Source organism: Anser anser (genome assembly GCF_964211835.1).
Source record: "Anser anser genome assembly, chromosome: 2".
Classification (NCBI taxonomy): domain Eukaryota; kingdom Metazoa; phylum Chordata; class Aves; order Anseriformes; family Anatidae; genus Anser; species Anser anser.
The window spans coordinates 50,341,523-50,629,880 of NC_139721.1; the positions used below are offsets into that span (position 1 = coordinate 50,341,523).

Below are 288,358 nucleotides of genomic sequence, written 5' to 3' on the forward strand. Positions count from 1 at the left end.
TCTGCCTCTCCTCACGGGACATGCCTTCCAGCCCTTTTAGCAGCTTTGTTGCCCTCCTCTGGACACTTCCAAGGACCTCAACATCTTTTTTATATTGTGGAGCCCAGAACTGCACACAATACTCATGGTGAGGCCTCACCAATGCTAAATATAGTGGGAAAATTGCCTCTTTTGACTGTTTATAATGCTCCCCAAGATGCCATTTGTTCTCTTGGCTGCCAGGGCACGCTGCTGGCTCATGCTGAGCCGCTGCCACCAGCACCCCCAGGTGCTTTCTGCAGAGCTGCTCTCCAGCCGCTTGTCTCCCGCTCTGTGCCTGTGTCGGGCATTACCCTGCCCCAGGTGCAGCGCCCGGCATTTTCCTCTGCGAGCTTTATTCCTGTTTGTCTCACAGCTGGACAGTTCCTCCAGAAGGATGCTGAGAGGGAAAGTCCAGAAGGATTACACCCTGCCTTCCCCTCACCCACCAAGCGGGTGAACGTACGGAAGGACCCGTCCCGGTCCCGGTCCCTGTCACGGCCGGTGTGGCGGCGGCCCGCCCGGCGGCCCCGCAGTGCCGCCCAGCGGTGCGTGCCCGCCGCGCTGCCCGCCGCTCCCCGCTCCCTTCCCCGCGGCTCCGGGGCCTGAGGGGCGCAGGAGGCCCGGGAGGAGCCGGGCGGAGCCGGGGGGCCCCGCCCGGGATCGGTGCCTGCACCCGGGCTCCCTCCGTGCTCGGCCGGGGCCTCTGTCACCGCGCCGGCTGCCCTTCCCTGCTGCCTGCCTTTCACCACCTCGGGTTTATCACCTTTCCTCTCAGCCGTACAGCCCTGTCCTGGGGCACTGTTGTGATGTTTGAGCAGTTCGTATTTTCTCCTCTACCACACGGATGAGGAGCCCCGTTTCCTCTCTGTTTAGACCCTTGCATTGCAAGATTTTTTCTTTCCCCATCCAGGCCAGCTCCGGCGACAGTAAATATCCACGCAGGTACCCCTGCAGTGGGCACCCCCGGGTGAGCAGGTGGGACATGGCCAGGCAGCTGGGACCTCTCTGAGGAGACACCACTGCTTCAGCAGCCTGCGGCCCTGCTTTGCACCTCCCGGCGCAGCAACAAAGGTCAGGCCCTCAGAGGAAAGCGGGCTTAGTCTGATGTTTCTTTGCCAAACGTCTCTCGGTCTGAACTATGCCGTGCTTGAGGTTACGTGTGCGAGCGTGAGCACACCCGGTGCAGGACGGGCTGGGACCAGGACGCTGCCTGCCTGAGAGCGCCAGGCTGCTGCTGCTTGGCAGAGCGCGCAAGAGCTGGCGACCTGCCCAGAACACCAGCATGCCCCACGAAAGGTAAAACAAACAAACAAACAGAGAAATGTAAGCAGAAATGAGCTCTCAAACAGGCTTCCTTACTTGGCTCTGAAGATTAATTATTATTATTTTTTTGTCTTGAAGTCCTCCTGTAAGCGACATCTGAGGACAGAAAAAGTGCTGCCTGCCTACCTTTGTTCCCTGTGGCCTCATCTCCTGTGCCAGTCCACTCAGTGCCCTTGAATTCCTCTTTTTGTTTCTGAGAAGACATCGTTTTGGGCTCAAAGGCAAGTCCCAGACACTCTGCCCTCAAATCAGTGATACACCCTCTCTGGATCTAGCCAGCCTCCTCATGAAGGAGCGAGGATGGAGGCAAGGGGCTGATGCAGCGAGGAGGCTGAAAGCAAAGCATGCTGCACGGTGAAACATCTGAGATGAAGCAAGAGAGGCAGCAAGGAAGGGCTGCAGCACACAGATAGAAGAGGCTCTGGCTTGAATCTCCCACCAAAGGATACCAGGGAGAGTGGCCCAGGGATGGAAACGTGAAGTCAGGAAGTGTCTGATGGCAAGAACTGTGGATGCTTCTTAGGGAGATCTCAAGCACCAACAGTATCAGAACAAGCCCCAGAACACCTGTACTTAGTTGTCATCATTTCAAACAGATTTCAGCTAAAATCCTGAGTTTTTACCAAAACGTTTTACAGCATGGGACTGCAAACTTTTGATCTGATACTACAAGTCTTAAAGCCAAATCTCCTGTGTCCCCAGACTGCAGCTACTTAAAATATCTTCAGTTTTTTTCTTTGCATATTTCTCAACTGAGTGGTGGTATGGCGCCATTCAGATTACACCATTCAAAATAGCCATGGCCTGAGGTGATCAGATTTTAGGAAAAGTGTTTAATGTAGGATCTATGAGCAGAACTGGAATGTGACAAACAGTTTTATTGAGCTAATTCATTGCACCAGTTAGGGTCATTCACAAATGTAATTATGGCATAATATTTAAGCTGTTGGGTTTTTTTTAGACCCAAAACTCCACAATGAAAATTTAGAAATACTTAAAAAATTAAAGGAAGAAACAAGAATGAAGACATTAATTTTGTTTCCCTTTAGCAGAAGAGATTTATCATCAACAGATACAAAATGAACCTTTATGTTGCACATTTCAACCACAGATTTTAAAGTATGTTATAAAAGGGGTCAAGTATCACTGGCATAAAAACTGAATTAAAACCAGTGGAATTGCTCTCTGCAGCTCTGCCAAGGACATAAAAGCAGCATTAAAAGCTGTTAACTGTCTTGACTCTTAATTCTCTGCATATCATGGACTACACTGACTCTCACTGCTGTAAACCGGGTAATCTATGCTGAGATATGAAGGTGAAAAAATGCTCTCTATGCACTTTGGACCCTAGTGAGGATCAAAACACATGACCGCATAAATCAAAAGGCACTGCATAAATCAAACACGCTGTTCTTTTCTAAAAATTTTCTTTAGCATTATTAAACCGTGTAATAACTTTATATTTGACTTAGCCTTGGAAAATTGTTCTTTAGAAGAGTTTATAAGCTGCAGACACTGTTCCTAAAGCCATAGAACAGATTTTTTGCTCACGGGGTTCTGCACAATCAACTCATGAAAATCTCAGGAACAATGGACACGGCTTCCTTTGGTTTTGTCTATGTCAACACGAGGAACTGCTTTAAGCTGTAGCTACAGCGTATTCACGGCACTCATGATGCTTCCAGACCACCAGGGCTTTTTTACTTCATTCCTTACATTTGTGTTTTCCCTAGAAACAATGCATGCCCATGGCTGTGTACATTGAAATACCGTTAAACATTTGTGTGATTTAGTAAGGCACTGCATTTTCTGACCACTAAGGAACCGGAGAAGTTTCAGAAAGCATTGCTGGACTCTTTGGATGGTCTGAGACTGAAGGTTTCCTAGTGCCTGGTCTATCCACTGAACTCATGCTGCTGTTATACCACATAGAGGCCCATTCCTCAAGAAAGACTTTCCAACATCACTGCAGTGTATCCAAGTAATTTCTATTCCATAATAAATGAGACAAAAATGCTCTAGCTATAGAATATCTGCAGCATTTTGTAACATGTCACCCAAATAGCAGATCTCTGACACGCCGAGTTGGCTCAGCTGGAAGACATTTATGCCTCAGGCCTTAGTCTCAGGTCGGCTGTTGATACTAACAGATACTTTGAAGGTAGGGAAAGGAGTGCCTCGTTGTTATAATTGCTGTCCTTTGGCTGAAATGCTCAAACGAACTGCATTTTCTTCTGCTGAGAGCTGTTTATCCCAATGTAAATGTAGATACAAACAAACAGAAGATGGCTGGTGTTTTCAAAGCCCAAGAGTCGGTCCCGGCTTCCCAGCGTGGTTCTCAGGCTGCAGAGGCCAGGCTCTGCCAGCTCCAAGCTATCATTACTTCACCAACTTGGAAGCCACTTGGGATTTGTTTGTCTTTCTGTGCTATTCCCATACTCGAAAAGTTTTGAAAAAATTAATCTGCCCTATGACTTCATAGAATCACAGAATGCTTTGGGTTGGAAGAGACCATAAAGACCAGCCAGTTCCAACCCCCCTGACATGATCCACGTGATCAGGTTGCCCAAAGCCCCATCCAGCCTGGCCTTGAGCAGCTCCAGGGATGGGGCATCCACAGCTTCTCTGGCAGCCTGTGGCAGAGCCTCACCGCCCTCACGGTGAAGAATTTCTTCCTAATGTCTAATATAATCTAACTTGCCGGGGGTTGGCCAATAACTTTTGGATAAATGGGAGCTGAGTCCCTACTGAAATCAGCAAACCTGAGCTGCAGCTGACATGTCAAGTGAGAGTAGTTTTACTCTGAGAGACTTTATCTGTGGGATGAGCGATGCCCAGAGGTGAGACTTCTGGCCAGGAGTCCATCCTTCAGCTAAACACATTCCAGCGGCAAGGCTGTCCTGCCTACTTATGTCTGGATTTTTCAATGTTTTCGAGCTACTTGAAGTATGGATATAAAGCGTATGAGGTAAAATCACCTAAAACACTAGCTCATAAAACATCTGTTAACTGTCTAACAAAATAAGCGTGAAACAACGATCCATTCTGTTCGAGCAAGGCATTCAAGGGTGTCATGCTGCTGAAAGCTGACTTTTTTCCCTTTAAAACTGAAGAATTTCATCTTTATGTTTCTACGGGAAGGCTTCAAAGTCCTCACTGCTGATGGGAACGTCAGGACAAGCTCGCACACTGCGTGGCTCACAGCTTCCTGCTGCTGAAAGGCATGCGTGGCTCCTATCAGCCTCCTGTTGACACCAGCCACCCAGTGACATTTGTCACCTGGCAAAATCTGGTCCTGCGTTAACAACAGGTACTGTGCAAATACACAGCTGAACGCCTGACGGTGTTTCTCCTATGCCACTGAGACCACTACTGCTACGTTTTCTTTCATTTTGCTCTGTCTTTTAAGAAAAGGCTTACTTTAATAAATATTTTTATATTTATTTTATATTTATGTTTTATTTCACATTTGTATTTTAAATTTTAATTTATAAGCAGTCTCTTTTCAACAATAAAAACATGAAGAAATGTTTTCCTGGGGAAGAACAAAGAGTTAATTTTTTACTGCTTGGCCCCAAGTGACCCCTTGTTCCCACTGCCTTTGAAATTACTGGAGTTTGCTTAGCCTGAAAAATTACAGCTATAGGAAAACTTACATTTCAGTGTTCTATTTTAAAAAGGAACAGCAGAATTTTAAAAATAGCATCACCATTTTTTTTTTCCTGACTGTGGTGTCTCCAGCCCAAGTATGTTGATGCAATTTCCAAAGCACTAAGAAATGTCTTAGGTCACATTTAAGTCAGGTCAGCCAAATCCAGGATCAGTGAAAAAATGAGTTGTTCATCTGTTCTGGAATGAGATCTTTCTTCCCATCATTCTTAGTTATAAAGATATCTTTTGTGTGGTTGAGGCTAAATTTAAGCCCAGGCTGAGTGTATTTGTGTACTATCTATGCGTGTTTTATGCATCAGCAGAGCACTCCATTACTGGTAGGCTGCACACACAATTAGGGCTTTATGATCTTTGAAGTCGGTTAATACAAAGATTTATGTATTTGCAGCAATAAAAAGCCTGTGAAGTCATGGGGATAGATGTTTTGTAGACCTACAGTCCGATTCTCCTTTGAGTGGTGTTGGTTTAGCTCCACTGTTTTCAGTGGCATCCATCCTCACACCATCTGAGCACCAGAAGAGCAGAAGAAGGAAACCCATCCCTCAGTGCATGCCCGGGGAGGTCCGCTCCTAGAGAGCTCGCTTTTATTTCAGACCACTGGGGAAAGCACCAAGAGAGAGAGCAGGCTCCACGGCAGAAATCAAACCTTACAGCACACTTCTTCCACCGAGCAGCTCACGGCAGCATCCTCGGGCTGGCACCGCGGAGGGGCCGCTTCACCGGGGGGCTCCTGCCCGCCCGCCTGCCCACGATGCTCCCCAGGGCACGCCAGGGCGCAGGAGGGCAAGGCAAATCCACGGCCACGTGGGTGAAAATGAAGGAAACGGTAAGGCGAAATACGCTCATTTAATACGTGCACTGCTATTTAGTAAAGAAAAAAAGGTTTTATAGGCGCTTTCTTTCCTTTCCAAAGCATTTAGCTACTGCAGGAGGCTTGAAAAGTAAAATGAGTTGAGCTTCAGCAGATCTATAGTAGCAGTTAACTAGCAAAGGAAAGTTCATGTGTAGCTGTTTCCTGGTGTTATAATGTTTTGATAACAATGGTACACAAAGACTTGTTTTGTTTAGCGTGCGCCATGTTGCTGCATTTCAGACAAAGTCTCGATTCACTGAGTTGAAGACAAAGTCTCGATTCTTTCAGTTTGAGGCAAAAACCCGGGATGAATGTTTGACAAAAGCATGGATCTGAAACATCCCAAACTGCAGGAGTAAGGAAGCAGATTAGTATCAAATTCTACTTCCAGCTATGAAGAAAACAAGGAATAGACAAACATGCAATTTTTAATTGGAAGGACAAATTTAGGAAAAAATGTTCCCCCTCAGCATTCCCTAGCTAAGCCTGAAATCCTGAAGTTGAAAATATTCTTCCTATGCCCTGCTCACCCTCCCTACCCCAGGCAGATCTGTCCTCTCTGGGCTGAGATTTGCTCTCACCCAGCAGCCAGTTTCCCTTCACGAGCAGAGCAGTTTTGTTTACCACCCCCAGGTGCAAACCTCATTAACTGATGTTTACTTCTTTTGTGTTTTCAGCTTTCAGTAATGAGCCGGGTTAATGGATAGTGAAGATGGCGGTGGTAGGGAGAACGGTAAGGAAAGTTCAGGAGCTGGTTTTACACCTTTGAGCTTTACAGGCTCATAGGCATTATGGCTCTCAGCCATTTAGCTACAAAAAAAAATTAAAACAAAAAAAAGAGAAAAAAAATATGGTCCTTTTGCATAGGTTTTGGTTTATTGTGTTTTTTCATTATTATTATTATTATTATTATTCAGGATGGTGGGAAACAAAGCATAGCCAAGCCCCTGACATTTCACAAGTTATAAATACTGTACAAAATTCTACTTCTGGCACCGGAAAATGCTTTCTCCTGTTGTTCAAAGTGACTCCAGATGCTGATGTACTTAGTATACAGCGCAAGTAACCGGGCTGGAATGAAAAAGCACGGTAATTGAGTTTACATTCATCTGTCAATATTCCTAAGGGACAGACTGTTCTGTCTGCCAAGTCTGCTCTGCTTATGCGTGCATATCTTCAGCGGACTGGAGATTCCCACAGTGGAGTCTCCCCCGTGAGCAGGGGATCTCTGCTGCTGTTATGGGTGGAGGTGGTGAGCACTCCAGTTCTGGTCATCCCCCCGTCTCCCACAGTATGGGGAGGTGGGATGAAGTTTTTTTTCTGGAAATGAAAGAAAAGGTTGTGGTAGAAATGAGGATTTCAGTATCAGATCTTCCCCTGACCCAGGTTCCATATTAGCTTCTCTTCTATGTATTTGACTAACCGCTGTCCCTCATTTGAGACAGTTCCATGAGAAGGGATGTCTGTGCGACTTGACCATACAAACAGCAGCAACCTCCGTCCCAAACACAAGAGCAAATCGATACCCATAACAAAACAGACATGAGAGAAGAAGCTACTATGACCGATGTCCCGTAAATCTTGGAAAAACATGGAAGAAAGAAGAGATGGGAGAATCTGTGAGACAAATCAGCAAGGGAATATTTGGTCCTAGGATCTGGGAAAATTTTTCAGAGGAAAACTGAAACAAGGAGCCTCTTCTGCTGATTTGGGGGTGACAGGAGCTGGTCGGCACAAGGAGAGGAATTGCCTCCTGCTGATAGCTTTCTTCAGCCTTCAAAGTGCATCTAACTCAGGGAAGAAGTGGATCCACCCCAAATTCCCCTTCTAGTAGAAGAAACCCTCAGCACGTTGGCTGCAATGCCATGCTGAGGCACAAGTCCATGGATAAAAGCATCTGGTTCCCAATTTGAAAAGCAAGCAGCTGCCAGTGCACAACAGGTCTGAGGCTAAATGGGTTGGATCCACGGTGCACGCACCATGAAGCTGCTATGGATGGCTGCAGCGAATCTTATCTGTCAGATATAAAACCGGGAGGACTCACAAACACACGCAAGGGGAGGTGGGACCCTTTGTGCCCGGCAGGTCAGACCCGCACGGGCCTTGCATAGCTGGGCTTCCCTCTCTGAGCTCTCCTGGTCTTAAAGTGTCTCGCTGAGGAATCTGGCCTGGCCAGTGGCAAGCTGCAGTTTCCCTCACAGACCACTGTGAGCATCTGGGGTTTTACCATGGGTGGTGGTGCCTGCGGTGAGTATGAAAGCTTGCAGTTAGGCAGGAACCAGACCTGATGAAACAGAGCCCAAGCATTTCACCCAGCTAAGCAGGAGCAGGCCCGCTCCTCCTGGCCTCCCCTGCAGAGGAGATGGGTGGGAAGGAAAGAGCCGGCTGTGCGGGCAGGCAGGAGGCGGCCAGGCACCTGGAGAAAGGGCAAGTCTGAATCCCAACAGCTGAGCCCCTGAGACCTTCTGAGCATGAGCAGCTACAGCTCTAGCTGCGGAGCTCGGATGCCTCTTCCTTTGCTTTCCCATGAGGGAAGGACACTTGTGCTGGCACCAGCACAGGTAGGACCCGAAACCACAGTTAGAAACCTCACTCTGCAGGTACCCACAGGGGTCCTCTGCCCACACCTCAAAGCAATGACGTGCTGTTAGAAGGAAGGGGTCAACTCTGGCCATGCACAAACACATTGTGCTGTGGCACCTGAAGGTAGATGACCGTGTCCTAGTGAGGGTGGGATACGTGTCTGAAGGTCAGGCCACGTGGTGGCATCTCCCACCGTGCAGGGGGCTTCTGAGGCAGGGGGCTTAGCAGTGCACCAAACTTTGGCCAGCCAAAGAGGAGCCGTGCAGCAAGGAGAGCAGGTTCCCAAGGGTCCTGGCTGCGTGGTGGGTGCCCCATGGGGCTGGCGTGCCCTTCCCATCCCGACAGCCACAGCAGCTGCGGGGCCTGCCCGTGCTCCCACGCCTCAGGCAGCCATCGCTGCAGTGAGAGATGGGGAAATGGGAGAGGCGAGCTAGTGGGAAAGGGGTAAACAGTGTTTTGCTCAAAGTGGCGAATGTTCTTTGCTCAGCAGTTGTCCTCAACCACCCCAGCGTCCCAGGCTAAGCAACCTTCACAAAACTTGTCCGCGCAGAGACTGACCCAAGCCAACATCTGTAAGGGAAAGCAAACAGGAGAGTGGACAAATTCACCTCTTTTAAGGCTGGAAGATTGCCACCCGTTTGAAATATGTTCACAAACCCAGTTTTTCCTCCTTTGTCTGTGCCAGGCCTTTAGGACACCTCCTCCTTATGTTCCTACCCTATAAAGAAAGGGAAATAACTAGGAAGTTCAGTGCCTCATTCCTCCACTCACCTCTGCTCAAAATTTACTGCAGTACTACAGCTGTGGTCCTCAGCTCTGCCCATTCTCAGATTCCCTTGCTCATCCTCAGTTCAGCCTAAAGAAATAATCAGCAATGGCATTTTCCTCTCTTTGCACTGTGCAAGAGGGCCGCGTTTGGGTCTCAAGCCTTTGAGGACTCCTCTAGGCACGAGCGTATACTTTCGCAAAACAAGGACTCATCCTCCTGGGCAAAATGGTCCAGGTGGGAGTTAGAGAACCAAATATATTTATGTGAACTACGTAACACTTTTTGATAATAGAAGAAATAGTCAGCTCTATTTCTATTTATGATAGGGTAAGTCACAAGGATAAAATACGAGCTATTTACGCCCACCACAGCCCTTCACCTCCCAGAGGCACAGACTCGGAGCTCGAAGGAGCCCTGCCGCGGGGCATGGCAGCGAGCGGCAGCCCCATGCCTTTGCCAGGAGGACGGGCTGCAAGCCTGGAAGCATGTGAGCAGCTTTTCCAGCTGCCATCAGGGGTTACCGTGCCCTGGCTCTCATCCCCAGCCCTGGGTGCTGCCGCTGGTCGCCGTGCCCCTGTGTGCAGGGCGCTGTGTCCAGTTTCAGCTGCGTGTTGCTGGGCTCTGCTGCCGTGGTTGTTCCCTTCCCCCTCCACATCCATTGCTGCTGAGTGCTGAGGAAGGCAGCAGTGGGCAAAACAAAGGGCAGCAAGCAGCCTTGTGGCCTACCTGATTTTTGTTATTGTTTTTTTTTTTTTAACTCCCTCTCCAAGCCAGAAAGTTCCTCAGCACGAGCGAGCCAAAATGAACCTTGGCACCAGCACCATCTTTCTCCCTGCCTGTTAGAAACAAAATGTTCCCCAGCGTCCACGGAGGTTTTTCCCTCAGCCGATGGCCTCCAGGCTGAGCTCCTGTTGCTCTGGCAGGAGATGCTGAGCAATGTGATCCGCTGGGATCTCCGGAGGGCACCCTCTGGAGATGCACCAAGACTCGAGGAGCGGTGCCCCCCTGTAGCAGCAGCAGCCGTGGAAGGGCCGTGACGTGGGTGCCATTGCTCACCATCTGCACAACGTCCAGAGCCTTTGAGCCCGCACTGTCTCTAGGCACCGGAGTGTATCCCTAGTGAAGGGTCAGCGTTGGAGCCGTACAGTCCAGTAATTCTTCTGTTTGGGTATCTTTATTTTTTATCAACAGTACTTATTATTATTTGATCTTACATTTATTTCCAAGAACGATGGCAAGGAATATCGTTAAAAAGATAACAAGATCTTCAGGAAGGAAAGAAATCCACACATCTCATCCTGGATTACTTTTTTTTCTGTGTAGTTTTATGCAGAGAGGAAACTGAAACAATCACAGGCTGTGGATGAACACCAGCTACCAAATTTTATTTCAGAAGAATATTGATAGGAAATTAAGATTATCATGGGAAAAGGACATAACTTTTATTGATGCCTATGGGAAATGCCGATCACCTACATGCTTCAGTAATCCAGCATATGTATGGTATTTGTTGGATAACTCCCCTCTGCACTCTAACCTTCTTCACCCAAAAGCAGAAGCTAAATTCATTCGTATCATTCCCACACTAACAATTACAACAAAGCAGATGTTTCAGCATATGCTTAGAAGGACTCTTCTCAGTCCAGTGGAAAGGAGAAGTATCAATGAGAAAGGAAGGGCGTACCTTTCACCACCTAGAAAACAATTATTTGGCTGCTGTGAGGCTCTTGCTCTCCTCAAAAAGCAGATGGGTGCAGAGAGCAATTAGTGTAGCCAGAGTTTTCTTAATATCTGGGATAAAATCCTAGTTATCAAAGTGAAATTTTTTTTTCTGTCCCATACAGAGGGATATTTTTTCTCATTATGTATGTATTCTGTCCAGTGCTGGGGTGATGAGCAGTAAGCTTCCTAGCAAACATCAGATTAGAAGAGTCTTCTGTATTTAGGAATATCTTACTCACCAGAAGTATATTTAGTGAACTGTTGATGGATGCCTTTGCTTCAGAAAACAGTAACAAATGTTGGTTCTTAACGTCCTGAGATTAGAGGTGATGAAGAGCATCTTGCAAAACTGGCAGTGTCCCTACTTTCTATCTTACCACCCTTTCCACTGTACCCTAAGACTGTTCCAAAAAAGTGGCAGGAGGAAGAACCAGTGATACTGCTTGTGATCATTTGTATGGGGAGATAATCAAACTGAATTTTGAGAGGTAACAGCCACATGCTACAGGTACTGTCATTATAACTGCAAGTACTGCAGGCTTCCCCAAATTCACCCATTTTCTAATTCCTCCACTGGGAATTGGATAGGTCTGTGGATGCACAAAGTGTCTTTTGCTGCTGTGGGTTCCAAAACAGAAACAAAAAATGCTCAACACTTATTGCTCATGCAAAGGCCATGCTTCAACTTATATACAATGATGGGAAAATACAGCTCTGTGTCCAGATGTGTTGATCTACACAAAATCAGCTTCGTTGTGCTGTGTGGGGCTGTCTCTATAATACAACCTGACATTTTCAAAAGTGGAAAGAGTTATGCAAGATTACATGTTCCTCTAGAGACTGAGTTAATTTCAAGCCCCAAAGATAATCGTGGAGCCTTGTGCTGGTTCCGCATATTGATGCTATGAAGCTAAACTTCCTATCCGTGCAGCAACCTTACCAATAATAGCAAGCAGAGGGGATTTTCATCTGAAATCAGGATTTCTCTCAGTGCTACTCACTATTACACATTCAACTAAGACAAGCAATCTTTGCAACTGCCATGACTTTCATTCCACAACCAAACTGAGGAGATGTTTGTTAAATATCAAATTCCAGTCCTTCGGACAATTAACGTGTTGGCAAGAATCCTGCTGCGATATCTGTTGGCCAGTCATTAGTACATTGAATTATGCACACTTGCAATTTGATCTTGACCAATGCAATTTCCTTTCCTTCTTTAGGAATTCTTCCACTGCCTTTATGCCCAAGGGATAGATAGAGACGATAGCTGTATACAGAATGCTTCAGTTGTGAGGCTAATACTTAAAAGATGATTCTACTTCTGTTTATAGTGATGCTCTGCTCTACAAAGTCCATTGTAACAATCTGTGACATTTAGCATTAAAAAAAATAATAATAGGAAAATGTACTTGCATTTACCCAAAGGGGCTCTTTTTGTAATTTATTAAGCCCATGTCTTTGGTTTATGTGAGGGACTGTGGATTATCTATGACAGAGGGGCAGAATGACATGCAGAGAGTTGTCATTCAGTAGGATCTGCATCTTTCCACAACAGAAAAAAATATGAGTTTTCCTTTAAAGGTAAGTTAGCACTATCTAAGCATATAAGAAAGCAGATTTGAGTTAGCTGGCTGTGGAAATTACCTTAACTGTATGTGCCATGTCAAGTGGCAGGATAGTCCAGTGATAGGTTTGACTCTGACCCGAGTCACAGAGCACTTCAGAGCTCAGGTTGTGCAGGCCAGGGTGATCTTATCAAAAATGGAAACTTCTGAGGAGGCATTAGAGCTGTACCTGCAATAAAAACATTGTTTTAGATTGTGATTTATACTTGTATGATATCTGCAGATTTTTTTTTTTTTTGGTACTTTAATAACTTATGGTAAGTTTAACTTTTTTTTTTTTTCCTTTTTATAGGGCCTTTGGAAGTCAAAGTCATTCATCTCAGAGACAATTCTCTTTCCTGTGTTCTGTGAATTTCTGTGTGAGACTCCCTGAAACATCCACTGTCGGAAATGACCGCGGCTTTTCTCTTGTTGGTTTCTCCAGGAAAGGTCAAGGCAGGCAGCCAGTAGGACGACTGGACAACGTCACTGCTTTAAAGACCTGTGAGTTCTCACTGACACTGAAACAGTAACGGGCGACAGAGCATTAGGAGAAACTACACTGCAAAAGCAGGATGAAATTTCAAGAGCAGATTGAATAGGGAAAAGGGTTAGGAGGGTTTAGTAAGGCAGAGGGAACAAAACCTGATTTCTCCTAACCACTCTCCCAGCTCCGGGATCTGGACTACATGACTCCTACTTATGTCTGACATCATACCTCCACCCCAAAGCTGAAGGAATAAATGCCTGCAAACAGTTTGTGTTACTGAGTAAGTGGCAAGAATCTGGGTTTCTTTTATGTGTTGTAGGGTCCTGCCCCCCCGCCTCGCTTTTTTCTCCTTAATAAACAATATAGCATGTCCAATTCCTTGTGCCCCAGTCCTTAAAACACTGCCATTTAAGCTACAGAGCCAGTTCCTGACATACTGGAAAAGAGCAGATTTAGGATTCTTGGTGTAATCTTTTTTGTCCCTCCCCACGCGCACGTGTTTTCTTACAAACTCTTCCATGACACAGTCATATTGCCGACTTTCCCACAGGATGCATGCCTCATGCTGTACAACACAGGATAATCACACCCAGTGGCAGAAATAAATTAGCATAGCAATCTTAATCTGGTATTTCCTAATTTTCCTAATTTCCTTATCCTTCAATGCTCAGCCGTGCTAATCTAAACAATATTCTTTAATGTAATTTTTGTATGTTATCATTTAAATATATGTATACGTGTTTGTCTACCTCTCCATCTATCTGTATCATCTCTTAATGTATTGGTAAACACAAAAGAAAAAGATAAAAGTTGTTTGTTTTCTATTCTTTAGGAACCGTTTGATCTCTCCTTGCTTGTTTTAGCAGCTGCCTGACTGTTTTTCCTCGTATGTAAACGTCAAAGTCAATCAGAGGTCAAAGCTCTGGACGAAGACAGACTAACGAAAACAACGGTGGCGAGCACATGCGATGCGAAGGAGCTGAGGATCTCGGTGTAGCACATCACCTCCTTCCAGATGAGGGGGGAAATTATCGACGTCTTGGACGCAACATTTCTTGATCCGGACATTTGATGTGGTTGTCAGGGCTTGAATTCTCATTGGGAAATAGGTCTCGCAGAGAACTGAAGGGTACAGCCATGTGCTGCAGGACTTGACATTCTCTGGCTATTCTTGGTTCAAGTGATCTGGAAATAGCTTAATAGATTACCGTAAAAATGCTGGAGAAAAACAGCCTTTTTCTGGTTTCTGTCAGATGCAGAAGGCTTCAGGGGAGGGCATAGGTTTTGATTCCCAATGTGCTATTCTCTATTCTGTTAAAGGGGAAATCAAAGAGAAAGGAAGCCCTGGAGAGGCAGCTTCTGCAGCAGAGCAGCATGGAGCATGTTCCGTAGACGTGTGCAGTGGTGGCACAGGATGTGTCTTGAGTTTGTGCTTTTTTTTTTTTCCCTTTGGGAGAACATCTGCCTTTTCCCTGTTCATCTGTCGGCGGGATCAGGCCCCTGCTTGTGCAGAAGCCGGAGGATGCTGGTGGCAAAACATCAGTTACAATATCATTTCAATTATTTCCCTCAAATATATTAGCGTGCATTTGTTGCTTCTTCCACACCCGCAGCGAATTAAAAATTGAAATCAAATAATGCCCAAGTTACGCTTAAGCTAAAAGCCAAACTGTGAACATTGGGGCTCTGGGCTGTGCCCAGAGACCCTGCTCTACAAGGCATGAGAAAGACACGTTTCTTTTTCTCAGGGAAGCAGAGGAGTTTCCCACAGAAGCCGTGCCTGTGCTGCTCTGGGACTCGTGGAGGGGTAAATGACCGAGAGCAATGGGGGGAAATGTTACAGGCCCATCAGGCAGGTGCTGTGGGGAGAGAGCACCTTTTTCTAGCTATGGGCCTCCTGGCAAGGGCTAAGAAGAGTTTCAGTCTCAGGAAGTATTTGAAACTGTCCCTGATTCAAGGAATATGTGGCTTATTGTCCCTTGTTAATGTGGTCAGAAGCAATGTTGTTCTCTGTATCTTCTCATTCAACAACCTTTTTCTGCTCAGTTCCAGGCCATTTAGCATCATCCTTTCCACTAATGATCTTCACATCAGATTTCATTTTAGCTGAAAGTATTAATTTTCAGACCAGTTTCAGTGAGTTTTGCAAGAATTTTGCAAGAATTAAAATTTTACTCACTTTTTCATGACTATTCATCACTAATACCGTTCTGTTTACCCCTAACTTCCATGTCCCTAAGCATTAATGCAAAAGTGAAGAAAAAAAAATACAGCAAGAAGTCAGTGAGAGAAAAGAAAGAAAAAGTGTGAAGTACCTCTGTGAAGAGCCGTGTGGGTGCAAAGAGAAGCTAAAAGGATGCAGGGAGAGAAGCTGGGAAACAAAAGAGGAGGAGAGAAGCTGGCCGGGGGCTGCCCTGCTGGGAGGAAGGGGAAATGGGAGCAGAAATGGGAGCAGGGAGATTAGGTACGGTCTTCAGGCAGAGGGTGGAGAGCTTGCAGGGATGGGGTAAGGGGCAGGAAGGAAGCAAATAAAGAGTGCAGGGGGATGAAGTTTGTGCAGTGAGAAAAGGAGATTGCCTTAGTAACAGCATTTCGCGTTGTGTGCTGGTGGACTGCATCGTGTGTAATCAGCTTGAAGTAGCCGTCGTGATTCTTCGGGAGACGACCTAGAGAAGAGTATTGTGGCTTTATTTGAATCCTTTCCTAACCCGGGGTCTCTCCACATAAAGGCTGAGCATTGTGCTGCACTGAGTGACAACTGGAGTGTGTTGCGTTTTGTGCATTGTCATTGATTCTATATGCCTTTTGTGCCGTGCCTGCTGAAAACAAAGGTCAAGTACCAGCAGATTCTGTTTTCTGTGAGATTTAATTAAAGCCTGAGGATAAAGGCAGAGTGCTAGAAACAGCTACTGAGTGTGAAAGATGTTTAAATTTGCCTTACTATATTTTCAATGTCAGTTTGTCCATAGCTGCTTTGTAATTATTTTTTATTTTCTTTTGATGAAATGACAGGAGAGTAAACATTTTAAAAAATCCAGATGAGTCTTATAGATGGTATCTTCTGTAAGTAAAGCAATTGTTCAATACAGGCTTGGAAAGAGGTGCTAGGAAACAGAGTGAGGAAGCACACTAAGTAGGATGCAACAATTTCTGTTCATAGTTTTGGTGCTAGTAATTTAGTGAGTGTAAATTGTAGGGCTCCAAATGGACTGGGTTGCATAAGGTTTTCATATCCCTTAGTGACAAAACAGCAAAGCTTATTGTATTAGTCTGCAGTGCTTTTGAAGCTTTTGATTTTGCCATACCTACAGGTTTTTTTTTTGTTTAAATAACAATAAATAAAATAAACCAAAACAAAATCTTAAGAAAAGCCGGGTTATTGAAACTGGATGCAGTTAATTTACTGGCAGATACCAAACATGAGATCCCACACAGCTACTCCACTTCAGCACGCACTGATCCTTCAGCTTAGCAGGTGATAAGGCAGGAATTCGTGCTCAGCTGGCGATAAGGCAGCGCGTAGCTGCCTCTGGAGCACACAGAAGCGTCATGCAAATCTGGCAGCGCTCGTGTATCAAGTCGGCAAGACAGACAGGATGAAGTCATACGTCTACGGGCGCAAGAAACCATCCAGTTTACCCACAGTTTTGAAATTATGTATGAGTAATGCAGCTACTTCTCCCGGTGTAGGATGTTGTGTACGGGACAAGTCTTGCACACTGTGAGTCTAAAACCAGCCAGCTCAGAATACGCCATAAACAAAGAAAGTCCGGGGACCTGGAGGTACAGGGCAGACCACGCTCCAGCACCACACATCCCTGGGGGGAATTACCCTCCAGAGCACAGACAGAAACTCTCTGCAGGTGCAAGTGGGGACGTATTTCACAGGGGCAGCCCCTGTGGTGCTGTGGGATCACCGTGAAACCATTAAATTTCACGTGGAAGCTGGCCAGCAGAGCCCCTAGCCCCTGGCTGCTCCACTGAGATGCTCTTTTTAGCGAGCAAGCTGCTGTGCGGTGCCGGGCGGCAGGCCCCCGGACTTCCTGCGTAGCTCCGCGCCGCTGTGCAGACATCCATGCCTGCAGACATGAGTCATTTTGGGGAGTCTGCAGGGTTTTGCAACAGCCTGAGCAGGACATGACAAAGTCGGTAGCAGAGAGTGTGCTCGAAAGAGCCAGGCAGCCCCAGTGTGCTCACACGGACGCTACAAAGACGACCCCGTAAAATGATCTGACAGCTGCTGGGGATGGGTGGGAGCACAAAGCTCCACCTGGCCAAGAGCTGATCATCTCCCCCATGTGCACGAGGCTGGCGTTTCTTCCCTCCTTTCCCTTTCCCTCCTGATGGCTTTCCCTCGCTACTCTTCCAGTCTCAGCGATGCTGAACGAGACGCCGAACAAGGGGAGCACTCGCAGCGGACAAGACGCAGGATGCAAGCGCTTTCGGCAGAGGATGCTCTCGATGAGGGTTTGCAAAACTGATTTAGAGACAGTCGCAGTTACTGCTGGCCGAGTGATACGGCAGCAATGTTTCAGTGCCTTTCAGGAGTGACTCAGGAAGGAAATAGTAGCAGCTAACCAAAAATAATCATGTGGTCATCAAATAGGAAAAATATTGGCCACAAGACATTCTCGGCGTATTTCCCCACAGTGCAGATAACATCAGTGACCACTGACTGCTACAACTGCATGAATTTTTATAATTGGTTGGATTTACATTTCCAATTGCTACGTTCAAACTACTGAAAGTACAAGGAACCAGACTATTATGGAGCCAGGGGTTGGTTTAGTGAAAAAGTCTTGGGTTTAAGCAGTTCCTAGCACTCCTTTGCGGTGGCCATCGTTTTATCCTCATGTGAAGGTAGCGGCATTACCCTATCTGTGCCCTACACTGCCCGCAGTGGTCCAGACCACGCCGGCACTGCCGGCAGATGCGGTTGTGCAATGCAGTGGCTGAAACACAGCTGCACGAAGCTGCAGCAAGACGGGCTTCGGGGCCACAACAAGTGAAGAGATGTTTCCTGGAGGCCAATTTCCCTGCTGTTGGTACCTCAGGTATCTAGCTCGAAGCTGGCCTGGGTAAGTCTGTGGGGGCAGAGCTGTAATTCCCTTTTCAGCACACGTATTTGCAGGTACAAGGACAAACTTCTAGTCTTGCCACATGGGACTAGCGGGCAGTTTGGGCTTGCGGTGGGAGAAGGCAACTGCTGCCACTCCAGCCAGCCGCATTGCACCACCACGTCTGCTACGTGTGGTGTCGACGTGGTCTGAATTACTGCGGGCGTTTTACAGCACAGATAGCATAACGAGCATGAAGTCACGGCATGGTCACAGCAACGGAGTGCTGGGAACTACTTAAAATTAGATAAACGCAAGACATTTTCGCGAAAGCAAATCCAGACTCCATAATGGTTTGGGTACAGTACTTGTAGTTTTAGTAATTTGTCGAAAAGCACTTATTTTAGTTCTGAATTATTCTGTAGTTTCATAGAAATTGGTCATACAGAGAGGAATATCTGATTACGGAAGTGTAATAAGGTAACTCTTTACAAACACTGCTTTTGCATATGCATTTTCACGGGTACGTGTTTGTTTCACAAGACTCCTGAAGGAAAGCTCTGCTTGCCACACAACCTTTTGTTTCTGTGGTAAAGGTGCCACAACTTTGTCTAGAAGCAACTTGGCAAGCTTTTGTATGGCCACAGGCCATGAATGAGTCAATCACCTTGTACTTTTTTTAATCCACTGCTTTACAGGACAGCCTAATCTATTCTTATGTCAGACTGCGAAATGTTATTTTGTGTCATCAGACATCTGCTCTGAAGAAAAGGACGAACATGACTTTTCAGGAGATTGCAGCACAAGATTTGGACACAGGATTTTAAATGGGATTCTGCCCTTTAAAAAAATTTCTCTCTGACAGTCACTCCAGAAAAGAGACGAGATTCCAGACAAAACGTAGGACACACAAAACCAAGCTCATACAATTATTTTAGATTGTTTCTAAGCATTTTTTTTCTTTTTACTTGCTTCCTCCTGATTTCCAAGCTCAGAATAATGCCTGTTATCTGCACACTCACCCACCCCACGTATTCGATGTGCAGGGAAATCCCACAGTTCGCCATTGGGCCAGGTAGCTTGCTGTGGATTCAGTGGGTACTGGCAGACCGTTCTGGGCTGGTGCGACCAACCACCCTGCTGGGCTGAAATCCTGCTCTGTGCCCAAGGGAGAGGTGGCTGCACCACCAGCAGGGCTGGAAGTTCTCCTAACCTGCGCCAGGTGCCCCCGTGTGCCCAGGGACAGTTTAGGATGATTTTGGCATTCTCCGGGCCTGGTGGATGTGCTATCTTGGACCGTGTGGAAAAAGCAGGCTGAGCTGGCTCTTTTTTCCCTCTGCCTGAGAAATCAGAGTCAAGGACGTATTACTTCGGGTCTACCCCACTTTTGAAATGGGTGTCAGGAAGAGGCCAGCTCCTAGCCCTTGGTTGTCACTTTGTCAGGCTGGTTTTGCTCTCATCAGATTAGCAATCTGTGAGCCCATTTCTTCCTTTTGAACCAGTTTAAGGCAGTACTGCCGACTTGAAGCAATCAGAGTAATAACGAGGTAAAGCTGATATTAAATTACCCCCTTCCAAGCAGTAAGAGATGAGTTACCCAACAGACATGCAGGGTGTTTTGCAACAAGAGGTAGGAAGTTTGGTGTCTTTTATCTCTGAGGAGGGAAGGGAGAGAAGAAAAAGCAAGATTAACCCTTTGGTTCCAGACCTGAGAAAGCTTGCCCATACTTTCCAACATGCAGTATTCTGTGTATGATCATACCTATAAAACTTCCATTTATACCTCTCGGATTGTTATGGCCAAACAAAAATAGAATTGTAATAAAAATCAAATGAAAATCTTCTCTGTCCTTAAAGACTAGACTCCCTTGAATCTCACAGATGTGCTCTAAGAGTATAGAGCTCCACAAACACAACTGCAATGGTCATGCTGGTGTAAAATAACAATTAGTTGACTGTCTGTAGTGGCATGAGATTAACAGAAGAACTCAAAAACATCCTGAACATGAACAAAATCAGTAATTCGGCTGCTGTGATTTAACTATTAAAAGCCACCAGAAATTACTAAATTGACTCATTTACAATTCCTGCGGTTGAAATGAATTCAAACTATTTGTTGGCGACAAAAATTTTAAAAATTATCTTTTTTAAGTATCTCATAGGTAGTCCTTTGAAACGTGGATTTTTAAAAACTGCACATGTGGTGCCATTTGCATGCATGAAGTTTAAGGCTCAGAAGCAAGATAGAAGCTATATACAATCACATGAAGATTCATGATACTAAAAAGTTGTCTATAACTTGTCCTGCAAAACTTTCGATGGTGATGAGTGCCAAGAAATGCAACTTTCATCATTCTGTCTACAGAAGGGTCATATAAAGTCAGCACCTTTTATTCCAGCAAAGTTATAAAATGTGTAATTTAGAAGTTAATTATCTGCTGAAGCCTGAAACTGTTAAATATTTCCCAGGCCCAAGACAAAAACAAAGTTTTTTATGGATTTGACACAGTCTTCAGCAAAAGAGCAAAGCATTTACAGGCAGTGTAGATATTTAGGACAATATACATAAAACTAAAGCCAGGAGAATCAAAGCTAATTTACTTTTAAACTCAGCCTGGTTTACTTTTCAACTATTGCCTTCAGAAGAACAGTTTCAGTAAGGACTGCAGAACTAATCCAACCACAGGAAATGTGATATGTGTATGTGGGTGAAGTAGGAATAAGGTGGGGTGGGAGAAAATTGTTCTGGGAGAGAGCTTAGGAGTAAGAACTGAGGAAATAGGAAGAACAATTCTTAATCTTGTAGATGATTCATAGCTAACAAATTAATAGCAGAAAGTCAGACTCATGATAGCTTAATCTACAAAGAGGTCTATAATGACTGTAATCACTCTACTTACAATGGAAATAAAAAGATACAAATAATTCCCTGTTGTTTTAAACCCTGATAGATGATACCGTGAGGAGATTAATTTTTAGCTCCTGCTTTAATATAATCCTAATTTTCTGAAACCATTTTTTCAGGCTAAAGCTTTCCACGTGTGTTTTTTTGTTTGTTTGTTTGGGCTGAGAGTTGAGTTTGTTTGGGTTTTTGAAGATTTCAAGCACAAAGTACTTGGGCCATTTTTAAGCTCCAGGACAGTGAAAATAAAAAAGCTTTTTCCCAGGGCAGAAGAAGAATTTCTGGCATCTTAACGTTTTCTGTACCCACCAAGTGGCTTCAGTGGGAAAACAGTATTTGCCACGGAAATAGTCCTCATTGAGGTATGAAGCTTTCAGCATTCCAGTGGAATTTTGTTTTGATTTGATTTAAAATCGCTTGGTGAGCTTTTGCCATACATTGGTCACAGTCTTTTTCTGTGCTTTTAAAGCATAAAAGCACAGGGAGCCTACGCTGTATACGCATTCGCGGTTGATATTGGCCTGAGCCATCTGGTGACCAGATATTTACCCTGTGGATTGCTATCTCTCTCCGGGCTCACAGCTCCCCTCCTTTCCAGATGCAGCACAAGTTGCTTTGGGAGGGCCTACACGGAGCTGTTTATACAACCATGCCCTTGTCTGCTGGCAGCAGACGCATCTGTGTTTGCACTGGAGCAGACGATCCCATCCAGTTCACTTCCCGGCTTGCAACACTTTGTTTTCAGTGGCCCAAACCAGGACACTGCAAAATTTCCAAAAGGTGATTTTTTTTTCTAGCTCGTTCAAGAGAAGCCAACAAAGATCCAGGTGCCCCATTTCTTATTCATCACTCACCATGCACAGGCTGCAGGAGCAGTTTTTCCCCAGGTTTCCTGTGCTAAGCACAAAGCAGAAGTGCCACTGTGCGTGGAAGTGCATGGTGCTGGAAGAGGAAAGAGCAGGAAACTTTGTCAAGGAGCTGGGACACATCAGAATATGCCAGGTCATGTGCCTGGAGCCCTCCGTCTTTATTAACATTAATGACACGTACTTATCTACATAGGTATATATTGCAAGTTTTCAGCATCTACAGAGGTTTGAAAGATAGTACTTTGGTTGAGTATATCCATGCCAAATTCTCTTTTGATTGATTATATCCAAATTTGTCTTCTCTTGCTAGCAATTTTTATTGTCAAGGCAATTTCTATTCTGTTCTATTTCCATTCTGTTCTACTTCTTGCATTTTTCCTCATCCTGGAAGAACCAAAATGCCTTTTCCTCCTGTACTAAGTGTTATGACTAATATCTGTCACTTCTCGGTTTTGTCACTCCCATTGGTACCACTTTTTAACGTGTTCACTACCTCAAGCATCTTGCACTTCTAACCTACAGCCTGTAATTCCTTCAGTTTTTCCAGCATGCAGCCCGCGAGGGAAGACATGCGGTCAACAGTGTGACTGGAGCTTTCGGTTAGCTACCAGCTACTATTGCTACCAGCATTCGCCACCTAGCGCAGCTTTTTTTTTCAGATCTTGCAAGTACACAGAGCTCAGTGTTGGTGTGACTTTATCAATACCTAAGGTCAGATCAGATATGCCGACGTGCCACCAGTCCTTGATTGAAACACTGAGAGCGCCTGCGAAAGGCCTTTCTGGTGCACAGCTTTGTCAAAACGTTTTGCCTAAGGACTGTGTTTGTTGTCCACAGCCTTCAACTCAGCTTCAAGAGATATTGGCCCACACCATTAAGTGCCCTGAAGACTAGAGCTGAGGCAAACCTGAGTCAATATTGTATGGCAAACAAGGAAAAAGGGTGGTGGACCAAAAGCAGGCCTCACGTAGTGTGATTTAACTGCTGCAGGTTTCGTGCTGACTAAATAGGAAGTTGAATGTGAAGGTAGATCCCACGTTACCAACTTGGCCTAATATGGTGAACAGGATGTGGACTTATTTCTGCCTTGTGTAACTCTTCTGAAGTCAGTACTTACATCAGAAGTTAGCGAATCCTCGCCTTCTCTCACTTTCTGTGAGTGTACTCTTTTTAAAGACGCACAGTCGGCGACCTAAGAAATCGAAATCGAGATGGCCTTTAACCTTACTACAGGGTCTCTCACTTAGTCGTCCCTAGCTTTTTCATGAGAGGGTGGGGGGTCACGGTGCCTGCTCAGAGAGGGCCCAGCTAATACTTGCCAAGTACTCCATTGCTGTTTTGTTCTTGCTTTTTGCTAACTTCCTGAAAGTGACCTTGAAACCTGCTATGATTTGAAGTCTTATTACTGTAATGTACAAGAATGTTACTTATGTGATAAATGCTATTACATGTACTTTTTACGGTATAATGTAGTAACTCTATTTTACTGACTTCTGTATTTAATAGGAAATTGTGATCTCTGTCAAGAAATCAGCTTTTCAGTCAGTGTCAATTTGACATATTTGTCAATAGTTGTCATATTTGACATATGTGACATACTTTGTACATATTTGTATCACACTAATAACAGAGGCATTCAAATATCTCATAAAATAGGCAGACAACGTATGCGAGGACTATGATTCCTGTTTTATTGAGGATATCAGTTTGTCTGCGTACAAAGCATGGACACGAGCCAACACAGAGACACCTTCCCGTATTAGAGGCTGCAGGCTTTTGAAGAGAGAAAAAAAGATCTTTCAGGCTTGCAAGCTTAATCAGCTCAGTGTTATCAGGTGAAACATGTGTCGAGTAATTGCCATTTCGCTCAACAAAAGCCAGCTAAATTCCAAAATATGGGGCGCAACAAACGCAGGAAGAAGAAATTATCCATTTTTAGTTTATTTGTTATCCGGAAGCAAAAACAAAGTAAGACATTGTGTTCAATGCATTATGACTGCTTATCTAGGATGGAACTTCATATGGTTCCTAAGTGTCCAGTGCTAGACACACGCAAGTTCCTTATCATAAAGATACAAACAGTCTGACTGCAGCTCATGAAAATATGTTTCAAGAGCAAACGTGAATGAGTGTTCACTGGATTAGAAACTATTACATTACACTCTTGAGTTACAACATGAGCATTTTATCTCACCAGACACTTTTAATCCCTAACTGTTTTTAAAATTAGAATTTATTTTCCCTTTTGCTCCCCTTGACATTTTCAAAGCAGTGCTCACAGTTTCCTAGACAGCTGGCTAAGGCACCTCCCACGCAAATTCTACTGCATTTTGAGGCAGACAGACAGACATTTTTACTTCACCATACTCGTGAGAAAAGCCCGATCTGACAGCCATGTTCAAAATACTCTGTTTGCATGCAGCTGAGCACAAGCACAGCAGCTTCCCTCACCAGAATCGCTGGAGGAGGTGCTGGGCAGTGCTGTGCTTCTGTCCACCTGTTGTGTTGAAGCTGGGCCACTGTAATAAGGTAATGCAACGTGCACTGGGCAAGTGAGAGTACGATCCATGTTGGTTTGCAGAAAGGAAGCCTGGAATGGATGGAAAAAGTGTTGTGTTTCCAAGACCACCTATATCTTTTCCCGTATTCATCCGATAAAACACATAAGTAGCATCCGGAGCATGACTCAGGGCTGTGAGCTGCAGATTCAGGCCTCCTCTTCCTTTCTCTATTACAGGCCTCATGAATTTTGCATTTGTTTCAGCTAGGGGCTTGGAATCACCCTGCTGAGGCCTGGCATCATACCTATGTATGTTTAATGGCTAAACCAGATGCCTAAAAGCAATGCAAATCAGGCTCTGCATCTCTAATAGTGATTTTTACCTTGTTTGATATCAGGTCTGTAAGGAGCATTTCCTTTGCATTTCAAGGACGACTCACTGCATGATGTATGGAGTGATCACAAGCCTAGATGCTGTAGCTGGCGGGGCGCATGAGATGTTCTCTGTGGACTGTGGTTGCTGAAATGGAACATCTCCACTTCCAAGAGCGACCAAACCCTTCCAATCAAAGGGCTGTGGTAATGGCCTGCACAAGATGAGGGAAATCAAACACGAGCATAACGCTGTTGTAGCATACATTTTTCCTTTAAGTGTACGTAATTCTTGTAAATATATATCTATGTGTATATGAGGAGACATTTCTTCTCAGAAAGAGCAGTCAGGCATTGGAATGGGTTGCCCAGGGAGGTGGTGGCGTCACCGTCCCTGGGGGTGTTCAAGGCAAGGTTGGACGTGGTGCTTAGGGACATAGTTTAGTGGGTGACATGGGTGGTAAGGGGATGGTTGGACCAGGTGATCTTGGAGGTCTTTTCCGACCATAATGATTCTGCGATTCTATGATATATGTATATATATATGCACGTATATATGAAGGCAGTTGTGGACAAAAAAAGGCAAAATGTAGAATGCTGTTTCTTTTTCCTCTGAACGAAGCCAGATGGCAGGTAGTGAATACCCAAGGTGGAACAGCTCAAATACGCGAGCACTTGACTACAGATGGCTTTGTTTCGTGCCCATGGCTTTGAAAACCCAGCGTAGCGCTGGCGATACGGGCTTGCAGCCGCCAGCGATTAACGAGCTGCCGTCCCACGTCGCTTTCAGCGATCTCGGTAGGAACGCGCTGGCCATTTCTGCAACGGCAGCGGGAACCGAAGCCCTGAAGCGGCACCTGAAGGAGCAGAGGACGGGGCTCACGGCAGCGCCCTGTCAGGGCCACCCCGCCCCTAACCGCCCTCAACCGCCCCCAACCAACCGCCCCTAACGGCCGCCGCGCGCGCGCCCCCTCCGACCGTTGAGCGGCGCCCCCGCCCGGCGCGCTCACGCCTCCCCTTCCCCTCCCGGGGCAGAGCCGCGCATGCGCGCCCCGCCGCGCCGCCGTCCCGGGCTGGCCGAGCCGCCCCCCCCCGTTCAAACAGGAAGGCGGACATGTTGGCGGCCGCCGCGCCGTGAGCCGCCTCCCCTCACACCCGGCACCGGGCGGCCCCGGGGCTGCTGTCCCGTACGTGAGGGCTGGGGGGGGGCTGAGCGAGGCGGGAGGGGGCAGGAGGAGGAGGCGGGAGGAAGACGAGGAGGAGGAGGCGGGAGGCGGGAGGAAGACGACGAAGAGGAGGAGGAGGAGGAGGAGGAGGAGGAGGTGGGAGGAAGATGCTGTTGCCGTCGCCCCGCCGTTGAAGCGGCTCGCCCCCTGCCCGCCGCGGTGCGAGGAGCACCCCCGGGTGCTGAGGCGCTGAGGGTTTCCTCCCGATTTATTTATTTTTTTCCCCTTTTCCTCTCGCTCTTCCCTCCCTGCAGGCTCGTGGCTTTCTTCACCTTCCACCTCCCCTCTTGCTGCTGCTGCTGGTGCTCCGGGGAGAGAGCTGCCGCCCTCGGGAACCTGGCACCGACCCGCCGCCGGCTGCTGCTGCTGCTGCGGGGCGACGACGACGAGGAGGAGGAGGAGGAGGAGGAAGAACCGCTACGCTGGCTGCCAGGGCGCCTTCCCCGGCCGGGAGGATGCGGCTGCTGAGGCACCGGGGCCCGAGCAGAGGAGGGAGGGAGAGGAAACCTGCCGCTGCACAGCTCTGAGCCGCCCGGGGAAGTGCGTGCGTGCCCGGAGGAGCGGGGAGAAGCAGCCCCCCGGTTGCCTGCTCCCCCTCGGTTTGCCTCCCCCTTGTCGGTGCGGAGCGGGGGACTCGCCTCAGAGACTTCTGTGATTGAAGGGATTCCGCAGGAAGCGCTCCCCAGCCTGGCGTAGGCTGCGTGGGTTTTCTTTTGTGCGTGTTCCTGTTTTGTTTTTTTTTTTTTTTTTAAAAAAAAAAAAAACTTATTTTGCTCTGGAATAAGGGAAACTTTTTAATCCGTGGAAACATGTCGACGGGAGAGAGTTTTGAGGCTCGGTTCGAAAAAATCGATGTGACTTTAAAGGACCCCAAATCCGAAGTGAACGTGGACTGTTTGCTGGTAAGTAGGGAGCGCCGATGGGTCCCCAGAGCAGTCTCCCCAAATTTCTTACCCTGTGGGACTGAATCTCTCACTGCTGGCTGAGTCACTCTGCTCAACTCTGCACTGGTGTTTTGTTTACTCAGCGTTGAGCTACGGGTGCATGAATTTCTGTGTGTGAGGGAGAGTGGATTTCGTGCCAAGGAGGAGCTCGCCCAGTCCTGCCTCAGGCTTGTCATCCCTCTCGCTTCATGCACCTTTCTTTACTTCGCTGACTGTCACCAGTGGACGCTTTGTGCAGAGCTGTAATTCCTGAGTGTCAGTCCCCTGTGCGAGCAAACGACTGTAAATAGCTTTGTTACCAATTCCCTCTTTGAAAGTGTTTACTTTTTTTAAGAGTGAAGTCCTCTTATGTTGTGGTTAAGCACTGCAGCACTGACTTACTTCTTCCTTTTTAGCGTAGATGTTGGCAAGTACTAATGCCATGTAAAATACAGCTGTAAGATTAATGCGCCCTTGCAGGTGGCAAAATAGTCACGGCAGAGGGGTTAAATGCATATTAAAATAGTTGGTGTGCTGGGTGGACAATTGTCTGCTAATTGTTTCCCTACTTGATCATACCTGATGGTTCAGTGGCTCTCTGCAATGCTGTCAGTGTTGTAATTGCATCATAAGGAAGCAAAACATAACACTTCCTGACATAAAACCAACACCATTTGACAGTTGCTTGCACAAAAGTGTGTGGTACTTCAGTTCTGATTATAAAAAGCACCTTGCCAAAGTGTGTGCCAAATCTAGTCAATTTACTTGGGATGTAGATGGGTGCCTTGATATGCCTAGAGATATCCTTAAGTAGAAAAGTGTAATTCTTACTTTTACGCCGAACTAGTGAATTTCTTTTCTTTGTAGGAAGTGATACAAGTTCGGAAGTGTGTAGGTGGGTCCCCATCTTCCCCGCCTGTTGCTGTCACAAAGAGAACAAGTAAACTGAATTTGTGCCTAGGATGAACTCTCCCATTAGGGGGGGAGCGAGGGGTGGAGATGCTTCCTAATAGTCATTCTTCATCTTCCCTGCATGGCTCTTACGAGATAGCTCATGCGAGCATAAAAGTACTGGAGAGGTGAAAAGAACCTCATGAAAGACCCTGCACGAGTGCATGACAGTGTGTACTCTGTTTACCTTTTTACCGATTTGTGATGTTTGGAGGTGTTGACAGGTTAAAGCTCCCTCCCTGGATAAAAGCAGGGCCTCATGGATGTTGTTGCCACTAAGGAAAACGCGCTGCATCTTCCAGTTAACTTGCTGCTTTTGATCTAGCTTACATATCTTTCATCTTTGAGCCACAGCTAATGAGAACAGATCTGATGCTTAGGGTATAATTTGTCAGTTCTGATGACTTAGGACAGTACTGTCAAATTTTTTTATTACACCCTGCATCTATAGACAGAAGTCAGGGGTATAGAATGAATTAAGAGGCCAGAGTTTTTACATTAACCATGACTCAGGTTGCTAGTATGTGTGTTGATGCTAGCAATACGTCGGGGGGGGGGGCTTTCTACAGCAGTACTAATGAGCTTTCAGATATCAGGCATGCAGTTGATAGTATTTTTTTAACTGTACTCCTTGATCTTTTAATCAGTTTAAGGATTTGCCTCTTTATAGTTACCTTAGTAAGAACTGGGAGCTAGGCTGTAGTCAGTCTGGGAATAAACTTGTTGGGATGCTTCCTGTCATGCCTGTGTTAAGTTTTATAACATGTGTTTGCCTCTCAGATCTTAAGCGTGTCCTTTAAAGTGAAACTTCAGCAATTTTCTGGGATTTTTGGCATACCTTTGAGTATTCTTTTAAAGGCAGCTTCTTGTGTTACAGCCATCAGAATTATTTTTTTGTTAGCCATAGTTACAGGTAATGTTCTTTTAAACTTACAACAAAAAAAGTGTGTATTCTGAAGACATCAGCTATTAGGTTGCTTTTGTGTGTGTTTGGTCACTGTATCACTCTGCTGGCTGGACTTTTTCATCTCATCAGTTCTAGGGCTTTTTTCTGCAGAATTTAAGTATGCAACCCTTTCTAAAGAGTTTGAGTATTTTATACCACTTTGAGGTGAGATTCACACTACAGGTGTCATTCTTAGCTTAAGGTATAATTATATATTAAATTATCATAATCTGTTTGGATATGTTTTAAAGAAATGCTTAGGTATAGATGTAATTGATCTGCACCTGAAGTATCTTTAAAGATGACCCCTCCTCCCCAGGCCAAGGAAACATGTCAGTCTCTTGGCCCAGTACAATTACAAAGGAAACAGAAGCAAGTTTATATCATCAGACTCAATATGAACATTTATCCAATTTTATAACATCTTTAAAATGTAAACACCCTTTTTCTTTTGAGTAAAGGCATGAATTGGTTTTACTTTTTCACTTCTCCTCAGCAATGATGTTAGGTAACTCTTCATCGGAGCTGTAATGTATGGATGATAGAAAGCATATATTGCACAGATGCTTTAAATTCAGCATCTGATATTCTATACGGATAGGCTTAAAATGCTGGAGTTTCTTTAGTTTCAAGAAACATGCTTTTGGCTGTGAGGAGAAGTTTTAGCAATGCACTTGGTTTTTCCTAAGATAGTTCAGCTTTTTACTTCTACTCTTTAGCTTTACTTTATCTCGTTTCCGTTCCTACTGTTACACCCCTCCATCCCTCATCAGCTAGTAGCCCCTGTAGGGTAGAAGGCAGGTATGGAATAAACTTCAAACCAGTTTTGTAACCTTGTAACCTTTTTTTTTTTTTTTGTGAATGTCATAAGCTAACTTCTGTGTGCGAGAAGCATCCTAAATTTATAAGTGAAGTAGTATGAGAACAATAAGGAAAGAAGACTGGGGGAAGGGCAGGTGGGGAGAAGGTCTGATACAGAGGAAGGTGCATTACAGATTCAGGAAGGTGTGGGAGAGGAGCTGTGACAACAGAGCAAACGGAAGAGACATAGTGAGGACTTCAATTCACATGGTGCAGGAAGGAAATTAATAAAGCTGAGGCACAGGAGGGAGAAGTGCATAAGAGAAAGGAAAAACAAACAGGGTTGTAATAAAAGCAAAGTAAGAAAGCTGACTATAAGTTGCAACTGTTTAAATTTGTTTGCATCTTTGTGGCTTCCGTGCACTTGATTTAGCACAAGGCTGGGAAATCATAGACAGGTCGTCTTTTCCGTGAGCCAGGAGGAGGCCAGAACCTGTGTTCTTGGTAAAGTATGTGCCACAGCATCGCCTAGTACTTTTCTCAGCATGCCACATCCTAGCATTCTGCGTCTTGAAAAGACCTAATAAGGATTGTGAAGGCTGTGCTAGATGAGTTGTCACGCTGTAGGGTGTATGATGGTCAGGTCTGGTGCATACCATTGGTGTGCTAAATGCAGATAAGGGCAGTGTAATCATAGACTCATTAAGGTTGGAAAAGACCTTCAAGATCATCTGGTCCAACCATCCTCCTACTACTACTGTCACCCACTAAACCGTGTCCCTTTTATCTTCAGCTTAGTGTTCCAATAATGTTGTTAAGCAGGAGAAAGTAGTATTCACCGAGTATGCTTTTACGATTTTGGAATAAAAACACTTTTTTTTTTCCTTGGTGTTCCTTACTAAATTCTTGGAGTTCATAGGCTTCCAGGTTTTGGAGAGTGGGGAGGGAGGGATATCATCTGTGGATATACAGGGACACGTCTTGACCTAAGGCTGCTTATGCTTGTGATTGATTGAAAAGTATCTAGCAAACTCTCATGAAAAAGCTTTTTGATGCTCTCTTTGCTCTGCCAACAACTCTGAAAGAGTCTTTCTACATTTTATGTGGACGCTTGAGTAACTTGGTTATTCAAATACTTTGTCAATTAATTGAGAAGTTGATTTTAAGACTTCAGATGGTCTCAGTCTTCAAAGATGTCATGTTTCACTTGCTCAGTAGTTTAGCTTCCAATCAGCTAATAACAGTGACTGCTGCTTATGACAAACTTGGTTTATCTAGTGTCAAGAGACTTTTATTTTTTGTTGTAACAAAAATACACAAGTGCCAATGTAGATTCTCTTGGTTTTCCTATGTCTAATTAATATTTGGCCAGATGAATTTATATTAATCTGTCTTGAATTGGAAAAGGTGAGAAGATCTCATGCGCTTTAGGATTTGGGGTTTAAATCTCTTTTGTCACTAGACCTCTTTTTATCTTCTCCACTTCAAACTTTTTAGAAAGCATTTTTGGAGACCTTGTGGTTAAATATTTGGTAAATAAATGGGGAGGGGAGTAAAGAAGGCAAGTCAAAGTACCTTTACTTCAGAAGCTCTTACCTGTAAAAATAACTGTTGAAAATCACCTTCTCTGAAAACATGCTAACTGTGCTCTGAGAATCTGAGTGATAAAATGCTGAAGAAACTAGGTATATGAGAAGCTTTCTCTTTTGGTAATAAAGTTAATGCATAGAAGATTGGCAAAGCTGAGCTCAAACATTTTCAAATCATGAACTACTCTGAACTACCTGCAGACTACTTAAAGCATCCTGAAGTTGACAATCTCTTTGGACACATCACCATGGCCGTTCAGATCTGGTGTTTTTTCTTCAGTTAGGTATAAAATAAGACTTCTGGCTGACTTGGAATTGTAATTCTGGGTCTTCAAGTTACCATATCCAAGCTTTGTGTATAAAAGTAGCTCTGACTGCGGGTTAATACTCCCTACTCATCACTGTGAATTATGAAATACGTTGATGTGAAGTTAATGATAAAAGGTAAAATGCAACTGTAAGGCAGCTTTGGAAACACAAAAACTGAATTTGCATTTTAGGTTGCACCTTCTAGGAGTCTTTTTAATATTATGCAAGCCCCCAGAGAGTAACAGTATAGATGGTGGGACTGTCATGTTAGCATTTGATTCACAGTGTACGGTAGATTTTATACAAGAATTGTTAACTTAGCTGATACCTCTGTTTGTAATACTAGAGGCTGTAGGCATGTAATTACTGTTTTTTCTGTAAAAAGTTTTAATCAAGAATAATAGGAATTTGATCTTAAGACATGTTTCAGCAAGACCAGTGGAGGAACAAAAAAAACACACACACAAAAAAAAAAAAGTAATAGTTTGCTTACAAACATTTTTACTTGGAAAGAGCATTTACAATGTCCTTTCCCTGGCAACTGTGGAATATTTTTGTTTTTTGGGGGTGGCAGGAAGGAAGAGGGAAACACCTGGAATTTGTTTGTTGGACAAATTGAAAATCAACCTGTGGGTATGTAGTTCTTTGATTTTTATTTGATTTTTTTGGTAGATGATAGCTTTGGGAGCCACTTGTTGAAGAACTTAATAAATATTTAGAAGCTCTAGGACCGAGTGATATGGGTAGCCTCACAGTTGGTGTTAGCAGAATTCCCGAGGATGTAATTTAACACTACATGAAAATAAAATTTTTTTAGGTCTCTTACCAAGGAATACTGAGATGTTTATCTCAATACAGGATGTTTATCTTGAATTTGAGAGGTTCTGAAACATGTATTTAAAACCTTCTATGTCTTCTGACCTTTAGTTGATGCAATTTATCAAAACTCCTTTGTCATCAAGAAATTGCGGCTCTAAATGGAAATTCTGGAAAGTTGAACTTCCGTCTTTGAGAACACAGTTGGAGAATGTTTGAAAACTATTCTGCCTCTGCCTTAATTTGTTCAGTCATTCAAACAGCAATAAAGCCAGAAGGGTGATGAGACAGTACTCATAAAACTGTAAACGCTATGCAGGCCAACACCCAGTTATAGCACTTTTAAAGCAAATGCAAATAGCACTGTCGCCTTCCTCAGAAGTCTGCTGAGATGCACGTTTGGACAAATAGCGCTTGAACAAGAGCTGAAACATGATCTTCAGGGAAATAAAAATGCTTTGGAGATCTTGGTGTCTGTAGTGTTTTGCTATGTTGAGACTCTTGGCTGTCCTGTAGTGTAATCTTTAGTCAGGTTTCTTCTTGAGCTTTTCAGTATGGATGGATATCCAAACGGCACCAGCTGTGGTGCAGCACCATGTTGAGGTGCATCTTTAAGGTTTCGAGGTTGCAGAAGTCCAGAGGCGATCTAGACAAGCAGCAGTTGCTCCGACCATTTAGCTGCCTGTCCTGTTAAGGGAAAACTGTCACAGGACCAGCACCAGGTTCTCATTACAGCACAGGTCAAAGTCTATTCTGATACTCAAAATCTTGTAACACATGGGTTTTTGCTTGCTGAAAGATTGCCACTCCCTGTCAATATTTATACAATGCTATGTCATGGAGACAGTCCTTAAAATCTCTTTGTAGGCTCTAATTTAAATCCAACTTTTGGCTTCTATATTTCAGCTTTCCCTCTTCCATTTCTTCAGTGTGTTCATATTTCTTCAGCCTGTGTAAAAGAAACAGAAAAATGTGAATGTGTTCTTTTTTTTTTTTTTTAGTTGTGTGGTCCAAGGTAGTGCAAAGACACGATTCCTGGAAACCTCTGTAGAAAACACCAGACAAACTAAGGCTTTATTTTGGATTGTGGTTTGGAACTACCTAAATGCCTGTCTAGGTTGTGTATATCTGGTCTACAGAACTTTTAATTGATCTAGAAATACAAGTGGGACAGGTACTTGCTTTTCCTACAGATCTTCACAAATTGTAATATTCACTTCAGAAAAAAGTAATTAAGAAATTCTTGAATTCTCATACTTGGTCAAATATTGATGAGTAATCTTGTCCTCTTTTCCTCTTAAAAGCTGTGTAATATTCAGTTATTGCTGCGTAGTGTTCAAATGAGTTAAATGCCAAGGTATGAATATATTCAGAGGAAAACTGGTATTTCCCGATAAAGTCTAGTTATTTATCCACACTTAAATTGCATTAATAACAAATGGCTGTTTTCCCATGTAGTCACCAACTGCTACTGTTTCTCTATAAGTTGGGTTTCTTCTTTAGCAAATAATGGCAAAAGAAAGCCTTGACTACCCAAAACTAAGTCCCTCACGTCTGGTTTGCATTTTCTAAAGAAGGGAAGGTCAGAAGCTTTTCTTATCATTTTGACATTTAAGGTGGGAAATACTCACTGGTTTTAGTGTTAGGGGAATATATGTTTTTCAGAAGATGGCTAGTAGGATTTGCATAATAGCTGTGGTAGTTACTTCAGATAGGAAAGTATGACGGAAGAATGGATGGTCAGGGCCAGTTTTGTGTTGGTCACTGATGGATGATACTAAGTGCAAGTGTTCAAAGAAAATGGAGCTCTCAAGGTGAAAACTGATTTCTTTCATGTCTGCATTCTATTTAGGAACTTCGGAAGAAAAAAATTAACTAGCCTGTTTCCTTTTTTTCCAAATCGGTTAATTTGGAAAATGATTTTGAATTGACCCACAGTTTTCTAAGCAGTTTGGCCTTATTAATGTGGAGTGTAAGCCTCTTTGGAGCCTGCATTTTTTTCTTCTGAAAGGTATCTCCCAAAAAAGACTAGAAGAACCTTCCTGAATAGAGGCAGCTGTAGAACTGGAGACTTTGTGCATAAGGGTGATCACCTGAGGGGGAAGCTACTGTAAATTGGTAAGCTCATTAAATTTAATTTGTGACTGCAGTTGAAACAGCTCAGATGTAGTTTTTTTTCCTGTTGGAGAGAAAGGGTTAAAAAAAAAAAGTTGCCATGCTCTGATGTCAGATTTATGCTCCAGAAGTGCCACCTCAGTTGTTCATGATTCTGACCTATTGCACTTTCTATATCTGAATGTATTCATCACGCAACTTCTGACAAGCAGTGAGGGAGGTTATGCTTTCCCCTTCTTGGTAGGGGAATGTGAAGGGCTTTGATACTAACGGGGCAACAACCCTCCGTCCCTGGGGGATAGGCAGAAGGGGAGGAGAGGCTGATGGTGGTAGAAGCTCAAGTGCCAGGTATCAGTGCAACAAGTGCCATCTTCCCGCAGTGTGGGAGACAGAGTCCAGCATGCTAATTTCACTCTTGATATCTGGAGCACATTTGACTACAAGTCTGGAGTGACACTGTTTTCAAAAGAACTTTTGGAGGGAGGAAATCTCTCCAACCAGGAGATGGTAGAGTAGAAGTGGATGTAGAAGATCACGCAGGGAGGAGAGAGCCTGTAGGTAGGAGAAAGAGTTCATGCTGGTTACAGTTGCTCCATGCCTTTTATCACACATGTCAGGTTGCACAGAACAACACAAGCTAGAAAGTAAAGCCGTTGTTGAAAACAGAAGTAATACTGGTGCCTTGCAACTGTGACTTGGTTTCATATTCAACATCTTTGCTGAAAGGGACAGTGTTATTGAGTGCACCCTCAGCGAGTTTACTGATGACACCAAGCTGAGCGGTGTGGTTGACACACTGGAGGGCAGGGATGCCATCCAGAGAGAGCTGGATGGACTTGAGAGGTGGGCCTGTGCAAAACTCATGAGGTTCAACGCAGCCAAGTGCAAGGTCCTGTACCTGGGCTGGGGCAATCCTGAGCACAAACACAGGCTGGGCAGAGAATGGATTGAGAGCAGCCCTGAGGAGAAGGACCTGGGGGTGGTGGTTGATGCACCTGGGCTTCAAGCAAAGTGCTGCGTGAGCAACTGTATCCTGGGCTGCATCAAAAGCAGCTTGGCCAGCAGGTCGAGGTGGGAGGTGTCCCTGCCCATGGCAGGGGAGGTGGAACTGGATGAGCTTTAAGGTCCCTTCCAATCCAAAGCATTCTGTGATACTAGGTACTGCTGTTGGCGTTAGAAGTACATGAAATTTCCTCATGAGCCCGTCTTTGTTATAAAATCTTACTATACCAATATGTTATTATACCAGTCTCTTCTTAAAAAGTTTGAATTGTAGGCACACAAGGGATCCTTTCAGTCTTAAGCTGAAATAACTTGTTCTCCCCTTGCAAAGAGAAAATGTTCTGACATTTCTATCTACTTAGCAGTTATTTTATTTTGTTCTAATACATCTTTGGGCTGTTATCCTCCTTAAGCTCCAGTTACTACCAATTCAGCTGCTAGCAAACCAGTGATATGGTTTGGTCTGGCCTTGGGGTTGTTCAAACAGTTCTGAATAACCTAGTGTAAAGGGTGTAACTTGCAACTGCATACTATCTATTCTCTTGTATGTATACAAGGCTGAAAATGGTGCCAGCCAAGTGATAGACTTGTTAGGGTTTGAAGGTTTTGCTTTGCTGGCAACAATTATCACAGCTTTTGGAACAGGAGCTGTTGTTGCTAAGGCTAGCAGAGCAAAGACAGCAAGAGAAGTGACAAAATGCCCATTAAGGGCTATGGAGTGAAAGTTGAACTGTTGATGCAAAGTGTCTCTGTGGTTTTGTTCTTTTTACTCCTCCCCATCAAAGTACACCGAATTTGGAGTTGGAGATGTCACTAAGAAGTGAGGCTTCCTCTGTAGAGCACAGACGAGCACACATCCTGGAAGAGCTTTCGTCTTTGACAAAAATGCTCTTGCCTGTTTTAAGCCTTGCTCAGGCCCAACAAACTTCATACAGTTTCTGGGTATAGCATGGCTCTAAAGTGTTTGGAGATGGTTTTGGCTTTTAAAATCCAAAGCAGCTGTTGGAAGAATCTTCAGGTCTGGTCACACCATGATTCCAGGAAAGCTGTGAAGAGTCTCACCATATTCAGGAGAATTTTGGGATATTTATCCAAAGAATAGAATTGTAATACACGGAAGCTCTTGTACAAAGAAACTTGCACGCTCAGAGGTCTTTGTTGGTTCCTCTTGATGCCTAGGTTTGGAATGTGGAAAGGACTGAAAGGCTGTTCTGCTCCTAATTCTTAATGAATGTAAGGTCACAGGAGTCTTTGCAGTTGTTCCTTGTTGTTTCTTTTCTGTCCTAAAATGTCTCCAGGCTCTCAAAACAAAGCTTTTATCTATCCTAATATGATTTATGCATGAGACTTTTTCATCAGTAGTTTGGACTTGGGATGTAATCAAAGATGCCGTTTAGAAGAAAAATGGGAGAGTGTTACTACATTACTGGAGCTGCACTGCTTCAGTTATGGGACTGCCACTGTAATGGACTTGTGTGTAAGCTTCTGCCTTCTGATACAGCGCAACTAAATTAGGTTAGGGTCAGGGAAGACTCTGAATGGCAATGTTGTTCCTGACTTTACCTTTTGGTCGTGACAACCTCCTCTTTAAGTACATGGCAAAGTGGAGTTAGATCTGCTTACTTTTGTTTTTAATAGATCACAGTTCTTGGTAAGTTCACAGGAAAGAAGAGTCAGAGAAACATGAATTCCAGGGAAAAAAGGGTATTTTTTGATATACCCTTTTTCACTTCAGTTTGAACTCATACAAATGATCGGGAATAAATGAAAAGATTTAATTAAACTTTGTATTTGCAGGTCCCCAAGTTTTTTCCCAAAGTTTCCTATGCCATGGGAACAGAATTTTATTTTTTAAATTTAAAAATTGACCAGAATAGGCAGCTAAAGACTTGCCTTCAAATTGGGCTGTCTTGCGAGAGGTTGGTTAGTTGTATGAAACAGAAAATGTAAGACGTCATACCCTGGTGATGTTGAATCACTCAGCAAAACTTGCATGCCAGTTGTGTTGCATTACTCACATTTTGTGGGAGAAAATAACAGTATCCAAGAGGAGTGTGTGTTTGAAGCAAACGGGTGGAGTGGTAAGCTTTTGTCGGCATGAGGAGTTACCAGTGTTTATGTTTAATTTAAAAAAACATCTCATGAAGTGATGGGTTAGGAAAAGTGCGTGTGGGAGGGAATGAAATATGACTGGCAGTTTTTGAGAATTACTTTCAGAAGTTCTGTCTTCACAGTAGATTTAACTGTTTTCTCTGGGGAGTTGCAATCAAATGTTTTCATAACCATGGAGAAGGACAACCTTTAAAAACAAACAAAAACCTTGCAACTTTGTCTAACATTAGTTTTGAGCTTTAGCTCAGCCTTCTGTAGATGGATCTTGCTTTCCTTGGAATGCATCTTGATAAACAAATGTTTTTCAGGTATAATGAAAAACAGCTTTTCCATCCTGGAGCTACAGAAATGAGCTATTTTATTAGTAAGCCTCGCTTCTTCCTCTAGAAGGGAGTGTAAGAAGTGTTAGCCAAAAGAGCTTCTGCTTAAGTTGGGCAAGACACCTTCACCTTCAGCTCTGCAAAATACTGCTTCTAGAATTCCAGGGCACTTTAATACTGGAGGAGGATGTCTGTTATCAAGATCTCATTCTTCATTGTTTGACTCAGTTAATTGCAGTTTCACTTCTACTGCAGAAGAAGCAACGTTCTGATAGGAAGAGGAGGGGAGAAGAGTTGGGTAGGTGACAAAGGAAGTCATTTTGTCAAGAATGCCAATCCTGTCTATCCTTAGGGTCTCAAGTTAACATAATTCTTAAACACTCGTGGTGGATTTGCCCACCATAAATTAATCACTCTTATTAATTTTGGAAAATAAATGCTTATTCATTTGACTTTGAGATTGTGTACAGTCCATCATTCCACTTAAATACTCTACTGAGTACCAATCGAATATCAAACCCGAAGTTGAAATGCAAGTTGGTGTGCAATATTTTTCTTCTTTCTCCTACTTAGTAAATGAAGTATCAACCAATGTTGTTGTCAGTCAGTGCAATATCAAACTCTGATACTGCCTTCGTGCTTTTGTTCTGTGTTCTGCGCTTAGTTTTATTCGGATTTCACGAGCAGGGGTGGTGGTAGGGGATGAAAACAACAAAAAAAAAGCCCTTTGTTAGAAGGAAGCCTTGTCTGTAAGATACAAATATGAATACAAGTTTTGAAAAACAGGAATTAGGAAGATTAAGATTAAAGATGACTTTGGGACTTGAGTCATTCGGTTGGCCTGTGGTGACTTAAGTTAGGGTTGCCCAGTTTCCTTAGTCTTTTTGTGAGACTGCATTTCGTTTCTCCATCCAGCTCCTAAAATAAGGAGGTACTGTTTTTTTCCCAGCAGTAGGTTTGATGGTGTGGAGGCAAGCTACTGGTTGTACTCTTTTAAGAGACCATGGTACTACCAATGTCATTTCCCTGTATAGCTGAAAACAGACATCAAGCTTCTAGTACCCATGTGGCAAATATTAAGGACAAAAAAAACCCTGAGGACTTTTTAATCGGATCGAAAGGAAGATGTGAAACCGTTTATAACATACCAACAAAGATGCAGTGTTAAACTGTACTATTTTTGTAGCAGAGTTTTAACTAACTCTAAGCCGTTGCTTCCAGATTCTTAAGTAGAGTTAGCATTGTATTTTCTTTAGTTATCAGTGATAAATAAGGGAAACAAACTTATTTGTACGTAGCTATGGCTTCCAGACACTGCTTTTAAGTAAACTAATTTCTTCTTGTATTAGTGTGTATTAGTACATGAGCCCAAAAACTGCTTTGCTTCAGTATAATAGAAGTAAATGTTTACGATGCCTTACGGTTTTAGAAGCATGCGAACTTTGATGTTCGTAATGTGGCTGAGAAGTCTTAAACTTTGAATAGATTATGCTAGGGGTTTATTGTATTGGGGGGGGGGGTGAGAATTGGAGACAAATCTAGCAAGAGCTTCATGAAACTTGTTGCTTTTTATGGAGAAAGTTCAGTACCACTTGACTGAGCTGTCTGTTCTATGTGTATGTCAAGGTGTTAATATTAAGATGTATGCATCTTAAACTGCAATTAAACTTAAAAACCACAGCATCCAATGCTTAGGTGATAATGCTCGGTAGTATACTAGGAGGCTGTTCCTGTTTGCCATGGTTTCCAGTAGTGTAGTTACTGAAGGGTAGGGGGGAAGATCACTGAAATGTTTCATTGACCTAAATAGTTTTTGGGGGTTGCAATAAATACGGTTAATTAGTTCTCTGAAAAGCTACTTCTTAGCCTTATGTTTTGAGTATGTAGTGTTTTTCCTACCTTAACGAGGTCACATGTGCAATTATTGCTTGACTTTTGCTTTACTACTTAGTCTTTTTCACAGGTTTCAAGGAAAGCCTTTCTGTGGAAAGCTTCGTTTGAGATCTTTAAATAAATGCAAGTTGGCTAGAAATAAAAAGAATTGTTGGGAACATTCATAGTACTTTATATATTCGTGATTGAAAATAATAGTAAATTCTGACATAAAGGCTATGTGTTTTCCTTTAAATAAAAAAAAAACCCTGCAAATTCAATTGAACGACTTTAACCTTCAGAATAATGCCTAGGAATTTTAGTTCTCAATGCTATGAAATTCCAGTTTCCTACTTTGGATTTTTTTAGGAGGAATTACATTGAGAATATTTCTATGTATTTTTGATATGATCTACAAAATAGCAAACGTGATGCAGATAATACCTTGTGCCAATATATATTTGAATTTGAGTTAATTGTGGTGAGCCATCAAATACATTATTTAAAGAATATCTCGAGCTTTAGTAAACATGCGTAGTGTTTCTCGTCTTGGTTTTCCATTTCTTTTTCTAGCTTTGGTTACAAAGCCTCAGTGAAGTTCTTGAATGTCAGTGCAACGGTCTCTTTTCGGCAGTGCAACTTAGCCTGTGTGGTTAGTGTGTGCATGTATGTATGAATCGTTGCCACGTTTTCCCAGGCAACATCATGCAGGATATGATATCCATGCTAACCAGCACAATGTTCGTATCATTTGTCTTGTCACATCAGGTCTGGTTGGGGGGGAAAAAAAAGTGAAGAAAGCCTTTAAATCTAATGGCATGAAGAGATGAAGGAAACTCAACCACAGGACGAATACATAACAATTCTAGTTTCTAAATGGACAAAAAAAAAAATTAACTGCTGCAACTGTTAGGATGAAAAATACTTAAAAATATTTATTAGCACCTGACTGGCAATTGCAGATTGCAGTTGTCTGAATTAATAAATAAAATGCAGTAGAAAGGTCCTGGACAGTTATCTTTTTTTTTGATCACATTTAATACTTTTCAAGTGAAGATGAAGAGTGTATGGAAACAGGAATAAAATGTTCCTAAGATTTAAACCAGCAAGTTCAAATCGTCCATTTGGGTTGGGAAAAGTTCTCTACTAAGCTGTAGAAATTTCCAAAATGATCAGGAGCTAGTCTTAACACTTCTGTAGGTTTTGTGTAAGTTTTGACTCATTTTTGGCTTTCTTCCATCTGATAGATGACTGCAGGTGAGAAGTTGCTTAATTAGTATGTAACTCTCCAAATTAAGAATTGGCATAGAGCAAAGTTTTTAGTAAATAGGGTATAATCGTCTTTTCGTGAGTATGGTAGTAGTAATACAGATAATTAGGAACACAACTTCACGTACACATATCAATCTGCTTTCAGAAGATAATTGAAGTAGTTTTTTGAATCTGGTGTCTTTCTGATAGAGCCCTAAGAATTGGGGGGGGGGGGGGGGGGGGGGGGGGAAGAGGGAGGAGGGGGAAGCCCAGACTCTAACTTCAAGTATAATTTTTCTCAGCAGATCTTTATGCAGTAATAAGCATTATAGGTACCAGAGAATCATTTTAGAATTTCATTTTTACAACTGAACAGGTGATATGGATCTATAGCTACAATCCCCAGGTAGGTACCCATCAAGAATGAGGCCAAGACTGTCTTGCTGCAACAACCTCTTGAGTCTCTTTTGTAAGTCATTGCCTAGTACAATGACTGCCCTTGTGCTACACGCGCTGGCTGTGGTATTTAGATACATGCTTTTTGAAGTTTACCTTCCTTTTGTATGTGTTTATTTTTCAGGGGGTAGTATCATGATTAGCAAAAGAAGATACTAGATAAAAATGAATCAAACTCATTGGGAAGAGCAATTCAAATTCCGGCTAGTGCTTTAGGTCTTGTCGCAGTCGCAGTTATGAAGGGTATTGCTGTTACGAAGGGTATTTCTCTTTTGAAGAAAGCAACTGTTCCTACGCTTCCTATGCCAGGTAGGCAGTTTCAAGCATGTTACTGTGGTGTGTGGCAGGGAATAGAGGCTAAATCAGGGTATCTTTTAGTCAGCCTTTTGCCATCAGCTTTGCCACTTGTATTTTGATGAGGTCAGACTACAGTGTGCTGGTAGTTGCTTCTTGACAGAACTGGAGATGTAAGCCCTGTTTATCTTTCAAGACGCTCACAGGCGTCTTAATTTCCCTTCCTATAGAAATAGGAATCTCATTTCCCTTCCTATAGAAATAATTTTTCCTATAGAAATTTATTCTGGAATTTATTCTGAGGGTGGTATAGGAAATGCAAGCTACAATATCTTCTAACTGGCTTTGCTGTTCTTGTTGGTGTCTTTGGCATTTTGGCAATTAAAATCATATTTTTGACATGCTCACAATATTGAATGGTGTCTGGAACCAGAGTTAGTCAGATTGTGGGATCTTCAGAAGATTGTTTTCAGCTGTTAACATTTATGGAGAAACAGCATGTGAGAATTGGAAACTATTCCACTCAGCTCTTTTTCTAAACTTTCTTCCTCTTGTCTTGTGACAGCCATGAACTTTTCTTTTGGTTGTCAGAAGAACGTACCTATTTGTGGATGGGTTTGGTTTGAATCTTGATGTTGATCTCCTGGTCTTCTCTTATTTCCGTACAGTAATATGTGCAAATGATGTATAGTCATTTTTTGGTGATAAAGTCGTCTTTTCAACCTGCATTCTCATTTAAGATTCACTTAAAAGCCAAATTTTATAGACTGAGAATGATCTTTTTGGGTGCAACTGGAGTAGGAGGTTTTTCAATGAGGTAAGATTAGCTTTATAAGAGTTTGGGTTTGTCCTGTCATAGTTTGATAGATAGAGAGAAAAATCATTTAAAAAGGATCAGTTCACATGCTTCTGTACGTTAAATCCAAATTGGAAGGAAGCTCTAGATGTTTGAATGCAATATGACCTTAAAAGATGATCCACACTGATTGAGAAAAGAGAAAATCTGTTGATTTTATTTGCTACAAGTCCTACAATGTGGTATCTTGATTCTTTTATATGGCATTATCAGATGAAATGTAGCAATGCTTGTCTCTTCTGTAAATTATTTTAAGCCTAGAGCTCTGCATCATGAACTACTTGCACTTTTTCAGCTGTGAAGGATTGTCTTATTCTCTCACTTCTGCAGTTTTAGGTCCTTCTTATTTCTCATGCTGAGCAAACAATTAAAAAAAAAGTGAATCAAAATGAAAGTGATAGGTCAGGGTTTTTTTGGTTGCTTTTAAGGGTTAGCTGTTTGGGATGTGTCTCTGCATTTATACAGAATGCATGCATGCACGTTTCCTGCTGTTAGGCTTCTCCTAAAGCTGAGTGGCTTTTTTGCTCTTCTAAACCAAACCGTGTACCTGTAATTCAGAATCTAGTGAACTTGAAATGGGGAAATTAATTTCCATGCCAGTACATTTTGTTTGAACACCACAAAAGATTTAACTGGTTTCTTAATTTCCTCTTAAGCCTATGGATTCTGAGACAAGGTCAACATGTTCAATGATAAAATGGCTGTGGCTGGTAACAAGCATCTGTTTCCAAAATGACCGGCTGTGTACATGTATATATTCTTGTATAGTTCTTCAGAAATTGCCTTTGTGATCCAGCAGGGAGTTCTGGCAGGTGACATGCGGGAAGCTTGATGGAAAGTGTAATTCTGAGTTGTTGAGGTGATGCTACTCCTTGTTAACTGTGTTCTGGGATATCACTTGTTGATACTTTCTAGTGTTTAGAATTTGGGAACCTGCTTTGCCAGGTGTTTTACAAGAGTGCACAGAGTTTATATGGATTGGAAATGGCAGACATTACTGGACATGGCTTTTGAACCGTTTTTACACGGTAGTTACCTACAATGTGCCCTTTCACGTAGATTGCCAAGAAAATAGTATGCTTTTTGTTGTCTTTTCTGGATTGGGTGCTGGAAAAACGCTTTCATAAGACGCTTTCTTTTCTAGGAAAGTAATTATTTAGTAGTTTGACATGAGTCAAACGTAGCCTTTCATTAGCTTGTATTTTGTTTTTGCCTTCGTCACTTTTGCTCTGCGCGTAATGAGAAAGTAAATGACAGCTACTCAAAGCAGTCTGGGATGGAGGAACAGAAAATGTAACAGAAATGTTCATGTGCTCTGATTTATTTCATGACAGGCTTATATGGTGCGACAGAAGTATTGCTTGCCCTCATCTCCTGTAGAGATTAACATAATCAGCCCAAGCTCAGCCGTGCTCCCTTGTAAGGACAGGCAGGAGAGACTTTGACAGGATTCCATGGTAGTGGCAGTGCTCCAGGCAGCCCTGACGCTCTTTCCGCTTGGGCTAAGATTTGTTTTCTACCCTTTTCTAAATCTAAAAGGAAATCATGCCTTTGGAGGATACGTATCAATCTACTGCATCGTCTTGGGGGGGAAAGTGTTTTTCCCAAGGTTTGAAGTGCTCTCTGTGGGGAGAACAGTACTGGGGAGGAGTTGATATACTCTACTCTTTAATATCAGTGCAGCTGGAGAAACATGTTGGAATAACTTTTTTCCATCTTTTTCTTAGCATTTTTGTCCCTACAACAGCAGTAGTTAAACTTGGGGTAAATACCCAGCATAGTACAACTTGGATACCACTGTTTTACAATGTTTTGCTGTCTGTCGCATGGTTGAGCAGCTCTGTTGGAAATGTCTTTCGTGCTTGAGTGACTGTACTGGAAATTTTGGGTCATGCCTTCTCGGTATATGATGCCATTGGCTTTAGCTTTCTTAAGCATGAGTCCCAAGGCTTGAAAAAAATGTATAAAAACTTACTTGTGCAATAAGTACAAACAGCAAACTTGCAAGCCTAATGTATCATCTCAGGGACTTAGTTTCTAGTTTAGAGGAAAGTGTTGGGTACTACCAGTGAATTCTTAATAGTTCCTCTCTTCTGGTAGTCTTGAAAAACTGTACTAGAAAATCTCAAGTAAACTGACTTGTAATCTTGCTATGTTACATGTAATAAAACTCCTACTGATTATCATGTGGGGAAACTCAAAATTGCCAAAGCTTTGGTGGACAACTTTGGTTCTGTTCCGTAATTGCAGTACTTGAATACGGAACCATGTTTTCATGTAGCTTTTTAATTTTGGAGTTGCACTTCTTTCTTATTTGCAATCCATAGCACTCAGGATTTTAGTCATGATTGTGCTATGGTGTCAGACAGGGTAAAAAGCTTTTACAAGAAATTGGTCTTAAATACTGGTGAGGTCCTACTTAAAAAAAAATTGCTGGGATTTTGGAGTTTGCTAGTGAATGCAGAGAACTCTACACTTGAAAGCTGTTACTGTTAGTGACTTGAAAATACATTTAAACATCCAGTGCATTTCAAAGTTGTTACTAGAGACACCGTCTGTCTGTGATGCCACTTTTTTCTTCGTGTGGGTTTTAAAAAAGAAAGCCTTTGTCTTTGTTTTTAATTGCTTAATGGTAATGGGTAAGATGTATGTCCATTTTATAAATTTAATGTATTGGATTCTTGAATCAAGAAAAAATTTGTTATCAGAAGTGCTTTGTTCACTATTAGTGGTTCAAATCCCTGAAAAAATGTGAAAAACTTGCTGTTTTGCTGCTGTTAGTAACACAATCCTGTCGATTCTGAAGAATCTTAGTACTTGGCAGTAGAAGTAACTTGTTGCTATCTAAAATAATTCTCATGGAATTTTTATTACCTTTTTAAAAAAAATAAAATCATTCTTGTGGCTATATTCATCATGGAGAAATAGTGAATAGAGACCGTTGTTCTTCTGTACGCATAAATCTTTCATTTTCCTGAAACTGAAGTTTTTCTTTCAATTGATATGTGAAAAAGAAGCCTATGGGCTTTGCAAGTGTTTGCATTATAGAAGTGCATAATGATGCACGGATTCTCAAGTAGTGCTAAATTCTTGTTTAGTTGCATATTTCGAATATCTGTTTGACGTGTGATTGCTTGTGGTGGAATGTTTACTGCAGAAATGGAGCTAGAGCTCTGACGGGAGATTGCACAATTGGAGAAGCTTCTCCAAGTTGATATTCTTCTGGAGTTGTGTTCAGCTTTCCATGTGTGGTTTTTTTTTTTTTTTTTTCAGACTATGGGTTGCTTGTGACAACAAAGGAAGCTGTATAGTTTTACAAATTACTACTTCAGCTTCTGCAAAATGTTTTTAGTATAATTCTTTCACTACCTTAATTTTTGCAGTTCAGTCATGGCTACATTTCACCTCTGATTGAAAGAGTGTTTTGACTTACTCTGGAGTTTTAGGGAAGAATCTCCCTTTTGGTTGGAGGGTAATAGACGTTTTGTCTAGTGTTTTCAGATTTCTCAAAAAATTATATCTTTCTTGGTAAGTTATTTCTCTAATTGGTTGCCCTCTGCTTTAAAAAGAAAAGTACTCAGTGAACATTTTCTAGCCCCTATCTCTAGTGACTGTTCTTTTTTGTTAGATTATTGTGGTCTAGTATTTTTAGTAATAGAGATTTTTTTCTTAGATACAGTGTGTTACAGAGTATTTTCTAAAGCATACTTGTTGAACAAATTTAATCTCCAGAGATTGAGTTGTCAAGGCTAAAGATGGAACTTGCCTTTTTATCATTTTATACATCTATTTAGTTGATACAGTTTTATTTGCAGCAAGTATAATCCTGGTCAGATGACAACATGGCTGGTGAGGGATTGTTGCGTTGTAGGAAAACTAGTTACCTTTTCATTGAGTTATCATACTGCAAACTTTACAAATAATGATTTCTTTTTAATAGCAGAAAGAACATTTTACAGCCAAGGGCATAACGGGGCAGCTAAAGGCAGCAATTTAAATTGTTGATGGGAGGACTTACTCTCCTTTTACCATAATGTGTTGAGATGAAATATCTGAAGGTGGTTTTGCATATTAAATACCTTTTACATTTGTTACATTTCTTCTTATGGACATGTTGATATTCTGACAGTCATCTGGACAACATGGTGGGAAAATACTAAGAATTCATCTAGCCTTCCAGGTAGTTATACAGCTGTTATTTTGTATGTGTAAGGTAACTTACTGATGGCAGAAGAGACAACACTTGGTGTAGAAGCTTTGTAGCTCACAAAAGAGCACATTGAAGCATATTGCAGAGCACATCAACCCATGCAAGTGAACCTTTTTTTTAATAAGGAAAATAAACTACAAATGTCAAGAGATGTCTCATTGCAAAATGAAATAACGTTAACTTGACTTAATAGCGATCAGATTTTACTTCTGTTGCTCCTTTCCCTGGACTGCTTCCAAACATCTATTGTACCTATTTCTACATAAATTTTGCTGAAATTTATTGATGATTTTTGGCGTATATATTCATTTTCACTAAAGATGTTGCTTTCTCATCTTAGAGCTGTTCTTAAGGATGTAATGTTAAGTGGAATTAAATATAATGCTCAATTCAAATTGTAAAATACCAATGTACTAAATTTAAGCTTGGTTTTAAAGACTATTAACCACAGTAGAGTTTCCTAGTGCAGTGAAATGAGTGTTGTAATAGCGTTACAGGTTTTAGCTGGAGGGGGCGATGTCCTTATGTCTGAAGTGTATCTCGAGATTAATATGAATGTTCCATAATTATAGGCATCAAATAGTGGTCAGAATTGGTGTGACTGAGAACAGAACTACAGATCCAAGATCTGCGTCTAGTCAGTGGACGAGGGGCTCTGACTGGAGAAACTGCCACTTGTTTTCAGTTAAAACAGCTAGACCCTTAAATGCTAAGTGCCTTTGAAAGAGCATTACAGCTATGCTGACCTCTCTGTAGACTTGTACCTATGGTTTTCTTCAGTAATAATAAGGGTGTTAACGAGACTGAGATGTCTATGGGCTCTGATGTTAGCAAGTGTGTATTTTAATATATTATTTATATTGTATAATATAATATTCTCTATATATCTACATGTACATAATATATAATTATATGTATTCTATGCTACATTCTATATTATATTTACCTAATATATTTTTCATACATTTCTGGGTGTACAGATTCATGTAGTAAGTATATACCATGGAAACTTGTCAGCAAAAATATTGGAATAGGTGACGTTTGAGCAGAATGTAAGTACATGGACTCGTATATAACTACACAGAGTTGTGATATGGGTGAAGCTTGCAACTGCATGTGGAAAAACTTTAAAAGGCTGAAATGAAAATAACCCTTACTGCTTTCAATACCTTTGACTTGAGGTTTCAAGATCGTATTACTGAGATTAAGTCTTTACTGAGATTTTAAGTCTTAGCTCTTCACTGAGTTTAATATTTTTTCATGTGTAGGCTGTCTTTAACTTGAGTTTGTGAAAGCTCTCTGTGAGTATTGCAAGACACGAAGAAGTAACGAGCTCTGCGGTATTGTAGCTGGCAGCAGCAGAGTGCGATGTATCAAGTGCCTTGTACTCAGGCTCCTGTCAGTTTGTATACTTTGCCTACTCTAACAATGTAATGAAAATTCTTCAGTGAAGTGTTTTAATTCTGTGTACATTCACTTGTCTGCTTTTAAGATGAAGCACTATATTACAGTTTCGTGTTCTCTGGGCAGCAAAATAAATGAACGTGGTTAACTTACAACTATACAGTCTTTTGCGTACTTGACTAGGGATAGAGAAATGTAGTCCTGCTGGCCTGAAAGTTGGTTCAAACTGTTCTTGCCTGGAATTAGTGGGTTGTATGGCTGTATTCAGAACTTGTTCTCAGGTAGAGGTTTACTTGCTCACTTAAAAAAAAAAAAAAGTGTGGGTGGGAGAGGGAATAATGCTGGACATGAGAAGGAAGTGGTGTGTTTTTTCTTATCAGTGAAGTAGGGTGTTTCCCAAAACAGTATCAAATAGAGCCCAAAGGTTTTCTGATGAGAGCTGAAGAAACATCAAGCAAGATGAGCTAAGCTTTGTAATGAGGTCTGCCTAATTATCACTTGTGTTAGTGGTAGGGAGTTAAGGGTGTTTTTAAGATGATTTATTCCAGAAACTACCTTCATGCAAACCAAAAGCATAGCTGTAGCCTTGAGAAAGAAGGAAGAAAATTTTGATGTTGGAGAAATGGAATCATTAGGTTGGAAGGGACCTCTTGATCGTATCATGGACATACTAGAATGAGTCTAGAGGAGGGCCACCAGAACGATCAGAGGGATGGAGCACCTCTCCTATGAAGAAAGGATGAGAGAGCTGGGGATGTTCAGCCTGAAGAAGAGAGCTCCAGGGAGGCCTTATAGCAGCCTTCCAGTACCTAAAGGGGACCTACAGGAAAGCTGGGGAGGGACTCTGTCAGGGAGTGGAGTGATAGGACATGGAGTAATGGCTTAACACTAAAAGAGGGCATATTAGATTGGTCATTAGGAAGAAATTCTTTACTCAGAGGGTGGTGAGGCCCTGGCACAGGCTGCCCAGAGAAGCTGTGGATGCCCTATCTTTGGAGGTGTTCAAGGCCAGGCTGGATGGGGCTTTGGGCAGCCTGGTCTGGTGGGAGGTGTCCCTGCCCATGGCAGGGGGCTGGAATTATATGATTTATGGTCCCTTCCAACCCGAGCCATTTAACGATCACCTAGTTCAATGCCTCTTCTCAAGCAGGTTCAGCTAGAGCAGACTGCCCAGGATCATGTTCAGATAGACTGGGAATATTTCTGTGGAGGGGAGAGACTACATCCTCTATGAGCATTCTGTTCCAGCATTTGACCACTCACATCTTTTTATTTTTAGAGATTTATTATATTCAGAGGGAATCTTGTTTTTTAATTTGTGTCTGTTGCCTCTTGACCTGTTGGTAGAAAACACTGAGAAGAGTATGCCCTCTTCTTCATTCCCTCCTGTTTCACACGTGTGGACAAGATCTGTGAGCCTTCTCTTCTCAGGCTCCCTCAGCCTCTCGTAGCAGTCCCTTAATCATTTTTATGGCCTTTTGCTGGATTTACTCTCTTATACCAGTATCCCAGTGCTGGGCCCAGCACTCCAGGTGTGGCCTCACCAGTTTGAGCAGAGGAGAAGGATCACCTCTCTTGTCTTGCTGGCATTGCCCTGCGTAATGCAGCCCAGGGTGCTGCTGGCTGCCTTTGCTGTGAGGGCACATTGCTGGCTCGTGACCACTTTGTCCCCTGTCCCCTGAGGTCCTTGTTGGCAGACCTGCTTTGCAGCTGGTCAGCACCCAGCGTGTGCTGGTGCCAGGGGTTCTTCCTCCCCAGCTGCAGGACTTGCCATTTACATTTGTTGAAGTCCACGAGGTTCTTCTTTGCCAATTTTTCCAGCCTTTCCAGGTCCCTCAGACAATTCAAAGATCTGGTCATTCAATTCAAAGAAACTTCCAATTTTTTTTTTTGATGCAGTTGAGGTACTAATTCTCATGCGAGTTGGAAAGTAGGATATAAAGACTTCTTGTACTACTAAAATAAGCTATTTCTGTTGATAATTTACCACAGAGATTATGCATGTATGATGGGGCATTGCGACGAGTTGTGATGAACGCTTGAAAATTAAGTTCAGTCAGGTTTGTTGATTTAAAGTAGGGGAGGAAGCTTTAGTACTATAGAAATAAACAGGAAAATAGTCACAATACAGGGAACTAAACCAGGGATGGTTAGAGTTGTAGCTCTTAAGACTTACTGTGCTCTCGCCAAAAAAGGAAAAGTAGCAAAGACTTGAAGCTTGGAAAACTGCCAGGCAGTCCAAGGAATGCAACTTTTGTGTGCTGATAACACCCATTGAGTGTTTCTTGGTTCTTTGAATGATAGATAAATAGTAAAATAAACAGTTGTCTCCCTAGCAGAGTTTCAGATGGATTTAGTACATTTTTCTTTATCATATGCTTCCACTAGATGATGATATGTCACAATGAAATGTGTATTAAGTAAGGAAAAAAAAAAACAAACCTGTAACTGTATCCTGATAATGTAGGTCATATATGTTTGACTTTATATCACTTACAGATTGAGATAATAAATTTTGCCACATTGGAGTTGCTTGATAGAGTATAATTTGAAACATCCTAACACTACATTTCACTATAAAATTGCATTAATGTTAATTTCTTACATCTGAATAAGACTGGTGTTACATATATTGTAATGAGTTTTGCGATTAGGAATGTACTTACAGAGTGAGGCGGTCCAATGCAGTCATGGTAGGACTGACAACTTGATGCATTAAAACTCTGGGGATAGGTGCAGACGAAAATGTGGGAAAAATGCCAATTGACGTGGAACTGCTTAAGTAATTGAAGAAAACCCACAAATTTTAAAGGAATCTCATGAAAAGAGGTTAGCATAACAGTCTGTGGAATTTATTGCTAATAAATCGTGTAATTATGTTACTGATAACTTCCATGTTATTGCATTCTGTATGTATAGAAAAACAGTAGGGAAAACTAAGGAAAAGGCTACAGCAGAAATCTTTCTGCTCATCTCTTCATGAAGAAGCTTACAGGAGCTCCCACAGTGGAGTCCTTCCTTACATTGCTCTAGAAAAGGGTTTTATACAAATTCTTACAAAATAGTAAGATTGTTGAGACTGGTTGATATTTATCCATCTTTTTTTTACCTGATGGTGTCTCATTAAGGCATGTGGTGTGTTTGTGTGTGTATAACCTTACTGTTTATCTACGTTACTGCTTAAAACTGTTCTTACAACACTAGGATAGTTGGTAAATGTATAGCATTATTTTGTTCTTTCCCTGAAGAAAAAAAAAAATGGGAGAATGCTGGAGCCCCCAGCCCAGTAGCAGAACAAGCGAGCCTACGTGTGCTATGATGAGCACGATCTAACTCATAGTGTGGAAAGAAGTCATGCTTTGCAAACCTAGTATAGTTTATGGAAGTAATTGCTGAGTATGAGGAAAACAAAGCTTTTGTCAAGGCTCTTCATTTGAGCTTTTTTATCAAAACGCAGTTGCGTTGAGCTAGGGCTGTTTTGTGGGTTGATGGGTGAAGTAAGAGTTGGTGCTCAGTTTACTCAAATCAGCGATCAGTAATGGAGTCTAATAGGCCTGTGCTGCTGCTCAGAAATAAGTGACCTAAAGTGGTGAATGTTGAGATGAGAAAATCAGTGATCAAAGAAAAAATTAATATTTGTCGGTGCCTGGGTGATTAATAGTAGTAGATGATACTCAGTATGGGAGAGAAACCAATATTTGTGTGGATGTGTTGTTGAGTGTTGAACTAGCTCTGATTTATAGTACCTAGTTTTGTGAAAGAGTCAATTTAGTGTACAGGGATCGTCAAAATTACCCAAATAGTTCAGATAATAACTTATAACTTAATGAAGAACGGGACAGGAAACGCTGTGCTGCAGTATATGCTTATGGTGTGATCACAGCTGAAATACTATTTGCAGTTTTCCCCTAGTTCAAAAAGTATAAAGTAGAAATTAAAGATAAAGCATGGCATTGGGCAAAGGTGAGAATTGTAATGTCTCTTACACAAGCATAATTAGAAAAGAGAAGGCCCAGGGGAAAATGATGGAAGTGTGTAAAAAAAAATGGTGTCATGAAGCATCTAGACAAAGTTATTACTTTCGTGACTTAGGCATGGCAAGCTCAGACTGAGGTATGCTTTCACATAACCTGTTGATACATAGTTATGTAAATGCAAGACACTTAAGCAGGTACAGAAAGTGATTAGAAAAAATGGCTGAAAAAAATTCTCGTGGGAGCTGATAAGTACAGCACTGCAATTTCGTATTCACAAATACATCAGAAGTATTGCCATATGCGGGACTTTTTCATATACTTTTTCCTAGACATACTAATCCTTATCTTTGGAGACAGTATACAAGTCCATGCTGACCTTTGATTTCACTCGGCGTGTCTGTTCTTTTGAAACTTGTAAGTGTGGGGTAGTGATGAACAAAACCAATGAGGGTATGTGGAAATGTTGGTTTGGTATGGAAGATCTCTCTGCACATTGTATTGGCTTTCTAGTATGCTTTTTTTTTTATATCAGGATAAATGAGGTATTTTAAATTATGAAGCTATTGATAGTTTCCTTAAACAAATGTGATGTAGAAAAGTTTGTATATTAGGCCATGAAACTGAGCAAAGGATGTTAGGAAGGAAGCTTTTTCCACTTTTTTAATCACCTCTGAAATACTATTACCAGAGAGGATGGAAGTGGAGATCATGTGTTTGCTTTTTTAAGCTAATGTATTCTAGTCTAACTATTAACATAAAAAGAAAACGTCCGTCTGTAAACCTCAAAGCTAAACAGGAAAATTGCTCTGTAATGACTGAATAAAGTAGGGCTTAGAGTAAGCTGAAAATACCTCTAAGCTACAATACGTGTCTCTAAGAAATGCTGGATGTTCCGTATTTCAAGAAGATACATATTAAAACCAGATTTTTCCCATTTGCATGTTTTCATTGTCATAAAAGTATTTAATTATTTAAATAAAGCATGTTAAATTATTGGATGTATGGCTACCAATTATGATGTCTTACTATACTGTCCTGTAAGCTCTTTTTTTCTTTAAGAGGGAGGAGGATATGGCTACTGTAGGTCTTGAAGGAAAGCTAGACCTTCCTGTCTGTATCAGGAAAGAAGTCAGATGGTATGCTGAAAGACCGAACGAGATGGAAACAAGAAAGATGAAAGATGGGTTCTCTTTGGAGCCATCAACAGTAATGGTTGTGCCTCCTATCATGCAGTCTTTATTTTTTTTCTCCTAGCTGTTATCGCTAAAACTCTGCGGTGTCTTCTGATCTGTGACCTGTACCACTTCCAGTGAGCATTGCCATGGCACTGTGCTCCTCCCTGTTCATTCACAAGTGATACCACTTAAAAATAGCTGTGCTTCTGCATTTCCCTTTGTACTGGGACAGCTTGTCAAGTTCACAAGTTCTTCTCCTTTAGCTAAAGCAAGTGAAACAGACTACTTCATGTCTCGTTATACTAGGTATCCTAAATACATGATTTCTGTTACTCATAAGGACTTACTATTTTCTACTTAGATTAAAGAAAATATCCCAACTCTTTAAATTCCCTTAAGCTTAGTATTTTATTTGCAGTCCACCATTAGAATAATACCATTCTATTTTTTTCTTCAGAAAGCAGATGAATTCCTTCAGTTCAAGTTTGGGAGTGAAGTTTGAGAGTTACGGATTTCCAAGTCTAAATATTGTAGATCTCCCTCCACCTCCACCCCCTTTATTTTTTAAGAAAGATTTGAACCAGGACAGTTTCTTCTCTGGATATTGTAGCAAAGGGGAGCTTGCTGTTGAAGAGACTGTTTTGAGTAAGAAATTCCTGGCCTGCAGCTTCCTGAGGTGGTGTTTGTGTGATTTTTGAAGTGTGATTTGAAATGCATGTGAGATCATTAAATAGGTGGAATTTGTATTTCAAAGTTTAAGTGTTTTACTTGAAAAAGTTCACATCTAAGATCCAAAGGGGAATATTTTCATGGTTAAATCTAAATTATACAGTACTGAAAAGTTGCTTTTGCCTGTTACAAGTGAATTTGCATACATATTTATTGTAGAGCTTTTTTAAAAGACACACCAACAGTGACAAGCCTGACAATGAAACTGTGACACTGTCTGCACTTACTGATTTTTTTTTTCTGGGTAGACTTAACGTTTAAAAAAGTTACAATAAAAATTAATATTGATATTAAAAATGTGTAAATATTCCCATTAGCCTTAGCTTGTTGCATTCAGTTCTTAAAATATTCCCTTTCCCAAAGGAGAAAAAAAAAATTAGACGTTGGCTTTTGGAACAAAAGTTTTGTGTCATCTGTGGCCCCCAGGCAGATGGATCGAGGCCCCAGATCTGAAGGCTTACAGGCAAAATGGCCCCCGACTTGGGCAGCGCATCCCCATCACTTGTTTGTGCTTCAAAATGGCAGGAGGTGACCCAGCGGCCTTGCGGATGTCCTGTGCCCCTCGCAGCGTGGGGCTCAGTGCAGAGCTACCAGCGGCCTTTGTCCTGCTGCCGTGGTTCCTCCGTTGAAGTTACCAAAGGAGGGAGATTTTTTAGTGGATTTTCTGGATGTTTACTGTGTATCTTTGGAAAAGGCATCTTTTAGTAGGTTAAAAGTATTTCTTGCCAAGTTGCGTTTACCCGGCATAGCTTTATTTCCACATCTGTCTTGAGTCCAAGTTGTTGTTGGCCTCTTACTCATGTTTATATTACGGACGCATTAAGTAGTTAGTCCATTATGTTTTTTCCGTTGTCGTTTACTTTCCTTTTTTGTCATCGGTGTAAGTTCAAAATGATGATCCTTTAATATGCTCAGGATGCAGAAGCGGACTTGAAGTGCTGTGAAAATATTGTGATACTTTCCTTTATCATTTTCCTTGTAACGTTTCTAAGAGTTCAAGCTAAGCCACTGTATGGAGACCTGACTTAACAGAGCAATGTTTTAATGAAATTAACAAATAGAATAACATCCAGCCGTTAAAGCAGTTCTGATTGTCGTTGTACTCTTAATTGCTTACCCTTGGTTTTGAATTCTAGCATGATTTTACTTCAGGCATAGTCTCTCAAAGGAAGTAGTGGTTAGAACTGATGGATCAGTTTTCAATCCCATATTACATGGTTTTATAAAACAGTCAAACCTAGATCTACTCAGATCTGACCTGATCAGATCGAAGATATCTGGTCTAATACCTCACTCCCAACGGGTCAGTAATAGATAGCATGGACACGTAGGTGGCAGTGGGACAAGTAAATAGTGGTGCTTCCCTGGCGTACTTTGTTAGCATACAGTAGTTTGTGTTTCGTGACCTTCCCCTCTGTTTTTGCTGTTGTGACTTACACACCACCTCGTTGACAAAGAAAATTCCCTAATGCTATTTATATGGTTCCTCATGATGTAACTTTCTTGAATACTTGATCGTTTCTCATTAGATACTGTACCTGTGGTTTTCAACCAACACTTCATCTAGTTCTTCTCTGAGAAGATAAAATCCGCTGAAGAGTCATGTATGCCTGTTGTAAAATTAATATCATAAATTTTAAGTCAGGAAATTTATGGCACTTAACAAGACCTTTTGTTTTTTGGTCATAGGGATGTATTCAGTGAAAGATCAGTGAATTTGCATGTGTATTTAGCACTAAGTTTTTGGTTTATAACTCTGTTATCTTAATAGCTATTATTAAACAGGAGGGAGGGAGTTGACTCTTGGAATTAGCATCATCGTCCTTTTTTGCCAGTGGCCTCCTAATGTTCAAGTGCCTCTTGTGTGATACGTTGAGACTTCTTAACACTGAACTTCATTAGAACTGCTATCTGTAGTTTTCGTATTTGGAAAAAATACTACTTTACATGTAAATGTGGGGCTTATAAGGTTAATTTTAATTCACAGAAGTATATTTGTTTTGAGAGGGATGAAGATTAAGTTTTGAAGAGCTCAGTGGAAGAGGAGTGACAGCTGTTTCATCTGTCCTTTAGAGATATGTAACTCCTAATTGAATCTTTAAATATGAATAATTTCATTTGTTTGGAAAATTGATGGGGACAACCGTTTTTATCTTCTCATTGACTGGCAGAAACTTACTTTCTTTCTAATTATTTTTAATTATTAATCGTTTTTCCAAACACTTAACTTTGCCTTCTTACTCCCCTCCTCCAGGATGGATTAGATGCTTTGGTATATGACTTGGATTTTCCTGCCTTAAGAAAAAACAAGAACATTGATAACTTCTTAAACAGGTGTAAGTATTCAATGTTTTGGTTACTAACTAACAGACTATAAATACCAACTACAATAAAAGAGGTTCTAGCTTTTTGAAAGGCTGTTAGAGAATTTGGGTGCATTAAGTTTTTGGATGTAAATTGTTTTAGGAGTCATATTTATTTCCCAGTCAGTACTCACACAGTTACTTACAGAAATCTGCTCCCCAGCAACTGAGTGTCCAAGTTAATATAAATGGTGTTGCTTTCAGTGGCACAGAACCTTTGAAGAAAAAGGCTTCTATCTTTGTTCTTGGCAACCTCCTGGATTCCCATAACTTGCTTTGTAATTGCATGTACTAATATATTATAATTAGATAACAGTAAAATGCCGTAACATATCTGCAGTGTCAAGAAGTCATTTTGAAATGTTCACTGACAGACTAGAACGTGTGTTTTGTGGGCATTTTTAGTATAAAAGGTCTGTTTTCATTATCGCATGAGAATACTGCGTAGCTGCTATATTTACTGGTGCATGCCACTGATGTGTCTGTAGAATTATTCTTTTTTTTCCCCTTTTTAAACATACATAAAATTATGTTAAGTCACCATGGTATTTTTCATGATCTTAAAAAAAAAAAAAAATATCAACAGGTGCAAAACCATCTTTTGAGTTTTATTGTGTAGACAGCAAAAAGAATACTTAAAAAGTGGTAAACCGTAGTGTCAGCAGTTCTTCTGTTATCTGATTTTTGCAACTGGAAGATAACCACTGTCCTATTTCACTTTCTTGTTAGTTCTGATTCCTGTTTTTTTGTGAAAGAATTTCAAAAATCACATACTGTTTATTCTACTCTTCAGACATAACTAATTTTAAAATTAGGAAGGAAATCGCTTTATATTTATCATTTTACTCTGTATTTTTCCACTACAAGTTTTCCTGCAGATTCTTGCCTGTAAGAATACTTGTAATGAATAAAGTTGATTCTTTTAATAGAAGCCATATTTCTATAGTTTTCATATTTAAAAAACAAAGATGAAGCAAAGAAAAACACTTAAGAGTTTTTTTTACAGACTACTGTCAAATTCTGGAAATAATGGCAGATACGTTTGCTGGTTCCAGACTTGCTGCTGCCTGTGGATTGAATGGCAAGCCTTGAAATTAAATTAACTTTTATTAGATTTTTACAAGCTTAAACATTGTAATTAAATGTAATAAATGTGGCAAATATGAAGTAATTTTATTAAAATAATCTAATTTTTGTCTTTGCTTCACTGAAATTTTTGTTCCTCTTTCCAAGGCATTTTTACATAGTTTACTCTGTCCATGTGTAAGCCACGATAGTGAATTTGTGGATTTTATTTTACTTTATTCCCTATTTCTAGTAATTTACGAGTCCAGTAGATCTGGTTTATGGCTTGCTTGCATGTAAGCTGGTTGCTGGAATACCTAAGGTCAAATGTTTAACTTTTCACAGTTCAGGCTATGTTTGAAATTGTACACATTGTTACACGCACATTTTGTATACTTAGTTATTTGCAGAGAAGGTGTGGTGAAACTGGAGAAAGGAGAAGTTGGATTAGGCAAAGGAAATACTTATTTCAGCAGATATTTTGAATACAGTTCTTATGTATAGTGAAGTCATCAGTTTCAGAAGCTCTTCACTTTTGCATTTGGGGATGAGTGAAGGAAAGGGAAACTTTTATTTACAGTCTGATAATGAGTATATTGTAGGTGTAAATTATACCCTGTGTAAAGTGTAACCTGAAGCAATGTGAAGGTGGAGAACAGACCTAATTATTTCACTTCAGACTGCTTTTAGAACTGTAATCTTGCTGTCTTTACTGGAATATAAAAACAAGTTGTGGGTATAAGTAGTGACCTTAGAGGGAACTGCGAAATCTAGTTTGTCTCAAACTGCTGATTTAAATAACAATAAAAAAGGCTTTATGTACGTACTCTAAGATGTATAGGAACATTTTCATGTTAACTTCAGTTTCAATAGAAAATCATTTAAAAATCTTTTTGCAGTATTAGCTGTCCAAACAGTTTGCACCGTTATTCTAGAACTTAAAATGAATTTTTACATTGCAAATCAGAATTTGCTTACTTTATTTTATGGACTGATGATTGCCCTATGAGCCTGTCCTTATCCCCTCCTATATTTATCTGGGTTTATGTTGTATGTTTGTGGAGATTCTGTCTTCAAAATCTGCCTCTGTTGCCTAAGGTTGTGAGGGTTATTTGCACAGACATGGAACCTCATTAATTTTCTACCATATATGATTTAAAGAATAAAGAGATCAACTATTCAAGATGCTAGGGACTTGGTTTATTTCTGGACAACGTGTAAACTTTATCATCAAATGTCAGGCCAAGTTGGAGTTGCTGGTTTTTGCCATGGGAGCCACCCGACCTGCTCATAAAGTGTAAGCTGGTTGTGTCCTCCCCTGTTAGCAGGACATTTGGAGCTGCCTATTCAAATATGTTGCAGTCTGATAAACCTTGTTTGACTGATCTTTGAATATTAAGATAAAATTTCCAACGCTGTTGTTAATGTAACGTGTTGTCTGAAGATCCTGGGCATTAGTATGTCTCTCAAGCAGTAAATTGCAATTTTGCAACTGCTCACAAGCCTGGTTTATGTTACTTAAAAATATTTAGCTTAAATTGCTCTTATTTTCCTTTATTCTGTTTTGGCCATAGTTGAGGTTTCTAATTGAAAACACTAATGCATTTATATTGTGCCTAGTTTGTCTTTGCAAGAATGTAAAGATTTTTCATTCAGAATTGGTAGATTTGCTGGTAGGAGATTATTAGGCAGTAAGTTAACAATAATTGGAAAGCTGTCATGAGAATTGCTGCATGTCAGTTCTGTGCAGTCCTACCCATCCTCTGCTATAGGTCAGCTTTCACCTTGCAATGGGCAAATAGGGCAAGGCATTATTTTTTTCAAATTACTGAATATTTTGATCCTTATGTGAAATAATTTGTCAGAATTTACAGATTTAACATCATTTATTGAAATTAGCTTTTGGCATGCTGCATTGTAAAGGGATGGCTTCACATTAGTAATTCAAGAGATTATTTATTCAAACTAAACTATTTGTTTCTTTAACATTATAAAATCATAACGGATCTTAATTGTATGTGTGTTGCTTTTGTTTTAGATAATGACCTCTGCATATTGAAATCTAAGGGTAGTCTTCTGTTGTCTGCTAAATCTGTTTTTAAAACATGAACTCCAAAAATGACATTTTTCCTTCTTTTTCTTCCCGTCTGTACTTTTTTCTGAAGTTTGCTTTTAGGCCTAGCATATTATTTTTGAAAATAAAATACTGTTGTATAATGTATTTTATTAGGAGTGTGTCTGTTTTAGTAGCTGCTCCTTCTTTTTAGAAATACTGAAATGTGAAGCTTTTCCATGTAATCTCATGCCAGCGTTGACCCACATGGATTAAAATAGACTGTTTTAATCTTTGACCAAATTTGGAATTAGAGTATCTGCCCACTGGGAGTTTGTAAATTATTGTAGTTTATAGAATGACAGGTTTATATAAATAATTACAGTGATTCCCACTGCATGTTTTAAATTAAAATCTACTTTTTTGAGCAATAGGAATAATAAAATTGCAGAATACGGAAAGCTTATTTAAAAAAATAGTTTCTTCAAGCATCTCTCATGTATACTTTATGATGTTTTCTCAGATGTATTACACAGTTATCCAGAAATAATCTTTTTAAACAGATTTGCTTGCAAGCAAGATTATGCTGGATATGAAGTATGAAGTTTTTGCTTAGCTCTTTTTTTTCCAGATAACTCTTTTAGAAAAAATTACCAAATTAACATCTCCGGTAACTTGATTGTACAGTAGTTACTGCATTATTTTTATATCAAGTTTTGATTACTGCGGTAATGAGAATGAGGTCATGCAGTCTGCAGCGTGGTTTCCAGTAGGGAGGTAGGTTAAAAATGAAGTCCCCTTTAAAGAGGAATATATCTTGCAATAATGATGAGAAATAAAAATGAGACGAATGGGTTTAATTAAATTGATTATATACGAAATATGTTTTTTCTTTCATACAGATAAAGACACAGTAAATAAAATGAGAGATCTGCGCATGAAAGCTGAAGATTATGAAGTGGTGAAGGTGATTGGTAGAGGGGCATTTGGGGAGGTTCAGTTGGTAAGTTGTGTTTCTGTACATTTGGACGTATGCCTGTCGTATTTGTTTGTGTCTGTTTCTGAATACAATGTTCAGAAGATGAAGTCTTAGGGTTTTATAGCCTTAAGCTCAATGAAATTTTATTTCTTTTTATCCCATGGAAATGTTTCTGAGAATCTTGCACTTCAGTACTGTCAATCCGCACTTATTTTGCTTTGTAAGATATGCTTCTCCTGGTAAAGTGGAATATATATCAACTGTAGTCAACAAAATTAGCCTTTGCCAGTGTGTATGGACACTTGAAAAATTCTTCAAGACTAGAAGAATTTCTGCTGGTTCAAGGAATACAGCAGTCTTGTAGATGTCTTTCACAAGATGAGAGGAGATGCGTATGATGTTTGCGATAGATTAATGGACTTGTTCATGCTGCTTTATTAAACTGAGAATTGGTGGGAGAAACTAGAAATAGGCAGCAAGTATTTGTGTATGCTAATGATCTCTGGAAAATGCTTATGTATTTAATAGGTGCCATTATTTGTGCTTTTAGAGATATGCACCTACAAGTCATGAAGTGACTTATGCTTATGGACTCTGGATAGTTCTAGCAAATATTTTAAGAATAATGCATATATTGTCAGAAAATGCAATATAATTATTTTGTAATTCTTTAAAAATTCTTTATAAATGTGAAGAGTCTTATGAAACCCATTAAATAGTGAAGCAGGAAAAAGACGTTTCATGATGTTCTTCATATATTAAGGTGGGAAACTAACATGTTGTTTTATGTCATGCTTGTCTTCATAGGTGAGGCATAAGTCGTCAAGAAGAGTGTATGCTATGAAACTTCTAAGCAAATTTGAGATGATAAAAAGATCAGATTCTGCTTTCTTCTGGGAAGAAAGGGATATTATGGCTTTTGCTAATAGTCCCTGGGTTGTTCAGGTATAGTGAGATTACTTTTAAAAATGTTGTTATGGTAGAATAGTTCCATTTCAATACTGCATCACTTATATTTATGTGTCTTAGTTTTTCTAACTCCCATTTTGGTTACATTGATCTGGATCTGTCAGGGCAACGCATTACTAACAGTAACTAACAGTTGCTGTTTGCAACAAATAGCTGATACTGTGCTTCCTTCAAAACTGTGTTGTGTCTTAAATACAGGATAAGCTATTCTGTGTGTTATTAAAACTATTTGCCAGGTATAAGTTAAAACTGGTGAGTCTGCTTTATAGTACTTTTGGAAGTAGCCAACATATCAGAAATCGGTGCTTAAGATGTAGCTTCTGTATATTCCAATTTGTGTGTATATGTGACTGCAAATTATGCCTGCTCTGGTTACGTTTTCCTCACTTCAGTTTTATCACTGACAATTTTTTGGGAGGCATCGCTGCCTTTGAAGTTTATATGGATAATGCCTGAAGCTGTCATCATACATTTGTGTGCACATGTTAACTTGTTCATTTAAACTGTTCTTACCCTTAAGCATGTAAATACTTTTGTTAAGTTAGAATTAAAGTCATTCAAGAGTTACCTAAAAATCATTCAAGACTTACCTAAATCAAATATGCAACTACATTACTATCTGTCTGGGAGTGATTGTGCAAAATTGTTTTATGATTTTCAGAAACATTTAAGTTACCATGCTTAAACCTACTTGCACAAGTTGTGTTGAACAGAGCTTTTACTGCTGTAAGGGAAATATTTTTCTCAATTGTTTAAAATATAGGTTCACTTTCTAAACAATGAATACATTGACCGTAGAATAATATTTTGTGATAACACAAATAGAATCAGGCAGATGTTTGAAATACAATAGTTCCATGTTTACATATTTGTCAATTGGTGTCCCAGGGAGTAAGGAAGCATCTTGGCCTCTTATGCAATGAGCTTTCTTTGAAATGATTACAATTTGGTGCAATAAATACCAAAATCTGTAACCAGAGCTCTACTGCTTCTGTAGTAACATAAAGGGATGATCTGGCATAAAGGGAAGATCTGGCAGAAACTGACTTGAGATTAATTCCTTTTTAGGAGGTCTACTGGATGATGCAAAGCTGCTGCAGTAGTTGTAGCAACTCTTTTACTTCGTAAATGAATTTGCACTGAAATTCTGTGAACTTTCAACAAGCGAAAGATTAGACAGCTGGAGCACTCAGTGACTTGTTCTTTTGTTTATGTTCTTTTTACAGTTATTTTATGCATTCCAAGATGATCGTTACCTTTACATGGTCATGGAATACATGCCTGGTGGGGACCTTGTGAATTTAATGAGCAACTACGACGTTCCTGAGAAATGGGCAAGATTTTATACTGCTGAAGTTGTTCTTGCATTAGATGCAATTCACTCAATGGGTTTTATACACAGGTGAAAAAGAAAAAAGTACTGTTAGTGTTGTTTTAATCCCAGTGCTGTCAGAGTGACTTTAAGGCCATTTTAAAATTGCTGATATGACTTCATTATTATTTCACAATTATTCCATCTTACAACTTCAAAACTTCTTGTCATCAGGAGGTACAAAGATGAGGTGACACAGTCAAAGTAAAGGTTTTCAGCAGGATGGTCTTCCTCAGTTTAGGGAGTAATAAAACTGTACCAATTTACCAAAAGATATAGAACTGAAGTGGCATGAACAAGTTGGCCCCCAAAATTAATCATTTTTCTTGACTAGAAAAAACTGTTTTGAGAATTTGATAGCAGTAGCATACACTATTAGTAATTATTAACTCTCAGTTCTGCATTTAAAGCCTCAGCTGGCATCAGTGGCCTGTTAAGAAACTGAGCAGGGTGAGGAAAATCTCCCAGCCACCTGTTTTCTGATAAGGGGCAAGATGGAAAATAGAGACAGAGTGAAGGGACTTAGGTTAGTTTCATATTAACGTACTTGCCCTCAAGTGAATTGTAGTCTCTTGTCAGATAGATTGAGTGTTCTCTTTTGTTGATATTTGAACTTCTGTCTGTTTAGCTTTTAACCATATTTACTAGAAGCAGGAGAATAAATTTTTAAACTAAAAATACACAAACAGCTTGAGAAAGACTTAGTGTATATACTCTCAATTTGTAGTTTGGCCAGAAGATCACTGTTAACACTTAAGTTTTTTCAAAAAACAAAAGCAAAGCAAAAAGAAAAACTATGAATCCATTGCTTGAGTAGAATCTATAGAATCACAAATGCTAAAAAAAAAAAGCTACTATGCCACATTTAAGGAATAAATTGGCTGAACCATTTGTACAGGTGTATTGGCAAACTTTAGAAAACAGAGATTTGAAGTTGCCAAAAGCACTGTCAATCTTTTCCTCAAACTCTGGATTACTTTGACAGCAGATGTTTTGGAATTTGTTTTTAAGTAGTTTACTCAAATTTGAGGACTGAACAGAAGCTGATGAAAATACAGGCTCATGACAGAGGACATGGAAAGGTCTGAGTCTGCTGCTTTTGCCTCAGCCTCTCTTTATAAGTTCTGCTTTCAGGTTGGAGGGTAGAGCATTCGTTACTTCGGCAGAGGAAGGTCAAACTGAGTCCCCTGTATGCAAACGGGGCATATGTGAGTCCAAGGCTGGTGGGATACACAGAGTTGTGAGGAAGGTAGCCAATACCGGGAGATACTGCTCTCTATGACCAGTGAAAGGCTGCAGCAATCAGGAGGTTTCTGTTGACTGGAAGGAAAGAAATGGCCCTCCCATCTTGCCCTGAGAGGGCAAGGGGGGGAGGATCAGGGGACTGCAGGCTGATTATGGAGTAAATTCTAAGGAAACTGTTTCCAAGCACATGGACAGGAAGGTGATTGGGAACAGCCTGCATGGATTTACTCAAGGGTAAATGTGCCTGCTTAACCTGATTGACATCTGTGATGAGGGGAAAGCAGTGTGTGTTGTTTGCCTTGACTTTAGCAAGGTTTCCAACGTAGCTGGAATGGAAAGATGGTTGCAGTGAAAGGATGAGAGGCAGCGGATGACACAAGTTGCAGCAATGGTTAACTGAGCACTGGCACAGGCTACCCAGAAAGATTGTGGGGTCACCCTCCTTGTAAATCTTCAAAAGCTGCCTGGACAACCTGCTCTAGGTATCCCTGCTTAAGCAGGAGGGTTGGAGCAGATGACCAGCAGATGTTTGTTCAGTGAATATCCAGTTATTGTTAGGAAAAGTTTTCACTGTGAGGGTGGTCAAACAATGGAAGAGTTGTAGAGAGGTTATGAAATCCCCATCCTTGGAAAAAATTCAAAACTTGACTGAATTTGACCCTGAGGAACCCGAATGCAACTTTGAAGTTTGAACTGATTTCCTTAGCTGTACTTTGATCAGGCAGTTGGACTAAGAGTATTTCAAAAAAATAAATAAAAGATTCCCAATCAAAATTATTCTGTGTGTACACTGATACGTTTCTGCTGCACACCCTGAGATGAGGTAATGCTAGGACTTCGTTTCATTGTAGTGGCCAGAGTTTTCCATTTGAGGTCCCAGAAATATACTTTCACCTGAAACCATTATATTTTTTGATAATTGTTTTTTTATTGTGGTTCTGCTATAGTATACTTAGTACCATTAGCATTGCTGAACTTTACAGTTACTTCATGAAAACTTTCTATAAGAGAATCTCTGTGTGGAAAAGGCCGCACAGCAACACTCCTTTTGGGCCACAGACAATTATTTATTCCACAAATATACTTTGTAAAACAGCATGCATTTATCTCCTGAAAATAGAAGTGATACAAAAAAAGAGGTTATATTTTCAAGGCTGGTTCGAGGTGGTTATCTCACAACCAGAATGGATTTCTTTTGTGTAGCTGTATCCTAGTAGAGAGGGACTTCAGCAAGTTAGTGGTTTTTATGAAAACTTGACGTTTGAGGTTTGGTGACTTTAGACTGTTCCCACATCCATTATCACTTTTTTTAATGCTTCAGTTCCACAGTCTGTATGTGGGACATGATACTATAAGAAGGAAAAAATTGAGGAAATAGTTGTGTTTTCATGTTGTATTTTCCTTGTCATGTTACATCTGAAAAATAGTTGTCTTTTGTTTTCCTAAGTTAAATTGACTGGTTAACTCTTACACAAATGTTTTTCTCTTTTCAGAGATGTGAAACCTGATAATATGCTGCTAGATAAAGCTGGTCACTTAAAACTAGCAGATTTTGGTACTTGTATGAAGATGAACAAGGTAGACAATTTTTAATTTTTTTTCCCCTTTGTGAAAGGAAGACATGTAAAAGTGAAAATAAAATGCACTGAAAAAAATAGCTAGATGAAAAATGTCCAAGATTCCACTCTATTGCCATTACTATTATTTATGCATCCTGTTAAATGACAATGTAGAATGCAAAAATGGCTCTTGAAGTAGGGATTGCATCAACTCTATACTGTTTATTAGGAAGGCTGCCTGAAGTCAAGCCATTGATTATCTTATAGATTCCTCTGGATTATTTCTTTAAGTCTTTGACTGTCAAAGCTGATGGAAAAAAAGTGAGATATCTAGTTAAGTTCAGTGATGGAAAACATGTCCGAATTGCTGAATTCTGATTATACGTACTAGCATAAGCTGACCTATATAAAAGCCAAATCTGAAGGAAACGGGTTAAAAGAGTGTCACAGAATTTAATTTTTTTTAAATATATCTTGAGGTCATTAAAAAAAAAAAAAAGTATTTTAAGTACTGTGAAGCATTGTTGTTCCCTACACAAAATTCTGATTGGTTTGTGCTAGCCTCCACCTACATATCAGGAAAGCAACCTTAAATGTGTGATACTTTAACAGAGTCTGGATAATATATACATCATGTTCCAGGAGCTTTGAATAAATTGTTTTTGGAATAAATCAGCTGCCTTGCCATAAATAAAAGGCACCAGTGAAAACCAGGTGCAAGTTACGTGTACAAATTCAAATAGTTTCCTTAAGTCACAACCAGTCCACTTCCAGTCCACAGTGGAATAGCTGACACGTAATTTGGCTTAATACAGACTCATCTTTGATTTTGCTCTTAAAAAATAGGACTTCTGAAATATAGAAAAATATCCTTGTGCTTAAGCTGTAAGGGCCAAAAAGCAAGTAAAATATTATGAAACTTTGCTGTGTATTAGTGTCACAGAAGTAACTCATGTCAACAACACCTTACATTTTGTGCTGTACTAAATAAACGAGCTGTGTACTGAAGAGCCTAGTCTTGGGTTCCTCTAGCCTCTTGAAAGAGGAAAGTGGCTCTGTGGGAAAGAAACTGCTCAGCATAGATAGAAGTTTAGGTGCATTCTGGATTTGCTGCACGTGCAACACTAGATTTTTTCATTAGCTATATTTGTTGCTTAGTTATATATTGTACAAGTTTTCTACTAATCCATTTCTAGGATTGTTCCAGAAGTGCCTGAACACTGGAAAGGATCAGGTGATTGCCACTTTGGCATTCTAGATGCCATCTCCAATGTGATTGATCTCTTCTGCTAGTTCTTTCTTAGGGGTGTGAGGAACATGAAACGTTCTTCTCATCTGTCACACATTTTGAAGTCTATCTGCTTCAAGTTTCAGGGTCTTATCTGCATTGCAGTCTTCCTGGCATTAAGTATATTGTGTTGGAGGAGAAGAACTTAGTTTAGCTGATCCTGTCAGCAGAATCCTTGATTTGCTGGCCTATTTTGAGAGGAGCTTTCCTTGTTTACTCTATACCCTGGCAGTATATAAGACATTTATATTGGCATGAGCAGGAGAAGCTGTGCTGTGTTTACAAGGCTGAGATGCAATTCTGGTTACTTCTTGGATATTAACAAAGGTTTTTAAAGTAACTTCCACTGTGTTAACTTTGACAGGTCCAGCGCTTTGCTTTGGCTTTAGTAGTTTAGTAATTAAAAATGTTTAATTACCCATTCAAAAAAAAACCACCCATTTGTTCATGAAAGTTGTCGATTTGCTGCTGTTACTTAGGCTTCATAAACTCTTGAAAATAGCTTGCAATTTTGGTTCTTATATTTGGGCCTGGCTGTTTTCCTTCTCTTTGTAGGAAGGTATGGTACGATGTGATACAGCTGTAGGAACACCAGACTACATCTCTCCCGAAGTATTGAAGTCCCAGGGTGGTGATGGTTACTATGGAAGAGAGTGTGACTGGTGGTCAGTTGGAGTCTTCCTATATGAGATGCTTGTAGGTGAGTCATAGGCTAATCAAAATTGACTGCAGTACTTAACTGCACTCTATAATAAAATATCGGTGCTGCTTGTAACTGTTCCATTTATTACTTTCTTGACATAACTTTTGGTTTACTCACTGTGGTGTTTGCAAAATGGCTTAAAAATAATCTAGTACAGTTCTCAAACATTTGTCCTTACCTCTTGTTCAATTAGTTGCTTACATTTTGTTGCATGCATAATTCAAATGTTATAAACCAAATCTACAGTACTTCTGATCTACTTTTTAATTTTTTGCATTGCTGCTTTTTCAGGTGATACACCTTTTTATGCAGATTCTTTGGTTGGAACATACAGCAAGATTATGAACCATAAGAACTCCCTTACCTTCCCTGATGACAATGATATCTCTAAAGAGGCGAAAAACCTTATTTGTGCCTTTTTAACTGATAGGTGAGATTTAAACCTTATTCAAAATGAAAGTGAATCCTCATTAAGAAAACTTCTCATGTTGAAAGAACATGTCTGTGTGTGTGTGTGTGTGTGTGTGTACATGTGTATCTATATATATTTTATGGGGGTTTCTAAACTGCTGAACAGAAGTGGGACTTTGATAGTATTGGCATGAATGCAGCATAACTCTGTTCCTGTTTAGGTGCTACTGTAGATAAGTGTACGCGCTCTGAATGCACTTCTGTTAGTTGAATGTTCTCCTTTATAGGAGTTGGGTTTTATCTGTCTATCAGCTACAAAAATGTGAGAAAGTGTTAGCCTCTTGCTTAAAGTATGGCAAGGCTGTCTTAAATTTAGTCAATAACTCTTTAGAACTTTGGTTGCTTAGGGTTTTAAGTCACATTGTCTACTCTGAATCAGTTTTGTTTAACCTGAAGCAGTAGATACTGCAGACTGAACAGGTGGTATTGTCAGATTAGTATTGTCCAGTCCCAGAACTTGGGAGAGGAGTCTTGTGTTTGCTGCTGTTCTCTGTGGTAGTATGATGTATATTGGGGGAAGGGAAATGGTGCTAGGATGAGTGCTTATAAATTTAGTTTGAATGTGAAGTGTTACTCCTAAGTATCAGCTATTGTTACATTGGTTTATGGTGCAGAGTGTGAGGGGCTTGGATTCCTTTGGGACAAAACTAAAGCGAATGGTGCATTTCAGGAGTGCCCCTAATGCAATCCCAGCTCCTAGTGGGCGTTCAGCCCACACGATCAGGGTAGAGGCAACCCTGAGAAAGGCTGTGTGAAATGTGGGTGTTAGGTTTGTTCCCCTTTGTGGGTGCACTCTAGTTGCACCCACACTGCTTACTAATATAACCTTTGCAACTTTTGCTTGAGACCTGGGATGCAAAGGTGGAGGGGGGCTGTTGCGTTTGCTGAGCTTCATGGGATTCAAGCAACAGCATAAACTCCTAGTAAGAGTCGAATCTAGCTTCTGCCTGACAGCTGCGTAGCCAGTCCATGACGGTGGAAAGAGTAGCAGCAGGAGTTCTTATAGGCAAGTCTTAAAAACAGATTGTGTTCTGAAATATACATGCTGTGCTGCTGTAGTTGTCGTCATCTGAGAGTTTTGAGGTATACCTATTTCATGCCTTCGTTTGAGAGTTTGTTTTTTTCCCTTTTGTTGTTAGATGCGCCTTATGATTTGTCTTTCCTTTGGAATGATTTATGTAATCTTACATACTATACTGAAACCAAAAAACTCTTTACAGGGAAGTGAGACTAGGACGCAATGGAGTAGAAGAAATTAAACGGCACCTTTTCTTCAAAAATGATCAATGGGCTTGGGAAACTCTAAGAGACAGTAAGTATAATGCCTTTCTCAGAGACAGTGATTTGCCGTACTTTACGTATCATGTTAGTGAAAGAACTGCTATATTTCTTTTTAATGAAATTTAAAATCTTAGTTACACTGCAGAATGGAATGATATTTCTTAGACACCAAAGAAAAATACCCAAAAAACTCTTGGTTGTGTCACTTGAGTTATAAAATGATAACTAGCATATAATTATTCTCCTTTTTTTTTTTCCAGCTGTAGCACCAGTTGTGCCTGACTTAAGTAGTGACATAGACACTAGTAATTTCGATGATCTGGAAGAAGACAAAGGAGAAGAAGAAACATTTCCCATACCAAAAGCATTTGTGGGCAACCAGCTTCCATTTGTAGGATTTACTTATTACAGCAACCGTCGGTATGTACAGACAAAGCAAACTGATGGTATATTCTCTTGTCAAGACTCCTGTCTGACTCTTATGTAAATATAAGTCTTTACAGATTCTTACTTATGAGTCAGAATCCTAATAAATTACACTTTCTTGACACTTTGATAGCCAGTACTACTAGTCATCAGTACCTTAAAATATTGCACTGATTTTGTGAATGTTTTGTTCTGTATTAAGCATGTTACACCATGGTGTGGCAGAAACTGAGTAAGAAAAATTTGCTGTTGTGGTTTCTAGGCAGAGCTGCCTACAGAGCAATGAAGTATCCATGTAGTCGTGAACTGGGGATGTGAATGTCACTTTATTTCATTGCAAATCACAGTTTGGGAATTTTATACAAGGATTCCACACTTCACATCACCGTAGGCATGTGATAAATTAAACCTTGTCTTAGTTTCTCTCTGGCTTACTAGAAATACTCTATTTTCTACTTGGCCGTCACCTGTGATAAATTCTTCTTTTTTCAAAGTACTCATCAGCTGCAGTGAGATTGTGATGCTTTACTGTTTTCACTGTTGCTTAGGAAACTTTAAATGACATCAGTTGAAATTGCATTGATTCACACTTTAACAGTTTTTATTAATGTAGGCACTGTCGATAGCTCTATCTACATTCAAAAATCTTTAACTTTTTCTTTGAGAGATACTTTTAATTGTTGTGTATGTCAGTCATGCTGAAAATGATCTAAGTCTTCTAGTAGACCATGTCAGATAGAGACCCGTAGATGTTTGTTTTAATAGTATTTCAGGATAGGAAAGCCTTAAAGGAAATAAATCTGCTATCCATTATTGGATAGAAGAGGAACCACTTTTCCAAGCCTGTGGTGAAATTATTTCCATCTCTGCAAAGAGCTGGATTTGTTATTGCTTTCTGCATAGTAAGGAATAGAGGGACTTGCAAGCTTTGCAGACAGTTTGTGTGAGTTCAGCAGTCCAAGAATTTTACTTATTGTTCTGATTTTAGTCTATAATAAAAAGTCTTAATTTTTGCCTTTCAGGTAAACTTTGGAATGTGTTATCAAGAAGGTGAAGGAGCATACTGAAGCTTGTTAATAACAGAAATTCTTCTCTCCCCTTTTAATTCTTGGGGTGGGGATAGTACCAGGAATTCAGAGAACATAGACTTTATTTAGCTGTTGTGGAAGAAGTCTACTAAATACTATAATTACTTTGTACACTTACTGGAACGAAAATGCTGTTCGAGAACTGATTTTGATCCCATAATACTCTGGTGCAACGGTCTTGAAAAGTCTGAAATGGCCATTTGCACTTGCTAAATCTTTAGTCCTAATTTTGATTCCCTTTTTATGCTGCAATATATTCAATTGAGTATTTAGGAAAAAATTCAAATGTCTTCCATCTCCTTTGATGTTTGTCATGCTTCAAGTATGCTGTAGAGTTTAAAGCAGTGGGGATGTAGGAACATGATGTGACTTCTGTCACTAAAGGAAGTCTTACAGTCTTTTAGGATAGGGTATCTTCAACAGCTGTGATCTCACTGATTGCAAACTAGAAAATATTGTGGTTTATTATTGTACTTGAGACCAACTCCTTTCTCTATAGGGAACTGTAATGTTTTTCTTTTTCACTTGATTGTCTGTAAGCTGTTTAGATTTTTAATTTGACCTGGGTTTTGCAGGGTGCCTTCAGCTTTTATTTTGGAGGTTTTTGTTCATGTGAAAGAAAAGATGGGATGCATCCGTCTTCCTCAGCTCACGTGTTGGAGATTTCTTCCTAACATAATCCGATGGGTTAGGAACCCTTCATGTCTCTCTAGATCAGTTATCAGGCCAAGAATATCACACCAAATACTGAAGGAATTCTCAGGCAGTCACTTTTATTTATTTACATGACTTTTAGAGTCATGACAAATAGAAATTTGTGGTATTTTTAGAGAACAGTTATGTAAAATAACTCTCACTTCAGGACAAACTGTGTGTGGAACTCCTGGTAACTTTGGAAGCTACATACACACACACAATCTCTGCAGAGTTTGCTTCATTTCTACTTGTTTCATAAGTGCCTGAATAAATATTTATGGGATGCAAGCCAATGAGAGTGTTGTAACCATGGAAAGCAAAGATTTTTAATGGTTATTTAAAAAAAAAAAAAAAGAAAAGTGGTTGTGTTAATACTTGGCAGAAATCCTTTTTTCAAGAGGTCGTCTTCTGCAACTTACCACCTTACGCTTGAAGACAATTTTTACAATTAATTGTGTTTATTTCAAGTAAATGTGCTCAAATATTGAAATGTAATATGTACAGAAGTGAAAAATCTGATTGTTACTATTTGGTTATCCACTCTTCGGAGCAAAAATCTGAGGGTTTTATTTTTATCATGATTATATTCTGTTTTTTTCATAACCTTGCTTTTAAACAACTCTTAAAATAACTTTTAATGTTGTTACAGGTATTTATCTGTCTCTGCAGAAAATTCCAATGACAACAGAACAGGCTCCAATGTGGATAAAAGTGTGGTATGTCTCACTGGTTTTCAGTTTTATTGTATCCTTGAAAAGAATCTGTTGCATATATGAGTATAAATTCTTTGAATTTTAGATGTCTCAAACTGCTTTAGTGTTTGAAATATGGGAGATCAGTAAATAAAATTAAAGTATTTAGTATGGCTTGCCTACCAAAGTTGTTGAAAAGACCGAATTTCAGTTCTTCCTAAAACATAAGTTTTCACAAATTGGAATAAAGTAGCTGACACTGCGTACTCCTCTTGTGAAACAGGATTCTCAGTTTTTATCTTTATAAATATCTAAGAGTTTGTGCAATGTTTTCAGAGTGCCTATCTATCCCAGGTGTACACTGGCTTTGTGGTGATCATCAAATCTAGCCATGAGTGTAATAGGAAGGAAGCCTGGGCTTTCCAGCAGCCCATTGTTTCATTAGTGGAGCTGGAGCTAAGGTTTCTGAGTTCCCTGTGAGCCAAGTGGGAGGTGGCAGACAATATGGCAGTGTGGGAATTCTTTTTTTTAATTTTATTTTTTCCAAATAAAATATCCAAGCTTAGGTGTTCTGCTCCTTCCCAAGGGTGCCCCACAATCTTTTGGGATTCAGGGCACTGAGAAGCTGCATTTGTATAGCAGTTCACCTAACAAGCTCGCAGGAAAGTTCAGAAGCTCTTTCAGTTAATGCTTCCTAAGCATCTTGGCAATCAGGTTACCAGGAAGATAAGCTGATACGTTAGAAATAAGGTGTGCTTGGATTCTGTGTAAGTTCAGGTGTAAATTAAGATAATTTCCTTAGACTGCTTTAATATTTTTCAAATTGGCTTTCTTTCCAGTAGAAAACACAGTCAAAAACAATAATGAACTCTAAAAGATGTCTTTTTAGCTTTGATTGATTTACTTTGTTGGTATCTTGTTCTATTATGTTTTCCATTTAGAGTCAAAGAGAAGCAGATGTTGATGCATGTTCCTTTTTCTCTTAAACTCATAATATAAATGTTTTAGTGGTGTATGGTATTACCCAAGGAAAACTTGTAAAGGGCAGGGGAACTACTTACGTATTTTATTGGGCTAACTGAATTTATTAAGCACTGAATTGTTTTGATTTATTTATGTAAGTTGATGTCTTCCATAAATTTTGTTTTCTTCATCAGTACATGGCTGTTGGTATGGCAAAATTAAAAACAGAGCTAGGCTTGGAAATATTTGCAAATATTTAAAGCTATGTGCTGGCGTTTGGTTGACTTTGAAGGTAGCTATTAAGTGGACTTGTCAGAACTAGTGGGTTACCTGGCATGGCACCTGCACGTGCTTAAAGAACCCTACAGCCCTGTCAGTATTGCTAGGGGTATTTGAATGTCTTCTGATTTTTAACAGTTTGGGGAGGGGAAGCTGTGGAAGGATATGGGTAATAGGTTTAAATGAATGTTAAGTCTTTATTACAGAGTATTTTTATCTCCCAGTTTTTCTCAGCTGTTTTTCCTTTCATTACATGCTGCAATGAAAACGGTAATGTTGACACATGGTTAGCAAATTAATTAGTTCTGGAAATATAACACAATGTTATCTACTCTGTATTTTGGCTTGTTACTGAGGTTCTTTTGGGAGGGACTGAGTGCCAGAAATTTCCAAGAAATTCGTTGGGTTTTGCAAGAGTGTAAAACTTCACAGAACTAGACCTTGAAGTTGGAGAAGAATGGAATTCAGTGTCCTTTAACTGAATATCAGGCCTCTTTGAAGATCTGGTTATTTTCTTTTAGTGCTACCCTAAACTCCTCTGAGCAGTTCAGATATTAAGGAGGAGATCAACAGATTCTTCTGAACTGGGTCTTCAGGTTTTCTCGTTGTTCAGGGTGCAGAACCAGATGCAAAATGGTGTGGTTTAACAACAACAACAACAAAGTATGGCAGCTTCAGAAGGATTTTGCTTGGCTTCTACACTGTAGTCAGACCAAAACATGCAGGAATGCTTTTATTCTGTGTTAACTGTGACTCAGGATTTTCGTAAGGTATTGTTTAGGTTATTGATACCCAATTGTGCAAAACTTCTCTGGAAGCCTGTTGTCTTGCATCAATGTCATTTGACTGCTCAGCAAGCTTAGGTAGGCCCCTTGGGGTACAGCGCTATAAAAGTATTGAGAGAGAGAAAGAAGCAAGAGGAAGCAATGGAGGGTCCGAAACAGTAGGATCCAGTACAGGAACACTTCAGTTGCCAGATGTCTTCTCAGACCTGTTCCTCGTCCATCCCATTTAATTCCTTTATGCGGTCTGTCTGGAAGGGGCTGTGAAATGAGTAACCAGGAAAGGGAAGAGCAATTATGTTGAAACTTCTTGATCCTTTATTTCTGTGCATTACATGTGATCCCTTTTTACTAAAGTGAGAGCGAGCCTTTAAATAGTTGTGCTTCATTTCTCAGTGGTTTGTACCAAAGGGATAAATGTGTTGTGTACTCGCTGTCCTTCCTTTTTCCTCAGTGTTTGCTTTAGTAGCAGTCTCTGTGGTTTTTGACTACAACTGTTGTCTCTTCCAAATGGTGTTATGTTGTATGTTACACCAGTAATTAATGCAAGTGCTGAGAAGTCTTTGCAGTATTTCCTTGTTCTTCCAAGGCTTTCTGGTAGGTAGTGTTAAATACATAGAGTAAGGAATAGTAAACATATAAAATTTGTGGTTAGTCCCCAGTTGCTATGTCTGTGTTCTTCCTCTGCAAACTTGAGAGCAGCTTAAGAGTATGGAAGAAAGGAAAAGGAAGAAGTGAGAAAGGATCTCCGGTTCTTGGGAGCACCATGATGCTCCTTCCTTGGAACTGGAAGGAGCAGAGATTGAAAGTGGGGATTAAGGGCAGTGCCTACCTGGAAGCAGGCAAAACCAATCTCAGCTATAGGTTTTCCATTTAATATGGATAAAGCATGCTATAACGTGTCTCCAAACTGAAATTCTAGTTTAAGACTGAACACAGGATAGTCCTTTTTGAGACCACTTACTGTTGCTATCAAGAAAGAATGAAGACGAGCATAATTTCTCCTCTTCATGATCACTTTTAGTTCTTGTAAATGTACTTTATGGGGGAAAAAGAGGAAGAGGTGGACATAGGAGGAACTGTTTTGTTGCTCCTTTTCCTGGGATGATTGTGCAAAGTGAGTCAGGCAATTGTCAGAGTTTTTGAAGTTAGAACAAGGAACAAGACAACAAAGTGTCAGAACCACTTGCATATATTGCTTTGAAGAGAATCTAGGTTAGGACTGTAATTCTCTACACTCTTCTAAGGATGCTGAGGGAAATGTGGGAAAGCTAAATAAGGCTGCAGTCCTTACCAGATAAGTGGGGAAGTTTTAGAAGAGTGAATCAGCACAGGCTTGACTTCATGAGCTTCCTCAAAGTCGATACTATCTTGTTGTTTACTGAGGATTTTGCTGTTGTTGGAGTGAAATTACTGTGCACAGACATCCAGTAGAAGGTGGATATTTTGAGACTGCATGGAAAGAATGAACTTGTGAATTTATCTTGCTGGCAAACAGTAAATGCCACATAGTACCATTCTGTATTAACATCTGGAGCCTGTTACTCCTTTCAAACCTTAGTACAATGCTAGCTGTAAAAGTTCTCCCTGACTAAATGGAGGTTAAGAGCATTTTCCCCCATTGCTAATAATTGACACGCCTGATTCTGCTTCCTGAACTGAGAACTTGAAGATGCTTTGTAAAATATATTCGATAGCTCATGCTAGAAAAAGAGCACTTTTAATGCTAATAAAATGCTTCTTTATAATTTGCAGTAATACCTCTTGTCTAATTCTGAAAATACTTAAAAACCTAGCCTACCCCCATGAATTTTGACGGAACTATGCACAACCTTAACGTTTTATCTGTGCAAATGATCTAACTGTGTAGTAATAAGATCTTTCTTGTAACTAACTCCCTTAGATTTTTAGGGGAGGGGAATCAGCTAAAAATATAGTGCTTAGATAGAAGTAGGCTGTGATACAACATAAGTAGCACTGAATATTCTGGAATACTATTTTGAAGTTCATCAATTTAATGCATGTTCTTTCATGTACAAATATATATTTAAAGCTGGAAAATATGCAGAAAATGATCTACGAGTTGGAAGAACAACTACATAATGAAATGCAGTTGAAAGATGAAATGGAGCAAAAGTGCAGGTGAGACTTTGAACTTTAATTGTTTATATATTTTAAATACGTCTAGCACTTGAGTTCTGTATTACTGCTTTAGGGATTACCAGAATAACATTAAGAATTGTGCTATAGTTCTCCAAAGAAGCTCCAGGCAGAGGTTTAAATCATTCAAATATTGTTTTAAAGTGGTTTTCTTGAATATAGCATTAAGGAAATCCTTTGTTTTCAGTACCATCCATGTAATGCTTTTTCTGAACACTTGCATATTTAAGTTTGCCTGATATCTCTGAATTTAGGTTTATTTTTTTTAATGGGCCAAGGTATGCATTGGTAAGGCTGATCTTTGAGAGATGTAAAATACTATATATACTGCATATATTGGACTATTAAAGTTGACTCTCTGGTTTCTAAATATATGGTAATTGGAGTAATTACAGAACCCCATTTATTTTCCTTCCTGTGGCCGATAGATAAAACCAACGATTTTTTCTAAAGGCTTGTTTCTGCAATGTTAAAGTAGCTATGTGGGAATTTGCCCATTTCTTGCAGCTACAGTTATGAACAAATAGTAGAAACATTTTTTTCTGATGATCAAAAATTTTTACTCAGATTCATGCCAACTAAATTCTTTCAGTTAGCTTCTCCTTTTGAAGTCTTTTTCTGATGGCCTGAAAACAAAACAAACAAACAAACAAAAAGAGGCAACACTTAGGTATAGGACACGGGAAGAGCTAAGGCTAGAATTAGGACCCTAGTGTGTAGTTGTATGAGCTGTTTGGGTAGGAACTGGTAGCCAAGATGATCCAGTGGGAATTTAGACCGAGACCCTGTCCCTTACTTATGCACAACTTCACCATTCACATGCTTTGATTGCTTTCTGTATGTAGGACATATGTTTCTTGAAATACATTCAGTAACCACAGTACTTCCTGCAGCACTACTGAAGATGTCAGAGCACAACGCTGTTCTCTGACACATCGTGCTGTTTACTGTAGTTAGGTAGGATATATTGCTATAACTGCGTATTGTACCTGCCAGGTAATGTTGTCTATGTCCCCTGTTACCTCTCTGAAGAGAGATAAGTAGCTGCAAAAACAATCATTGTATTAATGTGTTTTGCTGGTTAACTGGAGGTTTTACTATGCACTTAACTTTCCTCTGCCTGTACTACTGTGTTCTAATACATTGTTTCAACAGAACCTTTTGAATAATACTATTTAAATGTTTTTATACATAGTAGTGAGCTGTATACTATTGTATTAACCATTTTAGCTATTTGGGAAGCTCAAAAGTAGAGGACGTTTTTAGCAGTTCATCAGGATATTCTAATTTTAATGATAGCCTGTTGTGTACATGCACTGTTTTTGCATTTCAGATTTAGGGACAAAATGTGGTACCTAAAGTTTTGCATATATAATCTGCAACAAAGTTTATAAATACTTACTGTATTTTACAAACTATTTCCAATGAAATTAGAATGTTTTCTTTGATTTTTAAATGCTTACTACAAAAGAGAATTAGTTAAAATGTAGCCCTTTGATAATGGGCGCAAATTATTTAACTAGAAAAACACTTGTCATGTGTAACTATATCCTCGTTTTACTTAAATGGTTTTCTTTTCTTTTTAGATCTTCAAACATAAAGCTAGACATAATAATGAAAGAACTGGATGAAGAGGTAACTGTTTTTCCTCATTGAAGCCTTCTTAGTTGGGTAAAGAATATCGATAGTACTATCACAATTTAAGATATTTCTTCCATGCTAAAAAAAAACAAACACAAATTGTTCTCACTACAAATTTGAGACCAAATGATCACATTTCAATACATAGCACTGGAAGATGCACCTTTTTATTCGCACACATTTTTCAAATCTTTTTGCTTCTGCATGTTGCACAGATTTAAATTGTTTCCTCTGCTAAACATTATACTTAATCTTGTTCATTGCAGTTTTTCTGGAGTTTATCAAAATGAGTTTTTCTAAAATCTAATGTACAGGTGATTTTCTATTGAGTCCTTATGTCATCTCTTAATACTATTTAATGGTTACTTAAATACCATGTTAACAAAAACTACTTCAGTAATTTGGTATATTTGTAATGTAGAAGTTTAAAGAAAAAAGTCATCTTTTCTGAAAGTTTTTTAAAGGGAGACACAGAAACTCATTCACTGGAAATCATGCATCAGTGCCCTTAGCTAATTAGTTGCAGAGATACTGGTTTAGGGATCATTCATTAAAATGTAAATAGAAAATGCCAATGCTTTTAATTTTAGGGAAATCAAAGAAAGAACTTAGAAACAACAGTGTCTCAAATTGAGAAGGAAAAGATGGTACTGCAGCATAAGATAAATGACTACCAAAGAAAAATTGAACAAGAGAATGAGAGGAGGCGGAATGTGGAAAATGAAGGTATGCCATGTTGTCACATTGAAACTGATGAGGTATATGGTTTGGTTTTTTGGGAATAATTTACTATGTTAGCATCTTAAGTGTTACAGAACTTTAAAAGGGATCTCCTCAAATAATGAGCACAAATTTGAGTTTATTTTTATTTGAGTTTTAACAAGAACACGTCTTTGTCTTATTCTGTCTTCTCTACAGTGTGTTATTCAGCAGGCACAGAATTTGATCTAAAAACGTACATAAGAAAAAAGTCAACAAAGGACTTATATGCCAAGACTTTGAATATATTTATATAAAAACTAAAGATTTTTTTAATCTGTTGTGTTAATGATATAATTTCTTTTCAGTGTCCACACTAAAAGATCAAATGGAAGACTTGAAAAAAATCAACCAGCATTCACAAATTACAAATGAGAAGATAACACAATTACAAAAACAGGTACGTTCTTTCCATTCATTGCTTTCATTATTTCTTATGTCTGAGAAGCAGTATTGTGCATTCAGATATAATAAAACTGTTCCAATAAATCATTTTTATATTTGAGAATCTTTTTTTTTTTTTTTTTCCCCCAACAGCTAGAAGAAGCCAATGACTTGCTAAGGACAGAATCTGATACAGCAGCGAGACTGAGAAAGGGTAACACAGAAATGAGCAAGTCATTAAGTCAGGTAGAATCACTGAATAGAGAACTGCAGGAAAGGTGCAGAGTCCTAGAAGGTGCAAAACTGCAGGTGGAGAAGGATTACTACCAACTGCAAGCAGCATTGGAATCAGAACGACGGGACAAAAGTCATGGATCTGAAATGATTGGAGAGCTACAGGGTAAATTTTCTCTTTTTCTACTTTGCTATAAAAAGAAAATTAACAAGTAAGCGTGTTTATAAAAGACATGAAGAGAGGAAAAGCCAATCTGCAAAATGAGTGTGACTTAGTAAAATAATTCCTGAGGATGTGGTTGTGTCTGAGGGGCTCTTGGGAGAGGGGGTGTCAGAATCAAAGAGTTTGCTGTAGGAAGCCGCTGAAGTCTATAGGGCTGCCCTATCTAAAATTCTGAGACCTGTGGCACAAAATATGAAAAGCTGGTAGTGCTAGAGAAGACACAACACTGTGTTATACCACCGTGGCGCAGCAGCCAAGTTGACGTAACCCAGTTCTGTCTCCTCTTGTGTTTTTGGAAAATGCTACTTTGTTCTTAAATTGCATTTGTTTTCTTTCTGTGATGCTTCTATGTGATTTTGTAATTAAGATGAAAAACACAGTAAGGGATACGGATCTGGGTACTTGGAACACTTTACCATTTATACTTATGATTCTTAGTACTAGAAACTATTCAGATATGTTAGTTCATGACTATTATGACTATGCTAATGGATACTGCACCTTAACTTGCTGTTCTAAATCATCTGTCAGCAGTACTGAGAATCATTGCCCATGAGGCACTATCTTTTGCTTATTGGTATAGACTGGAGAGAGGTGTTGAGGGCTTTTGGGTGTGTTTGTTTTTTAAGGTCAACTTTACATTGTTTGGCACAAGGTAAGAACTATCAAGAATCAAGTTGCCTGTTTACTATGCATCAAGTATAGTAAATTAATTTCAGTTTAGTCAGTGTATAGTTCCTCTGACATGGAGTGTAGTTTGGTCCAGCCTGTCGTTAAATGTAAGCCGGAGGTACAAAATGGCATGAGAAGACTTCTGTGCACTTTGAAATGTGTTTTTTTGACCACATTCAACTCAACAGTCTGCCCAAAAGAGAGGTTCTTCCGAATAGCTTTATGTATTTCAAACACTCATACAGCTGACTTTAAAAGCATATCTCGAATGCAGAAAGACTAAGATTCAGGAGGACTTTTTCGTCTTCCTTCTCCTGCGGTTTCTTTTGTATTGCCAGAAGTGAAGCATTCTGCAATACAGACAGACATAAATGAATTGATAACTATATTTTTGTACTCTAGTTACTGTGTCTACGGTATTAAGTGTAATATAGAGTAATCAAAATATTTTTGCAAGTCTTTCTTTATTTTAAAGGAATTAGTACAAACTTTTCAGTCTAGAAATATATACTATTATTTAATATTTAATATAAGCATCTGATACCTGACAGGGTTTCTTGGTAGACACTGGATAATTAATTTGTTCATCTATTCAGGGAAGAATGCTCAAGTCAGTTAGGTGAATATATATTTCATTAACACCCGTATATCCATTTGAGATTGCCTCTGTGTGATGCATTTTATTTTACACATTAGTGGAGTTAACATTAGAAAAGATGTTTGTTCCATAGCACAGCAGAATTTGCATTAATGGAAAGAAGTTTTCATACTAGATATTGGGAGTGATGGAAGGCAGGTACCAGGTTTTGCATGTGATTTGTTTTCTGTGAACCATTTCTAATGGTGTAGCTAAAAAGATCAGTTTGCTTTACAACGTATAGCATTTGCGTATATGAAAATTGAGTGTGAGAATATTTTACAGTCCCAGAATCAATAAAGGCTGTGATAAGATTATTGATTTAAGTCTAGTAATAAATACTGAATGATATTTCATTTTTTGACAGTTCGGATTACAACTTTACAAGAAGAAGTAAAAAACCTTAAAAATAATCTTGAAAGAGTGGAAGCAGAAAGAAAACAAGCACAGGATATGCTTAATCATTCAGAAAAGGTATGGTAAGGTGATGTTGAGGCTAATGTTTGTTGACATCTTTGACTGTATTTTCAAATAGCAGTAATAGACGTTGCTAGGTTTATGTCTTGGGTCCAAATCAGTTCTGTGTTAAAATGATGAACTATATAGTGCTGATTCATGATCTCATCAGGATGGTAAGGTCTTGTAGGTCCTCAGATAGTTCTTGTAGCTTTGGGAGTAAAATTCGTGTTTGTCATTCACTATACAATCCAGGATCCAGAGCTTTGCAAATAGCAAGTAATTTTTGTTCTGCCTGCCTGACCACTGCTGCGGAGACTTGCCTCCTAAAAACCTACGAGTTGAAATGAAAAAAAATATATATCTCACTGGTTCTTACTTGATTTTTATTTGGCTGGATCAGTGCGAGACCTTTTTAATCAACTGTGGAGCTGAGCCATTTCAATTTTTACCTTCCTAAAGAATGGCAGCAGCATGTTCCCCTAACATCTCTGGTCCCTGCTCCAAGATAGAGATTCAAATGAAAAAGAATAGAAGGAAATCCTGTGTTCTGTGTTTTGAGGTCAGGTAAAGATTTGCAGTGTTGTGTATCCTATCCAACTAAACCAGAGAGAGACGATCACCTCTGGAAGGTTAGGGAAGGTGCAAGAAGTTATCTTTCTCATTTGGAAATACATGAAGTGGTGATCCAAAGGCAAGTCCTGTCTCTCAGTGCTCATCTGTTGTGCTAGTTTTGTGAGTTACTGTTAATGGCCAGGGCTAACAGCAGTGAAATAACATAATTGCATCCAGGTGACAGTAATAAAAAAAAACCTTTGTGCTCTAGTGTTGTCAGTGGCATAGTTATATTTCCAATTTAGGTGACTACTAATTACACAAATTGAGAAGTTTTCATTATCTTCTGAATTTATAGAATAGAAATAAAAACTAGTGGAGTTTTCTCCAGAGCACTGAATACAGATTTTGTCTCTTAGCCTTCCTTATAAAAGTGGAAAATAACATTGAGAATTTCTTCATAACAGGAAGTTAACACTAAAAAAGGGAAGGGGGGAAATATTCCTTCAGGCATTACAGAATTATTATAGAAACCTGGTAACATTTTTCTTATCTTTAGGAAAAGAATAATTTAGAGATAGATTTGAACTACAAACTCAAGTCATTACAAGACCGGTTAGAACAGGAAGTAAATGAACACAAAGTGACTAAAGCTCGGTTAACTGACAAACATCAGTCAATAGAAGAGGCAAAATCAGTTGCAATGTGTGGTAAGTATTTTCTTGCAAATTTTGGATAAATACATAATAAACAGTATTTTAATTATGATACCTTAAACCACACGATCTAATAATGTGATACTCTTATGCAAGTGTTTAATTCCTAATATAAAGAAAATGCGTATCAAAATTATGAAACATAGTGAAAACTACAATTTTAAATGATTTTCTCTCACACGATACCTCTACAATACAATTTCATAATGTTTTGAATTGGTTACTGCTTTTGCAATTCAGAACCTTCATAGGCTTCTAAAATGTTATTGAATCCTATAATTCTGGCTAATGTTAAATGGAATTGAAAGAATGTATTATCAAGACAGAGATGTCTTGGGGCATTCATAACTATGTAACCGCATTAAAAATACTGATTTTCTACAAGGGTTGTCTGAAATGGTGAAGTTTCTTTTATAGGTAAACATCCATGAATCGAAGAGGTGTCCTGATAACTCAGTTGAATATATAAGGTTTTATTTGTGAAGGTCATTGGTATCTGCATGTGGATTTCATAACTTTTCAGAAAGCTAAGATAACATTTCTTTTCTTTCCCTCTACTATCCATTCATGGAAATGAAACTTTGTCTGTAACATTTCTTAGTGATTACTTCAAGAAACTGAATTTTGGATTTTTTTCACTGTTTATTTTTCAGTTGTCATGATAATATTCCAATGCTTTGATTGCAAATTGGAATTAATACTTCTTTTAAAATGTTTCTTGCTACAATGCCAGGAAGCTTTTATTCTGTAGTCAGTTCATCTAACAGCTGAAGAACTTAAATAGCTGAACAAGAAGGTCAGAAAAATGTTAGGGTGTAAGACTGTTTATAAATATAAATGTAAGACTGTTTAAAAAGAGATTCTTGCAGATGCTACATATTCATTTTCATTGTTTTTCTTCCCTTAATCCCGTTTAGAAATGGAAAAAAAAGTAAAGGAAGAAAGGGCAGCAAGAGAAAAGGCAGAGAATCGAATAGTTCAGGCTGAAAAACAGTGTTCCATGCTAGACTTTGACCTGAAGCAATCTCAGCAGAAACTGGAACACCTTCTTGAGCAAAAGGAAAGACTAGAAGATGAAGTAAGTAGAATTTTTGCTATGAATTTTCTGTATAAATAAGAAATAATAGTTGCATTAAGAAATAGAAAATAAATTCACTTACACTGAGCTCTTTTCTAATGCGTGTCTTGGTAGAACTGAAGACTGTAGTTGGGTGGTAGGTAATTTCTGCTCTTGGGTGCTGTACGTGTTTGAGTCCTTAATATAATGCAATTTTTTGTTTGCTTTTGATTTTTGACTATGTAGTTTGTCTGGCTTGGATGGTTTGCAGTTCTGGGTTTGCATTCCCAAGAAAAGTATTTGTTCAGGGAAGGGCAATTAGACCACCGAATGTGAAAACTAGGTAATATTAGTAAGAGTTTGATCCCTAATTTTTCTTTACAGACCACTGGGAAGGGTTGTGGTAACACCTTTCTTTGTGACTCATGTAAATGAGTTTTCATATAGCTACTTGGTTAGGCTATATAGCTATATATTTCATATAGCCACTTGGTTAGGCTGCGGTGTTTTCTAGGGTGAGAAACTTTTAAGATCTGAAGTCCACAGGGTGGTTTGCAGGACCTTTCAGCAGACAACTTGGGTTTCTTCCATTGTTGCTTTTAAGATAAGATCAATAAAATACATTTGGGCCTTTGAAATAAACGAAGTATAGGCAAAGTATAGACGGTGTTGTACCATTATGTTCTGCAAGGGCAGAAGCTTTCTGTAAGATTGTTGTACTGAAATGTTTGGAGATTTAAGAATATTTTCATACATTGTACAATATGTAGCATCTAGGCAATAGTGTTTAACAAGTAATCCATAAATGAAACTTTCAACTCCATGCAATTAGCTATTCAGCAAGCGCTCCTAAACTGAAATAACTTCTCATTTAGGTAAAGAATCTGACATTTCAGCTAGAGCAAGAGACGAATAAGAGAGTAATGGCACAGAATGAATTAAAGGCACAAGCTTTTGAAGCAGATAACTTGAAGGGTTCTGAGAAGCAACTGAAACAGGAAATCAATACGTTATTGGAAGCAAAGAGATTACTGGAAGTTGAGTTGGCTCAACTTGCGAAGTAAGTAAAAATCTGAAGTAAAATGCAAAAAGTTGCTTAGTTATACGTACATTGTTTTGCTTGTTTTTATTCATGAAAATAGTTGTCTGGTGCATAGGCATTTCTTCTTAAACTAAAAATATTTTTAGCTGTACATTATAATTTCTATATGTAGCCTTCAGTGTTGGAGTAGTCTTGTTTTGAGCTATGCTTTGGAACAGTCCTTGGCTCATTGTTCACATCACAGCATAGATGCCATTTTGTTTGAAATTTGACTTCTTTGTGGATTGAATGTGATGCTACTTACTGATACCACCTGGGACTTGTGGTTTTACTGCATGGGAGTCAACATCCTTATCCTCTTTAACTACCTGATTCTTTTTCTTAATTTGACTGACAACATTTTTTATTAATCATGCTTCTATCATAGCTTCCTTCAGCTGAAAATATAGCCCAGCATTTCTCTGTTTAGAGTACTTCTTTTCTTCTAAATTACATAACTAAAACAATCATCAGGGTAGAATGAAGAATGTAATTAAGTCAGAATTTTAGGATAAAGCAAACTGTAGGTCTTGGAAATAATGTGTGTATAAATATAAAATCATTGTGGGATGCTGTTTTTGTTAGAAACAGCTTTTGTCATTTGTTGTAGCTGACTTTTTACACTGTTTCCTTTTTTATTCTTTCAAAGACAGTACAGAGGAAATGAAGGTCAAATGCGTGAGCTTCAGGATCAGCTTGAAGCTGAGCAGTATTTTTCGGTAAGGATCACTAAGAATCTTGAATGTTACATTTTGACATGGAATCATTGAACAGTTGAATAGTTTTGCGTATTTACATTTTTAAATGGAAATCAGAATAATGTGGCGTAAGACATCAATTCACAAAATTGTGCTTGAAACAAAAAATGAACAATAAATTAGAGAACATAAGTATAATGTTACAGACGGTCTGTTTGATCTGCTGCCTTTTAGTTGTTTGATTGTCAAATTCAATATGTTAAGATGAATAGCTCAATCATCTGAACTATTTATTGGAGTAGTTGATATCTTAACCTTGGAAAAGAGGTCTTTTTCTGACATAAGTGCAAACTTTGTAGAGAGTTCAAAATCTCCATATGTACTGTAATATATTCCACGTGATTGATCTACCTATTTAAGAACCATGGATCCAGTACCATTCTGCACTTACTCCTCATCCTTCTAAAAAGATTCTCTGCACCCAAGTCCCTGAAGAGTACAGAAGAGCCTTATTCTGTACCCCATGTAGCCAAGATGTGTATTTTATGGATTTAGTGTGATGTGTTCTATTTCTGTGAATAGAGAAGTAGCATGACATCCTCTATAAGGCCTGAACTTTAAATACATTTGTGAATACACACAGATACATTGCACTTTGGGAAGTACTCTTTAAATTCAGTTCTTCCTTGGAGGTAAAGAGAGAGGGGGAAAAAAAAAAAGCATTTACTATAGTGCATGTCATTATAATTTTATTATATGTTAAAGGCTTTTGTGCATTTCTCCATAAGTCTCCCAACAAGGAGATTCAGTGTGTCGTGTGTCATTTTCAGTTTTCTTTTTTCACAAGCATGTAGTCTGCACAAGAGACATTCATAATCCAGTCTGAAAACTTAGTAGAAGTACTTTATTGTAGAAGATAAAATTTGAATGTACAGAATTAGTGGTGGTGTTAATACAGTGATTAGGAACACAAGTTATTCGTATTGATAAGACTTATGTTGAATCAGTTATTAATACAAAGTCAGTCTGTACACAAGAAATTCTTCCAGTCTAAGAGAAAAGATGCATAGATACAAAAAAAAAATACAACAGATGGAAGCATAGAACAGTACTAAGCTTTAGTTTGACTTAGATTTTGAGACGGATGCTAAAAGATGATGCAGTTTGATCCTGTTGTTCCCAAGAGACCCGCTCAGTTGTTCCCCGGTGCCTTCCTTCCCTTTTGTGGGTGGCTGTGTTTGTATAATTGTGTAGAAAACCAGACTAGAAAACTGAAAACTAACCTGGTCAGATCAGGTCCCAGCAGAAAGGCTACTGGAAAAGAGTGTATTGGGCAGGCAAGGAGGAGGAAATTCCATTAAAGACAGTACTGGCATACATTGGTTTGACAGATTAAAACCAACCAAGCACCAAAACCATAAATTTTAGTATGGAACTTGAATAATGATTCTCTCTTTTTCTGCTTTCTTTTGCAGACACTTTACAAAACTCAGGTTAAGGAACTGAAAGAGGAAATTGATGAAAAGAATAAAGAAACTCAAAGAAAAATGCAGGAATTGCAAAACGAAAAGTATGCCCATTGTGTTTTTTAAATAGACTTAAGTTTTCCATAGAGTGGTCACACTCATGAAGATTTTGAATCAGATGTAAAATGTTAAATTCTTTCAACCCCAAACAGGCTTCAGAGCTGTTCTGTAGCACCTCGCAATATGGCAAATACACAGGATGTTGCCTGTGCTGACAGAGACAGATACGGCTATTCGTATTTGCTTGAACTTGATTCATATGTAGAAGTTGTAAAAATTTTGAAAAAAGTATTCCAGTCTGTTGTAGTTGTCCTTTTGCTTGTAAAAAAACATCTTTTTTGATTTGATTGTACCATCCTGGTAAATATTTTGTATATTTCTAGAGCCAATAGAATAATTTGAGAAAAAGATAATGAAAATACTTTGAATTCTAAGTTTAATATACTGTAGTTGCTTACAACCAAACTAGTTATGTAAATCCAATATTTTGTTAATAGTGGTGTACTGATTTTTAAGTTAGGAAATAAGGAAATAATTCTTCTGAGCTTGTTTTTCCAATTCATTAATTTATACTTATTCTGAAGAAGGAGATTTAGCCTTACTCACAAGTCAGAATTTCTTGAAAATACAGGTCTCCTGTTGCACTTGAGCATCAGCACTGCAAAACAATCTAAAGGGAGAAGTTTGTTAGTGTTTGGTGTATTTTGGTCAGCAAAGAAAGGGAGAAAGTAATGATGTGGTAATAAATATGATAGGAGAATACCTATCTACACAAAGTTGTCAAGAACAGTATCCAAGTTAAAAAGCAAACAAAACAGGGAAAGGAAGAAGACTTCCTACTATTCTCTGGTTTGTTTGCTTTTCTTTTCTTACTATCAGTTATTTTTATAGATACCTTCTATTTGATTCCGTCACTGTTCACCATAATCTTGTTTTCATTACAAATGTTTTTCACTTGTATAAATTTGTGGGAATTGTGACAAAATTCAAATATACTTCAACGGTTAACTTTTACAGTAGAGGCCTGTATCTGCTACAGATGTATCAAATCAGTGAATTCCATGGCAATACGTACTTCGTGGCATAAAGCACATTTTATTTTGCAATGCAGGAAGGACTTAAGAGCCCATACTGCAGTAATGTGTTGCCACCTCTATTTCCTTCCCCATGCTGTGAGCCATGTCGCATGTTGCTGGGTACATTTGACTCACAGGTGCTAGACTGGCTACTGTGCTTTACGTGGACTTCTTTGCAAGCAAATAAAAGAGCTTACTCCAAGCAAGAGCAAGAAAGTTTGGCTTGTAAGCATACAAGTTCAGCAGAACTGCCTCTCAAGCTGTAGATAAAATTTGCAACTCTTTCTACAAAGACTTGCATAGACGTAGAACCACTATATATGTTCAGAAACTTTACCCAGTTTTACTTTTTTATTCCTTAAAGGCAGGAGAACTTGACACTTGGTTTCTGAAGGGTTGGTGTTTCATGGATGATTGAAATTTGAATTGAATTATAGTAAGCTTACTGTTGTAGCTTGTGTGGTCCATCACAATATAACAAGTATACAGTGTGTGGTCTTAATCTTGTTTTTCTTAGGAAACTAAGGTAATGACAGCTAACTGGATGATATAATCTGGGTTTGTTCACTTTTTCCTGAAAATATGGAATATTTTGCATAGGAAAAGCAAAATCTCATTCTTTTTACAGAGAAACACTCACTACACAGCTGGATTTAGCTGAAACCAAAGCTGAGTCAGAACAGTTGGCACGAGCTCTCCTTGAAGAACAGTATTTTGAACTGAGTCAGGAAAGCAAAAAAGCAGCATCAAGACATAGGCAAGAAATGACTGATAAGGACAGCATCATAAGAAGGGTAAATTATTCTGCTAATTGATATCTCTACATATCCTCCAGCTGGAAAGAGAAATTTATCTTTTAATTTGTAAGGTCTTGTGGGCATAACTGATGATTATTTCAGTATCTTAGGTTTGAACTCAGTTGGGATTTAACTGTTTTAAGTGTCCACCATCTGAACTCTCAAACAAATGTAGACTCAGATGAAAATCTGAGGTGAAGCCAGACTGAAAATCAAGCCAATGTCTGTAATTAGTTATTAAGCCTTTTCCAGTCATTTCTTGTAATTGCCCAATATATTTTTAAAGTCTTGTAAATTTGTGTAGTGTGTTACAGAATCTTATTGCAAAATTATTTAGTCCTTAAAAACAAACAAATGAAAAAAAACGACCAGTACTTGGAAGTCTTGAGGTTTTTCCTGTTAATGAACTATTTCCTTAAAAGAACCCCTGGTGCTATTTTTTCCAAAGTGCCACAAAATCTTGAACTGTCACATTCAATAACTGCAATCTATCTAACTTTGCTTGGATTTATGATTATACACTACAGTGTTGTCAGTTCTGCAAAGATCATTTTAAAAATGTTTTCTGGGACAGTGATATTTTTATCCTTCTGGTAAATCAAGACAGATTAGAAGTTTTTTTTTAAAATTCAGTTTTGAACGATAAGCAGATTTTTTGGATGTACTCAGAGGAAGACATTCCAAGTAAAAGACTGTTACAGATTAAGTGTATTTAAAATAATAGAATTATAAATATTTTTATTATTTATGGAAAGTTCTTTATTTTAAAATTTGCTTGTTTTTCATCTAGCTCGAAGAAACTAATAACACATTAACCAAGGACGTTGATTTAATAACAAAAGAAAATTCAGAGATCAGTGAAAAAATTAGGAAGCAGGAGGAAGGTATGTCATCTTTGGAGTTTTAAAACACTTGTTATGAAGCACAAATGAACTGGAAGCATGTGGCAAAATGAAAATGGGAAATTTGAAAGGACAGTCCTGTATGTCTTCCATAGCGGTGAAATAGCTTGATGGAAAAATAAGTCACTACTTTCATCTTGAAATTGCATGTAAATTGCCAGTATTTTTACATTCTATTCCCATGTACTACCTTTACTGTTGGCAAACGATTAAAATCACAGCTTTGGTGGGCAGGAAAAAGTGATGTTCAAGGCTTGCTTCCCTCAGTTTTTAAAGCAAGTTAGCACAGAAGTTCCTGCAGGCATTGGAGGAATGCCTGTTCAGTACAGCTCTTCCACATACTGTCTGTCTACCCCTTTCTGCCAGCCATGCACTTGAGTGCGTGAAAGTTGTTAAGGACTCATTTCATATTGCATAAAATGTACTTAATGAAGCGTTTGTTTCCATCTCCAGTATGTACTGTAAGGCAGCATCGATATTTCAGCTCCCTTAAGATGTCGCTTGAATTCAGAATTAAGATCTTGTTCATATCAGTGGATTTGCATTTTAATTTTGTGCATTCGGTCTATATAAGAATATATAGAATATATAATCAGACTGCATATTTTAATATATGTTGACTATGAGAGCAAAGGCCTTATCAGTTGTGCTGCCAGTGTTTTTGCAAATCTATGTAGGAAGAAAGGCATACACGAATGTTTTCCCTTTGTTCTGTGTTTTGGTAATAGCAGGGATTTGTCAGGGAGAGGGTGAGAAAGCAGTTTTCAGTTGCTTGGTGTTTTTTAGTTTATGAAGTTTGTTACTTTGTAGGTATTTGAAAATTATTCTTTAACTGCTTGTAGTTTTTGTGGAGAAATCCTTATCAGTGAAATGCATACTTACAGAAATTTTGGAAACAAATCAGGAGATTGGAGGTGTGATACAAAGACTGATACAATTGAGTAACTGGTGTGGGTGGATGGGTTGGAAAGGTAACATAACAAAGTCATTCTTGGCTTAAAAAAAGTCTTTTCTTCCATACTTTCTTTATGCCTCACTTCAGAATCTGTGCTGAATGTGGGTCCAGATATCAGTCCTATTCCGTGTGGCTATTCGCTTAATGTTTTTGGTATGGCAGAAACATTTTTGGTAGAGCAAATACCAAGGGAGTGGAGCAACAAACTTAACAGGAAACAAGCACATGCATGTTGTTTGTAGTAGTTCATCTTGGTGCCTTTCTAAGATATTCTTCAGGTAATTTTCTGTTACTACAGTAGTAGTAAGGCAGTAATGTCTGTCACTGCAAACTGTATTTTGCACTTTAGATAACGTAATAGGAATATGGAGAAATAGAATGGTACTATTATAGAATTGATTAAGTTTAGAATTTCTTACCTTGTCCTAAAATCTCAAAGTTGAATATTACTTTAACAGAATACAAAATAAAAAAGGAGGAAGAAATCAATAATATTAGAATGCATTATGAGAAGAGTATCAACACTGAGAGAACTCTGAAGACACAGGTAAAACTTTCTATATAGTTGAATAAATTAATAAGACATTGCATATCAGATATATTCTCATTCATTTTTTGTGCCACTAACTCTTAGAGCTTGAGATTAAATTTATATTAATCATGATGTATAATATGTGTTGGTATTTACAGCTGAAAGAAAGTTGATGCTGAGTACTTTTCAGTATTACTTCTAACATGAATAAGGACCATTTATGTTGGTGATGTATTTTGTGGGGGCAACAGAAAAGTTCTGCTTCACTGTACTGACTGTTTCTGTAATTTTGGGAAACCTTTTTAAAGACAGATGGAGATGACTGGAGAAGTTGGATTGGAGGAGGAGGGTTTTTTCAGCTCTTGTTTGTGTTTTTGCTATTTGAAACGGGCATCAGTTTGATAAATTCAGTAACTGAGTTACACATTTTAGTGTATCCATGAGGACACATTTTTGGTTTTCGAATTGATCGTAATGATTTATTGAAGTATACCTCCACCATTCTTAGCAAAAATATGCAAGTCTTTGATCTAAACCTTTAACAAGATGAACTTGGAAGATTTGTATGAAACTTCCTTGCATGTGTAATTTTTCTTACTGATCTTCTGTTTTTCTTTACAGGCTGTCAATAAACTGGCTGAGATAATGAATCGGAAAGATTTTAAAATAGACAGAAAGAAAGCAAGCATGCAAGATTTGAGGAAGAAAGATAAGGAAAACCGAAAGCTACAATTAGAGCTTAATCAAGAAAAAGAGAAATTCAATCAGATGGTAGTGAAATACCAAAGGGAGGTCAATGAAATGCAAGCGGTAAAATAATCTTAATTTTGGTCACATTATGAAGTTTTCTGCACAGGAAAAATGTTAAGCTCCTAGTCCACTTGAGAAAAGCATTTAGTTTTTCCAGATGTACTAGTCTACAGAATATTAGTGAGGTGGAGAACTTGGAAAGTGTGTAGCTGTCCTTGCTTTCATTCATTTCCCCTTTGTAAATTCTTAACCATGGAAGCTGCTGGTACATCATGAAAACTGAATATTGTGTAGTATACGATTTATACATAGTTTTTCTCTGGTAGGCAGTGGTCTTCTCTAACAAATATTCTACTAAAATTTCTATTCAAATTTTCTACTTCATCTATATCTTTGATATTTAACATTTTTCCTAGACTTCAGGAACATTTCTATTACAATAACTTATGTTAATTCTATCAAAAGTGTTTACTACATTTTTTCAAAGTCTAATGAGTTTTGTTTTTAAAATACTTTGCTACCGTATTTTTGGTATCAAGGTAACTGTGTATGTGTATATAAATACAGCAACTAGCAGAAGAATCTACATACAGGAATGAGCTACAGATGCAGCTGGATAGTAAAGAGAGTGATATAGAACAACTACGAAGGAAAATCTTGGACCTCCAGCAAGGAATGGATTCCACCAGCGTTGCTAGTCTCCAGACAGATGAAACGGATGGAAATCTTTCAGGTAAGAGAAGAGCATATTTAAGTACTTGATTTTGCTCATGCGTGTAGTTTAGGAAGGTATTGTCCATTTTCATTTATTTGTCAATTTCACGGCTAAGGTGCTCATACTTAAGTCTTAACTTCTCACATCATTCCTACTACTTTATGGCATAGTATTACCATAATTTTTATCCACTTTTGTGGAAAGAATATCTTTACAGCTGTCATTATTACTGTTTTACTATAGTGACTGCAGTGTGCAATGTACAGTGAATACAATAAAGGGCCAGCATTTACATAACATCTTGATTGTATCTTATATCTTGAACCCAAAATTGCCTTAATCTTGTCTGTTGGTCATAGTAATGTAACACCTTTATGAAAAGTGGTAATAACTGCCTATGTGGAAAAATTACAGTTGAAATTTCCATAATACATAGCAGAGTATAGTACTCTGATTCAACAGAATAAAAGAACAAATAGTTCAGGACAAATCATAGCTAACCATTTCCATATAGTTTCAGTTACAGGTACTGTATTTTGAGACCCACTGTTAACACTGGTTAGTGATTTTCCACCCTCCAATATTTGAAAAGTATAATTAGTTAGCATATTTACATTCCCGTATTTGTAGATATGGGAGAAAACTTTTAGCAATAATCAGGGCTTTACAGTTTCCATATATTGGAGTGAGGCTTATTTTCTGTGTGCAGTTATATAATTTTTATTTTTTTTTGAAATTCTTTATCAATGCTAGTCTTACAAATTTACATTCTGATTTAATTGTAGAAAACCAGATTCAAATAAAATACTATTTTAGGTGTTTTAAGACCTTAGTGGGTAAGTAATTGGATAAAAGGAGATAGAAATATTTTAGGTGTCTCTTTTCCTGTTAATGCACCTCATGCTGCACAGATTGCCACATTCTAGAACTTTTCCAAGGGTCTTAAAATGATTGAAATTTCAGGTAGGTTATGGAACTTACAGTATATTTTTATGTAGTTATTCTTTTCTGTGTCTATTTTTGTGTCCTGTCTTCCCCTAGTATGTTTTCAGATGTTCATTTTGAAATCAGTTCTGTTTTAGAATGCATTTCTATTCATATAATCATATGGTCTGTTCTTTGCAATTTCCACTCTTTCCAAGAAGCCTTTTGCATTCTGACAATTCCATCGTAAAAAACCTCAGGATATTGCCATATTGTAATGTAAATATATTTTTTTGTTTCAGAAATGTCTTCTGTAGCCAAACTTCCACTAAAACTCAATATTGGGGATTCTTAGAGCTATTAGATTGATGAAGTAATTTTCTTAGCTGTCTGTCACCTGCTAGGAACTCCCTTTCCTACCCCCTTAGGTATTCCTGAACTTCCGGTACTTCTCAGGAGCTTTTCTGTTAGATACTAATTCTGGGTGGTTTCTGTTTAATTAGGGTCAAAAAGGAATGAGAGGTTTTTACTTTTAACTTTTGTTGAAATGTTTTTTTCCACCTCAAATTACTATTTGGAAATGTCTCGTATGTTTGATAGCATTTCCTAAATGAAGAAGTCTGTAGTTCCTATTTTTTTTACTGAGAATTTCTGAATTCCTGTAAATAGAAAGCTTACATTTCTCTGCAAGAAAATGGACTAGATTTATTTAACATGAAAGGGTAGTATTAAACTTGCTTACTTTGCTTCTCAGACATTTTCAGCAAAATGGCTGTTGTGTATTGTACTGAAAAAAACACCACTTGTCTCCATCTGGTAGCACCTTCCTTATTTTCTTCTTAAGAGTAATAGTATGTCGATATGATGCTGTTGTCTCTTAGATCATGGAAAGTCTGTAGGAGTATGCTGTTTCTTTGTCTGATTCATAAGGTATGTTATTTCCAGTTTTCCCTTTGGAGACGTGCATAAGCTTCATAGAATCACAGAATGGCTTGGATTGGAATGGACCTGAAAGATTAGCTAGTTCAACCCCCCTGCCATGGGCAGGGATGACACCCACTAGATCAGGTTTCCCAGGGCCTTGTCCGGCCTGGCCTTGAACACCTCCAGGGCTGGGGTATCCACAGCTTCTCCGGGCGGCCTGTGCCAGTGCCTCACCACCCTGTGAATGAAGAATTTCCTCCTAACATCTAATCTAAACCTCCCCTCTTTTAGTTTAAAACAATTCTTCCTTGTCCTGTCATTATCTGCCCAAGTAAAAAGTTGATATCTGTTTATAGGCCCCTTTTAAGGGCTGCAATGAGGTCTCCCCGGAGCCTTCTCTTGTACGGGCTGGAAATCCCCAGCTCTCTCAGCCTTTCTCTTTCTAGTGACACCCACTAGATCAGAGGCGCTTCAGCCTTCTGATCATTTTCGTGGCCCTACTGTGGACCATGCGACAGGCTTCTGTCTGTCTGACCCTCCACTTTGATTTTTGAGGCAGAAATTACTGTATGTGCCAAGTGTTTACAAGTCAGCAGCTTTTTCATTGTTAATTAGAATATCATAATTACCAGAAACTCTTATGGTCTCTCCCTTTGTCTTCTATACTCATTACCCTTCTATTTCTGTTTTACCACCCTGTCACCCCTCTCCCTCATTTTTTGTGCTTTTTTCTTTCACATCTGTTTTTTACTGCAGTTGTGTTGCTGATGTTAGTGTCATAAACGTAGGAGCTCTAATACATATTATGGCCTCTGATGTATATTACTTAATAATAAATTTAGATTATGTCCCTATATGCTGTGGGTTTTTTGAGCAAGATTGAATTAACCAGAATCTGAATAAGAAGCAATTTAGGTAATTTAGAGAAATCGTGACATTAATATAGTCATGTTTAACACGTTGTTAGTTGAGAGCACAGGAGTGCACTAGCATTATAAGCAGGAAAAGAAAGCTAGTCTTCAAGGTCTAAGTATCCCATGCCATGGAAAAAGGCTATTGACAGAATCATTCAATGGTTGGAAGGAGCCTCTGGAGGTCATATGGTCCAAACCAACTTCTCAAGCAGGTTGCTCAGGACCACCTCCGGGTGACTTTTGAAGATCTCCAAGGACGGGAGGACTCCCCCACCTCTCTGGGCATCCTATTCAAGTGCTCTATCACCTTCATAGTAAAGAATTGTTTCCTGATGCTCGGAGGGAGCCTCCTGTGTTCCAGTTTGTGCCCATTGCCTCTTGTCCTGGCACTGGGCACCACTGAAAAGAGCCTGGCTCTGACCTCTTTGCTCCTTCCCTTCAGCTATTAATACACACTGATAAGATCTCCCTGAGCCTCATCTTCCCCAGGCTGAACAGGCCCAGCTTTCTCAGCCTCTCCTCAGAGGAGAGATGCGCCAGTACCTTGATCATCTTGGTAGCCCTCCATTGGACACTCTCAGTACGTCCATGTCTCTTGTACTGGGGGGCCCAGAACTGGACCCAGCACTCCAGGGATGGCCTCACCAGTGCTGGGTAAAGCAGAAAGATCACCTCTCTTGACCTACCGGTGATACTTTGCCTAATGCAGCCCAGAATACCATTAGCCTTATTAGCGGCAAGGGCACACTGCTGGTACACGTTAAACTTGGTGTCTACCAGGATTGTCAGGTCCTTCTTTGCAAAGCTGCTTTCCAGCTGGATGTCCCAGTGTGTCCTGGTGCCTTGGGCTGTTCCTCCATAGGTGCAGGACTTTGTACTTCTCATAGTTTAACAAAGAAATTTTTGTCAGCCTACTTCCTCAGCCTTTCAAGGTTGATGATTTTGTTCTCCTTCATGTGCCTGAAAATGGTTTCCATCACCTTTCCACGGATTGAGGTGAGGCTGACCAGCTTGTAGTTCCCTGGTTCCTCCTTCTTGACCTTCCTGAAGATAGGAGTGACATGTGCTTTCCTTCAGTTTTAGGGCACTCCTCCAGTTGCCATGGTCAAGCCAAGATTATTAAGAGTGGCCTCATAATCACATCTGCCAGCAATTGTGGGTGCATTGCTTCAGGGCCCATGGAACTATGCATGTCCAGTTTGGTCTTCCACCAAAGAAGAGGTGGATACATCTTTGCTTCGGCCTTTCAGGCTGGTCTCTGGGACCTGGGATTTCTGAAGGCCAGTCTTGCTGGAAAGACTGAGGCAAAGAAGGCACTCACTTCCTCAGACTTATCACAGTTCTAAGTAGTCGAGTCTCCTGTTTCCTTCAGGGCCTGCATTTTCCCTAGTCTTCCTTTGGTCACTGAGGAACCTGTAGAAGCCCTTCTTGTTGTCCTTGATGACTTTGGCCAGATTCAATTCTATCTGTAGTTTAGCTTTCCTGACTTGATACCTGGCAGTTTGGACAATGTCTCTATTCCTTCCAGGTTACCTCTCCTTCCATCCAAATTATCTAGCACGTAGTTATTTTTCTGCAAACCAAATAATTATTCTTCAAAACAGAAGGTGGCATACCACAGCAGTTCGTTTGTTACAGTTTAGTAGTATGAACATGTTTGTCTTCATCTGTGTGCTAGTTTCCCATCACTTCTGTAGCATTTCCATTCTTGTTCTCAGATGTTTTCTGAAGTATTTGGTCAGTGTTTTTGGTGAGGAACTCGTACACAGACATTTCTTCAGAGCACAAATAGCTTCTTGCTTAAGACGTGGATCTGATGGGTAGTCAACAAGATTCTCTAGCTGATGAATCTGCTTTTAAGGGAAAGACATTCCTTAGAATATTTAATGCAAACAGTAGAATTACTAAATAAATAATTATGGTACGATTTATTCGGTTTCCTGTTTTCTTAGTAAAAAAAAATGTCACCAGGGAAAAAATGAAAACAAAATAATGTAAGCATAGAATGACTCCATAGTTTCAATTCTGATGATGGGCAGTCTCTGGTTTAATTGAGGGGGGGAAAAAAAAGCTTGGTATGAAATGGTGCAATAGTAATGTTGGCAGCATTCCAAAGAGACCCCTGATTCTTAGGCATTTTCCACTATCTTGCATGCCAGAGGTGGAGGGATCAGGCTATTGGACAGTCTCTTTTCTATTCAGGGAGCTTAGGATACTAGTCACCAGAGAGGCTACAAGAGGAGAATTCATAATTTACAGGAAGAGCATCTTGTAAAATTTTGGGGTCAGAAGACCTTGGATAAGCTCTTAGAATAAGTTCAAGGTAATTCTAAAATGTATTCTTTACAGCTACATCTCACCTGGAGGTGGTCTGTGTGTCATTGAACTAAATACCCCTCCCCTCAAGTTATGGTACCTCCAGGACAATTTACACTGATCCCAAGATTAGGATTGGGTTATTCAGGTCATCCAGGCTGGTCTCAGGCTTTTTCTTCTGATGGGAAGGATAGAGGATAGTCTTCCTTGTATTCACTTCTAAGCAGTTCCCATAATTCTCACTTTTGATAATCGATTCAGACACTAGCTCATGTCTCAGCTGATGTCTCACTTTAGAGTCCTTGCTGAAACAGCTGAAATGTGTGCTTTTTCATGATGCCTTTAGAAGAAGGCCTCTTCCTCCTGGCTAGATTTTACAATCATGCAAGTATTAAGACTTGCTAGCGGAATTGTTCTTTGTGAAGACAAAACTTAATCCTGAGCTTCAAGGGTTTTTTTTTTTCTGATCCTTAGACAGCACGTAACCTGTTGTGAATTAGTTCTTTTAATCTGATTTGCAAGGTAATTTAAATAATTGAGTTGTCCTGCAGTTTTAACTGGAAGACAGAATAGTTTACAGTGTATGTTATTAAGTAATGCCTTACATGGACAGGATAGAATAACGAATGTGGACCATCTAGGTGAACAGTTCTTTGGAATATGGACTGGAAGAAGTTAGTGAGGTAGTAATCTCCATTTTTTTCTGTTGTTATGGGAGGAGTCTGAGGAGTAGGAATTCCTGAAAATGGAAAAGATACTATATTGATTATAAGGGCACCTCAGCATTAAAACAACAAGTAGTCTCGTAAATCAGTACAGTAATGGTTGTATTTTGTAATCTTATTGAAGACCTACCATTAGAACTCCTGTTTAATGCACTGAATTACAATTATGACAATATGAATAATAGACATGAAGATATTTAGAATGCAAATCCGTTTTCTAATATATTCTGGCAGATAATTATAACTGTACCTTTCACAGATATTTTTTTTCTTCATATACTGTTAGAATCCAGCTAGCCATCAGATATTTTTGAGGCCTATCTTTTTTTTTTTTTTTGGATTGGGAATACTATGTATCGGTTCTGGGATTCTTTCCAAAATACAGGGAAGTTGTCAGGCAATAGGTTTCAGCCTACTTTTAGAGACAAAGCTGGAAGATTCTTTTTTTATAGTCTAGATAGCCCATATTTTCTTAACTGCTTAATCGGAACTCTCATAAATATTGTTCTTCTGGATCAGATATTTGTGAAACATCCAGATGAGCATTTGCAGTTGTGTTTGCTAACTCTGTCAAGGGAAATAAAAATGCACTGTAAATAGTACTCAAGACAAACCTTTGTGGCATGGCTGGAACGAAAGGGCTCATCTGCCCTTTCAAGAGTACATTTAGTTCCAGACAAATGTTGGCTTTGCTGAAAAGGAGTACATTCAGAAAATATTTTCAACTGCAAGACATTATTCACAGCTCAGAAATTATTCCTCATTCAAATAGTATTTGATCATTAAAATAGACTTGTAGTGAACAGAAAAGAATGTCAACCAATTCACTTTTAACAGATCGTCCACCTTCCACTTCCTTTAAAATTTCTTTCAAAACATACTGAAATAAAGTGAACTTAGAAAAATAATCCTCCTCATGCTGTCTGTATAAGCATTATACTACCTTAGGCATCTTAAAAATGTGTCATTATTCGATCCCTCTTCGAATTTTCATTTGCCTCTCTTTTCCCAGATGTGTAGCGTTCCTTTTGAATCACAGGAGTTTGTAGTATATTGTTTAGTAGTGGGTAATCACTTTGTTTTGCAACAGAGGACTAGAGCTTTGGAATATTTCTATTATGTCTAAAAATGAAAGAATCTTCTCTTGATGTAAAATTAATCATTAAGGAACAAATATTCAAAATAAGGTAAGAATTAGCTGCGATGCCTGCAAACACGAAGGAAATAGATTTCCTTTTCCAAAGCCCCTGAATATCAAGAGCTGGGAGGAGGAGAGGCAGCCTCCCAGCACCCTGCAATTCTTACACAGATTTGAGAGGCGGGGAAGTATATTTCTCTATTTTTCCAGGCAGGTTTCATGTTGGAAAGAGTTGTGTTAACATGCTGTTCTCCCAATTGGAATTTTGATAGTTCAGTGCCCCACCCCCCCACCCCACCCCACCCCCCGGTATTTTGAGGATTTTCTGTATGTGGAGATATTTTTTAATTTAAAAAAATTTTTTTTTAAAGTATATTCCACTTTTAAATGTTGTATGCTGTATGGCTACTGTTGTAAAGTTTTATTTTTTTCCAAGCCTAATTTTAATACCTTGTAAAAGGTTGGGCTGTCATTCTTCTTGTAATTTTACAAAACGAAGTGTATGGACAATATCTTTTGCATATTTGGGTGTATTTTTCAGAGCTTACTGGGATGAACCTTACGGAATTATCACGGAATTATAAAGGGAACCGGTAGCTCCTTTTTACACAAATATTTGTGGAGAATGTTTCAGCAAATTTTAACCTGATGTTTTTAAGCTTTTAGTGCTGCTCTTCAAGTTAACTAATGTATGCATTCTTTATAATTATCAGCTGTGTTTCTGTACTGATGCTTTATTTTACAGAATCACACTTTTATAATCATTAGAATATTTTAAGTTTTTTTTTTTAAAGTGAGGCTAATTTATAATTCTGGAGTGAAATTTTCATTACTTCATTCTTTCATTTACAAAACTCTGAGACTTCTATGTCAGTTTAGATTAGTGGAATCAAGATAGTCAAGATAGCTTCTCAGTTCTATTACCTGGCTACATATTTTTTAAAATACCTATCAAAAAGTAAAAATAAACTTACAATATCAGCTGGAGGAAGTTTTAAGACCATGATTCACATTAGGCAGACTTATTTTTCTTGTGACCTTTCTTTGTATAATTGTTAAATGAGTAGTTTTGTGATAGCAAAACAAGTTATTACATGAATCTTTGGAAAACTGTCCACTGAAAATTTGAATAAAATGCTTGTCTCTTATTCTTTATATCTAGTTGATTCTTCCTGCATTCCTTATTTATTTATCTCCTATGCTTATCTTCTGTGAGTAATGGAACACCTATGTAGCTTTGCTTGCTCTTGTGCGCTCTTCTTTTTTGTTTCCCTTGGAAAACGTGGTTCTGGTTTATTTGCTGCATCTTCCTGCTGAATATTTTCATGTAGCCCCTATGAGTGTAAATGAGATTTATATTGAAAATCTCTTAATTGTCCTCTATTTAAGCTGTAACACATTTTCAAAGCAAAGTCTACCTGTGCCTGACCCTTTGCAAACTATTTATGTTCAGATGTTGGCATTAAGGAAAACATTTTTCACTTTATTCTGCAGTAACTATATAATAGTGTTAGCTTGTGATGGAGCATGAAATAAATGCTTGTGTCTTCACTTTATTCAGCAGTGCTTTTTATTCTGCTTTGCTAAATAGGTAATGGCCTATTGCCGCATGTAGTACATTTTCCTTTCGAGTAGTAGTTTGCTTTGTGTTGTTTCTATTTATTATCATTAAATATATAATTTTATTTATTTTTTTCTTTTGAACTAGAATCAAGACTTGAAGGTTGGCTTTCAATACCAAACAAAGGAAATATAAAGAGGCATGGCTGGAAGAAACAGGTACAAATGGATTTTTTCTTCCCTAACTCCTTTGAAAAGTTTTTTAGGCATACAGTAATGATGGAATTTGCTTTACAACTCATCTTTCTTAAACAAAATTATTGAAGTAGTTTAGTGCCTAGACATTATTAAGAAAAAAAAATCAAGAAAATTCAAGTTCAGTGTGATAATGTTGTACAAATTTGTAATAGGAGGTTGAGGAAATGCTTTACAATGAGCATCTTAGAATCATGGATCCTGTTTGGATTCTACTTTACCTTGGTCTTCATTCTCGTTATAAATTGTCATGGATAATTTTCAGTGACATTTCCTTCTCCCTTTTTTTGAAGTGGTTAGTCTCTTGAAAAGACTGGTTTATTCTCAGACCTCTGTGATGGAATGCCCACTCTAAAGAAAGTAGTATTGCTTTTCCTCCGTAGAAGGTGGTGTGTCTGTCAGACAATCATGACAATATCAATGATATCTTGTGGAGAGTGAGTGTTAAACTCTACATTATTTCAACTAACAACCGCTTAGAGTATTCCCCCCAGACCCTTAGATGAGAGTCAGTGCAATCAAGTACCATATTGAAACTGCTTGATTACTGCAGTTTGGAACCTTAGGTTTGTTACATATACTTTAAGCGCTTTTCAGTTGGTTTCTAGTTGCTTTGTCCTTCACTGTCTCTGTATTAGCAGAACTGGATGAAATTTACAGGGCAAGTTCTAGGATGTTCTGGGTGCTGTATTTGAGTCAAATGACAATAGTATTTGAATGTTCTTCAGGTGCCTCAAGAAGAATAAATTTGCAAATTTATTCCAGGACTGAAGTAATGGATGTGCAACATGTATCAAAAATTGTTTGGTAGCTAAGGCTGTTTGACTTCTGTTGTTTCAGAATTGATTTATCCAGCTTGCTGTCAGACTTTTGGCAGTGCCTTTGCCACAAATCATGTAGCTTTATTCTGCTCTGGATTATCTAAAATACTGCATCCTTTTTCTGTCAGAATACATCTGGCAGCTTTATCTACTTGTCTTCTAGAAATGGAGAATATTCATTCACCCTGTGATGATTAACTTAGTAAACTTCTGATAAATGCAGCTTCTCCACTAAAAGGCTATCTGAGCTTCTTCAGGCATGCTTAGATCCTTCAAGATACTGCAGGCAGTTACTCCATTCATACTCATTCATACTTTGCTATTTTAAATAATAATCCCTGCAATTGGAAGGAATTTGAGCTACAAATAGATGCCTCTGTCATAAAATGAATCATGCTGACAAGATCCTTAAGCTAGCTGAGATTCAAACCACTGAGACCCAGTAGTGAGGGACCATGTTAACTTGGGTGTGTGTTCTGTTGGCTGAACTATGCTGCGTCTGAAACAAGTTGGCTTGTACTTAACCTCTTTGTGTGCTCCTGCTCTAATTAGCTTTCAGTTTTGGGGTTAGTGGGAGGCATGGAACCTCAAATATAGCCATGTCCAGGTTAATTTAATGAGAAAGCTGTAACTGTATTAGCAGAAGCTGTAACTGCTAACCGTATTAGCAGAATGATTGGATTGATGTCTGAGTTGTTATAAATTGAATTGCCACATTTCTAGCTCAGATGTCAGTGGCTCTGATTTTTGTCCCATGCCCTCAGTCATTTAGCTTAAGTTAGAAAGTTTTGAGTGTGGAAAAGATTCATTTGAGAAGAAAGACTTGAGTTTAGAGGTCAAGCTATCATTAAAATGGGTTAGCCATATTTTTTATTTGGAACTTCATCCCAAGTTGAGATGATAAAAATATTTTTTGCATGGTCATAACAGGATGTTGAAGCTGTTGCATGCCTTATAGTTAAATTTCTTTTGTGAGGTTGAGTTGTTCTTTCACCAACACTTGTATGCAGAGTGATAACTGAGTTCAATTGCAGTCAGAATTTGCATTTGTTAGTAGTAGTCATTTTAAGGCCTTACTCTTATCTGTGAAAGGTAGAGGTGTGTACTTCAAAGGTAAAGAAGGTATTAGCTCTCTGTTGAAAGAGATCAAAGGAACACAAGCACAGACTCTTTTTCTTCAGTGGAGAAAATCAGACTCACACCACTACTACTTGGTACTTATTCAAGTTGATCGGACTTTGTATTAAAGAATCGTGACTAAGGAGGTGAAAGCCCTTTTTGTCAGGGGGGACAAAAAAACAAAACACAACAGCTTTTGTGGGTTTAGATGCATTTCAGTAGTTTATGTGTACAGCTGTAGCATGCAGCTTGAGCAACACGTTTTAAAAGCACTTTTCTGTAAACTTGTTAAGATAACTTGTATATTCGGATTGTGAGGTCAGACTTGGTCCTCTGTAATGAGGAGGCTCAACCTGCTCTTGTAGGAGGAGTAAACGCCATTTACTAAATAGTCAGAAACCCATTCGCTTACCTTCCAGTAACTGGAATTCAAGATGAGCTGTTCTTGTGTTCTCTTTTCTTTCCTTTCCCGTGCATGTGTGTCATGTTATACCTGAACATGGAGCCGAACTTAGACAGAACAGTCTTTTTAATTCTCTTTTAAACGTCATACATTTAAAACCTTGTTTCTAAAACATTTGAAACTGCAGGGAGGGAACTGCCACAGCTGTCAATGAGCTTATACTTATGGACAGTTGTAGCAAAGGCATTGGACTGGTAGGTCCTACTGAAGAGCAACAAGCAGCAAATGCTAAAGGTCTGAATTCACTGGGAAGTGCTTAGGTTAAAGATGTTTAATCTTAACTTGCTTGTGGGTTATAAAGCTCTTATTTTGTCTGAACAGCTTGCTTTGTTTTTCACATCATATGAACATGTTTTTCCTTCCAGTACCTAAAGGGGGCCAACAGAAAGCTGGAGAGGGGACACACTGTCAGGGGGTGTAGTGATAGCACAACGAGTAATGGCTTAAAGTTAAAAGAGGGGAGATTTTGATTAGGCATTAGGAGGAAATTCTTCACTCTGAGGGTGGTGAGGCACTGGCACAGGCTGCCCAGAGAAGCTGTGGATGCCCCATCCCTGGAGGTGCTCAAGGCCAGGCTGGATGGGGCTTTGGGCAGCCTGGTCTGGTGGGAGGTGTCCCTGCTCATGGCAGCAGGGTTTGGACTAGGTGGTCTTCAAGATCCCTTCCAACCCAAAGCATTCTGTGAAACATTTATAATTGTGTGATTATGAGCGGCACTGGAAAGGTGTCTGCATGCTTTAGGTTGAGGACTATATCTTTGCGCTTTTGGGGACAGGAAGGCAGATGCTGCAGGCATACTCAACATTTGGGTATTTTCTCGGAATTGGAGCCTAAAGCCCACCCCTGCTCTAAAACTCAGTGCCTTCCCAATAGCTCTTCCATATTCCTCAGAATCCTATGCATTCTCAAGTACTCCATTTTTTCAGTAGCATGGGATAGTTTTATTAATATGTAGGTTCTTAACAAGAGCTTTAAAATACTAAGGAAAAAAATAAACTAATCAGCACATTACTTAATATTTCTGTTTCTTAGCATCTTTACAATTCTGGAAAGTACTTTGTGGTTTGACCTTTAAAGTGGCATGCAGCAAAAGAATGTCCGTTTCTTTTTTCTTCGTCTGCAAACGTTCACTTTGCTGTCTCAGTTTATTCCTGCATCTGAAATATATACCAGAGTGTGACTTGTTTGCTCTTACTGCTGGTTTGCTTTTGCTCTTTATTATATTGGTTCATTAAAGAGAAACTGTAGGTAAGGCCACCCCTTGTTTGGTGCAAAGTACCAGTGAGTGGGAGGTGTTTACAGCTTATCAGTAAGTGATAGACTCTGTACTCCAAGAGCTGATCAGGGATGGAGTAACTTTCATAGCAACATCCCAGTAGCAACTGAAGTTTGAGTTTTGTGTATACATAGACTTACAGAGTTGTCGTGAGCGTTTCAGAGTTCTCCAGTGACAGTATGCAATCACTGTGGCTGTAGCATTGCATAGCTGTCAGTAGTATAGCTGTCTGGATGATGATTTAAGTATTTGCTGATATTAGTTTAAAAACCTTACTTTACTCAGGCTTTTATGTGCTTTTAAATGTTGTTTTTTAAAATGTAGTTTGAACTTGTTTTTATTCTTTCTTTCCCCAGTATGTCGTGGTGAGCAGTAAAAAGATACTGTTCTATAACGATGAAAAGGACAAGGACCAGTCTAATCCATCCATGGTACTAGACATAGAGTAAGTAAAGTTATCGTTGACTTTGCATAAAGATAGGCAAAAGAGCAGCGTCTGAGATCACTGATAACAAACCTAGGCACTTGGAATCAACATTCCATAAATAACTTCGGATTTTCCGTACTAGTTGGACAATGTCTGTCTGTATTTCACAGTGCTGTTACCTTCTGTGGAAGATCCTATGTTTTCTTTGTATTACTATGTCTAAAAGGTAGAGAGAAAATGAATTGCAGTATAGCACGTCTCTAGTCACCGCTTTGCTTTTATAGAAGAGATGAGCCTTATTATGAGGAGGGTCAGAAACAGAGGAACCTATGTATTACATCTCCTTCTGATTCAGTGTTACCTTTTATCTGTGCTGGCTAAGTTATACAGCTGGGTGGGAAGAAGTGGATCAGTCTCCCTGACACTGTAATACCTAGTTTGTCCAGTTGCTTCAACTGTTGCTTTCTAAAGCAGGTCATGATAGCTGTGGGGCACACAAAAATAAGGTATAGACTCTGTTTTTAGATCTCATCCCTTTGCCTCACACCTTTTTCTTGCAATCTGAGGAGGGCTCAGTATTAAGTGAGTCCAAAGCATTTTTAAATTTTCCAGATGGTTTCTATTTATTTTAAGTGAAGAAAGTAAATAAGTTGTGTTCCCTCTGCATTGGTAATACATAAGGAAAAATGTGTCAAATATCACTGAAGCCCATTGCTGTTACATGATTGTGATGTTTGAACAGCTGACCAACATTATGGGACGTTATAGAGTAGTAAGTGGAAAAAGGCTTTAAAATTTATGAATAGGTCTGCCAGTGACTAACATAACAAATGTAGTGGTCTGGAAGTAATCACAAACTCAGGAAGCACTTAAGCTGCCAATTGGTTATAAATAGGAAAAGCATTATTTTCTCTTTGAGCTTTTTCTTATTCTCTTTTCATAAACATCTGTTATGGCTACTGTTGAAAAGAGAGCCTTGGGCTGGATGGATTTACGGCCTTTAACCAGTGTAGGATGGTGTTTGTTCCAATTTTAACAACATTTTCAACACCTAGTGCCCCAAATTGCCTTTTGTGATCTTCTTACATTGATTGATTCTCGGTTAATCACATGATTTAGTGAAAAAAAGGAAGTATTGCTGTGCTTGATACGGTTACTTCCATCTAGGGCTATAAATATGCTTTTCTAGCAATAATCGTTTAGACTTCCCACTGTTCTAAGGAAGAATTTGAAAGCCTCTTTCACAGGTAAATTTGCCAAGGTGGATCTTTAACACATTTTAAGATCATCCTCTTTACAAGCTTTTGGTCTTACCTGGATAGACAAGATCTATATGATTTTAGTGAATTCCTGAAACCATACTACAGCCTCGAAGTATATAATTTTGCTTGCATAAACAGGATTTATAAGAACTTCAAAGCAATTTGGTTGTAACCTTTTAACCTTTTCTGATTCATGTTTCTTTTAATCTAGTAAGCTGTTCCATGTCCGACCTGTAACTCAAGGAGATGTATATAGAGCAGAAACTGAAGAAATTCCTAAAATATTCCAGGTAAAAAAGACGTGAATTATCTCTGTTCTAACTCCCTTCAAAAAGTTCAGTGTTGTCTTTGGAAAAACATACAAAAATATGTGATGCTTCAACAGTAACATGCTAGTATTCCTTTTTTTTAGATTCTGTATGCTAATGAGGGGGAATGCAGGAAGGATTTGGAGGTAGAACCAGTACAGCCGGCAGAGAAGACGAATTTTTTAAATCACAAAGGCCATGAATTTATTCCAACGATATACCACTTCCCAGCCAACTGTGAGGCCTGTGCCAAACCCCTTTGGCACGTCTTCAAACCCCCTGCTGCTCTGGAATGTCGAAGATGCCATGTGAAGTGCCATAGGGACCACTTGGATAGAAAAGAGGAATTAATTGCACCATGCAAAGGTACACTCATGTTTTTTGTAGCATTCCATATTCTCTGCATTTTTAGCCAGACCTCCTAACCTAAGGGATGAAAATAAAAGCACTTTAGATTAAGTGTTGTACTCTTTAGTGTTATGTTTCAGATATGAAAGGTACTGTTACAGTAATGCTGTTAATACTGGTTATGAATAGGCAGCTGTGTAAAGCCTGTGTAAGGAGGCCTTTTGTGGTGTAACTGATGTTGCTCTGCCGAGGACCTGGAGAGCATAAGGGTCCCTAGGGGTTTTTGCCCAGGTACTGGTCAGCTGCTTGGTTCCCAGACCATTCTTTCTGTCCTTGTGCATAGCCCACGTTAGGGACAATACAGTAGCCACGTCACCAGTCCATGCTGAGACCTTTGAAGAGTGGTTCTTCTGCCACTTCATGGATTGGAGTGAAGGTTTCTTCTCTGTGCTCCTGTGAAATGGAGCATTTGGAGTATGTACTCTGGAAGTCAGTCATAAAGTACCCGTGCAGCTTTCCAGCATAAGACTGAAATGAGTGTAAATTGTCTCATTTCTTGAGTATGAATGCTAGAATCAAGAATCTTAATGAAGAGAGAGAACTATTGAAAGAAACAGTATTTATAATTTCTCCCGCTGTTTATTGTCTTCTAAAACTACATAAAACGTTCAGCTACAAGCACGTATATAGATGCTGTTCTTCTTTCCAGTGGTGCAACTGGTATGTCATAATTTGTTGTTCTGATAACAAATCCTAATTTTCACTGAATCATCTTCTGCCTTTTATGTACAGTGAGTTACGATGTAACTTCAGCAAGAGACATGTTGTTACTGGCATCCTGTCAAGATGAACAGAAGAAGTGGGTGACTCATTTAGTAAAGAAGATCCCTAAGAACCCACCATCTACTTTCGTTCGAGCGTCTCCTAGAACTATGTCTACAAGATCCTCAGCAAATCAGTCATTCCGAAAAGTTGTTAAAAATACTTCTGGAAAAACTAGGTGAGAAATAAACTACAAAAGCTATGGATCTCTTTAACAACAACAACAACAAAAGAACAGCAAAAAACTCTTTATAAGTCTTAATTAACTTGAAATTGTGGAATAACTCCATCGTTAAGACTGCTGAACTGATGGTCTAAATCTCTTCTCAAATCCTGAAAGGAGGAATAGACAAAACTCTCCTGCTTTTCTTACATTTACCAGTTCAGATTTTGAAAACTACAGTAGAGATGGCAATGCCAGGCTTGCCAATGCATGTGGGGGAGCTGTTTGCATTTTTTCCTGTTTAAAAGCAAGGCTCAGTAAATATATCAGCAATGGCATATAAATGCAAGAATGATGATGATCCACGTTCATGGACTGACTCAAAGCTTGTGGAAGCTAGAGGTTGTCTGCAAATGGGGATGATATGAGAAATTTACTCAGTGATTCATAAAATCACAGAATAGCTTGGGTTGGAAAGGACCTTAAAGGTCACCTTGTTCCAGCCCCCTGCCAACACCTCCCACCAGACCAGGCTGCCCAAAGCCCCATCCAGCCTGGCCTTGAACACCTCCAGGGATGGGGCATCCACAGCTTCTCTGGGCAACCTGTTGAAGTGTCTCACTTCCCTCCGAGTAAAGAATTTCTTCCTAATGTCTAATCTAAATCTCCCCTCTTTTAGTTTAAAGCCATTCCCCATGTCCTATCACCATGCTCCCTGACAAAGAGTCCCTCCCCATCTTTCCTGGAGGCCCCCTTTTTAGGTACTGGAAGGCCGCTGTAAGAGCCTTCCCAGAAGGCCTCCCCAGAGCTGTCTCGTCTCCAGGCTTAACAACCCCAGCTCTCTCAGCCTGTCCTCATAGGAGAGGTGCTCCAGCCCTCTGATCATCCTGGTGGCCCTCCTCTGGGCTCACTCCAACTGGTCCATGTCTTTATGCTGGGGGCCCCAAAGCTGAACGCAGTGCTCCAGGTGGGGTCTCATGAGAGCAGAGCAGAGGGGGAGAATCACCTCCCTCGACCTCCTGGCCACGCTGCTTTTGATGCAGCCTGGGATAGGGTTGGCTTTCAGGGCTGCAGATGGACGTTGCTGACTCATGTTGAGCTTCTCATCAACCAGGGATTCATGGGTTTGTGTCAGAAGCCACCAAGAAACTTCTGGATTCTCAGACTGTTTATTCTATTTCTGTTAGTGTCAGGCAGGTTAAATGATGATTCCATTCCTTGTCCTTGCTCACTCATTCCCTGTCTTCTCCTGTCTCATCAGTTGTTTGGTAGAGCTATTTGTGACCCTATGCATTAACCAGGGCCAGATTTAAAATATACTTCTTCTTTAATGCTAGGACATTGTACTGATTTTTAACTTGCTTTCTGATAGTATGCATGTTCCTTTCCCCCAAAATAACTGAATAGGTGGACAGTTAGATGTGAAATCTTGTTAAATTGTTTTGTCTACAGAATGTCCACTTCTCCCAACTTCCATAAGCTTTATAATGCTTCAGTGTTTCCAAACTTAGTTTTCCTTCAGTCCTCAACTTTCTGGGATTTATTAAAAAATGTTATCCTTCTCCCCACCAAGATTAGCCATATCTTTTACAAATTTTGGATCTAAGTTGTATCTGCTGATTTAAAATATGCATCATTAATAGTTATTTAACATCTTTATTTACAATAGAACTGTTGAAATACTCTTGTTCTGTGACTGGGAAAAATACCAAGTGATTTTTATATATCATATGATACATAAATAATCAGAGGATTCTAGAAACTAGTTACTGAAGGCAGACCTTATAAGGTCTGCCTTTAAAAACAGGCAGATAAAAGTTTAAAAGTTTAAAAACAGGCAGCTTAAAAACAGGCAGATAAAGGCAATAGAAATGTTTAGAACTGGCTAAAGAATGCTGTTACTGATTAGTAAGATTTTTCAGTGAGTCTTGGACTACCTAAGACCAAAAGAAAAAGCATATTGTGTTTGCTACTTAAAAGAAATAAGTGGAATGATTTTGATACTGACTGACCATTCCAATATCAATTCTGGGGAAAAAAAAATGTTAATATAAAATTCATTAATATAGTTTCAAGAGTTTTTAAAATATGATGGTGAAATGATATTAGGCAGCATCACTTACTGAAAATGGCAATTGAACACAGTATCTTTTGAGACAGTATTCTTGGTCTGAAAAAAAGAATACATAGTATTTATATTTTAGGACAATATGGAGTTATTACGAAGAAATTAGAATGATACAAACCCAACACAGCATATGTTTCATAGTTTAAATTGATAGTTACCCAAGTGTAAAGGTCAGAGGGTCACCATCACCATCTTCCAGCAGCTAACGTGATGCTGCAAGACTGGGATTCTTGTCACTTTTCTCACCTGCCCTATTACTGAACTACAGTCATACAGAGAGTTGATAAGTAAGGAACAGCAAAACTAGTGATTGATTTCTTAAAATCAGTTCATTAATTCATTTTCATTGTCTTAATAGAGATGCTGTTCATGGTGGTCTTCAGCAAGACCGAATTTACAGCTAATTCCTTATAGGGTGAACAATTGTGTATATGAAACTTTACAGTAGCTCTTAAAAGAACGGGTCTGTTTGGGGAGATCAGTTACACAACTTCTTTAATTAATCCTGTGGGCCCTTGTCTTGTTAGAATGGTACAGAATCATAGAAACGTGGAAGTAGTGAACAGGAACTTTTTTTAAATGAGAAAATATTATTTTTAAAGATGCTCAGGCACAAGAGATACAATGATCCTAATAGCTCACCAGCACTAAAAGGAGAGCTGCAGACTCGTGCTTTTCTATCTTCTGTGAGCTTCACAGACTACCTCAGTAAATGTATGTATTTCCAGCAGAGAATTAATCCAGGAATGTTTTCAATCGAGTAAAACCCTCAGAAGGAAGCACAACAAGAAAGAAACCCTTACATCCCTTCTCACCCTCCCATCTCTGTGTCCCCCAAATAGTGGCTTTCTGTTGGGTTAAGAAGTTACTGTGGTTCATGGAAGAGTCCAGAGCTCCAGATCTGTCTCAGGAATGAGAGGAAGGACAAAGGTTTTCTACTTGTGTAGCTGTTCACAATACTGCAGTCTTGCATTTTCTCCATCTGCCCAAGCGTACAGCTTCTGTTCAGACCTTTTTTTCATCACCAAGTGTGAACTCCCGGGTTCTTGGGAAGAAATAAAGCTCCTAAGTTTTCTGGCAATTCAGAATCATAGAATATCCCGAGTTGGAAGGGACTTAGATGGATCATTGAGTCCAACTCCTGGCACCACACAGGTCTACCCCAAAATTCAGACCATATGACTGAGAGCACAGTCCAAACTCCGACAGGCTTGGTGCTGTGACTGTGTCCCTGGGGAGCCTGTTCCAGTGTGCAACAACCATCGGTGAAGAACCTTTTCTTGATATCCAGCCTGAACCTCCCCTGTCACAGTTTGACTATCTTCCCTTAGGTACTATCGCTGGTCACCGGAGAGAACAGATAGGCACCTGCCCTTCCCTCCCCCTCGTGAGGGAGCTGCAGGCCGCCATGAGGCCTCCCCTCAGCCTCCTCTTTTCCAGGCTGAATAAACCAAGGGACCTCAGCTGCTCCTCATACGTCTTCCCCTCTAGACCCTTCACCATCTTTGTAGCCCTAGAAGTTAATATTCGCATGGTATCCTTCATCTTTTTATCTTCTTGGATTTTGCTAGCACAGGCAGTGATGTGAATCAAACAGTTAACATTTACTATGACTCTTCGTAGGGTTAGCCTGTATCCATTAGTGAACTTGGTGACACAATTGGTATTTGACCTTAGAAATCTTTAATGATGTTTAATATTGACATAGAACACGGAATTAATTTAAAGCAAACTGTTTTACTGCTGCATATTGTAGGCACCGAGTGTGGAGGAAGAAGCATGTTGAGCATAAACAATTTAGAGAGGCACAGCTCTTGACCAGCGAGAGCGCTAGGTATGTGCGTGCTGCCAGCCTGTTGTGCTGCATGCCGGAGGCAGGTGGGGAGCCCACACACGTCACTGACGCTTGAGGAGCTGCTTGGGCGGCTTTGTGCACGCTTTGTGCACGCTCCGTCCCCGCTGTGTAGAGGGGAGACAGCTGACGCTGGGCTAACTGCAACGTAATGGGGCTTGCGTGGCACTTGCAGGCAATGCGAGCGAATGATGGAAGGATTCGGAGTTACACCAAGCATAAAAGTACCAGAGAAAAGATTAGATAGGAACTTCTTTCAAGCTGTTCTTCTGTGGATGGTTTTCTGACTCTAAGACAGACTTGATGTTAGTCGTGGCTATGAACTAGACAACGGCCGCTGCGATGTAGCGTGGCCAGCCTGTGCCCAGGTACCAGTACGCATTCTGTTCTGTATGTCCAGGAAGGGGCAGGGGACTTTCAGTAGGAGAATTCACTTCTAATGTACCAGATATTTAGATTATTAAATAAACTTATCGCAAATCTTTTATACTGAGCACTTAACTGGTGATTGGACAGTAGCTGAGCTAATCTGACAGCTGGTTTCCACTGTAAGGGGAGGATTCTTGTTTTGTCTTCCTTCCCTGCTCTTCTGTCGCTTGCTCCTGGGTAGGTACTTGAAATGAGCATTTGCTCCCTTTCTGAAAGGTCCACAGTTCAGTTTCCTGACTGTCAAAAAGAACTCTAGACTTATTTGGTGACTGGAATCAGCCCACTGAGAAGTGGGGTGACTGCCAAAGCTGAGGAAAGGTAGGTAGGAGGGTGCTCCTCCGGGGCTGGGAAGAAAAGTGGAGGAACCCTTTTCGTTTCAGGTGTCAGTGCGTTGTTAGATTGTCTTCCCTGAACTCAAGTCGCTGCACCCCGCAGTTCTCATCCTGACCTCTGTGCTTAGGGAGTAAGAGAAGCAGTGACAATTTTTATGGGATACAATTTTATCTTAGCTTTTACCAGGTATCTGAAAATTGTTCCTTGTCAGACAGGATAGCACAGTTCAATCTCATTAAGTCCTACCTTGTGAGCAGGCATTTTATATTTTATTGAATGGATACAGACTTTAACATGCTTTAAGACATTTTAGTACATTTAATTTAGATCTGATCTGGCTTTCTTTGCAGTTGATAGGCAGTGCTCTGTTGACATTATGGGGAGGTGTATCAGACCCATTAAAATGAACCTCAAATATAAGTTCATTTTAAGTCTTACTCCTCATTTTAATATCTTACCACTAATAAATATGAATTAGACATTCATAATGAACTTGCTAGCAATTGCAGTACTGCTTCTAGGTCTGAAACTACGCTTCCTAGTTTATAGTATGCTAATTTATGCTCATTGTATCAGCACAGTTGAGGTGCTTTGTTTTAATATATTTGGACTTGGACACCTGATCAAGTTAATGCATGTTTAAAACAAAACTCCCGTGCATTAGATGAGCTCTGGCAACTGCATGTGTGTGCTCTTAGCCCTACAAAAGCCTTTTCTTGTCCTGCAAGTGAAAGAGGGTCACCTTACATTTGCCATAAATACACTCATGATTGTTTACTCTTACTGCAGCTTTCCTGGTAAATGATTAACATTATCGTCTGCCTGATCTCTGTGTAAATTTAATGTTGTCAGAAATTAAGAACACTTTGTGGAAGATGTTTTTAGTGTTGTACATGTCAACTGAAAAATAATTTAACTGAGGTATTTTCTACAGTGAAGCTCTTAACATAATGCCCAAATATTATGAAACTAATTTTTGCATTTATTATTAATTGTCTGTTTTCTTCTTTGTTCCAGCTAACCACGTGTACAGTGCTTAATGGAATCTCATGGGATGCGGTCTGAAAAACAGGGCTTTTTTAACCACACAGAGCAGTGCAGACAGGCTGTTGTTCCTTTCAACATAACTATCACAGGCTTCAGGGTTAAGATTGCTATTACTGTCTCCTCCTTGCTTTGGCACAAAAGCACGCTGAGGGTGTTTAATTGCGGGTTTGCCTAAAGGTAGATTAGATTAATTATTACTATGTAATGCAAGTTAAAGCAAATAAAGCTTAGCTAGGTGTATAAAAAAAAAAAGGTGCTGCCTTTTTGGATAAAAAAAGCAAGCCTGTCAATCATGATGAAATACAGCCAACTTTCTTCGTATCAGTGAAAGAAGAAGACTGTTTACCCTGTGAGGGGGATATTTATGTCAAGATGAGCATATGAAACGGAGTAGAGGAGGAAGGTTTCTCAATGAGAAGGACTGCAATTGCTTTCAAGACTCAAAGTTGTGCTCTTGAAGACTGCAGAACTAGCTTAAAAATGAAGCCTTATCACTTGAACTTCAGTGCCTTCACTGCAGAGTTCTTAACAGCCTTAATGCTAATCACCCACTATGGAATGGATCGAAGTGTTAAATATTTTGCATTATGCTTTACAAAATACCGATTCAGCAGGTTTGTAAAGGGGGCGGGGGGGGAAACAAGTAATTGCCTTTAATCTATGCATTTTTTGCCAAGCCATACTGAATTATTTTACTATTAGAGGCATTAGAAACTAACAGTAAGGAGAACCAAGTTTGGAAGCATATTTTGGGGTACATCATTTCTATAACTGTGTAATGTATTGCCTTACAATTTTAAGTGATAACATACATTAAGTTAACATATATGCACTGTTTGAAATGTAAATTATTCTTAGAACACTTTTACTGAGTTTTACGTTGTCCTTTTAGTGCCTTAATTTGAGATAATTGTATTATTGCCATGTCAGTAAATGTAGAAATGTAAAAGTAAACAAAGGAAACCTCAAAAAAAGGAAAAAAAAAAAAAGGCAAAACTATTGTATATCAGTGGCTTTTACTGAACTTTAATTGGGTTAAGTACTGTAGATGCTAGATGAATTTTCTAAATTAAATACAGTCTTTGAATGAGAATTCCTCTTACAAAGGGACTGGTTCTGGTTTGTAAGGCAAGAAATGTGTAGGCAATGCAAAAAGAAAAAAAAGCATGTAACACAAGCTCCAGGTAATTCAGGAATTTCAGTAAATGCTGTCAGACTCTTTCTTGCTTTGTAGCAGGAATACATTCATGGTATGGGCAGTATGGTTTTATTTTATTTTATTTCTTAACCAAATACCTCCTCAGTAATTTATAATGGCTTTGCAGTTGTGTATTAAATAAGAAGCACTGGAAAACTGATTCGTCCTTAGGACGATATGCATGTTTCAAGTGGTATTGAAAGCCGCACTGATGGATATGTAATAATAAACATATCTGTTATTAATATGGTTATGACTCTGTGCTCATTTAATGAGAAATAAAGTAATTTATGGAAGGACCCGTTTGAAAATGACTGGCATGGTGTTTTCTCCTGACTGCATTTTACATGTCTTTCTAACCATTCAGACATTACAACAGGTTCTAGCAGAAGGTGCATTTGCATCAGGGGACTGAAAGTTGTTTTTTTTTTTTCCTATTCTACATGAAATAGTAAACACCATATTAAATTTTTCATTCCCGTATTCTCCTGGCCTGCTGTAGTAGCATAATTATATTTATTATTCAGCCACCTGACCGAGCTTGTCTTGTGATTGCGAAGGTTCTGGTGTTAAAGATGCTTCATCCTTCATGATGCAGAAATCCTGCTCATCTGAGGGGAGGGAACCCAGAAAAAGGAACCCTTCTCCAAAGAGGAAAAACAGCCTGTGCATGCCATGAAGCTGTCTGTGAGCCGCCCTGGGTAATCCGCCACGGTCTTCAGAAGATTGGACCAGTAGGGACAAGTTGCACGCAAACAATTGTGACTTTGGAGGTCACGGTGATAGGACATGTAGATAAGTAGAAGTAGGTGACGTGGTAATTTCAAAAGGTTCCTCTGTGTCGAGCTTGCTGTATCAGAAACGTCAGCAATTTTCAAAGCTGTGAATGAAGCGCATGCTAAAGACTACCTACCTGACCTGCTCTAACCTCCCCTCATGGACCTAGAGGGAAAATAATATAATAGGGTGATTAAATATATTATGGGAAACCTAGAGCAATAGAGGAGGTCAATGGCCAGGACATGCACCAAGCCAGATGAATTTTTGCGTTGCTTTTCCACTTTCCTTTTTGTAACTGGCTTATCTCTACAGGATCAAAGCCTCCTGCTTGAATAATTAATCTTTCTCAAAAAAAAATAATAAAAATGTATCTTGTAATTCTGTGTTTTATGAATTGGAAAAAAAAAAGGCATAAAACCTGGTATGAATATACAATGACTAGTGGGAGGAGGGAAAAATGGATTTGCTCTACAGATTGCTAAAAAAGTTCTGGAAGTGACAGTACATGCCAGTGCTGAAATTCTGCAATTCTTTTTAAATGCTGATTTTCCTTGGGAAAAAAAGCAGCAGACATAATGAAGTGTGATATTATGTTGACCTGTATGTCTAGGATAGGTTGCAACTGAAATACTGTAATAATAAAGTCTAGACATGCAAATTACAGTTTGTGTGTGCTGGTATACTGATGTTGGCACTTGTTTTCTCTAAGCCAGGTGCCTATCTACACGAATTGCTACACTTTAAATAACAAATTCAGCCAAAGGTTTCTAGTGTAATACCTATAATCTCAACTGTGCAAGCAAAAGTTTTTGGGGAAAATGCTATTAAATCAATTTTTTAAAAGTTACTAAACATCGGTTTTGCAATCTAGGAGGAAGAAAAAAAGCAGTTCCCTGCTATGTTCACTACAGCTCCACTTTTTCTGTCTTGCCTTCTTTTGTTTAGCTTTTGCCACTGTTGTTAATGATTCCTCTCTTACAGGAGTGCTTTGCTCATTTAACACAGTGGCAGAGTCATCAAGAGAATGCAGAAGCTGTGAAGAGCTGGCATAAATCATCGTGGCTTCATTCATGCAGGGGAAGCCCTAGGTTTATACGCCATTTGGGGAAATCAGATGTCTAGATTATTCTGTGATTTTTATTTGCTCCCGTATTTCCATTTTCTATTATTGTACTAGGTTGAAAGCTCATTAATGGTGGTAGAATGCCCAAATCTACTCTTCTTCATTTCCTCTTCAAGTATTTCTCCTGAAGGAAACAGGAAAATAAAAATTATAAAAGAGTAGCCAACTGTGGCAAAAAAGCCTGAAAAATAAGAAAAGGGTATTGCCTCTCCCACAAGTGGGTTTTCGCAGCAGCCAGGGAGGCTATAGCCAGAAGCAAGTCAATGATTGCGTAGTTCCTGTGAGAAAACACAGGCGGCAGGTGCTGAGCTTCCCTCCATGAGCTGGTGAACTGTAGCGGTAATTTTTAATGTACTTGGTACAAACATGAAAAATGCAAAAAGGGAAGAGGTTGTTTGTTTTTTTTTTAATACAAAATGGAAATTAGACTTATTGCAGATTTTTGTATGCATTGATCATAAAAACCCTGCATCTATTTTCCATCTCTTGATGCTGCTTTTTTATGCTTATTTTCAATTTCCTTTAACCTTCATGGTTGCCCTATTATCACTAGGGCATCAGTAGGAAACTAGCATTTCTGATGTGGTACAGCCGTAAAACAAAAAGAATGAGAGCAGAACAATGCCAGTCTAAGAGAATTAAAATCCTCTTCTGTGGTCTCTGCTGCTTCCCCTGTGTTATGCCTTGGCGTCTGTGGAAGGAGCATGCACCTGAAGACAGATGGAAAAGGTAATGCCAGACTGGGGATGCATGAGCAAAGGCATTTGCAGATCACATATTATTTGGCCTGAAACATTTCGGTGTTACTAGGGGAAAAAAAATATAGAAAAAAGTTTAAGATTTCATACATCTTTAATTTTCTGCTTTTCAATTACTTTTTCCTAGTTTTCCATAATTGCGATATGTTAGCCAAGAATCTAGACCTATATACCGTATTATTTTTGTTACTTATCACTGAACAAGATCCCTTTGACAATTTGGTGCCACAATCCCTACTTAGATAATCATAGAATGGTTTGGGTTAAAGACCATCTAGTTCCACCCTGGCCTTGAACACCTCCAGGGATGGGGCATCCACAGCTTCTCTGGGCAGCCTGTGCCAGTGCCTCACCACCCTCACAGTGAAGATTTTCCTCCTACCTTCTAATCTAAATCTCCCCTCTTTCAGTTCAACACTATAATCCCTATTTGCCCTTTACTTGATAACCAGTTATCCCAAATATTTAAAGGGAGGAACAAAAAAAAAAGGATAAAAAGTATTTCACAGATTAGGTTCCTTCCCAAGAAGCTATTTGTTCATGTTATGCAGAAGAGTATCAGCATCTATGTAGAATAAATACACATAGGAATGGTTATACTGTGTTCTTGAAACATTTAGTTTTGTTCTCATTTTCCATCCCACAGACATGTCCTCCTGGAGAGCCACAATGCAAAAAGTTTGAAAACCATGAAAGGCAACTGATAACGCTGAAACGGGAGATAATATGAATGCTACTTTAAGCATCTCCCAGACTGCTACATTTTTTGCCTGCCATTACATTTTCTGTACCGGGCCGGTAGAAGTCACAGCTTCTTAACACTGCAATTTTCAGCTTGTTGTCACTGTCATGTGGGGACCAGATGTAAGGGTGGATTTCAGGATGGGGGTGCCCAGGCTGCCCCAGGCCCCCCCCCCCCCGGCAGCTTTAGGAGCTGCTACTGCACAGGGCAGTCAGGGCGATCCCCTTCTGGGCCTTGCTCAGCCCCGTGCGGTGCTGGAAATGTTGTGCACACTGTACCGTTTTTTGTTGGTGGGTTTTTTTGTTTGTTTGTTTTTTTTCCAGGTATCTTGTTTCTGTTGCTTGTTTTCTGGGCCCTCATCGGGAGACATTCAAGGCTGTGCAGTAAAGTGGAATGCTGACCTTTACTATACGTGAAAAGCTTTTTCTTTAAATGTGTAGAGCACTACAAAACACCAGGACACTGTAAAATCACACCTAAGGCACTTTAAGATTCTTTTGAGTTTAATATGCGTGGTGGTTATCTGTAAGACAGGATTGCACGTGATTGGATCCTACCTGGGCTGTGAGTACACCTTCATCAAAGCTTCTAAAGCCTGACGATACACAGAAGGATTCCCAAGAACATTATGTTCCTCACTGAAAAAATGTACAGTTAGACGTGCACGTGTCAATGTACTGGATGAGGATACCACATCTTCCCCTGTAAAGAAACAAGAAAAGTAAACGCAGTATTTTAACTCCTGAGACTAATTATCTGAAATGAAGAATACCATTTTTATTCTACCACAGACATGCAAAAGCAGCTAAAACGAGCCTTGCAAAGGGTTTGTCTTGCTTCCCCACCCCTTTTGCTGTACCGTAGCACCTGCTTGTACCGTCTGAGGGTGCACTCACTGCCTGTGCTCTTCAGAACCGAGCTAATTTCATAGAGCAAAAGACTTGTAAACGGATCCGGACTCGCTCTCACCAATCGTCCAATATTAATAAATCCTGCTAGGGCTATTGGCCTGCATGCAGCATTGTGCTAACAGCACGATGCAGCCTGGCTTTGGGATGGCCGCTGGCTTGCATCTGGCCGGCTCAGAATGCAAAGTCGCAGTGCTCAGGCTGCTTCGCAAAAGGCATGGGCACGCGGTCAGGGCAGGCAGCTCCTCTCCACACCCAGACCAGTCTTCACTTCTTAGTCTTCACCAAAGAGAAAGATGCATTTAATAATGTTCAACTGGTCTTTTACAATTTCAATGTAGTAAAGGTACTCTGCACGTCCATTCATATTTATACGTAACGTTGCACTCCTTGTTTCTATACGCCTTACGTCAGTTTGTGGAAGATTCAAAGAAGCCGGCATCTGTCTGGTGATCCTCTCCTTAAGGAAACAGGCAAGAAGCTGTTATGGGAGGGAAAAGGCCTAAAAGATCATGGAGGAAAGAAAAGGGAAAGCGGGAGGTAGTGCTTCTTCGTCGTGGGGAGGCTGGGAAGTGTTTTCCTGCAGGTACAAAGCCAGATTCTTCTCTTTCAGCACAGCACCCTCTAGTGCCTTTCCACGCTCTGGAAACGAGTGATCTGTTTGTGCCTGAGGTGAGACCTGATCCTCTAAAGGTCACACCACAGGGGGAGAACGTGTTCTGTTCAGCTTCAATTTTTGTTTAGGAGCCAGGAATAAACGATCTCTATATAGGTGGCTGTCAGTATTAAGAACAAATGGCTAGACTGGAAATACCCTGCATTTACACTCATGAACAGGCAGCTGTGATCTGTTCTGACTTTAATACATGGTTTGCAGGACCTCACACGAGCTGGACTAAAGCTTTTCTAGAAAGCTAGCTTGTCTCCTTTAAGCAACCCAAACTCGTAAATGATTCATCACGCTTGCTGATAGCCTTTTACAATGCTTAAGTTTGCCTCAGTAATCGGAAACCCCGTCATAACTCAAGATAGAGCTTCTCTGCAAAACAATCCTTGCTCCCCAGAGCCTCTCCTTTATACGTCTAGGAGCCTACAGTGAACAACAGAACCCACTTTACTTCCTTTCAGTGACAGACCTCAAAGACTGAAATTTCTAAGCCTTCTGTGTTAAAGCTGATTTGCAAGGCCTGGATTATTTTTATGGCTGTTCTGTAAAACTTTCAACTGTTCGGAACTGAAAACCACGTTCTGGGAGCACTGTTTATGAAGGTGGTATTTCTTGGTGTATATTTCTTGGTGGAATAGTGTTGGGATGTCGGGAGGTGGTAGCTAGGAGGGGTCTGAGGAAACCAAGAGGAGAGATTCGAGAAGTTTCATTCTGGCATTCACTTCATTTTTGTATGTTTAAGCACTATTTTGGTTTCTTTAATCGGGCAAACACCAAGAGCTTTTGTAGAAGCAGGTGAGGCTCATGGGCCCATGTCCCTAAACTTATTGATTGTAGTATCTTCATGATTTTTATTTTTTTAACTGTTTGGAGGATTCTTATCTACAACTATTGCACCAGTCTTCCGGCATTCCTCAGCAGCCACCTTTCACTGAAAATTAAATCTGCAATTGCTGGTACGTTCATCCCCCCCTCTCAACACTTGGCTCGGTACGCTTCGGGGAACCAACCCTTCCCAGACGCATTTCGCGGTGGCTCCGCGCTCAGTTTGCTCGAAATCACTATTTTTTTTTTCCAATTTTATTAACGAATTAGATCCGCCACCCGTGCGCCCGCCCGTTTTGAGCCGGCGGGCAGCGAGCTGGCTCCCCCCCCACGCCGAGGCAGAAGCGCTCCCCCTCACGCCCACCCTCGGGGGGTGCCGGGGCGGCTTCCCCACACGGGCGGGCGGCCGCTACGGCCCTCAGGGCGGCTGCTCCGCCATGACGGCGCCGCCCTTCCGCTGGTGCGCACGCAGCCCGCCGCCTTTCCGCAGCGTCATCCCGGGGGCGGCGTGGCTCACGGCCCGGCGGGGCGCCGCCGCCGAACGGACCCGGTCACCCACCCGGCCCCGGCCGCCATCACCCGCCCGCCCGCCCGCCCTCACGCCCCCCGTGCCCCGCGGGCCGCCGCGCCGCCGCCATGCCGCTCTTCTCAGGTGAGCCGGCCCCGGGGCGGGGGGGGGAGCGGCCCGGCCGCCGAGAGGCAGCGCCCGGCCGGGCCGTGCCCACGGGTATCGCCGGCCTGCCGCGTGTGGGAGCCGCGGCTGAGCCCCCCCGGGCTTCTCCGGGTTAAAAGCGGAAGGTAAAGGGTCGGTGAACTGGGTCGCGTCCCTCCCTTCCGCAGGGAAAGTTTGTAGGGGAGGCTGCGGGATGAGAGCCTCCGTTGGGCTGTGCTCTCAGTCGCGTGGCCCGAGTTCTGATTTCTGGGTACACCCGTGTGCAGCCAGGAGTTGGACGCGATGAACCTTGTGGGTCCCTTCCAGCTCTGCATATTCGGGGATTCTGGGCGCTCGGGGGTGGGCGCATGGCTGTTCAAAACCGCAGGACCTCAAAGCCCGTGTCAGGCTGGCCTGTGCAGCGACTGGGTTCTCTTCCCAGGAAATGGGAAGAGTCTTGTGTTTGGTAAATCTTACGTATACAAAATAATAGGTATTATTTATATTTAAAAAAAAACACAAACCAGCAGGCTGTGAGAATGAGATGGTGCTTTCTGCTAGGGATACCTAAAAGTCTGTCGTTGAGATGCTGCGTAGGCTAATAACTTATGGCAAGTCTTGTTTATTCTTCCTTATTACCCATCACAAGCCCTGTGTATATCTGAAATCTACACCATTTTCAAAGTTTTTTTTTAAAATCGCAACCCAAAGAGTTTGATGATGAAAGAAATGTGGAGTTGCGATAGTAGGTTTACTTAAAAGGGATGCACAGGTAGGCAGAAGGATAGGAGTCTCTCAAAACATGGTATTTTGGCTGCTTGCCATGCACATAGGATATTATCGTGTGCTGTATTTTGCAGACTTTCAGCAAAACCACCGCATGCTAAAGTAGATTTCTGTACATGTTGAGAGTGATGGATTAGGAGTGATCAAAGAAGCACAACTGTTCTCTAAAACACCCAATCTATTCCAGGCGTTTCTGTCACACATTGGCAGTGCTAGCCTTACCAAAGCAAAATACTGTGCCTTTGTGTCGCTGCCCCTAATGTTTCTGCCAGCAATCCCGTTTCCAGCATTGCGAGCTCCACTTGTGTGACCCAACATCACACCAATTCTTAATTCCAGCCCTATACCCATACTGGGGCCGGGGCTTTGGGAGCTGCAGCCTGTGTGAGGCTACTGCCCGTGTTTGGTGCGGGTCCGTTGTTTGTGCGTGCTGCCCAAGCTGAGGGAGGCAATAGCAGTGGCTGCCTTGGCAGTGGCGCTGCCAGGTTAACGTCGCGTTAAGGGGCAGCAGGAGGCGTGCCGCGGTGCGGGGCTTGGCTCAGCGCGTGCTTACCACCTCATGTCACGGTACAAGACCAACACTCGTAGCCGAAGCTGTGGCTCTCAAAGCTTGGCTTTTAAAGGGCGCGACGTGTTTGCCGCCGAAGGAGGATGGGAAGCTTAACCGAAAGCACATCTGAGCTTCTAGAGAAATTTGTTTGCGATGGACAGTGCCATGAGATTGGAAGGGTGAACTTTGTAACTGCACGGTGGAGGCTTGCCTGAAGTATTTCCCATTCTCTCATACATGTTTGCTAAGGCTCTCAGTATACATGTCGCTTATAGTTGCTTTGTAGGGATGCCTTTACTAAAAGAGGCCCCTAGCTTGGTTATCGACAGATTTTAGAGTTGAAAACTAACGTTTTGAGAGGGTGTAAAGTCCAAAATTGGAAACAGTGGCTCAATCTTGGTAATTACGTTCTTTTATATTAAGAAATAATCTAGTTTCAAAATACTTCTGTTTGCAGTTAATGTGAAATGGGGAAAAGAGAAATTCGATGGTGTGGAGCTGAACACTGACGAACCTCCAATGGTCTTCAAAGCCCAGTTATTCGCACTGACTGGAGTTCAGCCAGCTAGACAGAAGGTGATGGTTAAAGGAGGAACTCTGAAGGTAGAAATCTTTTTTTCTGTATGATTTCTTTATTGCACTGTTAACGTAATTAACAATATTTTTGAGTGTTTCCGTAGAAGATCTGTCTTTGTATACTGAGTATACTTTTCGGAAATACTCTGTGATTCATTGCATTCCTACTAGAAAATATTAGCAAAAGTTTCTTGCTAAATGACTGGGAGGTACTGCTGTTTTAAAACACTTTTTGTCTCGTTTGCCCCAAAATCTGCTCGGCTTGGTGGGGAGGTTTTTTTGTTCCTTTTTAATGTTCGGGATCTGAATGCAACTTTTTGCTTTTTGGTTTGTTTAAGAAATGCTTCTCTGGTACTTATGTGCTGGAGACTTGCCTCAGTGCAATGCAATATAGACAGCGTTCTTAGAAAATACGTTTACAGCTAAACAGCATTGAAGAGTAGATGAAGAGCTGTATTTAAAAGATGGTTTGGTTGCTTTGTATTTTAGTCAGACAAGACTTGATGTGTAAATCGTTTATATTTTGGAATTTTGGATGAAGCATAGTTGTATGTTTAGAAATACGTGATTAATATTACTGAAAATGCTTGTCTTTTGGTGGAAAATGATTAACTTCTCTTTTATTTCATTTCAAATACAGGATGATGACTGGGGAAACTTAAAAATAAAAAATGTAAGTTCTAAGGAATAACTGAATTCTTTAAATGCCAAAATAAAACTCAAACTAGTAAAATGTAAAATTCTCGTTTCTGTATGAATTCTGTCTTAGCGGGTATTCTTTCTTAAAAATCAGGCCTTGATGAAAAGTGATTAGAGAGTTGCCACAGCTAAGCGTTCTTACTAAGTCCTTACTGTTGATTTGTAAAAAATAAAAAAAAAAAAAATTAGCATCAGCAGAGAAATGACACCATCTTTGCGAATTACTTGGAGTATCTTTCCTTCTTCCAAGAAACGTGCTGGGTCAGATGAGTGGGCCTTCTGTGTAGTCTGTCTGTGACCATGATAATAAGCGATGTTATTTAAGAGAATTTGTGAACCTGGCTGCGGTCCACTGTGCTTGTACGTCCCCAGCATGTAGAATCCTTGCGTTAGGAATGCTGAAGCTACTGCTCTGCCTATTTCCTTTTTTAACAACCCACAGAAATTCATCTCTTACACTAGACAGTTGTTCTTGAAAAAGAAAGCCACCAACGATGCTTATTCCCACCTTTGAATTCGTTTAAAACGAGAACAAAAAGTGACCATTCTTGTGTTTCTTACCTATATAATATTGTAACAGGGAACCACAAAGATTTTTCTATGTTTTTGATCATTTTCATTTCTGTAGGTATGTTGTAACGTCTGTTTGGTACAGGTTTTACTCCAGTTCTTTATTGAGCAGATTGAGTAAGGTAGCGTGACTCTTACCCTCATTATTAGTTCCTGAGCAGCTCTTAGCAGCCTGTAGCAATAAGTTGCAGCTAGTGTAGCAGTCATTAAGCAAAAACTCCAGTACGTAATATTCTTGTCCTTTTCTGCATACTGTTACGCTTATAGCTGCCTTATTTAACAGTGTTTTATATAACTTCTAGGGATTTATTTACACTGTGAAAGCAGTTTCTGTCCTTTCTGTTGCCCATCCTTCTCTTTAGCACCTTATTTTGCAGGGCCTGCAGATAGCCCTTTTCTCTCCCTTTGATGTATAGCTGTATCCCTGTTGAATGCTGACAGACTCCTTTTCCTTCTAATAGTCCAGCAGACATGGTAACAAGATTTTTTTCCCCCTGAATGTTATGTTGTCCTCATGCCTAAACTGACTGATCAGTTTAACATCCTCAGAATGTGCCAGACCAAAGGATGTCTTTCCCACTTGTTTTCCAGGTGAAAAAAAAAAAAATCCGAATTAGTATTGTCAGAATACTAATTTTCACCAACGGACATCTGAAATGTTTCCCCAGACTCTTGGATAAGATGAGGAAATCTTTTATTGTTCAGAGAATTCGGAATTTGAGATCTTTAGACATATTTGACTGAGAATCTCAAAGATTCTTTTCAGTTCTTTTAAATTGGAAGTCAGCTGCTCAGTTGTCCTTCCCTTGTGAAGGGAAAGGAGAATAATTGCACTGAAGTCTTCAAGATGCTTGATCTCCAGTGGTCCATCAGAAAGGGACCTTTTTGAACGCTTAACTTTCTGGTTACTCCGCGATCGTTTAATTCCGTCCTGATTGGAATCTGGAGTTGTCAGCTGCTGGCAAGCTTGCCAGACTCAGTGGAAATGTCTAACAAAGATAGTGCTATGGAATTGTTCTCATTAACTGCTTTTCAGATAATTAGAAAACTACAGCCGTTTTTGAGAGAGATTGAGAGACTGGGTTGTTTTTTTCTTTATTTTCTAGGGATATATACCCATAAGAAACAGTACCATGTCAGCTCTGTAAACTAAGAGAAAGATCTAGTTTGTCTTTGGGGAAATACATGAAATATGTTAAGACCTTAATGATTTTTTTAAAGGAAATAACTGAGCTTAAATATTTATTACTGTTTTTACTGTCTTTCAAGGGGATGACCTTACTAATGATGGGTTCTGCAGATGCACTCCCAGAGGAGCCCATTGCTCGACCTGTCTTTGTAGAAGACATGACAGAGGAGCAGTTGGCTTCAGCTGTAAGCATGTTCTCAGCTTCAGTTTCTTGTAAACCTCTGAAAAACTACTAGTTTTTAAGAACTTGTAGTTGCTTAAAAGTACATTTTAAAATGGTAATTCTTTTGTTGAGTATTTATAGCTTCTTAAAGACAAAATTTACATTGATGACCCAGCGATGGAAGTCTGGAACATATTTTAAAAGTCAAATAACTAAGGCTATTTTTTCTTCAGATAATTTACTAAACTGCACACTTAAAAATAGCATCACTGATGCTTTTGAAGACAAATTTTCTATTACCCTTGCTGTACTGGTGTCCAGAACTCTACCTGAATAAGAGCTGTTAGATGTGCAAATTGTTTCCTGCCTTCTTTGTATCTGTGAAGGGAAAACACGGTTGGTTTGTGGTTTTGTTTGTTCTTGCTAGTAGTATTATATTAGGTAAACTTTTCTTTCCAAAATGAAGATAGTTTTGACGTTGGATTAGAAGATACGTTTTCCCTTCTGGGAATAGAACCATTAAACTGCTTTTCCCTGACAACTGCTCAAATATGCAGGATTTTTACAAAACAAAGAAACAAAAAAGTGCTATTATGTTGTGATCTATGGTTGTTTCTGAAACTGGTTAGTTTAATTATTAGTTGGCCTTCACATTTGTCAGAACTTTAGAAATTCCCAAGTTGTGTAAAAAGATCAAATCTGTTGCCGACTTCTGGAGAAGGATTCAAATAATGCTTTTGTTTCTAGCTATGAACTTTATCCCGTTCAGGGTTCTACTGAAAACTGATTTTAATTAAAACATCAGTGTGGCTCACAAAAGTATTTGTGGAAATTTGATGGAAGTAGAATTCTAAGGACAGAATTTGAATTAGATCATAAATGAACTTTCTAAATGACTTCCATACTTGAAGAATATTCTCGTTAAAATAAACATGCACAGAAAAAAACCACAGTGTTCCTGGTTGTCCTCTAAAAGCAACAAATTGTGAAATAGATTAATATAATAAGAAAATGGCTCAGGAAAACTCCAGTATTCCAGGTTTTGTGCTTCTCTGATCATTCATTTTCTTGCAAGTTGATGTCAATTTATAGCATTTGTGAAAAAATGGTTACACATCTCTGTCAGACCTTTAAGCACCCTTGTAAATTTTTTGGTAGATGGAATTACCATGTGGATTGACAAACCTTGGCAACACTTGCTACATGAATGCTACAGTTCAGTGTATCCGCTCTGTGCCAGAAGTGAAAGAGGCCCTTAAAAGGTAGGATTCGGTGTAAAAATACCATGACTAGAATGTTTTCTTTAGCTTAGGAAATAGTGCTAAGAAGACTTCCGCAAAATGCCTGCTTTGGATTATCATAACAATAAGTTTTTCTTAAAATCTATTAAGGATTAACCTAATGATTAATTAAAGTTTATCCTATGGCTTTGCTAGGCTATGCTCTTAAAAAAAAAGACTTAGGACTGTGTGTTTTTTTGGAACTGGCTTTTAATGGAGAGAATGAGGTTTGCCTAGCTAAAAAATAACTCTTGCAAAGACTTGTTTAAAACGCTTAAACAAGCCTGCTGAACTCTGAACCCTCTCTTCTGTGTTTGTTCATATGGCCTTGTTTTGTATGAGAGGATTGTGTGGGAGTCCTGTTCCTTTGAAGAACACATCATATATATTTTAATGGCTTTGTTGAATAATGTGTTTTCAGTTTTATAATATAAAATTCCAACACTGTTGACCTTTTGGTACTTGGAGATGAAACAGGAAGCTTTGTGATGGATCCGTGGGTATTACTGTGGCAGCAAACTGGAAGAAGCTGGAGTTTGTGTGATGTAGATGTGTAGGGAACAGAAGCCATGTCTATAAGAATCTATTATCTTAGTTTTGACTGTAAAGTAACTTTTCTGACTTATTTTTGTGTGATTCTGAACTAAAATGTGTAAATGATTTTATTTTTTGGTGAGGAATCTACAAGAAACTCTTGGGAGAATTATAAAGATCAGATTAAGAAAGAATATTTGGCAGTATCAGCCTGGATTTGTCCTCCAGATGAATTATAATTAAAGAACCATCAGTATTTAAAGATTGTGAGGATTAGGTAGAACTTTGCTGTCTTGGTTAAATTAATTTCTTTAAAATGCAATGCTTTCTTGGTACTTTGGTATTTAACTGGATGTTCTATAATAATCAGAATAAACACTAATTATTCAAGTACTTAAATTTGCTCTATTAGCAAGGGAACCTCGACTATTTAGCACTGGGAACTATTTGTGAAGTAGGGGAACTTTGTTTTAAACGTTTTTCTTGCTTTTTGGTGTTGTCGTTTTAGAAAAGTCTGTTTATTTCTGTGTGATACTACACTGAATCAGAGTGTTTGACAAATGTAACGTACCAAATGCCATAGTGTACCCTATAAAGCTGGCAGATTGCAGTACAAGATGTGGCCTTTTTGTCTGTGGGAAGTCAGGGTCTGTAGATCCCTGCTCTGTTTGCCACCAGAGAGTTGGCCTTTATTTGGCCTCCTCTGCTCAATAACGGTATGGAAGGGTATATGGCAGTGGGAGAGAGGTGAATGGTCTTAAACGAGAAAACTTATTAGTATGGCTTCATTTTTCATCGTCCGCTCAGTTGATCTCTGCAAGGGTATTCCCATTTTTGTAGCATGACAGGAGGCAAGCTTCCTGCTCATCATCTGGCGATGAGGAGAATTTTTAAAGTTCAGTCTGAGATTGCACCAGAATGCACCCTCCTTTTGCTTGAAGGCCCCTTGGCATTATCAGAAGAAACAATACGTTCTCCTGTAAGGGAATAGAATCATGAAACTGCATGCTTTTCCCTGACAACTACTCAAATATGCAGGATTTTTACAAAAAAGTGCTGTTATGTTGTGATTTAATGTCGTTTCTGAAACGGGCTAGTCTAGTTATTAGTTGGCCTTCACATTTGTCAAAACTTCAGAAATTCTTTGAGGATCTGGAGATCCTTTGAGAAAGCCATCTGTTCCTCGTGCGGGTGGTAAATTAAGGAATCGTTTAAAGAGGAGTAGTAGGTTCTGGTAGTGTGGGAAGACTCGCATGGTTTTCCAGTGCGGAAAATGTGTCACCTCTCGCTGTTCTACCTTCTGCTGTGGAAGGAGGAAGACTGCTCTCCATCTCTGTGCGTTTTATCTGCCATCTATCCTTGAAGTTTTTTTTTCCATGCATCTAAAGCAGCTGTGGCAAATGTTTCAGAAATCAGGTAGCTTCTATTCAGGCTTTTTCTCAGTTTCTTTAAAAATAGATTGCCTCTTTGAGGCAAATGGATTGGGGAAGTAGCATTTACATATTCTCAAGGATGCTAATTTTCCGTGTGCCAGCGCTTCCGTGCATTGCTTGCAGAGTAACCGAGACTTTGGTTTGAGTAAGTCTTTTCTTCCATTACTTCCATTTTACTGATTGAGTTATTTTGATAGATTTGTATAAATCTGGCTGCCACCTGCTTTGATTTAAAAACTTGAATGCTCTTTGTGATTGAGTGTGACTACGTACAAATTGTTTTTCTTCTCTTCTAGGTATGGTGGTGCCTTAAGAGCTTCAGGAGAAATGGCCTCTGCTCAGTACATTACTGCAGGTTGGTGTTTAGAGAAAAACATAGGCTGTTAGGCTAGTGTGTGATTTCCTGCTAACTAGAGGTGAAAATCGCAGTTAGAGCTCTGTGTATGTTTCTTTTGTGCATATGCCTTAGGAATTTCAGATCTAGCACTCGAGAGCTCGTTTTCCTCTTTACTCAGTATCTTTAAAGGTTAGAGAGACCGTGGCTGCAAAACTAACATCGCTGCATGCTATGTAGTTGCACACTAGGAGAAATATATTCAAACGTTAGCTAGGCTTAGATATAAAGCGTTCATATCTATTACTGTTTTGCATGTAGGCATAAGGTTATTGGAAATTTCCAAAGCAGACTGTGTCCATCTGCTGATTTGATCGTTTCGTGTAGAGATATTTCAGTGAGCAGCTGTAGGCTAACAAGGCACCCCTAGCATGTATATCCCACTGATATTTTTTAATGTTTTATTGGCTGAGCATTACTGTTAGGTGGTAGCTGATGCTTTATCAGTAGTCTTAGCCTTTACCCGGCTGATCCAGATTTCATAACTGAAACAAAGTAGTATCTGCAAAAGGAAAGTTACTCTTTACTGTGTCAATCTGGGTGCTCACACTGTGGGAACTCACCATGGCCCCTTACCTCCATGTTCTAACTAGAATTCTAGTTAGACCCCTTACACTTGAACAAGGGTACTATTTGTCCACTTTTTCTTTTTTCACTCTATTTCATTGCCCCACTAAGATGCTGGGCCAGGACACTGGGATTTCTACCAGTCCATTTAAGGAAAAACAAAACAATATAAGGAAGGAAAGGTCCAGTTTGTGGGTATGCCTGCTGATCGAATTTTGGGGTGGTAAGTTCAATGGTTACTCTATACAACCACGCCTGCCCCTCCCTTTCCACTGCCTTTACTTTGTCCCTTATTTTCTTTTTAAGATGACAACTGTGCTTTTGTAGGAGTCGTAGTAGTTTAAGATCTGAGTAAATCTTAGGCAACTCTGGTGCTGGGAGCCAAAAAGAAAGCCCTGTGTATTGTCATGCAACTGGTATCATTCATGGAACTACATGTAGTTAGGAACTATCTGCACATATGCACACGCATACTTGTTTTCCTGGGTGTTAAATAAAGCACGAGTGCTTTCCAGATATTTTAGTTGGGGAAAATGTATTTTGGTTTTGAGTAGTTGGTGAAACTTGAGCTGCTCTAGAGTATAGATTGTGAACGCCTTCTGGTTTCTCCAGGTGTTGTCCTACTGTGAAAATGTTGTTCCTCAGTTGAGTTTCAGGTGAAATCTGAACTGTTCAAAAATGTTTTTCTTTTAGCAGCCAGGAAAGACAAGGCACTATGTGCCAAACTCAGAATTGTCATCTTTACACTTGCAAAGTCATGTTCATAAATGAGATCTTAGATGCACCTGTTATTCCACCTGGAAAATTTCACCCTGTTTTGGAAAGATCAAATTGGACACTGTTAAATGATCGATCTTTAAATATTGCTGTCATAATACTGTTATTTTTAGACCTGACATGTTTTAATTGTTTTTCCACTTCTCACAATATTCACTTTTTTTCAAGCTCTTAGAGACTTGTTTGATTCCATGGATAAAACTTCCTCCAGTATCCCGCCTATCATTCTTCTGCAGTTTTTACATATGGCCTTCCCACAGTTTGCAGAGAAAGGGGATCAAGGACAGTACCTTCAACAGGTAAAGAGCGATTATTAGCTTGTTTGAAAATTCTGTATTATGTTGGAAGTCAAGAGCACAGATGCGTTAACATTTTCCTGCTGTTAAAATAATTTATCCCACTGTGCTTTTGTACTCTCTAGAAAAGTTGAATGTAATCCAGCTCTGAAAACGTATGCTGGAATAGGGATAAATTCTTAGTTAAGGAATCTTTACGTTTTGTTTTACAGTGCGTAGATGGATGGTTTTAATACTATTTATTCAATCATTCTGCCGCTAGTCACGTGTAACGTTGTGTTGCTGTCCTAGGATGCCAATGAGTGCTGGGTGCAGATGATGAGGGTACTGCAGCAGAAGCTGGAAGGCATAGAAGGTGATGCAGTGATGGAGGTAATTGTAGTCTTACTCTACTGGAGTTAGGATTTATAATATTTTACCTGCACTTCATGTCCGTTTTTGTTAAGAGTCATCTCTTCTCTGAGTTCTTTAACATGTGTCTGTAGTCCAGGAAGTGAAATTATTTTCTGGTATGTCTGATCAGCATATTGCTATCTGTATTATGTCAGCTCTGCTGTGGAAGAATACTTCAGGAATACTTTCCATTTGGACCTGCTAGGGCGTGTTTTGGACGAGGGTGGTAGTGAGTCTGACTATGCAGCGACTGGCCCTGGTAACCCGTGAATGTAGCGTATAGGAGCAGTTTTTGTCTGAAGAAACATCTTTGTGCTACAGCATTCTTAGCTACAAGAATGCTGTTCTACACTGCAAAGTAACTTAATGAACCTGCTCAGAAATTACTTAGTTTTTCCCAAGGCTTTATCAGACTGACTCTCTTTTCTCTGCAAACTGTTTCTGAACAGTCTTGGCAGTAGCATAAATCTGATAGACTGCTCTGAAATTTAAGACAGATTTAACCTAGTGGGTGGCCCTTCTTGATTGAAGTCTTGTTGATAGGCTTTAACAGCAGAGCTATAAATGCGTTTGTCTTACAACTTTTACGCTGCATGAGGAGATCGACTAGGAGAAAATGCACCTGTTGAAAGGTGAAGGAAAAGGCTTCAAAGACTTTAAATAAATGGGGTTATTTTGTCTGTGAAGACAACTGGCTTTACCTGCTATTTAAAGTTGCATCATAAGAGAATTTGTTTTACAGACAGATTCTGGAGCTGCAGCAACAACTTCTAAAAAGAAGAGCTTAATTGATCAGTTCTTCAGCATTGAATTTGAAACAGCGTATCCTAAACACTAAGGCAAGGCATAAAGAATGGCAACAATTTTGTGCTTCGGTAATTGCATGCAGGGAGGATGAAAAACATCATCCAGAACAGCGCAGAAAATAAAGATGCTTGTTGGGTAAAAGAGGGAATGATGTGTTGTAGGAGTACACAGCAGTTAAAATTAAGTTTCCATGTACTTTGAGAGAGGAGGAAGAAAAGTAATGGAAATGTACAGGAAAAAAACCACTGAGTTTAAATACCATACTTCCTCCCCAGGAAATATTTCCAGTTACCTGCTTCAGGGGTGCTGAGACGCTTCGTCCAAATAAAAGTAATTACCTGCCTAAATAGCATTTTTTTGGCTTGTAAGCGAGTGTTGCTGATCATTTTGGCATACTAAGCATAGACAAATGATGACTTGATATGAGATTGGTTTCATAAGACATAAATTAGATACATAATTATTAAAAATTAAGATGTTAATTCAGCTCACAACTTCCTAGTAGCTTTTTTTACAGCGAGAACAAAAAGCAGAAGGCCACTTGTAGCATGTGTATCATGCCAAGCAATTACTCTTCTCCCTCCCGAAATCCTGTCCCTGATTAAACTCACCATCACTTTTCAGAAAGATTTATACTGTGAACTTTGCTCTTTTGAAATAAGGAAGCGTCCCCTAAGATGAGGTACTGTATCTCATAGGCTGGTAGCAATGAAAAGTGAAGTCCTTTTTTTTTCTTTTTTTTAAGGTGTGTCATGCATCTCTCTTTCCCTGTCCCATACTGTTTGTTATCCCAGAAGTAGCTGGGAGGAGCAGAGTGAGTAGCTCAGAGGAATGGCGGGAGAAAAGGACTTGGTAGAAAAGCTGTGTTAAAAGCCTGAAAAGTGTTATTAAGGCAGCAACATTTGTAGAATAGGTGCATTCGGAGCAGTCAGAAAAATATCTCAGTAAAAGGGAGTGGATGAAAGAAAACAGTTGGCAGTATGAATAAAGGTTGGATGGAATGGTTAGAAGAACATGTAGAAAATAAGGAAGAAATGGGCTTCATTTCAGTGAAGAGGACACATGCGAGGCAGAGAAAGGAGGTCGTGCAGAGTTAAAGAAATGGGAAGTCAGGCCAGCAGCAGGAGTAGAAGTTGTTTATAATTAATAATATTACAGAAGGGCTTCAGGACTTGATACTGGCAGCTAGCTAGTATGATCTGTGACCTGCGGGGGGACGGGAAAAAAAAGAAAAAAGCAGTCCTTGGAAGCTTAGGTAGTGATTGAGAACTTACTTTGATTGAGAACTTTGATATGTTGCCTGCCTCTGCTGTCGCTTGTCGTTAGGCACGAAGGAACAGACTGGTCAGAAGGAATGTCTGTTTCAAACCTTCATTTTTATACTGGTAGAAGTAAAAGTGCTGTGGTGCACAAGCACAGGATTGTCGTATTTAAATTACTGTGCCATTCAGCATGTTGTTTGCGCTAGAGCAGTAGTTCAGCTCTTGGTGGTTTTCCTTAATTTTGGGAAGCATGAAATGTACGGAAGCTGAAGAAGAGGAAGTAACTAAAGGAAAGGAGAATCAGCTTCAGCTTAGCTGCTTTATCAATCAAGAAGTGAAATATCTGTTTACAGGACTAAAATTGGTAAGTCATTACAGCTTTCTATTTAACTGAAATTCTAAATGGCCTGTTTTTTGCAGCGATGTTTTTTTTTCTTTTTTCATTTATGCCTGACTTGGAATTCACATCTGCTGTCCAGGCTTTACTGAGTTCCAAGATTTTTTGGGGTTGTTGTGTGGATGGAAGTGAACGTGAATTATACGTTAATATAAAGCAGACCTCAGAGACTTTTTTTTTTTTGGATCCTGATCTGGTCTCCCTCATGCAGGTATCCAAACGCAAGCCAATTTATTCCTTGTAAGCCAGATGAACAATTGTTTTTTACACTTTACACAAATTAGACTTTAGAGTGAGCAGTATCACGAATTAAGCATGCCGTAAATGGTTCTCCAAAAGTCAGTTTTAAGACAGGGGAGTATTTTGATTGCTGTGTTTGAAGAGGGAAAGACAACAAACAAAACAGGTAATGGAACAACTAAACTTGATTTCAGTTTTGCAGACTGGGGAGTTGGGGTAATTTTCCATTAAACAACGTCATCTGTAAGCTCTTTATTTAAATAGGACTTCTTAAGGTAGTCTGCGTGTGCATTTGTATATACTTGTAAGCTTTTTTATTTTTTTTGGAGAATTTGAAGGAGCAAGGAGACGATCTACTACAAAACTTTGTAGTAACTGCTCCTACAGAGTGTTTGTGTAAGAGTAAGGCTGGAAGCAGTGATTTGGTTTGCACAGGGTTGGACCAAGTTGCATGGTTCTCAGATAATCTTTGTACCTGCTTTTCATTTTTTTTTTTTTGGACAGAATTTAGAAGGAAAACTAAAATAATCTGTAAGCATTAACTATCTATAAAGATTATGAAAAAAGAAACCTCACTTTCAGGCCAAAAACGTCTTGTAGAATTCTTATGCTAGATTACCTGTAGCCACAAAGAGTCCCACCACTGACAACCAGGTCAGTCTTTCCCTGATTTTGGAAAAGGCCCTGGAAGCAGAGTATCACCACCTATCTCCTTAAATATACAGCTCTGTCTACTTTAGACCGACAGTTAAAAACTGTGCAAATATTCATGCCATAGGAAACTTCACAATTCTCTTTCGTTGTGTTCCAGGCATGGCAGGACGCGTTCATAACCAAATCCAGATTCTTAAGCTGCAAGAGAACCACATTTTGCAAAATACAGTTTTCTGCAGAGAGAAGCGTAGTGGTGTTAGGTCTCATGAATGATGGACGTGGAGCTGAACAAATGAATGGCCGTGGCCATCGTGTCAAGGAATTTCAAAATTCCTAATGATATAGTGGCTGATAGCAACAGAATAGATGGGCAGAATAAGATTTAGTTAGTTTGTTTATGTATGTCATGCTTTAAGCTACGTGTTTTATGATAAGTGTGTCTGTTATTTTTTTGAACAGCGTCTTCAAGAGGAAATCACTAAACTCTCTCCGACTTTGCAGAGAAATGCACTCTATATCAAATCCGTGAGTGGTTCTTCTGTTGCTCTCTCTATGATACAGCACATGATGGTAGAGTACATACACTGCTATATAGAGCTACAAGATGGGAGGGCTTGTTTAAGTCCTTGATGTGCAAGTATGTTCCTACAATACCTTATAATTTAGGATGAGCAGTGTATAAGGTATAAATGATCTGTGAATATCTGAAGTAACAGTGTCTTCTAAACTTTTTTTTTAGTCTAAAATTAGTCGTTTGCCTGCGTACCTGACTATTCAGATGGTTAGATTTTTTTACAAAGAGAAAGAATCTGTGAATGCCAAAGTTCTTAAGGTAAGTTTTCTGTGTAGTAAAGTTTAATTCTTTATGCTTTTCATCATAGGTAGATGATTTATACTGGCAAATTACCTACTGAATTGCTTGAAGATTATTTTTTAATTACTTAAAATATTACCAGGGTAACTGCATTGTTTGAGACAAAGCAGCTTTGTTCCCAGTTGTGATGGTATGTGGCGAACTGTGCTACCAAAACAGACCGGGGGAAGGGGGAAGTAAGGGACAGAAATGAATTTGCTCCAGTGCCATTAGGATTTTTTACCTCTCTCACCAGTGTTTCAGAGGAGAACATTTAATTAAGGAGAGGGCCGTGCTTTCAGTCATTGAATAGTGATCTAAATTTGATGAGAAAATGCTTTTGCTAACAAACTCTTCCTGTCTTAGTTGTCTGGGTTTTCTGATTGCCAAGTGCAAGAACCAGTTGCAGGCAGCTGAATGTTCCCGTTGTGCTTCCTGTTGGCCTTGGCTGTTAGACTCCCAGGCTTCCCAGGGAGCAGCGGGGTAGATGATGCCCGCTCTTCCCATGACGAGCAAGGCAATGGGGATTGAAGGCACGTGGTAGCCAGTATAGAAGGTTGTTCAGATAACACGTAGACATTTTCTGCAAATGTACAATCTACACACGTTTCTTTCCTTAGACCTGCATAGGATTTCCCTAGTGCAAAAGTATGGCAGCTATCCAAAAAGAATCTAAATATTTATGTATGTGTAGATGTGGATGTCTGTAGCAATTTAGGGTTTGTTTATACCAAATGAGACATGCTGCTGTGGAAAGTACTGTAGTCCTTTATGTGAGTACTATCCGCAAAAGTTATTCTACACACTAAAGTAGATCAAGCTGTCATAAATATGAGTTGCAGTTAATGGGACTTGGTGACTTGGTATCCTGTGGGAGAACACTACAATGTGGAATACTAAATTATGCTAATAATATTTGTGCTTTTCACTTCCTAGGATGTTAAGTTTCCTCTTATGTTGGATGTGTATGAGCTGTGTACGCCAGATCTTCAGGAAAAAATGGTTTCTTACCGATCAAAATTCAAAGATCTAGAGGACAAAAAAGTAAATCAGCAGCCAAAGAATGTAAGTCTTGTGGCATTTTCATGGACAGTTTGTTCAGACATGCCATAAATCTGCAGTGCTTTTAAACAAATCTGAGTATTGATACTGTGGGCCAAAGCGTTACATGTTTTTTGTAGCTTCTCTTAATCTAATCAGATTGTTTGATCATGTTCACTGCAAGATCTTTATCTGAGCCTTTTATGTTCTTTCTAATCGGAGTTACATAGTGATGAAATGAATCATGTTACTGATGGAGTAAAAAGGTTTTAGTTCCATGTTACACTTGAGCATGGCACCTTGACGCTACTTTGTTTATACACACTAGGGCTAACCAACTAATCAGTTGATTGCTATCAGTGTTCAAAGTGTTCTGCTTGAAACAAGTGAGTTTGACTGTTTCCCTTTAAAATGCTTTTTTCTGAAGATCAGGGAAACTCTGACTCTGGAGTCCGTAGGAGCAGGGTACAGAACCACGCAACTACTTGCAGGATTGTGTACTTCATAGTCATGTTACTGCCAAAACTGGTGCTGAGCATTACTGCATATAGAACATGGAGAGCCTGTTTGGGTAGCCAAAAATCTGGGAAAATCCTCCCCTTGTGGAAAAACTCCCTCTGAAGGAAATGAGGGTTCTGGAGCTTTTCAGACATGAGAATTCAAATGTTCCTGGGAAAGAACATGTACAGTTTGGTTTTGTACATCAGAATGTATGTATGTGTAGATATCGAATACATACAATTATTGCATTTTTTATGTTTCAAAATGCATTAATGTAGCGTTTCTGCCTACCGTTGTTACACAGAAATGTTTTCTGTGAGCTGCACAAAGTGATTCTCTCACTGCTTGCTGGTGGGTCACTTCAGTGCAGTTACAGGTAGTTCTTCCCTCCCTGCTCAGCAGCTGTACAAGAAAGGGCTGTGCAAGTACTTGTCTGACTAATGGGCTAAAAGACTGCTCTCTAAAATTTTGGTAGATGGCTTCATTTCCTACCCTGTCTTACATATTCTAAAACTGACTTTTTATTATTATATTTGCTAGCGTTTTCCTGGCCTCGTTCTTGGCAGTTTTAAATACCTGAACAAGGCTTGCATCTCTTTTTACATGGTTAGGAGCAAGAAGAGAGAGCTATTTTAAAACAGAATGTATCGGTACTTTGTCTGGTATTGTCTTGCTGCTTCTGCTGCTAGCAAGTCCCTAACAAGGAATAAAATCGTGAAATTGCAGAATTGCTTTGGTGCTCCAAAACTGTAAATCTTGTGGGTGAACCATCAGGGCAGTATGCACTAAAATGGTCGCATATTTGCTTTTATAGGTTAGTTTTTTGGATGTCCAGCTAGAATTACTGTAGTAGAATCTGTTTCAATAGAATCTGGTCTGTTGAATAAAAATTTTTAGGTTTAGAAACATTTTTAAATAAATGTAGAGATAATATTTAGGATTGTGCTAAAGTTTTTTTTCCAAAGCATTTCCATTTTAATGCAGTATATTCTATTTTCTAGTCTAGTAAAAGTGATGGTGCACAGAAAGAAGTTAAATACGAACCATTCTCTTTTCCTGATGGTGAGTATAGGGGAAGGTGTAGCTGTTTTAAAGTAACTTCCCACAAACGCATGCTTAAGTCAACCTGATAGTAGGAGTACTTGAGAACCCTGTTTATTTTGTTTTTTCTAGTGCCTTTGAATATTAATCTTCAGAAAGTGACAGAAATGTAAGAACCTGAAAGATTAGGCAAGTTAAAATGCCACTCAGTTGACGAGATTGCCATCCATCTGACAAGTTGATGTATAGAAAACATGCACCTAAGAGACATTAGCATGTAACGTGCAGATGTTTGGTGAGCTTCCTTGTCAGTGGGGGGTGGGAAGCTGAAAGGGAAGCAAATGCTTGAAGAGGACTTGTAAAGCTTGTCCTGAACGCAGGCAGCAGCTGATCCATAAAGGACGTAGTGGCTGAGCCCGCCCAGAAGTATCACGTTTACTGACCATACATCATCTGTTCAATGCTTTGGGCTTACTGCATTTGCACTGCATCCAGGATACAGATTTATGTCATGAAAATGCCCACCATTCCCCGTTCCTTCAGGGAACAGCCTGTCTCAAAGCTGCTGCTTTTAGTTCACAGGGATTTAGAACCATGCTGTAAATGGGGTTTTACACAGCTACAACGCTGTAGCTGTGTAAATATGGCTGTTAGGCATTGCGGCTAACATGTTGTAGGTCTGCATGCTGTTAAAAATGCAAACGTTCTTCCATGTAAGACTTAACGCAGCTTTTTTTCCCCTTCTCCTTCAGATATTGGTTCTAATAATTGTGGCTACTACGACCTGCAAGCAGTGCTAACACATCAAGGCAGATCAAGTTCCTCGGGGCATTACGTCTCTTGGGTTAAAAGGAAACAAGGTAAAAATAAAAACGAAGTAAAATAGAATAGCAGTTTAAAAGAGGAAGCTGTGAAGGGTAGTTAAGGGGCTGTTGAGCAGCCCTAAATTTTACGTGCCTAAATTACGAATAATGCCCTTGTTTTTCTTGCAGATGAGTGGATTAAATTTGATGATGACAAAGTCAGCATCGTTACACCTGAAGACATTTTGAGGTTATCTGGGGGTGGAGACTGGCATATAGCTTACGTTCTACTCTACGGGCCTCGCAGAATTGAAGTAATTGAAGATGAAGCTGAACAGTAGTCTTCAGTTCTAGTCATTCTGCCTAGGTGTGAAATAAATGTTGATTACTGATCACTTCTTTAACCCCAGAGCTTTAGCAAGTGGATACATAAATTTGTTCAAACCTTTTCACATGAAGAGGGATATTGGTTAAAAACTGATCCATGTACCAATTAGTCACTGCTGGACTGGGCTGCCCCCTGTGGTGGTGACAAAACTTAAAATAGCTTTAACGTCTTGCAGAAAATAATTTTTTTTAATGAGTCCCCCCCCCTTCCCTCCTCTCTAATGTCATCAAGTATTTATTACACACCTACTCTCACATTTGTTACTCTTGCATGGTTCATACAGTTCATCAGCTGTCCATCCTTTGCCTTTCCCGGCAGCCGTGTCGGGAGGGTGGAAGAAAAACTGTTGCCTCGTTGCGTAACTCAGTGCTGCTGCCCATAGCCACCAACCATGGCTACAATCAAGTATTTGTCCAGCCTGACCTGCTGATTCAGTCTGTTCTGTTGCTGGCATTTCATGACTTCGAAATAAATTGTGATCAACAATGTGTCTCCATTAAAAACAAGTTCATGTCTGGATAGCGTAGTTAGTACGTGTTTGTTTTCACTTCTTGGGCCATCGCTGATGAATGTCTTAAAGCAGGCAGGTAGCAAAGCCACTCTTTTTTTAAGCTCTAGCGTGGGGCGTGAACCAAGGAGAGGGATCCCCACACACATTCACTAGCTTTTCCCCAAAGGGTCTCCTGTCAGTCCTGCTGGTGGGTCAGACCCCTGCAGGCTGCATTTTTTTCCTGAGCTGTGTGTGTCAGGCACAGAGGAAATCTGCTCTGCTCTGTGCACGAAAATGACACGAGGCTGTTCTGCTGCCACGTTAGGGAAAGGGAACAAACCTGAACTGGGGACACCTCAGTGCCAAAGTCTCTGGCCTGAGAGCTTATGGTTCCTACCTTAAGACTCTATAACAAATCACTAGACATAGCTACCTTAACTCACATTTTTCCCATGTCATGGGAGCCACATTATTTTACTTCAGCGATGGAACAGGAGCCTGCATTTCCAAGAGCAGAAATGCTGCCTTGGCCCGTAAGAGGTGGTTGTTAGGCATGCCAATGCACCTCAATTACTAGTCTAGCACCTTTACGCAAAACTGAGGATTTTGTACCTTGCTACCTTTTACTTACAGAGGGAGGCAGCTGAGACAGGTGGAAACCATACAGCCTAGCTCTGTCAGCCTGTGCAGACTTGGCCTGAAGCACCCGCAATCAGATTCCTAATAAAGTTAAATCTAAAAAGGGGCTGCAGCCCCACAGAGTTCTCGTCAGTGGCTCTGCAGCCAGGAACTTGCCTCTGAGGTGGTAGGTAACCACCATGGAAAGTCCACAGGTATGCTTTAATAACTGAAATAGAATACGCTGCGGAGAAAAGGGTTGTGATACACAGTTTTCCAAACAGTAATTAGAGATTTCACTGAATGATAGAAATTTCTACACGAAATAGCCACGAACCAAGTCGTAAGCCAGCTACAACTCAACATCACAAAAATCTTGATTTTTTTTTTTTTGCAAGAACTAATACAACTACCTGGAACAGCTTGTACCCCTCCAAAACCCCACAGCCTTACAGCAAAACAACACTTCACGAATAAGGTATTTGTCTGTCCAGGTTCAGTATCGTGCCAGAGGCATTACTGCATGGGGAGACCCAGTCCTCTGGCACGAGCACCCCTCTGCAGGTTCTTCGCTGCAGTGACCATGGCGCCCTCGGAAACACTTGCCCCAGGTACGTTTTCATGGTCTGCACCTGGTGGTGTAGGAGCCGCTCACACAGCTCCCTGCTCTGAGAAACCCCACAAAGACACAGCCTCCCTTTTGTGTTTCCCCCCTCCGAGCTAAAGCTTGCTGACTAACCCTCTTAGAAAACCTGGACAATGAACAACAACATAAAAAGGTTTTTATTGTTTATCGAACACCAGACACCTATCAAAGGGCTACTACCTAGCAACAATTGTTACAATTACCTCAACACGGACCCCAGTTAGCACCTGGAGCGTGTCAGCTGCTGCCTTCAGTGTCGTTGGTCAGGCTCTCTGCGAGGTCAGCGAGCCCAGCTTTGCTCAGGGCAGTGATCAGGTTCTCGGGGGTCGCGTGCGCGCCCTCCTGATCCTGCCAGGCAACCAGCAGCTGCTTGGCCCTCATCCTCACGTCTTCGCTGTCCGACTCGATCTGCCGGATATCAGAATCCTTCATTTCCAGGTAGGGGGCCAGGACCCTCCAGTGCTCCCCCAGCCTGCTGGCAAATAGCTCCATTTGTTCGCCCGTCATGGCTTTGTCCCGTTGCACCTCTGGACCTGGAGAAAAAAAAAAAAAAAAAACCAAAACAATAAAAATCGCAGCAGACTCAGGGAGTGTCTTGAGTCGATACTGCAAATGATTCCTCCCTGTCCTGCCCCATTTCGAACCTCTTACTCACTACCAGACTGACATAACCCTGCCATTTAGCCTTTAACCTACTCAAAAGCTCTGGCTTCTTACAGATGTAGTGGGTTTCAAGAAGAACATCCCTTCCCTGTCTTCTTAAAACTTCCTTTCAATTTTAACTTTGCTTGACTGAGAACTGCTAAAGCCTCAAGTGCAGCACAAGTGCCGCCTCCAAGTGAAAACAGTATTTGCAGGTAGCCTGCAATTGTCAATATGAGTCAGCTGTAGTACTAAAATACAGCGTGAGCTTTAACATTAGTCTTCTAGAATTATTTTAGCCATTTTATGGAATTTACCCAGGTAAACTTGCATAAATTTGTTCAATAACAAAAAAAAAGCTTGCTTCCCTTTTATTGAGTTACTAAAGGATGAAACAGTTAACAAGCCTCATCTTCCTGTTAGCAGCAGTGTGAATAGGGTATCAGCTTTAATATGGGGTCAGTACTTTAAGGACTTTTCTGTCATTCTGGCATCAAGATAAAAACACTAAATTCTGTGCTCTTCTGAGAAGTCAAGGGATCACACAAGTGGGTTTACAAATCCGTAACTTAACACGGACTATAAACATAGGCGGTAAACCATAGCTTATTTCACACACTTTAAAAGGAAAAACAAAGCAAAAACACCTTAAAGATTGAGTTATTTACACAAAGTCATCATATTCCTAATTTTTAGTAAATAGCTCACCCTCACCCCACCTGAAGAGTTAGTTGGCACAGATGGAGCTTCAGCTCCTTCAAGTGCTTTCAGTCACAGTCATTTATTTGAACTAAAACCATTACATCAAGGGAAAGGACTAGAGAGCATGAACAACAAAAAGAACAAAAAGCACTCAGATCACTTCCGCTGTTTCTAAGCAAAATGTGCAGACCACAGCTACCCCCTCTTTGCTTTAAGACGGTATTTAAAGAAGGACGTAAATTCAACACAGTGAAACTAGGAACGCTGTTTCAGGCAGCGCTAGGCTGAGGAGGAGAGAACTCCACCATCAACAACGAGACTGGAAAAGAAGAGGTCAGATGCTGGATGGAAGCGGGCAGCAGACGAGGTATTGACACAGGCCCACAGGCGGCTTTCCAGTAACAGAAAATCCCCCGAGCTCAGGAAGCACGCGGGCCACCAGCAGCAGCCGGCACGTGAGTTCCACACCCTGCCTATCCCCCTGCCCACACTGGATCCAAGAGCTAGCGTACAGAGCTACACCACACCAGGGAGAAGGTACTGCGAGATGGGGCCGTGAATGAGGATGGAGGAAGGCAGACTGACACACACACGGGACAGGGAAGGACACCTGAGAGCATGACACACCAAAATTGCTGGCAAGAGACAAACACGAAGGGGCTGGTTCATGGAGAGGAACAAGAGATGATATTTGTCGGGAAGGCTTCTGTCTTCTCTGTCAGAGAAGCTTTTGCCTTTAAGCCAGGCAAATGCAGATGAAGTAATGATACCAGAAGTGGAACACATCCATTTCTCAAGGTCCCGTAGCTACCTACTCCAGCAGGGGCAGAGGGAGGCACTCACCCGTGGCCTCTAAAGGGCAGAAAGAGGGAAGAGGGGCTGAGAAAAACCTGGGGAGGTTTCTACAAAGCACTGTGGATCTTTGGGCTACAAACATCTAGTAACACTAAGCACACACCACAGAGCAAAAATGGAAGAGACTCCTAGTGGAAATGCTTATCCAACCTCAGCAAGCTGGGACACTTCCGGCACTGCAGACAGTGAGACTGAGAGGTCGCTACAGGTGTGACCTGAAAAGCTGCACTTCTCAGTACGAACGTGGGTACAAGTCGGAAGTACCAGGGCAACCAGGACTGGTGACCCTCTGCAGAAACTACAGTTAAACACAGCTCCTACTATATGCATCAAGAGAAACTGTGAAAAGACTAAGAACATGCAAATCTTACTTTCATTGTTTTCCTTTAATAAAGCATCATTATCTTCCTCATCTTCATCTTCGCCTGTTTTTATTTCTTCAGAAGGAGGCTATAATGAGAGAACTAAATATCATTGGATGAATTTTGTGTTTAAAGAGAAACTTTACAGCTCTATGATGGTCCCTGGCATGTGTGTTAGAATGGGAAATCTGACATGATCCCATATGAGAATTAAAAGTCTCCCCCAGTCTTCTGCATCCAGAACACCAGTAACAATAAAACAGTGGTTTTTTTTTCTAAATTAACAACAAAAAAACTAATCAAGCTATCAAATGACTTTACAGGATTCTCTCCAGTTCTTTCCAAACTAACTACAAATATTGCATAACATACATAGCTTTATTACTTTCTTAAAAAAAAATAAAAATCTTCACTCATTTTATTCCTCACTCAGGAATTCAAGTTTTCTGTACTTTCGGACCTTTTTGTAGACTAGCTACAGGTGGCAAACAAGTAAGCAAACAGCAGACTCTTCACTTCTTGATTTAGCTACTGATCAGACAAGATGAACAAAAGGCTCCTTTTTCTACATCTCAGTTGCAGGCCTTATCCATGCATCTGTTTACTGCCGTAATATGTGGTACAGGACCATAGCATCATCAGGAATACTGCATCAAGTTGTCTATTAAACCGCTCTCCCCTCCCAGTATTTTTTCTAAAATGGCTTTTAGCATCTAGTTAATTCTGATGGCTAGACAATAAAAATGTTACATATTACAATCCAGTTTTTACATCACAGACAAGAAAGGTCTCAAATCCGGAACCAAGGGTCCGTATCTGTACGAAATACCTGGGTTGTATGCTAACTCAAAGGCTTAGAAAACGTTCCCCTCCCCAACCACTCATCTCTCTTACCACTGTGTATAAAGTGACCTGAAAGACCCCTAGGGCCCTTGCCTCAGATTTGCATTGTTGAACATACAAAGCAATAATGGATTAGATTTACAGCTCCGCAAGGTCTACTTTTCTTTACGTATTTTGAAAACCAGGGGGCTGACCAAAGAGCCCTGGAAATCTTGCTGCAACACCACAGTATCCTCAGCTACACACGCTGCCCCTTTCCTAACCACAGCTACTGCTACCATGAGCCATACCACCAGCTTACACCTGCCGTGGAAGCGGTCTGCACTACAACGCAGAACCCAAGTAGCTTGGCAGAAACATATTCCTGTCCACCAACTTTGCAAGGGGTGCAGAAAAACTTGGACAGCCACAGCTGTTCGTTCACAGAACACAAGGAAAAGTTCGGCAGTTAATGTCAGTCAATGTTATCTGAAACTCAGTGTTACTGGGACTTTCATAGATTAAAGCAATTTTACTTGCAATATTTCCTTTAGTGTACAAACTTTTTCTTGTGTTTTTTTTCCCCGTGTACCAAATGGACTGCAGAAAGAGACAGGCAGGAAGTCAAATGAATTCATTTATTATTATTATAGGATAATACCACTTACAGGCAGCTCCTTGGCTAATTTGATTACCATGTTTTCTAGATATTCTGGTAAACTCTTGAATTGTTGGTTTGTTGGCTGGAAGAAGTGGGGACTTCTGCGTGCTAGTAGTCTTAATGCTCTCCACCCATAGTTAGAATTGTTCACAGCCCTACAAAAAAAAAATACAAATTTGCTTGGTAACAGTCTGTCATCTATAAAAGTACACAAAAAGATCTGAGTCATTTCCTAATTAATATAATTCTGTCCAAATCTATATTTTTTGTGCATTACTGGAGTCCAGCACAGATGCACAGTTACTACAGAGAACAGTCGGTTTTCTTTAACAATACAAACATGCAAGAGATCATAACAAAGTGAAACGAAACAAAAATATCTACATACTTGTACTTATTTTCAACCATATTTTCAGGATCTGCTTGTTCAATAGCTTCTTCAAAAAACTCCTCCAATGTTGGCATATATTCCCTAAAAAATAAAGTAAGGGTCTTAATTCTATTCACATTCTACCCTAAAATAGCTGTTTTTCAGTTACTTCTTTAATTAAGTTTGAGATGTTTATGAAGCAAAAAAAACCAAAACCAACTCACATTTAACAACCTCACATAAATGAAGAATCCGTTAGATACATGGTACTATGAGATTATTCACTGCATAATCATTGAAATCTGTCAGGAATCACTAGCACTACCTACTATATGTCTTAACCTTTCTGCCATACTGAAATGTGACACTAACACCTGTAAACAACGTTTGGTGACAAAGGAACATGGGAGGCAAGACAAGACTTCTGGAAATCAAGCAATGAGACTTTCATAAAAGTATCTGCGACAACTGACTGGCAGCATGAGAAACATACTCCCACATGCAGAGCTCACAAACACATGGGAATCTAAAATGGCTGTTTGTTCCGTGCAATTCGATAGGATGGGGTAAGTAAAACAGGGTCTCTTCCCTCATACACTCACATTCCAGTTCATCTGCAACCAGGGAAAGCCAGAGTACCACTAACCCCACTTCAATTATTTATGGTCACTAATTTTAGATGGGAAAGCACCAGGCAGCTTAATATTGTACTTAATGATCTCATCACAGCAGCTTCCCAGACTTGCTCAAACATGTTCGTTTCACTCCCCCTGGTGATCCCTGTACCTTCTGCTGAACGTACTTCACGTACTTTACACTGGAGAAGAGAAGGCAGTGATGTCCCTGATGGGGAGGGTAAAGAACAAGGAGCTGGACTCTCTGATGCTACTCACTGAGAGCACAAGTAGCAGCGAGCACAAGTCCAAGTACAGGAAATTTTACATGAGCATAAAAAAAACAAACAACAAACCAACAACCACCAAAAAAAGGAAACCAAAGATTTTCTGTGATGGTTGTCAAACTCTAGAACAGGCTGCCCAGACGCTGTGGAGCTTCCACTTGTGGAGAGACTTTGAAAACCTGACTGGAGAGGGTCCTGAGCTACTTGCTGTAGTTGAGCGAGGTGGATGAGGTGGTCTCTAGAGGTCCCTTCCAACCTCAGCTCTTCTGTGATAACATGATTTAAAAGACAGAAGTTGTGGTTCACAGAGGACACATTAAAAGGTCAACTGATATTTCTGTTCTCTGAACAGCTAGAGGTTGCTTCTGTAAGATGTTCAAACCAGTACATAAGGAAATATGACCTAAAAGTGTAACAACAAAAATAATATTCACAATGATCAGGGACAGTTTTCCGCTTTTGAAGACTACACATAAAGCAGACTCATGGCCTGTATTTGTCCTCCCTAATGTTTGACAGAGACATCAGCTTCTACAAGAGAACCTAGTGATCAGTCAGGGGAATTAAAAAAAAAAAAAAAAAAAAAGGGAAAAGAGAGCGCTGGTTTCTAAGTTCACTTTGGTTTTGTTTTGAGAAACATGCTTTGCCCAGAAAACCAGTGCTCCATGCGTGTTTGCAGTGTGTTACTGACTACATGCACGTTTAAGTCCACTACAAAAATCCATCTGATTTGAATCCTACTGTATTTGGCACTATGCAAATTTTAAAAAGCAGATTTTATCCCAAAAACAGCAATCTTAAACAAAGACAGGTAAAGAAGTATTACCCCATTTGAATAAAGACTTGACGAATCAATGTAAAAAAGCGACAGTCTGTTGACCACATTCAGTCACAGAATCCATAACAAAACCTGGAACCGAATCCAGACTCTCTGGGACCTGCTCTTTCCTCTTAACCATCATATGCGTTCCCTCTCAATCCCCCCCCCCCACTTCTGTGTGTGTGTTGTCCCTGTCTGTGTTTCCCCCAAGCTCTTTCTCCTTCCTCTCCATGCACCAGGAATGAAAAGTTTTGGTTTGTAGTGGGTTTACGTGGCAAGGTTTTGGTAACAGGGGGCCATAGGGGTGGCTTCTGTGAGAAGGATCTAGAAGCTGCCCCATGTTTGGTAAGGGCCCCACTGCTGACCAGAGCTGAGCCAATAAGTGATGTTGTTTTGCGCCTCTGTGAGAGCAGATTTAAGACAGGGGAAAAAAAACGCTGCGCCACACAGCAGCTGGGAGAGTGAGAGGAGTGAGGAACAGCCTTGCAGGCGCCAAGGTCAGTGAAGGAGGGGGAGAGGTGCTCCAGGCGCCGGAGCAGAAGTCCCCTGCGGCCTGTGGTGAGGCCCATGGTGAAGCAGGCTGTCCCCCTGCAGCCCATGGAGTACCACGGTGGAGCAGGGTTCCACCCTGCAGCCTGTGGAGGAGACCACGGTGGAGCAGGTGGACCTGCACCGACGGAGGCTGCGGCCTGTGGAAGACCCCTGCCGGAGCAGGCCCCGGGCCGGACCTGTAGCCCGTGGAAAGGAGACCACGCAGGAGCAGGTGACCTGGCAGGAGCAAACTGCCCGTGGAGGATCCAGGTGGGAGCAGTTTGCTCCTGAGGGATGGACCCTGTGGTACGGAGCCATATCTGGAGCAGTTCTTGAAGAGCTGCTGCCTGTGGGCAGCCCACACTGGATCAGTTCGGGAAGGACGGCATCCTGTGGGAGAGACCCCACAGCACAGGGGACGAGAGTGTCCAAGAAGGAGCGGCGGTGAAGAAGCGCTGTAGACTGACCATAACCCCCATTCCCCCGTTCCCCTGCGCCGCTCAGGGGGAGGAGGTGGAAGAGGGTGGATGGGGGGGGAGGTGCTTTTGGTTTCTTTCCTTTGTTTCTCAATTCTCTCGCTTGTTAGTAATAGGCAATAAATCTTACTGTCTCCCTACGCTGAGTCTGTTTTGCCCGTCACGATAATTACTGTGTGATCTCCTCGTCCTTATCTCAACCCTTGAGCCCTTTTCATCGTATTTTCTCCCCGTTCCTCTTTGAGTAGGGGGAGTGAGAGAGCGGTTGTGGTGGAGCTCGGCCACCCACCTGAGTAAAACCACCACGATTCCTTTAGCCTTTGGTCTAGTAAAGGCCTTCCTCCGTATGTCATCCTCACAAGAAAGGAAGGCACTTCCTCAGCAGAGCTCTCAACCTTTGGAAATTAAATTCCTCCCTTCAGGACACCTGCCAGGTAGCACCTCTCCCCAGGCATCCAGCCCCCACCAGCAAAGCCCTCTTTGAGAACCATCCAATTCCTTTTCCAAATTTCCACAGGAGGTATCACATCAGCACAAAAGGGAATTACGTGCTATCTTTAACGAGAAGACAGTCATGTAGCAAAGTATGTTTTCAGTATTTCCTGCAATTGTGCAGGCAGAAGGGATAACCAATAATTGCATTTTTCTACATCTGCACTACTAGTAGATCCGGTGCGCAACGAAACAATGCACAGTAGCCAATTTGATCTTATCTAGTATTGTCCAAAGCACACGCTTACCTGAAAATCACGGCTAAATAGCTTGCTAACTTCATTAGAAACAGACTCGGCAATGTTCCTTTACTACATAAACTACCTAATTCTACAATCACCCTCTATTAAATGAGAGTAAACAATAGCAAAGAAAACTGTAAGAAGATTTCAAGACAGAGATGCATATAATCAGCTTCTCTCCAGACACACGGTGAAATGGAACGCTATATACGATCATCTTAAACACTTTCCTTATGCAACTTCGTAATAACTGTAATTTTGCATAAATCAGAGTGTTGGAAGTTAGCTTTAGACAATGATGTACTATTTCTTACCTACCTACTCTCAGATTTACAGGCTTCCATGTTGTCAGGACATAAGTTCCAAAGGCGGGTCAGTTCCTCACTGAAAAAGAGGAGCATAAACACATACTGAACTCCTTCATTCTGTCATTCCATGTTCCATCATTCCCCAAAGCCAGACACGAAACAGTGCTACACAAATTCTCTTCCCAAAGCCTTTATAATAAAGCCTGTCATACAAATTTTGGGATACAAACATGTCAGGAATTACCAGAAGTGACATAAACCTTATCTGATGTTGCAAATAAGGAAAACGACATTCTAAACTTCTACTATAGTCTCCGGCTGATCTGTGGACAGGACATTTTGTTTTGATAAATGAAATAATTTATCGTTTTCTTTTTCAGAAGGGACACTGAACACTCAGTGTTTAGTAACTCAGTTCAACATCTTGAGGCTCAAGAGGAGATCAAAATTTCCACACCTAGGTTGGGTGAACAGTTACAAGAAAAAGACTATCATTTCTCCTGGTAATAAAGTGGAAAAACATAGCACTTGAATTCTTCTTGATATATTCTCTCCAATGGAAGTATTATGCAAGTTACTTAGCCCCACGGATAAAATATCAGTAGGTGTTATTTTAAAATCCATGGCATAGATACATTTTAAGCAAAAATAAGGAAAACAAAAGGATGAAAACTGGTCCAACAAGTATAAAAACACTGATTTGCAGCCTATGACTTATGGACTATTTATAAGGGATCTTCAAGAGATGACTAAGGACAAGCCTACTGCAAGTTTTGAACCAACTGGCATGTTCCCTGGCTATTCTTTCTTGGCATTTCCAAAGTGAGGAAGTTTGAAAAGCACTCACTAGGAAAAACAATCAGTGGCAAACAAAGATAAAGAAAAAACAAAACAAAAAAAACCACCACCACCACCACAGTAACCACCACCACAGAAACCCTCTGAAGGAAAAGAAAAGCAACAACAACAAAAACCAAACCAAAACAAAACCAAAGCAAACCAAAAAACGTACTTCCCCATAAGGATTTTTTTGTTTGGTCCTTTTCCTAAGAAATCCTCAGGAGCTGGCCTCTTTCTCGCAGGCCTCATTGGCTTAGAATCAGGAGGCCTAAATGAAAAAAAAAAAAAAAAAAAGCTCTTTAATATCAAACCAGTAATATTTAAGATAACAAAACCAAGACATTTCATTTCAGGTGGCTTTGAGTTAAATCACAGTGAAGGTATTCAGAAAGACTGGGATTCCCAGGGTGGAAAGAAGGGGGAAGAAAACAGAGAACATAAAGCAGAGATAAGGAAAGGGATTTGCCAGACACCAAAATCAGTTCACTCACAAATTTAAAGTTTTATCAGAGTTCCAGTATAGAAAAAGAAGCAAATCACATTTATTCCAGCAGCACATACTAAGTGTGATCTACCCTGCTGCTGGGATCATCTGCACTACGATTGCAAGCTCTCCTTCCCCAGCTGCACCTGATTTCATGGGATCAGAGAATAGAGATCCCACATCACTGAGGTAAGGGTAAGACCTACCCAAGCTGAAACTCTGGCTGAGATCTAAAGAAGGAGACAGAACATTTATAAAAGTCAGATTTAATAATTTTACATTTTCTTTTCCAATAGTTATTTCTCTCTTGTTACCACCCCCCTCCCTTTTCTGCAGATTGCTGAAGCCAGGAAAAGATGGCTCCACCTGATCTCTGCATAAAAGAATTAGTGAAAAGGTAATGACCCGTCTGCTCCTTACCACTAAGGGCTGTGGCCAGTGGAGAGAATGAACAAGAAGAGGAACGTTTGGTCACCACCTCAAAATAGTCAAGCACACGTATGAAATCTCAATTCAAGTTTGCCACTCGTTAGTAACTAATTACGCAGGAAATCTTTTGACGGCAATAGCCACCTAACTGTATTTTCCTTTCAGGTAAGTGATCGCCACCAAGTGGCAAACAATAATAATTCCAGGTTTGCTACCCCATTAAAGCCATAATGCCAAAGGAATTGCCTTAAGAGGCAATCCATACTGGTATGTAGCAAAGTCAGGCACTAAATTCTTCATCATAGCGTCTGCCAAAGGCAGGAAGGGAGACAACGTGATCCCCAGCCACTGGATCCTTCGTATTAAGAGAACAAAATGCTGCCAATGAGACAATAAGGAATGCTCTCCTGAGACCCAGAGACGCATCACCACCTCTTCATCAGCATAATGAAGCCTTAAAACTTTTGGCAGAAATTTAAGAGCATTCTACACACATGGAAGGGACATCCAACTACACAAATGTCAAGGCTGTGCGAATCATTAAGTTTATATACACTGGGGGTACATATTCAGAAGCTGAGCCATCATTTCAAATAAATGACAAATTTCTACTTCGAAAGAGATACCTTTCTTTCACAAAGCTTGGGCAGCCCTCATTTTTCCATGAGTTCCAGTTTTCTTCAGTATTTAATATATGCTGCAGAAACATAACATTCCACATTATCACAGTCATAATTACCTTAAAAGTTGGCCCCACAGATATTAATTAAGCTTTTGTAACTAAGGAGAAAACTTGGTTTTAGCATATTTCAGCCACAAATTTGAAGTTCAGCAGTATAATCTTATGCAGTTGGTTTAGTTTATCCAAAAATAGCGCACCTCCTCTCTCCAATGACTATGGGAAAGGCTTTCTTTCTCCTTCTCTGAGCAAAGAAAGAGATATAGCCAAAGGAAAATTAAAAACAGAAAGCAGGAAGATTGAAAAAAGGTTAAATTCCATTTGTGTCTTATTCCCATGTCTCTGGGCATAGTACTCCTTTCTGCAAAGATATATATAATTTTAAATGATCAGCATCTCATGGATGTATACATGCACATGTATGACCATTTCCATTTCTCCCCAGTAGGAAGAAGAAAAGCACATTAACAAAAACATGGGAAAATGTGGCAAAAAATAAAAAGATATTATGAGATCTCTCTTACTGAGATGAGATAAAAGGTCTCTCAGACGTTATGTTTATGTTCTAAGAGATGGTTTATACTGATATGGCCTTTTTACTCCTTAGACACTCTAGAAAGACTTTGGTTCAGATGTGCACCAAAGTACTTACCTCTACCATTTTTGAGAATCTTTCTCCATCTGGCGGATTTTCTGAAAGAAGCTATGATTGGGAGGAAAAAAAAAAAGAGAGAACTTTTAACATTATACTTAGCAGAATATTTAGGAAAAAACAAACAAAATGGCTGTTATTGCTTCAAAGGTGGTTAATACACTATTAGATGAGGTAACTACTTTTTCTATGTAATTTTTACATAAGTCTCTATGGTACCAACCTGGTAAACTGCCTTTGTAGTATCTTCAATCCAAAGAGATTGTTCATCTGTTAGAACATAGTTTGAACTGGAATCGAAAAAGAAAAATCATTATATCAACTTTTTTTTTTTCAATGTGAAGAGTTGACTACACATTGAAACAGCGCTGAGGACACACTCTTTACATTACATGCTTTCTGTGCTTCCTGAGAGGTGTTGGAGGGGAGTTGAAGAAGGAACTCTGAATATGCTCTGATCTGGTCCCATGGACTGAACACTTTTTGGTTTGTGGAGTTAATTTGATGTGTTTGTGGAATATGCTTTCAGGTTTACCTTCACTGAGTAGAAAGTTTGTTTGTGTGATTCAAGAACAGATCTTTATGTGGACCCAAAGCACAGCAAGTGGGCAAAAAAAACAGACTTCAAAAGATCCACTCCTAACCTCAGCTAAAGCACTACTGTAGACAAAACATAGTAAAAGAAAGAATTAATCTACTGCCATTATATAGACACAGATCTTGAGTACCTTAAAACATGAGTTCTATATAGCATAACCTAGAATTATAATGCAATTAGTAAGTAGAAGTGATAAAGTAAAAAGCAGAAATAAATACAATACTTAGGATGTGGCTCATTTCATTTCCAAGAAGAGACCAGAATTCTTTTGTGAACAAATTAGTGTTATACCATGCCATATATATATTACAGCATCCTTGACCACTGATAAATGAGTGCTTTTAATGAACTGCTGAATGAACTGTCACTGAAATGATCAACTATCACCTCTACACGGCTGAAGTGCAATTCAGGATACCTGAATTCTAGTCCTTCTCTGCCACTGGCTCACCTTGGTAAATAAATTATAGAATGAGGATAATAAAACTAATCTAGTTTGCAAAGTTCTCTGAGATCTGTTTGCAAAAGGCAGTATATTACAGGTGAAAGACAGCTGCCTTAAATGTTAATCTTTATGTGCCCATATGGTTAATGGCACAGGAAAAGAACAAACAGGAACATTTTTCTTCAGCGTAACACTGGAGTACTGAGTAGGAAAAGACAGGGCTTTGTTCTGTCCCATCAGTTTATAAAAGTAATAGTCACCCTTGTTATTTCTTGCTTTTTTAGACAGAATTCTGCAGAGCTTTAGGAAGAAACAAATCAGCAAACAATGCTGCATGTGGATGGCAGAGTTGATGATATATATGCCATTATTTTGAATCTATAGGTATCCTGCACTACCTAACGGTCTGCTGCTATTAAAGAGAGGCACTCCTTCCCTCTCATGGCTGGCACCCACTTTAAGCAAGCTCTAGAGGTCTCTGCTTATCTGAAATCCCACCCAACTCACTAATCTGACAGAAAACTAACTCTGCAAAGATGAGTAGATGTGGTTTTGCTACCCTAGAAAACTGCACAAACTTGAAAGAGACTAACAAACACTAGTGTCCCTGCAAGGGGAAGCAGAGAATCACACCAAGAGGAACACAGAAAGGTAGGAATGAGACCTCCCCTTTACTGCCGTAAAATAATTTAATCCACCTCTTATATTTACCAGTCCAGGGCTCCACAAGATTCACAAGAACCTTAGAATGAGTAGATGTAAGTGCTTTTAAAATGTTTCAGTTTAACTCAATCCATATTACCTTTTAAATTTGACCTGTCCCTTCAGATACTGAAATAGTATTAGATACTGCAACAAGATGTGACGGCGAAAGTTACTGTCACTCAGCTGTAAATCCATCAACTAGACAAAAACAAAAGAATTACACAGATTTTAAAGACACTAAACACATAACTGAAAAAATATCAACAAATATTTTCAGATAAACCAGATGAGGACTTTTTTTTTTTTTTTTTTTTACAAGAAGATGATGGCGAGTCATTATAAAATCATATTTCTAAGTTTTTGTTTACTGAATTTTATACTGCTGGATTTCACAAAAAGAATTGTTCACATTGAAATGAACAAGAATTTGGAAAAACAAATATTCAAATTTTTCTGTAACTTAAGAACAGCTTGCTATCTTTTCATGTGAACTACTGGCTACACAAGGGTTTGGCTATCACAAAAGGGTTTACCCTCATCAACATTTGTACACTGGTACACTGCTTGGTTCACACCCCCCACACTGCAACATGATAGCTCATACAAAGAGAACACTGAAGATTGTTTAAAAAAAAAAAAAAAAGACCTTTCACTTATGTGTTTATTAAGCAACCAATTCTATATTATTTTAAAATTCTTGACACACAAGTCAAAGGCTTATGAGCCTGCCTCTTCCTCCCCTCCCCTTTCCCAATCCCAGAAAGAGAAAACTTATTTTGCATTGTGACTTGCTTTGTCATCTACTAAGCTTGCTTGTAAAAGTTAAAGTTACAAGTTATTCCCAAATGAAGACAAAAGCGTTAGGATTCAATTCAATAGCGTTTCATTCCTTAGTTAACTCTTAACAGAGTTCAAAACGCTCAATAGCTTTTTCAAAGCAATTTTAAACAAGACTGTTAAGAAACAGGAAATATGGTTAACACATCAGCCAAGTTTTGAAAGCGTAATTGTAAAGACAATAAAAAAGCAGCTCAGTAAATATTTACTTTAATTTCCCTTTTTAAAATGAAAACAAACAAACAAACAAAACCTATCGAGTGAAATAAATAAATAACAGCTTTACTGCAGACTATTCCAGAAATAGTAGTCCCTGAATCATCAACTAAACAGACAGAATCCACAGAGAAGGAATAAAATGTAAGAACAGAAGAAATTTATCTTAATGCAGCAGTCAATGCAATGGGATTGTTGGAGAAACTGGGGAGACATTCCAAACCCAACTGGACGTGGTGCAGATCAAAACCTGCTCGAGCTGAGAGCAGGGAGGGTGAACGAGATTATCTCCACATGTTCCTTCCAACCTCAGCTACTCTGATTCTGAGCAAAGAGATCACGTACCTTTTCACTAGTTAGGAACTTTGCAAAATATACGTGTTCTCCGCCTGTTTTTAGTTCTTCCAGCTTTTTTCGGGAAGCCTGAGTATCATCCAATTTGTAACTTTTGAAAACAGCCAAAACTTCTTCTGAGTACTATAAAACAAAGTTATTTACCACATGAAAAAAAAACAAACTAAGAAAGCTTGTATTTAATTAGAGAACTATAACAGATTTAGTACCAAGCAAGTAAAATCATTTATAGGTGATATCAGCCAGTCAAAATAACACCTATTTGCCACAGTGCACACACGGAATCTCTGAACATCACCTATGACAGTCAAAGCATTATTTATCATTTCAGAATATCCGATCATTTGGAGCATTTAAACCTACTAAGGACAAAATGCTATGAGTTGTGATGGATGCGCAATCGCTTTCTTGTTTACATGTTATGATGAAAAAAGGTATGTATGATGATAGTGCTTACATTCAAACATCATGAAGTTTGTTCAGAACACATACAAAGTTATATAGGTGAGTTAAGTTTGCAGTGGTGTTCTTAAAATCAACTTAGCCTTAAAACTGTAATGAAGAAAATCTGTCAAAAAAAATCATCTGAAGATTTTCAACCTGACCTTCATTCTCTCAGCCATGTTTTATTATTATAATCCTTTTTTTTTTTGAACTGAGAACATAGACCTCATTAACCAGATCTATATTAGGATGTCTGTACAGATGTTACCTCAATTTCTACATTACAAAGATTTAAAAAAAAAAAGTGGAAAAGAAGTGGGCTTCTTACTGTTAAGTAGAAACTGAATGACCAAGTGTGAAGAAATGGGTAGCTTTGCAGTAAATCATCCTCAACATTCAAAGTAAGTAAAATTGAAACAGGTGGCTGAAGTCTACAGCTGGTTCAAGTCATTGCTACTATAAAGTGATCTGTTTCAGTAGAATCCTATCAGTTTTAGGATTCTAGTGGGATTAATATTCAAAAATAAACAATATTCAAAAGAAAGACCTGGGATTAGGTAGAACTATTTTAAAAGTTCTGCTTGTTGCAACTAATAAATCACGAAAAAGGTACTTCTGACATTACTGAAACATACGAAGTGTTTCTGTAATTGACTTACTCAAGTTTTATCAGAGGATTTACAGCGCATCTTAATATACTGTTTACTGTCGAAGGCTCACTTTAGAAACCAGCAAAATGCACTTCCTCATATGTTCCTCATTTTCAATAGCATTAACAGTTGAACTGTTCTATTCTTGCTCAGTCACTCTTTTACTCATGTAAATTTTTTTCTTAGTTTTTACTTAGGATGAATTGTTGAACACATGAACTGAGATTACCTTAAGAAAAGTTTTCCATGAGACCTTCTCATAGCACTGCACAGGATTTCTAAAGTAATCTTGAAGTGACCAGAATTTTCTATACAGGTTATAATCTATTGGAATGGAACTGCAAAAAAAACATATGGTTAAGAAAACCCATACTGAAAGCACTATATTAAATTCAAGTCCACTCAGAAAGGTGCAATAAAGTCAACAGTGAGCCCTTATGGAAAAGTCTATCATTCAAAACTTGTCCCTAAAAGAGTCTTCCATCCAGCCTACTGTTTTTCCAGCATAAAAACACAAACGGTGAAGCAAAAGGGATCTAGGAGTTTTACACTGCCTGGGGAATGGAGTCTTTTTCCTAAAAAAGGACTGTTTTTTCCTAAACAGTCTTTTTTCCTAAAAGCACATACAGCATGTGCTCATTATCTCTGAACACGTTTTACCAGAACAAGTTTTGTCAAGATACTTGGGAGAACTGTGAAAGAATACCAGTGGTTTTCAGCCAGGGTACGTAACTTTTTCAAATAATGTGTAGACTTCTTTACACTTCTAGGCAACTTCCATTTAAAAAAAACTGCTTCCATTAAAAAAAACAACTATCTAGTCTCAAGGGGGCAAGAAATGAGAAGAATTCTGAGCACAACATTTAAGGTTATTTTCCAAACTGTTCTTTCCTTTCACTTTATAAAATCATGTTTCAATGTTTAGACTTGTTATAAGCTCACCAGCTTGTTGGGGCTTCATCATCTCCCATTTCACCTTCTTCTACCTCCATTCCTTCATCTCTTTCCTCTGAGTGCTAATAGGAATAAAATAATAAAGAGCTCATATAAGTGCCACTGTAATTTGTATACGTTTTTCATGGTGTTCTGTAGTTTTATACCTTTCATTGCACTCTAGATGAGAAAGCTTAGGCTGGTAATTTAACAGACCTCCAGTAAAATGCACAAGTCCCTATCTTAACACCATAATACACTTTACAGCAGTAGCCTGACTTATGTTGGAGAAAAGAAAAAATCATAGGGAAAGCTCTATTCTCTGTAGACCGTAGAGAAAACTTTTTACAGTTAGTGACGGTTCTCATCTCTCACAGTCAAATCAAGATCTCCCCCCCACCTCCCAAACCTACACAGTTTACTGTACCAAATAACTTGCCCATTTCCAGAATCAGCAGGTTGGTGTGGAAGAGGGACAACCAAATTATGAACATACAGTTCTGAACGTAGAATTCTGCACAGTAGCCCATTTCTGTACAAACAATCTTAGGTGTTTACAGAATTGTTTTCTGCAGAATGAGTGAAAAATGGCACAGGAAGTCTCACCTTCTGTCCTAACGTGCTCTCATGTTCATTGGTATTGAAAACAGTGACATTTTCCAGGTTAAACTGACTCTGCAAGTTAAGTCCTGCAGAAAACAGAAGGTCAGTCTCAAAAGCTGTGAAGTTCATAAGTCTGTTCATTCTCTTGGTTGCTTATGAGACACTGCTATTAAATTCTCAGAAACAGCATTCAAAACCTGTGCTTGAAATCACAATAAATTAAAGCCAGCTACAACATTAACAACAGAGACAAGAAATAAGATACAAAGTGATTTCTCCAACTGGATTTCATCTGCAACCTTCGGAAGCTTAAAACATTCACCATATTTAGTCTTTGCCATGTGTTAGGTGTGATGAAATGGAAAAATCTTACCTGACTTTTCAGAAAGCGGAAATAACCTAGCCAAGAACAGCTGAATTCTTCCACAGAAGACTGTGTTTTGTGACTTTGATAATCTTCTTAGAAGATCTAAATATTGCAAAAAGTAAAGAATATTAGTATTTGTCCCTCTTTCAATTTCTCACACGCTAGACTTTAAGACTTGCTAATCACATCCTACATAACCCATGAAGAGAAGCTAAGATTTGTAAATTTAAATGCTAGTAACTTCCTCAGATCAGCCACAGTTTTCCCAAACGTATTCTATTTATTCTCTGAATTCCTACATTGGCAAGAAAATATTAGTTCAAACAAATCCGACTTAAATACTGCCTCTGACTGGGGCCACATCATTGCTGAGAAATAAATACTTCTCAGATGTTCTTCTTTAAGTACCTCCACTGATGAAGAGGAGATTTCCCTAAGGTCAGAATAACTTTTACATTAATCTGCAAGACTCATGAACATGCACTAAGATGAGTGACCTGCCTTTTATTACTTATTGAACACATCTGATTGTAAATCAAATTATTAAACTCACTTTAATCTCCTGTTCCTTAATTCCCCACCACAACCTGTGAAAAACTAGAACTCACCATTGCACATTCGTAGCAAGTAATTTTTCCCTGCAGAATAAAACGTATTCTGAAACAGAGTAAAAGTATTTAGATCATTAAGAGACAGCAAAAATGTTTTTGAGCATTTTTAATTAAATCACAAGGCATGAGCAAGTTTAAGTTATTCCTACTCTTAACTCTAAATTTCAGTTTTCCCTTAAATAAGAAATTGTTTTCACAAAAGGCCAACATAAAACAAACAATCCCACAAATTTCAAGAAAGCATAAACCACAACACTTAAATCCAGTTTCCCTCCCTCAAAAAAAAAGGAAAAACAAAAACCCCAAACAAACCACTAAAAATCTCCACACATAACAATAAAATGCATGAGTAGGATCCTCCTTGTTTTTCCTGGACCACACTATGTTTCACACTCATTTCCCTCATTCTTCCATGCATTATTTCTATACATATATAAAGAGCAACACACAAAAGATTTAGAGCATTCACAGTAATAGCAGTTTGGCAGTAAGAAAATGAGAGATGCTTGAATTAATGATAAAGAGCAATTTGTGAATGTATCAGGGAAGACTACGTTATCTCAAATAGAGCAGCCCGAATGTCTACGGGAAGAGGTCAAGGAATCCAGGCTAGGAAAACGCTACAACAAACTGGAACGCTCTTTAGGTATTATCTATGGAGCTGCTGACATTTATGGTCCTGGCAGTACTGCCAAAGAACAAACCAAGGATATTGAAAAACAAGATTTCTTATGATCTTGGAACAAAAATGCAGGCAGGTTAGGACTTCTGCCTGACACCCTGAATTCCCTCTTCAATGAACAGTGCCCACAACACAAAGAGCTCAAGCAGCCTGTCGCAGCAGCTCTTCTACTGCCATGGCACCACCGCACCGCAAGAACACAGAACCCTCATGCAGGCCTCAGCACAGTTTGTTCAAGAGCATACATATTTTAGGGCAATGTATCCACCACCACTTTAGTCACCATTGCTCCCTTAAGGAAAGGATCTAGTGTCCTGGTTTTGGCCAGGACAGAGTTAATTTTCCTCCCAGTAGCTGGTATGGTGCTGTGTTTTGGATTTAGGATGAGAATAATGTTGGTGAACACACTGATGTTTTAACTGCTGCAATTAAAAAGCCAAGGACTTTTCAGCTCCTCACAGCACCCTGCCAGCAAGGAGGCTGGGGGTGCACGAGGAGCTGGGAGGGGACAGAACCAGGACAGCTGACCCAAACTGGCCAAAGGGATGTCCCACACCGTGTGGCATCATGCTGAACAATGAATATGGGGTGGCTGGATGGGGTGGGGGGGATGTGTGGGATATGGTGTGCTTGGGGATGGGCTGGGCATCAGCCAGATAGGTGGTGAGCAACTGCATTGTGCATCACTTGCTTTGTACACATTATTATTTCTTTTACCATTATTGCTCTTTCTTCTCTGTCCTATTAAACTGTCTTTATCTCAACACACAAGCTTTCACTTCTTTTTCTCCCGATTCTCTCTCCCATCCCACTGAGGGGGGAGGTTGAGTGAATGGCTGTGTGGCTCAGAGCTGCCTGCCAGGTTAAACCACAACATCTATAAGGCCTCCTCTCCTGCAAACTGGAGAGGGGGAATCTCCTGCTGCTCTTAGGAAGCAGAGGCAAGAGAGGCGGCTTTCATAGAAATTGTGTATCTGAAGATAAATTTCCACTGTCTAAATGTGTTGCACACTGTAGATGGAAGAGAACGTAGTTAGAAATAGAACAACCAAAATTATAATCTTTTAGTATTAATTTTCTGTCCTCTGCTGCCCTGACACTTTTAAGCATCGAAACACAACAAGCTTAATGCTACAACTCTAACACAGATGGATTCAAAGACAATTAAAATCTGTTTATATAAATTATTTCAGTAGACAAAAGCTTTGGCATAACATACATTTTGGAAAAATACTTACTGATTTCCATGTAGCAACATTCTTCTCCACAAAAGTGAAAATTTTGTCACACTGATCCAAAGGCAAGCAATCCAGAACATCTCCCAGGAGCACAAAAGGGGTTGATGCAGTGCAGATACCTATGAAGAACAGCAAGTATTTTGTTCAGCAAATTTGAACTGAAATGCAGTAAGATGCATGGCATTTGATGGACAGGTTCCCAAGAAAGCAAAAAGTTTTCCTGGGTTCCTACAAAGCCTAACAAAAAGCTTTGGCTAAAGTAAGAAGTCCCACTGAAGCTATTTTTGTATACATGTACACATGCAGATGAGAGCTTTGTATTAATGTATAGAAAATACTAAACAAGAACTGTTTTAAAAATCTCAGAAGACTCAAACAGTTAGTTTTACATCTCACAAACTCCTTTAGACTTCTAAATCCACAGTTCTACTGCATACACATAAGAAGTCTGAGAGTCTTTTCCTCAAGCATGTATATCCACACTCTGTACCTTGCTAACATCTGCATTCACCATAATCATAGGTCATGTTATTCTACAGTTGATAAGACATGTATGTAATTGAACTATACTTAATAAAACAAATGAGTATTTGATAGGTAATACGAACAAGTAAACAAGCGGAAGCATGTGAAAGGCTCTTCAGAACAGATTAGCACAATGATTTCTGACACAGGGGACAGTTATCAAAACAGATCCAAGTACCTAAAAAACACCCGTGTACTGACAGGTCAGTATGTGGGAGATGTGCAGAGACATTCAGTAGAACTCAAAAAAAGATTCCAACACAAAGGTCACACAGGTAACTGAATTTAATTCTTATTTCACTCCTCTCATGAAACAGTTAACCACTAGCCTAAAGACCACATTTTATCAAAGCCAATTGCTGAATACAACTTACAAAAATCAAGGTATTAAAATCTGAAACAACCTTACAGCCCCCCAAACTGCCAACAGATTTGAGAAAAAGATGCTCACCTTCTGTGACTCCATTAATAGCAAGAGAAATAATTGCCAGGAGATTTTCACATGGAGCTTTATTTATCTAAGCAAAAAGAACAGTTTTAAACTTCTTTATTCTGACTTCAATACATTTAATGAAACTGAAATTCTTGTTTCCAAGCAGGGGTATAACAGATATTGACATTGAAATTTCAATCTGTTACATCAGGCCCGTCAGTTAACTGTAAACAGATTTACTGAATGAGCAACATTTCTTGACCAGTTCTGGCTGTTGAAGACCCTACAATATTTACTCTGCAGACTGCATCATTTACCTCTAAATATAACTACCCTGCATTCTGCCTACATTCAAGTAATACCAACAAAAACACCTGATTCCTTTTGTTTACTGCCAGGCAGCTTTGTTACGTGCTAGTAACAAATATCCCACTCCACCCCACTCTCACTCGAAGTATAACGCAGAATAATCCATATTTATGAACTCGAATTTTCAGACTAAGCAGACCTACATAAACATTAGAAAGAGCTGATGAAAAAGGCCAAGTCAACACCTCTCAGTATAGGCTGGTATCTGCCAAACACTGCCATTCTGTCCTACCTACCACACTCCTATAATCACCCGTATTAATTACATAACTTTCATATAATTCATGTTTTTTTAATAAACAGTATTTCCCAATACTGCAGTAAGCTGCTGTTAAATTAATATCCTAACTAGTGGATTAAAGTTGGATTTATATCAAGAGATATGCTGTAGCAGTTTGAAGTACTTACTATTTCTTCTTCTACAATAACTCTAAAAGCTTGATCCAAGGTACACTTCTTTTCGTTTTCACTGCAAACGCAAACATCCCACATCAGTTAATAACGTTATTATTAGGAACACATAAAAATGATCTGAAAATGGGAACCTTTTAAAGCAAGTGGCAGCCACTTACCTCCCAGGAATCTGGTTAAATGCGTTCAGCAACGGTTTGATAGTTTTGTTATGCAGGGCCTCTCTGGTGGAAGACTATCAAAGTGTAAACAGACAAAAGTTACAAAAGCAGAACAAAACTATAATGTTACCAAAATTGTTTCTGCCAGACCACTTTTTTTTTTTTTCTGCCACCTGATGGTGGTCAGAAGTGCAAAGGTACCGTGTATTGCACACCATGTATTGATTTACATGTAAATGCACACCATCTATCGATTTACAAAGGAGCCTTTGGAAAGAGTAGGATAAATAACAATAAATATCTAGCAAATTAGTCATGTGAGGTAGCAGATCACGCCTCAAACCAGAGTTAACTATGGGCTGAACGGTGTCAGCGAAGCACAAAGGGGCGCGCTGTGTTGTGCCCGCTGCTGTACCTACAACACTCACAAGCCCCCCACAACCTCACCCTCTCAGCAGGAGGATTTGTGTGGTTTGGGATTCGGTGCAAGCCCCAGCCCCGCTTTTAAAGGCGGGTTATGGGTAGGGTCGTGCCCGCAGGACCTCAGGTGCCCAGCCGGGCCCTCTCCAGAGCCAGGCGCGGCCCCCCCGCAGCGCCCCCCTCAGCACGGCCCATCCCAAGATGGCAGCGGCCCCCGACCCCCGGTCCCGTCCCGTCCCGTCCCCCCGGTGCCGGCCGGCTCCCGCGGCGCTCACGGTGAAGCGGATCCGCGCCTCGGGCAGGCTGAAGAGCGGCGGCGACATGGCTCCGGCCGGCAGCGCTCCGCGGCGCGCCGCGATGACGCGATGGCGGGCGGGCGGCCGTTGGCGGCCGTTGGCGGCCGTTGGCGCGGCGCGGAGGGAGGGCTGCCCGTTTTCCGAGCAGGGGCGGCGTCGGTTGGTTCGGTGCTGCTCATTCCTGCCCTCATGATGGAAGAAATGCTGCCCGTTTTCATACCCTGTTTAAGTTGCTGAGTTGGTCCGAGCCGTATATGCCTAACCAGACCGTTGCTTTTCTCTCCTCTTAGCTCTCCTTTATTAATCACCTTCTTTGCCTTTATTTTTTAAATCACTAGGGCAGTGTGAGGAGATCAGGTCAGTACCGAAGCCCTGAGCGCCTTGGTCTCTCACCTCGCCCTTCACCACGAGTGCCTCTGGCAGCTGCCAGATCCCTGAAAGCAGCCTGCTCTGCGGCGATGTCCCTCCCTCATCAGGAGCCCCATAAAACATTTTGCTACATTTTCCTTTTCTGTTTCTCTGTTTCTTTCCTTGTGCACAGTAAAGGACACAAACGGTCTGGCCTGTGTTTTAATTTGTGTTTCTTTGGCTTGTCCAGATGGAAGGGAAAGACCTCCGTCTAGCAGCTCTGAAGACCTCTGCTTCTTCTGCCTGCCAGTTTCAATAGCAGTTCCCTATTTTTAACATTTCTCCGTTGTTATTTCAACAACAACACAACAAACCATATATTCTTTTTTATGCCCAGAAAATCAGTGTACTATTCATACAGCATATAGCTCAGTAGGTCTTGACATGGATGTGGAAAAGTTCTATTACCGATATAATTAACATATTAGAACACACTGGCTTACAGGTCTTCTAAAAGTTTCTCAGAAAGCATGAGTGTCTGAGAACGAAAGTGTCACAGTTACTGAACTTTGATATTACTTTGAACTTTGAGGGTGGTGAGGCCCTGGCACAGGCTGCCCACAGAAGCTGTGGATGCCCCATCCCTGGAGGTGTTCAAGGCCAGGCTGGATGGGGCTTTGGGCAGCCTGGTCTGGTGGGAGGTGTCCCTGCCCATGGCAGGGGGGTTGGAACTGGGTGATCTTTGAGGTCCCTTCCAACCCAAACCATTCTAATTATATAATTATAATTATAATAATTCAGACAACCCAAAGAAAGCAGAGCCTCAGTGCAGTTTCCCAGGTCTCCAAAGCACACAGTCCGGTATCTGGCTGAAAAGCACAGGTGCTGCCCAATCCTTTTGTGTAGGTAGGAAAAACTAAAATACCAATTTTTTCTGCTATTGGAAAATACAAGTAATGATTTGCATTTTATTAATATTAATTACATTTACTATTCTAAAATCAAATATTAAAAACTCCTCAAAGATCATCTGGAAGTGTTTTATTGTGTGGCTCGTTCGTTTTTCTGCCGGCAGAGGGAAGCGTTTGCCCAGAAAACAGAGGTGCGGATGGACGCCTGGCTCTGGTGGCACTCCGCCAGCTGCAGGTTTGGCCCTTCGTCTATAAATGAAACCATTGTGTGACACTGCCTAAAAAAAAAAAAAAAAAAAAGAGCCGGGTATGCCAGGGTCGTGCCAATTCGTTTCAAAACCATGGGGGGAAAGGGCTTCATAACATATAGGCGTGATTAATCATTGAATGAGTCACCTGCATACACTGTGAGACTTGCTGAATATTACCCATTCAGGCTTGCAAGAAAGTTTGCTTGGCTTTCTGCAATGTCTTTCTGATATTTCTCATCTCTCATTTTAGTAAATTAAAGCATATTTTCAGATGAATAAAGCACTGTACTGAGTCTGTTGTTTGAGATTATTCTGATGTTGTCCCCCACTGCCAGAGCTGTATGAAAGACTAACAAAGAGCTCTCTGAATAGGATAAAAAAAAAAAAAAAAAAGCATTTATACTTTTACAAGAGCAGTAGAAAGCCATTTGCAAGTGTTCTAAGGAGGTACTGACAAAGTAAATGGTGTCTGTATAGAACACAAATATTTCTTAAACCAAGGCTGATGTTATATGTGAACATAGAGGGCTGCCAGCCTGAAGTACAATATAACTTGTTAATGAGTATAGCATAGAATATATTTTTTTTTCTTGGTGTAGGAACAGATAAAGAGGAAGAAAATATTACTGTTGTGACTTAATAGCCACTTTTTGCTTGATACAGGCCCTGATTTTTTCCTCTGTTTAGGATGCTGTTTGTCACTTTCCTATAGATCTCGTGCTGAGCGGGCACTGACGCTGAGATGTTAGTACTTGTGTTGAGCTATTGACAAAAGAGTCCAGCAAGCTGGTTGCTGTGATTGAAGATGTTTGCGCTCCAGCAGTTGTGCACCCCCGAGAGAGACTACTCTTCCCACAGCAAAGTCAGCATCGTGACATTTCTGCTTGCCACTTGGCTTTGCCGTAGTGCAGACACTGTCAACTGATGGTTTAAAGCCATCTTCCACCATTTAAGCACAGATGCCAGTCAATGCCCTGGACTAGCAGACAAAATTGCTCTGCTTTGGGGATCAGAAACTCAGTGGAGTAGTGAGACAGTAATAAATTAAAATATGAAGAGGAGTCAATGTCCTAAACTGACTAGCAATATGTTAGAAATGTACACCATCATGTAGGCTGTCTTCTGGTATGTGCTAGGTAGGAAGCTAAGGGGGGGAAGAAAAGAGTTAACACTACTTTCTTTAAAAGTAGTGCAAGCCAAATCAGTTTTCAGCCCAGAATTAAAAACTATTTCCAGCTGAAAGTCCAGTTGGATGAAAGCAATTAACAAAACCAGTATCTCAGAACATCTCTGTGCTCAGAGGGCAATTGATAGAACAGAGATCGCATTACCTTATGTCAATAGGTTGTGTAGCTGGAATTAGAAAAAACTTCACCTAAACCAGATGCTATCTTTCTGGATACAATCCTTTTCCAAGACCAAACTGGGTTTCTATTTTAACTTCTGCTAACATTCCTGCAGAACAACATACTCAAAGCCTCTGAAGCCTCTGTCTGGTGGCAGTAGTGCTCGGTACTTAGTTCTCCCTCCTTGGTTGCCCTTCCTTGTGCTCAAAGAGCTCTTCTTTTCAACACTTTTCTTCCCTGGACTAGAACGCTCAACATTCAGTGCAGAAGGACCAGCATGAAAGGTGGATACATTCCCTTATTAGCCTAGTTTAAGTAGCTTACCTGGTATTTCCGAACCGGTCATGGGAAGTTGCACAAGACAAAGCCTTTCATCTTTAAAACAATGAATGAACACCAGAGCACAAGCTGTATTACCTTGGGTAGTTAGTTTTTAGGTGGCATCCTGCCAGCCACTTTAGTTTGTTATCGACTGTGAGGTACAACTAATAGACCGATGAGGGAGAAACAGGATTAAAACAAAAAAAATAGCCCCTCAGGAAAATTTAAGTTACATTTTTAAAAAGTGCTTAGCAGAGAATCTTTCTACATTTTATTAGTATGCAATAATTTTTTCCAGAGCATACACACAACTTTTATATTTCTAAATCTCATGATAATATTCCACTGCATGTAATTCTATTTTTCTACACCATTTCCTGAATAAATTGCTGGAGAATATATGCCATGTGATCCCATTCTATCATCCTAGTTACGGCACAAAAAAATCACCGATATATTTTGATGGCACTTTTCAAATAACTTGTTCAGGGTATCTAGAAAGGTTTCATTTATCTGGACTCACCTAGAAGTCTGTTCCACACGTGAATCTTCTGTTTTAGTGTTTCACCCTTGTCTTTCATCTGAGACATAGGACTTAGTAGCACGGTTGTCCAAGAATATTGCCACTCTGTACATAGGTGGAATATGGTCACAAATGGAAGTGAGTCTGACCTGTAATGGCCTTAATGATCAAGACCAGGGTTTGACCTTACAGTAGAATAAAAATGGGAGTCAGTGGAAGCTGACAGCACGGAGTGATGTTCCTGCAGCATGCTAAAGGTGCTTGCAGGTAGATTCTGCCCAAACTAGAGTCCATCATCTGCATTGACACCGACACAAATAAACTGTCCTGTTCTAACCAGAGATGATGACCGGACAACTCATGATAGCTAGATACTTGCAATTGCCCCCCAAACCAGAGCTGAATGGCACTCTTATTTGTCACTCATTCTGCATGGTAAGCTAGGAAAACGGAGAGGAATTTATTCTTGTTGACAATTTTTTGATCTGTTTCTAAAACTATTTCTCTACATTTTATTTTCATCATAATAATTATTAACATACCTATTTCTTTACATAATTATTAATCTGCAGAATAAATGTCCATTAGATGGTTTCAAGTAGTATTGTTTGCTATCTTTAATAGTTTTCCTTGAATTTGGTTTATTTATCATCATCATCTGTGTGTCTAGAGTCTCAGTTTGTGAAAGTGATTTCTGTATATTTATATTTCAGTGCAGAGAACGTGTGTCATTTTTGTTGCCAAAATAATTTACTAAACTTTATATCTTTGTGCCACTAATGCTACAGAAGTCTGGCTTTTTTCAAAAGCAAGGTGTCACACATCTGGCTGCTGTTCACAATAATCATGGTATCAGCAGCTCATTCCCTCAGTCGGTAATATCTTTTGGATTATAACCTAATAAAACTACTGTAAGTTCAGCAGAGGACTTGGACTAGCCTGACATTTGTAGCTAGAATTTCCTTGGAAAATCTGTCTCATTTTGAGCATACGCTGGTATGGACCTTTTTAATTTTATTCATAAGTGCCTCATAATTTCAGCCTCTGTTATGAAAGAATGCAGAAAAGCGTTTTCTAGACCGCTTGCCTATGCTTCTGTACCACGTGTGCTGGGGGTTACTTCTTTTACATGTTGTTGGTATAAATTCTGAAATACCACATTTTTTTGTGATTGTGCAGCTGAAAAATGATACTATTTTTGCAGATTCAGTTTGTGTGGATTGCACTACTGAAACTCATTCCTTCTCTCTTGTCATTCTCTTTTTGACAGTTCTTGTCAATATTTAGGTAAATGCAGCTCTGCCCCAAAGAACTTGAAGTCTAGTTCAAACAAAAACATTAAAAAACCCAAGAATAAACAAACAAACAAACAAAACATGGCAGAAGTAAGCAACTAATACTGGTCATAACATTTTGCAAATGAACTTTCCTTTGAGGATGACTTTGTAGTTAGAAAACAAAGCTGCTTGGCACAACAGCCTTGGGGCGGAGATGGTAGAAGACAGGAAAGTGAGAATCCCAAAAAGACATTGAGGAAGAGAGTGGGAGCTAGTAAGGTGTAAGGAGGCAGAATCAGAGCCTTGAAGATCTGGAGGAAGAGGTTGGCCCCATGAGGAAGGAGGGAATAGACTGTTGTAGGAATAAAAGAGAAGCTAAAGGCAGTTGATCTTAGTGCAAACAATCAGCCTGCCTTGCCCAGAAATGGAATAAATCCACCATGCTGCAAGCATTTGTCCTTTGGCAGCCCAGCAACTCTGTGTGGGAGCCTGGTTAAGGAGGAAATGGTCCCTACCCAGAGATTCATCCATTCTGAATAACCTCTCACTGCTACATGCATAAGTAAGAGAGAAAGAAGGAACCAGCTCTTGTAGTTCAAGCTACAGAAATACAGTGTGAAAAAGCTCTGCTCAGGCTTTGTGGCAGGAATCCATGCAAAAATCTCCCCAAACCAAGACAAATTTCCTGGGAAAAGTCTTGAGATTGGAAAAAGCTGCTTAAGAACACATTTTAGGAGAAAGGATACTCTTGCCTGGATGCTGCATCATCTCTGTGGACTGCTCACATGTGTTGGTTTCCCCAGTGAAGAACGAAGAGAAGAAAGAATGGAAAACAAACAAACAAACAAACAAAAAAAACCACACATAGTGCTAAAAACTGTAATGAGATTTGGTTAAATATGTTAAAATAGGTAAGGTCTACAGCTAACAATTTTATTAAGATGTACAAAAACCCATAGGGCGGGCCAGAAGGGGAACTAGCAAACCGTGCGTTACATCTCCTGGCTCACTTCACTATGACATTCCTTTCTACCGTATCTTTTTTTAAAATACTGCAAAGACCATAAGGTATCAATGCCCAAAATGAAGTTTGTGAAGTACCTTGCACTTTCTGGACCTGCATTGCACCCTGGCTTGCTGCTGTCCAAACGTTGTTCTAGATCGTCTGTGCATGGAGCTCTCATTTTACCCTCTCAGACTGGAAACTGCCACCTTGTGGCAACTGGTGACATTCATTAAGAGCCAGTTAAAGACCAAGTGGAAAATCCAGCCGTGTCCGTGTGTAAATTCTAAGGCATGTGTCGTTGATAAACTTTGCTATCGGGACTTTCTGTTATACTTTATTTATATCAACTTAAAGCCTGAAAGAATGTTGCTTTGGCTGCCTTTCAGTACACGAAAGCCGAGCATATGTGGATTCACTGAAAGGGAAATTAGTCACTTGTATTGCTTCATAGAATCCAATCATGTTAAAATCTCTGCAACACCGATATGGAGAGGCCTCCATGAAATGGAGAGAGGATTTCCTGTTTTGATCGTTGTCTTAATGCAAATGTCTCTCTAACTACTAGAGCACAGTTCACCTACTGAAGCACGGAGAAGCATTTGGAAGCATAGCCTGTTCAGTCAGAGAGTGTCTGAACAAACTTGGAACCAGGACAGTATTTACATTTTTGTCAGCTATCTCAAAGTGCTTGCTGCCAGCGGGAGTCTTTTTCCAGGCAGCCTTATATAGCACGCATTACTGGAGAAAGCTCACAGAAACCCCCTGTCCTATAGCACTGAAAATGGTAGCAAACCTAAAGCTGTTTACTCTTTCTCTCTATCACAGACACACAATGTGGGCATTCACACATTGTTGTCTTATCTCCACCAGGGTGAACTGTTTCTCTAGATGTAGGGAGACATACAGGCCCAGAAGATCAGGTATTACTGCAATTGCACAACCCCCTGTGGTGATGCAACCCAAGCCCTTCCCAAGGGATGGTGTTCCTCACAGTCCCTATGGCCATGACACGCAGGGAGCAGATGGCTGCGATGGTTACGGAAAATCTTCTCTTGTCTCCCAGCAGATAAATCTGGCTAAGTGGTGACAAATGACCAAAGTGAGGGCTAAGACCCACAATGGCAAAGTGGCGCTGGTTGATTGCAGAGCTCTCTTTGGCTCCAAGACTCTTTAACGATCTCCCTACTCATCACTGGGGCAGAGTGGGAAAGAAGTTGTTTTCCTCTGGTGTCCCTCTTAGATAAAGAGCCTAGAAGACAGGCTCTTGTGCATCCCTCCTACCAAACATGTGCAAATGGCAGCCCCAGACAGACTGAGAAGAGAGAAAGTAAGGGGTAAAAGACCTACTAATTTCTACTTACATGTACGCCTCGTAGCTAGCCCAGTTCCTTCAGTAAGGCTGAGATCCCTGTCATCTGGAGCCTAGGTTAAGATCGCAGCCTTCCTGAGCACCTCTTCTGATAAAACCAAGGGTGAGTCAGGTTTTAGTTGGGATGAGTGATACTCTGGTGGCTCATTGTCCATGCAGAGAACTTATGGCAATTAGGCTTCTCTCTTAGGCACTTTGCTGAGTGCCATAAATTGGATAGGATGGATGTGAATGACAGAAATAAGTTAAAGATCTCCCCAGTTCCTTTTGTGCCATATTCCTAGCCAGCAATGGGAGTAGACCAGCTTACTGGCAGGACGGTTTAATTCATTGCACACATCCACCCCTCCTTCAGGCTGCAGCCTGGGAATAGCAACTAAATAGACTTGCTCAAGACACAATGACGTCTGCCTCTTTTCTAGACAGCTTCTTACAAAACTAAAGAAAAATCTGATCAGTCTACCCACTTTTTCTGGGGCTTGGTCATGGTCTTGAGACATAGAATTTCTTAGGAAAACTGACAGTAAAGAGCAGGTAATGAGAATATATCTAACTGCAGTGCGTGGAGTGTTGTGATTTGTCTCCTTGCTGAGAAGGTTCCCCAGACTCTCTCACAAGCTTGGGTTCTTTCTGTATTCATTATCGTATCATTCAGAATTTCAGTTTCCTCGCATTTGTTATTGGCTTCATTGTATTTTTCTTCATGATGACACAGATCCTCTAACCATTCTGTTTTTTGGAATAGCTACCAACCACTGGCTTTTTTATTGTGGAGGAATTTGTCAACTGAGTAACTAAAATGAGAGTGTTTGTATGGTGGCATAATAAACTGAGCCACTAAGCTATGGTTTTGGATTTTAGACCAGTCATTTGAGTTTGTGCTTAGGGCTGTAACAGCAACAAATTCATAACAGCTATTCAGAAACAAGGTTTCACTAGGTCACTCTTAATAACATGAAGTTTTTTGCTTAACTTGGAAACACGCTGAGTAAGCTGAAAAGTTAAAGCCCCCAGCTAAGAGTCTGAAGCTCCCAAAGCAGCAAACATTTAAGCACCATCTGAACCATGCGGGTAGGTCCAAAAAACCATTCCTAGACAATTCCGTGCTTTGCTGGACTGGGGAAAGCAGCTGAAGGGGAGCATTTGCTAGCACCTGAAAGGGTTGCCCTGGCTCCTGGGAGATGGGCAAGTTAAAACGTACAAAACTGGGAGGGGGAAGATGCACAAAACAAGTGCAAGCAGTTTACTTTCTTTAGTGGCCTTTGACTCTATCTGCCAATTTAAATGAATTTATGGCATATTTTTCCTTGTTATCAAGTTGTTTTTCTCTCAGTTCAGGGCAGGTGGGGGTAGAAAATGGGGAACTTGTTACATGGAGAAAGACAAGCAAAAAGCTGACACATGCAAAGTAAATCCACTGAAAAAAAGCTGAAAATATGTTTGTCTAATTTCTTTAAAGTGTGATTAGTAAACTGAGGTGCCCCTGTGCTTCACAAAAGCAGTAATAACAGTGTAGTTTCTACCTCAAAGATAAAATATCCAAACAACAAAAAACAAAATCTGGATACAGCTTTCTATCAATCACATCTTTTCTTGTTACATATAACTTGCCAACTTAAATTTCACACGCAAATGCCTTTTCTGGGGTACCCAAGGGAACATTAATAACATTTTCAAAGCATTCACCTGAAGGTTCCCAAGATTATTCAGCTATCTATTAGACTCTGAAGGGACTAAATATAGCCCCAGGGGGCCTTTTGTTCAGATCCCGAGCTGGAAGAGGAATTTCTATTTCAGCTGCAGCCAGTGGAGCCAACCTCTTGCTGCAGTTCTGCATCTAAATGTGTTTTAAGATCTTTGTCTCTTCCTCATGAGGAAAAAGTAAATGACGGAGAGGGTCACTGCAAGAAAAGCTATACGAAGCAGAGCAAAGAGAACACACATTTTATTCCAGCTTTTTGAGTAGGGACCATTTTTGGCACAAGGGAACTCAAGAGGTGCTGGCGAGAGATCATTGTCCTTCCCGGAACAGTGGGATGCTATTTGCAGCCAGTCAACGCTGCGGTAGTCTCACTGCTCCTGTGTCTCCTTCACATAGCCAGAAGGTACAGGCTGGTAGAGCTGGCCTTAATTCTACAGTGCATATATAGCAATATTGAGAGTTTATGGTTTTCTCAAATTTTCTCTGTAGATAGCATAACTTTTAGTATTTATTTATTTGTTTGTTTGTTTATTTATTCTGCTTTAGCAAAAGGAGGAGTAGGATCTACCTCAAACAGCCCTTCTTCTAAATCCAGCCTCATAACTTCTGTCTGCCTGCTTAGGGTGGGCTTTTCATTCACTGCCTTATCTAAGGAAAAGATGCAATTGCTTTAGTCAGCTGCTATCTGTTTGGTAAATGAGGCAAAAATTCATTTGCTTATAAACATCTGGTGAACTAGAGGAATTTTCTAGATGTTTTTATGTCTAGTCCATCTCCCAGTCACCTTTCTTAAGGTCGTTTGCAGGTGTTCTGCAGGAACTCACAAAACCTTTCTTTGGCTGGCAAATTTCATCAACATCTGTAGTGAATAGCCAGCAAAACCAGGGTGAAGAGTCATTTAGACATTGATCAACAGGTTTGGTGATATGTTTAAAGCCAAGCGCAAGTTTAAGTGATTTAACACACCAGGCCTTCAAATCTTTGCCAAGTGTCATCCAGAAAATTGATGGTAGCACCTGTATATCCTATAGCTTTGCCAGGCTCAGGCTTTAATTATTATAGGAAACTACTGTTTAATTCAGTAAAAAATTCAGATGAATTGGGAAGAAAATGAACTGTTTTTGTGGCAGACTGCTGCACATGGAAAGTGTCTGTGACAACATTACAAGATGGCACTCAACCTTGCTCATTCCCATGGAGGAAGGATCCTACAGACTGAGTGTGTTTGAGGGGATTCTGTGAAGTAGGGAGGGGTGGATGTCTTCTGCGTAAATCATCTGTTGTCAAGCTATACAATTTTTAAAATAACAGGTGAATTTTGCCTGATTTTCTGAAGGGTGATGAATATTAACATATTTCTTGATTCTGTTGCCTGCCCCTAATTCTACAGTGAATGCAATAGCATTCAGTAAACCCCTTTTAGACATGCTACAGCCTGTTTTAAAATCAATATTTAGTTCAATTAAAGTCTATGTTTTAATGCAAGATTGTTCTACGGTAGTTTGGTAGAAAAAAAACCACACATAAGTGACAATGAGAAAGACCAACGAAGCAAATGTTCTTGGCAAGTTTCTTTTCCTGTGGCAGCCACGGCTCTGCCCTACAAAGTGCAATGCCAACCTCCCAGCCACTGCGTGAGCACACCTAAAAGCGACTGCTTCTCCAGCAAATTCAAGAGCTGCAGTGTTGTGCCTTTTTATCTCATTATGATATGAACCACACTAAACCAGACCGAGGTGGCCTGTGGTGCGCCATGGCATTTGTGGTGTGTGCCAGGCACCCTCTGATGTCACCAAATTACAGGTGCAGAACTTCCCCAGGTACCTGAGATGTTCATACGAGGTTGGTGTATGTGACACGGCATGAGACCAAGCCCTTCCGAACTGGCAGCTGGAGACGATGGCCCTGAGCAGTCAGCACCTATGAGTAAGTGCCCGAACAAATCCCTTCCTCTCTGGGTTTGTTTTCTCAGGCAGCACTCTCTTTTAAACAAAAGATGTTCGAAAAAGTGTCTGATTCTTCTCTCCCCCTCCAGTTTTACACCACTGTGACTCCTCGGATGTGCCATCTCTTGCCGAGGAGAAGAGCATGGTGTTATCCCTCACTCATTACCCATGGCACGAGGAGCTCAGAGCCCAGAGTCTGGTCAGTCTGTTGCAGGAGTCAGCTCCAGATGGGTTTGTGTAGCCTGTTACATGATCTACACTCTTTTTCGCTCTCTCTGTGCTTGAAAAGTGAGCAATATTCTTGGCTTTTTTTGCCCGGTTTCACAGCCATATGTTCGTTCAGTATTTTCACCCTGGCTCGTGTGATTACAAAGGAAATAGTGCAGTAGCCCCTCAAATTGAGGGAAAAAAAGCAAATCAAAACACACATCAGTCTCCTTAGCCAGAGTGCCAACTACCACAGAGCTGAGGAAAATGCAGTGCACATGATTTTGCTGCATGTGAAAATGAAGGGAAAGGAAATGAAAAAATATACCACCATGTCATTTAAAAATGTGTACCTACAGAGTTGAAGCAACCACGAGTGATGCTGTGCAGATGGTTTTTCTCTTGCCAGGGAGAAGTGTAGTGGGGCCAGAGTCTTTTAATCTGTCATATATATAACCTAAGATTTACAGTTGGAATCAGACTTGAAAATGTAAATGGATTTTCAATTGCAGAGTCTGCTCCATCATAATGGCTTTCATTCAGAGCATTGTCTGGATAGAACAACAGCTGTTCTGCCTGTGTTTTTTTTTTTTCTTGTTTTATTTTATTTTTAGACTTCTCTCGTATGTAAAATGCCAGGAGATAAATGCAGACTGGGAAACCTCGTGGTGATGTCTGCAAAATAAATAAAGTGCTCCCAGTGATACTTGAGTGGAACTATGTTTAAAATGTTTTCTCCCTTATTTAACATTGCACAACCCACAGAAAGAGTTGATTTCAGCTGGTCAACAGCTCTGATCAGGACTTTTGACCAACTTTCTGCTCCTGACATGGCTAAGCTAGATAAAATGCAATACACAGGTCTCATCTGCCTTTGGCATTAGCTTTTTGCTTGAAATCACCAGCTGGTGACTGCTGAGACTCCCCTGGGGGCTCCAAGTTTTGCCCCTTGAAATTAAAAATTGGGAAAAGCCGGTGGTCGCTCATTTAAAAATGACACACTTAAAATCCTTACCCAAGAAAAGCTTTCGGATATTTCAAGTTAAACCGTCCCTGATTTTCCATTCAACAATCATCTATCTGTTTTTCAAAGCCAAACTACCTTCCTTATGTTTCAATAATTCCTCTTTTTCAACATCTGTGCATTTATACTGCTGTTTATTACTATTATTAAAAACGCATGTTTGACTGTTCATTAAGAGCACCTGTTCAAATGCAGATACCAATGAGAGTTTAGCACTAAAATAGGAGTTATAAGTCCAAATACCATTGTGGACCTATTTCCCACTGCACACATTGTTTTGTTGCTTGGAGACCTGCTGTATATTCTCGCTTTAATCTTTCTTCCAAAGTCTAGCTCTGTACTTCTAATACAGCTGGAAAACTAGAAAATAGTCTGCGTTTCAAAACTTGTGTAGGAGGAAAAAGGACTTGTAGGAAAAAAACAACCAACCACCAAAACAAAAGTCCCAACCCAGCCCCCTGGGGACTTGGAGCCAACAGGAATTTTTGTTTGTGCTGGGAAAGTAGTGCTTGACTCCGGGCACCAACTGAATGACATGCTTCTCTCGCAAGGCAAGGGTGTTTTCTTCTCCCAGCCGAGAACGGGATTTATGAGAACCATGACAATGCCCGGTTATATTGTTTCTGAGAAGAGAGCTCCTCTGTGGTTGATCTTACTAGAAACCACTATGAGAACATTAGGGTTTGTTTTACTCCTCGGTCATTCTCCAGCTATTTCTCTTTTCTGTCTGTCTTTTTCTGTTTTTCTCTGTTTCCTTTCTGTCTTCAACTCATCTCTTTTTAACTTTTTTCCCTCATCTCTGGCAGTTTTATTTTTGCAATAAGGCCGTACCTGGAGTTCAATTTGCTTCCATGAGCAGATAGCACTAAGCTGTCTGCTGTTCAAATGTTCTCTGCTGTTCATGCTGTTCTCACAGGCATTAATCCAGGAACATTATTTGCTTGCTACAGTGGGACACCGCAATGCCAAAGATGTTTTGTCCAATTTCCACCTCCTGGCTTTTATTTTGACATGAAAAAAAAAAAAGGACAGAAATACATTGTTACTATTCAGAACAATAATTCATCATCTGTTTTATATGAATGTGGATAATAGAGCTGGAATTAAGGAAATGTCATCTGCAATATGCCCAGGCTTCTGAATGAGAGGGATTCCCGAACAAACTTCTTCCAAAGTCGCATTTCAGATGTGCAGCTTCCACCAGTAGGACCTCTGGCAAGGCTGGCAAGAGCATGACTGCAAATGCAGGGCGTTCGGAAGCAACTCTCGCTGCCTGGAAGCACGCCGATGTCTGAGCCTCGGATTTGTGCCTCAGCAAGACAGATAGATCAGAGGAGCTAACCAGGAGAACCAGGTTAAACTCTGAACTGGAGATTTTAATCCCTTGAAGATCAAGGGCCAAAGTATGACCTAAACCTAAATTCTGCTCTGGTGTATAACCAGAGTAAGTGCTCTGAAGCTCAGACTGACAGACTAATGTTTCAAACACTTTATAAAATGTGGCACTATCTTGTTAAAAAAACAAAAACCAAAGCACAAGTACTTCTAACCTACTCCAGTTCAGCAGGAGACCATCCCCTACGCCCATTTTTCTGCTCTCTATCCTCTAGCAGTAACAACGAGAAAAGAGTATGAAAACTTCCACCACTCAGCGAGAAGCATGACATGTCCTCAGATAATCCCTCTTGGGGCTGGGTGGTGGAATCAGCGCCAGGCTCTGTCATCAGGGCTCCCGGGTTGGTCAGCAGGACGTGTTTGTTCCCAACCACCCTTCGCTGCGTCCCAAGATGAATGGCTCCAGACTGACCACTACAATTGCACGGTAGTCCCAGGAGAGAAGCTATTTAAGCTAAGGGACAGCGCTGGAACAAGAACAAATGTGTCTAAACTGGACATAATTCCATTCACGCTGGTTATTAAAAGAAGGTTCCTAATAAAGTTTTTGAAGAGCAGCCAAAAGTATTAAAGGGGCAAAGAAAATCCCCCACCCCCTAATTATTTTTAAAATAGAACTTGTCACATTTTCTGGATGAGTTATTGATGTTGGTCTGCAGAGGAGTCAATAGTCTCAGCAGTCCTTTAACCTGCTTTCCTGTGATCAAGGGGTCTCTCGGTAATTTAGAGCCATCTTATCCCCGCAAGGCATTGCTCTCTGCTGGGCTGATGCTGCTCTGCTGAGACCACACTGAGGTCTGCTCTCCAAAACAAGAGCAGAAACGGCAGCCTCCCATATGCATGGTGATGTGGGAGAGGTGCCTCTCTGATTAATTTAGCATTGAACCCCTTCCTCTCAAATTGAGGTGCTCTATGCCAATATTGGTTTCGTTGCAGAAAATTGCCCCTAAAAATCACCTCCCCAGCATATGGAAACAGACTCCCCAAACCAAGATATCAAAATGAATCATATGCTTGAAAATCTCCCTTTTCCCTCAGTCACAAAAGGAGGGTGGCAATACTTACATGCCTCTGGGAAGCCCTTTGGGTAAGAAAATCCTATCCACATGCAACATATTCTCCAGAAAGAGCATTATTTGCCTAGTGATTCGCTTTTATTGTTCTGGTACTAAAAAAGAAAAAAAAAATCTCTACACAAATTTTGGAGCACTACACAGAGTTTATTTTGAAAAAGAAATCAAAGAATGTTTTTTTTTTTTTTTTTTCATCTCTGAGCCAGATGGAAAGAACAAACAAATGTATTCCATCCTAAGAAAGGAAACACATGAGAACTTTCAAAAAAAATTTAGCCAAGTTTTTTCTTTTTTTTTTTATTAAACAACATGGAAAAAAATGAGGTGGAGATGATAAATGAACAAATAGACTCTGGTTTTAGGAAGGCCTAGTTTCTAGGGAACAAGGATCTTGTCCACCAGGCACAATGCTTTTTAGCCTATAAATACCCAAACTACCTTTGAGTGAACATTGGGTACACACCAGGAGCTGTATGGCTGCCTCCTTGTCTCACTCCTAGCTGGGCCATGGGCGAAACGAGGTGTCCCACTGTTATTCTGGTTCTGTGAAGGCTCAGCAGTGACCCCACCATGGTTTTCCAGGACTTAAAGGGTGGCTAGAAAGAGGATGGAGGCCCTTTCTTCCCAAGGAGGAGCCACATGGAGAGTACAAGTTGCGCTGGGAGAGGTTTCTTGATATAAAAAAGAAATTTTTCCCAGTGAGAACAATCAGTCACTGGAACAACCTCCCCAGGGACGTGGTAGAGTCCCCATCACTGGAGGTTTTCAAGATGTGGTTGGACAGGTCCCTTCCAGCCCGGGCTGTTGTATGTCCCGGGCTTGAGGCAGTGCCAGGTGAAGGTGGCTGTGTCCCACTGCTGCTCCTTACCAGCAGATGAGGAGTGAGCTTGGATGCAGCACGCATCCTGCTCCTGGCGCAGCCTGGTGCTCACAGAGGAGCAAACGTCCCCAGGCGCACAGAGACCTCTGCAGAATGGGGGTGGGAAGAAAAGCAAAGCAAATCTGGAGGCTGGGGCCGGAGACATTTTGTTCCCTTTGGATGCTACATCTGCCTGCGATGCTGTGCTTCTAACCAAGGAAGCTGCACTGGGGAAAAACAGTTTTGTTTTCTCACAAGAGGATCAGCTCGGCCCCCTCAGCAGCCTTTCCCCTACTGGCTGCGGAGCTGTTTCCTTTGACAGCCAGCGTCCGTGCTCCAACCGGCTCCTCTCCTTGCCAGTGAGCAGAGACCAATTCCTGCTACTTGCTAAAAACAGAGGAGCCATCTGCCAAGAACAGAAAATTAAAAGAGGAGGTCAGCTGCTTGAGAGAGAGGGAAGTAGCAGGATCAGATTAGCTGTTACAAACAGCCCGTTTAAAGCAGACCCGATAATGGCTCATCTAAGGATGGGTCCTGCTCAACGGAGGTCAAGGCACCATTCATGCCGGGGCCCTTCTTGTTGCCTTCTTCCATCAGGACAGGGAATTGCTAGAGGAAGCTCAGATGCGTTTTGTCTCATTCAGCTTCAAAACCAAGTCTTTAGCATCTAATGTACTGCAGGAGCAATGCACTAAAATTGCAACTAAGGGATAAAATGGCCACAGTCATGCTTGGAACTAGGAGGGTGTAAGTGAGAAGAAAGGCTTTAATTCCAATAATGTTCACCAATTTGATTTTTAATGCCTATGAATGCTTCTGGCTGTTTGTAGACACAGCTCTCCGTGTGTCTCTTGGTTACAAAAGCACGCGCAGGAGTAAACACCATTCGGTTCTACATTTCCACTTAGTGCTTCCTTTATTGGAACAACTGCAGGTGTTATTTATAGACATCGAAGAGGATGAAAGTTTTGAGATTTATAAGCTCCAATCAGCTGAAGGTGATTCAAAATAAATTAATGAAATGAGTCAGAAATGAACTTAAGAGATCCAGCACTGGATGTAAATCACAAATGATTTTGCACCCTCTCTGCCTTCCTCTCCCTTTCCTGCAACACTCAGAGTGCTTGCCAGGGGATATGAACTTGCATTTAGTTCGATGTAAAATGAGAAAAAGAACGATGGAAATGTGTACTCAGTATGCCAAGTTACAGTACTTGCGCATAAGAAGGAAAGCCAAAACTCTAGCTGGGACAAAATGATTTCCTATCACTGAAAACTTTCCATACAACCTGCGCTATCACTCAAACCATGCAGAAAGCAGATTTAACAGGGATGTTTTCCAGACCCCATGTGGCAGCTCTGACTTTCGTGACAATTTCTTGGCCCTTTCTGGTGTCCTGCTTGCATCCTTGCCAATCTCTTCTGTCTGTGACAGGTTCCTGAGCTGCCTTAACGCTCTCCCAGTTCTCCCAGTGATTTCAATCTTTGTTGCCATTTGACACCTCCATTTCCCTCGTGCAGGATCACCGGGTCAGAAGGATGGTCTGTCTCAGCCCTCCTGGCTGCTCAAGCCAGATTTTAAGGATGACTGAATGCACTAGGCATGCAAATGTGGCATCCATCTCCAGCCAGTTTTGACTAACAGCTACAGTCTTTCCTTCAAATACACAAACAGAGAGTTTAGAGCAGGCACATTTTGTTTCTCAGTTAGAGGTGGATAATTAGAGCATTATTATAGATAATTACAACCCAGCATTGAAATTCACTTTGAAATAAGTATTTAATTTATAAACATGTTGCATCTTTAAACTGCCCTAGTTCAATGGTTATTTGCATGCGAAGACCACCCAACTGCCTGTGATTTAGCTTAGCTGCTATGCTAGATTTCAACAAGCTAAGCAGCTCTGGCTGATGAACAGCCATTCCTGTAACCTTGCAGTGCAGCTATGGCTGTTGATCTGCACAGAAAACCTCTTTAGAAGGAGTGGAGGGCATGAGGTGACTCTTGGATTACCCTATCTTGAAATGTACCATCACTCCTGTTGCTCAAGGAAGAGAAGGATGATATCAGGGTGAGAAAACGGTGTATCTGGGACTTACACAGAGGTTTGTCGTGAACTTCTTGGGTGGATATAGGTCCATCACAACAGTAAAAAGCATAAAGAGCTTCATCTAACATGGTAGATGCTCAAATGGGCTTATTTTACCTAAATGCACCGACATCCAAAATGAAGATGGAGGTGCTTCTCTAATCCAGTGTAGCTCTGCAAAGCTTCATTCACCATGGTTTGTGAGGCTCTCTGAGCATGCAAAGTAATAGTTTTGGACCTCGTTATCCAAAAATAACAGCTTAACATAATCTCCATAGACATTGTACAATATATATGTAAACACTACAGCATGCATCTACACACAGCTCCTAGGGCCAACATGACAGGGTGTTTGGCATGAAACATGATGAGAAAGCCAACAGAAAAGCCTCGGGAAAAGCAGTGCATCTCAAGAAAGGCCTTGCCTCCAAGATGGAGACACATGGTCTGTGCAGCTGCAATACACAGACCTTTCACTTTTAATTATATATGTGCAATTTTCATTTTGTTCCTGTCTTGCATCTAGTATATGCCACAGGACAGATTCCCAAATGCAACGTTTTGTGCATTTTCTTTAAGTAAATTGTACTTTAAAAGTCGTTTTCTCCCCACCCTCACCCCCCAGAAGAAATGAACACTGGAGGGAGTGTGGGATTTCGGAAAGCAGCAGCCTTTAATTGGATGTTCTTAGGAGCAATATTTGAAAATCTGAAGTACAAAACCTTGTCTCCTTCCAACAGAGCTGGAGTATTTCAACAAACTCATCTGCATTCAGCCAAGGTAAACGGCAGGTCAGGAGGCAAAGGAAAAACAACTCTCCAGCAGAAGAAGCCAAAACAACTTCCCTTGTGGTATAGAGTGTGGCCATACGAAGAGCATAGAAACTGTGAACCAAAACCAGGGTTTCTGCTAATGAACTTCAACGTGCCGCTAATTTTTTAAATTTCTGATAAGCAGTACTGCTGCCTAGACAACGACTCATGGGACTGTGGAGGAAACTGTCTGGTTGATGATATCATCTCATTTAGCCACAGTGCTTTCTGTTTGTAGCATATTTTATTTTCTAGTTTGTTTGGGAGAGAAGTATTGGTCCAAAAAAATAGAGAGATCAATTTACAAAGTACTTTGGAGAAATGCAAGACTTTTCTGAGTATGGCATGTTTTTATTACCAAATTTTGAAATCTATCTTGAAAAGAAACATATTTTATTTAGTATGTGCAGCTCTTTTGTTTCTGTTTCCATAAAATCCTTCCCCTGGGCTTGACTTACAATGTGGGTAGCACCTATTAGGGCAGGATTCCTCGCAAACAGGAAGAAGGAATGAAAACATCTCAACTTTTGTGGCATTTCCTCATGAGTGACAGAAGGCTGGAAGGTAGGCAGGAAGGCAAGAAAGAAGGAAGGAAAAACTTATTAACATGGTCTTTGCGGAGTACCCTGATGGAACACTGACTGAAATCAGAGCTACAATGAGTATCTAGTCCTTAGTCAACTTAGTTGTTACACACGCAGACTGGATTGCGTAAAATATGAAAAACACTACCTAAAATCTGTTTAAAAAGTTATTTGTCCAGAACAAGTCATCTGGGAAAGTACGAATATTTCTACCTGGAAAAATATTTCTCTATAGCTGAACTAGGCCTGGTAGCAAACCTTAATGATTTATTAGTACCTTATTGTTTTCTTTGGCCCCTGTGCACTATATTTATAAAAAAAAAAAAAGTCAGTAAAAAAGAGAACAATTGTAAAAAGCAAATATTTTGTACAAAAATACAAAGTTTTAAAAGCTCTTAAAAGTATATTCCATATTATTGATAAGAGTTGGACTATATATATATATTTATATAAATCTATATATTCGTGTATCTGTATAATTTTCCTACATTTGGGATTTTAGCGAATGAAACATACTGTGTACACAGTTGCTTTATATGTTTTTCTATAGATGAGTGGCCAACAGTCTTACTCAGATTGACAGAATGTCTTCTTCCAGAAGACAAAAGTTGCTTATGTATGTGGTTACTGGTTGGGAAGAAAATCTGTAACAGAATTAGTCCAACAGTATTTCCTGATGCTGTGGGTAGAAAGGCCTCAAACAATTGTAGGATGCTGAAGAAGAATTGCTGCTGAATTCCTTTATGCATTTAAACCAGTTTTCAGTGCCTGCTTTTGTTTTGTTTTGTTTTCAACTTTTGTAGGCAATGTTGCTCTCTCCCTGGATTTTCTTTTTCTTGAAGTAAATTTCCATAATACGTAGGTATCTGTAAAGTCACAGCCCGTTACGCTCCAAATATTTGCCCTACAGTACGAGAAAAAAAAAAAAAAAAACAGAAAAAGAAAAAAATCACATAAAAAGCTTGTGAAGATTAAACACATTTCCAAAAAGAAAGCTTACTGAGATGAAGGTATGTTAAAAATTTAAGTGGACTCATATGCAGTATCTGTAAATCCTGGAGGATAAATATTTGTAAATGATGAAGTTTTGCTAAAATAACAAATGTATGTAGGGAGATGAGGACACATTATGTTGTTACTTACATACAGTCCTTCACTCTGGACACTCAAACGGGGTTATACACGCACAAAGCTTGTTCAGCACTTCGTTTTGTTTTGCTTTAGGGGGATGTTTTTGTGGATAGGATGTATTTTTGGCAGTAGTTGACATTTCCATCTACCTTCACTGAAATTCAGCCTACACATTTGCAACCGGAGCAGCCACGCACTCTTGGCAAAGCAATGTTACACCAGGCTGTACGTAGGCGATAACATCTAAGCAGAGCGCCACCCTGAACACAGTTACCACCTCGCTCCATGATGGCAGGGCTGGGATCTAAGAAGCCACGCGAACCACCTGCACTCTTCCGTTTGCAGAGATGCCTGTACATCCAGAAAGAGAACCTCTGTGGCAACCACCTGAGTGAGTGCTTGGACACATTGGCCATTTATGAGCCCTCCACTCCAATGGCCATTATTTGCAACAGAGCAGTTGCTCACGCCACTTGGACCGAGCCTCCCTGCACTATGGGACATCTCCTGGCAGCATTGCTGGTGGGAATTTTAAGACCTCCTTAGCAGTCACCAAGTGCTTTGTGTTGCACAAACTCTCAAAACAGAGTCTATTTGTTTTCTGAAGGCTGGTTTCTGGGCCACCCTAATGGCCAGCTTTCCCCCCTGCTTAGCCACTGAGTTTATAAAAACAGCTCCCATTGTGGCCAGGGTCTGGAACATGTGTCAAACTGTGCCTGAAATTTTAGGCACATTTCAAGTCTGCAGGAGATGGTCAAGATATAGACCATGCCATGCCTGCAGTCAGTCTGGAGGCTGCTTTTCCAGGGTGCGATTAATCCATCATCCACGTTACATGAAGTATTAGCACTGCCATTGCAATTAGCTTAATGCCTGGATCATATCCCCACTACCTGTGCAAAATTTACTTGAATTTGGCCTGCTATGGGTAGGGTGAAATAACTGAACCAAGTGCCTCGCTTACCTTTGTCCATGTCTTTTTCACAAATGAAATTGTTAACATCTTCACAGTAGAAATCATTCCAGAGCCCAGCATAGATTAGCCCGGCACAATCTTCTCCTGGCCCATGCCCATGGCTCCAGTTATCAGGTTGCCCGTTTTTCCAGTTTCTTTCAACAAAAAAAGCAATAGATATTATTGCACAACGCGGCACACATGACAGTTTTTCAACCACATGAAATTAACAAAAACATCATGAGGTCTGTTCTGAACGGGAAATACACATTGAGACAAACAATACATGACTCTTGTTGAAAATGGAAAACAGATGTATAACAGAGAAGGGAATCTATTCGGCCTCGGGCTGCCAAAACTCAAAGACCTAAAATTAGACCGATGAACTTTATTTTAGTTTCTGAATGTACATGCACATACGGTGGGAGTGTGCTCTGTGCTCCGCGTGCATCGTTCCAAACCTGCAAACTCTGTGCACTTCATTCCTGCCAGCAGACGGTACTGTGACGAGCCGGAAGCTTGCAAGCACTGCAAACCATGGCAGCACGGTGCCTTCTTCAATGTCTGCACCGAGATGGGCCTCTCAGAAGGCACAGCAAGGATTTATTTGTTTTACGGATTGGTGTTTCAACAGGAAGTGAACTTCTGAGCTTATAAAGAATGTACAAAATATGTACCTACATGTCTTTTGAGATTATTAGCCTTGATGGTGAAACTTAACCCAGCATGTAAAGAGCTTACAGCAAGTGCTTCCTCATCCTGTTTTCGTTTGACAAGTGAGAAACACTTCCAGCCTTGGGACTTAAAAGCTCCATTTTCCTGAAGGAACAGGTTGTTGACTGGAGCTTGTGATTGCTGGCTGATATGGTCCATGCCCAGCTAGAAAACATGCCTGCCTGACACATAGCATCTTACCTGGCACCTGGGAGGACACATGGCATTCCAGAAATAATGAAATACTTTGAAAATCAGTAACTGACAGCTCTGAGTTTATTACAGGGCACCTAAAACCATGGGGTGGTGGAAATCTGTTGAAAGCAGTGGCTGAAGTGGAAATTGGGCACAGTGCTGCCATAAAGAGGAAGAAAAATGAAAATAGGGAGGGAGAAAAAGGGAAAAATATTATGGCTCATTTGAAATGCATCTGACTTTTTCCATGTTTCTCATCAAAATGAACACCAATGAAATCACAGCTAATCATTTCGTAACATCTGACTGAGTGAGCCTGTTTTTCTGCTGCACAGCATGCTCAGATCTGTAAACTCTTCAGTCCGCTCCTCGGTATTAAAAATTTGGGTGGTTGCAATCTGTTCCATTTAGGACAAATTAGGTGTAGCCCTAGGATTCCTGGAGAGCTGCCAATTCAGTTCTCAGATGGCCAAAGCTTAGACACGCTAATTTCATGCATTTTCCTTACGTTTAATGCTTTCCACTTGGATTTGGGCTTTATCTGAAAGCTGGTCATTTTTTATCAGAACGAGCACTCTATTTATAGCCAGTTGTAATGCAAATAAGGAAAAATCAAACCAAGACAGAAAAAAGTCTGTGCTTTCCATCTCAACTTTGTAATAAAAGTCAGGAGCAAATGTTTTGGCAAGAAACGCGGTGCTGTGTAGTTATGTGATTCTTTCATTCAGTGTTCAGTTTTCCTCCTGGCAAGGAAATAAAGCTGTGTGTATGGAGAAGGCAGAGAGAAAAAAACAGTTCAACAGCACCCTCAGTGAAGAATTATTTCATTGGCATCTACAAAACTCTGGATCCACTGTATAATTTCTAGATGCTGTTTTTAGAAGTGTCAGCAAGAGTGGTAGCATCTGCAGAAAATAAACACTATTGTTTTTATTTACGTACGTGTAATCTGGTAAGGATCCATCCAACCATCTCCATTCATTTTCCTTCTCTGAATCTGTAAGTCCAATCCAGAAGCTGCCTTTCCCTGCAATCTGCCTTTTTATCCATTGCTGTGGAAGGAAGATCTTAGTCCATAACATGCAAACACAACAGTCTTTGGAGCTAATAAGATACTCTGGCTTCATGAGCATCTTTGCTATCAGAGTAGGAATGGCCAGAGGAATTTTTCTAAGCTGAAGGTAGGTTTCAGGAGTTTGCCTTGTGACCCCCTGCCTAGAATCCACAGTGCTACCTGCAGGTGCAGTAGAGAGGGCTAATCATCAAAATTAGATTGCCATAAAGTCACAGCCTACATCTTATAGTTATAAATTCAAACAAACAAACAAACAAACAAAAAACAACAACAAAACCACCAAAAACCCCAGACAGTAAGCAATTGTATCTTGACGTTCCCACTGCCACATAGCCACTGAATAATTATGTTGAACAGTACTAAAAGTACAGCTAGATTTATATAGTTATATTAAAAGCACTTGTGTCACAGAAGTCTTAGGCTGCATATATTAAAAGGGAATTTAAAAATAAATTATTTTCAACACTGCAGACCTCCCCTGCATTTTGGATAATATGCAAGGCATACTGGACTGCATCTCCAAAGGTTCAAACCTCCAATTCTCACCAGCCTTTCTGTGTGCTCTGTTCCCACCACCTTCAGGGTGAGTTGCTCTGCTCACACTGTCCTTCTGCACATGGAATAACTGCTGAGCAGGCAGAAGGTGGATAAAATGATAACTGGAGTCAACCACTGTGTCTCCTTCACTATATGAATTCACGATGCTTTCAGCTTCCCACTTGCCCTGTGGCTTCCACATGTTAAATAATCTCAGACTCTCCTTGAGAAACAGAAACAAAACCTAGTTACCTGTTCTTCTTTGTTGTTTATGATAACCAAGTGTGATGCCTTCTCTTCACAGAATAACTTTGCCTCTTCAAAGATTTCTCTTTCAATTGAAAAGTAGTAGCACTTTTCTGTATAGTTCTTCCAATGAGGAGAACAACCTATGATGTGAATTTTTCTGTGTTAAACTAGTTACTGAAATCAATGAGCTAGTGGTAGTTTTCTGCATTTGGCCAATAATAAATGGAGGATCCCACACCCACCTACAATGTGCTGCCATATAAAATACTTAGATATTTGAGAATTTATTTACCAAGGTCCTGACACTGTGAAATCAAGGTTAAACTGTGTGGTCAAGGTGATTATTTATTACTCATACAACTGATTTTTCTTTAGCTGTAAATATTAACTTAGATTCAGGTCATGCGTCTGAAGATCAACAAGCATAGCTTCATTTGACAGGGCTCTTTATGACAAATCTCAAAGACTGAGTCTAATGTAGCAGAGGTTATTTGAACCAGTAACTCCGATGTGCACCCTCTGCTAGATATATTTGCATCTCAGTAAAAGATACACGCGGTGTTTCGATAGCTTACCGTTAGCCTCAGGCACCGACGTAGGTTCACTCTGTAGTGCCATTGGCATCCCAGGACCTGGTGGCCCTGGTGGGCCAGGTGGGCCCTTTGGACCAGGCAGCCCAGGGACTCCAGGTAGCCCAGGTAGTCCTCGAGGTCCTGGTACTCCTGGCTCTCCCACAGTTCCTTGTAGGCCTTGAAATCCTGGTGGGCCTTGTGGCCCTGGTGGACCATCTTTGCCTTGTGGCCCTGGTGGCCCTGGGTCTCCGCTTGGTCCAGGCAGACCCGTCTTGCCAGGAGAACCTCTCTGACCTTTGGAGCCCGGTGATCCTCTTGAACCTTTCCCTCCTTTTTCTCCTGGTGGCCCAATTGGCCCAGGTGGACCCTTTTCACCTGCAGGTCCTGGTGGTCCAGGCTCTCCTTTTTCTCCTTTTTGTCCTTTTAGGCCAGCAGGGCCAAGAGGACCTTGTGGGCCTCTGTCACCTTTAGGTCCCCTTGGACCAGGAGGGCCTGAAATAATGTAAGCAGTCAAAGTGGGGATACAGACAGACAACAAAACAAAAAGGCCATTCGGGGTTCTTGCTTAATATACCTCAGCCCAGCGACACTGGACATGCAGCACTGTGAAAACTGGGCTAACACCTACTTTGAACAGTACTTGTAAAAATACATCTGCTTCTCAGGCACTATACACAATTTCTCTTTCCTAAGCCTACATGAAATACAAGATTCAGAAGAAAATCATCTGATGCACCTTGTCCTGTGAACCGGACAGTGCCATGATGCCCCAGGTGACCAGCTGAGGTGCCAGTCCCTACAACACATACTCTGTGCTGCTTATTCATGCAGTACTGTGTGTTGATGCTCCCATTCTCCTATTCCGCTACACTCCTTTTTCCTCCTTCCTCTCTTAGACTACAGGACTACAGCAACACTCCCGTAACGCCTTCTTTCTTACTCTGTCAATAACGGGTTGTCAAAAGAGACAAAAAAGATGGAAAGTGTGCAATAGGACAACTATGGGAAAGGCCAGTACTATTCATTAGTTTGCAGGTTATAACAGGAAACAGAACAATACACATGGTAGGAAATGGTAATATTGTGGCAGTTTTTCATTTATAAACAACACAATAATTCTGGATTCTATTCATGGATGAGTAAATACTTTGCCTATATATACATATTTTCCCCAACTCAACATCATTTAAACTTCTTCAGAGACAAATTCTTCAACTAGAGTCACTTAGGCCTGGTTTAAATGAAAAAGCTTAAGGTTACTGACTTGCAATCTTGGCTTTAATTCAGGCGTAGTCTATTTGGAACAACAAATTTTTGTTTATGATTAGAAATTTAAGCCTGGCTGGTTCCCATCAGGTTGGCAATATGAGCAATCTTTTCATTTAGCTGGGAGAAACCTCCTAAAATTGATGCTATTTATTTCTGAAGGAAATAAAGTATCCCAGGATTCAAAACTAAGCAAAGTAGGATGTTTTCTGGCAGACTAACAATTGGCTTAAAGTAAAATAGCAACTTGTTTTTCAGTAAGGGTGGACCTTTCTGGGAATAGTCCAATATATATTTTTAAGTCATTTCCTCCTTTGCAGGGATTGGTTTTTTGAGGTTCCACACCTTCACTGGCTTATTTTAGAAACTAAATGAAAAGCAGATCCATGCAGTCAGTCAGAAAAAAAAATTGCTAAGTCAGAACCTTCTTTTATAACATCCCCATTCTAGGTATGTAAAGAAGTCATAGGAAAATTAGTAAGGAAAATTCAGGCTACATATAAACTTCCAAAATTGAGTATTAGATAATGGAAAACCCCGGGACTGGTACCAACATGCACTAACTTCCACAGAACTAATGTATTGCAAACAGGAATTCATCAAAGACTGTTATGGTCATCACTAGAGAACCTGCATACCTTGTAGGATAGTGAAGTTCTTGATGAGCTGGCCGTGTTTGGAATCTACCAGCTTCATTTCTTCCATGATTACTGACAAATTGGCAACTTCAACATCTAACCTTGACCTCATCAAATCCTGTTGCATCTTCAGAGATGCAGAGTCTAAACGAATATTGGCTAGTGTGCTGTTCATAAAAATCAGCTCATCTGAATGTTTACTTAAGGTGTCTGTACATGTTGTCCTGACCTCATTGAGATTGCTGGTCAGTGTCCGTAGATGATGAGCAGTGTAGCTGATGTTACTAATGATATTAACTATATCAGTCTCAAAGACCTGGAACCTCTCTTCTAGCTGGTTGAATTTGGCAGAAGTTCTGTTTTCATATTCTTTATGCTGTTCCTGGAGATCCTTCAGATTTTGTTCGTTGGCTTGGGCAATTGTGGTGATGTTCTCCATTTGCCCGCTGAAAGAGCTGAGCTGATTGTTCATGTCTTCAAGTGTATCATTGTTAGCTTTTGCCAATGCTGAGTTGTTGGCAGCCAAAGTCTGTAAGTTTTGTACTTTCTCCTTAAGCCAGTCAGTGTCCTTCCGGGCCTGAAGGACAACCTGCTGCAGATTTTGAAAGTCATTCTTTATTCTTAGAATAGCCAAACTCGTATCTTCCATTGACTTCTGCAGGACACTGATAAGATTTCTTTGCTGTATTTGTGTCAGGTTTAAGTTGTTGAGGTTCATGATGACCACATTATGAGAATGCACTTGGTTTTGCAAATTTGTTTGGATATCGCTTGTGTCTTGTTGAAGATTGTTGATATAGCCAGTATATGCCTGAAGAGTCTTATTGACACTGATGATCATGAAAGAGTTACTATCTAAGGCACTTCTCATTTGGCTCTGTCTATCATCTAGCACATTTCCAGACTCTTGCAGCTTCTCCAGTGTATCTTTGTTTCTGGTAGTTTTCTCTGCAATGTCATGCAGCTGCTGACGAAGAGCCAGAATATCAGATCTGAAGCTAGACAGTTCAGTGTTAGTATTCATGGCTTTTTGTCCAGCTTGGTCATCTGTTGTACAGGAAAAAAAAAAAAAAAAAAAAAAACCTTTAGGATGAGTTTTTTAAAACACAGTATTAAAAATTACAATATATTTTAAGAACAGTAGGGCTGTCCAATGTTCTGTCAATAGAACTTCTACAATATATTTTCCAGACAAGAAGAAACACTAAACAAAGTTTTGTCACTAGACAGAGTAGAAGTCAAATAGACGAAGACCTTGTGTCTTGCTGAGGAGAGCAAAATGATGATTCTATTGTCATATATGGGAAAACCTACTCTTAGAAACTATGATGAATATACACAGTCACACAGTGCTTGCATTTTGAATGAAAACTGAATGGTAAACAGAATTCAAAATACTAAAGGGGGATCAGAAGGTTTATGTTTTGAAGTTACAGCTGGCTTTTGCTGAAACCTCAGAAGTAAATTCTAGCACGTCATATTTTCTTCCTCCTTTTTCTGCCAGGTGGAGTATCTTCATAGTGATTTAGTAAGTATATTTCTTTTTCTTTTCTTTTTTTTTTTTCTCGTCTTTTTTTTTGTTTAAATCTTGGTTTTAGTTTTAAAATAGTTCTAATACCTATTTTAAAACAGTCTGGCTAGAGACAAAAGCTTTGCCAGCAGGGTACTCCAGACATGACAGGATATGATAAGATTTCCTTTTTTTTTTTCTCTCAAACATACCACTATTGCTTCTAATGACATTTCTTTTGCTGTTATTGTTTCCTCATGTTCTGTGTTTCAGGAAGGCAAAACCCTAATCACTGAGGAACATCTCAGCTCTTGCTTGCACTGCTCTATAGTATTCTTCTGGGAGCTTGTCTGAGTGTGATTAAGCTTTTGAGGCTGCACAGCTCATCATCCAGGACACAGAAACCAAATAAATAAGCAGTCAACACTCACTTTGAGGGAAGATTCCCTTTCTTGACCTCAATCACTTCCCTCTGCTACACACAGTCCATATATTTTTGTACCATCTAAGTATAGCTATATTTATGAATTACAGTCTGAAGTTCATCATTTCAGATGTCTCCAAGAGAGGGTAGGATGTTTTTCATAAACTATGAATATGGCTCTGTATGGAGCTTTCTCCTGTGTTTGTATGAGTCCTGATGGCTAACAGTAAATGGTGACTCGTGAGAGAGACTTCAGTCTGAAGTGTTTATGGAGCCTTTCATGGATGGACACGTTCCCAAGCACAGTTCCTCTCCCTGCCATTTGTCTCGCTCCAGGATCCTCTCAGCTCTGACTCTATGTTTACCTCTCAGTTGCAGCTCAAATTATATTGTGTTCCTCACACAGATCTGACAACTGCCAGGTCCACATACAGCTAATCCCTGAAGGCCTGCCTTTCATTTACCACATGCTGGTATCCCTCTAACCCTACAACAGTTCTCTTACCTTTATGCCACCCACAAAACTGCCCTGTAACTTTTTTTAATTTCCTCAATAGCAAGTCCACTTAAATGGGAACTGACTGTCCTGAGCATCTCACTGGCCATCCATCCAGCAGTGTGTAAAAATGTCTGGGATGAACTCAATCAAAGGTGCTCCAAGTTGCGATTAATTTAATCAGAAGAAAAAACACAAAAGGTTGCATGTGCTTTAAGGTGTGACGTTTACTTCTATGTATGTATCAGCAAAAGTACATGCCACTGAATTATCCCACATCTTTGAACTAAATGCAGCATGTAAATACTTCAGAATATAGTTTTTTTTTTTTCAGAGGAAAAAAGCTGTAAAAATTACAATCAAGCTGCAAGTTAGTCAATTTTAGAAGAGCTACATATCCCAATATATGGTTTATGAAGCTAAACAAAATTTATTTCCATCAGCACATGCATGTATGTGCATATCAATACTTATATAAAAACTAATTATATAAACTCTAAGTCTATGTACCTATAAGTTGATAATAAGCAGCTCTGCTGGTTTTCCAGACAAGTAAGAAAGGTAGAAATGTAAATATAGTGAGTAGAATCCTTACTCATGATCTTTTTCCATCTTCCTGAAATTTGAGAACCATAATAACACTTGGGAGACATGAACTCATAACAACTTTGTGTTTTGAATTCCCTGAGATGATTAAGACATGTTTTATGGAAGTTATCAACTTGCCTCAGACGTAAGAGTTTTGAACAGCTGACTATTTGTGCACCCCTTACAATGGCCATCAGTTTTGAATCTTAAAAGCTAAACCAGCATCAAGATGACTAGATAACAGATATTCATTTTATGCAGAATGTCTTGTTTTGTGGAACAGCTTCTGCTATATTTTGCATTTCTAACTCAGAGAAGACTCTCTCCTGAGGACAACTTTTAAGTGTGTTTTTAAGTATAGATGATTTCAGAGTGATTTCAGTGGGAACTGTAAATATTAAAGTATTCTTAAAATGATGTCCTGGGTAGAGATGGTTTTAATTTTATTAAGCGTTTCCCAAGTACTTGAGAAATTGGAATAGAAGTGCTGTATCTTGTCATAGCCAGAGTTTTTTTCTGACAAATTTCTGGCCACAATCTTCCAGGAGAACATCTCAAAGACAGAATACAAAGGGGCTTTGGCAGCATGTAGATTACCTAATTTCTTCAGACCACTCTCCACCTCTGTGAGCTTTTCTGTATATCTTCTGTGGGATGTTTCCAGGCCACCTGTCACATTGTCCATTTTTTCTACAACTAGGGAAAAGAGAACAGTGTGTTATGCAAAGAAGAGAAGTACAATTATGAAAAAAGTCTAGTAAACTACAAAGCAAACCAAAAGAACATCACTAAAATGAAACAAAATAAAAGCCTGAAAATTGCCTTGCTTGCACTACACTCTGCTGTTCTGTGAAATGTTGGAGAGATGAACTCTTATCTGCTGGTGGAACCCAGCAGCCCTCCAGTTCTTCACTCTGATGACAGTCCCCACACATTTGTTTGCTCAGGAGCAATCTTCCTTATCAATGAGAAAATCCCTCTTTGTGAGTTTTCCTCATGAACCAAGTCTTTTTATGGTACTTCCATGTTTACAAGCACAGTGTTATGTGGTAAACATAGACTGGTTGCTAAAGGCTTAGACATGTGAGAAAACTTCCTTTTATTTTGCTATGAGCCATCTCTCCTTGAAGATTTTTTTTTTTCTTTCCTGAGCCTTTTAATCATTAAGAATTGCCTCCTGGCTAGCAATCTCTGGTCTGAGATAGCAGTTGGAAGACATAATTATTAAATACGGCTGGGACAAACTTTTAAACATCTTGATAATGGTACAGATCACTCAAAATGGTCTTGAAACCATTCTGACTCATTAAGATTGAAATGGTGGCCAGTCAGCAAGTGCAGATTTATGGCTTCCGCTGATGAGCTCTTTATTTTGTAATGCCTGAGTCACTGTCTTGTCACTGAGGCAATCTGATGATTTGATGGAACTGATATAGAAATGGGAAAAGAGCAACAAATAAAGAGCACGGAGTGGCTTCTGGTGACAAAAGTATGTAGTGAAATGTTTGCAAGGCTAGGAGCTGCCTTCGGCTTCCACACCAAACCTACTCTAACATGCTTTTGCATTCAAACCATTTTCTGCCAGGGGCAGAAACTTCTTCTCATCCCCTGATTATGTGGCGCTTTGGTTACACTGGGAGCAGAACAAATCTGTACCAACCCTGGGAGAGGCTGCATGCAGTATCGTGACAGCCCTCCCTTCAGACAGAAGAAGGAAGGTGTTTCCCACATTTTTATTTAGCAAAACCAATTCTGTAGGCCCGTGTGGGGTAGGGGATTCCACTAACTCTTTCTGTTTGTGAGGTAATCTGCTGCCGTGAAATAGGATCATAGAAGTTTTTGCTATGTAAGGAATTGTTTTTTACTAGAAGTGGAAATTTAGGGAATATTTTGCTACTGTATGAGGAACCACAAGAATCCCAGACCTTTGAAGTTTAATCCACCAATTGCTCCTTCTTCATTAACTTTTGCCCTTGTTTTTCTGACTATGGGTACCACAGATACACAGCAGGCTTCTAATGCTTCCCCAAACCAACAGGACAAACAGCAGACCAAGATTCTCTCTGGAGTAACTCTACTGAGGTAAGTGGAGTTGCAACAGAGAAAAATTCTCAAGATTTTCAGAGTGAGCGAACATCCTACAGTGAATTACCCTCCTTCTCCTTTCTGTGCTGCTAACAACCCCAGTAAAAGAGAAGCTCCGTGTGTGCACTAACATAGAGTCAAGGTGCAGATTTCAGTGTTTGAGATGATGGCAGCTGTCCTGCTAATCACCAGGCTGCAACAATGGATTTGCTTTTTCAGGGGGCCATTGCTCAATAACATCTGCTTTAGAAAGATTTTTTCCTCCCACTACAGCACTAAAGTTTCGCTTTTCTTCTGCCTATTAAAGGTACTTGTCAAAATACTGTGTGCCATTTTTCCTAAATGAAGCCAGAGCTGATCCTCTCTTTGTCCTACCTGACTGTATTCCAGACTGGAGCCCAGATCAGCAGAGGTCCTTCAGTTACTTCTCCTGCTCCACTGATGCACGTATCATATACGGTGAGCGTGTGGACCATACTTAGTGTTTCTTTCTGGCCAGCTCTAGGCAACTCCTTGTTCAGTCTGTGATGTTCTGCTTTGTTTATGGATAGTCACTGTGAAGGACATGGCTCACTCTGGGCACTTATAAAGGACCCAGCGAAAGGATCTGGATTTAAAAAGCAGTGCCACTCCAAATGTCTTTGCTGAATCTTTGCCTTGACTACCGATGTCACATTGCCTATGTTAATTCAAATTCAGTGTAATACTCATCTGTTTGCTCCAGTTATGCAGTACACTTGGAGTTGGCAAATGAATATATGTAACAGCAATGACAGGAAAATGTAGTTACTTCCTTTTGCAGTTCAAGTGAGTGACAGCCTGTATTTCAGATCTGAAGTTTGTAAACCAGAGGCTTTATGCTGCCCTATAACAACAAGAATGTTGTCATGGCTGAATGAAATCTAACACTGGAAACTTATATTAAAGCATTCCCCTGAAGAGCCCAAAGTAAATGAAAGCAGTAGAAATCCTATCAATATGTAGTAGCCTGTACTGGCAGGTGGTGAGAGTGGATGGAATTGCAGATACAACAGCATATGGTATTTGCATTGCCACAAAAAAAAAAGAAGAAAAAAAGCCCATGCTAAAAAGACTGAAAGTGTTCTGTAGCATGAATGTTTTTTGTGCAAAACAGCCCCAAAACAGCAATTCAATCAGACGCCTTACTAGTATAATTGACAACTGGCTGTAGCATGTGTGGAAGACCGTGCCAGGACTTTGTCTGAGATTGCAAAGGATCACTGTTAAAGGGTCTTTCAGTCCCCAGCACCTCGCAGAAGGTAGCAGCTTTTAATTCTGCTGTGTATCTGGGGACCAGGCAGCAGCCCTGGGTCAGGAGGGGCCGATGTGATGCTTAGCAGGCAGATGCTAGTTCAGAGGCTGCAAAGAGAAGGCTGCTCACAAGGCGGTGATTTTTGTCTACATGACATTAGGCTGTTGATGTCTTACCCAGATTAACTGATGTCGAGTGCAGAATTAGTTTTTATCAGGCAAACCATTTCCTTTATTTTAATTGTTTCCCCTCAGAGGGCAAGTCTGTATGTACTTGCTTTGTACAGGGGCAGGATCTTAGCCTCCACTGTCAAGCAAATTGCAGTCCTGGGGGTCTTGACCTGTCTCCTGCCCAAACTCTCTCCCCAAGCAAGCTGTGGCTTATTTACCTTCTTGCAGCCCTTCCTGCTACTGCCCTGTGGGGAGAATGAATACAGGCCCACGGTCAAAGCTGCTTTTGGTGCTCTTGCATTCAAAAACAGTAGCATGGACGGGCATCCTATTATTGGGAATGCCTTTCCTGCCTGGCATTAGCTCCAACCACGAAACTGACCAGCGACTGAAAACTACCAGAAATTCAAACAAAGCATGGTAGCTTCCCTTAATGGAGTGAGTCACAGAAAAACCATTCACCTTAACCTGACACTGCCTGATGCCAGAAAAATTATAGCTTTGTATTTTCACATTTAATTTAAGAAAGTATGTTAAAAAAATTACAGATTCCTTTATTAATGTTTTAAAACAACAATTTAATATTTCTTCTAAAGCAAACTAATAGTAAACTCATTTTTTATTCCTTCATGACCTGGGTATTTAATTCATGTTTTGGTTTCAGGTTTCTCCAACCTACTATGTAATTTTTACCACCAATTTAGAGGTTTGCCCTGTGTTGACTTTGCCTCCCATTGAGTTATTTTTTGTCTGCCATATTTAATCCACTGATTAGTAGTTTTAATGTTTTAAATCACAAAGGATATCTAAATACTATGTAGGAAATGAAAGTTTTAAAAGTAGTTTGGGGCTTTATAAACATAAGTGTGGGAGGCAAATTTAATGGAAACTTAGCTAAGAGACTGCAAGAATCCCTGATGCCAGCAGAATTCCTTCTTTCAGTGTAATATTGCAATAAAAAAGACAAGCCAAACTGATGCAGAGGGGAGAGTTCAAGAGCTTTATAAAATTTTATTTTCAGTTTTGTTCTTCCTTTAAGGCCTAATTCCTTCCCAACTAAGAAAAATATTGCAGCAATTCCTTTGAATATGTACTGTCAGCTGGGGCTTCGTGTAGCTCATGTTTTCCCTGCAAATTAGCGCTTTAGGCACTGTGGAGACAAAGCTCTTAAACTGCAAGGTACAAAGGGTGAAATTAATACCTGACATATGTCTGCTTGTTGCTTTGGAGTTTCTGAAGGGATTCTTTGGACCAAAAAGGACTTTTTTTTCAATGTATGCCTTTCTCTTGGAATTCAGGTGGAGTGGTTACCAAGATGTCCTAAGGTCAGTGTAGATGTGCATTACCCACGTTTCTGTATTCCTTTTCCCATTTCTATGGGTGAGGAAATTATTTTGTCCTTACCCTGGATAAATGTGGCTGTAACAGAAAGACTAGTCCCTGGTCAGGCATGAGTAACTAGTCAGAGCAAGAAACAGGTTCAGAACTGAGTGCAGCAAAGAAGGGGCCTCAAGATGAGAGCAAAGCTTGTGGAAAAGACTGTGCTGCAGGCCCATGGAGAAAGAAGCTGGAAAACTGTGGACTGAAATGAGGAAGAGAAACTCCCAAAGAGATTTTTTTGGACAGTTTCCTTATTGCTATTGCTTCCTACACATATAGGAGCAAATGCTTGCCAAAGCGAGATACAGAGCAATGGTCCCTGCAACTTGACGTGCTCTTTCTGATGCCAAGTGAGGTCTGATTCTCCTAGTAAGCCCCAGAACTGACAACCGTGTAATAAAACGCTCTTGAGGAAAATTCCACTAAATCCCAGGCGTTTAGTGTCTGGTTTATAGCCTGGAAAGATCACATCCTTACTCGCTGGAAGCAGAGCTCTGCAGATTTATACCTGCAAAACGCCTAAGTCTGTCCTCCCCTAGTCAGTATAACCTATCTTATCCTTATAGACCAAGAACAATTTTTCGAATCCTGAAGAATCTTTATCCTCAGAATCTTCCTTTCAGAAACCACTTACACATTCTTCAGGAGAATATCTGAGCAACTATACTGCTTTTTACATTTTATTTTAATTTACCACATTCTGTCTGCTTTATAGTAAAAAAAGAATATATCTATTCTGATAGAATATTTGTTCTTCACATTCTATCATCTCCCTTGTTAAATTTTCCACCTAAACCAAGCAGTTTTCATTTTCTTCCCACTCAAAACTCTAGTGAATCCTCTCAAATAAGTATTTATCCCTTTCTATTTCTACAATTTCCTTTTCTTTCGCTGGCAAAGTACCAGAGATGATGTCAGTTATGCTACGAGCACAGCTGTTGGCGGCACAGGACGCACTGCATGCTCATCACACGAATATTTGACCCAGCTTCTTGGAGGGGTTTTGAAGCTACAACTGAGAGTTGTACTCAAGCAGCTAGTTTAGAGCTAGCTTAGTTTTCTCCACAACATGCTGCAGTGTCCTACTATAATGCTCAAAATAATGTTATTCACTTTCTTTTTCTTTCAAGAACTTCGCATCTAATTTATTTAATTTATAGCTGTGACTGCACAACAAGCATACATTTACATTGATTCATTCATAAGAATGTCTAAGTTGCTACTGTTAATTAGTCCCCATTTGGTATGGGAATTTTAAGCTATGCTTTCCAATGTGCCGTACCATGGACTTGTAAAAATCAACTTTCCTTCATTACTGGGTTGCCAAACTGTCAGAGTCTTTGAAATTACTGTCAAAAGCTTCTAAGCATCTTTATTCATCAAAATAATTGTAGGTAACTCAATAAATTGGCATCTCTTGCTTCAATCTTTCTTCCAGATTTTTCAAAGTAATATTGATCCTACACTTTATTCCTGTGACAAATATTATAATTATCTTAATAAGACTATTCCTGGCTCTCCCACTAAGAAGGACATTTGCTCTGGAAAGGTGCTGATACATGTAAAACAGCTCAATGAAACTAAGTCAAAGCAAATACTGCAGAGCTTTGAGTCTTTCAGCTACTCCTTCATGGTGGAAGGACAATCAATTTGTTCTAACCTTTTTCCTCTTTTCAAATTTCTAATCTAATTTGAAAACTTCACAATTGTTTGAAAATGAAAACATAAGGCTGAGGTTTGTTGCCATGTGTGTACAACAAACCACATTGCCAAAGGTGAATATTTAAGGTGACAACGTGATAAATTGCTTATCTAGTACATGGAAATGCTCTTGGATGCTTGACTGAACGAGACATATTGCGCTCAATTCATACATACCTTTATATCCCAGAATGGCTACTGTAATTGTTAACAGGGCACATAAAATATATAATAAGATGATGGAAAACTTCAGTGCCCAGTTATTTTTACACTTGGTACATTGAGTCCCCTCCTGAATACCTGCAAAAGAAGATTTAAAGAATTTTAAAACAAGGGAAAAGGACACATTGCTGGTTTTATCTTCCCTTTTCCTCTCCTCCGTGTTCTAACAAACAAAATATTTATGTAAGCAGACGATAACTGGGTGTCTCTCTGCCTATCCTTCCAGGATAACCTCTGCAGTGGTTAAAGCATCAGCTCTGTGATACAGTCACTTTGGGTTTTAGGCTGTGGAAAAGAAGTAGGTTCTTTGCTGGAAAAACTGGAGCCTTCCTGGGAGACTGCACTATTTTTCAACTCTGTTAACAAGACTGTGATGAGCTTTGGAAGTCAAATGTTTATCAGCATATCCTCTGTCAGGCATCACACCATGGCAGCTCTTTCTCAGCATTCAGTCAGCCGGCAGAGGCAACATGAGACAGTAGATGCTCTGGCAGAAGGAAAATACAGAAATAAAATAGCATTGTGGAAGTGTGATAGGGGTACACGCCCTGCCTTGCAACCGTTACCACAAATGCCTGCTATGTGAACACTTTCTTTCCATAATGAGATTTATTTTGATTTTCATTTTTATTTTTGGAGTGTGCTATTTTCAAAGAGAACAAGGGCTGTTACGCTGGTAAAGCTAGTGGCAGATCCATACCAGCAGAAGAGTGCTGGTGAATTTTTCCTTGTAGACATGATTAAGAAAAAGGGCCTCAAACCAATGGCAGAAAACAAACCCTTACTATTCTAAATTCGAGCTTTTTGCAGAATGTTCTGATATCTTTAAGTATATCATGGAGCTAATACTCCTCTTTTCTTAATGTATTCCTCAGAAACAGGTTGAGAGTTTTGGAGGCATTAAGTTACCAAGAAATTCGGGAGAAACATGAATGTGTAAAAACATGCAAAATGCACTGAAATGGAAGGGCTGGATTTAGTCCTCCTTATGACATGCATTAATAGGCCAGGATAAATGCAGCTCTCTGTGTCTGTCAAAATATGCATCTCTTTGATATTTTACTCTATTTGTGAACTATTAGGGGAGTCCCACAGGAAAGCTTTAAGTTCTAATAAATTCTGTGTACCAGATTACTTAACTAATCAAGACTTGCTCTGTAGCTTTTTATGAGTAACTTATATTTCCCCCGAGGCCTAGCCCACAGCTGATTTTACTTTTCCCAGCTCATGCCCCTCTGCAGAGCTGTTTTTATTTTGTGTTTCTGAAGAGAAAAGCACAGGCCTCTTCCCCTCGGCTCACTGAGGACTGGTGACCGACACAGCACGTTAAGTCAATCTATTTCCCTCAAAGAATAGCATCTACTGACTTCCTCGGGCCTGCGGTACGTGAAGGAGGGATGAACAAACTGGAGCAACTCAGGCGGAGGATTTGCGTATGGTTTATTTGACTAGGCCTTTTTCTCAATTCCCTTTGCACATATACCAGCCACGGAAAGGCAGAAATGCCTCTCTCACAGGTCAGCCTGCTTTCCACATTACGTTATCTCATGTTTCCTAAACCTTTCAGCTGTGACGCCGCGTTCTGCTGCCATGTGACGAATGCGATGTCATAGATTTGGGTTACTTGAGGTTTTGGCATAAGGCCAGTTGGGAACAATTGGTTCTCTTTTTCAGGAATGGTAGGGGAAAGTAAGACAAAGCCACAGAGGAGGAACTGGAGGGGAAAAGCTTCACTCCTCCCTGTGAGGTTGAGAAGGAGAGGAGCTGGTGCCCACACGGGCAGTTGGAGAGCCCATTTATCACTGCTTGGACTTGGAAGATTGGTAACTCCTGAAAAAGAAAAGTGAAGAGTCCATAATTTGATAATCTAGTTTGCTTATGGGTTCTGGTGTGTTATCTGGTTTTCTTTGTCTGCTTGATAGTCTCAAGGACTTTGCAAGTGGGGAAGCTCTGCTTGCTGAAAAAGCCGAAGAAGGAAAGAACAATTTTCTAAAGTTTTGCAGTAAACAAAGTAAAGGATCACCATTTTGCTGTTAGATGGTACTAATGGGCTCATTGAGGGTTGTGTACTGTTGAATGCAAGGTTCCTCCTCTGAAGGGTTTAAAATTCATATTCCCAAACTCTAAGTCTTTGAACATCCCACATATCAAAAAACACTGGAAGCTTGCAGCACAAAGCACATCAGATTCACCTTCTAAGCTGTACACATAACAGAAAGCTTGATCCTCACTATTTCAATGTTAATGGAAGCAGGATCAAATCCATAACTGGGAAGACTGACAGACTGCAGAGGTACAAAGCCCTGAGAGAGGCAGAAATCAAAACAAAACCTTTGACAGCGACTGCACGTAGAAAAGTTTCACTTGATGGCAGTCTCATATTAAGATTACTCATTTTATGACATGACCTGCTTTCTGTCACTGTACTCCAGCTTCCTGGGTAGTACAATGAGCTGAAGCAGTGCTGATGTCATTGGATATATTGCAGTCCCGCACCTAGTATCGTGCATGCTCCACTACATCATAAAGATCTTGTTTCCCTTGTCTCAGTCCTCTCTATTGCTGGTTCAATAAAAGAGCACCTTGGCTTTTTTGGAACTTTTACTTTCAGCGTATTTCAAACAGACAGCAGAACAGCACCCCAACAAAAGCCAGATCTTTCCATCCCTTAGCAATCCAGCGCTGTTGGTATCAATAACATAAACACCATGTACTAAAGTGATCACACAGGCTACAGCGATTCCATTAACTGATCGGGGCTGGAACGGTGTATAGCAGTGCCTGCTGGTGCTTTCTGCCTGTCAGCTTAAAACTGCGTTTGACTGTCAGCGAACCCCCCAACCCTCATCTAATGTGCCCCAGGTCCAGGACTGCAGTGAAAAGCCAGGGAGCTCTGACAGGCTCCGTTGTTGTCCTTTCACTAGAGACGGACACAGTCAAGTCTTCTAGAGCCATTACATGTACTCTTTATTGCAAACACATAGCCCTTAACACTGCTGCTAATCCCAGTTGACTTTGTAGTTTGCTAAACATATAAAAATTACTGAAGATAGAGGTACCTTGAAGAAAAGTTTTGGAAGACTCTTTCTGATGTCTTTTTGTGCAGTCAAACAAAAGAGACTCTGAGTAAAGATAAAAGCCAGGAGTGCAACCCTCTCTGTATAGGGATGAATTATAACGCAATCAGGGCTCCACTTCCTCCCCAAGCAAGGAACCTGGCTTCAACTTGCCCAATTGTTCTTCCCTGCTCCCTGGTTTAGGACCAATCCCAAATAAGATTGTTCCGATACAGGAGAAACATTTAGTCCAAACTCTCAGGACACTCTTTTATTTATTGAAGGGTTGCTCTGAAAAGACACGATAGCCAAAACATTATGCTAGAACAGATGGGAGGTGGTATGAAATGTTCACTGTGATTACACAACACCTAGCAGGTTGGCATAAAAGTATTCAGGTTTATCACAAAAGCTCAGAGCCAAGTCCTGAAGCAAGCCACACTTGGGCTTTAATGTGACAAAATTTCCACCAGAATCAATTGCACTTCTACCCACTTGACTGCTCGTTTTCATGGCTCGCTCATAATGTTGTGTTCTTCCAGGAGATGTGTAACATCTCATCCAGAAAGCCATACAGTAAATGTACATGGAGAGATTCTGCATGCCCATCCCATTGCTAGAACATACATAAAACCTCCAAAACTGGGTTCTTGGCTCCAGTCTGCTCTTCTCGGTTTCTTGTCATTGCTTCTATCCCAGCATACTCCTCTCTGTGTCCCGTACACGTGGTTTTAATGCTGGTCTGCTCCCAGACATTTGTCACTAACTTCAAAACCCAGGGAGCCAAGGTCACTTCCGCACGATGTGCATTTCTCACCGCTGATTTGATCAACGTTTAATAAATATCAGATGGGACATGATGTGCCTTGTTTCGCTGGACACATGCTTTTTTCCATTCCCTTCCCTGACTTATTTTAATAAGATCTCTGGTTTTTCTATCTCACTGTTGGGAAGACATCTGGCCAAACAGACAGCGACCCAGTACAAAGAGATCCTGCTGGCTCACATGCTTTGGGGACCCCCTTCTCTGCAAACCAAGATGGTCACAAAAAAATATGCAAGTGAGACATCCCCCTGTTACCAGGCTTTGTAGTATTTGTTTTTATAGCATTGCATTCCAGTGACTGAAGACTTTGTTCTCACGCAGGGGGTATACATCTGCAGATGCCTTTTGGGCTCCAGATAAGCAGAGGTTTTGCTGGGGGAGGGGCTTTTTGTTTATTTGCTTTTATTTTTTTTATTGTTCTTGTTCTGTGTTTTTTAATGGGAGACCAAATATCTTTGCTCTTTGACATGCAGCAGCTACCTTGTAAAATACCTAACTCCTCAGCTATATTGTGCTTCAGAAGCATGTCTCTGAACACTTGAGGATGATATGCACACACATTTTCTTGCTGAATAATTCTTTTAAAAGTCTTTTCCTCTGTGTTCTTTTCTTGGCTCTTGCTGCAGGATCTTAGGTGGCCCCATAATATTTCTGCTAGCAGATCAGTTTTGACAAAGATGCAAGGTTCCCTTTGCAACCCTGACAAAAAATGTGCTGATAAGATGATTGAAGAAATGCAGTACAGGAAACGAAAATATGTACATTAGTTAGGAGGGGTTTTCCCCAGTGTGATTCATTGTGAAGAGATAACATCCCTTGCAGTTCGGAAGGAAGACTTCAAGCCTGGTTCACAGCCTTCAAATGATAAATTTCTCCAGGATAATGTTTTCAAAACTGATGAGCAGTATATCTAGGAGCTGTATTTAAAGGGCCCTGAATAAACTATTGAGTACATACAACATGTAGGTAAGAACCAAATACTGAGAGGCACTTAACAGGCTCCCAGTGGGTGCTGAACTCATTAGTAAAAGTAGATGATCCCAGGAGAAACTTATCTCTAGGTTTAGATAACTGAAACTCTTAAAAACTGGCTATAAGTGTTTAAATTCACATACCTAAGTGCAAAAAGGAGGTTTTTTTGTTGTTGTTGTTTTTACAAATAAGCATGATTAGACATTAGGAAAAGAAACCTATCTTACAGGACTGAGAGAATTTTAAAATTCTGTCATTTGAGTGAACACACACACACATATATATATATAACGTAAGTATATATACTTACACACTCTTATGTTCACATATATACATACTTGTGCATGTATATGTTTTTTAGAAAGAAGCTTTTGTACAGACACAACCTCAGCATACTACTTCAGCACACTCAAATGAAAAGCAGATACATCTTTGCCAACAATAAACCTCGTGTAGCTTTGAGATTACTGGATCAAGCCAGCCACAAAACTCAAACTGAAGTTTTTGTCTTCTTTTCTATGTGGTTTTACAGGTTATTAACCTACCCTTCATGGAAACAATTCCTGTGATCCTCCATGAATGGTTTAGCTGCAGTCAGCAAAACGGATGATTTGATGGCTCCATAGGACTAACTTACCTCAGAAAGCAGTAATTCTTTATAATGGTTATAAATGGCAAAAACTCAGACTGGTTCATAGTTCTTTTCTTCTCTTGTTCTAATTTTTTACACACACACACCTTTTTTTTCTTTTCTTTTCTTTTCTTTTTTTTTCCTGAGTAAAAATCTCCTTCCCTTAGTTTGGAGTAAGTCCTTGCACTATAAAGGCTATAATATAACTTGAGCTAAGTTCAAATAGACACCCTGTTTTTTCCCCCCTGTCTGATGGTCCATCCCCACACAACACCAGGTTATGGGATGGGGAGAGTTTAGCATGAGGCTGCTGCCCTGGTGAGCACAGCATGGACTGAGGATTCTCCAAGCAGCTGCCCCTTGACCGCATGGTGCCACTGCCCCTCTCTGTGACCTAAATGCTGCCTGACGACCCCATCCTAGGGGTACGTGTGGCTGAATGAGTAAACTTTGTGGTTATTGCAGGACAGGTCTGCAGGAGCCCTTAAGTTGCAAACCCATCTCTGGGGCTTTGCTGGAGAGAGCTATCAGCCAGCGAAACCAAGACTCTCAGTTTATTAGACATAGTAGGAGAGTAGTGAGACTACCAAATTGTCCCTGCTGCCACCCCCTGCCTCGCTCCTTGCTCAGTCTCTTGCCATGATTTCCTTTCTGCTCGACCCTGAGGGGCCCATGGGTACCAGCCTTCCTCCCACATCTACAGTCTTCATGATGACAATGGTCCTGCTAGCCCAGGGGGTGCGGTGCTGGCTTGTGATCCAAGGTGGACGGGAGCGACCTGCTTGACTCCATGCTCAGATTTTTACTGTGCTATTGGTAAAAATATTCAGCACAAACATGCTGTCATTTGTTCTGGAACTCAGTAGTTTCGCTTCTGTTTTTCTAATCAAGTAGGGATAAAAGAAAGCTTTGTTTATTTTGGAAAGGTTTGTGGTTATTTACTAGGAAGCACTCAAAGCAGCTAAACTTGAAACCTAAGCGGTGGGTATGTACTCACCTCACTCGTGCCAGCTTTCCTGTGCCAGGTGGAAAATCATGAAATATGGCAGCAAGGCCGTGGCTGAAACAGCCACTTGATATTTCAAGTAAACACTGCAAGACACAGTGCCTCTTTCTTCATAAATTAATAAATCAACAGACCAACCCCAAACCACTCTGTCCTCACAGGTTTCTACAGGGTCTCGCACAACCTGATTGCATGAATAACCTCTGGAGGGAAAAAAAGCACACCTCCAAAGCCTGCTCTGTGAATGGGGTTTCATTTCTTGAAAGAGCTGTGCAATTCCTGCTGGGGACAATGATGATGGTTCCTCTGATTTTACCACGAGCTTCACACTGGGGTATTTTCTTTTTCACCTGAATATCCCTTTCTTGCAGCTATATAGTGATGGGAGGCTTTCAGATTGCATCTTAGAACTGCGTGTTCTCAGACTTGTAAAAAAAAAAAAAGAAAAGAAGTCTTTCCGTAAGGCTGAAGGCCAGAAGACAATAAAAGAATCCACCACTGACAGGGCTTTTTCATAATCTTACTCTCAAAGAGCAATCGTCACCACTGCGGGCGCAATGCTTGGGCTGGGGCCAGCAGGGCTCACCATGTCCCCTGAAACTGGAGGCAGACATGAGTGGGCAGTTTGTCCGAAAAGCCTGGGGTATTTCAGTGGAGATGAGGGGTTTTCTTCTCTTGGACGACTTGGAAAGCCCCCAGCTGTGATGATGTGCAGGTTGCAGCCTGAAATTCTGCAGGCAGGAGAGGAAAAGTCTCCTCCATGAGACCGAGTCTGTCAGAGGTAGCAGCCGCTTCCCGTAAATCCATAATCCCACATCTGACATAATAAAGAGTCTCAGAGGGCCAACACTATTATCTCTGGAAAGCTTTCAGCCTAAGAAATACTTTATTCTATGTAATGTACACAAAGCCTTTCATTACAGGAGGGGAGAACCCTCATTTTCAGCCTGACCATCATTTCCCACTTATTTATATAACCCAGCCAGCATTTTCTCTCTGGCTTTGTTCCTCTTCACAGCAGACCAGAGATTCACAATGAATTGTCAAAAATCCTAATTATACACTTCAACAACCATCATCATTTAATTATATACCATTACTAAACAATGTCCTACTGTGATTAAACACCAAATATCTTAATTGAAAGGATACAAAAAGCCCAACCACAACACAGGATGAACAAAGACTGCTGAATATCTGAACTGTATGTTATGCAAATATTATGAGCAGAACTGAAAAACTAGCATGGTAGATTTTAAGAACAATCACAGATTTGCAGTAGTTTAAGGTCCAGCCATAGCAATGTGGTAAAGATATCACGCTACCAGAGGGTCCAACATCCCGTAGACTACTAGATTTAAAGACATATCTAGAGCTTAACTCAAACCAGAACAAAAACCAGTAAGTGATTTTGCTTTTAAATAACTGTCTGGAACAAGAGAGATGTGTCTGCCCTCAGTTAATGAAAATCAAGCAGGAGATCACTCAGCGCATGCCTCTGGAACTAACCCCAAAAATCTAATTAAGCTTTGCAGAAAATGATATAAAAACTAGAACAGTTAAAAGAAGATAAAAATAATGTGTGAATTAAAGACCTGTTCAATGACAGGAAGACAGCTACAATACACCACAGCAAAAAGCCCTTCTCAAGCTGTAGCCCAAACAAGAGAGTTTTAGACTGACTCGTAAGAAGATATAGAACCAGAGCTATAGGGAGATCAAAGCCAGATCTTTGGCTTGTTCAATAGTCTCCTAAGACAATCTGAGGATATTCCATCCACTGAGTTAATTAAAACTAGACTGAACAAAGACTTAGCAAAGTCACAGAAGGGATGTGTCCTTCAGAGTTACAGCATTTAGCCAGATGGCAAAGTAATGCCATTTCTGTCTACATCTGGGCCCTCTGTTCTTAACTGAGCAAGCTTCCTTATGAAACTTAGCTCCTAATTAAGGTGGTATAATTTGATGATTAATGCACATAGTTTTTAGCCTTAATTCAAATTACATTAGACTGAAAGGAGGAAACAAGGTAACAGAATCTACGTATATATTTTCCCTAATATTCTGTATTTTTATAACACAGCATTTAGGTGTTAGTAACTCTAGTAATGATGTTACATTAACTGGTAGGTGGAAAAAAATAACAACTCTGTGATTTGTGGCTGTTAAGATAAATTTCTTTAAGAGGGCAACACAATCTCGGTTGGGGCTGCAAATGTGGTTTGTCATTTTGTGGTGAAGTCAGCCAAAGCACAGGTGCAAAACACATTCTCTTCGCAGGAAGCTTCCACTGTTGGTTTTGCTAACTTCTGCAACTGTTATCATCATTTTGAGGACAATGCTAAAGAGTGATAGGTCGAATCACTGTTTTACAGTCCAAAGAAGAGCCTGCCTTCTCCAAATGAACACTCCAGTCATACGTGACGAGGCAACAGCTCTGTATTCACCGACGCTGCCACACACACTATTCCAGCTATCTACAGAAATTAAACTTCTTTATGTGCCTGCACAAGTCAAATGGGAATACTTGGAGCCCATCTGTTCTGTGAAAGTTTCTACGAGCGTGTGCATATGCACATGTGCACTTCTAATGCCGTCGCGGCAGGTCGTTCATTCAAGTGTATTATAAAATCCCATGTGTCTCTGTAAAGCGCTTTTAAACTCCTGCAACACATATGAATCTAAACCAATTTTCACTAGACAGGAAGAAGCACGCTGGTTGCCCTTCTCATTCATCAAGCTTTTTTCTCTTCTCCGCTACCTGCTGGAGCAGAACGAAATAGAGTTTCAACCATACTTGATGTCATAAAAATATATTTCTCTTTTTCCATTATGGAAAATACAGAGCTGCTTTTGATGAGGCTTTCAGGAGGAAAAAAAATAATTGCCTGCAGGCTATGAACAAGTATATCCAACTTCATGCAGAAAAGCAAAAGTTTGAGAAAGTTATAAAGACTGTGATTAGTTAGCACTAAATTGCAGATATATCTGTATCTACAAATACACATGTTGTTCCATGTTCCAACTGGAATTTGAACAGAAGTGAAAAAAAGTTAATCAAATGTCTCAAGTTGATATGCAGGCCTTTATCCAGCCTTCGCCGGACCTAGTGGCAGGGCTTCTTTTGCCTTCATTAGGAAGCATCCTCTACTACAGGAATTGCCTCTTTCCGACTAAAAAGTCTGTCTGAGGACATTATTTGGAAGACTTAGGTGCAGGTAAAAAATGAGGTGAAGGCGTTCCTATTGGTGCTGGCTACTTAACAGTGAAACAAGCCCCTAAGGAGAATGTGACCAGGCAGCTGGTCTTGGGCCCCAAAAACAGAGAGGACCATGAGGAAGAACACAGTAGGACCTCATAGAGAGATGTGGTGCAGAAAACACATCACGTTTATGAACACATGCTCTACTGGTTTATTTAATTCCGGACGTGAATGTAAATTGCCACTTCTGACTGACCTTTTCCACGAAAATATCAAGACTGCATGGCTGAAGTACCTGAATGGAGAAGAAAGGGTGCCTGCAGGCACTGCATTGAACACAGCTTGCGGTCACAAATCCACTGACTGTAAATTCATACCTCATCTCCTAAGGCTATGTTCAACTACAGGAGTGAGATTATGTCCAGGCACAAACAGTGCTCCTCTGGAATGGTGCTGCCTTACTCCTCTCATCTGAATCGAGAACACGGTGTTAAATCACGTCCAAAGGCAAGGGGCTGACAGGGGTAGGATTTATTTTTCATCTTACTGTTCTTCTAAAGCCACCTAAGGTATGGCTTTTTCTTCAGAAATATTGCAGTCTTGATAGCAGAGACAATAAAACCTGTTTCCACCTCCAACCTAACCAACCTCCCCCAACCAACCTCAGTCTCTACCTCCTTTTCCTGAATCTTATCTTTTCAAAAGATGTGTTTTCCTCCATAAAGCTAGATTTCTGGGCTAAAATGAAGGACTGTGACCCATTTCAGCTACCACCTTTCAGTTTTCTCATTCACCTCCCTCCTTGTTCCCCCTCTCCTGTCTTCTCCGTGCCCTGCACTGTCTCCAGCTCCTGAGCTCTCCCCATGTCCTGGCTCATTGAATTTCACCAGCATCCAATTTCCTGGATAAAAAGCAGACTAAGAGTGAATTCCTCATGTGATCAGAACATTTTTCACAGTTGAGCCAATGTGCAATGGCTGTGCAATGTAAGGAGCAACAGCCCTGATAAATGGGGTGTTTCCACCTAATACCATCACAGTTCCCGTGATTTATCCCTGCTTAGTGTTCTTCTCTGCATTTAGAGAGGAAAATTTGTTCTTCCATACATTTCAATAACTTCCTGCACAAAGGTAGTGCAGGATTAGCAAGGCTGATAAATGCAATTCTTGTTTTCCCTCCTAATAAAGAAACAAGCAAATTTACACTGTCTTGACAGTCACTGAAAATAGAATAATTAAATTTGCTCATTCCAAGTGAGGAAAAGCTACGTCAAATGGCATCCAGAGCACTGTAGCTGCAGACAAAGTAAGTGGTTAGCCAGGAGTACAAGGAACATACTACCCATCCATGTAGCACCAATGTACCGCCTTCCTAATGCCAATGCAGTCACCACATTAAAGAGCTGAAAACTCTACTGCAAACACAGAAACACAAAAGTTGACCAATCCATCAGAAGCATTAACCTACTAAATCTGCTCTGTGCATGCCTGCCTTGTAACAACCTGCCATTTTTAGGTATCGTGGGAAATTTGTTAGACCACCCCCAACAAACCAGTAGACATGTTGCTATAGTAACAATAATAATTGCAATAATAATACCTGCAATAATAATAATCTTCCTGAAACATATACCCCTTGCTGAATTTGCTAAAAAGAACATCTTTAATCCTTTGCTAGGAAGCTTATGAAATCATGGAAAACTAAGTATTTGCAAAATATTCTGAATGGAGCCAGGGAATTTTAGGGTCTCTGGCTTCAGAGCAGCATGTAGGGGAGCGGCCATGGAAGCCGCTATGAGGCCATGGACTCCTGTGACTCCCACACCTGCAGACAGAGGCCTCAGGTGTTAACCAGGCATTTCAGGCTCATTGCTACGGAATCAGGGAATTGAGGTTTATGGAGAAAGGCTTAAACTGAACACAATGCTTTTCTTATTCAGAAGGACAAATACAGAAATTAGACTTTGCTACAAACTTTATGTGCTTTTGAGTTGAAATTGTAAGACCTGATTTTTTTTTCTCAGTTAATTTGCAAATATATATTAGAAGTTCTTGATAAATGTATAATCCTATACATTAAAGTAGAAAACAACAACAAAATAAAAACCCAAATCTTAGCCTGTGCTTCTGTGAAAGCAAGCCAAAGGCAAGTGAAAGCAACATTTACTTCTTTGGAAGGAAACAGTTCAGGCAAGAAGGAGAAAAGGAACGGAGTGAACTGAGAATGATGAGATGTGTACATTTTTTGATTCTGAAAAATTATTCTTCCTGAAGCTAGTGCCAAAGTCTTTTAGACTGCAAACCTAAATGTCTGCCTTATAACTTACTCATTGGTTTCCAGCGTTTTTCGATCATATGTTTTATCTTGTTATAGAATGTTGTAGTCCTCAAATAATTGTTGTAATAATCAAGTTTCCCTATTTTGATATGATATACCACTGAAAATAGAAGGAAAATTGACCCTTTCTATACTTAGAAAGGTATCAAATTTGTACACAACTATGTCAAGCCTGAATTGGTTTTCAACTCTTATTTTTTTGCCAAACTCCAAGATTTATTATTCCTTCAAGCAAAAAGAGACTGAAGCAAATCTGGGGTCAATATTTAACTTCAGGGTCAATACATCCTGCTTTTTCACTCCAAAAGAAGTCAATATCTGATGTTATTTATGCCATACTCTGCAGCTGCTCTTTGGAACTCCAACAGAGAAATACATCGCACCCTTGACCCACACTCTTTCAACCTAAATGTGGAGACACTATAATTTATTTGCTCAATGCAAGTATCAAATGTTTTCAGCAGATCACTGCACTAAACACTCTTGTTTCTTATCATGATTGCACTTACACAAGTGTAACCTCTCTTGCTTCCACAGAGTTGCACACAATTTATAGCAGTGCAGGTGCATCACTCAAATCAGGGAGCTGGAAAATGGCTTTTCTTCCACACCAAGCTAAAAGTGTAGAACAAGATGAGCAGGTGAAGCAGCCAGACTGGCAACTCAGTGGAAACTCTGGAACAAAAAAATTAACACACAGCACTATAATCTATTTAAGAAAAGTCTGATGAACTTTAAAATAACTCTCCCTTGTGTCTTCAGAGTCCACAGACACTAAGTCCCTGTACTGCTCTAAGCCTTCTAAATAATAGGCTGAAAAATAATTTTCATGTTTAAAAGTGAAAATATTTCTAAAAATATCTGTTTCTCAGCAGTTTTATTTGACTTTGAGCATTTACTTCTTGGCTGGTTCTTTGCATGCCAAGTTTCAACCCAATATTAATTTTTCCATGGCTGAACTATATACTCCTGAAAAGCAGAGCTGGAAATGTTGAAAGCCATAAACTATAGCTAAAGGCTCATGTCACAGACAAGATCATGAAAAGCAGAGCTTTCAGTGTGAGCAGAACCATTAGCGTGAATTTGATGAAAGCCGTATTTTGTTTGCTAAGCATGTGTCCCACATCACCTCCTTGTACTCTGACAATCTTACTCAAGCCTCCACAAAGAAGAAATGTTTGTTGTACACAGAAGATGTAGCCTTGTCACACAAGGGTATAATGGTTTTTACCACTCTGCTTGCTCTTGTTCTGCACTGCTGGCCTGATCCACAAGGAAAGTCGGAATCCTGTTTGCTCACGTGAAGGATGCATTCCTCTTTAAATAGCTTAAGTAAGACTTTCTTTAATGCTTGAAAACAAAAACTTTCAAAAATATTAAGGTGAATGAATGGATTCAGCTCCTTCATATCCTGTCACATGAATACTGTTGCTTACTGGCAAGATCAAAGGTAAAGTCTCTACAGTTTTACAAGATGAATGCAGTGTAATTAGAGCACACAGTTGTGCACACAATGCAAACGTAACAGATTAAACCACTTGATAAATATCCTGGTAGCTCTTGTGTCAAAAGATGAGAGAGGATACACCCAGTGAAGGCCCTACAATCCTGTAGAAATTTTAATGGTAGTACAATTTGTTAGGCAGGTTCTTCTCTCTTCCACTCCTAGTTTTATCGAGAGCTTTATTAAGCACAAGTTAAAGGCACTTACAGAAATTTCCTCTAGGTCTTTTGCCAAGGTGCATGAGCAACCTCAGGTCAGAATTTTGCTGTACATGGACAGGAGCCAGAGGACAGAAGAGCACTTTATTTTTAATCATTATTTCATTAGTTACTAAACTGCTTAGCTGCTCCATAATGTTTTGCACTGTCTGAAAACGGCATCCAGCTTTGTGGGAGATCCTTCTTTGGCCTCTCTCAGCTGTGGACACAAACTTGGTAAGGTTTCCAAAGGACCACAAAACTTAACACGTAACTAATGAGGCATACAGGGCAGCCATTCAAGCTAGCTGAACTGCGGGATAAGCTGGGACCACTTACAGAAAATGACTGTCTGCATGGCTAAAGTATGGTAGGAAAAAAAAGCATAAGCCTTGTGTGCTGCGTGTGCTTGGAGAGCAGTGCCTCCAAGAAGGATAATGACAGATGAGAAGACAAGAAAGCTAACAAATAGTTCCCACCACAGCTAACAAAGGATTCCCATCACAATGTTAGTGCAAAAGAGGGCAGATCCATCTTCCCGGCCTGCTGCAAGGAGCTGGAAGTCGGACAGGCCTTGGGGAACACAGCACTGATGGAGAGCCAACTTGACACAGGGACCCCAAAAGCCTGACCCATTGCTGCAGCTCTCCAGGCTTTTCCTGCTGGAGACAACACCTGCAGCCGGGACAGCTTTGGTGGCTGTGGGCCAGGCACGTTGTGCATAGGCCATGAGAAAAGGCCTGCTGCAGTTGGTGGCCAAAGGCAGCTCCTGGTGTGGTCAGGAGCCTCCAGAGCTGCAAGCTCCAAGGCAGCACACATGGGAGGGGGCTGCCATCGAGCCATGGATGCCCATGACCCCTACATCCATAGGATGGAGTCTCAAAGTCTTACTTGCCATTACCTTGCTACGAGTCTTATCAGGGGAACAGGGTTTGCAGTGAGAAGCTTGAGTTGATCCAAATGCCTTTCCTGCTCAGAAGAAAACATTAAATGAAAAAATAAAAGGATTTGGCTGCAGACTCTGGGTGCTTTAATGAAGTGCTGGCACTAAAGGGCACTTCTGTGAAGAGAAGGCATAACATGAACCCCTGGCTACATGCTGGAGGTAAAAAGATGCCGGTTGGAAATGAAGCAAAAATTCAGGCAGTGGGGGCGATTACAACTGGAACAAATTACCATCGCTGGGGATTCCCTGTATTTTAATGTCTTTAGATCAAGCCTGTCTCCTCATTTAAAAGATATACTTTAGCCAAAAAACAATTCATTGGACTTAGTACAGAAGTAACTGGATATGATTGTACGGCCTATCATACACAAGAGGTCAGAGCAGTTAAGTGCTTTGGCTCTAATCCCTACAAATGGAAATAGGTGTGCCTTTGCTTTGGCCTGCTGCACAGAAAGCTTATGTATTTAGGGGAAATCAGTGGTGCTGACAAGGCGTCTCACTGCCCTGAGGGGGACGTGCCCTTGCATATAACTTAGCCCAGAATGAAAACGGGGAGCGAGCAGATAACCCTCCCAGATGTTTTATGGCACTGGATGGGGAGAGCAGATGATACGGGTCAGCGTAGCTCTGTACGTTGGAACACCACAGCATTTTTTTTTTCTTATAAAGCATGTGGGAAGTCTGTTTGATGAAGAAACAAAAGAATGTGAATCAAAAAGAATAAAGGCTGGAAGCTAATTAAAAGCCTTTTAGCTATTAGTACAATGGAGAAACTCCCTGGGGACAGTCCATTATGTTGAATCATGGGCCTGTGGTACTACCAGAAGATGTTGAGAGCTTTGGAGAGACATTTTTGGTCCCACTTGCTAAACACATTCCCTGTTATTTTGTCCTGAGAGTGGGCACCCTTTTCAGCGTGAGACCTGGCCATTCTCAGGCAGGGTCTCCAGTCACACAGGTAACTGGTGGGACAACAACCAAAGCAAGTATGTGTCTCTTAGCTAGTGGTGGAAGGACACACTTGTGATCTTTGCTCTTCTTTATTTTTATTCATTTATTTATTTTTAAAATAAATGTACAGAATCCAAGTCCTGAGGCTGACCCTTCCAGTCTGCAGGAACTATTTCAGAGTAGCTCACCAAATTCTGGGGGGAAGCTCTTTCTATCAACGTGTAACTTCTTCCTCGAAAAGCACTCAAAGTATACAGAAAAATATGAAAGAAGAAGAATGTCTCAGTCAATTAATACAGAATGTGAAAAGATATAGTACTAAATCACACGTACCATGACTACAAAAATCAGTGAAAAGTTGCTGATAATGCTAGTGACTACTAAATGGCACAATATGGGAAGTAAAGATTTAGGACCAGGACAGGAAACAGTAGCATCCTCTGGAAAACTGGAAAGTGCTAACTGCAGGCTTGTAGAAGCTATTTACTGAAGTACTATTTAAGATTGAGTTCACCTGATGTGAATATAAGAAAACACTGCGATCCAGCCAGTCCCTACAGTCCCTACCCCGAACGTAGTGCCTGCTGTATTTGCACCCCTTAGTTACAGCAATAAAAGTCAATGCTGCGTTTCAGGACAATTTGATTACATCCAAAGAAGGCAGAATGAATGATACATTGAGTACTGGAAGATTTCTAGAACTACTGGGCAACTCATAGAATCACAGAATACCCTGAGTTGGAAGGGACCCACCATAAGGATCATCGCGTCCAACTCCTGGCACCACACAGGTCTACCCAAAATTTTAGACCACGTGACTAAGTGCACAGTCCAAATGCTTCTTAAATTCAGACAGGCTTGGTGCAGTGACTACTTCGCTGGGGAGCCTGTTCCAGTGTGTGACCACTCTCTTGGTGAAGAACCTCTTCAACTGTGCACAAAGGCTTGAGCATTGAACCTGTTTTGTTGCAAACTTTCCGTCGGGATGGTTCCCTCAACTTGCAAGGAGAACAGAGACTGATGAGGTTTCTTGTCAGCTTTTCATGGTGCAATGAGTACTCTGTGCACTGGCCTTTCACAGTCAAGAAAAGTGCCTCCCTGTGAGCTGCAACTTTCATTATTCACCATGTTTGCCACAGGCAGGGGAGTTCACATTTATGCTGAGTTTTTTGGCAGCCTGTAGATGTACTACTGGTTTTTGCACCATTTTGGTCTAGTAGGCATCAGAATGTGGCAAGCTGAGCGCCCACTGCAGACAAATGGATCATACAGTTTGTATGACACCTACTGACCGATAAAATGACATTGTAATACTGAGGGTGCCTTAAATTAACAGAGTGGCATTTCAACAGGGCTGTTTAATGTGTTGCAAAACAAAATACCAAGGGCCTGTGACTTCTTAAGTTATCTGAATAGTACCTGGCAACCTTACAAAGCAGAAAACATTGCCTTGAATTTTCATTAAGTCTTAGTGTTCGGATTCATTGCCAGTTCCCATTGGCTTACTCCATCTTCAAGCTAAGTCTCAGATTAATCTGTTTTACTTTCTTATAGTAGCAAGGCCAAATTCTATTTGTACTTGCTCCATGGAGATTCACAGAGTCATTACCATCTCACAGATAAAACAAACCAAAATTTGGCATGCTGATTGCTGCCCATTCTCTGCTTTTCAGCTCTTTTTTTTTTGAAAAAGAGGATGGACCGTCCTTCAGTTTTGTAGGACACAGAATGCTACAAAACACGTGGCTTCTAAAATTTGTATTTTCACTTTGCTTGATCAAGACTCTTTTTGGTGAATGTATATTTATTTAAACAGACTGAATTTGTTTAGCAGCTATTGGAGGCTGAAACTCAGCTCTAAAATACTATTATAATGAATTAGGATAACTTTCTGTACTGTAAATTCACCTTGTAAATCAAGTCTGGTATTCATATGGCCTTGCAGATGTGCCAACTCACTTGCAGCTGTAGGCGCTCAGAAATCTACAGAATTTGTCCCTAACTCTGCAATTGTTTGATAACACAATTAAAGTATTATGACTGTCAAGTGAACAGATTATTTAAAGATGTTTTGTAATATAGAGTTTCAGGCTATCTAGCATAAAACGTCATCATTGGTAGAAATGACGAGAAGGTGGAAATTAGTGGGTATTCTATTTCTGACCTTACTGCAGTTTTTCAGGTCTACCTTCCTCTGCCTCTACATGCTAGTTAGCAAAGCAAACATTTCTTCAGTATGACATGCCATTCAGATCTACTTGGAATATGAAAAGGGGATGCTCTTGTGCCACAAGAACGTAAAGCACTTCCAGGTTCAGGAGAGATATTGAAGAAACAGCCTGCATTTAAAATTTACCTGGGAACTCCTAGTGATTCTGGGACCATTCAACAAAGAAACAGTCTAACATTAAATACATGAGTAGGAGGTTAACTGAAGTTGCTGGTGGTTCAGCTCTTTTAAAAATCGTTCTTATTACTATTTAGTTAGTTCCTTCATAGCCAAGGTCTCTGTTTTTAAGACTATGGATTAATCCCACTTTCTTACTTATTTCTGTCAATCAAAAAGTGACTGGAGTTCCTGATTTTGGCTGAGCAGGCAGAGCGAAACAACAGCTCTAGAAAAAGAAACCTATGAACTCGGTACAAACACTGAATTCATGGGAAAATCTATGATTCAATGACTGCAGAACTGAACAGAGAATAAATATTTTTTCTATAATTTTAACATTTTTCTAACTAAAAATTATTTACTTTAGTCACAAAAATTTTGCCCCAAGTTTAGATATTTAGCATAAGCCAATTTTCAACCCTAAAATATGTTACATTGATCAGATCTGCAGTATTTTGCTACATTTGATAGACAATTTTTAAGTGTACTTTTCTGTGTTTACTCCTTTGACTTTAAATACAGACTGACTGTCTTCACTAAACAGCACAGGAACAAAAATAAACCAACAAATAGAAAAATAGACCCACAGCAGGTAGAGTTTGAAACACCTGGTCCCTCTACTGCAAGAGGTACACCAAGCAAAGCCATAGCCACAGGTTTTCTTGGAAATTCCTGCCTTTCTGAGCAAATTGTTTCTGCTGAACTGGATTCTCAACACTTTTACATCCATACAAATCCAGAATGACTCCACAGTTGTAACTCTAGATCTAAATCTGTACAAGCAAAAACAGAACAGCACCTGAAGTATTTAAGATATTACTTGTTGAAATAAACTGTAGAAGCTGTGTCCAATAGCTCTGGTTGTGTATTTTAAGATATTTTCTGGGATGCCCAAACGGGCTTGGAAAGTGAAGAAAGGTCATTGATTCAGAACAAAAATAATGCTCAAAATCAGCTTCTCTCTTCTCAGGATCAAATCTTTCAGTAGCCCTTCCTGGTTCTCTGTCGAGGCAGCGCCTCCATCACCACCACTGGGGACTGTGCAAATGCACAAGATCTAGCCGGGGCCATAGGGAATAATACTATTAGGAGAATTACTGCAAAGTAAAGCTTCTCTGCTTGGTCACTGTGCACTGTGCATGATTGTAATGCCTCCTGTACTTCCTCCTTTATATGTCTTGTACATGAGAAAAATATAAAGGCTCACTTAACAGCTTCAGCAATGAACTGCATTCAGAATGCTTCATAATTAACAGCACGTCATTCAGTCAAGTGAGTATTTATGAGAGACTGAGGAATGGTGTGATCCCAGCTTTCATCCCTCCATCCTTACCTAGCTTTCCTGCTGCTCCAGTCCCCGGTCTCTCTTCTAATTTAGCTAGCCAGTTTGGTAGGTACTGGAGAAATGAGAACAAGACTCGGATAAATTAGCCCTCTGTAACCAGGCTTTGAATTTTAGCCAGAGGAGGTAAAAACTGAGTGACTGACATGGTGTCACTCACTGAATAGTCACTTCAGTCTACTTCACACATCCCTATCTTTTCCCTTACAAACATCCTGAGAGCTCTGCAGGTCTCTGACACTCCACTGACAGTACCTGTCACACAGCTAATTTCCCCCGTACGAACGTATAGACAGCTAGATGCTACACACCGCTTCTTTTGGTATCCTGCCTGCCTCTGCAGGACATTTCTCCTCTGCTCAGGAATTTCAGCTCTCTGTGTGATAGCTACAGCTTTGCACAACTCAAAATTAAAGCTGCCAGAAATCCCTCCTTATAGGTATCCACAAGAATGTGTTAATTTTCCATGTTGTTTCAAAGGGGAGCATATCAATGGCTCACTCCTTGCTGGTTTGTGAATAAATCCGAGGTTTTTAACTCAGGCTGAAGCTGTCATTAAGTCTTACAGGTTATTTCTTTAGAAGTTTCTACAATGTGCTTTCTCCACATTCTTTCTGCTAAAATTTTGGACCCCAGGTTGGCCACCTCTTGATTCAATGATTAAAATCCCCTTGACACCAGATTCTTTACATTGCTTTCTGACCTCCTCCAGCAGAGCACTGCAGCCGCTGCTAACTCCTTTTCCTCCATCTGACTCTCTTGCATTTCGTGCATTCCTCTGCTATGTGTCTATTCTTCTCACCTTCAATTCTCCACCTCCATAACACATAAATGGACCTATTGGTAGCTCCAGAGGTCTGTTTATACCCATCTTCTGACTCCTGAAGTCTCTCTTCTCAAACCCTGTTCTTTCTTCCCATCCTTTCCCTCGCAAAACTGCAGACATGCAGTGGGATGCTGGTTCTGCTCTCTGTCTCCTGGTCCTTGTGCACAGAGCCCCAGCCCTGCTCCATCACCTCCTGCTCTCTATTCCTCTGCAGGAGTCCCTGCTGCCATCGAGACGCAGAGGCTGCACTGCACACATGTCCGTGGCCTGGCTTTCTTCTGAGTTTTCTCTTGTGTCACGTACATCCCTGTGCTTAACCTGGAAGAAATTCTGGGCAGGGGCTCTACGGTCAACCTGGAACATGTTCCAGTTTGAATGGTGTAACCTCAAGTGCATTATGAATGACTTGGTGAATGCAGTATTACAGCTACTCTGCCCGGAGTCCTGGCAGTGAGGGCCTTTGAAATGTTGCAGAACAAAATTTGTAAGCAAAACAAAACAAAGCCCCAAACCCTCTAACATCTTTCCCTCTCGCCCCCTCAGCCCCCAAAAGAACAGGAGATAAATAATCCACCTATTTCCATGGCAACACCACCTCAACAAAGACTCAGAGGAATATATGCCGTTCCAAAATCACAGAACCAACTCTTGTATCATGTAAGACGTCTGTGACAGAAATAGATGTTGATGGTGTATCAAAAGACAGTTATCACTGCATTGAGAAACTCGTTGTCTGAGCATTACCATTATCTTTTGTATTAAGCTGGCAGCCCACCTGGCTGTTGAAAGAGGACACATCAAAGAGGTGCTGAGCCAGAAAAAGCCTGATGCAAAATCTGTATTCATCCTTACAGATGGCAATATAACCTCTAACAGGACTTGTGAGGATACGGACAATATGTCTGTACAGCATAAAATACCCAGCAACTGCCATGAACTTAGAAGGGTTCAACACAGCCTGCGGGTCTTGAATGTATGGTCAGGGAGAACCCCAGCAGAGGAGGTAAACTTAGGAAAATACATATGAGACACATCTACAAAGCAATTGGGTTGTGGGGCAAATGATTTAACTTGGCCACTATTTTTTTTTAATATTGCTAACTAAATATAAAAACCAAAAGCCCAGTCATGTTGGAGAGAGATGACTGTGTTTCAGCAAGAGGATGGTCGCAGAGGGGGTAACCACCAGAGCCTGCCAGCAGGAACCCACTACTTGAGAACAAATGCAATGGCTGGATGTATAACCAAGATTTAGAGATGTGGTATAACTGTGTCTGGTGACGCTACTGAAATAATGTACGTCATTTTTGCATCCACTCATTGAAAACCTAAAATGCAGCAACAGCTTGAACAGTACAGGAGAAAGGATGATAAAAAAAATCCTTAAAACGAGGGACTGACCAGCCTCTTGTTATTCAGTTACTCAAAGATGAGGTTAAGGTGACATTCATGTTTTGTTCATAGATAAAACCCTTTCTGATAACACGGGGCTTTCTAGTAAACAAAGTCACAACAAGATCTAATGTAATGGGTGGAGAAGTTAAACGTTTTCCTAGCAGACACAAGCTGATGATTTTTATCAGAGATGATGATTAACAATGGGAAGCAGTGGAAAAGACATTTAATGGATTCTCTGTCACATTAAGTTTTAAAATTAAGACTGGATGTCTCTTAAAAGACATGCCCTACATCCAGAAATAAAAATTATGAGCATCATTCAGCAATTATTCTGTCTTCTGTTCTGCAAAAGGTCAGATGACATGGTCATAATGGTCCCCTCTGGTTGTAAAATTATGAGCCTATGCATTTTTAAAGCACTCTAAGCTCTTGAAAACAGTTAATAGCAACAGACTATATGATTATAAAAATGAATCACTGTCTAGATGGAGAAAAGGGTATCTCACAACAGCTAGTAACCAGCTGCGACGCATATAGGAAATGGACTCAACTGCAAACAGCGAACATTCAGATGCCACATGGATGTTTGTACAAAAGACTCCCTGAGGACTCCTGAGCCTGAGCTCTGAGGCTCTTCTTTGGGAAGAAGAAGATCAGAAAGGAAACTATTAATACTGTATCATGCTTGTCCCCTTTGTGCATTTGAGGAGATTTTTATAAGAACTCAGCTTTCCTGTTGCACCAGTAGTCACCCTGGCTACCTCCCTCTCACTTTTAGTAACTGTGCTGGGACTGGTGCTGGCACAGCCGTGTGGGTCGGGCTGGTCACATTCAGACTGGCAGGACACACAGGACTCCAGTGTCACCACAACCCCACTGCGTGGGGTTTCCCAGCCTGAGGGCCCAGTTGGCTCCTTCCACATTCAAACCAGGGGCGAGCTCCTGCGCAGGCAACGTGTATCACCATCACTGTGGGGTTCAGCATTCAAATAGCTGTGGATGCCCCATCCCTGAAGGTGTTCAAGACCAGGCTGGATGGGGCTTTGGGCAGCCTGGTCTGGTGGGAGGTGTCCCTGCCCATGGCAGGAGAGTTGGAACCAGGTGATCTTTAAGGTCCCTTCCAACCCAAACCATTCTGCGATCCTGTGACAGTGCGCTGATGTCACAGTACACAGGCAGCCATTGCTGGGCATAAAACCCATACCCACCAGGTCAGTGCAGTTCTGTCGGGAAATCCGGGACAAAGCAGAAACCGAAGAGGTAGACACCCATGTGTATAAGGCAACTGATGAGCCACAATACGGTTCCATGGTGTCTTTTCATTTCTAACACCCTCCCACCAAAAACAGGCAGGTAGAAACTTTTCTCTTCCTTTGGTATTTTAGGGAAATCTAAATGTTGTTGTTGTTGTTTTTTAAAGTATTGTAAGGCATCAGGGTACTCCATCTAGAAGGGAAATCCTAAAAAATGCACACAAAATTGCTTATTTAAAAATTCACCCTGAAAACTATTCTAGTATGTTTCAGAAGAGTCACTGTGGATAAGTGACTCTTTCCTTAGTGAACGGTCCACACTTTCTTTGAGCCTTGAATCAGCTTTTATTCCAGCTTTCAGTTTGCCAGGGATCCTTGCAACTGAGAAAAATATTGACATGTACCTTAGCTTTTTAAATAATGCCCACAATACAATTTCTTTCTTTTACTTCATTTGTATATTATTAGCACAACTCCAGATCTCCCTGAGAAAGAGCAAGTGACCTGTTGGTAAGAGCCTTTAATTTGGGAGGCTCCAACAGATTTCCTCTGAGACCCTGCAAACACACCATCCTACAGGACTGCTGCTTCCACGTCTGTCCTGCTAACATGAAACACGGTGCTGAGAGCCCCACGTTAACACTGACCCCATCCCTGTGCTCACAGCATCACAGCAGTAACACTACTGAGTACCATCACTGCACCAGTATAGATGCATTGTTCACATTGGTGTAACAGTTTTGGGTCCCACTGACTGGTGTGATGAAACACATCCTTCAGTGCTTAGGTACCATTTAAAAAAAACAAACAAACAAAACAACCAAATAAAAATCCTTATGCATATGTAAGTTTTGAGAAAGATTTTGGAAAGACACTAGCAAAATGTAAAATGCATTTAGAAAGTATACAAATTCCTAATCTTGCAAAATAAATTTCTAGTCTTTGTCTTCAGGTACAGACTCTCAGAAAGCTTTGCCTACATTATCTCACTAGCCCTCACAAGAACTGAAGCATTACCTTCATTGGATACAGCTGAGTGGCTCTTCTGGAAAAAAAAAAAAAAGCCTTAATGATGTTCAAATATCAGGCTTTCTGAGTGGACCATAAGCCAAAAATCTACTTGACTTTCCCCCTCTGCCTCCCTGTCTTGAAAAGCAAACTTCACATCTGCTTGTTATCAGTAGTTATCTCACAGCACGCCTCTGAATCATTTAGAAAACTCAAAGCACATGTTTATCCCTGCTGAGGAACCAGTCATTATGATGCTATTTACAGGCCCTTGGTGACCCAAGCTCACTACATGGTGTAGAAAACTGCCAAAGATTTTGTCTCAGGGGTTCTTGCTGCTGCTAGGTTTAATTACTTACCACCAGCTTTTCAGCCATAAGGTTGTACTCCCTCCTTTCAAGCCGCACTGAGGCATGTCTGTGTGAGGACTTGTGGGAAAGCTAAGATAAATCAATTAGACATATGAAGCATGTTGCACGTGAATTGAAGCAAGTTAGGTCCTCATGTGGTTGCTCTTATCTGGGAGAATAAAAGGGCTTTCACTTTCCAGCTTCAAAGCTGAGCCGTTTTACAGTGTGAAAAGCAATGAGGGACCAGGAAGAGATGCCGATGTTCTTGTGTAAAAGCATTTATATGTAAAATTAAAAATGCTGATTGATTAGCACTGTGAAAGGATATGTCCTCTTGAGACCAAAGTCTGCTTCTCACAAAACACTGTGCACACAAACCCCTCGCAGGCATTTGTGTTCAGATAGCCAGATTAGCCTTGTATTCCTCTGCACAAGGATAAATACCTACATCACTACAGGATGCTCAAACTAAGCCTACTCACTGTGGGACACAAAGTTTGATGCAGGGCTAAGCTTCCACTGACATTCAAAGCCTCAGATCCAGCTCAGGCCATGTGATAACTGTGCAGGGTCAGCTTTGCTCTCAGTACTTTTGATACTTAGAAAAGCCATTTAAAGGTCTGATCTTACAGCCAGTATTCAACTTGTAACTGCTCCTTATATCAAAAAGAAAATTTCCATCACTGAACCCAGACTTTTGCCATTCTGGAGCAAAAGTCTAAGGATATTAGTTTGTCCTTGCACAAAGAGGGGAAATCTCTTCATGTTTCTTAACCCTCTTGAAAGTCTGTAGAGGGCTAGCTACACATACATTTTTTTAAATGATTTTGAGTCAAGATAAAGCCTTATGTTTTTTTCTGTCCATTGAATACCTTCAGCAGTGATCTACCTCTAGCCTTTTTTTTTTTTTAATCCAAAAGTATTACAGCATGTTGAAGTTTTTCAGAGTCCCAGCGAGACTTCAAGAAACATCAAGAATCCCAAGACCATCTCCTTGTCCTGTTTTGCTAAAGAAAGTTTTGAAAAGATAACAGCATCAGCTGTTATCAGGGGTGGTGTAGCTCTCACAGCTTTCAGAGAATGTTTCTGTGACAGGGCATGTAGAGAAAGGACCTACAGTACTAGACTCCAAGTCTTACAGTAAGCACACAAGATCTCATCTGAAGCTGCTTACTGCAGCATATCTGTGTGATGTACCAACTACAGAGAGAGACATCCACTATAAATTCTGCAGAGAAGTTATAAGGTGCCTGCCATCTTTTTAATTTAACCAAAAACCTAAAAGAATTAGTACAAAAAAATATATACTTCAGCAGATTGAAAACAGCTGAATGTCACTGAGATATCCATTTCTTCATGTGGAGAAATATCTGTAGCTGACAACGTCAACCACACGTTCTGCACGCCGCCTCGTTTCACACTGTGGGGGGGATGTTTATATATCCACTCACAAGAGTTATGTTCTTTAAAGCATAATATAGAGAACTGGAAGAGTTTAGAGAGAAAGCACTTGGGTACAGATAGGTCAAAACCAAAGCTAAGTCTAACTGTGCCTAAATTCTCATGTTCCTATTACTAAAGTAGTGTAAAACATTTGACTACAATTAACATTTCTGGCTTTATCTTGAGAAAACCATGAAAACCTGGGATTGGATTAAAAAAATGCTTCAATTAGAGACAATAAGTATATACAAAATATCTGTTCTGCCATATAAATAGATAGTAAAAGTTTAGTTAACATTCCACAGTGGTTTGACAAAATAGACTTTGAAGAAATCAAATTAGAAATGAAAAATGTGTATGCAACTTATTTTGCCCATCCTAGCGCCAATGGTCCTGTTCAGCAAGTGCTATGGGGCTCCCACATTACTCAGAGGTAAAATGTGTATGTCAAACCTGCCTTCAATAAAGCCGTGCAATACAGTCTTCTTTGCTTCTCACTTTCTGGCTTGGGCTGACAGTTTTTGCTGAAGCTCAGCTTGGCCTGGAGTGAAGCTCCAGAGACAGGAGTGAAAGATAGTGATGGACTGGAAGGGGTTGTTTCCACTGCTCATTCTTCTTTCATGTAAGAAGTTAATGATTTGGAAGTGGCGCCACCCTCTTGGTTATGTCGCCAGAGTATTTGCATCATTGAAAGATTTACTTCACTGAAGGCTTTACAACCCTTTCTTCAGGCCCATGTCCTTCTGTAGTTAACCAAAGCTTTCTACTTATTTAATTTTTCTTCAAGATGTAACAACCGCAATGTACTCAAGCTTGGATATACCCCTGAAGATCACTTAGAGGCAACAGCTGCCTCACACTGGCTTCCCACTTGCTAGGAATTGCTCACCACAGGCAACATGTCACAACAACTCTTTCAACACACTACAGATTCATGTCTTTCATGTTCGACATTGCATTAATCTCACTATCTGAGATGCAAGAAAGATGCTGGAAGAAGCTTGTTTAGGTTGGTCAGCCAGGGGTTGATCCACACAAAGATTAGGTAGCATCTCACTTTTGGGTATGCTGCTACATACACTGATTTCCAAGTCTTTTAGAGATGGCCCTCACTGCTTCTGTTTTCTCCTCTCCTCTTGCTTCTTCTTTAGTCCAGGATCATCCTTGTGTCTCCTTCTGCACAGACCTCCTCCTCAGGCTCTTTCAGTGCCCCTCTGACTCCCCACTGTCTCTGCTTGCTTCGCCCTTGCCAGACAAGGATGAAATGCAAGCCAACCTCCCTGCAGATCTAGGGGCTCTGCTTGGGCTGGGCTCTGCTACGTTGTGCACCATTGCACTGAGCAGGAATGGGTGATCCGTAACTCAGGCTGCATGTACATTGCTCACCTTGAGAAACCAGGTCACGACTCAGAGAAGCCACCAGGCTGAGCAAGGACACAGGTGTGATTGTACTGAATTACCCCTCAAAGTATTAAAAGGTGGAAGGTCGGTACCAGGCAATGGTTATGTGGGAGATGTGTGGGACACCGGACAACCAAGGCTGAGACACAGCCTCTCACGGCTGTGCTCTGGCCTCCAGTTCACCCAACTGCAGATTCTAGCAGTAAACACCATAATGGAAAGACTGACATAAATAAGCAAGGATAGCGGCTTTGGGACTACGAACCAACCTCTTTTGCATAAGAATGCAACCATAACTGTTTGAATTTAGCTAGCCCTTGTTTTGATCTGGATGGAGCCTGTTTATTCTGCCTAATTGTAATCATTCCTGTGGCTTTGTTTGTTTGTTTACAATAGTACTTGGGAGTTTGGGAAAATGTTGCAAAAGATCCAAACAGCCACAATGGTGGTTATTCTTTAACCTAATGTTTACAGGAGAGCTTTAACACGCATTGCAATATTGTAAAACTCCAGAATGTCTTTGCATAGTTTGTCAGTATAAATCTGGGACAATTCGTGCAGTGCTGAGAAACAGTTATTTCTGGTAGAGTTGTGAGATGTTTTAGTATCTGGCACACAAGACATCACCTATTCAAAGATGACAGCCACACTACCAAGAGATTCACATCAGCTCATTATTAATTAACTTCTACCATCATGAAAAAAAAAATTATAACATCAAGAAAAAGAAAAGGAATGAAAAATAAAACAGATGCATTATTTCCATTCCTTCCCAGAATTAAATGAGCTTTATTATTATTATTATTATTATTATTATTTACTGTAGGACTTTTCAAAAAAAGTCCGGTTTTATGTGCGCTTCATAAACTGGGAAGGAATGAAAGTAGAACAAAAAGGAGAGTCACCTCAGGAAGCTGGTTGTTGAACATACTCTTTCAGTCCTCATCTCATCTCTACATAAAGTTTTAGCTGAACAGCTATATTAGTGTCTAATTTAATTAGTTCCTTACTAAGAAGTGTGGCTTAGGGAGTAGAACTTCCATCTTGTCACTTCCAAATGAAAGCAATCATCTGTCACTATTTATTTCTTTTTAGCCATCTTCAAGACCCTTTCCATTTTCACCTTAGAGGACAAAAATCACTCTGAAAACAAAATTCTAACAGAATCATTCCAGTTGGAGGGGACCTCAGGAGGTCTCTGGTCCAGCCTCCTGCTCCAAGCAGGACCAGCTGTGAGATCAGACCAGGTTGCTCAGGGCTTTGCCCAGCTGGGTCTTGAAAGCCTCCAAGGATGGAGATGGCGCAGCCTGGGCAACCTGTGCTGCTGCCTGGCTGTCCTCAGAGTGAAACCATTTCTGCTTATATCCCGCGTGAACCTCCCTCATTTCACAGTATCACAGTATCACAGATTTCTAGGTTGGAAGAGACCTCAAGATCATCGAGTCCAACCTCCGACCTAACACTAAGTACTCCACTAAACCATATCGCTAAGCTCTACATCTAAACGTCTTTTAAAGACCTCCAGGGATGGTGACTCCACCACCTCCCTGGGCAGCCCGTTCCAATGCTTAATAACCCTTTCGGTAAAGAAGTACTTCCTAACATCCAACCTAAAACTCCCCTGTCGCAACTTTCGCCCATTCCCCCTCGTCCTGTCACCAGGCACGTAGGAGAACAGACCAACCCCCACCTCTTTACAGCCTCCTTTAAGGTAACTGTAGAGAGCGATAAGGTCGCCCCTGAGCCTCCTCTTCTCCAGGCTGAACAAGCCCAGCTCCCTCAGCCGCTCCTCGTAAGACTTGTTCTCCAGACCCCTCACCAGCTTGGTCGCCCTTCTCTGGACTCGCTCGAGCACGTCCATGTCCTTCCTGTAGCGAGGGGCCCAAAACTGAACACAGTACTCGAGGTGCGGCCTCACCAGAGCCGAGTACAGGGGCACAATCACTTCCCTAGACCTGCTGGCCACACTGCTTCTTATGCAGTGTATTTCAACTCATTTGTATTTCAGTATTTCAACTCATGCCATTGTCTCCTGTTCTCCCACCATGCCCCACTGTGGAGAGCCCAGCTCCACCTTCTCCGTTACCTCCCCGCAGGTACCAGGAGCTGCTGACAGGAGCCCCTTATGCCCTCTTGTCTCAGCCCTGGTCCCACTGGCTCTCCTTTCAGGGCCCTCGACCACCCTGACGGCCCTCCACTGAAATTGCTCTAGCTGACTTTCTTTTCTTGTACCAAAGTGCTCAAAACTGGTTGCGGTAGTCCAGATGTGATCTAATGAGTGCCAAGTAAAGAGGAAAGTCACTCCCTTTGATCTGCTGCCTGTGCTCCCATTAATGCCCAGGGCCCCATGTCCTCTTTTGCCCATCTGCTCCTGAAGCAGCCATGGCCCAGCCTGTTTCACTGCCAGATGCTCTTCCTTCTCAGAGGCAGGACTTTGTGTTTTTCTCTGTTGAACTTTTTGAAAATTGTGTTGACCCATTCGTGCAGCCTGTCCAGGTCTCTCTGAATGGCAGCCAGTTGAAACTGATGACAGTCACTTACCCCTCTGCTCTGCTCTTGTGAGGCCCCACCTGGAGTACTGTGTCCAGGTTTGGGGCCTCCAGCACAAGAAAGATGTGGACCTGTTAGAGTGGGTCCAGAGAAGAGCTACAAAGATGAGTAGAGGGCTGGAGCACCTCTCCTATGAAGAGAGGCTGAGAGGGTGGAGTTGTTCAGCCTGGAGAAGAGAAGGCTCCAGGGAGACCTCATTGCGACCTTTCAATACTTAGAGGTCTTACAAAAAAGATGGAGAAAGACCCTTTACTCGGGTGGATAATGATACGACAAGGGGGAATGGTCTTAAACTAAGAGGGGATATTTAGACTAGACTTTAGGAGGAAATTCTTCACTGTGAGGGTGGTGAGGCCCTGGCACAGGCTGCCCAGAGAAGCTGTGGATGCCCCATCCCTGGAGGTGCTCAAGGCCAGGCTGGATGGGGCTTTGGGCAACCTGGTCTGGTGGGAGGTGTCCCTGCCCATGGCAGGGGGGTTGGAATTAGATGATTTATGGTCCCTTCCAACCCGAGCCATTCTATGATTCTATGATCATGCATGGTGTATTTTCTAGAAGGTATAAGTATTTCACTCAAGATGTAAGTTCTCTGTTGCCTGAACCTGAAATTTTCTCTCAGAATCACCCAGGGTTTCACCCTGCTTCTTCTTGTCCTTTATTTTGTTGAACCTCAATGTGCTGAGATCTGCAGCCTCGTGTTCCCCCTCAATATTGAGGACTGCTCTGGCTTGTGGTGAAATATTTATCTTACACTTTCTTCCCTCTTTGTTCACATCTGGAATGAGGCATGATGTCATCAGTACGGTATGTCATCTGCCTCATCTCCCCTGGTAAAAATGAGGAAATTTGCTTGATGCTCAACATTCATTTGAAAGTCCTAATGCAACATGAAACTGCTCAGAGTGGCTTATCCATTCTGGCCACTCTGATTTATCTGCGCCATCACGCAGCTCTCTGGAAGGATTTTCACAGTCATTGCACTGCTCTTAGAAGAAATAACTCATCTCATTCACAAGTTCTCATTCCCCTCTGCCCTTCCCCTTGCCTCAAATCCCATTTCTGTGTCTTTAAAGGTGAATTATTTTTTTGTTTCCCTTTCATTCCAGCAGAGAGATGGCCCCTTTTCTGTTTCAATGGGATCCGGGCCTTCCTGCTGCAGCTGCTCCCTCCTGGCTGCCAGCCGACTCTCTCATCCAAGCTTACTCTTAATGAAGTTTATTTTTCTCTGTCTTACTTGTTTCATTCTTTGCCTTTTCTTCAGGCTGGATCTCTTAATCAGCCTTAGTCTTAGCCCTTTTTTCTTTCAATTCAGCCTTTTCTGCTCTTCGGGGTTTGGGAGTAAGGGAAACAAGGCTTCCTTGAAGTGATTTACTTACTCTCTTTTCCGATTTCCTTACTCTTCTCTTCCTCTGCCAGGGAGGTCAGGCAAGTTCTGACCCTGGGTAATAGTGCAAACTGGAACATTTGTGGTTGCAACAGAAATGATTCTTCAATTAATTAAATGATCCAGAAATGACAGAGAGAAGAGAAGAAATCTTACAGTGCCTTCCCAGCTGAAGCTCAGGGAATAAAGCCGTGAGTCTTGTACCATTCTCCTTTTTCTCTGCATTTCACTTTTATGGGTGCTAAGGGACTATAACATATTCAGCCTCTTTGGGAAAAACAGAGACTTCATGGGACTCTTACCTGTCCTGGTCAGGTTTCTCGCTTATCCAAGCATGCTTAGAGCTGTAATTTACCCACCAAAACAATTAGTTTCCTATTGACAGTGATTAATTTTATTAGCAAAATCACACCAATGCTGCTAATATGATATAGAAATTTCTTCAGGATGTGCCCCCACAAGCTGCCGTAGTTGTGCCCAGCATTACACACCTAACAGCCATACCCATCCCAAATCTGCATCCCCCTGCAGAGTGATAATATTTGGATAGAAATATTTACGTATTCTGACAATTCATCCTTCATAGAATTCCTGGCTGAAGCTAGCTAGAGTTGCTCAGTAAAATGATAATGTTTATAGCAGACACTCTTTTACTGATGTGCAGTCAGTCAGCAGCCGTTAGTCAAATATATTTATCTAAGTGTCCTCATCCTTCCAAAAAATAATAAAAAAAAAGAAGTAAACATTTAAAAAATTAATTCTTAAACCTCAAGTTATGCTGTTGTCAACCCTTACTCTGTTTCATGTGAGTATTGTTTATAACTATGACTCAAGAGTCACAGAGTTGACAGACTTTAAATACCTGAAGGACACTACAAGATAGGATTGTATGAAATCTTTGTTGGAAGGAAGTAGTGCCTACATTTGATCCTGTGGATGCCAGTTGGCATGTACCATTAAGTCCCATGGAAACAGAATGTGGCCCTACAGTTTCTATCTGAAGCATTTTAAAACCATATTGGCCTCAGTGGGATCTGAGAATTTGCCCTATATGTAAGAGAAAGAAATACTCTATAGGAGGCTTTTCCGTCTGCTTAACATGTGTTCATAGAGACAGAGCCACATTCTCTAGCAATGCTGGGGTCAGTGAACCAAGTAAATGATTTAGGAAAACACAGTGCAATGTCAAAACACCATTTGCTTACGTGGTGGAGGGTTGTCTCACCAGCTCTTAAGCATCTAAGCTAACTGTTCTAGCAATGTCAGCTGGCATAAAACCTTGGGCTGACCATTCTGATATAAAATCATGACTACTGGAAATCGTGAATAATCCATGTAGAATTGGTCCTTAATTAATAATCAAATTTGATCAAAGCCCCCAGGTTTGCCATGCAATGTTCAGTAGCCTCCTTTTATGAGTAGCCACACTTTACCACGCCATCTGCAGAAGAAAGTAACTGCATTTAACAGAAGCCTCTCTTTATTTAGAGCTGCAGGGGGAACTAATTAAAGGTAACTGAAACCACAGCTGCTAAAATAATTATATGGCATCCAAACTATTTTGGAAAGCTCTCATTGTTTCTCAGTGTAACATATGCAAAATATGATTGGAAGTTTACCATCATCTTCAACAACATGGCAAAAGATAAACCTGGAACTCTATATGATACTACTTACACAGACTTGTGTAACACTCACGTATGTTTTATGTGTATGTACACACAGACACATAGACATATTGTATAAGTGGATCTTTTATAGTGGATCTCTTACTAGCTGCATATAATGTTGAAGACTCATGAGAAAGAAGGATGTATTGGCATTATAAAATTGTAATAAAGAGATTACCTTTTTTGCAAAGCAAAGCATTTTATAATAACACGTGGAACTGACTGTTTGGAATTAAATGCATTAAACATTACTCAACCAGTCTTCAGTTAAGAAAAAAAAAATCTTTCAATCATTTCCACATAACAAAAAGGCTTGCACTTCATATATACATAAAGGATGGCAGTACTGATGCTTGGAAAAAGATTTTCAGACAAGGCTTGAATTATTACAAACTCTAGACTCCACGGGGAGTTTGTATTTGATGTTTGCACAGGGATGAATCTGTCAAAAAGAAGTAAAATCAATTGACAAAAAGCATCAGAAAACTACTCTGATTTTGTCATTTGGACCTTATTCAAAATAAGTTATTTAAAATGAAGAAGAAGGATCTCCATCTGAATTCCCTTCTACTTTAACTGTTACTCTTCAAACGAGGTTCAGCATCATGATGTTTTGGTCCCTTTTTTTAAGTTGATTAATACAGTCAGGTCTGCAAAAGGCAGACATTATAATAGACTGATTGTAAGGAGGATCATTCTTTAATTTTACAAGCACATTCTTCTCCTTACATCCAATACGATGTTTTTTATTAATCATACTAAATATTTTGGGGTAAGCGTTTTGCCCCAGTAAAATCACGATGAATTCATACAGGAGTACATGGAACTCCCCCAAGGGTGCACACCCTCCCTAACTTTCCAAAACCCACTGCTGGGGCATTTCCAATGCCCCAAAGAAACTGTGTCAGAGCAGCAAACCATCAGCTTATCTAGTTCTCCGTAGGCTCCCCACAGCCTACAAGGCTCACTGCTGAGAATCAAAGCAGAATGCATTGCTGTTCTACTGCGTACTCAGCTCACGAGAGCAAAGTTGATTAACTTTGAAACAGGCAAGTTCCTGTGTTCATTGACAGCTCGTAGACTTTTCACTTTGGTAAAAAAAAATCCAAATCCCTTTTTGTGGAAACTGAGTGGGAAAACATTTGTTCATTAGCTTCTCTGCATAAAAGAAGGTAATTATAGTTGTCGTCATTCTGAATAAGTTCAAAAACTCCCAGATTAGATCTCCCTGGGATTAAAAAAAAAAAAAAAAACAGTAGAAAAATTCCAAAGACACTTTTACTGTTTGAATTCACCAGTCTGTCAAATTTCAAAAATTTCCATGGAGGTAGAGACAATTTTGACATCCTGGGATGCATCAAGCACGGCATTGCTAGTCGGTCGAGGGAAGTGATTGTCCCGCTCTACTCTGCGCTGGTGCGGCCTTCCCTCAAGCACTGTGTGCAGTTCTGGGCACCACAGTACAAAAAGGACATTAAACTGTTGGAGAGTGTCCAGAGGAGGGCGACGAAGATGGTGAAGGGCCTAGAGGGGAAGACGTATGAGGAGCGGCTGAGGTCACTGGGCCTGTTCAGCCTGGAGAAGAGGAGGCTGAGGGGGGACCTCATCGCAGTCTACAACTTCCTCGCAAGGGGGAGTGGAGGGGCAGGTGACCTATTCTCCGTTATCACCAGTGACAGGACCCACGGGAACGGTGTTAAGCTGAGGCAGGGGAGGTTTAGGCTGGACATCAGGAAGAGGTTCTTCACCGAGAGGGTGGTCACACACTGGAACAGGCTCCCCAGTGAAGTAGTCACTGCACCAAGCCTGTCGGAGTTTAAGAAGCATTTGGACTGTGCACTTAGTCACATGGTCTAAAATTTTGGGCAGACCTGTGCGGTGCCAGGATTGTATTTGATCCTTATGGGTCCCTTCCAACTTGGGATATTCTGTGATTCTATGATTCTATATGCTTCCCACACCACAGTAATATCCCTATATCCATCTCTATTAGTTGACTAGCACTTCACTTTTGGGGAAAAAAGTGTAGCGGTCTACAATACAGTTATCATAGAGTTTATCAACAGTAAGCTATGTGTTGCTCATAGCCCTGCTCTTTTAAGTGACAACCCAGACAAAACGCAAATATCTAGGTAGCATTCAGCATCACAAAAACAAATTATGACTAATTTGTCATTCCACTCCCTCTTCCTTGCCCCCCCCCCCCAAAATAAAAAAGAATGAGAACCTTGGGGTCAGTATGAATATTACTTGGAAAGAAGAATGAATACACAAAATTAATTTTCATACCTTGGTAATAACATACTGTTCCCCTAGACATGGAGAAAAGGAGATGAGTCCAGAAATTAGGAAGACAACAGCTGCATTTACCGCTTTAAGCAATAAGTCGTCAGACGCATCTAATGCCAAAAGACCAAAGAACAAATCTACAACTCAGGTATTGTTTTTATCATCATACTTGGATGTAAAAGATGGAAAGCTATCACAGATATACACAGAGTCTGACTGCTTTTGAAAATATTCACTTCAGAAAAATACTAGGCAATACATGGACTTTAGGAATAATACATACCACCATATACCAGAGCATCCAACAACTCTTTATATCTAAAGCAAGACAGAAAAAACCAACGCCCTAATGAACAACTAGAAGCAAACGTTGAGGAAATATGTGAAGAATGAAGCTGATTAGTTTGCCATAGCAGGCAATGAATAGGGCAGTGGATAAGCCTTCAAAAGTCCTGACTAAAAGAATTCCCTCTTCCAAGCCTGCTCGGAGGGGGAGAGGAATAGCACTTAACTACATGCACAGTGTGAAAGCAGGAGTTCCAGACAGTCAAGCACTGCAACTCCTCTTATGTGTCCTAGGCAATGCCAGATGGCTTAAGGAAGGATTCAGACCCAGATGTGACCATTTTCACAAAGCCATTTGCCTAAAAAAAAAAAAAAGTAATTTAATTTAAATTTTCCTTGTTGCCCTCTTGTACATCACACATGATGGTACAGCTGAGGAAAACCATCCCAGGAGCCAGCGTGTTGGCTTGAAGCGAACAACGTCCTTCCATTAGCTTCCACTGGGCCTCAGAGCAAGTCACACAGGCACAACCTCTTACAAGCACTATATCACCTAAAGATGCAGATACAAACCTTCTGTGACTTTCAAAAGTACCTTAACAACTAAATCCTCCTGAAATCAAAGAAGCCTTAGAAGACAAGCAAAAAATATCACCTTGTTACACTGAAGGCAAGCATGAATTAAAAACATACATTTTTTTTCAGGATCATCTAGTCAAATAATCTATCAATACAAAATATGTTCTGTGCATTTTCTATTTTTTTTCTTGAAGTTGTTTTTCATTGCCATGCTTGCAGAACCTGTATGAAACCAGGAATCAAACAGGCCTAAAAGAGCTGTATGGAAGCTATAGATAAACTGTATTAGGTCTGCTCTCAATTGCATCATATCTGGAAGGAGTGCAAATGAAAACCAGACTGACAGTCTGGGTATTTTATGTCTCAATGAGACCTCAAATTTAGATAGTTTCAAGAATATCACATAGGAAATTTGACTAATAAAAGGCTCAGAGATTGAATGGTCTCATCGTGTAGCCATCTTCATTTTGACTTGACAGAAAGTATCATTCCCTATCTCAGATAGTATGTGGGACACATCAGTGGAAAGACATGAAGTTCACCCTGGTGGTGCTCTTTCAGATTAAATCTGTTAAGAATGACCCTCACATACCAGAAGTGTTGACTGACAGCCTCTTTCCCTCAGATGCTGGAGAGGTTATGCAAATCACTGTATTTACGAGCTGCTGCACGAAATGGAGCCAAGTTTGGTAAAAACCACCTCTCCATTTCACTGGCTCATGAGCCCACCCAGAGGAACTGGAAACCTCAGACAATGTTCCTTTCTTATGAAATGAGAAAATTCCATGCTGAATTTGAGAAACTAAAAGATAGATTGACTTGGACTTCTATGGCAAGATATTTATGTTTCAATTGTTTTTTTAAAGTAACAGCAGATAGCGGTTTCCATTTTCCTTGGAGACATTTTCAAACAGGAGAAAGGGGTTGAAGAGTGAGTTACAGCCTGTGCCAGCAGAAAGGATTAATGTTGTCAAGACGCCATGATAAGAATTATGGTACTTTCACAGTAGGATTTGGGATTGGAAGTATTGAAAGAGGGCCCTGACAGAGAGAGAAACTTGGAGGCTGTCCTCATTTTCCCTGCTATGTACTTGCCCATAGCTACCCCTCTTCATACCACACTAAGCGTTAGAATAAAGAAGGTGTTGATTTTAGTTTGGAGATCAGCTCTAAGGCAAGCAAATATCAATAAAATACCACTAGGTAGTTGAATACATTCTCCAAATTCCCAAATGTGGAGAAAAATGTCCAACAGACAGATAGCATTGAAAGGAATGTATGTCTTCTTCTGCGGAGTTAAGCACTGGTTCTGCTTAGAAAAAAGCTGGGAGAGGACAAACATTTGTTGTAGAAGACAAAGCCACATATCTCTTCCCTCAGCTCTGCACGCTCCCCATCTGATTGCATTTCTGCGGGGTAGGTGGTGGGGGCGGCATGCCATGTATTTCAACCGCTGATCAGTGTCAAGGCTTACTTCAGGCGATAGCCAGGAGTCCTGTTTATGTATCGCCTCGTGAGACTGAGGCGGTTCACTATAACCCTGTGGAAATGTGCGGGCATCCTCCATGCTACGTTAGCCACACACAGAGGGAAAGATCAATCCTTCCAGCAGGCTCAGGCAGCACACTATGAAGAGCAATGTTCTTGTTCTGGCAGCTTTGACCCACACGCTCTCATGCATCTGCCAATATGTTAAATATTCTAACCACAAAGAGGAGGTAAGAGGGAGACAAACCAGCCTTGTGTAACTTAGGTTACACGAGGCTGCATCTTTACGGCAAAGAAAACTGTGTATGAGTAAGGCAGGCTGCACTTGCCCCCCACAGGCTTTAGTCTGTGGGCTTCTTGTAGGCTGTACGTGAAGTCTGTGGGAGCATGCTGATCAGCATCTAATCCTGAGCACCTGGGCTTGGGGGACCTACCTGGGGTGCACCCTCACCCTGCGGCTGCCCGAGTCCAGACTAGGCCAGCTCGGGGGCTATGCTGGCAGCAGGCACAGATGATGCTCCAAAACTGTCATCTGCATGACAAAAGGACATTCAAAGTCTTCAGAAAACCATCTAAAAACAAAGGGAAGTTCCCCTGTTGAATGTCAAACTGTGAAGCTGGGAGGTAGGAACCTGTATTTGTGGGTAAATTATTAAAACGATCAATGGAATTGAACAGTTCATTTATGAAGTCAGTCCTATGGCTAGTTGTGCAACAAAGGCATTCAGAGAGAAATCATTTTGAGTAAAGAATAAAAATATTGCCAAAAATTTTGAGTAAAGAATTTCTAATGACTAACTTGACATGTAAATTAATTCCATAAAAAGGTGATTTGGCTAAGCCTGGAAGTCAAAGGGAAGTTAAAGAAGCATGCAAAATTTTGGCATTTAAGTAGACTCATAAATAGAAGACACATGGCCATAGATGAACAACAAACTCCTTTAACACGCCAATTTTCTAAAGAGAGAATAGCTACAGCTACGTTGAATGTTTTCAGAATAGGCTCCTGTGGTTAGGATCTTAATTTTGCAAAGTAAAAGAAAAGCAAGATGACACCTAGAAATGCAACATTATGCAGATAAAGTATATTTAAGGGTGAAAATTACTCTAGCTATTGAAATTATTATTGTCTCATGCACAAAAGAGAATACAGTCTTGAAAAGCCACCACATAGCCTCTTTTGAGTGACTCAATCGTAACACAGCTGGATGGATGTGCCAAACTTATTTGCCCTGACCCACGTCCCCTGCGCTCCCCACCTGTGGGCCAGAAGCACCAAATGTGTCCTAGGACCCCTGTTGTGGCCAGGGCTATGGCGTGGGTCACCCTGCACCCAACCACACCGATGACACATGGGACTGCTGCTCTCAGCACCTCGCCTGTAGCTGTAGGCATGTGATGTGCCTTACAGGCACAAGACAGCGGGGTCTTGCCCCCCATGTTGAGTGGTAGGGCTAGGGTGGAGCTCCCGAAAACTTCGCTCTTCCCTGCTTAAGTGAGAAAGCTTATGAAACAATAGAGGCGCTAGTAAATGATAATAATTAAAACGCATTCAGATGGTGACAAATGAAAAGGGATGTTGGAAGTCAGAGAAGAAGCACGATTGTAAGGCAGTAGCTAAGCTTCCGGTTCTTACAAAAACAAGAGAGACGCTATGAAGGATGCCATATTGCACTTGGCTCCTGTCCTAAAATAATTCCACATTATAAATATTTGACGCAGCACTTAAGACTATTGCCTCCACAGGATTTAATGTAGTGTAATGTAATACATCTGTTTGCTACCCACATGGTATGAAGAGTCTGAATGGGTAAGATATGAACAAAAAACTCAAAACCATATTGTGCACTATTACTTCTGCGTTTATCATGCTGCACTTATTAACTATTGAGTTAAGACAGTGGAAGATGTTTCATAATACCTGAATAGCATGATATTGTTCTTTTTTTTTTTTTTTTAATCTACAAGACAACTTCAACTCTGTTCGTACCTTGACTTTTTGTACTCATGAAAAGTATTGTGAAAAGTTGTGCCTGGGCACAACTGTGCCTGTGCAGAGCCTGGGCTCTGCATTTAATGTGAAAAAGTTTGAGTGCCTGTATGAAAATGTAGCAGTGTAAAACAGTTGTGGTCAAGTTAGAGGGAAATATATCTGCTTTTTACGTCTTCAGTTTTGGTACTAGAAATCTATTCTCACTGGCTTATACAACTGGAATAATTGTATACGAAAGATGTGTGTGTTGAACAAGTTAAAAAACCTTTCCATCACCCATATTGCAGGTGACACTTTCTTGTTGCACTTGAAGGCTTGCCCTGCTTTGGTAGTTAACTCCTGTGCTAGTCCCTTTGTTCAGCATCCTTCCCAATTACACTGTATCTTCCATAAATCATTAAGTGCTATCGTCAAAGAGAAATGCATAAAGCCACAACTTGCATTAACAAGCAAGCAAACCGATGTGCAGGAATACTTTGGGTACGACACGTGCTCTCATTACTGCCAGTCCTTTAGTTTCATGATAACAAACTCCTGGCTGGCCTTTTGTTCTTCTGCTGGCAGCTTAGATTTTTGGAGAAAAAATGTTTAGGTGTTTGAAAAGACAGCTACACTGAGAAGGTGATTGCAGCACAAACTTTTGGTTTCCACATAGTGCCATGATCAAAGTGTGCCAATCTGCAGTGATTCCAAGCTTAACAGAGTTAAAAAAAAAAAAAAAAAAAGAAAATTCTAAACTGTGGGACAGAATAAAACCTTTCTAGCTACAGAAGACAAAGTCTCTCATCATTCATGTTGTGCTTTAATCAAAGCATTTTCACTTTGTGGTAGGCCCAACTAGTCCATCAGTATTTTCAAAGGGGTGGATCAGTTTAGATGCTCTTTGTCCCTTCGGAAATGTCAGCACTGAGCTCCAGAGACCACCCATGGGCTGTGAAGGGGCACAGCTTGTTGTGCTCCAAATCTATGTGCCTGGAGGAGCCAGAAAGCAGGAGGTGGCCAGGAGACACGGTTCTGCCAGGAGCTACGGCTGTGCTGGGCTCCCAGGTCCCACCGACTGTGCATGACACATTACTGAGGGCTCTGGGGATTTATTACAATGGATGTGCTTTGGTAACTCAATATCTCTGTGATGATCTTTTCCTATGTCTGAGCCACAAGTTTTTTTTTTTTTTTTGCTTTTTTTTTTTTTAGTCTGAAAGCTGCTGATGAAGCAAAACACTGTTTTTTTGTTTGTTTGTTTTTGAAATTGCCTTGGCATGTCTTGGAATATCGAAATGAGCAAATCATTTAGCAGAGAAAAACAAATTTAGGCACAGTTTGGCCATGCCATTAGCTAGACTCTTGTACTATATAACTTCTCATAACTATGCCTCATCTGGGGAAAGACACAAATCCACCGTTTTTGGGAAGCTAGACAATTAGTCACTCTAAATGACAACTTACGAACTAGAGCTAAAAACTAACCAGACTGGTAAACAGAAATCGCAAGGCTGTGATTTTTGCTTCTTTACCCAGAGTTTCACACAGCTGAAATAAATGCTTAATTCAGCCCTTCTTAAGCAGCAGTTCACAAACCAGGGGTGGTTCATGGAACCACACAGCTTGCTCACGGAGCTGTATTAAATCATAAAATATATCAGTTTTGTTTGCCTGTGCTGGTTGTACCCCCAAAAATCATATTTACAAGTTCATTCATCCACAGCTTGGAGATACATCGGTTTCAGTCAGGTCAACCCAATGACCAGAAATGTAGCCAGTCATTCATAAACAATTTTCTACTCTAACGCACAAGAGCCTGATTCAGCAGCCCCTTAAGCCAATAGCACTCCTCCTGCAAGAGCCAGGAAATCAAGGTATCAACATCTTACATAAAGTATTAATTTTTTACACTGGACAACGTTTACATTTTTCCTTAGCAAATAACCCATCCACATGTACTTGGTTACGGTCAAATTTCTGATTTCACACACACTGTGGGCAAATGCTGTGGTCAGAGGTTGCTAGGAGCATACATATGTAGAGCTGTTAGTCATCATGCTCCCCCCCTCTTTGTAGGGAACATAATTAAGAGTATATTATTCACTTCTTTTGTTTGCATTACAGATGGACTTGGCTGGGAGCAACAGGAATGAACTTGAAACTTGGGTCATGAATTTGGATGATTACAAGAAGGATCTCAGCTAGCATATTTGATCTCTTGAGTTTGGAGAACAATTAGAGCAAAACTGAGCAGCTTAAGTTTTTCTTTAACCAGCCTCCAGTCTGCAATGTATGGGGGTTCAGACCTTAAATCAATTCTTACATAACTCACAGCCCTCTTTTCTTTTTCCATCAATATTACTATTTCCATTGAAAAATATTTAGTTTTTAGAAAGGAGGGAAATGTGATAGTCATTTATTGCCCCCACACTGCTAAGAAATTCCATGCTTTTATGTGCAGGAAGCATTGTGTTGATTTTGGCTTCCCCATGGGTTAAAAATCTTGTTTAAATGTTGCAGAATCTTAATGCTCTTTGAGGTTTTTCTGTGTTGTTTTATGGAAAGGCTTCTGCCTGATTATTTACAGATGCTGTCTCTGAGAAAGCCAAAAATAGTCCTTTACTAATTCGAAATTTAAACTAGCATTTTTATTATTTTATTGTGTAACCAGGATCTCTGCTCTGGGCACCTCAGTTTGAAGAAGACAACAGAGAGCTTCGTCGCGCTGTTGGCATCGCATGCAGTGATTGCCATTTGGCTAACTGCAGCTCCGAGCCTTGGCAGACCATAGTAGGGTCCTCTCCTGCAGAAATGCAGCCACCAAACCATCTTGCAGCACAGATTCCCCAGGTTACATGGCCATGAAGGAGTCGCATTGTTTCAGGAGTTACTTCTCCCACAGTAGGACAGGGTGCTTAAAGTGACTTTAGGAATTACGACAGACCTTCAAGCCATGCTGCCTTTCTACGGCTACCTTGGCTGAATGTCAGTAAGGGATTTTTTTCAGCAATTCATGAAACGCTAAGATGTATCTTGATCTCAAAAAATGAGAAATGTTGTTCAGCCTGCTCAGCAAGCATCTGATGAAATGCTCCTCCAAAGTTTCTCTTCACTTCTTGAAGGTCAAGGAGAGTCATACGTACTAACAAACAAGGGGATTACCCTTGTCAAAGGGGAGCCAAAGAGCTTGGATTTCATCCTTGCCAGTCTAAAGACAGATTTTACTTTCTATTCTCTCAGCAGCAGAAGAGTTCACTTTACTTGCTGCATTAAGTGAATGCTTTTCTGTACTACTTTTAGTATACACCTGGCTGGTGGGTTGCTCCACTGATCTTGAGACCCAAGCTCCAGTGATTCTAGAGGCTGGGGAACAGTACAAACTGGTGATCTTCGAGATGGGTTACCAAACTTTATTTCTGTCTCTCCCATAGCTACAGTAACTGTGCGGTTCAAGTAAGCCTGCTTGACTCCACTGAACTCAGCCACTTCTCCAAATCCCTGCGTTGCTTGATGGTTAGAAGGGAAAGTGGTGTATCAAAAACTCAGCGTTGCAGGAAACAAGAAGATATACTACTGTCATTGTTACCAAAAGTTTGGTGTAAAAATACTGTTCATAAAAAGTATGCTAATGTAATTTTCTGCCTGTCAGCAGGTACTAATGCCAGCTGAGAGCTGCTCCTAACTCAGTCTCTACAAGCGCTCACTTGCCTACTACAACATGGCTTGGAAACAAAACAGGGGGTCTTGGTGGACCACCAGTCGTCTCCATCTACAAGAGAAATAACACACAGCTACAGGACAAAGTCTGTGGGTCTAAAAGTCTGTCTTTTCACAGACCTGTAATCTGGATGATATCTTTCAAGTGTGGGACTTGGGAGGTTTGTATTTATTTTCTACAGTTTAATGTCTTACCTGAAAATGGTATCACAGATTTTCTGAAAATAACAGCAAAGTTCTCTCAGGTGATTTCTTAATGACTTTTTTAGTCAGTACAGAACACATAGTACTTCTGCAGTTTCATTTAAAAACAGAAACAGAAAACTGGACAATGCTCAATTCCTGCAGTTGAAAAATTCCTTCACCTGAGACAAACACAGCTACCAGAGATGATCGGAGAGCTTGCTGCGTGGACAAATACGTTAGCTTCTTGTTTGAGCGTAATAAAATATTATCGCTTATTTTGAATGGCAGAAACCTCTTTAGAAAAATTAGCATTTTAAGGTTTGAACTTTGTGCAAACTACAGATCTCTCCCGGTTATAAACCACTTCATAACAAAGATCACAAAGTCAAATTTGATCTAAAATTGAGATCTGATCTCTCCTTCCTGAAACGCAATTGAGCTTGGATTCCTACCAGTTCAGACTGCATGCAACTCATCTTGAACAGTGGTACAACTGTCATCTGCTCCCTCTGAATGTGCCATCAACAGAGACATGGGACTGAACTATGGATTAAATACCAGATGGGGAAGAGGGAGGCATTCCTAAAGGATGTATTCTAAAGAAGATATTATGTATGTAATTAAAATACATTGTCCTGCATAATATAGTTAAGGTGCAACCAAGAAACTCTGCTTGAGGGCCTAGGACCTTTTGGGGAGTCTTACTAAAGATCATGCAGTGAAAAGACCTGTACGGTATGTTTAGTCCGGTAAAGTTTCTCAGCCACAGCACAAGGTGGCCTTATAGTTACTGCTTTTATTTCTAATAACTAAATTTTGAAAGATACTTTACATGAAAGGTAATTTGCACCGCTATGCTACTTTTCATTCAAGGATTTTGCAAGCTTTAGAAATATCTATAAATTTCCCTAGTAGTGCCATTCTCCACCATTGTTGCAATTCAAAAACCTCCCACAGTAGTGGTAAACTTTCAGTAAGTGTCACAAAACTTCTGGCACATCTCTTGGGTTACAAGTTATTTGTTAAATGTGTTTTGTATTTTATTTCCATTCTGGGGTCGTGGATCTGAGATATTCTTGAATAAAGATGTCTAGTGTCCCATGCAAGTTAAGCGGATCCCCTTCACTGGCCTTGCTTTGTCACCAGCTCCCTCGCTTTCTCCCTCGCTATATGGTCTGCTGTTCTTAGAGGTGAAGAACCATACAAATGTGTAAAGTGAGTTTTCACCTCCTTACCTTTCCCGATGGACATTAAGTGTCCCCAGCTTGACACAGGGATTCCCACTAGAGCTAGAAGATCATCAGGATATCCCGACTCTCCTAAAGCCCCATATCAGAGCTCAAATAGTTCTCTAATTGCTCCACAGGTTCCTCAGGATCACTGATCTGCTGTGACTGCAAGCATATTCCTTGCCTCTGGACTTCAGTTTCCCTTCCTGTACCAAGCGGATGATGACATATTTCCCTTGTTGAAAAGATCAGTGATCACTACGAGATGAGCAGTGAATTCCTACTGTTGTTGAAAAAAAGGTTTTCATAAAAACTTTTCATCTCTCCTCACCTTGCTGATGAATATGCAGTTTTCCATGATATGATACATGAGAAACCAGAAGATCTGCGCTGGAGACAGACTGATTTCTCTTTTTCTAGTAAAAAAGGAGGAGTGGCTAGCAAACATCTTCTTTGCTTCAGATGTCTTTAATAGGTCAAATGGATGTGAAAGATGTAACTAAGCATCTTCCTCTTACATATATGCTGTGAGAATGATATTTCCTGAAACACAACTGGGTAAAGAAAATCCCTTCATGAGTTTTGAAATCTGGTTCTGAAAGAAAAATTGTAGGATAATGGCCTCTGATGAAATAATAATAACAAAAATAATAATGACCAGGATATTTCCCTAATTCTACTAGCATTATTTTCATCATCATTGCATTCAGCAGTTGTGTCCATTGGCCCTAACTCCTATGTTATTTCACTGTGTTTGAACACTTGAGGTATAAACTAAATGCCACAGCTATTTTATTTCTTATTAAAAAATCAGGAAGATTCTTTTGACAGCTATACCAACAGGGAAAGCCTGAACAATTGACTGAAAATTTGTGTTCTTTTTATCATTTTTATGGTGGATTAACACTGTTACAGTCAGCCAACAGTATTGCACTGATACCAAGAACATTAAGTGGTAAATCAAGTGATTCACTTTTGAGGGATTTTTTCCCCTAACCTTTTCATTTAAACATTTATAGGTCTCCAAGTGCTAAGAGGAAAGCTGTTCAAAACTGAGTGCTTGAGCACAATTACACTGGCAAGACTAGCAGCTAGCCAGAGCATAAAACTGGTCCCTTAAATCTCCTAGTGATCTGAGCCCAGGTGCAAACAGCACATTGGATGCAAGTCAGTCAGAAAACAATCTTGGTACTTTATGGGGCTGGGAATTAATTAGCCTGCTCGGGCCCTACGGCAGGGATTGAGCAGCCCTGGGCCTGAATGTTGAAGCATGTTTGAGTGTTCCCGCATTGCACCACCTGATGTCCGTGCTGGGGGCTGCTGATAGCAGTCTGTCTGGCTCTTACTGGTTTGTTTCAGAGGGCCAGAGGATTCCCCAGGCATTTCACACCCGTTCCCGTGACAAAGCAGAGGCACCAGCCTGAAATGTTTCCTGTCTTCACGCATCCTGGTCGTATGCTCAGTACAGACTGCAAAAGTCTCCTGCTCTCCTGAGCCCGGCCAGGTTTTGGTTGTCGTTACTCAACTCCTCCTGTGTAATCTCAGTGTTTCTTTCTCATACCTGGAGAGAATTTTAAGCCAAAATTAATGACCCATGGCTAATATGCATCATGGATAATATTTCATCAGGACTGCATCTCTGCAAGCAGCAGTCTCTGCTGAGCGTCAGCCTCTGTCTTCCTGACTATGCCATACTCCTCCGTGTAGCTTACTAACTCGCATTACGTGTAACATCTTTTGTTGTTTAGCACTAATAGGATCCAGTCGAACTATGCATAATTACATCCAGGTCTCCTTCAACGGATGGCTTATTCCTTCTGTCAATGATCTAATAAGTAAAGAGACATACCATAAAATGAAGAATGAGTAATGCACGCTGAGGTGATTATTATGCTGTGGTGCTCATGCTAACAGCTGGAAGAGATCATGGATTACTGAGACTACATGAGCTTTGGGATGGCCCCCGCAAAACATTTTCAAGAATCCAGAATTTATTTCAGTGCCCAGGTTAACATATCTTTCCATGCTGCTCTATCCTTCCTGCAAATGACTGTTTCCTTCACCCTAATTCCTGCATCCTGAGGAAGGCTGTTTAATCTTATCATGGAAATAGCCTGTGAAGACAGGGGAGAAGTGGAAAAAGCCTGCAGTCATGTGTAAGCAATAGTTAATGGAGGGTCCAGGACACAAAATTCTCTCACATCAATGTCTCCTTAATTCACTTAGCCATGACGAAATGAATTCAACAGGCAAAAAAAACTCGAGGCTGGACAAGTTAGACTGGTGAGATAGACCAAGTGCCAGTTCCCCAGTTTGACAGGGCTAGGGGTCAGCGCTGCCAGGAGACACTGCTGATGGCTTGCTGGCGTTTCTTCTGAACGCCTCCTCCCAGCTCAGGTTGTGGCCTAACCAGCCCTTCCTGTTGGCAAACGCAGGGGCAGATCCAGGAGCACGGCTGGCTGACCGCAGGCACGGGGAGGGGGTGAGCTGGTGGTGGCTGGTCCTCCAACCCCCTGTTGGTGCTTCATCCAGAGATGGAGACCGCGGACTGAAGAAGAGGCCTGCATGCTGAGCGCTGCCTGGGATATACACTTTGTACAGCTGTGCGAGTCTCAGAAGTATGAAGACCACCCCAAAAGTGCTCTGAATAGAAGAAGGAATGGTGCAATCCCAACTCCCCCACATGGAAAGGCACCAGGGGTTTAATTTACACGGAATTGGCCCACGGGCTAAATATCTCAGTATTATCCTTTGGGAACAGAGGGAGTTGTCACAGGGTCACCTGAGGAGCACCGGAGCCAGGAGTTTCCATAAAAAGCCCACTGCAGCTTGGGGAGGAGATGGGAGGGAGGGAGAGGCCGGTGTGAGCTGAGACTGCTCATGCTGGGTATGGAGGCTTCTTCCCCACCAGCACAAGCCTGCAGCTGGCAGAAAACAGGGTGCAGAGGCTCGAGCAGCCCGGTCAGCTCAGGGGAGCTCTTGTCCCCTGAAGACCACCACCACCCAGAGTGATGCACGAGGGAGTCAGCCCCCTCCTTTACTGCTGCATGCTGAGCCAAAGGCTCACTAGCCCTCAGCAGTGAGCACACCCGAAACTGATTCTTAAAAAGTTTCCTCACAGCTTAATACCTCAGCCCCCTGGCTGTTCCCTAGCTCCTGTGAGTTGTCCAAAACCTTTTGGAGAGAAACACAGCAGGTCAGGAAGACTCCTTCCAGTCCTCACCAGAAAAAGCAGAATACTTATCCTGTTTGCACTACACGTCTTGGGAGCTGGGGCACAGAGGACCTCAGCTGTAATGCTGCAGATCATAAAATATTTGCAGCCAACTCCTGGACTGCTCCATAACGGACCATGGGAGCCCTCGATGCTGACCTCCCTCTGCGAGCTGAAGTTTTCACGGCAGCCACTCAGAAAAAGCAAACACAGCCAGCATCCACCTACAAACATCCAGCAGGACGGGCTGCAAGCCCTCAAAAAAATGCTGAATATCAGTACAATAAGCTATGCGCTGTATAGAAACATGATCTGTCCAGCTTGCTTTGCTATACCTGGCTCCATCACATTCAGTCTAATTCAGATGGAAAACTAGGCAGAGCTGACGGCCTCGGCTGCCTGAGTAATCCAAGGGAAGACTTTCATCAGGTTCAGCAGGCACTTTGTCTGTTTACACAGTCCCAAAACAAAGATATAATTGAATACCATGGATTTTTGTCTGGAAAAAACTGCATGACAGTCAGCTCTTGCTGTTCTCTTCCTTCATAATAAAATTCAATTTGTTTATTTTTGCTGAAAATGGTCTAACCACATGAAACTTGGTTCTTTGTCATGAACATATTCTACAGGAATAATAAGCGGCCTCTGCCACCATCTCAGGAGGTGAACAGAAAAAGTTAAATATCAGAAAATCCAGTAACTTAACAGTTGTTTTTTCATCAGAGTAAAAATATGTTTTCAGCAGGTTCCATCTCTGCTTTTAGAGGCTTTCAGGAAAAACACTATCCCTCTGTTCAGGACAGGTTATGCTCCTGCTTTGCCACAGCTGCGAGCCCTGGTACCACCTCTGGAATTTGTACACCCTGACCTGGTTTGTTTATATTTGCTTACAAGGAGTTGAGTAAGCTCTCAGAAACACTGATGTGGAAGCAAAGGGACACCGCAGAAGCCTCAAACTTGCCTCACCCCTGCCAGAGAGGCCGAATTAGCTGTAATACTGTCTGGGATGCTGCTGCAGCAAGGAGGCTGTCAACAAGTTCTCTTACAGCACACAGTGCTCAGGGCCAGTGCAGCCATGGTCTGTGTGGGAAGCTCAGCAGTTTTGCAGCCACAACCAGAGTGCTTGATGTTAGATGCTTGCTGATCTGATCAGAAGAAAGGGGAACGCTACATGTCTCTCCATTGTCCACTCCCATGTCCTGTTCTTCAAGTTTTAGAGAGTTATTTATTTTCTAAGGCATACCTTGGCTGCAACCAGGAACTACTTTGAGCTCTACTAGATATCCTCTCAGAGATTTTTGACTGTGCACAGTAGACTCACATTATATTCTGATACACAAACTGCTTAAAAAAAAATGAAGTTATTAGAATAATGAAGTGACCAGAAACCTCTCAGAAAAAAATGTCCCTGTATGGGTTCCAGGTTATAAGGCTTATATGAGATGAATATGACCAACATACAAAGACTCCCCTTGGCCTGTGCCAACAGATGTAGATGTGTTAGATGAAACAGAACCTCAAAAGGTGAAAAAACTTTTATGAATTTGCTTGGATAATACTTTAAGCTTCTGTTTACTAGATGTTTACAAACAGATCTAGAAGCAATTGGCTGTTCAAAATAATGTTTGTGGAAAGCAGTATCACAGAACCACAGAGTGGCTGAGGTGGGAAGGGACCTGTGGAGGTCACCTGGTCCAACCCTTGCTCCAGCAGGGCCACCCAGAGCAGGGTGCCCAAGGAACCTGTGCAGGCAGCTTTTGAAGATCTCCTTGGAGGAGACTCCACAACCTCTCTGGGCAACTTGTTTCAGTGCTCCACCACTTGCACAGCAAAGAAGTGCTTCCTGATGTTCAGGGGGACCCTTGTGTTTCAGTTTGTGCCCATCGCCTCTTGTCACATCACTGGACACCATTGTTTTTGTATGAGAGCGAGCACAAAAACTCCCTTATGTACTACTTCTTAAGACTTGAGGACTCAGCCATGTAGTGGGGAGGCTCTCTGGAATCACAGATGCTCACAAAATGCTGCCTCAATATTCACTTGCACCCTTCTGTCCTCTGTTTCTACTTCATTTAGGCCTCCAGCCTGGAAGCCTGCCGAGCTATTGTGCTGACCGATGCTGTCACATCATCCCCTTGGCCCACAGGGTATTACCCGCTGTTTGCTTATCCCAGCTCCTGAGACCGCAAGCACTTTGATACCTGCACAGTTCTTCGCATAAGCTTTACTTAGCAACAGAGGCTACCGAAACCAGCACCATTAGTGACAGCAAGAGCCCATCATTTAGACACTAGGAAGGGAACAGTTGTTCACTGCAAGCATGAAGCCTTTTAGCCACTTCTCAGCTTTTCTGCACATATGCAATGTATAGTTTCTATAAATGGAGCAGCCGTCTGCAATATTTTTAGAGCAGTGCGCTGCTGATTAAACCGTAGTGAAGAATGTGACACCTTTTTTTGGAAACTAAACCCAGTGGAAGTTTGCAGTAGAATATTGTGTCTACGGAATAAGGCAGTTCCACTTTGAAAGATTTAATTTTACAAACATTTTCAAATCTTTTAGGAAAGCTAAAATAAGCTGTCCATGTTTAGATTTCTGGAGAAAGCAATTACAATGAACAAGCATCAAAACATTCTGTAAAACCGAAAAATTGGTTTACTGAATTGAAATGTGTTTATTTTGAGGTGACGAAAAAGGGAAACAGTTGGACAGGATTTCTTACTAAATCGCTGCGAGACTCCATGCATTTCTGGCTGAGGAGCCCAGCCTCCCGGTGAAAACTGAGACATAGTTCATCTAATCTGTTTTTCCCATGAAACAAAGAAACAGAATTTAATACCAAAGCAGAGTAAAGTGGATGAGCTCAGTAGGTCAGAAGTTTTGAAATTTCAGTTCAACTGAAGACTTTGAAATAAAGCATTCTAGGATCTTCCTAGATGATCCCTTCTACAGATGCCCCTTGCTGGTGGGGGAAGAGGGAGCAAATCATGTTGTCTTTATTCAGGGCAACAATAAAAAAAAAAGTTAAAATACCAGAGTTTTTTCTAAGACAAAAGAATCAAAGTTTCTGACAAAGTCTAGTATTGGAGCAATATGCCAACACTGCATTCTCTTTGAACAGAAGTATTTGGATATAAAAACAAATAAATATACTTGGAATTCAAGACAAATTTCAGCTCTGTGCAATGCAATCACATTTGCTGTATGTTACCCCTAACTTGAGACCTAAATGGTAGAGGTAGCTGGTGCTTAGAAACTTCTACATCACAAATACATGAGCCATTAACCATGCTGAAAACAGACAGAAAAAAATATCTTTTCCACCCAGTCTTTCATTTAGCTCCTGGATTCACTCCTAAAAGTGGTGACGTACAAAAATGTCTATTGTAATAACCAGGGTGAAATTCTGGATCTTCATCCTTTTGCATTAAGGCCAACCTCTAAGTCACAGGAGCCCAAAGAAGGGGCAAGTTATTTCATGTTTTGCCAGTGCAAAGTTCCTCACACCTTTTTGCAGAGCACCGCTGACAGCCGCACCCAGGAAAAGGATTCTGCCCTTGATGGCAAAGGCTCTGGTCTATGTCAGCAGCTCTTGCACTGAGCTGTACAAGGGGAGTGGTGCCCACGTGTCAGCACTTTGTGCACTGACATGAAAGATGTACCTGGAGAGGTACCCATGCACCAAGAGTGGAGATCCAGCCAAGCTGTTCCAGTTGCTTGGATGATGTGTGCCATCGTGGCTATGGGTTTTGCTTTTGGGCACAGATTTGCTTTTAACCACCCATTTTTTTCCATGTAAAGCTTTCCTTATGTATTTTGATACAAACATTTCAGCCATAGAGACTCTCTGATTTTCCCAGTGTTACAGGGAGCCACAGGCCTGGTTTAATCAGGCTTTGGAAAAGCAAACATGAAGATGACTGCTTCTGCACAGATGACAGGAATACTGCACACCAACATCTGGGTGAGGCAGGTGGTGTATAAGAAGGAAGAACATGTCAGTTTGTTATTTAAACATGAAAATTGTGTTTTGAAAAAGTATTTTCAAAGTTGTAGCTAAGCAGAGATGAAGGCATTTCATTCTATTTGCTTCTTCTACGATGCGATAAATACATATGTTTTTTGTTTACAGATAGACTGAGAGTGTACAGAGTCTCCAAAATAATATCTGAGTTATCTGATGGGTACCTAATGAACACACCAGCCTGTAAGCCTTATTTGTGAAGTCTTGATGTCCAGAAAGTGAAAAATGCAAATCTTCTAGGAGAAACTGTTGTAAACTGGAAGAATTTATCAGCATCTGCCTCCTTGTATCTGAAAAAGCCTATGCATTTACAAGTAAAATTTTTCCAACAATCTTCCCCTTTGAGACTTATCACTCCACCATGGCTTATCACTGACACCAAGCAATGTTAGAATGGCTTGATTGTGAAAGAAGCCTTGTGTTTAAGAGGAGAACATGGCAGAGACTTCATTATTTCGGTTGTGCTCTATGAAGAGAGGCTATTGAAGACCCACGTTCTCAGATATGCATGAATATGAAAATCTGCCTACAGGTATGGGGTGACAAGGGCATCCTCTGCCCAGGGGGCAAGAGGGGCTCCCCACTGCATGGGCAGCAGGACAAGCAGTTGACACGGCTCCTTCTTTGCCCCATCTCACCAACCATTTGCGGTCCTTGCTCTGGGGTCCTGAATTTAGGCCAAAATAAATGGGAAGGAAAAAAAAAAAAAGCAACATGTTTTGGGACAGGGGTATAAGACAGAAATATTTCTCTAGACATTTTTTCTTTTCATTGGCAGCCACCGGCCACTGCTCACAGGTCTGGTATTTCAGACACGGTCCCAGCAGAGACTGCCCAGTGCAAAAGCTGCAGGTGAGGCAGCCAGGGCTGTCACCACCACAAGCATGGCTCCCCTTTGCAGTCTATATGGTATTTATTTGTCCTCATCACACTAAACACAGATAATACTGTAATCCCCACCCCGCCATGTAAAAAATCTTATTAGTACTATGTTTTCCAAGCCAGTGATTTATTGTGACAAGGATCCTGTTTGGCCAGCCCTGCCTCTGCATTTCCTTTAAGCGCAGTATCACGAGAGGAAAGCACATCGCGCTTCCTATTATCTTGAATTCTTACATAATGGAGGAAAACAAGATCAGACTCAAAATAACCCCAGTGCCCTGTACCAAGGAAAAAGAAAAAAAAAAGAACAATTAACATTCCACATGTTGAAAGAATGTAAACAAAAATGTCATCATAGAGACATGCAGAAAACTGGTGTTACTCAATCTGAACACTGCCAATTCTCCATCTAATGAGTTGCTGAATCCCGAGACAATCAGAAATGGCTCGTGAGAGCTTAGGGAACAACAGCATTTGTTTTTCCTTCTGATTTCTCCTTATTAAAAGCTACGGGGAAATCGCCGAGTTAGAAAGACAACCTCAATTACTCTTAATTGCTGTCAATTCTGGTTAGCCCAGACCACGCTGATCCTGCAACGAGCAGCAACGGGAACAAAGCAGGTGCTCTCTCCTACGGCCTCTTCCCAGCACACTCTCTGCAGTTGCAATGGAGATGCCATCTACTGAACGGCTGGAAGCACGAGCTCGGATGAGATCATGATGCTGCTCATGCTCATGACCATATTTTGTCTTAGAAGTAAGGCTCAGTGCCCCTGCTTTGCTCAACCCTCCATTTTTCCCCTCTGTCTTTTGGGCAGTGCTCCAAGTAGTCCTACAAGTGAAGCCCCACATCAGGGTGCTTCAGTCCACCTGCGCATCCACGCGGGTGCTGCTCTCCCAGGTCATGGACCAAGCAGGGACGTGCACATGGCCTGGAGGAACAGCTATGTTAAAGCAGCACCGAACGCCCCTCTTAAATCTAGATGAATACAGAGGACTGCCTCAAGGGAGCTGAGTGACCATTGATGCTTTTTGGAGCAAAATAGGCATAGTCAGAGAAGCCTGGTCCTTGCTACTTCTCCTTCAGCATATATTTGCAAGAAAGTTGAAGTGTAACTAGAGGTAACTAATGTGGTTCTTCTACACATAGCAAGAAATGCAGATAGAGAACAGAGCTGCAAGGTGGCAAACTCTTGAGTTATCCAGCTGGTTTCTTCCAACTTTTTCCCTAATAAAAACTAAGAAAATATCAGAAACATACGGGGGGGATAATATGTATTAACAAATAGAGATGAAGATTGATACTGCTTTGAAGTATAAAATATCCTGAAACCAAGTTCAGCTGTTGGCCATTTTATCACCCAGTCATCTAGGACCACATGCAACATCTCTTTTACTCATTAAAAATTACTGATACAGCAATGAGGATGTACGAACATCCACTTCAAATCAGCCTGTAGTAAATCCCAAATTATTAGGTAAATAAAAGGAAACACACTCTTATTACTATTGCTCAGCGAGAAGATCTAGAACTGGGTTTAAAAAAATGTTATTTATTTTTAGTAAATCCTACACGGATCTGATGGGATTAACTTTACTATTGCAAAACTCTAATACATTCACAGTGAGATGTAAAAATACTTTGACACTATACCAGCCTTAGCAAACACTTGTTTATTTATTTGTATAATGTTCTTGAACTGGGGGTGGAGAGAGAGAACCCTATGTTATGTACTTGGTACAATAACATAATAATATAAGCTATGCTCATTTTTACGATATGTATAACAAAATACAAAGGTGCAAAATTAAAATCACAGGATCACAGGGTAGCTGAGGTGGGAAGGGACCTCTGGAGGTCATCTGGTTCACACCCTGCTCAAGCAGGGCCACCCAGAGCTGGGTGCCCAGGACCACGTCCAGGTGGCTTTTAAAAATCTCTAAGGAGGAGACCCCACAACCTTTTTAGGCTGCCTGAGCTCATGCTCAGTCATAGTCAGGTACAGATCTACAGAGATATTTAGGATCTTAAAACATACTTTGACACCTTATTTTCTGCAGGAGGAACCAGGAGATTCCTCTGACAGGTGCTAATGGACAGCATGGCGTGTGCTGTCATAGATGAAATGAGGACTGTTCGCTGAGAGCCTGACTCCATCTCACGAAATACCATGAAAGCATATGATAGATACCACTGTGATTTAAAACAACGTACTTATTGAGACCTTTCAGCTGGCTGCATGAGCATCATTTAACTCCCTGTATCAGAGATCAGGATTATGCAAATCCAAGCAAATCATTTCACGCTTAGACACCGGTAGGGACCACGCTACTTCAGTCAGTGGAGCCCTACCTCTTTACAGTAGATTTACCTGTGACCTAAGCATGTAACTCATGAGAACTGGTCAGAAGACTAGTCCACTCTACACACGTTCCTAAAAGCCATTTAAAATAGTTATGAGAAAATTGTGTTATAGACAGCTCCCTTGAACTTCCAAAAAAGCTTGAAGCAAGAAATCTCATAAAGAACTATTTCTCTGTCTGGTGTACTATAGCTGAACTGCGTAATATGTATTTTAAAGCCTGGTAACTCTATGTGAAAAATCCAAAATCCTCATAACAGATCACAAGCTGAAGAAAATGATGGCTTGCTTTGGGTACTTCATCTGCCCTAGGAAGAGCTGCATATACATCACAGATCCTCTCCCTCTTTTTTTTTTTTTTTCGCCAAAACTTTCCATACGCCACTGTTCAAATATTTCAGAGAAGCCACTTAGACTTAAATGTCTAGTTTACTGGAAATCTGCTGGCAACATCCTTGTGAGTTGGTTTGAAAAACAAGCAACGTAATCTGCAAATCTTTCAAGCAGCACATTTGTAAACGAGGAAGTTTGCGGACTGCTTTCCCTCTCTCTTAGTAGTGGTCAGCTCTGGCACTGAAACGCTTTGAAAAACACACAGCCCGCGCTAGAAAAAAGATCAAACACTGACCCGACGGCAGGGCCAGCTCGCATCAGTCTCACAAGGAAGAAGAAAAAACAAACAGAAAGCGAAGATGACTTTTTGTGGCCCTTGCGAACTGAGGCGATGAGGATAAAAGCCGGAGGGCATCACAGCAGACGCACCTGGAGAGGTGATGCTGCCTGCGAGAGGCACGGGGCTGTGCCAGGGTTGAGCACTGAGCAAATGCCACACATCTCCCCGTCCCCCACACGCCGTTTTATTCACTCGAGCTTGCGATGCCACGCAGACGGTGTGCTGCGGAAACGTGTGGGTAATGCACTTTTCTCTTTAGGAACACAAAGCCTTTTAACAGTTTTGGAGTTCAACACGGAAAAAAAGCATCCCCACCCAGAGTCTTAAACACCATGCATATTTCCTACAGGATTTTCCTAAAGGGCTGTGCTGGGAGCTATATAAGCAGCAAGGAGTTATGTTTATAGCCCTGTACATCCCTTCTGGATGGGCACAGCTGCAGCTGACCCTCGCTACCCGCTCTCCTGCTTGCTGCGCTGCTCTCCGGAGCTTGCAATCAAGGGTGGCCAGCACCCACCGATTTACATGGCATGACCTGCAAATTAGCAAACTCTGTGCTGGGATTTGGGCTGCTGGCCCCGCAGACGTGAGAGGCAGCAGCAGCCCTTGCCCTGCTGACACAGCTGCACCGGGCTCGCGCCCGTCCGTGCCGGCTCCGGCCGAGATTCGGTTACGAAGCAGAAATCATAACAAAGGCAGGAAACAGGTCAGCGCTGCCCGGGCTTCACGCCTTCTCCTGGGAACACCGCTGGTTTCCAAGCTGCAGATGTTTTTAACCCCGTCCTGCAGCGTGCCTGCCCTGCGCTGATGAAGTCAAGCACAGCATGTAAAATAAAAGCAATTCCAAGCAGCCGGGAGCAGTTGGAGCAGGGATTTGCATTGTTTTGGATAAAGGGGCTCAGAAATATGAACTGTGCCGAGCGGCATCCAAAAAATTGTAAACTCTCATGATAGATACTGCAGTCCCAGAGCATCTCACACACATTGCAGCATCTTCCTCTGTTCTTTGCTGCTGTCAGCACCAGGCTTCAGCACAGGGCAGGAGAAAGACCCAAGCTGACCCCATTCAGCTTTCCTAACTCCTGTGTCCACAAAAAAATTGTGCCTACGACAATTTTGAGGTTACAAATACATTTTGAATATGGATCTGTAAGCAAAAGGAGAAGAAAATGTCTGCAAAAAAACTCCTTGTTGTGAATTCGCCCAAGGCTGCAGGACCAGAGAACTGTCCTCAGGGCGTATCTGCAGTGGCTGAGATGGTCCTACAACACGTCGCTCCACAAAGCTCCCATAACTTGTGGAATTTGGAGGAGTTTCTTAATTGAATTTCCACTGTATTAAAAGCATCTGAAAGCTATTAAAAAAAAAAAAAAAAGACATAGGAGTAGAGTATTATGAAAACCCAAACAAACCTCAAAACACACCCACCCTGGAAATGTCTCCCATTCACAGCTTCACTGAGTATTTTCTTTTAACTCACCACAAGTCTTCCCAGAAGAACAACTGAAAAGACATTAGAGATTATTTATTTTTCTTTCTAAAAGGGTGTTTTAGAAACCTCCCAGAAGGGGGAAAAATAAAATAAAGTGATTAAATTATAGTGCCACATCAGCGCAACCAGCAAGCTCCAAATCGAGAGAACTGCAGTGACGTAAGTACTGCTTTGGCATAGGCAGCCTTTTAATTTCACTGTCAGCTCTTCTGCTTCCCTTTACAAAAAGACTTCCCCTAAATCTCTTCTAGGCCACCTTGAACTCCTGCTGGACAAATACTTATTCTTGTAGCTCTTATGATTATTCTGAGTTTTGATTTTTTTAGGTCATCTGGTTTCACGCATGTGAAATTTCTTTCTCTGCAATAAATGACGGACTTCACAAGGAGTCCTCTTTCCATTGGAGACATGATTAGAAGCTCAATCGCTATTCAAACCAAGTGCAATAGAAAGGGTTTGTTGTGGCGAACACAGCCCCGTTTCTCTCTAATAAATCACAGAACCGCTCACAGTAACCTCTCGCATAGATGGCTGAGAACAAAATACAGCCCCACAACGCCGCATTTCCCAAAGCCATCTGCCACGAATACGAGCTGCTCAGGAGTTGGGATGCAAAGCTGCAGCAGAGCCACAGATGTGGCCATTGCTACAAGGGCAAAACGCTGGCCAACAGCCCCCATCCCACATGCCAGCAAGCGGAGCAGTAATGCGCTGGGCAGGGGGGTTAAAACTTGAGCTGCCTTCTCTGATCCCAGCCCAGAGTCAGGGTCTGCTCAAGCGGGAGGCCAGCTGTGAAGTTTATGGGTTTTTCAGGGCACTCTCTGACACTGGCAGGCGTTTCCTCCTGCTACCGAATTTCCCTGCCGCATCATCTTGGTGGGCTCAGTACTGAGCCTGGGGCTGAGATCTGCTTTTTACCTTCTGCTGGCCCACTCCAGGCCATGGGCAGAGCAGAAGGACAGGAGTCACCTCTGCTCTGCTCCTGCTGTCACTAGAAAAGAAATGGGGGGCTCCCTTATGGCACCCCAGAGCAGCATCTCTACAAAGCACCACACCCTGCGCTGTGAATGGCACAGAAACGAGAGGGATCTTCCACAGAGGTGGTTTCACGTGCAGATTTGGAACCTGCATGGAGGCTGATCCGCGACAGAGGAAAGACCAGCAGGGATGGAACAAAGAGGGGTTAAATTACAGACCCCTGAAAAATGGTCTGTATTTGGTTCTGTTTGATGACCCAGACAGACATGTCTGTTCCTCCTCCGTTTCCTCCACTATTTTGGTTGGTTCGAGTCCTCACACACATTCAAGTCATTATTTTGACACCTTAAAGTTTTCTCCTAATTTTAGCTAACGGTGACCAACTATTTAGAAAACGTACCAGTTTTAGACGTTTTAATATTCTGGAAAGATTTTTCAAATCCTCTGCAATATGCAGAAGAACCAGATGTTGGTTTGTTTGCTTCTCCTTTCCTTAGAAGTGAGCCATGCTGTATATCCTTTAGTCCACTTAATAAAGAAACTTCCCCTAGCACTGAAATACACATATGGTCATTTTTACACATCTGTAAAAGAGGTTAAACACATAGTATCATTAATCAAGCAGAAACCTGTTTTCCGAAGGAGACAAATAAGTTATGGAGCAATGCTTAGCTGGCCCGTTTTAGGAATGCATGTATGCAGCATCATTTTTTGGGGTGGCAAGATGATTTCTAAAGTCTCGACTGGGGTCTTGGAACAGGGTGAAAAGGAGAACCAACCTCTCAGGTTTTTGGCTTTCCTGACCATGGGAACAGCACGCCCAGAAACACACTTGGAACACATTTCCAGATGGAACCTACATGACAGCTAAACGTCCACGGGTCTGGGTTTTGTATATTTGAAGTTGTGCTGCTAGGTAGTCCAACACCCTGACCCAAATCCAATCTGGATGTATTCATATGAAACTGAGCACATACATTTAAATATAAACATCCGCGCGCACCAATGGTGATATGCAGTAACTTCTGGGGAGAAGCGACTTTAGCTGTGCACAGATGCTACATTGAAACTTGACAGTGGGTGTTCAGATTACGCTGGCTTCAGCCTGTGCAAAATGTTAATTAAGGACAAGAGCTCTTCCCCTCCAAACTTGAGTCTTCCAGGCCAGATTTAAAATGAAATCATTAGTTACATGGGGCATTATATGTCGTATTTCCACCCAAAGCAATTAACTTCCAGGGAGAAGGGAGGAAGGAAGAAAAATATCCCTTGGCTCTGTGTATTACTTAATTTTTTGTAACCAGATTGCTCTTCATTAAACAATACAGCAGAAATGTATATAAGAAATCTTCCAGTTACCAGTTGTCCCTACATGCACAGATGGTCTGAAATCATACCTTAGCCTCTTAGTAAAATATACAAGGCTAGTGTTTTTTCTGCCTTTGAACACGACCAAGTAGACTCCATTGACCTTAACAAGCCTGGCAAGTAAAAGCTTGCATGCCCATTCCCAGGCTAACTCAGAATATAAAACTTGGTGGAATTTTCCGTGCTCCTGGCCAAGACCCTGGTAACAAGCACGCAGAAATATGTTACACAAAGAAAATCAATAGGCGTTTTCCAAACTTTTAAAACGTCGTGTTTTGAAACATATGTGGTGAAGCCCTGCTAAGCAGATCCTAGTGCCCTGACGTCCTTAAAAGAAAACCTACCTGCCTTGCCTGTTTGTGGCATCACAGAATGGCTTTCAGAAAAGATGCACTTGCTACTAGGTTGAGTTAGGCTGGACCTAAACGTCTGGACAAGACTGTTAACACAAAATCTCCTAATGAGCCCTAGCCAGGCTGAAGAGAAGTGGACCCCTTTGGTCTTGCACTCTAGCTCCCACAAAACCTCCAGCTGCCTCCAGTAAGCGCCACTAGCCGTGCCACGGAAAACCCAGGCACGTTGTATTTACGTAAGGCATCCATCTCTCGCTCTGGCCGGGTGGATTTTCCAGATGCATTCCTGACCGAGCCGAAGAGCATCTGCAGGACACAAAGCTCTCTGCTCCCTGTTGCGCAAGGTCTCCCCATCGGCTCCAGGCACCCAACAAGGCCTCCCTCCCATCGCTCGCTTCCCGGGCCCTCGGCCCGCCCGCTTCTCCCGGGCCGAAGCGGGACCAGAGGAAATTTCTTGGCTCCCTGCCTGCTCTGCTTAGGCTTACCCATACGCAGAAGATTAATTGAGACCGGGGAGAATCGTATTCCAGCTTTCCTTTGGCTGAGCTGTTGCGATGCAGCACGGTGGAGTTTGATTTAGTTTTTAACTTTGCGAAGCAGCGTGCTGTTCCTTGTTAATGTCTGCAACAGGCAGAAACAGCCCCAAAAGCTTTGCGAGTCTCTTTGCACTATCCATTTTATCTCTCACGGGCTTCTTTCCCAAAGCATTTGTATGCTTTCCCCAGCATTTCTGTATGTAAAACAGAGACCTGGAGTTGAGGATCTGTACAGTCACTCAAAATGGCCAGGAACGAGAAGCGCTGGCTCAGCACAAACGTCCCTTCACACAGCCCCTGTCTCTCCTTCCCACTGCCATTTGAAGGATGGGTGTCTTTAAAGGCTCCCTACAAGCAGGTGGAATTAATCCCAGCCTAAGCCCTAAATTAAGTTTTCGTATGGAAGTCAATCCTCGCACATAAGATTTTCTCCCTGAAATCACCACGGAATTTGCCAAGCACAACAACATGACATATTGCATTGGTGGTGTCACCGATCGCAGGACGCTGGCCAGGCTCGGGGCTGCTGAGTGTGAGGGTGGGAGAGGGCAGAGACCACCGGGTTTGGGTCCAAGAGAAGCCTGATGTAATATTAGATGACATCTTATGTCAAAACTCTGCGACACCTTTGTTCCTAATCCGACAGCTAGGAGCTCGTTGCATCAGGCAGTGCACGTGTCTAGCGACACGTCTGTCAAGCTGAGTTGTGCCGACTATTTGTCTCGGTGGCTGCTAAGTAAAACATCCAGCTCTTTGCTGTTAGCATGCTTGCTGTTCACGAACTGCTGACAAAGTCACGGCAGCAGCACTGCTCCACACAGACTGCTGCTCTGGGGACTCACTGGGATGCTGAAGAGCATCTGCCAAGAGCTCAGTGCCCTGCCGAATCAGGTGTGGCATGCCAGTGTTAGACCTCCTGGACATTTTGATGAAAACGCCAGGAAATAAAAGGCATCTGGGACACAAATGCAGGCAGCACCTGACAGGTAGGGGTTTTATGTTTGAGTGCTGCTAGGTATATCTAACATATCCTCCAGGCAAAACAGCATTCCCTGCCACAGCGTGCCTCTTCCAAACCTGTAACACCAGCAGTAAGCACAGCACTGCAGCTTTCTGGTGTGGGATGACTCTGAAGCAGGTACAGAAAAGCCATGGATCAGTTTGGCACATCTGAGCACTTGCAGCCTTACAGTTAGCAGCGGGCTGTAAAGAGCAGGGTACGGCAGCTGCTAGCTACAGAGGCAGACTTGTATCCTAAATAAAGCTGAAGAGGAGTTCACCAGGGACATTAGTAATGCTGATGTGTGCTACAGCCACAAAGCAACACTGGGAGAGTCCACCAGCAGGCATCCCCAACTATTTATCTTCCCCTTCCTCCTTGTCGTGGCTTCTTATCTTAAATTTTCATTTCTTACATAGTTTTTGTGTGTTGCTCCTTTCCATGGAAATTGTACTGAGTGGGAAAAATATAATTCTTAGTTTCCTTCCAAGGCATTAATCTGGTAAGTAATTGCTTTATGAAGGTGAACAGCCCAAAACGCAGCCTAGGTGTTTTGGCAGCAACCTGATGCTAAGTGCTTCATTATTTGTCCAGCTAGTTTACAGGAAAATAAATACAAAATCCCCAGGTGTTGCTTACAGTGGAGCCAGCGTTTTTCATTCTGTTTGTAAATACAACGCTCTGTTCAGCCCACACACCTATTTTATAGCCCTAATGAAAACTAGAGAGCAAAATTCACGCGTAATGGTGACCATGCCACCTTCCAATCCATCTCTGGGAAAGGCAGAGATTGACTTAGCAGGTATGATTCCAGGCATGCACAGGCAATATTGGAAGAAACACGTCAAGAATTTTAATTGTACTTGATTGGAAAAAACCCCTAACAAAGAAAAACTAGATTGCCTACAGACCAGCACACAGCTGGAGTGACTTTGGTCACCCACTCCGCTGCTAAGAGGCCTCTTTAGGGGCTTGGATTAGGAGAAGTGCCTTCAGCCAGGCACGGCAGGACAGGTTGGAGAGGGGCAGCTCCATGCCCATCGGCCCCAACAGCTCTTATAGCTCCAGGCTACGTCAGCATGGGTCACACAGCTCTGTCAACATTTTGGATCTCGCTACTACTGCCTGACGCTGATGGATTTGTCACGGTGCGCCAACTGTTTTCCATCTTTACCAGCACGGAAAGATTTGGCAGTTTTGTATTTGCGGTTGGGATATCTCAACGATAATCTATTTATCAGCCGTGCCTTCTACATGGTAAGAGACAGAAGCTGCTGACAGAGGAGGGACACAGCCAGAGGTATGCAGGCACCTTGACGACAGCTCCCTGAATATATTCCTCTTTATTTTTTTATCTAGAGCTCAGTTCCCTGCTAACCGCCCCAGTACTCCGGATACATCCTAAAAATGAAAAGACAGACAAAGACACTCCTGCACACACAGTGCCTGTGTACTCCTCAGCCCCCAGCACCAGCCCCAGGGCAGCCGGCCATGCCGGGCTCACCTGAGGAGCCATTGCAATGGGAAGGGTGGCTCCAAATGAAATGTCTTTGCCTAAAATGAACAGCCACGCTGACACCGCCACGCAGTGTGGGTTTAATTACCCCAGAACACATGCAGACAAAATCCTCTCATCTGATACGCACGGCCAGATCACTGACCTGCAAGCGACACGCCAGATTTTCCTCTGGCTTTCTGAGTAACGGTGACCCCTGACTTTTTATTAAGCCACACAATTGCATGCTGCAGGCAGACACATGAAAGAATGCCCAGAGAGGTATGTGGCTTGTGGCACCTGAAATCCCTTGCTGCTCGTTTACAAACCATGAAGAAAAGTTGACAAATTCCTAAAGCTTAGATTTTTATTTATTTATTTATTTTTCATGTCAGGGGCTTAAGGTTTGTGTGGATATAGCTCACCACCGGACTGATGCCAGACATTTTTCTGTGCATGTTATTATAGATGTGAACAATGGCCTGGATTTATCCAGGGATAAAGGCTAAAATTATTCTGTCTGTGCAGCGTTAATGAATAAATGCTATTTCTGAACTATCACAAAAATCCACGTCACGAGTTTTAAAAAAGCTTACCATGATCATGTTTGAATTCTTATTTATAGACAGGAAAAAAAATGTATTAGTTTAAATAATTTTCTGAAAAAGTCTTCTATCTCAAAGTTTTCATTTATTTTTGACTGTAAACTGTTCATAAGGCTTTCATCAGCAGTTAAACTTCTAAAACTCCCCAGTTGTATCCTATCAAAGGAATATACACCAAATAATATACAGCTTCTCTCTGTGTAAAATATTATAAACAACATAAAGTGAGAAAATGGTTATTACATGGATCAAGTTCAGCTGCCCCTAAGACAATCTTCAGGGAAAAAAAAATATTTTCTAACTATGTTTTAGAACCCATGTGTGTTTTTTTTTTTCCAGCCTCATTTTAGTGTAGCAGATTTCATTAGTGTGTGGCAAGATGATTTGTCCATTTTTGGCCCAGAAATCCCTAGATTTTTATTTCTTAGAGCAGGAATGACGGTCAGGAGCTTTGCTGTAATTGTGTGGAATGGACACCACTACTCAGTCATCCCTTGCACACCCCATGGAAGGTGAAGGGTTCTGACACATTGTCCTGAGCATGGTGACGAGATGGGCCCTAATATTGAGGACAAGCTTATGGCCTCCGATTCTGGCTTTGTTTTTGGAGGGCAAAGGCTAATTATCTCACACAAGCTGTTTAGTCTTCTGCTTATCTGCAGTGTACTGGCCCTATCTTTTGTTTCCTTGGGAGGTTTCTCATCATCATCAAGGCTTTCGGTTCATTTCTTGAAAGTCTGTTTTCTGGAACATGAAAACTGAGCTTGCACCAGTTCAAAGGCCATCCCCTTTGGTTTTGGTTATTTCATATTGTGGTATAGCTTCAAACTGTTCAATGTATATTCGATGAATAACTTCACAATGAAATTCATACAGTAATTACTCTGTTAAGTGTAGGATTTAAATTCTAACACATTAACATAAAGAAACAAAATTCACAGTTCTATATGTCTATTACCTGGGAATGCTGCAAGTTGGGAAGATCAGACCTGCCACCTCAAAGTCCATTAGTTCCCTTTAATTTCCTTGCCTGCAATTAAGACCAGGGCTAGAATCTCAGAGGATAGAGTCAAAACCTGAACATAAAGAGATCTCATCCTGATACTTACCATCTAGACAATGAGCTCTCGAGCCTGAGCATCCCCAAAATGTGGGATCTGAAATCTGAAAAGCAAGTTTTGACCTCTTCTCATTCATTCCCTCCCAAAGAGGGGGGCGGGGGCTGTAAAACTCTGATTGATGGAATGGTTAACATTGGTGGCAATCTGGCAATCCAGTAGAGGTTTGCCAGTGGAGAGGCACAGCTGGTTATCTGGAGCAGATAACTTCAAAGCAGCTTCAGCAGTGACTGATGATGAAGTAACAGTGACGAGAAACATGCTTCATCGTTTTCTCACTGCCGCAACCTGAAGCCATGGGCAGCCGAGCCACCAGCCAGTGCTCTTCTGGCAGCATCCCTGCACATCTGGAGCATCCATTGAGAAGAAGGAAACAGCCTCAGTCAGCTGGAAAGAGCGTTTTCCTCCACCTCCCTGACCCCCTGCAGTGAATTTGTCCTACACTTTGAGCGAAAAAATGCTGGTGTGTATTTTCCTAGGATCTTGAGGCTGTCTGCATGTGTGCTGATTGTTATTTAATATGTTAGTGTGTTGTGCTTAGCGTGTTTGGATTAATATAACCGGTTAGAGTTCAGTGGACTAAAGAGTTGCATGATAAATTCTCTGAAATCAGCTTATCTGAGGAGAAGGGACAGAAAGGTTCAGAAAAAGGGGAAGCAGTGCGTGCTGGCAGGATGGTGAGTATTCACTCTGCTTTTCAAAAGCTTCTTCCCCAAAACGAGTATTGCTTGAGAGTGCTTCCTGCCCTTCACAGATCTCTTCCTTCCTTCAACCAAACTACAGGCTCCAGCAACAAGGCAGCTAATAATAACTCCTCAGCTGAACTCGAGGAAAGCAGTTTGGTCAAGGCTTCGCGTGCCAGATGCTGACCAACACATGTTCCCAGCTGCCAGCAGTGACTCACCACAAGCCACGTTCTTTATGAACAAGTTGTGCGTTAGCCATCTCCCTCTTGGAACACATTTTGCTTCAAACAAGGCCTCCTGCTTACAAAAGATGGAGTCAAAGACACCTGAGTCATGGTCCTCCTACCCTGTCTCGTGTTAACAGGGTACACAGGGACTACTCTGGTCACAATATATTCATATAACTGCTGTGTGATGGCTCCTGAAACAAACAAAATAACTATTGCTGTTAGCACTGCTCGCTCCAGTGACTGTATACAAAAAGCGCTGAGATTTCTACAGCACCACCCAGCAGACAGGACAGGCCTCCTTTCAAAATGACCTTCTATCAAGGGCTTGCATAACAAAGCGTGGTTCTTGTCTTGGGCTTCTCCAAACATAGAATCATAGAATCATGTCGGTGGGAAAAGATCTTCAAGATCAAGTCCAACTGTCAACCTGACCCACCAAGTCCCATTACTAAGCCACATCCCTTAGTGCCATATGTAAAACCTCTCAATGGTATGAAAGGAATATTTCATCTCTCCTCTTTACCAACATTAGTAATAGTATGTTTACCCTTTATCCTTGTTCTTTTATCCTTAATAATATCTTTAATTACCTGAATGCTCCCAACATTACCTGGTATTACAAGTGAGGATGCAGGGCCAAGAAGGAACACCACCTGGGACAGCAGGCAAAACGCCTCCTGCTGGTCTCAAACTACTTGGCTGTATTTCAGGCCCAATAGTAACCTGTGGTGCTCCACTGGAAATGCCTTTCTGGCTGGTTAGCATATTTCAGGTTTCCAAAAGATGTGCACGTCACCTTCCTGAATGGAGGAGCCAACGCTGCTGAAGGCATATGGCTCCTGCTCCCCCAGATGTTGCTTGGAGGGTGGCTGGAGATGCAGCGATCACTGTAGAAATGGGAATGCACCAAAGCAGGCTTTCTAAAGGAGGGAAATAACCCTATAGGTGGGCTGTGCCCTGTCGGTACCTCCACAAATGCTGGCATCCTCCTCCTGCCGTCTGCCCTACAAAAAGCAACGGCACAAGCACTCCTGGACAAGTGCAGATAAATCTGACCTACCTCTTGTGGGTAGCATATTGTTACTCAGGGCAAAGGAAAAAAAAAACGGAGGAAAGCAAGTCAAGACCCAGAAACCCCATCAGGTCACAACAACTATTACACTCACTGTGAGCATAGTGGGACACCCACTCCTTGCTGAAACCTCTCGCAGTTCACTGCAAGAGCATGCTGACACGGGGCAGTTAGTTAGTGGGCAACATGGAGGGAAGCTGTTTTTATAGGTGCTAATGAACCCTAATATTTCTTATTCTCCTCAGCTGGAGGTGACAGAAATGAACAGAATTTTTTTTTTCCCATTTCTCAAGATTTTTTTGCTGTTCCAGGGCCTAATCCAGAAAAAAAAAAAAAAAAAGACAAGAAACAAACTATGTGCAGCCGTACGGCAGGACTTTCCAAGCCACAGATGCTGGCTGACCTATCCAAAATAAAGCTCAACAGCAGGGAGTGGTGGAGTAGTTCAGGGGGTAGAAGAGGTCATGCGAATGTGATCCCCACCTCCCAGCCACTGCAACTCCTTATGCCACAAGCGTGCCTCCCCCTGCTCCTCTTGGGCTGGAGGGAATTGTTGACATTTTTCTTTTTTTCTTTTTAAATTCTGCCTGCTTTTCCTATCTGTTTGCCAAATGGGGTTGATGAAAGTGACTCCCGTTCCAGTCTCGAAGGATGCTGATCCCTGTTCAGAGACACATGGCCCTGCTTTCTTCACACAACAAGGCCATTTTCAGTGAACAACCACTGAAAAAAAATCAATAGACGTTGCTTTAAGATTTGATCTATTTGGAATTTTTAGCTTAAAGCGTAGTTTATAAAAGGTTATTCTGCAGCATATTAAGTCCAACCTTTGGGTTCATTCGAGGGTAAATACAAGCAAAAAAGTTCCCCTACATCAACAGAGGCACAACAAAGAACTTGCTCAATCCTTGAACACCGCATAGGAGAGTTTAACCAGGTTTTGGCTATATTAAACACACCCAGATCATCATACCCTCCAGATCAGGAGCAGATAAAGCTGTGGTAAGGGATTCTTGTTACCAGGACTGATTTTTGATATCAGAATGCATTCATACTGTATGCTTTTTCTTCTTTTTTTTTTTTTTTTTTTTTGAGATCAGCACGCAGAATAGTTCCTGGCTCAGCTGTCATGATGAATTTGGAGAGCCTAGAGAAGGTCCCATACAATTGCTCTGGAGATACCTACAGACCGTGCTGTGCATCGGTCTGGGGCCTAAGGAAGGCACAGATGATGTTTCAGAGGCTCGGACTCTTTTTTACAGCCAGCACACTTCTCTGTTGAAGTGTGGACATGGTTTTCATAACACTGCTTCATGCAATGATCCAATAATTAACCAGTTCGTTTCTCATCACACATGCTGCTGGCAGACATCAGACTGAATGGGATGATGGGCCTGTACCTCTATGTTTGCACGCTGCCACTAAGGGAGATTTTAATAGCAGTTGCTTCACTTAACATAAGCACTCAGCAATAGTGAGCCGAAAGACCTGCTGTCACTTACCAAACCTCTTGTAGCCAAAGGACTGCACCTCCTCCTCTTCTGCAAAATCGTCTGGAGAAAGAAAGAAAGACACAGCACCAGGTTACTACTACCACTGGAAAAAGATGTTTGTTACAGATGCACTAGCTTTGCCCAGAGAGGTGAGATCCCATAAATGGTGGGACATAGAACTGACAAACTCAAACAGACGATAAATATAAAAACTGTTTCAGCCTTTTGTTCTCACCTTCACCAGCTACCAAGCTGCAAAATGCTAATAATCACAAATGTATTTTGTCTGAAGCTCGATTTCTCTCCACTTCCTTCCAGCAGCAATTACACAAAGGAAAAAGCTGGCATCAGCAGAAGAAACACACAAACTTCTTTTTTTTTTTTAAAAAAGGATATGTTTGTGTTTGTGCATTCAACCTCCTTCTGCTAACCTGACCTTTCCTTCTGCTGAGGCAGAGGGAAGCAAGAGCCCTGCCTGCTCCCAGAACCAGGTTTTACCCAAGCCCAGGTTGCCCTCAGATTCCTGATTTCTAGGAGGAAGAGAAAGAGACATATTCCCCTTCCTGCACGCACCATTTCATGTAGTGGGGAAGCCTCCAGGGCTCCCTTAAATCAGCACCTAGGGCATCGCTTCTCAGGGGGTGCCAGCCTGCCTCCACACTGTGGAAAATGCCAGGGGCTGACAGCAATCCCTGCTCTTCGAAATCCATCTGCTCCCATGCTTTCACTTGCACTGCAGTCTTGGAAGGATAGACTCAAAGGTGAAGAAAAGATACAGTCCTCATCCAGGCTCAGCAAAGTCTAAATTGTTTGGGTGTACGACCAGGAACAAATCTGACCTGCGCCTGCTTCTGACATGTTGAAGTCTGAAGAAGATGTTGCCTGATGTACCTAAGAAGTCCCTGAAATGCGTCATTTTGCAGAACTTCACCCTTTGCTCAGATAGCACTTTTGACAAAACAGCTCAAAACTTGTCTTCTTCACCAGAAATTACACATTTCACTCACTGTCAGAGGTGTTCTTGTCTATCTTCAGCTGGACCCCCATCTCAGACATACATTTAAGAAATGCAAGAACCAGTGGAAGCTCCTTAGGCAAAACAAACAAATCCTGATTTTGAAGACAGCAAGAAATTAAAAAAAAATCCAGCACCTCACAATCATACCAAATCTTATCTGAAGACAAGGTCACCTGACAAAACATGACAAATCCTGATAAGCCAAGCAACCATCAACAGCCAACAAGCAAGCCTCTCATCCCAACAATGAATTACTCTGTAAAAATCTTCCCCTCTTGCACAAAAGATAAAAGCTGCACAAAAAAAGATAACAGCACCAGAGCCCTCAGCTTCCTGCCTTCCCTTGCTAACACAATCACCTCCCGTTTCTCTGGAGGGCAACGTGGCTTATCTGATCCATATCTGACTTATGCAGCCAGGCTGTGCTTAGATCCTGTGGCTGCACCCCACACCACATCTCCAAGAATTTCCTCCTGGGCCATCATCAAGTGCCTCCACCCCAAGCGCCTGTGACTTCTGATTTTAAAGACAGTATCAGAGATCAGAGTAGAATACATACATGAGTTTTGAGCACCTGTGGCTGATATTAAAAAACAAACAAAAAAAACCTTTTTTACATCAGTGCTGCCCATACAGTTGCACGGGGCTGCAGCTGCTGTAAGAGAGTTTTATTTGACATAGCAAAAGTCATAAGTTTGAAATATTTCACTTGAGTTTAAATTCAACTTTTCTTGGTTCTGAAGAGGATTGGAAGGAATGCAACATTTCTGCTACATAGATACAGATTTATATACAGGCAAGGAATATCTCCCTGGGTGAAAAATCTGAAGGGCATACTCCTCCTTGAAGCAGATAATAAAGCAGTATCCGTTTTCATGTCCCAGGTAGAATTTACTCCTTAGGGTTGGAAAGACCAGCCATAGTTTAGGTATAGGATGGTCTACAGAGCTGCGAGCTGAAAGAGAGAGAATCTAGAACAGAATGAAGGTTCATTTAAAAAAAAAAAGTGAACTTTGGGTGAAGCAGAAATGCACATGAGCAGCCAGCTGTATTTAACCGCACAGGAGAAGGACCACTGGAGACCTCCTGTTCCGTCAGGTTTACAAGAGCCTCCTTGGAGGCCTACAACAGACTGTCACATGGAGTTTACAGCACACTGCTGAAAATAGGTGGCTATCTGTAGCTGAGCTGGAGTACCTCAAATATTGTAGGTAGTCAGCACAAAGCAAGCGCTCTGATCCCTTCTAAAAAAGGCTTTGAGATATTTTGGCAATATCCACGCTACACCGAGTGCAAATGCCAAATACTGCTTGCCTTCCAGTTATAAATTATTACTGCAACACCTCTAATAAATACAGTTGTAGAGTTAAATAAGTTACAGTACAATGCTTCAAGGGAGTGGAAATTATAAGAAGGCAGTTCAACTGGGGATTAACACAGCGAACAGAGGGAATTCATTTAATCTAAAACAAATTGGACTCTCATTTGATTAATTTGCTAGAGGCGAAGCAAAAATCTGTTGACTAGAACTGTGTAATTTCTGGTTCTTGTTCTTAAATCTTAAATAAATTAATCACGGGCCACTTCTGAGTCAGCGCTGAGGTCAAGTAAGAGAGAGCTGGCCTGGAGCCAAAAAGGATGCTAAATCTGCCCTGGGACTACCCAGGTCCTATAACTACTGCACTGCTCACTCCCTTCTGGAGCAGCACAGGATCTGAGAAGTCTTTGGTGCAGTGTGATTTTAGGGAAATTGTTTCCATTTTATCCCTTTCCTTTAATGGGCGCCTTTTTGGCATATGGGAGGTGTTTTGCAAAGTGGCTAATGTACGTGTCCAGCTGTCACTTTCTAACAGTACACCCTGCTCAGCCATTTCAATATAATTAACTTATAGAATCATGGAATAATTAAGGTTGGAAAAGACCTCCAAGATCATCTAGTCCAACCATCCCCCTACCTCCAATGTCACCCACTAAACCATGTCCCTAAGCACCACATCCATTTCCTTAAACACCCCCCCAGGGATGGTGACTCCCCCACCTCCCTGGGCAACCCGTTCCAATGCCTGACTCCTCTTTCTGAGGAGAAATTTCTCCTAAATTACAACCTAAATGTCCCCTGACACAACTTGAGGCCATTCCCTCTAGTGCTATCATTGGTTATCTGTGAGAAGAGGCCGACCCCCAGCGCCCATACCTTCCTTTCAGGTAGCTGCAGAGAGCAATAAGGTCTGCCCTGAGCCTCCTCTTCTCCAGACTAACCAACCCCAGTTCCCTCAGCCGCTCCTCACAGGACTTGTGTTCCAGGCCCTTCACCAGCGTCGTAGCCCTTCTCTGGACACATTTCCGGGCCTCGATGTCCTTCTTGTAGTGAGGGGCCCAAAGCTGAACATAGCACTCGAGGTGCGGCCTCACCAGAGCAGAGTACAGGGGGACGATCACCTCCCTGGTCCTGCTGGCTGCACTATTCCTGATACAAGCCAGGATGCCGTTGGTCTTCTTGGCCACCTGGGCACACTGCTGGCTCATTTTCACGCAAGCATCGACTAACACCCCAGATCCTTTTCCTCTGCACAGCTTTGGAGCCACTCTGCCCCAAGCCTGTAGCGCTGCATGGGGTTGTTGTGGCCAAAGCGCAGGACCCAGCACTTGGCCATGTTGAACCTCAGTAGACCTCAGAACTATAGAGATGCTGGGTCGTGTGCTGGCTACAGACACACAGCATTCAACTATTCCTACAACTTTTCTGTGTGGTAAACATGGGTTAAAAAAGGAACCTTTGTTTAAAGTCTTCAATTAAGGAAAGACACAAATGTCCCATACTAAATTTCAAAATCCATGGAAATATATTTCGGGAGAGAAAGAGGTATCTGGGCTGAAAATGGTTGTGCCAAGTTTCACCTCAGATTTTAGAAGCTAATTTATAACCCCCTGAAAACTGGATTTACAGCGCATTACAACTTACCCCTAAGTACCATGCTGGGAACTTGGGACTGTGAGACTAATTTGCAGCAACAATGACATTCAGTATAAGAGTTTCCTTTAAAATAAATCTCTCTATAATGTGCGTTCTCAAAGAGCTTTAATCGTTAGGGTGCTGCATTTCCCACCAGCTTAATGGGAGCTGTATAGTTATATAGCAGTGCAACTCTGTAAAATTCATTATAATATTATCAAGAAGCCTTTTTTTTTTTTTTCTTTTCTTTTCCATTATGGTATTCCTCTCTTTATCCCATAAACCAGCATCAATGCAGAATGCTGCTCATATGGGTGCAAAAAGGGTGGCTGGAGGGACTGCCTGCAGTGTCCTGAAGCTGTTTCTTCCCACCTTCTCCGTCTCATCCCTCTCAATGGGCTTGTCCACTTGTGAGGTTTCTGTAATATTAACATGTGTTCAGACAGAAGAGCACAGTGAGCACCAATATCTTTCTCATATCACATTTCAAAAGCTTTTTGAGCAGCGCCCAGATTTATATGCATTTCTGGTCACTATTAACGGAGCCTACATTCAAAGTGCTGACCTAGAGGTGAAACTGAGCCAGCAGAAGCACGGCAAGCAGCTGCAGCCTTCAGATGTTGATGACTTCATCAGTCTAATTGGTTTGCACTGGTTTTCGTAGCTTTTACTCTGGACAGTCTCCTACTTGTGCTAACGGGCTGTAACCTCTCTGTCTTCACAGATGCTTCACTTCACTTGTCTTCTTCTTATGATTTTCTCCATTCCCTTTTCCTTATGGACGCTTTTCACATTCAAGTCTTTCCCTTCCATTTTGACAAGCTCTCCCTCATAAAAACCTAACCTACGTTGAAAACCCTTCCCTACTGATGCAGTCCCGAGCTGACACGTCGCCATGGCTGGCTCTGAGCTCAGCACCACTCTTTTCCATCCGGTGCTTTGCCTCCTCTCTGAGAGAGCTCCTTTGGACGGGGGTTATATATATTCTGCATCTGCAGAGCAGCCGGCTCCAGTGGGTCTTTGGAGAAGCTGAGGCAGAGGTTCAGCTGAGGCAGCCCTGGAAGAGAGCCCACCTCCACGCATCCCCAGGCATCCTTTGGGATGTCGCTTCAGCCCGGATCCTGGCAACGAGACTGAGGCTTTTCCCCACCCCTGTCCTTCAGATCTGGGAACTGGTCCGCTGTCTGTACCGCAATAAAGCAAGAGGGAAGGTCGCAGATCACAGACCATCTCTTGAGATTTACAACCCAAGACTAGGATTGCATCTCTCATCACCTACCACATGCATAAAACAAACAAAAAAAACAGTCATGGCAAGTGGGTGCATTTCAGTGTTATGGTCTTGGTGTACACCCCAAATCGTACGCCCAAGAAATGTGAGAGCTCACAGTAAGAATGCAAAAAAAAAAAAAAAAAAAGTGAGAGAAGATTAAGAGACTCAGAGGTATAAGAATCATGACTCTACTTTTGCTTTTTAGGCACAAAATGAAGAGAATAAATAGGTTTTTTTTCTTGAACAAAACTTGTTAGCCCATGAATGCTACAGAGCAATGCTGCACTGCTGGGGCCAGGACCAGCTGCACGGTGCAGAGGGCTGACCTTAGAAGTTAAAGGTTTAAATCATATCATATTTCAGTGTAATGATTTAAGGGCAAACAGATCTGTTCTCATTAGTGCGCTGAAAACTCTTGCCTCCCTGTCTGCATGTTGGAGGAGGCAATTAACAAGAGCATTAAAACAGCATACGCATTCCTGAACAACATACTTCTATATTGCCTCCCATAAGTCATCCACTTTGTTTCCTAGCGACGTCCCAGTCTTCACCTCAAATTTATGCACCAAAAGGGATCGCAATTTTAGGTGGAAGCAGTCAAATTCCAAAGACAATTCATCTTACGCTGATCCCTCGCTCGCACAGACCACACTCAGATTATTAGGAGGATCATGTTCACTTTCAGTGCCTGCTAAAAAGCGCCTTTATTTTGCTTCCCGTGGGGGAAATCTCTGTTTTGATATGAGAGAACCTCAGGATAAGGAGCGTTTTGTGAATCTGAAGATAACGGGGCACACATCCTTCGCATGCTGAATTGCCTTCATCCTTGACATTTCTTCCAGCTCTCTTTCTTTCTTTGACTCTGTTTTTGCTCTGCAAGCCCTGTATGACCATGCAAGACTGTTTCCCTCCCTACCTGCTAGCCAAGCCAGCAAAGGTGTTTGAACCTATGAAAACAATGGCCTTTGAGTATGGATGTAAACCAAGCGTAAAGCGGCCGTGACAAAAAGGGCTCTATTCAGCTCTCAGCTGTAGCGAAACCAGCCTAGAATAAATTCCTCTTCTCCAAAGCAGCAGAAGAAAGAGCCACAAGAGATTTTAAACAACTGCCTTCCTCATGCAGATCGACTCCCTGGTGCTACTCTTGCTCCTGCGTGTCTGGGAAAAGTAGAGTATTGAAAGCTAAGATGCACAGTTACAACTTCTTACCAAAAATAACCCCGTACTAAATAACTTATATGCTAATTCTGCTTAAGAGCCATTACTGTTGTACAGTCATATTTCTACTTGTGCAGTAACAGATTTCCCTTGTAGTTTCACAGCTTCTAAAACTCTGCTTTCTTTCATCTATGTGGCTAAGGAGGCTATCCTTTGACACATGCATGCCTGATCATCTTTCTCATACACATATTTAAAATCCTCTATTGCTACCAGCCAATTCAGGATACACTGGCTGTATAGTAGCGTTGCTCGGGATTTGTTCTGCGTTGTATCACACATTTATTATAACTGCTCATGCCTTTGAACTTCTGTAGTAGGGTCCTGTGACATGTCCAACACACACCACTCAGAGCTTTTGCATATGTTTCATGTTTATGTCACTATATTCATATAAACTCTGTTATAACTGGAGTAAGTAAAGGTTACTGGATCACTCCACTTCTAATCCTTGTTTTTCAGATGCCTTCTGGCTTCTGCAAAATGCTCTGGACCGGATTTTTTGAAATTTGCAGTTTGCTGTTTCTATCCAGGGAAGACCTATTTGCAGACAGCCATTCGTTTGATTTCGTGCACAAGAAGATTAGAGAGGGAGAGAGACACGTTTCTCTAGCATTCGAAAATTAGCTTTATTCTTTAAAAATAGCAGTGGCATCAAAATGGTTCGAAAGACAAAATGTGTCAAGAAGGCAGACATCATATAAAGAGATTATTTACTTCAAGACTTTTCAAGGCAGTCAAGAGAGAACAGGAGAATTTTGCATGCACATTCAAGTGTTGAAAGCAGAGGTTTCACCTATAGATTATATCCAGGCTCTAGGTTAAAACACAGAGGGGGTGGTTTTAGTACTCTGGGCTGATCTCCTATTAATTGCCTGGTAAAGTGTACGCTGTGTAAGGCAAACAGGTATACAGGACCAGCTTTGGTCCGCTGAAAACTCTCCGGACGAAGCAGATAGGGCTGCCTTCGAGGCATCCACGCTAAGAAAACTGGGCGGTGTGACCACTTCTGAGGCTTTACTGATTGCAGCGGCATACAACCAAGGACAAACCTCCCCCGTCGTTTCACTCCATGCATTTTTATTTTTATTTTTTAAATGAGACAAACTGCACAGGACAGGGTATTCGGTCAGACACTCGTTCTCATGTATAACACAGATGACTTTTCCTCTGCCACGAGCATTGCTGTACAGGCAGTACAGCAAGGTGCCTGCTCGGGCAGAGAGGAAGAGGTCGGAGGAGGATCAGTGGAAAGAAGCAGCTGGGCTGCCTTAGCCACGTACCGCAGAGCACTGCTGCCACCCCAGACCAAGAGTCCCAAAGAACCACCTTGACTGTGTCATCAGTAGTCTGTCATTGCCCAAACAAAATCCACATTTCAAATGGCAAAACCACAGCAGCCACGCCTGCACTGAGTACAGATCTGGTTTACAATAAAAATTACAAAATATATCACGGATATATAGAAAGAACAACACGTTTCCCTGCCTTAAATCAGGCCCAGTGTTATTGAACATGTGGTGCTGTTTGACTATGAGGAAGCTGTTTTCATTTGTTTCCTAGGCGACAAATGCTGCTTTGTACCCCAACACATAACTAAAACTTAGAAGAAAACTTATCATTTGATAAAGACACACCTGACCCTAAAGCAGTTGAATCCCTTTATAAAGTACATGAATTATTATTAAAATGTATCATAAAGTTTGTGAGCTCAGTGTAGTTTGCTGGAGGTAAAACTGCAAGAGTATTAAGCGTAAACCTCAATTTATTTTGCTGATTTAAAACATAACACTTTGCAAATCCCAGCAATGGAAAATATAATTTATTCCTTACAGATACTTAGTGATGTAATTATTTAGATATTCCTCTGTTCTCCAGAGAGGGTAGATACAGAGGCAGCTGCAATCAACAGACCACCTTGTTATTGAGAAAAATGTGTAGCTACACTGACTTCTAAGGTCCTACAATTATCACCACCATCAAGTTTAAAGAGAAAACGTGAAAAAAAATAAATATGCACTCAGAAAATGAAAACACAGAGTCAAAATTTGCTTTGGCTCTGTAGCTTCCGTTAACACCGGCAATGGCACTTGACCTGATGATTTGTCTGAAGGCTTTCATTTCTCTGGTTATTAGCACAGTCATGTTCTTTTTTACACATTTTATTACTGATTTCTGTAATTCTGCAGGGGGAAAGAAGTAAGACGGCTGTGATCGCTCTCGGGGAAGCCGACTGGCAAGGGCTAGCAAGCAGAATGAAGCATCTCGCTCTCGCTAGGGCGCGGGCGTCAGCACGTGCTCACAGCAGGGGTGACATCGCCCCTCCAAACGCCACTTCTCCAGTTTGCAAAGAAGAGCACTGGAGGCAGAGCAGAAGGAGACAGAAGTCGTACTGTGCCAGACCACGTCCTACACACGCTTACAAACACAGCAAAATGCTCGCTGGTTTCAGCGGATTCAAACCCAGGTCCCAGGTGCCATGCATCACAGCACGTGGCTACCCAAAAACATTATTGCTGTCCTCTGCCCTTTGCCTCCCCCCACACAACCAGCAGGGTCTCAGCCCCAGCAAAAACGGAAAGTAAGGCTTTCAGTGATAACAACCGTGGTCTTATACCCCTGGATTCCCATTGTTTTGGTTTGTTCCTGCCATTACGCTTATGCTGATAATGACAAGCTGATGACAAAACTTTTGGCACGAGTGCCCTTATAAATAAAGATGACAAGAATGTTATAAATACATTATTTTTAATGTGTTGCGGGGTCCTGCAGAGAGATTCTGTCACAGGGCCAGAAGTAACTTAAATGGGGGGGGGGGGCGGGGAGCTTGCAAAAACAAACAAAAAAAAAAAAAACAGCTCCCCCCCCAAATAAATAAATAAATAAAAGGCTTCTTCTCCCTTTGGGCAGCTTCTCTGGCAAGTGAATAAATAATCACATCATTTGGTGTCCCAGGCTCTGGAAACTCAGTGTAACTATCATGATGTTTACTGGCCTCCTGGCATCTGGAACCAACCTCCGCAATCCAAGCACAGGCACACCGGTGCCCAAAAGCAATTTTCTTGTGTGTGTGTTGTGTTTTTTCCCTTCCACCCTTCCAGTTTATTTCTGTCTCCGAAGCAAAACGAGACCCAGCCCTCCCAAACTCCCCAGTACTTCCTAAACTTTCCGTAACGTCCTTTGATGTTCTCAGTGTAGCTATCGCCCGGCGTGTACGGGCTCTCTGCCTTTTGCTGTAAGGCTATCAATTTTCATAAACAGAAGGCTTTCTTGCAACCCCCGATATATCTTTACTAGGCTACGGCGTAGCAATTTGCCATGTTTATTATCTACTACACCTCAGTCACAACTTTTTAGGATGGGGTCAGCCGGCAGCAGCGGCACGCTTCACCCATTTGAAAGGAGAAGGCGGGGGGAAGAGGATGAGGGAAATAATAGGAAAAGAAACGAAGTTTCAGCTTTAGCAGATGCAGAGCGAAGCCCAAATATTTTCCAGTCGGTGGACGTCGAGGAGAAATATGCCAAATACATTTCACAAGCCAGTTTAAGCCTCCGCTGGCACCTAATCACTGCCAGATGTTCAGCAGCGACACCGCGAACATCGCGCAACGCCGGCAAAAAAGTAATAAAAATTTAATAATAATAGATAGAAGTAAAGAAATAAAAGAGGGAGAAATTAAACTCCTCGGCACGCCGCGGATGGAGAAGGGGGGAAATAAAAGGAGGGCGGCGGGGGGGACACCGGGACGCCCCGCTCCGGGTGAGGGGCCGGGGGCTGCCCGGTGCCGGTGCCCGGTGCCCGGCGCCCGGTGCTCGGTTCCCGGTGCCCGGTGCCCGGTGTGGTGTCGGCGGCGGAGCGCTCCCCCCGCTGCCGTCCCTACCTTTACCTTTCATCTTGGCGCCGGGGCGGCTCGCATAGGACGGACGGGGCGCGGCGGGGGGTGGCTGCCTACAGCCGGGCCATGCCGGGGGCCGGGCGCGCCCTCGCCGCCGGCCGTGCCGCTGCTCATACACGCCCGGCCGCTGCCGCTGCCGCTGCCCCTGCCGCCCGCCGTGGCTCCTCGGCCGCCGGCGGCACCGCGATCTCGCCGCCAGCCCCGAGCGGCCCGGCCCGGCCCCGCCGAGCCGCGGCCCGGCCCCGCCTCCCGCCCTCCGCCCCGGGGAGAAGGGGCCGCGGCCGGGGCCGTGCGGGGCCTGAGGCGGGGCAGCGCTGGGCCTGAGGGGGGGGCTCGCTGGTCGCCCGCCGGTCTCTGGGTGTCTCTGGTGTCACCTCGTGTCATTTGGTGTCACCTGGTGTCACCTCGTGTCACAGGTCCCTCCCCGCAGGGAGGGAGAGGGGGGACCTTTGGGTGAAAGCCCAACGCCGTGGGTGTGCGCCCGTGGGTTGGGAAGGGGCTGCGGGACGTGCCACGCTCAGCCTGGCGCTGGCTCCTGTTGAGTTCCGTGGGGTCGTGTGTGGTGCGTGGCCTGAAGGTTGTGTGTGAATGTTTGTGGGGTCGGGGACAGACAGGGCAGGCGTCTTTTATTTCTCAAGTTGTGGATGCTGCCAGGAGTAATGGATCATCTACTGACTCCTGTTTGCATGAAAGGCACACTGTGATTTTGTGCAAACGTACTCTTTTTTAGTCTTTGAGGACAGTGATAACACCTTATGGTCCAGCTTTAACGACTAACATCAGTGTCAATGAAGCGGAGCTTAAGCAACATGCACCGTTTTGTTCAGGGGATGAGCGAAGTCACAGAGGTGTCAGAGAGGCTTTCCCGGTGCAGAAAGGAGATGCAGGCAATTTTGCCTCAGCTTTGCAGTTAGAGGTATCACAGCCTGTTGAATGGGGGGATGCCCAAAGAAGTGTTTGTGCTGTGTGGTCTTTTCAGCCAGTCTCTGGCTCCGATGGGGATCACTGTACCGCAACAGTCATGGGCCAATACCTCAGGATTACCTTAACATCAGGTCAAACAGCATTGGAAACCTCTCAGGTAGGATCTCACCTGAGCAAGGAACAGAGGATTAAAATCACAAAAAGTAACTGTTGTAGAGCAAAAATTAAAGCCTGGATTTAGAAATTCAAGTCCCTTCCTTTGTTTTGATACCTTGTGTTGACAATCACTTGAGTGAGTTTTGCTGTCTCAGAAGGGGTACCTGTTCTCTTGCAGTGCGGTGTTGCTGAAAATACTTGTGCACCAGCTGCAGTAGCCATTTGCTACTTTAAAGCAGGGCTCAGATATCAAAGAGACTTGACCCAGCTTTTAGTTTGCACACTGGTAGTTGACTGGAATATCTATTTTTGGTACAAGTCATTAGTAAAACACAAAAATGTGAGTGTAGTCATGAGGTAGTTAAGGATGTCCTGTAGCAGAGTGTTGGGTTAGGACAACAGCACTCAGAATGCTTATAGGACCAATTAATGCTTGGTCACTTCTGTGTTTTATTTTGGATCCTAATTTAACTTACCGCTTTTGTTTTGAAGAACCAATATTGTTCAGTTTCACAAACTACAAAACTATCCTGACTCTGATCCAAAGCCCATGGATATGTTTCCAAGTAGAAATCTTTCCATTAATTTTCATGGACTGGATGAATCCAATAATGAAGCCCCATTTTCGAAAGGAAAACTACTTCTATTTGAAAGCTGAGTGCTGAAGGAATGCAGGAAAAGGAAAAGGAAAAGGAAAGGGAAAGGGAAAGGGAAAGGGAAAGGAAAAGGAAAAGGAAAAGGAAAAGGAAAAGGAAAAGGAAAAGGAAAAGGAAAAGGAAAAGGAAAAGGAAAAGGAAAAGGAAAAGGAAAAGGAAAAGGAAAAGGAAAAGGAACATTACTTTAAAACTGTGATATCATGGAACGGACAAGGAGCAGGAATGTGCAGGAATTTAGAAAATTCCTCAAAAGCAGTTACTGATAACACTTTTAACTCTTCAGAGATCAGCTTTAGTGAACCAAGCAATAGCAAACAAATATTGCAGAGACTTACGGGTCTGTGACTTGTGAACTGCTGTGTCTGAGGAAAATGTGTTCCTTACTAGCTGAAAGAAAAATTATTAGTATTTTGAATTAATATAGAAATTTATGATTGATTCGTTAGGTCCCAAATGTACCTCCATTCTTGTGACTTTAAAATAATTAATAATTACAGACATAGTGGGAAACTTCATATTTCTAAATTATGCTTCTATATTCTCTTTTATTCATGTAACTTGTATTTCACATCAAATTTCTTATAAATACTTTATATATTAAAATGGTTGATGATCTTCAACTGATAAAATTTTAAACTCTGTGCTAGCAAAGAAATTTAGACGAGCTGTGAACTGTTCTATTGTTTTCACTTTCATCGATGCATTTCATGTGTCAAATTTTCCCTCTAAACCCAAGTATTTATTTTTCTATTTCTGAAGTGTTCCTTCTTTCTACTGACTCATCTTTGTCTGACAGAAGAAGGTAGAGCTGTTAGACACTGTCACCACCCTTATCAACCCTAGGGTTAATGAACCCACAAAAGGGGAAACCAGATTGCTGATGGTTGTTGGAGATGGGGAAGTTGATCGAGCATAATTAATGAACCTAATATCAATGGATTGCAATGTTATGGAGCATATACTCTCTTCATCAAACACAGTTTGAAGAAACAGGAGAATTATGGAAGATCAAAAACAAAACAGAACAAAACAAAACAAAACAAAAACCAACCCCAAACAACCCAAAACCAAACAAATAAACAAATTGGCATGGTTGTACGGGGTTTACATAGCAAGGTTTTGGTAGCAGGGTGACTGCAGGGGTGGCCTCTGTGAGCAGAGCCCAGCAGCTGCCCCATGTCAGATCAGAGCCAGCTCCAGCCGGCTCCAAAAGGGACCTGCTGCTGGCCAGAGCTGAGCCAGGGAGAGATGCTGGGTGGGCCTCTGGGAGAGCTGATTGGAGAAACGAAAAACAAACAAACAAACAAATAAAAAAGCCTGCTGTGCAACAGCAGCTGGGAGAGAGGAGTGAGAGCCAGCCCTGCAGACCCCCAGGTGAGTGCAGCAGGAGGGCAGGAGGTGCTCCAGGCACCCAGCAGAAGTTCCCCTGCGGCCTGTGGAGAGGCCCCTGGTGGAGCAGGCTGTCCCCCTGCAGCCCATGGGTCCCACACGGAGCAGATCTCCACGCTGCAGCCCGTGGAGGAGCCCCCGGTGGAGCAGGTGGATGTGGCCTGGAGGAGGCTGCGGCCCATGGAGAGCCCCCGCAGGAGCAGGCCCCGGGCCGGAGCTGCAGCCCGTGGAGAGGAGCCCACGCAGGAGCAGGGGGCCTGGGGGGAGCTGCCGCCCGTGGGGGACCCGTGCTGGAGCAGTTTGCTCCTGGGGGATGGACCCCGTGGTACGGAGCCGTGTGGGAGCAGTTCTTGAGGAGCTGCTGCCTGTGGGCAGCCCCCGCAGGCTCAGTTCGGGAAGGACGGCATCCCGTGGGAGGGACCCCACGGGGAGCAGGGGCAGGGAGTGACTGTGAGGGAGCGGTGGAGATGAAGCCTCAGGGACTGACCGCAGCCCCCATTCCCCGTTCTGCTGCACCATTTGGGGGGAGAAGGTAGCAGATAGTGGGTGTGGTGAAGGTGTTTTTTTATTTTTTCTTTGTTTCTCACTTCTCTAGCTTGTTAGTAATAGGCAATAAATTTCTCTAATCTCCCTGTGCTGAGTCTGTTTTGCCCATGACGATAATTGTTGAGCGATCTCCCTGTCCTTATCTCAACCTTTGAGGCCTTTCCATCGTATTTTCTCCCCCTGTCCTTTTGAGGTGGGAAAGTGAGAGAGCAGTGTGGTGATTCTTAGCTGCCCATTCATGTAAAATTACTACAATAGTTTAGAAACATTGGCTTTAAAAATCAGCAAGAGCATGTCTCTCCCTATCCCTAAATGGACTCTGCTCTCCAGTCTCTTCTCCACTGTTCATGTTTCAACTGCCTTCATACACAGCTTCCCAGATGTCCCCAAATGTCCATTTGTTAGGGATGAGCACTCTAAAAATGATGGTCTGAGTACTTCAAAAGCAGACCTGTCTTATGTTTAGTTTGGCTACGACCACCCCATCCTACCTTTGGGCGGTGGGTTGTGGGCTACAGTTTTCTATAGGGCTGCTGGAGTCCCCTGGGGTAGGATACAGTGGAGGTACAGGAGGACAGTACTGCAGCAGGCAAAGCTGACAGAGGCACAGCAGTCCCCATGGCACTTCCTGCAGCCAACCTGCCAGGAATATTTTGTTGGAAGTGGCATCACAGATCCTAGGGTTTGAACCATTTCTGGGTGGAATGAGATCGCATTACTGGGGCCGCTCAGAGCTAGATGGTGTGGTGGTCCTGTTGGTTGGGCATCTTTCCCTTTCTCTTCCCATGCCCTGTGAGCATTGTCCCCAGTCCTGCATATTGAGCTTTTTATACTCTCTTTTATGTTTTTCAAGTTTCATTCAAAGCCATGGCATTTACCAAACACAATTCCACTGCCTCTCTGGTTAAACTCACTGATTTCAGAAACAGTTTCAAGCATATTTTCTTATTCTTTCCTTTTTAAGAGCCTACATGTATTTAGGCTGTGTTCTAGGGAAATCTACATTCACAATAATACTTCATTCTAGGGACTTTATTGTTACTCTAGTTGAGGACAAAAATTATGAAGCCTGTTTTTTTATCCAATAGCAATAATCTAACATTGTGCTACTGCAAGTTTGCCATGGCAGCCTGTCACAAAGCGATCCTTCATTGCAGCCAGGGTCTACAGGATCTAAACAAATTGTCCTTGTTTAGAAAATTTAATGCTTCAGTTACACAGAACTATTACAATTTATTAATGGAATGCTGAAATGAGGTACCCAAGTGAGAACTTGACAGTTGCCGTGGCATAGTGTGACCTTAAGCACTTGCCAACCAGGTGTTAGTTGGTAATGTTTTCCTTGCTACAGTCTTCTCTTGAATAGCAATAAGTTCATTTATAAGATTTCACACTCACTTCTACTCTGCAAAACATGTTGAAATTTGCCAGCGATTCAAAAGAAAAGATGTAAATTTTATCTTTCTATCTGTATTTTTGAACAATTTGTGCAAAAATTGCTGCAGTGATATTAGAACAAAACATACGTCGTTCTTGCTCACTCCAATTCCACTTCACAACAGTCCATTACTCTGACCTGGCTCTTTCCTGTAGGCCAGCCTCCAAAAATTTTTATTTATTTTTTTTCAGAATCACTCCTTTCTTCTCCAACCACAAGCTATTTGGCGCATCTTAGAGAGATGCTGGAAGCCGTGGTCCATGCATATAAAGTTATGTGTGCCATTCTCTTTGAATGGCAGCTTTCTAATTGCCTGAGCCCACATGCAATGTGAAGGGCAACAATTAAATACAAAAATCTGAAGAAAAATTGAATGCATCATTGAAAAGAATTGCATGTGATGCAGGAACCATATGTGGGATATCATTTGTCTGAAGTAAATACCATTTGGGCTCAATACAAAATGTGCATTTGAAAAGTAAGAGTTGAGTATTATAACATATTTTAATGATAAATCTTTTTCTCCACAACAATTTCATATTGTTGTTAATGACCATTTTGGATCCGTGCCCAGAGCAAAGATATTATCCTTGGATCTGGGTAATGAGTTTGTAAATGATCCGGAACAAATGCTGAAGTTATTTACTAATAATTTTGTTAAATCCACAGATGAGCCTTTTCTTATTCTGGGTAATTAGCATCATAATTTGAAAGTATTTATTTATCTAGACTTGCTTCTGACAAGTGAGTTTTTGTTTGTTTGTTTGTTTTCCTTTTCCTGTTTTGATTAATTGGGAAGCTGAAGAAAATTCTGAAAGCAACAAAACACCTGGTTATCTTTTAAGTAAGCCAAAGTTACTCAGAGAGACAGACTTTTGTTCTAGGTATGTGTTCTAGGTATGGTTTGACTGTTGATCATGTGAAGGCCCACGTGCCATTTTTTTTTTCTGTTGATTGCTGTGATCTTTTTCTTTCAGAAGTTGAACTTCCTGTAGGAATAGCATGACAGGGCTCTAAAATGGACTGGATGGTTATATTGCCCTACATTTAAAGAAAAACAAACTGCTGGAATGCAAACAAAAGTACAGTTATGACTTTTACCTGCAGACAATATTTATGGACCGCTATTTTTCATATTTTTTTTATATGTGATGAAACACACCATTATTGTTATGTTGTTGTTGTTGTTCTTGTTTTGTATTTTGAATGAAGGGTGATTAATTCCAGGTCAGAAAGTTTGGGAAATTGTATTCTGGCAATTTATAGACCAATTTCCTTGCACAGTATTTTGTCAAAATTACTGAAAACAACTGTAGCTATTGCTACAGTTGATTGAGTTTTGTGCACCAAGATATCATATAATAAAAAGTAATTCCATTACTGCTAGAATGTTTAACTGTTGAAGACAGAAAAACCAAGACCAAATAATTAGTGCCAGATTTTATTAGGATGCTTGCAGAAGTAGCTTTTTATAGATTAGTAATAACATTTTGTTTGTACATGGTGTTGATTTATTTCAACACACAAAGTAAAATAATTCTGATTTCCTCAGAAATAATTTCTCACTGCCCAAGGTCTGTTTGTGTCAGTTCTTTGACTGGAATATACCAAAATAATACTGGCCATGGTTTGACTCATGTTGATGGAAGGAGGTAAAGATCTTGCCACGTTTTGAGGCTCTTCAAACGCCAATGACATTCCACTTCTGGTTATCTTCAGTGGGAGCCTGCAAGCAGCAATCTCCTATCAGAATTGGCTCTTTCAGCCCAGAGGACCATCTTACAGTTCTGGTTACATGCCATGCATTTTATCTACAGTTCACAGATGGGTGGGCATGTTCTACATGCTCCTGTACAGCTGTGCAAGTTCTCCTGCAGTTAAGGTTATGTGCAGAGGTGTCTTTGTAAGGCCATCTGACACTAGAGAGAGTGGGAGCTTGTGTAGTCTATTTTTTTATCAGACACCAGCATGACACTGCATTCAGGTGTGTCCTCTCCCAAAGTTTATTGGTTATGCCAATGTAGATCCACATAGCACAGCTAATTTTATGGTCTTCCTGACCTCTCACCTCAGGCCTCAGAGTCAAACAGATGCTAAGCGAGTATGCCTTGTACACTGCTTGGCCACAGGAGATGAACACAGCAAGAAAAGCAAATAAAAAGACAGTGTATCCTCCCTCCACTAAGTTAATGTTATTACAACGTATTTTGGCTCTTCAGCATGTGAGTTACACCCACTAGGAATCCCTGACGCTTCAACAAGTGGGTGTAAGTAGGTCCAAGGGAATATTGAATTATAACTCCTCATCTCTGAGTTTAGCTCAAAAAGTACAGAAAAAAAAACTTTGAAAATCTGGGAACACCATGATTCCAAATGTAAAGTATTTTGCTTACTACGTAGAACACATCTGTAATGTATGTAAATTACTGTTTATAGAGACTGTTGAACCTTTGAAGTTTTGCTTGTTGGGGTATAATGACAATAAATGATAGCCAAATGACAATAAATGATAGCCACTCTAATAAGTATTTTTTTATTATTTTTTTTTACCACATTTATGTTGGTCTTGTATTTGAGACTAAACAGTCTTCAAAGAGAGCAGATGAATCAAATGATAGGTAGTGATAAATAGTCCCTTGCATATTGCTTCTGAGATTGTGTTATCAACAGTTGCTTCCAACAAAGTATTTCTGTCTCCTTTCAGATAGATTACGTGGCATTAGATATTCACTTGAATTATTAATTACAGCTTTGGAGACATCCCATATCTTTTTCATTTTGTCGAACTTCATAAATACCATACACAAAGTATTACTGTCAAAGAACATTTCCGAGGTTGTGAAATCAAGCATTCAGGAGCTAGCAAATGTCAGAAGAAAGATTGCCCATGTGACCTTAATTTACCTGAATGTGTTTGGGATTATTGACAAGACATATTTATTCCTGCTGATAAAAAGTATTGATATGGATTTTAGGTTACTGTAGTGTACTCACTTTTATTCAATACAGAGAAGGGACTAAACCCATTTAGTGAACACCCATTCAGTATTTTATCTTCTCTTCATTGTTCCTCTGGGTCCCATTCACTTTAATATTTGGGCTCTGCTCTGAAGATAAATTTACTGATTTCCTCCATGCCTATCATCAGTGTAGCATTTGTATGTTTCACAAATGTTAATTACATTTTGCAAATGTCTTTGCAAGCAATAAGGGGTATTATTACCTCCATTTTATAGGACTGAACCACAGTAAGATTAAAATTAAAAGTTGTCCTCTCGTAGGCAGTGCATCATGTTAACTCTTTGATTTCTCAGGGTACTCAGGGTTACAGCCAATGTTTAAGCTATGGACCCAAGGGCACCTTCCACCTTCTACTTGGCAAGGCTGGCTAAAAGCCCTAATCACAACTCCATGAAAATCCATGAAACTCAGATACACATTATGCTGCTTCTGCCCTTCCTCTCCCTGCTTTCCATGTTTGTGAAACCTGCAGAAAGCAATCCTGACATACTCTGAGCCAAATCTCACGTGTGGATGATGGAGAGATTGGGACATTTGTGTGCTGCAGATGGCACAAACTCTGCAATCCAGCTACAGTCATACACAGTATTTCACAGGCTAGATCCCATTGACTTCCATGGCAGGGGTAAGTACTCGGCCCTTCCAAATGACACCATAGGATTCCTGTCAGGATTGTAGAGAAAAACATGGGTAGTGACAAGCTAGGAAGAGCTGGTTGTTGGTGACTTGCTGTGGGGGCTTGACCCCAACCAGCAGCTCAGCACCCACCCAGTTGCTTGTTCACTCCCACCCAGAGGAAGGGGGGAGAGGACTGGAAGGGAAAAAGTGAGAAAACACCGTGGGTTGAGATAAAGACAGTCTAATAAGTGAAGGAGAAAAAGAAAAGAAAAAAGAAAAAAAAGAAAAAAAAACATGATGCAAATGCAATCACTCACCACCACCCACCAGCAGACTAATGTCCAGTCAGTCTCTGAGCAGCTTTGGAAAAAAACCCTTCCTGTTTTCTTGCTGAGCATGATGCCATATGGTGTGGAATATCTCTTTGGTCATTTGGGGTCAGCCACCCCGGCTGTGTCCC

General features: G+C 41.0%; 4 protein-coding genes and 2 long non-coding RNA genes across 9 annotated transcripts; 3 read left to right on the forward strand and 3 right to left on the reverse strand.

The window, feature by feature from the left end:
• The first annotated feature begins 634 nt into the window (after positions 1 to 634).
• Positions 635 to 19,120, forward strand: LOC310893406. Its single transcript, XR_014578961.1, has 6 exons — positions 635 to 1,317; positions 1,423 to 5,842; positions 6,547 to 6,958; positions 7,315 to 10,389; positions 12,864 to 13,320; positions 13,904 to 19,120. It is a non-coding gene; the product is annotated as an uncharacterized lncRNA (long non-coding RNA).
• Positions 19,121 to 25,770: 6,650 nt separating this feature from the next.
• On the forward strand, positions 25,771 to 115,871 carry ROCK1 (Rho associated coiled-coil containing protein kinase 1). Its single transcript, XM_083821860.1, has 34 exons — positions 25,771 to 25,927; positions 26,221 to 26,868; positions 56,329 to 56,410; positions 60,458 to 60,558; positions 61,342 to 61,479; positions 62,730 to 62,905; positions 65,614 to 65,698; positions 67,523 to 67,667; positions 67,962 to 68,100; positions 69,362 to 69,453; positions 69,683 to 69,842; positions 72,282 to 72,348; positions 76,402 to 76,490; positions 78,095 to 78,143; positions 78,740 to 78,875; positions 79,217 to 79,308; positions 79,446 to 79,692; positions 81,426 to 81,532; positions 82,629 to 82,779; positions 83,703 to 83,863; positions 84,718 to 84,902; positions 85,573 to 85,642; positions 87,097 to 87,191; positions 88,852 to 89,017; positions 89,811 to 89,904; positions 91,336 to 91,424; positions 92,031 to 92,219; positions 92,727 to 92,892; positions 101,524 to 101,594; positions 105,666 to 105,754; positions 107,210 to 107,288; positions 107,411 to 107,672; positions 108,447 to 108,654; positions 114,399 to 115,871. Exons 2-34 carry the CDS (start codon positions 26,776 to 26,778, stop codon positions 114,400 to 114,402), a joined length of 4,077 nt encoding a protein of 1,358 aa, XP_083677986.1. The 5' UTR covers positions 25,771 to 25,927; positions 26,221 to 26,775; the 3' UTR covers positions 114,403 to 115,871.
• Positions 114,827 to 121,201, reverse strand: LOC310893230. Of its 2 annotated transcripts, none has more exons than XR_014578831.1 (2): positions 119,587 to 121,201; positions 114,827 to 117,653 (listed from the first exon to the last, which is right to left on the reverse strand). It is a non-coding gene; the product is annotated as an uncharacterized lncRNA (long non-coding RNA). The 2 variants fall into 2 exon arrangements; XR_014578832.1 differs by having other exon boundaries at positions 114,827 to 118,335.
• A 670-nt stretch (positions 121,202 to 121,871) lies between these two features.
• USP14 (ubiquitin specific peptidase 14) lies at positions 121,872 to 140,794 on the forward strand. Its single transcript, XM_083821867.1, has 16 exons — positions 121,872 to 122,081; positions 123,875 to 124,020; positions 124,634 to 124,666; positions 126,532 to 126,636; positions 127,773 to 127,876; positions 130,158 to 130,216; positions 131,768 to 131,898; positions 132,187 to 132,267; positions 133,031 to 133,110; positions 134,607 to 134,721; positions 136,108 to 136,173; positions 136,388 to 136,480; positions 137,438 to 137,566; positions 139,045 to 139,105; positions 139,837 to 139,944; positions 140,077 to 140,794. The coding sequence occupies exons 1-16, from the start codon at positions 122,066 to 122,068 to the stop codon at positions 140,226 to 140,228; spliced, it is 1,479 nt and encodes a 492-aa protein (XP_083677993.1). The 5' UTR covers positions 121,872 to 122,065; the 3' UTR covers positions 140,229 to 140,794.
• A 1,360-nt stretch (positions 140,795 to 142,154) lies between these two features.
• THOC1 (THO complex subunit 1) lies at positions 142,155 to 164,721 on the reverse strand. Of its 3 annotated transcripts, XM_083821863.1 has the most exons (22): positions 164,575 to 164,721; positions 163,880 to 163,953; positions 163,716 to 163,776; positions 162,957 to 163,023; positions 161,981 to 162,099; positions 160,058 to 160,106; positions 159,456 to 159,551; positions 159,086 to 159,168; positions 158,489 to 158,562; positions 157,776 to 157,884; positions 156,444 to 156,575; positions 155,143 to 155,243; positions 153,521 to 153,587; positions 153,298 to 153,348; positions 152,593 to 152,663; positions 151,744 to 151,767; positions 151,226 to 151,321; positions 150,224 to 150,289; positions 146,462 to 146,545; positions 146,081 to 146,228; positions 144,600 to 144,678; positions 142,155 to 142,562 (listed from the first exon to the last, which is right to left on the reverse strand). In XM_083821863.1, the coding sequence occupies exons 1-22, from the start codon at positions 164,620 to 164,622 to the stop codon at positions 142,267 to 142,269; spliced, it is 1,995 nt and encodes a 664-aa protein (XP_083677989.1). In that variant the 5' UTR covers positions 164,623 to 164,721; the 3' UTR covers positions 142,155 to 142,266. The 3 variants fall into 3 exon arrangements, with proteins under 3 accessions (XP_083677989.1, XP_083677990.1, XP_083677991.1); XM_083821864.1 differs by lacking the exon at positions 151,744 to 151,767; XM_083821865.1 differs by lacking the exon at positions 144,600 to 144,678 and having other exon boundaries at positions 142,397 to 142,562.
• Positions 164,722 to 179,420: 14,699 nt separating this feature from the next.
• COLEC12 (collectin subfamily member 12) lies at positions 179,421 to 279,501 on the reverse strand. Its single transcript, XM_083821866.1, has 10 exons — positions 279,142 to 279,501; positions 268,802 to 268,852; positions 200,776 to 200,898; positions 194,587 to 194,685; positions 190,972 to 192,018; positions 189,071 to 189,559; positions 188,499 to 188,635; positions 187,577 to 187,686; positions 185,735 to 185,880; positions 179,421 to 184,543 (listed from the first exon to the last, which is right to left on the reverse strand). The coding sequence occupies exons 1-10, from the start codon at positions 279,146 to 279,148 to the stop codon at positions 184,524 to 184,526; spliced, it is 2,229 nt and encodes a 742-aa protein (XP_083677992.1). The 5' UTR covers positions 279,149 to 279,501; the 3' UTR covers positions 179,421 to 184,523.
• Between the last annotated feature and the right edge of the window lie 8,857 nt (positions 279,502 to 288,358).

Excerpts from the sequence above, each read along its gene's own strand:
- ROCK1 (XM_083821860.1), top strand. The coding sequence starts at position 26,776 with ATGTCGACGGGAGAGAGTTTTGAGGCTCGGTTCGAAAAAATCGATGTG. Across the intron at positions 78,144-78,739 it reads TGAAAGAACTGGATGAAGAG|GGAAATCAAAGAAAGAACTT; the intron begins GTAACTGTTTTT and ends TTTTAATTTTAG. Across the intron at positions 92,893-101,523 it reads AACGGATGGAAATCTTTCAG|AATCAAGACTTGAAGGTTGG; the intron begins GTAAGAGAAGAG and ends CTTTTGAACTAG.
- THOC1 (XM_083821863.1), bottom strand. The coding sequence starts at position 164,622 with ATGTCGCCGCCGCTCTTCAGCCTGCCCGAGGCGCGGATCCGCTTCACC. Across the intron at positions 163,024-163,715 it reads TTATTGTAGAAGAAGAAATA|ATAAATAAAGCTCCATGTGA; the intron begins GTAAGTACTTCA and ends CTTTTTGCTTAG. Across the intron at positions 146,229-146,461 it reads ATGGTTGAAAATAAGTACAA|GGCTGTGAACAATTCTAACT; the intron begins GTATGTAGATAT and ends TTTTTTTTGTAG.
- COLEC12 (XM_083821866.1), bottom strand. Across the intron at positions 189,560-190,971 it reads GAACTTCACTATCCTACAAG|GCCCTCCTGGTCCAAGGGGA; the intron begins GTATGCAGGTTC and ends ACATTATTTCAG. Across the intron at positions 188,636-189,070 it reads GTCGGTGCCTGAGGCTAACG|GTTGTTCTCCTCATTGGAAG; the intron begins GTAAGCTATCGA and ends TTCACATCATAG.
- USP14 (XM_083821867.1), top strand. Across the intron at positions 127,877-130,157 it reads GTGAAAGAGGCCCTTAAAAG|GTATGGTGGTGCCTTAAGAG; the intron begins GTAGGATTCGGT and ends CTTCTCTTCTAG. Across the intron at positions 131,899-132,186 it reads AAGGACAGTACCTTCAACAG|GATGCCAATGAGTGCTGGGT; the intron begins GTAAAGAGCGAT and ends TTGCTGTCCTAG.